Below are 288,358 nucleotides of genomic sequence, written 5' to 3'. Positions count from 1 at the left end.
ATAGGTACAAAGGCTACAGCAAAATAGAATGTGAGACATGGAAGGCAGTGTGAGGGAGGGCAAGGGGCAAGGCACAGTGTGATGTGAGGTGAGCATGGGAAGGTAGGAAGGTTCCATGGAAGCTCCCAACTGCCAAAACCAAATAAATGGTGGGTCAGGAACTCGAAGGGGATTTCTGTGATGGAGATAAAAACTGTCCAATCATCTGAATCAAGGTAGTCATACAAGCCATAGTGGGGATGATATAAGCAAGAGATCCAATTCTAAACATGGGCTGCACTTTCTAATCCAAAAATCCAGAATGGCTGGTTTGTTCACAAAACCAATTAAACATCTTTTGTGGGGGGCAACTCTGGACTCGATATGATTCTTAAGGTTCCCCATACGATTTTCCAGGTGTAGTCACATTTGAGAACCACCAGCCTAGTCTAAAATACAGAGCAGGAAATGAGAAAGGGGCTAGGATGAAGAGTTGAGAATTCCCATACTGTTGGTAGAGGAGGAAATTACAAAGAAGACAAAGAAGGAATGGCCAAGTGATGGGGGAAATGGAGGAAAATAAAGTTACAGAAGTGAAGATGAAAAGGAAGGAGTGTCAGCAGTGCTGAATGAGCTAAAAGTTAGGATTGAAAACAGGTAATGACTGAAAATATCCTTTGGGGCTAATTCCAGAGAGGCCATTGGTGACTCTGATGGGGGCTGTTTTATAAAATGAAGCACCTTGGAAACTGTGAAATCAGATTTCTCTCCTACCTGGTGTGATGGAGTCAGAAGCCAGATAATGCTGAGGATGGAGGTGGGAGTGAGAACACCAAGTATCAGGGACTAATTTTTTTTGGCAAGTGGAAGTAGATTGAGATTGTTGAGGTAGAAGCAGTTTTCTTTAGCTTTTGTTAATGAGAACCATCTGACACTGGGTGAAAGTTAAAAGAGAATAAAAGCTTTAATACACAAGTTACAATAATATCCATTTTCTGAGAATCTGGGGAAATGGCAACCCAATATAGGGGAAGGGGCTGGGTTTTGACAGGAAGAGGGAATGACTCCACTGTTGTAATGAGGGGGGCCAGGAATGAAGGTGGTTTAAGTAGAGGTATAAGCAGATTTTCACATGCAATTATAGGAAGAGAAGGGAGTTCTTGTGCACGTTTCACCTTGCATATGAGAGCAGCTCTAAAATTCCTTATTGACTCATTTTGTGACTCCATTATCTCCAACATGTAGCTTCCAAGGTAGACAAGTTGACATGTGGCTTCCAAGGGAGGATCACACATGGAAACTTTTATGGATCAGGCCTGGAATCAGCACACAACACTTCTAACCATAGTCTACTGGCCAGAACTCAAAACACAAGTTCACAAGAGAAACAGGGAAATAAATCTGTTTCTGGTCTAGAAGGAAGAAAAACCAGGTTTAGTGAATAGATAGCCAGCCTTTGCCATTCTACTAACCCATCAAATTTTCAATTTTTAGACTCATCAAGATAGCTAATACCTTAATCATTCCACTGCCTCTTGACAGCCCTCTCCTGGCTCATCTCCTCCAAGTCCATCCTCTTCCTTATGACCTGATACTTGAATTCTTTCAATGACATCAACTCCCTTATGTACTTGTAATTCTCTTATACATATTTTAAAAAGTATCAACTACAGATCGATCTAACCACTCTAATTCTCAGCTCCTATAACTAGATTGCTGGGTGCTACTAAGAAAGCGCACACACATTCATGAACACATACACACACACACAGACACACACACACACACACACACAACCAAGTGGATTGGTGCCATCAACATTTCATCTATTTCAATTTTAATGGAGACCCAATGTTGCTGGGCAATACTCCTACATATTTCTAATCAGTTCTCTTCCTCTTTATCCACAGTAATTATATCAAGTCTCTAATCTCTCTAAACGGCTTTTTATAGATCTTCGTTCTTAACTTTCAGTATATAACTTTACTTCTAAAGTTATATAAATGAAGCCAGAATCCCTGGTCTACAGAGAACAGCCATTAAGCTGCTTCTAAAAGATGCAAAGACTCCCCTAAACAATGCATTTCTTTGTGCAGTGGTGAGTGGAGTGTCTTCTGGGTCCTCTCGAGGGTAGTGTGGGTTTGTGAACCTTACTGGATAAATCCATCTTAACATTGCTATCTCCTTACATCCTTGAATTCCTTCTTCTCCATTGTAGCAAGGAACTTTTAACAACTTCTTTTCACTTAGCATGGCCCACTATTGTGTCTAGATTTTATGGAACGAAGCAAAGAGGGAGAATATATTAAGCCAATATATTGAATTCAGTGCCTGGTTGATTCATGCATATGATTAAATTCCATTTCACTTTGTATTATCACCCTCTCTCCTTGATCTTATATGCTTCGAATTCCTTCCCACTGATCTTTACTAGATTTTTTATGGAATAATTAGCAAATTCTTTATACTAGTAATTATATTTGGTGTGAAAATATCTCCTCCTAGGCTTAATTTTGTAAATGGCCCACTGATACATTCTGGGACTTGACTCTAGATATATGCAGGGTTTGGGAACCTTGGTGCGATTGGGAAAGAGGAGAATTGACTCCTTGCTAAGTGATTGCAAAGCTTTTATTAGGGGAAAACAACTTCATTAAACAGGGAAAGAGGACTGCTTTTCAGAGCAAGAAAGCTTCAGGGGAAATTGAGGGCTTAGAGGACTCTAAATCATCTTTGTCAACTTGACTGGGCCATGAGGTGCCCAGATATTTGGTTAAACATTATTCTGTGGTTGTGAGAATGTCCTGGATAACTTTACATTTGAGTCAGTAGACCAAATAAAGCAGATTCCCCTCCTTATGTGGATGGGCCTCATCCAATCTGTTGAAGGACTGAATAGTACAGAAAGGCTGAGTAATGGAGAATTCAATCTCTTTGCCTGTCTTTAAGTTGGATATTGGTTTTTGTTGTTTGTTTGTTTGTTTGTTTGTTTGTTTTTCCTGCCTCTGACTTGGACTGGAACTTACACCATTGGCTCTACTGGGTCTCAGTCCTTCAGACACAGACTAGGTCTCCATATTGCCAACTGCAGATCTTAGTGCTTCTCTATAATAGATGGGTCAATTTCTTATAATAAATCTCTAAATAACCCATACTAATGCACCATTCAACTCTTCCCATAAGTCTCCATTTTTTTCATGAGAGTTTACCCCTTTCTGATGCATGCCCTCACTTTCATATAAGAAACCTAGCAAAGCATTGATATCTATAACTTTTTCATTCAGGGATATGTAGGATCAAACTTGATGTTTGGTTTTAGTCTTTCATCCTTAGATAAATTAGATTTGGGTAATTCCTGATTTTCAGTCTGAATGTGAATTGCAAACTTGAGCTTGACATTATCCTGCTTAAAGCTGTCCAGTTCAAACAAAAGCAATCTCCTGGCCTATTAAACATGATTTTACCGAGTTTTTTTTTGTCAGGTTCTATGGTAACTACTTTGTCTTTGATTAGCACTCCATTTCAGATTACCATAGTTGATAGTTTAATTACTTCTTTTGGCATTCTGTCATGATTTACTGAAGTCCAACCACCTAACACCAAGTACACTGCCTTTGGAGTTAAAAATAATAGGTACAAACTGTCATTGTGCAGAGGCTGTCTTGGTGCCAATCTGCATAGGTCCAGTTCTTTTGGCTGCAAATGAAAGAGAACGGTCATTTGCCTAGCTTTAATAAACCAAGGAATCCAGAGGTAGTGTGGCTTCTAGGTTGGTGATTTCAATGGCTTGATTACACTGCTAAGGACCCAATTTCTTTTCAGATTTCTACTCTCTGCCATCTTTAGTATATCAGCTTTTCCTTGGGCCAGTTCTCTTGATGGTCACAAGATGGCTGTTGCAATTCCAGAGACACATGCAGACACTACAAAGTCCAACATAAGAAAAGGATCACTGCTTCCCATGTCTTTTTTTTTCTGAGAATAAGAAAAACCTTTCCCAGGAGTAACAACTGCCCCATATCTTATTGACCAGGACTGATTCACCTGCTATGCGCAAACCAATCATTAACAGGAAGAATGAAATGCCATAATCAGCTTTCATTAATCAGAAGATAGGACCCCACCTTCCCTGGGTGAATGAGTGTACAAAGAATGGTGGATATCAGAACAAAATCTGGGTTCTACCAGCAAAGAAGAAACAGAGAATGCAACAGTAGTGTCTGCTCCAATGATGCTGATTCTGGACAGAGAACAGAGAACAGACAGTAGCACCTGTTTTTTGTTTTTGTTTTTTTGTTTGTTTTGTTTTGTTTTTATTCTTGCCACCCAGTCTCCACCCTACATCCTGTGGACTCACCAGTTACCCACTCCTTCTCTACCCTAGCCCTAACTTCCCACTCCCATCCAGAGACTCTCAGCATCCCAACCTCTTTGGAGTTTTCCTTAGCTTACCTGTTTTGCATTCATTACCTTATTTTGATTTTCAATCCTCACCATAGTGCTGAGAATTGGCCAGGGGGATGTACAATGATTTTTGCTGGACAGGTGAGAAAGCACACTTGAGGACATTTCTTCTGCTCCCCAACATTGCAGTCAATAAGTGGTGGACATGTCAAATCCCCTCCTCCTCCAGAACTCCAGAACTCTGCAAAGATGGCAATCTCTGAATATTGTCACCACAATTGTAAAATAGAACCTTTTAGTGCTTCAAAAGGTTTGAGAGGCTATCTGTCCTCAGCTTAATAATGAGGATACAGAGGAATCTGAGGAAGTGTTCATCAGGCTGGTGGTCACAGCACCAGGCCTACAGCCAGAGCTCCAGAGGCCCCGCCCAGATCTCTTCTCTCTCTCCTCACATTGTCTGCACTTGGGAGCCCTTTTTGTCTGAATACTCTCCTGTACCAGGGGAAAGCAATTACGTTTATATGCAGCAACTCCTGAGTTTGAAGCCCTTCAATTTAAAGCCATGGGGAGAAAATAATTAAACTGAATTGAATTCACGGCATTGAAAACACTGATATCCACCAGGGCCTTTTTTTCCTTTTCTCCAGTGTGTTTGGGAAGGGAATTAATCATGAACACTTTTACTTTAGCAACCCACTTAGCTGGAGTCGGAAGGAAACATTTTGTGCAGTAAGAATTCATTCAAATGTGCAAAAAGAGGCTCACAAACTAAAAACATTCCATGCCGATGCATAGACTATCCCTTCCATTCTTTCTTTTTGTCAGTTCTCCGGGTGCTGGGCCTGGCGACCCAGACAAGAGAAACTTGATCTGAAGCGCAGTTTATGAGCAACGAGCCAATTCTACACCTGGCTTCAAAAATATTTGTGAGAGGTCATGTCCACTGGTCAAACTGAGCTCCTTGACCTTCTGTTCTGTTTAAAATGTCTGACCCGCTGCCTGCTGTTGATATAAGCAAGCATCTGCTGTTGCCCTGGAGGATGAGCACATTGCTTTTGGAGAGCTGGCCTAGCAGTGAGGATGCCTGACTGGGTGCTTATTCTGCTGCTGGGTTTAATTGCCGAGGAACCTCTCTGCTCTTGCCTGGCCTCTCTGACAGACACTGAATATCCAAACATCTGTAGGATGACATGTGGAGGGTAAAAGGCCACAGGAAGGTAGAACAGAGGAAAAAGCTGAAATGTAGTTTCTTTTTTATAGGTTATGTTACTGGATTCTCCCAACAGCCGTAGAGAGTAGGTAATGTTGTGGCCATTTACAAATGAGACAGCTGACCGAGGGGAATTAAGTGGTTTGCAAAAGGTCAAAATGCTAAATAAAGGGGGCAGGACTAGATTCAAATTCCAAGGCTCTTTTCAGCTAAAATCCTCATTTACTCTTTGAAAGTATATTGACTTGTTCTTTCTGGATAGTGACAGGCATGTTCTGGGGATCCACTGTGAGTGTGAAAGAAGTCAAGAGACCTATTGGTCACATAACTGGACTCTGTCCTGGAGCCTAAGATCATAGCCAGGACACCCACTGGCTCATATACTGGAAGATGGGGCAAAAGCATGGCTCCAGATTCAACCCTGCGAGTTGGCCTCTAGATCTGAGAACCACCTCCAACCACCTACCCTCCATGGAAATGACCAGATTAATCCTTTCTGTTCTTCAAAAACTTCCTGTGCATTCTCTCCTCTGTGTCCAAGTGCTCTTTGCCTCTTGCTGAGGACGCCCTGCCTGCAGCTTCCTGCATATGCCATTTCCCTTTCCCATGGCTCAGCTCCAGTGTCCTCTCCATGAAAAGCATTTCTCCTACTGTCTCAGCCCTCAGGATGGCTCTTTTCTCAGAACAGTACTAGAGGGCTCCCCTGCAGCACCTTAATCCTCACAGGCCTTGACACCGACTAAGAAAGATTAAGGAAGCGATTCAGATTATGATGTGTCTTCACTCAGTACCTCGTAACTGCAACTCCTGCCTTATTCTCTCTTAGGCCCCAAACACCCAGACTTTCTCCCAGTCCTTAGAATATACTAAATTCAGGGGCTCCAGTGGCGCAATCGGTTAGCGCGCGGTACTTATAAGAATATACTAAATTCACTCCTGTGTTATGGACTTCATACTGCTAGTGCCTCGGCTTAGATCCTTCCATCAATCCCCCTCTTTTCCCCAGTCTTCCTGTGCTGAAATCTTTCTTATCACTCATGCCTCAGCTCAAATTCCCCTCCAGGCAAACCTTCCTGACCACACTAAGTAGTTCCCTTACCCAAATGTCCACTTTTACTCTCTATCCCAGTTGCCTGTTCTATTTTCTTCAAGACACCTGCCACCAGTTGACATTACCCTGTTCATTGATTTGGTTGTTTGCTTACCCCTCTCATGCCCCATTTAATATGAGCTACATGGTCACAAGGACATTATTTTCTTGATCCCCTCTTGTCCCACAGTGCCCAGGACATTGCCTGATGTAAAAGAAGACATAAAAGAAGAAGGGGGAGGAGTGGGGATAGAAAAAGAGAAAGGGGCAGCCTGTGGCATTGATGTTGTTAGATGTTGCTCTGTAATCTTTGAAGTCCTTGAATATGTTTTATCTTGTTTAATTCTCATAACAGTACAAGGAAATCAGAATGACAATTCCCATTTCCAGTCAGAAAATGGTAATGCTTATTGAGTACTCTTCAAGCACTTTGTTTTTAAATGGAATTAAATAACAAGGAAAGAATAAAAGGAAGAGCCACAGAATCTCAGAGTAAATTTCAGAGGCAGGATTTGAACTCCAATAGTCTGGCTTCAGAGCCTATGCTCTTTACTAACGCACAAGGACCACTAATTCAAAGGAGGAGTTAAGTCTCTTACATCATAAGGAACCCAATTGATATTTGACTCCAGCCCATTGCTGCCTTGCTTTTTCTTCTTCACCTCACCAAGTACCTAGTAGGAAGAAGTAGGGGACGGGGGTGAAGGATGGAGAGGAGTTCATGAAAAGGGGATGAAGGGCAGGATGAATCTTTCCCTACTTCCTCCATGCCCTAGATGTTTTCTCTTTGCCCCTCCAACCCCACTGTCCACCCGTTTCCACCTGCTCTGTCTATGCCAGGGGAAGACTAACTTGTAAGGATCCCACCAGAGCACTCTGGCCCCTCTTACTTCCTGCTGCGTTCAGCCACCAGGGGAGGGTGGTAAGAGAGTGCAAACTGGCAGGGGCTTGAAAGAAAGTTATTTAATTCCCCCCAAATCCTGGCTGGGGAGGCAGAAGCCACATCTCCCATAGCATAGCCCTCGCCTCAAGGCTCCTGGTCCTTCTGCCTGGGCTGATAGCAACAGTCCTCTTGGACTAACCCCAGGCCACTGAACTATCCACTATTTCTGTGGTTTTCCTACACCTTGCCCCACCTTTGAAAACTGTCCCTGTATCCAAGGCTCTTCATGAATCACATGTGTACTTCTGTCCCGTTTGCAAGAGGTAATATCATCCTTGAGAGTTTCCTTTCTGATCCAAGTGATTTCTCCATGCGGAGGCTGGCCATTCATGAACCCATTTCTGAGTCATGTAATTGGCCCTTTGTTTTATACAAACTTCATTTGCAACAGATGTTTCTGTCACTCCTGCAACTGTTAAGGTGACATAGATATAGATGATAGATATAGATTTGATAGAGATAGAGATAGAAAATATAATATAATTGATCTTTATAGAAACTACAATTTACTAGTTTTTTAAATAGTCAGAATAATTTCCATCCATTGTCTTAATTTTATTTTAGATACAAAGTTATTTAAATTCAGGAAACCAGATAAAGAAACACGCCTAAAGCAAAGCTATGTTTTATCCCTGCATGTCACTTTCCTGTCCTTATACACACATATATTCTTATTTTTATACATCCCTATACATGGCATATATGCAATTTTATATCTTTCCCTATTGTTATATCTTATTCATGTCTCTATAATTACCATTTATAATGATGACATGAGAGTCCATGGCATAGACACTATAATTTGCCGAACCATTTCTATTTCCTGAATGACATGGTAGAAAGCATCCTGGTTTAGAGTCAGACAACCAGACCCCAGTCCTCACTCTCTCAATCACCAGCTGTAAAACTTTCTTTAAGTCACTCAACCTTTCTGCATCTCAGCTTCTCAGTCATCAAATGGTATGAAAATGTTTCCGAACTCCATAATTGTATACCTCTTGGTAACTGTATTACAACACCCTTTTTTAATTTACTTCATAGTTCTTATCTTTATCAGAAATTATATAGCTTTAATTACTAGTATTGTTTCTTGCTTTTCTTTTTCAACTAGACTGTAAGTGCCATAACAGTGAACTTTGGATTCTCCAGAGCCTGGCACATAGTCGCTTTGAGAAATATTTGTTCATGTATTTTCAACAGCTTTCATTCACACTAAGTAGACAATGCTGTTCTAAGTACCAGCTGTGTTTCTGAATGAGGTGGCACACTCCAGGACTGGGAGAAACCACCAAAAGGAGGTTTTCAGCCCTGGTTCTTAATCTGTAACTCCAGACTCCTAAGTGAGCTGTTGCTCAAGTCCATCCAAGAATGAGGATTGAACATGATCTATACTTAGATTGTGGTGATGACTGCACAGCTCTGTGAATATGCCCAAGACCACTGCAGGGTACACTTTATGTGGGAGAATTTTGTTATATGAGGCGTCGGCTCTCAGTAAATACAGGATCACAGAGTGGAGACATCCTTACTTTCTTCTTCTCACATGTCCTGTTTTCACAACTCACCCACCACGCTGGTTGAAAGATTCTCATTTATTAGTCCACTTGAGCATGGGAAATCTGATAAGAGCTGAAACACAGTTGATACTTTATTCGGGCTGGACATTTGGCCGCTCTGTGTTTAGCAGTGATAGCCCAGCTGAAGAAACATATGCTAACTCGGATCCCAGCCCTGGAATGCCAGGCCCTGCCCTCCAGAGTAAAGCCTGTCTGATAATAGAAAAGAAAAGCAACCTAAACTTTGCTGACTGTGCACATTCTAAAACATCCAAGAGAGAAAAAGAAAGAGAAAGGTAACATTTGCCAATTCAAAAACAACTGCTATTGGAGAAAAGCAAATCATCCTTTCTGAATATCTTGGAAAATTTTCCAACTTATTGAATACATATTGACCAAATCACTAAATGTAAAAAAAAGTTTTATCTTCTGCTTACTCTGCTTTTGATAACAAAAAATAAAGTATCTAAAGAAAATATATATTGATTTCAGAGAGGGAGAAAGAGATAGACACATTAACGATGAAAGAGAATAATTAATTGCCTGCCTCCTGCATGACCCCTTACTGGGGACTGAGTCTGAACCTGGGCATGTGCCCTGCCTGGGAATCAAACCATGAGTTCCTGGTTCATAGGTCAATGCTCAACCACTGAACTACCCCAGCTGGGCTCCAAAGAAACTTTTAATCTGCAATATGAATGTAGCACTTAGCACTACAGTCAATGATAATTGGAAGGTGCTGAATACATATTTGTTGAAGGAAGGGAGGGAAGGAGGAAGGAAGGAAGGAAGGAAAGAAAGAAGGAAGGAAGGAAGGAAGGAAGAAAGGGAGGGATAAATAAGTGCATTTGTTATAATGATATACAGATTCAAAACATTTTGCTATAAATTAGATCTTCCTTGAACATGCATGAACCATTTCTGATACGCAGCCTTTATACTAGCTGTCCCTCTGGTGGAGTTCTCCTCTCCCTGATCTTCACAGCACTTACTGTTCTTGCCATTCATATCTCAGTACACAGCTCACTTCCGCCAGGAAGCCTTGAATAGAATGGAGGGTTTCATTCTGTTAAGTCAATCTTCAATCTTCAACTAAGGCAGCCACCGCAATGCTATTATGTCATCTATTTTTTTAAATTTACCTTTATTATTGAAAGTATTGCAGATGTTTAATTTTAAATTCTCCGTTTAGCATTTTTCTACATTACTCTCAAGCATCCATTGTGTGTGCTTACTTTCAGTCTCCCCCATCAGAATGCAAACTCTGAGTGTAGAATCCTTGTCTGTCTTGTTTACCAGTGACCAGAGCATTACCTGGCACGTAACTAATATTCACTAGATAATTGTCAAGTGATTTAATGAACTGTTGTTGTTCCAATACCTAGCAAAGAGCCTGGCACCTTGTGGGAGCTCATTAGATACTTTTTGAGAGAAAAAAGTATCTATTTAGAACAGAAGAGAGTGCAGCAAAAGTTTGCCCAATAGCCAGAAGGCAGAAATAGACAAGAAAAGCAAACATCCTATGCAGTATGGCTTTGTTGTCTGTCAGCCTTCCTGCCACTCAACTGTCATTCATTTCATTCTTACACATGTGGAAGTGGATTTACAGGAACCTTAAAAGTCTCCTAACCTGCTCTAATGCCATGGCCCTACTGTTGAGAGCTATAATCAAAGAAATAATCACAGCTATCCCAGCTCCTACCATGGGGATAACTTCCTCACCACTAGATCATTCTGAAACTCAAAACTTTAGGGGAGAAAATTGCTTTCTTTTTTTACTCTGAAAGTAATAATTAAATATTATCATTACACTGTTCACCTTTGAATAAGTTGTTATAAAATAATCCCCCTTTCAAAAAAGGGAATTTTTGAACAAATACAAAAGACAAAATTTAATTATTGGAAAGTAGAACTCTTTATCTTCTATGATTGAACAATGGGAACCTGATTTTTGGAACACTAAAAAATAAGTGCATTTTTAAAAGATGATAATTTTCTATGTCATTGCTCTGAATGTTCATTGAACCTTAGAAATACACTTTTGCAAAAAGTGCATCTTTGCTAAATCTCAGCTCTGTATTATAAGACATCTTCCTATTGCATGAGTGTCTCAGTAGCATCTGATTCTCTTTACTGTGATGCACCTGTTAACCTATTGACCATGACTCATTATTTCAGCAAATGTTTCCATCTGGCTTAGTCAGTAGCAACTTCAAATGACCACATTGAATGGAATGGAGGGTTTCATCCTGTTAAGTCAACCTTCAACTTTCAAATAACCTCCTCTCATCCATCTGTATAACTCATGCTGATCCCCTCCTCCCTACCCCACACTCCAACCACTCCACTCCTCACTGTCTCAGATGTACCTGGTTTCTTTTCTTTCCAGGACTTTGGCATTGCAGATCCCTATGACTAGAACACTCATCCCTTCCTTCTTTTTCTCACTCATCTCTACACATCCTTCAGGTATCAGCTTAAATGAAACTCCTCCATGGAGGTTTGTGCTCACGCTTCTGCTGTTGCTCCCATAGTTCTATTCTTTCACTTGATGATTTAATGTTGGTCCTCACCTCCATAATCTAAGCATCATGGGAGCAGGAACAGTATATGTTTACATGCCACCATATTTCTGGCATATAATAGACACTCAATAACTAATTGCCCAGTGAGTGAACATGTTAAGTCAATAAACATACAAATGGACTGGAGCATTTTGATGTACATTAGAATTCTCTGAGGTACATTTACAGAAGAAACCAGTACTTCCATTTTACTCCCTGTCTTAAGTCAAACTTAATTTTTGCTAATGGAAATAATAACTTTGCCATGACAATTGAAGCACTATCTCTTGCACCTTTTGAAATAATCCAGTACATTTAATCACAGCATGAACCTGTCCATGTATAGCATAATGAAACCTGGGGCAATAGTTTTCATAAGTTATGTGATACTAAAAGATTGCTCCTACCTTTGGGAAGTTTAATGAGATAGAAAAAGTGGGGATGAACCAATAATTGATCAATAATGAGGTCGTTCAGTCGGGGTAAGATGTTTATGGATAGGGAAGTCCTGATTACACTTGTAAACAAGTCTGCATCATTCCCATTTGACCCCAGGATCCTTTCTGGGCATGCAGAAGCGTAAGATGGCTGAGATCATGCGTTTACATCTGGATTTAATCCTGGCTCTTTCAGTTCTGGTCATAACTTACCTCCAGTTCCTCATCAGTGAACAGGACTGATAGTCTAACTAGAGTATTATCTGTGTTTCTGGGTCCAGGATGTCAAAAACTGCATTTCTGTGACTCCCTTTTAGCAAGGCTTCCTGATGTCATTTAGGTTCTGCCAATTGCATGCACTCTGGTAAGACCTGAATGTGGAAGTGAGTTTAGTGAGGAGAAGGGGAGACAGTACCTCAGGCATCCATTTAACAATAGGTGGTATCACTGGTCCTCGGATCACTGTTAAGGCAGGAATTCCTGGAGCCAGCAGCTGCAGCAGCAGCAGAGAGCAGAAAGGAGAGCTAAAAAATCAAACAAATAAAGAAGGCAGCTAATCCCAGAGCAGCTACCTAATTGCAAGGAAGTTAGCAGTTTATGCTTAGATGGTTAGTCAGTTCCATGTGGCTCTTCTGGGAGTCACTCTCACTTCTCTAACTCTCCTAATGACTCATCATATTAAGCCTCTTCTTACTTAACTGATATCTCCAACCACACCACTTTTTTTGTGAAAATTTAAATTTGATTATGTGAGTGACATTTATGACATAGGGCCTAGCAAATAAGCGTTTAGCAAATGGAAGAATTGGGAATTATTTTGTTTGTTCCATTGAATGTCTCTTGGAGACTTTTTTTCTCCGGGACACTTGACATTTGCGCCTTTGTGAGAAGGAGACCCACCCTCTTCTCTAACCCAGCAGGATGAAGAGGACTATTGGGAGATAGAGTCCTTTGAGGAAAGGAGAAGGAAGTTAAGGGGACTGTCTTGCATGGTGTTGATCGGCCATCAGACACTGAACTTGAGAATTTTCAAATTTTCAAATCACAGTAGTGAGGTAATTATTGCAAAGAGAACGGCATCTCCATCAGTAGGGAAAACAACGTATGACCAATTTTGAAGGCTCCAGATAGAAAAGATGCGCCATTATTTCCCAGTGTTGCCTGAGAACATTGCCCTGCTGAGCAGCCGCAGCAGAATGGCCAGTGAGCGCAAGTGCATGTGGGAGCCTGAGCGGCCTCAGCCTGGACTGCCATCAGCCACCTGCCTGTTGCTCTGACTCTGCCTACCTGCTTCCTCAGCCCTTCAGAAGCTCTTGCTGGCTCTGCCTGTGGACTGCCTGGCCCACACCTTGGCTCACAGATGGTGTCCCTCTGCCTTCATCCAGTTCCAGCTTTTCTGACTCAGCCTGACTTTGAATGCAGAGCCTATACCCCCTAGGGTCTGCCAAATAATGACCCATGACAGCAAGGTTCAGAAGACCCCAGGGCCTGTGCCACTGGCTCTGACACAGCTCTGAGCGAGGTAGAAGGAAGACAGCCAGAAACAAACTTGCCCTCCTTGCTATTTTGCCTGGAGCTTTGGTGGAAATTGAGGACAATGCCTGGTATAGAAATCTAATTCCTGATTTAGGTTGAAATTTTTCCCATGTGGCGAACGATTAAATTCTATGAGGCCCTGACTTATTTTTGATGCTTCCAAAATTAACTATGTCAGGTCAGTTTTTTTAAAGTGACCTCAAATTTCCAGTTAGAACAAAATCATTATGGCAGCATACTGTATAAATATCCTGAAATCTTCTCATAAAAACAAAACAGTAGGCAAACTATTATAGGATAACAAATGACAAATAAAAGTGATAGTATCTTCAACAAAAGTGAGATGACCAGGAGTTCTTCTAAACTGCAGAGCATAAATGGATCAACAGCAGACCCTGTGCAGGACCTGTGTGGGGTTATCCCTTGTGGAGGCAGTAGAAAGGATAGGAAAGTTTTCCAATCGTCTTAAGAGACTTGAAACACAAAAATTGCATCAAATGCCCATTCAGTAAGAGAGACAACCTCAACTGGAAGTGGAATCCTCAGCAAGCGAATGTGAAAACAACCAATTGGTAAACCTGGATGAAAACTCCACTGACTCCAATGAACAGATGAGTACAAATAAGACATTCTGAGTACTGAAGTCCTAGGAACTTTTCACCTTCAAAAGCCTCAGAAATATTCAAGATCTTCCCCTCTTGAAAGACAAAGACAAAAGCTATTTTTTCCCTAAATAAATAAATAAATAAATAAAAGAGCAGTGCAGAAACAATGGAGAGAAGTTTCAATTTTTGAAAGGAGAAGAGAGTCCAAAGGAGACAGGACTGTTGAACTGATACTCTGCATTTTTTAATATTGCAACACCAGAGGAGAGTGCCTAGAACCATTTCTCTAGGAAAACCACCCTGACTGATCTCTATAGGAATTTCCTTCTGAAAGAATAAGAAAGAAGAAAGAAAGAAAGAAAGAAAGAAAGAAAGAAAGAAAGAAAGAAAGAAAGAAAGAAAGAAAGAAAGGAAAGAAAGAAAGAAAGAAGGAAGGAAGGAAGGAAGGAAGGAAGGAAGGAAGGAAGGAAGAAGTATAGAAAGGATCTCAAATTAACAAGAGAAAATGAAAAAACCCATATTAGGACATTTTATGAAAAAAAAAGAGGAAAATTAACCATTAATGAAGGCATGACACTAAACTATGATCACAAAGCTAATGGAAACTATAGCTTAACAGTACAAAAGAGCTGAGATAAAAATAAGAACAGTATGGGAGCTATGAAAACATCATCACTTCAAAGTGGCAAATCTGAGAAATGAAATGGTTGAAAGCCAGCAAGATGTGAAAAAGTTCTGCAAGGTTTGGGAAAAATTGTGGGGAGAAAAGCACTTCAGAATGAAGACTAAGCTAAAAGAAACATGAGACATTAGACAACAGAGAGAGAGGACAATAAGCGAAATAGAGAGCAGCAAGGAGAACGAAGAAATCAAGCAAGTAAAGAAAAACCTGAATATAAGAAAATAATATAGAGTACATATAAACAAATTCAACATACATATGATTAGAATCCCCAAGGGAAAAAAAATCCAAAGCACAGAATAATTCCTACAAACTACAAATAGGGTAGCTTCCTGAAATAAAAGAAGACTTACTGAAAGAGCACACCAGGTATGTGAGAGAATTGACCCAGATGGCAACACCAATATGTATTCTAGTGAAACTACAGGACTTTAAAAATAAAGAAAACTTGCTTTTGGCAACCAATAAAAACATGTTAAATCACTTATAAATAAGGTTGTCATATAACCTATCCAAACTGGGATACTTTCAAGTGGCACCATTAATAACTTTTCTGAGTGACTAAACACCAACCCAGACTGTCCCTGGACAACTTTGATATAATTTCAACAAATTATAAAGAAAATAAATGCTAGCCACCTTTCTTTTAAAGGAAATAAGATGGAGAACCAATGAAAACCCATTAGAATGAGAATCTCTAGCATCCCAAGTATCATTTCTACTATAAAAAACAAGATTTTCTGAGAGAAATAGATGATTTCAGGTGTAGGACAGAAAATATATGAGATGACTCCGGGATATTTTCCTTTGCCAAAATGGAAAAAAGAAGGTGTCAAAAGGACACAGGAGCCCACACTGTCGTTACTATAATGATTCTGACTGATGAAAGATAACTTCTGATAACATAAGGTGCCTCTGTCTGGATGCTTGCAATGAAATCAAGAGTTTTCTGTATTAGGATGGATGATTCTTTGAATATATAGATTCTTTGATATATAGATTTCAAACACACACACACACACACACACACACACACACACACACACACACATATCTAACATTTTTTCTACCTTTTTTATCCAAAAGACCATAAAGAAAATGCATCTGGTACCTCTGTATCTTCCAACTCTTTTGAGCATTCTACTATTATAAAAGTGGTGGGATACCACTGAGATAGAAAATTTATAATGAGAGTGAAAGTGAATACTCAAAGGTGTAACAGGCCAATTCAAGTTTCTATCATCAAATAAGGATGAAACCCTTCTCGTGGTGATTTATTTTTAAGGTAAGACCCTACTGCCTTCTTCTATCCCCACATAAACACACATATAAAACCAAGGGTGACAGGAAACTAAATAATTGTACAAGTAATATACTTTTTCTTAGTCTATGGCAGCTTTAATTTGATAATTTTATATATCATAGGTCACTAGTAAATTTTTGCTATATGTGATGTTGACATAAAACAGAAGATTAATCAATACTTCTTTATTTGCAATATTATAATTTCTCTATATATAAAAGCTTAAGCAATTGGCCAACTACCCAACCAGTAGCTGTGATAAGTACTGACCATCAGAAGGCAGATGCTCAATGCCCGGAGCAGAAATCACAGGCATGGAAACATGGAACAAATTGATAACTCTCAGGAGAAGGGAAAGAGGAGGGTGGGAAGAGATTAACCAAACATCTTATATGCATACTAGAGGCTTCTCACAATCTGGGACCCCTTGGGGGATGTCAGAGAGCTAGTTTTGGCCCCATCCCTGCAGGCCAGGCTGAGGGACCCCACCAGTGCAGAAATCCATGCACTGAGCCTCTAGTTTATAATATGTTAACAATACTCAAAAACATTTCCTGTTAATAGAGCAAGCATCACAAAACAAATCACAAAAAGACATTCATAGTGATGTGATATTATCTGGGAAAGTGTTTGCATATGTAAATAAGTTAAAGATCATAGGTGGTCAGGGTGGGCCTTAAGTCCAATGTTAATATGACAAGAGACACACAAAAAGACACATAGAGAAAAGGAGAAGGCAGAATAAAGACAAAGGCAAAGATCAGAGTGATACATGCACAAGTTCAATAATACCTACAGCCTCTCTGCTGAGAAGCTGGAAAAGATAAGGAGCAGAATAAGATAGCACAACAGTTTCATTAGTCCTTTTTCATTTATTTTGCAAGACCTACAGACTTTATTTTTATTTTATTTATTTATTTATTTATTTATTTATTTGTTTGTTTGTTTGTTTGTTTTTGCCCACATATTGACTTGGCCATAGTAACTGTGACAGAAATTTATGTTGTTTTAGACATCCCAAAGGAAGAATGATAAAGAGAAGGATAAGAGGGGAAGGAGCAGGGGGAGAGGGAGGAGAAGGAAGAGTAGAAGAAGAATAAAAGAAAGAGACAAAGAAAACATAGGAGCTAATGAAAAATGTCCATTTCCTTAAAATGGGATACTGTAAGGTAGACAAAAAATAGTATTTGCAATGGATTGAAGGAAGACAAAAAATAGTATTTGCAATGGATTGATACACTATACATATGTGAGTTTTTAATTTTAAATGGATGGATTTGTCTATATTACATATGCATATATAACAAGACTATAAATTTTATATACATAAACTATAAATATTTTAAAATTTCAAAATAATATTTCTTTAAAAGCTCATTAATTACTACTGGAGCTCACTAGGACACTAAGTTAAAATTGGTAAAAGAGAAAAAAAAGTGTTCATCCTGCATTTGCAATATGAACTGCATTTCAAAGTGACCAAATACCTAATAAGGAAAAAAATGTCCTCACAGAAGAATTCTAACTAATAAATGCACAATGAATTATGAAACTGAAATACCATCATTTTACAGACCTTATAAAATAATAGATAAAGAAAATAACCATTGATGGATGCAGTAAAGAGTATGTGTAAATTTAATGGAAACTTTAATAATGAAGTCATAAGGCTGACAATACCTGAGCCCACTGATGATCTTGGCAGAGTAGAAGTGGGACAGTCAGAAACATTATACTTCTCAGGACCTGGAAGTATATAATACCAACTTGAAATTATTATTTCCTAAAAGTTTGAATGAATTTAATAAAATATCAAGATTAACAGTTTACAGGAAATACAGACGATAGAGAACCATATTGAAGAACACCATAATAAAGCAACTAGCCAAATCTTTTGTGTGGAGGAAAAAAAGTCCTTGCTTACCAATTAATCAAAAGGAGAGGGGAAAATTTAAAGCATAAAGAGATATAGCTGTTAAATTAAATGCATGGATCATGTTTGGATCCTCATTTGAACAAGCTTTCTTTGAATATGACTGTGTCTATATATTTCCCATTTGCTCTTTCAGAATCACTCTATATCCTACCTGATTCTTTGTACCATAGGGAGACAGTCTTTTTGAACTAACAAGGGTTAGCAAAGGAGGGACAGTAGGTCAAATCTGGCCAGTGGCCTGTTTATATATAATCTGAGAGCTATAAATTATGGTTGCATTTTTAAAGGGTTATATATTTCATTTACTCCCTACTTATTTCCTTCTACTAAAAGTTTGTCCTTTTTTTTTTTTTTTGTAGTTCATTTAGGTGTAAAGTTAGGTTGTTGTTGGTTTTTTTTGTGTGTGTGTGTGGTTTTTTTTTAGATCTCCCTTTGTTCTTAATGTAGGCATTCATCATTACAAACCTCTCTTAAAAGTAAGTTTAATGCATCCCATTAAGTTTTGGTATTGAGTTTTCATTTAAATTTGTCTCAAGATTTTTTTAATATTTTGTTTATTTCAAACAATCAATAAAATAAATAGTTGTTTTATTTTAAAGATAAACTAAATTTTTTTTAAAAAAAAATTTAGCTAGCCATGGCAGAAATAAAGATAAGATTCTAGTGATATTATAAAGAAAAAGGAGATATTATAACTGATACTACATAAATACAAAAGATCAACAGAAGCTACTATGAAAAGTTTTCTGCCAAAAAATGGATAAATTTCTACTGTGACTGAATTGTGAAGCAGTAGAAAATTTGAATAAACCAATTACCAGTAATGAGATAAATCAAGAATTAAAAGCTTCCAACAAAGAAAAGGGATTAAAATTCTACCAAACATTTAAAGAATCATTAATACCAATTGTTCTCAAACTCTCTCAAGAAATAAAAGAGGAAAGAACACTTTGAAACTTATACTACAAGACTAAAACTACCCTGATGTCAAAACCAGAATAATTATACTATAAGAAAATAAATATTCTTGATGTACATAAATGCAACAATCTTCCACAAAATAATAGCAAACCAAATTCAACAGTACATTTGAAATGACCACACACCAGATCAAGTGGGATGCATTCCAAGAATAGAAGGAAATTTAACATCCATGAACCAATAAATGTAGTACACCACATTTTTAAAAAAGGATAAAAGTCATACATTCATATCAATAAATGCAGAAGAGGCATTTGACAAACTACAACATCCTTTCATGATTAAAATTCCCAACAAACAAAGTATGGAGGGAAAGTTCACAACATAATAATGACCATATGTGACAAACCTACAGCTAACATCATACTCAATGGTAAAAAGCTGAAAGCTTTTCCTGAAGGATCAGGAACAAGACAAGGATGCCCATTCTCACTACTTTTATTCAACTGTAGAGGCCTGGTGCACAAAATTTGTGCACTCAGGGGGTAGGGTCCCTCAGCCTGACCTATGCCCTTTCACAGTTTGGGAGCCCTCGGGGGATGTCTGATTGCTAACTGTGTGGGCCTAAGCCATCAGTGTGACATCCTTAGTGCTGCCACAGAGGCAGGAAAGGTTTCCTCCTTTCACTGCTGCTGCATTTGCCAGCCATGAGCCTGACTTCTTGCTGAGTGGCACTCCCACTGTGGGAGCACACTGACCACCAGGAGGCAGCTCCTGCATTGAGCGTCTCCCCTCTGGTGGTCAATGCATGTCATAGTGACTGGTCATTCTGTTGGTTTGCGTATTAGCCTTTTATTACATAGGACTAGAGGCCCGGTGCATGAAATTAATTCACTCAGGGGGTCCCTCAGCCTGGCCTGCGTCCTCTCACAGTCCAGGAACCCTCACTCTTTACCACCCACCCACCTGCATGTTGCTCCTTACAGCTCAGTTTCCTATTCCTTAGTGCTTTTGTAGAGGCCTGAGAGGCTCCCGCCACCACTGCTGTGCTCAACAGCAGTGAGCTGGGCTTCTGGCTGAGTAGCACTTTCCCTATGGGAGCACACTGACCACCAGGGGGCAGCTCTACATTGAGCATTTGCCCCCTGATGGTCAGTGTGCATTAGCAATCAGTCTTTCTGCCACTCAGTTGATTTGCATATTAGCCTTTTATTATATAGGATAGTACTGGAAGTCCTAGCCAGAGTAATTAGGCAAGAAAAAAAAAAAAAAGTCATCTGAATTGCAGAGGAAGAAATAAAATTATATCTGTTTGTAGATAATAAATTACATATTAAAAAACTAAAGACTACCAAAAAACTGTTAGAGCTAATGAACAAATTCAGTAAAGTTGCAGGATACAAAAATAATATGCAAAAATCAGTTGTGTTTCTATACATGAACAATGAACTATCAGAAAAGAAATTTAAACAATAACCCCATTTATCATTGCATCAAAAAAATAAAACACCTGAAAATAAATTTAACCAAGGAAATGAAAGATCTGTATACTATATATTGATGGAAACAATTTAAGAAGACACAAATAGATGGAAAGATGTTTTGTATTCTTGGATTGAGAGAATGAATACTGTATATGCATACATGCATAGGCCATGGACAGACAATAAAATGAGGAAGGCTGGGGGAGGAGTGGAGGTTGGGTGGAAAGAGTCAATGTGTGGAAAAAGGAATTTGTAATACTTTCACCATCAAAAAAGATAATTTTTTTAAAAAAAGAATGAATATTGTTGAAATCTCCAAATAGCCAAAAGCAAACTACAGATTCAAAGCAAGCCCTACCAAAATTCAAATAGTATTAATCACAGAAATAGATAAAGATATCTCAAAATTTGTATGAAGCCATAAGAGACTCCAAATACCAAAAGTAATCTTGGAAAAGAGGTAAAAAGCTAGAAGCTTCACAGTTCCTAATTTCCAGCTATATTACAAAACTATAGTAATCAAAACAGTATGGTTTCAGCATAAAAAGAGACACATAGATTAATGAAACATAATTGAAGACCAAAAATGAATCCATGCATATATGGTTAATTACTTTATTACAAAGGAGCCAATAATATACAATGAAAAAAGGTCAGTCTCTTCAATAAATGGTGTTGAAAAAACAGGATAGCCACATTAAAAAAAAAAAATGAAACTGGACCCCTACATCTTATACCAATCATACACAAAAGTCAACTCAAATAAAGACTTGAAGGTAAGACATAAAATCATAAAACTCCTAAAAGAAAACATCAGGAAAAAGCTCCTTAAAGTTAGTCTTGGTAATGAGTGCTTTGGGTATGCGATCAAAAGCATAGGTAACAAAAGCAAAAATAAATAACTAGGACTACATTAAATTAAAAAGCATCTCTACACAGCAAAGAAAATTATCAACAAAATGAAAAGGTTATGTCTGGAATGGGAGAAAATATTTGTAAACCACATACTTGAAAGTGGTTTACATATCTAAATATACAAGGAACTCATTCAACATAATAGAAAAAAAATTAAATGAGTAAAAGACTGTAATAGATATTTTTTTAAATAAATGACTGAGTACTTAACATCATTAATCATCAAAGAAATGCAAATCAAAACCACAGGTAAACATGACATGTGAGATGATGTATGTGTTAGCTTAATGAGGGAAATCCTTTCACAATGGATATATATACCAAATCATTACATTGTATACTTTATTTTTTAATATATTTTTATTGATTTCAAAAAAGAAAAGAGAGAGGAACATCAGTGATTAGAGAGAAACATTGATAGGCTGCTTCCTACATGCCCCCCACTGGAGATCAAGCCACAACCTGGGCATGTGCCCTGACTGGAAGTTGAACCATGACCTCCTGGTTCGTGTGTCGACACTCAACCATTTAGCCACACTGGCTGGGCCCATTGTACACTTCAAATATCTAATTATTTTATTTGTCAATTATGCCTTACTAAAGATGGGGGAAAGGGTTTATACAATGGGGGGGAAATAAAGAAAAGAAGCAATGGAACAGAGACTTTACATGAGTCAGGATGCCAAATATGTTAACTGTCTTGCTCTTCAAAAGAAAAGAAAAAAAAGTGAGCCAAAACCGGTTTGGTTCAGTGGATAGAACGTCGGTCTGTGGACTGAAAGGTCTCAGGTGTGATTCCGGACAAAGGCATGTACCTTGGTTGCGGACACATCCCCAGTGGGTGGGGTGCAAGAGGCAGCTGATCGATGATTCTCTCTCCTCTATGTTTCTAACTCTATCTTTCTCTCTTCCTTTATGTAAAAAGTCAATAAATACATATTTTTTTAAAAAGAAAAAGAAAAAAAAAAAGTCAGTCCCTGTATCAATTGCCTAAGATCTCCTGTCCACTGAATTCCATTTGGATTTGCCCAATGGAAGGTACCAAAAGGAGCTCTGAGGGTGGGAAGAGTGATTGAAGTATTTATCCCCACTGCCCCCTCCCTTCCATCAGGCCATCCTCTCTCAGATCCAGTAGGCTTCCTCCCCTTGCTTCCTCAGGCCTACAGGTGAACGTGGCTTTTCATTATTGCCAGCCTCAGGTACTGCCTTCAGGTATATCCCTTCCAATTTTCTTCAAGTCTGGACACACCTTTGTAAACAGTCCCTTTATCAAAATCTCTTTCTAAATTTGCTGTTTGCAGGACTCTGACTCATACAGACTGTGCGTTAGATGATAACTTAGGTATGATAATGACATCGTGGCTGTTTTGGAAATGTCCCCAAGTAGAGATACTTATCAAATGTTTATGGATATGATCATGAAGGCTAGAATTTGTCCTTAAATAGTCCTGAAGAAGAAGTAGAGAGATAAATTAAACAAGAACGATGTACAAGGTAGGGCAAAAGTAGGTTTACAGTTGTCAGTATGTGGGCAGAGTTTATTATTATGGTATTATTATTTATTTATTGTTGTATTATTTTCCATCTGAACTGTAAATCTACTTTTGCCCCATCCTGTATGCATATATATATATATATATATATATATATATATATATATATGCGTGGCGGGAGGGTTATACACCATTGGGTATATATGAGGATCCATTATACTATTTTCTTTAGTTTTGTGTATTTTTAAAAATAATAATACAAAGAAAGAAAAATAAAACTTTAACCATACATTCATTATTTGGTTAACTAAAAGAGGACAATTGTATTAAATGAATTTTTTTAAAGGACCAACAAAGATTTAGGATAGTCCCTGTGGTTAAGAGCATGAACTTTGGTGATGAAAAAGTGGGTTTAAATCTCACATTAGATACTAATTAAGTAAATAAAGAAGATTTCTCAATCTTATAATCTCATCTGTAAATTGTGGAAAATACATCATTGGACTATTATTAAAATAACTAAATAAAAATAATGCATATAATCCTCCTGACACCTACTAGATGCTTAATAAATTATAGTTGACACTGCTATTATATTCATTATAATAGTTCATATTTAGAGAATAAAAGAAAATTGAGTTTGGGATCACAGGAAGAGCAAAGAAAGATGATAACTACCCAGGAATAGTCTAGGCTACGTGTCCTCTGATACAGATAGAATGTGTTGTGAGATCTCTCTGTCACTAGAGACCTAGCATTTTTTACAGACTAATTGAACTGTAGCATTTGAGATAAAAAGTGCAGTCAATGCTATTTAAGTAGCATGTAATAATTAGGAAACTAGTTTAATGGAGAAAATCTCAAAGGGAATATCTCTCTCTCTCTCTCTCTCTCTCTCTCTCTCTCTCTTTCTTTTTGCTATTTGATAGATGGAATGTTTAACACTGTAATAGGAGTACCACATTGGTTCAAGCATTTTAATTGAAATGACTTTAGTTTAATTGCATACAAAGTTAAAATCATATTAAAGAAGACCATGAAGAAGCAGCTGTTTTGTAATTTGACTGCCTGTCCCTTTGACTGGTTCAGAAGAGAGATACACGGATGTGTTGTGGTGCACATTTGTTTTACTATTTGGCTTGAGGTTCTTGATAAATTATTAGCTGATCAACATGATGTCGTGTGAGAGGGCTATAAAACAAAATTATGTCTCTGCCGAGGTAAGTGAGTGGCAAAGATGTCCTCATTAGTGGTGTCTACACGTGAACGAAGAATGACAAATTGAAACAATTCTGCTAGTAACCTCCAGTCCAAATATCACTCCAACCTGATACATTCACTTGATTGAGGAAGAATTGCTCGAGGCTTTACAATTTCTAAGTAATTGCTTCTATTTCCCCCCCTCACATTAGTTTAGCTGTGTCTGCAAGCACAGATGGTCTGCCCTTGGTTTACCTCAAGTGATTTGCTGCTTAAGCTTGCCACTTGACTGGGGCAAAACAGGCTCCCTCGGGAGTCCCTGGGGTCTCCATCAAGAGACACCCTGTTAGGTGGGTCCAGCGAGCCTGTGCTTAGTATCCAAATGCTCTTCACCTTCCTCCACACTCTTCCAGCCTCCTCAATCCTGTTCTTAGTGTCACACTGAGATTGTGAAAAACTAGTACATTTAAATCTCTGTCTTTTTTGAGGAGGGTCAGAATTTCAACAGGAATCCGAATCTTAGGTGTAAAAACTATGAAGCTCCGATAGGTATAATTTGGGGCTTGTCTTATGTCAGAGTTTGAGAGGAGATGGATAATTAGAGGGTAGTTCAGGCTTGGGGATCCTTGAAGTCATCAGCAGGCAGCCTCCAGCTATCCCTCATCTACCCATGACACAAGCTAGGATGAGGTAAGAACTCTCCACTCTGTCACTGAAGTGTACCTTGAATGCCATACAAAGCAAACAGGCAAAGCTTGTATCCAACCAAAAGACAGAAATTCCACTCACGATTTTCTTATATAGCATTTATCTCTGCAATACCAGAATGTTCCCTGTCATTGTGCTACCTGATTTTCTGCAGGACTTTGAGTTGTTTGCTCTCCTGGACTCTGAGATGTTCATGAGGGGGTTGGGGGTGTGGATTTCAATGAAATAATAAGTATATCCATAATTATTTCTTGAGACAAGAAGCTATGCTGTTCACACATTTCAGGCTCCTTCAAGGAGATCTGTCCAAGAAGCTATTTGTGTACTAAGCAACTCAACAACTTCTCTTAGGAGTTAACCTTGGTAATATCCTACTGGAGCTCTGGAAACGATGTTTTAACCCAAAGTGTTCTTCAGAACACTGTTCCCAGAGATGTCAACAGTGCCTGGAAAATGAACCCATGATTTTAAAAGTTTAGTGAATTCTGAAATCTGTACATCCTTTGTACTGATTCTAAATGCCTTCCAACAGTTAAGGGTCTGAGAAGTCCTGCAATAGAGAGAGCTATTTGATTTTGTATAACTCAGCATTTCCTCAATGTTGGTTTTTGTTTTTGTTTTTTTTTTGCACATTTATTTTGAACCCTATGAAAGATGTTCCAGAGAACATATGCTTATAAAATGCTAAGTTAATCCAGTGACCCTATTCAAAGGGCCATAAATCTTGGTGATAGAGCATGGGGTATACAGAATGGGAGAGAAGTGGGTAAGAATGCAGACTTTAGAGACCCATATGTTCCCAAAGCACTATCTCTAAAGTTAATAAATAACATAACTCATACCTATATTGGTGACTGTTTTTCAAATATATTAAGGTATTACTGAAATTTATTAAATATGAATCTGTGTGTACAAGCACCACTGAGATTTTAGTGGTTTGCTATTTTCTGTTTTGCATCTTTTTCCAGTCATCAGAATCTAAAAATAGAGCTATTGTAAGGAAGATCTATCAAATGTTCTGATGTTAAAAAAGGATTCTTTGTACTAAAAGGGGGAAAAGGGGTTGGGGAGCCACGCTTTAACCCAAAGGAGTGACTGTAATGGTTGGAAATTCAGGCAAAGTACCAGCGGAAGGGGAGATTCTGATGGCACCAGTGCTGGTTTCTCCCAAATCATAACACACAGTGTCACCTGGTCCACCCATAAACAGGCTGGGTGGGGAGCACCCAGTGGATGGAGCCCTTCACATGTCCTGCAGGCCATGTCTCTGTGGGGTGCTTGGCACAGCAAGCACAGTGAATCCCAGCTGCACAAATGCTCTGCAATGGCCAGATGTGACCACCCTGACCCTGTTTGTGTGTAGCACGCACATGCACCCTCAATGACCTCTAGGGACCTTGCTGGCTCCGGGATTCCATGCCACAGATTTCTGCAAGTTGTACATCAAAAAGTAAAACAAATTCCCATGTAAAAGAAAAAAAAATGTATTCACAGATGCTGCTCCTTCCAAAGAGAGGGCAAATGCAGGTCTAGCCAATGAAAGCAAAGCCAACAATCCCCTTAATCACAAGGATGATCACTCTGATCAGCCCACAGTATCACCATCATGGTACAACCTCATCATTACTCTAGAATCATTGCAACCCTGATGGTGAGATTATCGCGGTGATTGCATAGCAGATAGTTATACTAATAGCATATTATGTGGCTTGGATCACTTTTCCCTATCCAGCTGGTAGACAACATTTAATTTTGTCCTTGGTCTAAGAAAGACAGCATTGCTCTGCAGCATTTGGCCTTTTACAAACACTCCAGATTAACTGAACTTTAAGAAATGTCTACTTTTAAATCATAACCCTGACTTGGAGGTTGAAAATGCAAGCTGACCAGGAATGCAAGCCAGAGGCAGCCAGATTCTGCCTCTGCTCTTCAGGGCTGGTGTCCACGCCCTGCAGAGGTGGCTGAGTCAGTGCTATTGGCAAGGGCGTGCTCCCAGTCCCTCTGGGGAGAGGAGGCCTGTCACAGGCCTGCAGGAACTCTTGCTTTTCTTAATGACTCAGTAGTTGTTGACCTGGAAGAAATCCAATCCAGAGGACAACTTTTGATTTAATTCCTTATTTTATCCTGAGCTGCAAGATTTTGACATTTTCATCTGTGACTCTTTGCCAGGTCATTTCTCCGCTGGATGTTTTAAACTTGCTCTTGTCACGTGGGATTTAGAGTTTCTGCTGGTTTTTCTAGGTTGCAACTGCAAACTGTGGTTCTATAGTTTTCAGTTTGAATCTTGTTATAGGATCTCTTGAAAAGTAACATCATAGCTTTAGGTGGATAATGGTGAAAAGACCAAGGATACTACAGCAAATTAGCATCCTTCAGTAAATTTCAGCTTCAAGGTCCTTTTAGGAGGAACATGGTTATTCCTTCTTGGTTTTGCCTTGCTTTGTACATTTGCCAATAGAAAGATAATTAACATTTATAGCTAAAGGTCCCTGGCACAGAGCCAACTAACAATAGCACCAGGTGAGCACAATATGAACTGGAGGAATTATACAGCAGAAAAGAATAAATTAGCCAATGATTCAAAATTCCTGGATATCTCCACAACACTAGGCATCTGGAAGAAAACAGGCATCCCAATTAGAGCTTCAGGGGTTTTCAAATATTTTGATTGATTGTAAGTAAAGGTGGTTTTTTTTTTCTTTTTCAATTTAAATGTTGGGTATTCAGTAGATAATAGTCTTTTGTGAACAGTTTTTATGCAGAATCTTGGGAGTTACTAATTCTTTAGTCATTGGACCATTTACCCAGGAGTGACATCGTCTTAGATTTAGACCGTGTGTGCATGATATCAAATGCTTTCTGAAGGAATTGACCAATTCGTTGGGCTTTGTCACCATGTGGGTTTTCATGAAAATGTCTGTTGAACTGGACTAACAGAGGTTTTCAGATGAAAATATGATGTTTAACACTCTGGGGATCTGAATAAACCAGTTGAGCTTTGAATAATTCATACCTAATTTTGTCATTTGCTTCAAAAAATGCAGAGGGTTAAGGAGCAGTCCTGTTTAGGAAGTCAGATAAAGTATTCCTGGGTGGGAGAAGCCCCAGGTTAATGAATAAGGACTGGCCCAGGGGAGAGGGAATAACTCCCTATATGTCCTCTTTAGAAGGCACTTCAGAGGCAGCTGGAAAAGAAGCATAGAGGAAAGGGGAGATGACCCTGGACCATTCAATTCTGGCTGGAAAGTAGCCTTGTAGAAGCAGTGTCTCTCATTCTGTGTTTCAAAGACCATATTCCTGAGTGTTAATAGATATGCTAAGGAAGAGTGCACCATGATCTATTGCATTTGGAACCTGCTGGCTTGCAGAGAATTGAGCAGGTTTTTTTCATTGCAGGACTTCTCAGAGCCTTTCCTTTGCTTGTGTATTGTGCATTGGCAAGAGAAGAATGTAGTATCAGGTTTCCAAAGGTAACAACCACACAACAGTATTCTTGAGACATGCCTGTTAATATCTCCACATGGTTCCCTAGAAAACCATTTTTAGAAAGTTTTAGTGTAGCAGGAAGAGTCCTAGTCTTCTAGAGGCAAACACTGCCGAGTATAAATCCCACTCCGTTACCTTCTAGCTGTGGGACCTAAGGGAGAGCACTTCCTAGCATAATTCTCAGGTTTGTCTGCAGTAAAATGCAAATTTTTATCTGATCGGTACAGAATTTCCATAATAATAGCAATCAACATAAACTAAAAGTATTAATACAAAATGGCCAAAGCTGGTTTGGCTCAATGGATAGAGCATCGGCTTGGGGACTGAAGGGACCCGGGTTCGATTCCAGTCAAGAGCATGTACCTTGGTTGCGGGCATATCCCCAGTAGGGGGTGTGCAAGAGGCAGCTGATTGATGACTCTCTCTCATTGATGTTTCTAGCTCTCTATCTCTCTCCCTTCCTCTCTGTACAAAATCAATAAAATATATTTTTAAAAAATAAATAGAAGTATCAATACAAAATGAATGTTACTTCATATTACTATTTATTCAGATGAGGAATGATAAAACTGACCTTCAGATATGGACACAATTTAGTTTGGAAAAGTTCTTGTTTTAAGGGCACTGTCAATAAAAGCCATATTCTACTGAAAAGATGCACTCCTGTATTACTTGGCACTATTCTGAAAACAAAACAAAACAAAAACACAGTTAATTTTTTGAAAAGCAGCTAGCAGTGGCCCCAAAAGAGTACCCTACTTCTTTACTAAAAAATAGTTGGGGGGGAAACCTGCCCAACTCTACCCACAAAAATGTTGCAAGCAAGTCCCTGAGTGTTAGGAAGGCACACAGCTAGTTTAGGATTTATGTCTGGTCTTTAAAGTCTGAAAAAAGCTGAATTGTGTAAACATTTTGGCACAGTGTGCAGGGAGTTAAATACATGGCTCTGGGCATTATTAACAGGTGGTGTGGGAATAAGTTGCTATGGAAAGTTCGTGCTGCAGTGTCAGCAGAAGAGAGTGTGCTTTATGGGCTCCCAGGGAGAGGGGGCGGGGCGGCCGAGGGTCCATAGGTCCACGCATGAAGATGACTGAAAAATACTTTCCAGCTGTCACAACTGCACACGGGGCTGGGTGATTTCTTGTAGTGTTATGAATGTAAACGCCATTCAGTTAACTGTTTCGAAAGCTCTCTTCTGAAGCAGAGCAAGTCCGGGCACCTGAAATGTTCAAACGTCCCTCTTATTTCCCACGTTGCTCAGTCTCTTGAAAGATATCACCTCCTTTCCAAGGAAGATTTCCTGGTGCTCTGAGGACATAAAAATGGACACTCAAGGAATATACACTCAGTGGCCAGATTGTTATGATCTCTGAATGCATAATAATCTGGCCACTTTATCCTATAGAATAAAAGGTTAATATGCAAATTGTCCACTCCACCAGGAGTTCAATCAGCAGGCAGGCCGGCCAATTGCCCATGTCTCCTCCCCCTTGCCAGGCTGGCCCAACCCCACCCATGCAAGAATTCATGCACTGGTATATATATATATATATATATATATATATATATCCCATATATATATATATATATATATATATATATATATATACATACATATATATATATACATCTCCCATATATATATATATATATATATATATATATATAGAGAGAGAGAGAGAGAGAGAGAGAGAGAGAGAGAGAGAGAGCGCATAATAATCTGGCCACTCAGTGTATTCTTAATAAGCAGAAGAACTGTCAAATTTCTCAAAGCTATGCTCAAGTCAAGACTCAGTTTACCTACATAGTGTCTCCATCTCTTCAGCCACTCCCTCTTCTATATAACCAGTTTATAAGTAATAATTAAGGATAGGAGGAAAAGAGCTTAAGCCTTAGGAGAAAAAATTCAGGTGGAAATGCAGGAAGAACTTCTATTGCCCACAGCACAGAAGACCAAAGACAATGCTGGAATCTCCTCTTCTGAAGAGTAAAAAACAAAAGGACCCCATCTAAGATGGTTAAAGGGTCCCCACAAGATCTCCTCTTATTTTTCAGAATGAACAAAAGGAAACTAATAGTTGCCAGAAATGGAGAATCCAATATTCTCTACTGTGGCTTAGGCAGGAATAGAATCTGACACTGTGCCTGACAATAGGAAATAAAGTGTTAGGAAGCCCCCTGGGGCATGAGCATGAGTGGGGTTGTGCATGGAGCTAGCAGAGCAGATACAGGGCCCGATTGTGTTGTGAGCCTTCTTGAACTCCACATCATCTCAGGTTTCCTCTGGTAATTCTGTAGAGACTTTTGCCAAGCAGGTGATGAGTTTTCATAGCCCATATTATTCATTACCCTCGTGTGAAGGATGAAAGGCAATCTTTTTATTAAGCTAACCCTGTGACTAGAGCTCTCTCATTCAGGAAGCCACAGGGCCTGGATCCAAATATCTGTCTACCAGTACTGCAAAATTCCCCGAAGCGCTGGAGTTATGGCTCCTCCGTTTTACAATATGCCACACTCCTTGAGCAATAGGCTTAGGGCTTGGCCTAGGGTTAAGAATGTTGGCTTTGGAATCTAAGAAACCTGAGTTCAGATTCAAGTCTCAGTTCTGCCACTTCCTAGTAAATAGTCCTGTTGGGCTAGGTACTTAATGTCTGTTCCCCCTTTTTCCTTGACTGTAACATGGTGATGATGACAGTATCTCCTTCCAGGGTTTTCTCTGGGATGATATGAGATAATCCATGTAAGCACAGTGATGGGCACTTAGCAAATACTTGATAAATGGTATCTACAGTTCATATTGGACATGGGAGTTTCTTGGTATCTGAAAAGAAAGAATTTCTTTGGGTATTTGCCTTGCTTTGTGAAGATACCTGGGACCCATATCATGGTAGAATCAAGTTATCTGACATCTCTCTTATTATTAAACAAACTCAAGGCCCAAATTTGTGAATGGGGTAGGGTCTCTAGGCCTGATCGGTTATCAGGGCTAATCAGGTTCCCTGCCTCCCTCCTCCCTGCTTCCTCCTTTCCTCAGTCCCTCAGTGCCCCACCATCTCTGCTGGTCACCCACCGTGTTCCACACTGCCCCCTGGTAGTCAGCGCACATCATAGTGACCAATCAAACTCCTGGTCTCCTGGTCGAACTCACAAGGGAACACTTTCCATATTAGCCATATATATATATATGAAAGAGAGAGGAGATGTGAAGAAGTGACAACACCTCTGCCCAATCTTCCCAAATCTTTACTCCTGCAAACAAGTGTGTGTGTGTGTGTGTGTGTGTGTGTGTGTGTGTGTGTGTGATTCAAGGCTTGAGCCAAGCACTCTGCTCTTGCAAGCATTTACAACAGCTGAGCTGGGTGAGGACTTGTGCTTTCATCTGGTAATTTAAGAAGCTATATTTGAGTTTCTAAGAGTATGCACAGGCCCTGCCAACATCATCTGTGTTTTTCCAATGAGAATTATTCAGTTGGCAGAGAAACCACCCAAGCCCTTGTAACCAGGAAATATGATTACAGCATTCAAAATTGTCATTTAATTTGTTTTAGTATTCAATCTGTCCCACATCCAGAAATTCTACACCCAAGCAATGAGCAAATGAGGTCAATTTATATTTATTGTATTTGCACTAGATATATCATATATCTCCTGGGGCTCCTCAGGGCATTGGGATGGCCCACAACAAAGGAGGGCTTTAACCACAAGCAAATTCAAGGCCTCCCGCAGGACCCTGCTTATGCGACATGGTGAATCTCTCTTCTACCTCTGCCTGCCATGTGCTACACAAACACTGGTAACTGGGCTTCTGCAGCAACATGGGTGACTAAGGTTGGATCTGTGTGATGCCAAAGCCACCCATCCAATTGAATGAGAACATCGCATTGCTTTTCTTGCAAGACGTTAAGCAATTAAAGGAGTTTGCTTCTCGTTAAATTGATAGACTCAAATCCCAAGTTTCTTAGTCCCTTATTGTACCAACTAAAAAAGTATGAGGCCTAATAATCTTATGGTTTCTTCCTTCATGCCTCCCAACACAAATAAAATGAATATTAAAACTACTCATATACAGTGCTGTGATAACATAGAAATAAAACAGGTGGTTGATTCAAATTTTCCCATTTAAAACTGCCTGCTGATTATCTTGTCAGATATCACACCATGCTATTAAACTAAGCATTTACAAAACTGGGCTCTGCCTGCTCCTAGCCTAGCCGACCAATCTCCTCCCCTCATAAAACCACGACCTTCATCCTTCCGTGCTTCATACCTTTTGCTTCATTTCAGTCATTCATTACTGATTACTTATTTGGGAGAGGCACTGTGCCAAGGGCTGAAGTCCATAACAATGGGCTAGTAGGTTAATTTTAGGAAATAACTATTCTTCTTGAACCATGTGATAGCTATGAATTAAGGAAGTAGGAAATCAAAATTAAGAGTGCCAACTGCTGAAAAGCACTTCATAAGCCTTCACAATATCCCTGTGAGGATATGCATAGTACTACACATATGGAAAAGAGAAAACATGCTAAGAGAGATTCAGCAGCTTCTCCAAAGTCATAGTAAGTGATGAGCTGGACTTTGTGCCCAGATCTGTCAGATTCTAAAGTCCAAACATTTTCTACCACAGGATGAGAAACGCTCTTCTAGTCTCCCAGCCTGAAGCCTGAGAGTCACCCTAAGCCTCTTCTCTCTCTTTCTGCATCAAGATGGCTTCAGATGCCAGCCACAGGAAACCCTGATTCTAATCAGCTTAATCAAGAAGAAAATTCCCTGGGCATTTTTATTCTTCATGTCATGCCTGGTAATAGGATGGCTACCCACAGGTTCATTCAGCACATTCGGTCCAACATCCAGAGAAAGAAAGGGGACACACATTACAGTGTTTCCTTCTTAAGAGTAAATAAAACATTTACCAAAGCCCCGGGACAATTTACTCCATGTCAGTCACTCTGGCTAGAACTGTACACATGTCTGCCTCTAAAAACCAATCCCTAGACAAACCACTCAAATACAGTTCTGTGGTAGCATAGAAAAAAACAGGTGGACTAGCTGTGCAGGGACCCTCTCCAGAGATCAGGCCTTACTTCAGCAGGGACCTGGTGCCCACTGAATCCACCCCTTGAGGTGTCCCTTGTGGATGTGGTTCTGTGGTGTTTTAACTTGATTTAAAGTTGTACTACAGGTTAGCTGGCTCTGATGCTTCCTTGAAGATGAAGGCCAAGATTATTCATCACTTGTTTTCTTCCCAGGGCCACCTCACATGAGCTACAAAGTGACCTGCAGATGGCTGCTACTTGTTCTAGGATTGGGGGTTCCCAGCAGATGTCAAATTTTGAACCAAGGTTGGCTGCTGCTAGTTCCAGGCCTGGGGACACTTAGTAAGAGGATGGAGCATATTGAGGCCAGGTGTGTTTGAGATGTCGTAGGAAAGTTTGAAGCATGAGCCAAAGAGGTTACTGGTATAGAAAAACCACTAGAAACAGCTTGGGTGGGCCCACAAGTTGGATGAGGCACGGTCTGAGAGAATCACCAGTGCAGTGTGGGGCAAATATTATTAGTCCAATTGATGAAGACTCATAGATGGCACCCTCCTGCCACCCTGTGTGGGGAGGGCTCAGAAAAGGAACAATAGCTTCTGTTAGCACTTCTAGGTCCTGCCACCACCAGGAGGTCTATATAGTCTCCTAGACTCTAAGATAAAGCTTCCCTTCCATCTCTTATCCTGATCCCAGACAATTTAGTTTCTCTCCATATGCTCCAGTGCCTTTTGAGCAGCTGCCCCAAAGCTGGAGCTCAGAGGCAGTGAGTTCATGTAAGTCAGTGCATGGGCCCTTTAAGAAGAACTGCCTGGGACTTTAGCAGCCTCTGTCTTAGTCCCACTCAGCCTCAATTTACACTGGTCTTTACTGCCAGAAGTTATGGGGACTTATCTTACTGGCACTGGAACCTTGGGCTTTGGGAGTGGGTGAGGGAGGGCACTGGTGTGGGACTAGGACCCCTTACTCCTCAGGGTGGACTGCCATAGCCAAGATTTCCTTCCCAATTTTTATCTGCTGCACTTGGGTGTGGGGCCAGCCTTTTCCATATCTCTGCTCCTCCTACCAGTCTCAGTGAGGCTTCTATTTATAAAGTTTGAGGACTTTCTTTCAGTTAGATTTCAGGAGGTTCTGAATGATGATTGTTCTGTAGTTCAGTCGCCGTTTTGATGTAGCTGTGGGAGGATGCAAGTACCACATTTACCTACACTGCCATTTTGGTCAAAATGAGGATTTCAACCAAAAGCCCAGGAAATTTTTATTTTAAAGCTCTTAGTTTATTAATCCTCTCATGAAAAATCTGCATAATCACTACAGAGAAATCACTGAAGAACCTTTACTTCTTTTTGCCGGCACCAACATTGGCCTTTGCAGTCCTCCCAACTTTTTTTATTCTGTTCTTGCATTCCTTTACTATTTTCTTGAGGTCTTCTTTTTCTCATATATGTCGTATCTTGCATGTATGTGTGTTGGTTCATTTTTCTTTGTATAATGCAAGAAATCATAAATCATATCAAAGCCAATTGTCCTGCCACCACTAAAATGGGTTCTGAATCCAAATACAAAGGTGACATCTGATGTGGTCTTATACATTTTTTCTAGTATTTCCCTAGTTTCCATCTTAGGTACTGTTACCTTCTCAGGGTGAAGGACATCAATGACAATTTGTTTCCACTAAAGTAGTCTGTTGGTCATGAACTTCCTAATCTACAATAGATAGTGACTGAGTCATCCATGAAAGAGGCCAATCTTCAAGCATCCAGAGAAGGGTAAAAATCCTCAAAGAAGTTTATTATGCCAGAGGGATGTCAAAACAAGAAAATGGAATTCAAATAAGCTTTACCCAAGATATCAAAGCAAAGTTCAAGATAGACCTCCCAACAGTTTTGCAGCAAAATTTGGAAGAAGGTCAAAGGGCCTGAGAAGCAAGACACAGTGTTAGCAGTATATTCTCTTGAATACTGGTGGTGGAAATACTCTGGCTAAACCTGAAAGGATTAGAGAAGGTATGGCTTAAAAATGGCTTTCTTCATCTAACTGGAGACATACCACAGCCATGGGAGTATTTACCCCCAAAAGGACAGAAAAAAGGAAGGAGAGAGATATACCAAAACACTCAAGGAGGTGCCCCAAAGCCTTTTTTTAACTTCTCATTATCAAAGGCTGATCTGGTCTCTGCGCTCCTATAGCCTACCAGGGGTCGGCAAACTCATTAGTCAACAGAGCCAAATATCAACAGCACAACAACTGAACTTACTTTTGAGAGCCAATTTAAAAAAAAAACAAAACACACACACAAAAAAAACAACAACACTTAAACTTCTTCTAATGCCACTTCTTCAAAATAGACTCGCCCAAGCCATGGTATTTTGTGGAAGAGCCACACTCAAGGGGCCAGAGAGCCGCATGTGGTTTGCAAGCCACAGTTTGCTAATCACAGGTCTACCCCCATCACTACCACCTCATCACCAACCCAGTTATTAGAGTCTTAGTTCCAAGTGTTCTGCTTAATCAAGATCATAATAAATGCCCTAAGCCCAGGCTGCTGACAGGCAGTGCTCTTGGAAGCTACATGGTTGTAGCATTGACCTCATCTATAATTGAAAAATAGAATATGATAATTCATGTTTCACAATCAAATGTCCCTTCTCTCTCACTCTCTTTCCAAAAATCACCTGATTGAATAAGGTGGGGATAAAGCAAGGTGGTGCCTTGGGGCAGAGAAAATCCTTTCCCTCTGAGCTGCTGATTAGAAATAATAAATACAGGACCCAGTATAAGCTCTGAGGTTAAGCCTACATACTGAGAGTTATCAAAAAGGTAAGAGGAAACAGGTTTAGTTATTAAGATTAGTGAGATGAATTTGTCATAAAAAAGATAACAAATGTTGGCAAGGGCATGAAGGAAAGGGAATACTTGTGCACTGTTTGCGGGAATGTGAATTGGTAAAGAAATTATGGAAAACAGCGTAGAGGGTCCTCAAAAAAATTTAAAAATAAAACTATCATATAGTCCAGCAATTCCACTTCTGGGCATATATTCAAAGGAAACAAAATCACTGTCCCGGAGAGATATCTGCACCCCCATATTCATTGAGCATTATTTGCAGTAATCAAAAAATGGACACAACCTAAGTGTCTATCAACAGATAAATGGATAAAGAAAATATCACACACAGTGAAAAATGCCACACACGTGTGCGTGCGCGCGCACGCGCACACACACACACACACACACACACACACACAGTGGAATACTATTTAACCACAAAAAAGAAGAAAATTCTGCCAATTGCAACAATATGGAAGAATTTTGAGTGTAGTATGTTAAGTAAAATAAGTCAGACAGAGAAAGAAAAATACTTTATGATTGCACTTATATATGGAATCTTAAGAAAATAAGCAAACAAAAACTACCAACCTCAGAAATACAGAGATCAGATTGGTAGTTGTCATAAGTGGGGGAAATGGTAGGTAGGCAAAAGGTACAAACTTCCAAGTATAAGATAAATGAATTCTGGTATATAAGAGAACATGATGACTATCTATAATAATAAAAGCATAATATGCAAATTGACTAGATAGCCATACAGCAGAACAACTGTCCTGACGACCACTCTATGACACACATTGGTACCAGGCCAGCCAAAGCAGGTGTGATGCAATTGGTTGGGGGGCCTGCCATTGCCCCAAGATTGCCCTGCAGAGAGATTGCCTCTCAAAGAGAAGTCAAGGCTACTGGCCAGCAGGGTGATCAATCCAGGGACTCTGTGGAACCATGGGGGATGCAGGTAGTGCCAGGCCAAGGCAGTGTGGGTGGGACGGAGGGGCGCAAGGCAACCAGGGCTGCAAAGGCCTACCCTTGAATGAATTTGGTGCATCAAGCCTCTAGTATCCATAGTTAATAATACTGTATTGTATATTTGCAAATTGCTAAGAGAATAGATCTTACTAGTAAAAGTTTTCATCACAAGGAAAAATACTTGTAACTGTGAGATGATGACTGTTACCAAGATTTGCGATAATCATTTTGCAATATACACATATATCAAATCATTATACGGAACACCTTAAATTTATGCATTGTAATATGTCCATTATATACCAATAAAACTGAGAGGGGGGAGAAGTGTCCAAACCTTGGGTATCGGTATAAAATCTGAAGGTGTAGAATAAACAGGTTGCCCTCTTGCTAAACAGAACAACTCCCGCTGCCTATCTTCTGACCTTGACATTGCTGGCATTTCCCCTGCACGAGCAATTCTTCCCTTTTACGACCTTTTCAGACCTGCTCTCTGCAGGAAGAGTTCAGGATTGGCAATAGCTGCAATTAAGTCACCAAAGTGCTAGAGGTCAAATATTTCAGTGGACAGAGCAGCGTTCAAATGCTTTTGGATCCTGGAAGCATGATATTTGGGAATATCTCCTTTGAATTCTTATTTTCTTGAAACACCATGTGGATGGTATGGTGATGGAGTGTCAGGATCCAAAGTGTCCAGAAGAAGATGTTTGGGCCTTCTTCTAGCCAAAGCACCTGGTAAGTGAAAGCTCCTATGGTAATACAAAACATTCCCTCTCCTGGAGTGCACTCTGTATGTCTAACTCCAGGGGTGATACTGAGAAAAATTCAGACTCCAGACCCTGGCAGAACTCACTATTACTAACACTAACCCTTCTTGGCCCTCACTATGCCCACCCAACTTCTTGCAGCCCAATTACTTCTATCTTCTGATCTTGACTCAGCATTTCCCCCTCAATTCCCATTCTGGCCTGCCCATCCCAGTGAAACAAACAAACAAAAAATTTAAAAAAAAAATAAAAAACACTAAAATGATTTTGTGTCCTCTCATTGTTATACATAAAATAATCTATTATTTCAGAAGTGATCCTGTGTTTCAGATGCTATTCTGTTCAAATAAAATAAGGGCCTTATCCACAAGAATCTTGTATTTTCAGAAGAGATACAGAGAATTTAAGCAAACACATTTTCTTTTAAAACTAAGATAATTACAGAAGCTGAAAAAGGCTGGGGAAATTTTTAGTTATGTGACACATAAAGGCCAACTGTGAGCCTTGTCATATATAGTGACCATGGGTAGGGTGGTTTGAGACCCAATGAATGAGCTGGAGCTGCCCAGGGAAGTACCAGGCAGACAGTACCCCAGACACGGGAACAGCTGTTGCACGCTCCTGCAAGATAAATGATGCCAGTGTGGCTGGAAGGGAGCCAAGAACAGAAGTGAAGCTAGGGAAGGCAGGATCCACCCATGTGAGGCTTTGTAGGATTTTATTCCTAAAGCAGTGGAATGACTTTAAGTGTGACATGGTCTGATTTATGTTTCATGAAAATCTGCTTTGGGTGCTCAATGGAGAACAAGTTATAAGGGACAGAGCTCTATTCAGAAACCAGGCAAGGGATTGTGGTGGTTTACATTAGAAGCAGTGATGGGAGTGGCAGTGGATTACAATAATCCTCTAAATTTTGAAGACTGCACAGCCAGTTAGTTGCATGCAGAGCCAGGGTTCAAACGTTTACCTGTCTGATGTCAAAGTATGTTTTTCTTCCTCTGCATTTCTTTGAGTCTCTGTTTTTTTTATCTGTAAAAAAATAGTTTGGATTAGATTCTCTGGTGAGATACCTTCCACTTACAAAATATCAAAACTTTCCAACTAATTCATCGAAACTTGAACAATTTCCCTCTGCTTAGATAAGTTTGATGCTTGTTGAATAGTCTTATCATATGTGCAACTCAATTTGTTTTGTGTCTTATGTGGCAAGGAAACACGCACAGGTATAGAACATCATGGGGTATTCAGTTTACAGGAATCTTCAAGTGAGGGTGAGAAAGAGACCATGTTTAGCTACTGCATTAGCAGGGAGTTGGGTTGTCTGCAGAAAGCAGTCTAACCAGTAATATAGTGGTGGAGGGCAGGTGGAAAGGAGTGCCTAAAGGGGATTAGGCTATCACATAATCACTGGAAATGAATAACAAGACACAAGATGAACAAATGATCAAATCTATCAGTTGTATAATGAGAGTCCTTTAACAATCAAATCATGGTATTTAACACATCTTCATTATTTGAATTTTTGGATAAAATGTGTATTATTTTTGTAATATAAATATTTTCTTAAACAGAAACAGCTAGATTATAGTAACAGATATATCAGTAGTGTGGCAATACACTGTGGATATTCTGAAAGAGGCACAAGTTCAAATATTTTGGTGGGAGAACAGAGAGGAAGTAAGACATTGAGTCATTAAATGTAGTGACTGAACAGTCCATACTCTGAAGCCAGACTGCTTCCCTTGATATTCCAGCTCTAGCCATCACTGGCTATGAGACCTGAGGCAAACTATGTAATCCCCCGGGCCTCTGAGTCCTCATCCATAAAGTGGATTCGATAACCACGCCATAGAGTAACGGTAAAAAATAAACGAGTTAATTTATGTAATGTTTATTAAACTTGAAATGAAAATGGTCAGTCAGGACTTTCACTGTCTATTCCAATGATTCTTTCAATAGCTTCTTTGTGGCCTTCCCATTTTTACTTACCTTGTTACTATAGTTCTCTGGAGACCCTTACTTTCCTTCCACTGGGAAGGAAAAGACACTCTGGAAATATTAGAGCTTGCTTATTCGTCCTCTTCCAGAAGGGGCCATAGGGGAAAATGATTTTAATTTGTCCATTCAGATGTTAGATGCTAAGCTTTGGAGCTTTGGGTCCCATTTTTGGTCTCTCTCAGAGGCAGAGTACAGCAAAATGCTTAAGAGTTTCCATCACTTGGTAGCAGTGTGGCCATTTGCTTCACTCTGTTAAGCTTCAGTTTCTTCATCTACAAAAGAACATAATGGCATTTATTTTATAGACCTGTTGGGACAAATAAGATAACACACTGAAAGGAATCAGCCTTGTTAATGTTAGCTATTTTATTATGTTGTTACTAGAGGCCCTGTGCATGAAATTTGTGCATGGGTGGGGTCCCTAGGCCTGGCCGGAGATCAGGGCCAATTGGGATCTTCTGGCTGCTGGCCGGGCCCTTCTGGACAGGGCGGGGTGGGGGGGAGGGAAGGACTGCCGAGGTTGGCAGGCAGGTGGCAGGGGGCAGGGGTTGGGTGTAGGAGCACACTGACTACCAGGGGACAGCTCCTGCATTGAGGGTCTTCCCCCTGGTGATCAGGGCACATCATAGTGATTGATCATTCTATTAATAGTATTCTGGTCAATTAGGCCTTTATATATATAGATGTACTAACAATAATGATCATAGCAAACTGTTCTTCCTCTTGTTTGCTCTGCTCCATCCACAAAAGTCTTCTTTTCTGCTCCCCTACAGGGCAGCCAATCCTATCTAACCATTTCCTCTGACATCCCATTAAAAGAAGAGGTGGTACAACACAGTGTGCATGCCACCATCCAAACTGTTACACAGAGGCCTCGGTCATCTGGAGATGGTCTATTTCTTTTCTTTTTTTCGTGTGTGTGTGTGTGTGTGTGTGTGTGTGTGTGTGTGTGGTGAATTGTGTTATAACAGGGAAACCATAGAAGAGCTAGTCCCTATTCTGTCCCTAGCTTCTGCCTGGCATGTTCACATGGCTGGCATGTCCATCTTCCAGCCTGGGTCTCCATATGTCTGGATCCTTCTCAATATTCCATCTCAGCTGAATAGTCACCTCCACAGAGAGGCTTTCCCTGACTAGATCAGCTAAAGTGCCTCCCTCATCTAATCACTCTCTATATTATTTCCCTGAATGAGGGCCTGAGAGATGTTGAAATTATCTTGTTGATATCAATATGTGTTTATTGTCTAACCTTCTGCATGGTGATGTAAACCCCATGAGGACAGAGAGCATGTCTGTCTTACACATACTATATCCTCAGTACTTGCCAGAGTACACAGTTAATAAATGAATTAATAAATCTTCTATATTTTACGTTATTCACAGCATCCTTCAGGCCCATGGCCTTGGCAGGTCTGAGGCTTTCTACACATGTGCATTGACAGTCAAACTTCCTTGACTCCAACCTTCCCATTCATAGATCTTAGAAGGTTCTTCCTCCTCCTAGTTTCAGTGGGATAAGTCCCATTTCACAAGATCTTGCATTTATGATGTAGAAATTGACTTTGCAGCCCTAGCTGGTTTGGCTCAGGGGATAGAGTATAAGCCTGTGGACTGAGGGGTCCTGGGTTCAATTCCTGTCAAGGGCACATGCCAGCTTGTGTGCTTGATCCCCAGTAGGGGGCATGCAGGAGGCAGCCAATCAATGATTCTCTCTCATCATTGATGTTTCTATCTCTCCATCTCCCTTCCTCTCTGAAATCAATAAAAATATATTTTAAAAAAACGAAATTGACTTTGCAGTTGTGCATTGAGGATGTCCTTGGTCTTCAGATGGTCTCTCAGAGAACCATTCAAAGGTACTCAGTGGTTCTGAGTGAGGAAAACAATGTCTCTCGGCTAGCAATGCTGCACATGCTGAAACTCCCAACCTCAAGAAGGGGGAAAGGAGACGAGAAGAATGCCCATGAGTGAGTTGTCCAAGAGCTTCTTTCACAAGCTCTCGGTGATGCATTGGATGGGAAGTAACTGAGACAACCTAAGGAATACTGATGGAGAGATTTCAAATTTAATGTCAAAGTTAGCAAGAGGCTTCAAGGTGAAGTTTATATTTGCATTGTTGCTACAAGTGAGTCAGAATTTCCTCTCAAATACAGAGCTTCCCAGCATTTTGACATTTATTGATCTTAATTATGTTTTGTTAATTATTTTTCTTTCATAATGCTTACAGGTAATGCTTAATTTAGAAGGGAAAAAATCATGCCCACACTTTTGTACCTGGAATAATGCAAAGATTAAATGTCCTATCTGAAAAAGATAGAATATTTGGAAATGGTTTCCGGTGAAGGACTGGAAGATTAGAAGCAGTGGAATATTGAAGTGAGTCCCTCTTCTATCACAGAACTATATTATTTGTTCAATACATCTTCCATGAATACCTATTATAAATCAGAGCTTATATATAAGGATGAAAGGATATATATAAACAAACAAATAAACAGTTCCAGTAATCCTGGGTCTGACAGCCTTGTTGGGGAGACAGACAAGTTAAACAAATGGCAGTATTATGTGGCTAGTGTCCTTAAGGCATATGGAAATAGCAAAGAGAGCAGCTAACCAAATCTATCAGGAATGAGTCCACAGAAAAAGTGTTGGAGAAACAATAATATGTCATCTGGTGAAGGCAGCAAACTTGTGAACCTGTTTTTCTTGCCAAATGAATCAAACAACAGGAGAGCATTAAATTATTTGAGGGGATGTGTGCCAACATCACTCCTGCTTCAGTCTATTCACACGTTGCTCCCTTCTTTCCCCAGGTTCCAAATACCCGACCCACCCACCACCAACTCCTACTCCCTTTGGCTCTCAGCTGAGATTTCATATTCTGGGAGGAAGCCTTCTCTGACTCCCTCATGACAAATGTCCTGCTCCCCCAAGGTATTCCTATAGCACCCGTCTGTCTCTCCATGAGACTAACACATGCTCACATGTGCCAGGCCATGTTCTAAGTACTTTGTACATATTAACTCATTCATTGTCTCCACCAGCTTATGAATGACTATACTCACTTTGTATGTACACAGAAAACTGAGACCTGAAGAAATTAAGTAATTCACCTTAACTAGGGGACAGTGCCAAGAATGCAGCTTCAGTGTCTGCTTTCGTATTATCCATGCTGTACTTCCTTTTAATGTAGGTAAATCTCCCTATACCAGTGATCGGCAAACTGCGGCTCATGAGCCACATGTGACTTTTTGGCCCCTTGAGTGTGGCTCTTCCACAAAATATCACATGCAGCCGCACACATACAGTGTGATAGAAACTTCGTGGCCCATGCGCAGCAAAAGTCGGTTTTCGGCTCTCAAAAGAAATTTCAGTCGTTGTACTGTTGATATTTGGCTCTGTTGACTAATGAGTTTGCCAACCGCTGACCTATACTATCCTGTTATGTGCGCTCCTGCTTCAGGCTGCATGTTTCCAAAGGTGGAGAACAGTGTTGCTCATAGTTACACCCCGAATGCCTCACTCAGGACTGGTGCATAGCAGGCATTTGATGCTGCTTATTGAGTTTTTTAAAATAATGTTGAAATACTATATGGTCTACACTATTCACAAAGGAGACCCTTCCTCTGCCAAGTGATGGGTCTGCTATTAAACACACTTCTTGAGACTTGAGACCTAACTCAAATGAAGGACATAGGAACCCCTGGTATATAAAACCTGGAGAAACATCTGGGAGTTTTGTTGTTTTGTGTGTGTGTGTGTGTGTGTGTGTGTGTGTGTGTGTGTTTTGTTTTGTTTTTTGTTTGTTTTTTTTTTGTTTTTGTGTGTGTGTGTTGTTTTTTGTTTTTTGTTGTGTTTTTTTGTTTTGTTTTGTTTTTTGCTGTACCAGCTCTTTGTGAAATCCTCCCAGGTATAACTAAACTCCAGGATGTTTCTTTTGCATTAAATTCCTTTTGCTAAGGTAGTTCTATAACTCAAAATGTTACCCACCCACTCTGACCCTAGAATGGGTGTGTGTTTTTGTCTTTTGTTTGTGCTTATGATGCAGTTCAGGGTGTAGAAGTAAATCTGACCCAACAATGGCTGTGTATTATTAGCTGCCGTCTGCACAATAGCTTCCAACATCACAGCGCAGTGCTTCGCTGCTCTCCAGCTGTGGCCTTCCCTCTACTGTGTGTCATGCATCATTTTTCTTAGCTGCCTCCTCTTTGCTGCTTGATCTATTAATTCATGTTCTCACTGGCAGTTCATATTATACATCCCCATCTGGATGTAGGCATGCTCAGTGCCTCCAGGGAACCTTGTGGGAATTAGGCTGGGTAGATGAGATGTCTCTTGTTCTTTTTTTTCCTGATATGTCAAAGGTGCTCATATTTCAAAGATACTCACAAAATCATGGTCAAAACACATGGCAAAGGTGACAATACCAATAGTAAAGGAATTCTTTAGTATTACACAAAGCATTTTTGTCTAGAAGTCTGAGACTTTGTTCAAAATCCGCCAATATTCCCTGACTATTAACTTAGGCATGTAAGAGCTCAAATGGGATCAATATAAAAAGTGAAATGAAAAGAACTTTTAAAGGGTACTTTGTGAAAATAACATCAATAGACACAAAGATTGGCATGAAAAGCAAAGGTGTGACTTAGGTAGTTCTGGTGAATGTGGGGCCAGAAATTCTGTCCTTAACTAAATTTTATCATACAGATTATCAATTACCAAAGAATTTCAATGAATTTAGTTATTTAAGTCCCAAAACCAGGCATTATTTATTGTTTAATGTTTAAAAGTCAACTAATGTCATTTAATCAATTTTTGATATAACAGGTGCTCTGATGAGTATCATCTCTGGTTGGGCAGGGCTCAGACCCAGAAAGAATAGCATACTGCCTAAGTGTTTCTATTTGCTCTGAGTCTGCTCATTTAAGTTGAACTGATTTATCATCACCACATGGCTAGCACCAGATAAAAATGAGTCCTATCTGCTCTATTCTCCACTTGCTTCAAGTGCCTAGCCTTCCTAGGCTCTCACTTGGCCCATGAACCCTTGGTTGGCTCTCAGCTTTCAGATCAAATACCCAAAATATATTTTCTGGCTGTCAATCTTCCATTCTTGGGCCAAGTTTCACATTAGCTTTCACTTGGGTCCACTGCTGGGTGACCACTGTAAGTACTTAAAACCAGTATTGGTCTCTGGGACCTCACCTGATTCAGTCTCCTATAAGCAGGAATCAGACTCACTGACCTCACTCCCAATTGCCTTTAGAGGTTATTGTTTTTGCTCAGTGTGCTTAATATTAAGAATACAACAAAAATAATGTTGAGATTATGAATCCAGAAGACCAGGGATTTTGAAGTAAAAGAAAGGAAGAAAGAGGGTAAAGACCTCTCCTCATGAATTGGTCAACACTAAGAAGTCTTAATGGAAGAGGCTCAACTGATGGGCAAGATTTGTTACAGAGCAATGCTATACAATCAAAGAAATATGTGAGGTTCTCTAAAGATAAGTGATTGTAGGGGGAAGTGTAGTAAATTTTCTTAGGCATTGTCTTTGGATTGTGAGAGGGAGAGTGAGGAGTTGTAAACAATAGACAGAAACTAGTGATTCCACGGCAATAAGCACCTTATATTCACATGAAATGTGTTTGGGATTTTTTCCCCCCACACTAATGTAAAATTGCCAGGTGAACTTGGCTCCACCCCTTCCTGGCACTATTCTGACCTGTCCTGCCCTTGAGAGTTTCCTGGGTTTCTGAGGCTTTCATGTATGGGTGCCTTAAGGACTGCTTTATTTTTTGCCCCTTACCACAGGCATTTCTCTTATTTCAGCTCTTTTTAGCAGGGCCATTTAGTTCAGAAGACTCTTTATTTTACAACTAGAGGGCCGATGCACAAAATTCATGCAAGGGCCTCAGCCCTCACAGCCCTGAGCAGCCTTGGCTGGCCCTCACAGCCCCAGTTTGATCAGGAATATCATCTGGATGGTTGTTCAGCTGTTCAGTCTAATTAGCATATTAGCTCTTTATTATATAGGATGAAATTTCAAATGAGTGACTTATAAAGTTGCCTTTACCAAATGACAGAATTGTCCCTTCTCTCAGTAGCCCAGGCAGTGCTGTGTGCTGTCCTCTATTCCCTTCACCCTCTGCATCACTTTGATATTCTTCTGCGCTGATGAAACTGGAGTGACAGCTCTCTCCTGTATGAGGGAGGCAGTAACTATCTTGAGTTTCAGGAAGTAGCATTGTCCCTTTTCATGGTCTAAATTGTTCCAGTGTACCTAGCCCCACTCAGGACACTGACCTATAGTGGATTTTCCTCTGGAATTCTTTAAAACACACTTTACCTTGTTTATTAATTTCCTACAGTTGCAAACAGACTACCACCAACTTGGTGGCTCAAAACAGGAGAAACATTGTTTCACAGTTGTGGCGGCCAGAAGTCCAAAAGCAAGAGGTCAGCAGGGCCTCACCTCCTCTGAAGGCTCTGGATAAAACCCTTCCTTGCTCTTTCTTTGTGGCTGCTGGCATTCTTTGGCTTTCAATCTTTGACATGTGCCTCCTCCTCTTCATGTTTTTGTTCTGATCTTGTCTTTCATAAGGACACTGTCACTGGATTTAGGATCCACACAAGTAATCCAGGACAATCTCAGCTCAAGATCCTGAACAAAATTACATCTGCAAATATCCTTTTTCCAAATAAGGTAACATGCACGGTGTCTGTGTATTAGGCCATGAACATTTCTTTTAGGGGCTTACCATTCAATCCACATACCCCAAATTCTATGAAAATTCTCTATTCACAGTGGTTCTCAAATGCCCCTTTTAACCCCAAGGCAGATCTAGTACCAGCTTTCCAAAGTTGGTTCTGCATACTCATGGAGAAAGGTTCCTCTCTTATTATTTATTCAGATAAAAACAACCAGAAATGCTGATGACTCCAAAACTGGTAGCTGAGAGGTGTCTGTGGGAAACAATAAGTTTTCCCAGTGAATGTGGCTATTTTCAAGGTTTGGTGAAGGCTAAGTCTTCTCCACAGCCACATTAGTTTATCTCAGGGCCCAAGTCAACATCCCAATGTCTCTCCTTTCTATCACTTTCTCCACCATTTGTTTGGAGTTCAAAATGTAACTGGGAAACACTTCTTTCTCAGTAATTATTAGAACAAATAGGTTAAAAAATCAGTAGGACTGCAGAATATTTGAACAAAATAGATCTTATCCAGAAACCCTCCTATCTGTGTTATCTGCTGACTATAGTGTTATATGTTGGTCTTCTACCATTCTGAATCCTTCATGCATGGCCCCTCTGCTTCTGCACATCTGGATAGTTGACTCTGAGAAAATGGAAGACAATCTGTTCCATGCACTTATCCAAAATGTCTATATGAAAGAGCTCATTTATTAAGCATTTAGTATATTGGAGAGAATTAAAAGATGCATTTGAATAATACTGAGTCCTGAGCAAAGACATGCAAAGTGCTTTCCTACTTAGGATCTCATTTGATCCTCAAAAAAAAACAACAAACATTTCAATGTTCTGAAGCTGGAGCAAAGGGTGAGAGTATAACATTCCACAGATGGTAGGAGGAAGAGCTGAACCTCAACTGAAAAGTGCCTCACTCCCTAGCTCTTCCCTGTGCCATGCAAACAATGACTTCAAGATGAGTATATCTGGTGAGCGAGTTTATCACACAGGGACCCATTGGAAAATCCAACTCACTCTAGATGGAACATATGAGAAGACTTTAATGAAGGGACTACATGTGAGGAATAAATGGGAGCTGCTGGGCATCCAGACACTGGCAACAATTGTAAGCCATTACTGGCTCTATAGATAAAGAAGTGAAGGAATAAAGAAGAGTGTAGCTGGAACTTGGGGAGAGCTGAAGTAGAAGAAAGGCCATTTGGCAGAAACTGTAACATAGGAGGGAGGCAGTTCCTGAAGGGATGTGGTGCTAAAACAGGGAGGGAGAGAGAACCATTATCCCCAACCTTGATATGTCTGTTGGTGCCTCCCATGGGCTGAAATCAAATAGCAGATAAGGGAGCCAACTGACAAAGTGTTTAAGGATCAGCATCTAAGAGCATGGAACAGGGAATAGAAAGCAGAGAATGCATCTGAGGGGAGGCTGAGAGTTGCAAAGAGAAAGAACCAGGTCAGAAAGATAAAGCATGTGCATAGATAATAGGTCCCAGGGGAGGCATAGAACTTCCAGCTTACATGTGGGTAGGTGGGTTGGTATGAGCCTGAGAATCAGGGAAGGCCTCATTCATTGAGAGAAGCTCTACCTGGGACTTGAAGAAGAGGTGGGATCTAGAAATACAGAGATGGGAAGGATGGTATTTTCAGGCAGACTGAACAGTATTTCAAAGGCACCAAAACCCAGGGTGTGGAGGGTTGGGGATGCCTGTATGGAGAAGAACTATTGTAATTGTTTTCTTTGGAACATGAATGTACTAGTAGGAGAGAAAGAATAAGGCTGAAAGGTAAGGTAAGCCCTGGTGAGGGTCTGAAATACTCTGTGAAGGAATTTGATTTTATTCTGGGGGCAGTGGAGCACCAGGGGCAGTTCTAGCAGGGGAAGCCTTTACAGAGATTAACTCTCTAGAGCAGCGATTGTAGATCACATGGAGGAAGGAGAGTGTTGTTTTATGGAAGAAGTGGCTGGAGAAAGGCTTTGTCCTTTTGATTGAATCCAAACAAGCCAGGTCACCCCAGGTCCATTATCCCATTACCTTTTTAGACCTTTATTTATTTTATTCTTTGTTTTTTAATTATGTATTGTTTAATGTATTACATAAGTCTCCTTTTCCTCACACTGACCTCTCCCCAGCCACCCCTAACCCCCAGCACATGCCCTCACCCCTCTACTCTCTGTGTCCACTGGTTATGCTCATATGCATGCATACAAGTCCTTTGGTTGATCTCTTATCCCCTCACCCCCTGCCTTCCCTCATAGGTTGGGCAGTCTATTTGATGCTTCTATGACTGGTCTTATTTTTGTTCATCACTTCAAGTTGTTCATTATATCCCACAAATGAGTGAGATCATGTGATATTTATCTTTCTCTGACTTGCTTATTTCACTTAGCATAATGTTCTCCAGTTCTATCCATGCTGTTGCAAATGGTAAGAATTCGTTCTTTTTTATAACAGCATAGTATTCCATTGTGTAGATATACTGCCGTTTTCTAATCCACTCATCTGCTGATGGGCACTTAGGCTGTTTCCAAATTTTAGCAATTATAAATTGTGCTGCTATGAACCTAGGGGTGCATATATCCTTTCTGATTGGTGTTTCTGTTTTCTTGGGATATAGTTATAAAAATCTTAGAAGAAGCCATAGGCAACAAAATGGTACACATTTGTCATAGCAATATCTTTACTGGCACAGCTCCTAGGGCAATGGAAACTAAGGAGAAAATAAAGAAATGGGACTGCATCATAATAAAAATCTTTCCAGGGGGGAAAAAATCAAGTTCAGGTTCAATTAAAAATTCAGTCAACTAGCCATTTAAGTTAATCTACTGGTGCCAAAACTGAAGGGACATAATTGAAAAAGCAATAAATTCAAGGAAACCTAGTCATAGTAATAGACATCATGAGATCACAGCCAAAACTCCAGTACTATGGAGTGTTGGGGGGTGGCTAGGGTTAGCTTCTCTTCTCTTGGATTAAGTTTTTTTTGTTTGTTTTTTTACTTGTCTATATCTTCCCTTTTTTAGTAGTCAGCAGTCTAAGTTTTGGTAACAGCTTTCCAGTATTTACTGAAGGCCAAAGGAACAAATCTTCTCTTCAGCGATTGCGTGCTTCATCTTAATAGAAATTTGGAATTTGTAACTTTCATGCAGCCATGTGGTCCAGATTCCAGGAATCTATGCTCACCAGATACATCTACCAGTAAACGCCAAACTTCTCTCAATCGGGTTTTAGTTGCTGCAAGTACTAGAAAACTCCCAACAGAAGGAAATGGGACAGAGGGTAGGAAGGCTGCAATGTGGCAAATCCTACGTTGTTGTCAGAGGAACAGTCGTGAATTAAGAATTATTGAAAAGCACAGATTCCACATAAACATCTATGCTCACAGAGAAGTTTGGTGCAATTAGAAAAACTGGTCAGGATTGAAATACTGTAAATGGTCATTAACCAATAAATTACTTGTAAATATAATCGCAAAGGAATGTATTGGTGCAACCATTCATATATGTGAGATGGAAAACAGAAATAGCTTATAGCCTATTTTTGTTTTATTTATCCATTTTTGAGATAGCCATTTCGCATTCCCTTGGCAATATATGTCATCATAGACATATGTGTGTGTGTGTGTGTGTGTGTGTGTGTGTGTGTGTGTGTGTGTGTGTTATCCCCCCCAAAAAAAATAGCTCAATTGATGTTGCTTTCTTTTCAGCTTTAACCCATTGGAATCAATTATTCAAACTATGTATTGTGACAATACATAGTATAATACTTGGGACCATAAAGGAAAGAACTGTTTTCCCTTAGCTCATTTAGGGCATCGTGTTGCAAGAATATTTTTTCTGCATCTAACCTGACTTCAGTATGTACTAGCTGTGTATTCCAAGAGCAGCTGCTTAATCTTCCTGAGCCACACATTCCCAACACATAAGATGAGTAGTATGATGCTCACACCATGTTAAAAAGTTCTAATTATAAAGTCTGTTGATAAAGTGCTTTTTAAAAAATGTGCAGCACTTTGTTGTTATTGCTATGATATCTTAAGTATATAACCTATTTTAATTTATCGATTAGAAATGGTGATAATTGGGTTTAGAGTCTATTGGCTGTGTCTCTATACTTTGGACTTTGGTCTTAGCCATGTGGAAAATGGTACTACACAATTCAATTTTTCAAAAATTACCTGATTTCCTGGTTGATTGCTATGGGACACATAGAGATTAGTAAACTCAGAGCCTGGGCTCCTGGGGCTTACAGCAGAGTGAGGAGATGCCAGGTGTTAGATAGATAGATGACAGATAGACAGATTATAGATAGATGTTCAGATAGATATACAGGGGAAATGCTTTCCCTTAGATCAGCAATTTTCAACTGATGTGCCACAAGGATTTTTAAAAACATGCAATACCTTACTATTTAGTCAGGGGTCACTAACCTCTTTCCCTTTAGATTGTCATATAAAAAAAATGACAACAGCCTACAAACAATAGCCATCCAGTGTGAATCCCCTGTCTTGAACCATAAGTATATTTGGGCATACAATAGAGTTGCAAGCTTATGGCATAATAAGGTTGCATCTAATTGGTTTATTTTTTTAATATGAATTTATTGATTTCAGAGAGAGGAAGGGAGAGGGACAGAGAGATAGAAATATCAATAATGAGAGAGAATCACCAATTGACTCCTTCCCCACACACTGCCAGAGATTGAGCCCATAACCCAGGTATATGCCCTGAGCAGGAATTGAACAGTGACCTCCTGGTTCGTGGGCAGATGCCCAACCACTGAGCTACACCAGATTGACTGATTGGTTAATTCTTGGAACCCAAATCCTTATATACAAGTATAGGCACCTGCTTTTAAAAAGTCACTTTGGAACAAAAAGGGTAGATAATTACTATTGTTTTAGTAAGTCAAACAAAAGTACACTTTTTTTGTCTGGCAAAAAAATATAACATTTTTTGGTGTGCTGCAGAATTGTAGGTATTATTAGCTTGTGTGTGCCATGACATGAAAAAGGTTGAAAATCACTGCCTTAGATTGATTTGGCTAAGGAGTGGCCTTTACACATAAAATGGCTTTCCACAGCTTCTGAACACAGAGACAGGGTTGAGAGACTGGGAAGTGAGTTCACAGGGATGAAGGGGCTTATCAATAGCCACGCTTCACTAAGTACTTGCTATGTAATTGTCATCATGGGATATGGCACAAAGCTCTCACAACTTTACTGGATGCAGAGAGAAGGTGACACTGTAGGTATGGGTGGGACCTCTCCCGCTTTGTGCTGTGTAGCATCACTGAGTCTTGGCAATGAAAATGAAAATTACTTAAAAGATTGGAGAGTTTCTTATGAGGTTTTCCTTATGAGTTTCTCCTGGCATTCTTGGGGGGGGGGGGGAGAGAATAACAATAAGAAAAAGGTTAATTCTTACTTTTTTAGGTAATAGTGTCATTTGGCTGTACATATCTCAAGGCACTTTTTGAAAACCCAAACCTGGCATTATGTACCCTAAAAAATGACCCATTTCTTTCGTATTGTATTGTATTGTATTTATTTTAGAGAGAGAGGAAGGGAGAGGGATAGAGAGATAGGAATATCGATGAGAGTCAATCAGCTGCCTCCTGCACGCCTCCTACTGGGGATTGAGCCTGCAGCCTGATCAGGAATCAAACGCGCTGACCTCTTGGTTCATGGTTTGATGCTCAACTATGAGCCATACTGGCCAAGTGGTCCATTTCTTTAACAGACTGTTTGTACATTAAAGAAACTAAGTCAAATAGAATAAAGTCTGGCTGAAACACCAAGGATAAAACTTTCTGTATTGGTTAAAACATTATAAGGTATTTTTATGGCAAAAAAATAGCCAGACAAGACAAGGTTTAGATTTCTGGTTTTCAGTAAGATCCAGGACTTCAACTTCACCTTGGGAAGAGAAGGCTCACGAAGATGCTGAGCTAACCATAAGGAGACAATGTCTACAAAATATGATTTTAGTTCCTCAAATGAAGTTTCAGTGAAGTGTCTCCTTTTTGTACTAATAAACATGGTGAGATAAAGATCAAAACATTAATCTTTGACTTGGGGATATTTGGCATGTTTTTTTTTCTAAATGGAATAATATCTACTCTGGAAACCGAGCTACTCCAAAATAAAATCAAACATTTAAAAATGAAAATGGGAGGGGGGAAAAAGCCATGAAGAACAATTATCATAAAATTAATCAAAAGCTGCAATGGTGATTTCTAAAGAGGGAATTAAGTGGGAGCAGAGTAAATAAGTGAAAAAAGAAGGTGAATGAGTGTACAAATAAAAATATAGCTACTGCAGAACCCTGTTTGACTCAGTGGATAGAGCATCAGCCTGCAGACTGAAGGGTCCCGGGTTCGATTCTGGTCAAGGGCATGTACCTTGGTTGCGGGCACATCCCCAGTATGAGGTGTGCAAGAGGCAGCTGATAGATGATTATCCCTCATAGATATTACTAGCTCTATCCCTGCCTCTCCTTCTCTGTAAACAAAATCAATAAAATATATTTAAAATATATATATTTATATATATATAAAATATATATATAAAATATATTTAAAAATATATATATATATTTATATATATAAAAATACCTTATATATATATACTTGTAAATACTTATGTCTCCTTCCCTCCATGAACAAATCAGGAGTTACCCTTTTGGTGAACAGCACTGAAAAAAATATGCAAGATATTATCACTGAGAGGAATCTCAGAGATCATCAAAGTTCATATGCTTTTTAGCTATGAAAACTTTTTTTTCTCCAATTTTTATTTAAAATACTGAAATAGGTTAATATATAATATGTTTATTTTTTATTTTATTACAGCTTAAGTCCAATGTTATTTTGTAATGTTTAGTTTCAGGTGTACAGCATAGAGGTTAGACAATCATGTATTTTTATAAAGTGTTCTACCACTATTTCCAGTACCCATCAGGCACCATACATAGCTATTGTGGTATATTAACTACATTGTATATGCTGTATTTTCCCATCCCCATGACTATTTTGGAACTATCAATTTGCATTTTTCAATCCCTTCACCTTTTTCATCGGTCCCCCTCCCTTCTGCAGCCATCCAGTTTGGTCATTGGGGAGGAGGTGAGTGCAACTTTCACCTACTCCAGCCCCATCTTGGATCTGTGTGAACATTTTTCTTCAAATGACATATTGCATGTAAGCTCCATGTGTATATGACATAGATGAAAGTGGAGCTTCTCTGGTTGAAGCAGGGACTAGAAGCTCCCCCACTTAGATGACATAGTTTGAAAACAGGCATCTCCTCATTTTATCCATATGACATCAGGACAATTGGAGCCCAGAGCAGTGAAGTCATGTGGCCAAGATCATACAGTAAATATGCAGCAAAATTAAGCCTGCTGAAAATCCTCCTAATTGCTCATTTTAACTTACTTCTACTGCATCATTCTATGCCAATCTAATCATTATTATTTAATTCATTGAAATTTTCTTGGGAAAATATTTCATATGTCCCAAATAAATTTTAAGCAAACATTTGAGTGCCTGAGTCATATATTTAAAATGTATCCTTCCCAAGCTCTTCTTGGCTATGCAAAATTTCCAGTTGCCAATTTAATAAACTTGCAGACATGCATGCCTCCCAAATTGTGAACCCATAGGAATGGGAACTGATAACATGTTCCATTCTTCCCCAACCCCAATAAAAGTCATAAAAAAAAAAAACAAGTATAATTTCTGAACCTCAAGCTTCCTTCCATCAAACCAGAAAGAAAGAAAGTTGTAGTATCAACTGCTTTTACTCTCACTCCTTTTTATGCTTCAGACCTTCTTCAAGTTGAGTTGCTAATTAGCACTAACATAACCTGGATGCAGGTGAACAGCTGGACATAGTAGTATTAAAGAGAAGAAATAATTGGCAAAGGCGGCAATTGAACCCAGATGATCAATTAAGTGATGCTTTGGAGAACAATGTGTTGGTCACATCTATATTTTTATTTTCTCCAAACAAGGAATTCTTATAAATAAGTTTTTAAATCAAACACCCAAGGAAGACTGGAGTGGGTATGGGAAATGCTAATGCTACCACATGATGGTCACCCCATTTTAACCATTTGAGTGACAAGAGTGAAGCCCCCACTCAGAGCTGTGAGTGAAACTTTGGGTCACAATTCCAAATACCATAAATTTGCCAGGACCCCCATCTATTGTTACAGCCTGAACACCGGGACTGGGAAAAGCATGATAAGAGGTCTATATCAGTCAGCGCTCTCTGGAGAAACAAAACCAATAGGAGATATATTTACTTACATATTTTATTCAGCCATTCATTCACATGAATTGGTTCACATAATTACAGCTGCTAAAAATTCCCAAGATATGCAGCATAAAGGCCTGAGACCATACAACCTGGTGGTTTCAGTTCCCATCTGAGTCCCAGCCCAAAGGCAGAAAAGCAATGTCCCAGCTGGACCATCAGGCAGAGAGAGTGAATCCTGTCTTGCTCAGCCTTTGGTTCTATTCAGGTCTTCAGTGGATTGGATGAGGCCCATCTGTATTGAGGAGGGGGGTGTACTTTATTCAGTCTACTGATTCAAAAGTTAATCCACAAACACTCTCACAGACACATTCCAAAGTGATGTTTAACCAAGCATCTGAGCACCCTGTAGTCCAATCAAGTTAACATATTTAGCCATCACATGGCTTGAGGATGGAATAAGGTCTTCAGCAGAGGTGCCCTGAAAGCGTACTGCTACACACACAGACTAGAGTCTAAATCACTGGGAGTCCATCTTGCAGAGGCCATTCTTGGACTCACAATGTCTGGGAGGAGGCCACTGCCATGACTCCTAGACTTGACTTTAACATTCCTCTTGAGTGAAGCCATTGGCTACATGGGAAGAAATATGGTTTTTGAACATTAGCACCTGTTAAGGATGAAAAGGTGTTCTGAAGCATTTTTATGTCCTTTTGGTTAATAACAAATTCAGGGAGGGGAGGAGAAAAGAAATTAGAAACAGTTTTGTCTCACGATGATTTGGCAGGACAAACGGCATGCTTTTGGCAGTTTCTTTACTAACTTCAGTGGCATCATAAGAGCACACCAGTTTCAGGCTTTCCTCTGGAAATAAGGTCTCAGGGAATGGAGAAGACTCAAAGCCTGATTTTTCTTTGAAACAAGTTGATTCTATGATATGAATAAAGATTCTCTTTCTCATATAAAGCTGCTTTAGAATAGAAAAGCCTAGAGGAATCAATCCCTGTGAAGTATTTGTCAGGAAGGAGAAGGCAGGAATACTTAATGGTCATTTTAAAAGAATTTTTACTGTCCTGGCTAGTCTAAGTTGGCCTCTTAGGCATGTGATTTGACAAAGATCCATTATTCACTCATTTTCCTGACTTTCTCTGAGCAATCATAATTTTCCATTGACCTAGAATTTCTCTAGCTCAGGACAGACCCCGGTCCAATAGAGAATCGAGGAATAGAATTAATATATTATTCCTTTCATTTTTTATTGTAATGTATACTTAGACAAGGAGTCTTCTCACTTACCATCTATCAAGTTTTTGGCATAATTCATCCTAAGTCACTTGTCAAAAGTCTGTGGCAGGCAAATTGTCCTCAAAAGTAGCTTAAATTAATAATGTCAAACAGAAAATAAAAAAATAAAATAAAATAAAATAAAGAAGCCAACCTATTATTTAGCAAAACAACAGCAATGTGCTTGGTTCTAAACTTGGTTTTAAGTTAAAAATCTGAAGATTAAAATGTTTGAAAGCATAATCCCGCCTCCCTCCTCCTGATCCTCTAGCATACTCACGAAGGAAGTGGCATGTTTGTGCTGCGTTGGGTGACTCAGGAAACACATGTGAGTTATAGAGTGTTATGTGCTTTTGGAAGAAGGAAGGTGCTGTCAGAATAGAAAATGTTGTTCTTAACTTTTTCCATGGCACTTGTATATTAGACTACAGTTTGTGACCATGTTTTATAGTTGGCAGACGACTTTCTCCTTCTCTCAGTCCCTGCCCTCTTATTAAACAAAACACTTGCATGTTCTGGGAAGTGTTGGCAACTCACCCAGGTCACTGTCATCCAGGCAGTGCTGGGATATGCTGAAAAAGTCCCAAGGCTGGGACTTCAGAGCAGCTCTGGCCACCTCGAATTATGTGCAGTGGGCTCTGCACAAGTCCTCACCAGATGTGGGTGTGGGCCAAGGGCAGCAAGCACAACGGCTGGAAGAGAAGTGAGCTGCAGTCTTTCCAGCAAATGCTAAAATCTCTTCCTCCCTCACTCCAACCTCTCACCAAGACTCCCTAGCTATTTCTGCCATTTGTTCTTCTATCTGTAACCAACCTGTCTCTATTTCATCATCTCAGATTCATTCATTCAACAAATATTTATTAAGCACCTCCTATGCAATACACTCATTCTTCACCACACTTAGTCTGAAACTGGTCTAGACAAGGGCATCTGTCTATTGTCCAACCCATGGTCACATTTCCAGTGCTCTCTCTGCAGCATCTGAGTGTTGATCTCTGTATTTCATAAAACATTCTCACCCATTGCTTTCCTTGATAACTCTCCCTCCCCATTTTGATCCTTCTTGACCTCTTTCTTGTCCCTTGCCCTTTTTCTGCCTCTTCAATATTTATATGCCCCAGGGTTGCATTGTTAAACCTCTTTTAATTCTACGCACCGCTCTGGGTTACCCCATGTCTTCTTCAGGCTTCAGTTAAACTTACTCTGAGGATTAAATTTTCAGCCTACATTTTTCTCCTGAACTCCAGACCTATTTAGTCAACTGCTTGCACAATACAACCATCTGTTCTGATTACTACAGTTGCACAGCAAGTCATTCCACATGCTAGTGGCATAAAAAAACCATTGGTTGGGTCAGAAATTCAAGACATAATAAAGACAGTTGTTTCTGCCGTGTGATATCTGGGGCCTTGACTGAGATGACTTAAAGCCTGGAATGATTTGGCTAATGGAGACTGGAAATATCTCCACTCACATGGCTTATGGTTGATGTCTGTGACTGTCACCTGTCTGTTGGCTAGAACCTCATCTGAGTCTGCCAGCCAGAATACCTACAAATGGCTGTTCCATGTGGCCTAGACTTCCTCACAGCATGGCAACCTCATTGTTATTAGACTTCTCATGGAAGCTCAGAGCTCCAAAGGTGGATGTCCCAACTAACAATGCAGAAGCCACTTCCCCTTTTATGACCTTGCGACAGGAAAAACTCAATATCCTTCTATCACTTCATATCTGTGACAAGCCCACCCATATTCAAAAAGAGAGGATTCAACTCTACCTGGTGACAAAGTGTGGGTGGCAAGGTGGCAGAAGAGCACATAGGACAGAAGATGTTGCTGTAGCTGTCTTTTGGGAAGTACAGTTTGTCCTATCAATCCCCACCACCTCCATCCTCATGGTACTCCATCTATATGAATGGATCACAGTGCCATACACATGCTTTGTTCTCTGTGCTTTTGCACATATTGTTCCCTCTGACTAGAGCATCTTTTCTTGCCTAATAACTCCTACTATCACCTCTTTATTTTTGTCAAATGTTTTATTGAGTGTAGACATCTGGAGTACTATAAACCATGCATTACCTGTAGATTCAAAAAGCAGCAACCACATTTTCCACACTCAAATATACATGATGGGAGATTAATGAAGTATCAAGAGAAGACTATGGTTTCTGAAAAGCTTCTACAATTTGGAGTAAGGTCTTATTCATGTGAAAAGTAAAGCTGTTCACATTAGGGAACTTGCATTTCATTGGAGGCACACAACATTACAACATTTCAATTTTAAAACAAATAAAACTAATTCTGTTTGTAGAAGATTCCCATCCCCCCAACTTTATCTCTTCAGTTTTCAGAAATTTTAATTTTTAAAAATCATATGCCTTTTGGAAAGTGTATATTTATCTGAGTAATAACTAAAATGTATTTCTCTTTCAGTTGCTGAGGTATATTAAATTTGAAGAAAATAATATCTCCATCTCCAGCTGTCTATACTTTTCAGCAGCCTGGACTGCATTTTCAGAACCTTCCTCTTTAAAATTTTCGTATTTCATTACTTGAGCCAGAATGAATCCTTTTTCAAAAGCTGTGTGAATTTCCTGCAGCTTGAGGAGCATTCGTCCCCTCTGAGTCCATGCATGCCCTTCACCCAGCTGCAGGGGGAAAGGGTCCTAGTTGGAGGCTGCAAACCCAGCCTTCGTGATCTTTGGCAAAGCCCTTTGTGTCATGTTCTCTTGCAGACACTCCGTCTCTCTTCAACACTCAGTTCTTGCAACTTGAGTTCCCAGGCTCCATTGAAAGGAATGACCCAAGGTACCTGGGGCATACCTGTTCACAAAACTCTTTAAATTCTTAAAATATGTTTTTATTGATTTTAGAGAGAAAAGAAGGGAGAGGGTGAGAGAGAAACATCAAGTGGTTGCCCTCCATATCACAACTCAACCTGGGTTTGTGCTTTGACCGGAAATCAAACCAACAACCTTTTGGTGCACTGGACAAAATGCTCAACTAACTGAGACATACTGGCCAGTAAAAAAAATTCTTTAGTTTTTATCAACCATTTTTTCCCCTTTAGACTGCAGTTTCCTTCAGAAAGATTAACCAAGTATACCATTGACATTCAAGTCAGAAATAAGTGTTCAATCTCTTTGTCTTTCCAATCACAATAGAAGCAAACAGGTTTCTTTTTATCTATAGCCCAGGACTTAACTTTTCACATTATGTTGTCTTTCAGGTTTTAGTATTTTACCTCCTTCTCTCATAGCCACTTTTTCTAGTTTATCTATACCCAATAATTTCTTCATTTTTAACTGAAGCTCTTCATGTATTTTTCTATATCTCAAAATATATTTTTCCATTATCTTCAAAAGCACGTGTTAGATGAAGGATCCCATCACAGGCGCTAATGTCCATTGTGGGCTTCTTTCACCAGCCAGCGCTGTCCCCTGTCCCCCACATTTAGAAAGGCATGGATTTTGCCTGCTGGTTTGTGGTACTGGCAAAATCAATCCAGTCTTCCATCTGGCACAGGCACTCTGCTCTCATGAGGATCTATAGTGCAGAAGGGGAGGGTTTCTGCTGAAGCCTGACTATTGGTTAATACATTGAAGAAGGTAGATTTCCCAACATTTAGCAATCCAACAATACTAATTTTCCAGGAGGTTTCAAATCTTCCAATGACGGGGGTTGTGGGGTAGTTTAATTCCATCACCTCTCTTTTAAGGGAGGCATCATGCTCCATGAGAGTGATGACAAGGTCTCTCAGAAGAAATGGCATATGGGTCCTACAAGAGTGGGAGGTGGGGGAGGGGAGGAGAAGGCCAGTACCCCGCCACCATCTGATTGTTTTGTTTGTTTTATTGTTGGCAGTATTACATTTTCTCCTGCTTTGCCCCCTCCACCCAGCCCTAGGCCTGTATCACACTACTGTCTGTATCCATGGGCAATGCATATGTGCATATACGTTCTTTGGTTAATCTCTTCTCTTCCCCTCCATAACCCTCCCCTCTCAGGTCTATCAGTCTGTTCCATGCATCCATGCTCTGGACCTGATTTTCTCATCTAATTTCTATTTGTCCTTCAAGCTTCATCTCAGATGCCACTTTATTCAGATCCAATTTTATCCTTAGGAGTGATACAGTGTCCACTATCTCATCCTGCTTTCCTCCCTGTTAGGTCCTCTTATTCAACCAACACTGGATGTGGGACATCCCATGCCTGAATCCTGAGTCACTTAACCTGTGATCAAAGTCTGGTGCAAACTTGAGCAAATGCTTAGCTTCATAGAGCTCTAGTTTCTATATCTATAAAAAAAAAAGACATACATTTGAAATACATTTATTATAAAGGCATTCATTGTCTATATTTCTATACTTTCTTGTTTTTATGGTTATAATTTGTATACATTCATTATTTAGACAGCCAGTCTTAAGTACAATCATTTGCATAGGATGTTCCATATTTAGCATAGTTCATTATTTCTCTCCAAACATATGCTTTTACTTCTACTAATGGGAGAGAAAATCTTTCTGCGTTCAAAAGGATACTTGCCCCAGCTGTCTCTCCTATGAGTGCACCTCTCTTTTTTATTGTACCATTGGCCCAAGAAGAGCAGCTAATTCAGCATAATTACTACCACATATGACTTTTCTTTCTCACCTTGGCTTCATTAACCACTATGCTTGGCACTCACCATGCACGAGGATTGAATATAGGGTTCCTGTCCTTTAAGTAAGAAATAGGCTCTGTTGAAATATTTGCAGGTAAGGAAATAGGTTTTTGTAGTGATTTTGAGGTGGTATTGATGCAGGCATTCTAGGGGTCCTGGGACCTGAGGGTCTGAGGGTCTGAGGGTCCATGACCCAGAGTGGGTTTCAGACTTCACACAGGAAAGAATTCAAACACAATCCAGCAAAGAGTTTAAAGATAACTCAGTTGGTTAGAACATCATCCTGATACGCCAAGGTTGTGGGTTTGATCTCTAGTCAGGACATACAAAAATCAACCACTGAAAGCATAAATAAGTATAACAACAAATTAATGTTTTTCTCTCTCTCCCTCCCCCCCATCTCTAAAATCAATTTTTTTTAAATTAAATAAATAAAAATAAGTTTTCTAGTGAAATAGTGAGACAGGGAATGGGCTACTCCACATATAGAGCAGCCTCCCTTTAGTGTAATTTGCTTCCTTTATTGAGATTCATTTAATCAGGGGATAGGGTTTTCATTAAGAGAAGGAATATTTAAAATGTTCCCTGGGAAATGAATGGAGATTTCTCAGAGGGATTCCATGAGCCATGTTGTGTCCTTATATGGTCTTTGCATTTCTGATCATGGCAGTGCAGGGAGTGTCAGTGAGCATGCTGATACATTAAAATGAACATAAAATGAGACTAGGAGTTACTGTAAGATGAAATTAGGCACCATGTTGGATCCAGCTGGTCTCTTCTGGTTTTAAGCTATAAATCTGGTTGTGGTATGGGGTGGGGGTGTCTTCCTTCTTCTTGATAGTTTATGTAGCTTTTATCGATTGCAGCTGTTCTGCCACATGCCTTATCTCCATATTTTGGTTTTGTGGTATTTTTTTTCCTGTTTTTGTTTTGTTTCTTTTCATTGAATTTTTATAACTTGCCAGGACGTTACTATGTGCACAATTTATATAGATGGGTTGCTTGTTTTATGCAACACTATGTCAAGGGTGAGAAGCTTTCAGTGTTGTTTCAATGTCACATGTGAAGTGGGCTGAAATTCCAGCTCCATACCTGTCTTAGGTCAGAAAATAAATAGAAGCAATTGAATAAAACCATTCCAATAATGGAAGAAGTGACTTTACTTAAAGAGGTAATGAGATCTCTATATGGTCCTTTTCAATCACTGGTTAATCAGAAACTTAGAATAAAGTTTCAAAAATTAGTGAATAAATTAGATTAAGATGACTATTATTCCCTGATTTTATAATAAAATGCCGAAGAAGAAATACTCCACTGCAACAGCTACACAGCTCTCCACGCTGCATTTTCGGGGCTTTAGAGGAAAACAAAATTTAAAGACCCCATCTCTGTGGATGAAAATGTAATGTTTGCCATATAGTGTGAAGCTGGGTAATATAAGTGTGAGTGGGAACAAAGAGAACCCAAAAATATGACCTATGCTATAGCTGTTTGAATCTCCACTAAACCATAGAGATTATATATCAGAATTTTCTTAATCTGTTCTTTCAAATTCAAAATCTTGTTTGTCTCTATCTCCAATAGTCTGTATTTGTTTTCAGTCACATCCCTTCAATATTCAGACTGGAGCTTTTGTATTAGCATGTCAATTAAGGAGGCAAAGCAAGTAACAAGAGTAAGTATATAGGAAGTTTTAAAAAGAGGTTGAACAAGGATAGACATCACGCATCTACATTCTCATAGGAAACAGTATTGGAGATCTGAACTAGATCCCTCTGTGCCTGTTCTTTCAGAGTCATCTGTAGTAAAATAACTTAGTTTTATAGCTTAAAGCTAATACCCATTTCTATTCCTAGACATCACCAAAAGAATTTGCTTTCCATATTTAGGCGCTCCTACATTGGATGAATCTTGTCTTCTAAATCACTGATTCAGTTCTCTGCTTTATCCAGCCTACTATTTATTCCTTCCAGTATATTATTAATTTCAGTTATTGTATTCTTAATTTCTGACTAGTCCTTTTTTTATGTGAGTTTTTTGTTTTGTTTGCTTTTGGTCCTTTTTCATGCTGTTGAGCTTCCTTACGACCATTACTTTGAACTCTAAATCTGATAAATTGCTGGAAATTTTCCCAGATATTTCTTCTGTTCTTTCATTTGGGACCTGCTTCTTTGTTTCCCTACTTCAGTTGCCTCCTTGTCTTTGTGGCCTGGCCTTACATAGTAAAGTGTCCTGTGTAGTCCATGAGTGCAGTTTTCTTGATCATCTGAGCTGGGTGCTCCAGGAATGTTCCTTGTGTGGATTATGTGGACTCTGATGTTGTAATTAAGTTTTGACTTCTATTGGCCCTTTTGTGCCTGAGATTGACCATCAGGCTGGCTGACTTTGAGGCTCAACCCTGACCATGACTTGTGAGCTGCTATACAGGTGCTACGCACATGAAGCAGAATCTGCCTCAGCAGATTTTGGTGCCTGCTGAGATCTCCCTTTGCACATGCCACTTGTGAAACTTATTGGATCCTGCTCTGTTGTTGTCTGTCAGTTCTGTGTCTTTTGGGAGGGACTCTGGTGCACACCAATGGCTGACACTGCCTGAGCCTGCTCCTGGACAATCTGTTAGGAGCAGTCTCAATGTGGCTTCTCCTGTATAAACTCTTGGTTATAAGACTTTTTACTCAGCTAGTCTCCAGCTGGTTATTCAGTATGATTGCTCTATACTTTATAACTGTAATTCCTGTTTGGTCCTGGGAGGAAATGAGTGTAGCTTCCACCTACTCTGCCTGCCATCTTGTATTCTCCTCCACATTCTCACTTTAAACACTGCTTAAATTCTTATGGTGATGTCTAGGAACAGAGATGGGTATTAACTTTAAGCTATAAAACTAAATTATTTTACTACAGATGACTCTGTAATAATTAAATAAAATAGAGAGCCCAGAAATAAACTCTCACTTATATGGTCAAATAATTTTCTACAAGGGTAGCAATACCATTCGATAAATGGACAGTCTTTTCAATAAATGGTTTTGGGGAAACTGGATATCCACATGTAAAAAAAAAAATTAGACCATTATCTCATACCATATACAAAAAATTAATGAAAAACTGATCAAAAACCTAAACCTAAGAGCTAAAACTATAAAACCCCTAGAAATCATAGGGGGAAATTTTCATGGCACTGGACTTAACAATGATTTCTTGAATATGACACCAAATGCATAGGTGACAAAAGGAAAAATAGATAAACTAGACTACACCAAAATTAAACAATTCTGTGCATCAGAGGACACAATCAACAGAATAAAAAGGAATAAAATGGAATAAAATATTTTCAAATTTTATTTCTCAAAATGGAATAAAATATTTACAAATTATATCTCTGATAAAGGTTAATATTCAGATTATAAAAAGGAGTCCTACAAATTAAGATTAAAAAAAAAACAGGTTAAAAATTGGACAGAGGACTTGAGAAGGTGTTTCTCCAAATATAATATACAAATGGCCAACAAGCATATGAAGAAATGCTGAACATTGTTAATCATTAGGGAAATACAATCAATACCACAGTGAGATACCATCTCATACTCATTAGATTGATTAGTTTTAAAGAAAAACAGAAAATAAGTGTTGGTGATAAGATAGAGAAATTGGAACCTTTGTTCACTGTTGGTGGGAATGTAAAATGGAGCCACTATGGAAAACATTATGGTAATTCCTCAAAAAATTAAAAAATAGAATTACTTTATAATCCAGCAATCCCATTTCTGGGCATATATCCAAAATGTTGAAAACAAGGTCTTAAAGATATATTTGCACACACATGTTCAAAACAGCATTACTCATAGTAACCAAGAGATATAAGCAACCCAAGTGTCTATTGGGAAAAAATGTGTTATGACATACAAAATATTATTCAGCCTTTAAAAGGAGGGAGATTCTGACACAGGTTCCAACATGGATGAATAGGGTGTGTGGATAATTGGGTTTTGTGACACACCCACCCCACTTTCTAGTTTACCATCACATGGCTGAAAATGAACTTGTAAGAGCAGCAATGCCATTTAAGGGTGGATGGGTTTTGTCATATGTCACTTGCAATTCTTTGAAGACTGCAGTATTTGATTGAGTATGTTATGTTGAGTGAAACATGCCAGTCACAAAAATGTACCATATGATTTCACTTCCATGAGGTACCTAGAGTAGTTAAATTCATGGAGATGGAAAGTAGAATGGTGTTTGCCAGGGTTGAGGAGAAAAGGAGATAGGAAGCTGTTTAATGTGTATAGAGTTTCAGCTTTACAAGATTAAAAGGTCCTGGAGGCTGGCCGCACAATGTGAATATACTTCCCCCTATTGAACTAGCTACTTGCAGATGGCTAAGATGGTAAACTTTATATGATGTACACTTTTCTACAATTAAAAATTTTATTTAAAAGACTATACTAGCTTCTTAATTCATGAGGGACAAAGAGTCTACATAGCAAATAATTTTAGAGGCCTATTAACTCAAGCTTATCAAAGATTTGAAGGCATCCTTTAAAACACATGGCTCTTTCAGCTGAGAAACATTCCAGGGGTAGACCTAGTCTACTTTCCACTTACACTCCAAGTTCACCAGGACTTCATCAGCTACAGAAAGACTTCTGGATATCTCAGCAAGCAAACTTCTAGATTTGTAATGATTTAGGTGAAGGGGAAATAGACATCGGCTTACAATACAGAAACCTATACTGTACTTGTCAATCAAAGTTAATGTTAAATTGAAGAGTGGAGTGTGATCAAAAAAAATATATGAAAACAAGTACAAAAGCTCAAAAAATAAAAATAAAAATGTTACTCTTTATAGGAATGGTGTGACCAGAGCACGGCTCTGGGTATTCACCAGGACTTGAATTCTGGTCCCAACTCTGTCACAAAAGAGCCACCTGAGCTTGGATAAATACCCACTGCATCCTTCATAAAGTAAGCAAGTGGACCAAATCACTAAGAACCTGCTCACTCCCTTCAACACATAGGAAAATATGGTAAGTGAATGTTTAAAACAGAGATTAATCATCTTGCTTGTGTCTCCTTGAACTTCTAACAACATAGCAAAGACAATTCAGTATACTAAAGTCTTCAAAGAATTGCAAGTAAAATCTAACAAAAACCATCCACCCCTAAGGACATTGCTGCTATGATAAATTTACTGCAAGCTTGTGATGGTAAACTAGATCCTGAGGCTCACAGAATTAACTATCTACACACCTCATTCCATAGGCCTACTGGGGTGATTGTCTGTATTATGGGACATGGAGGCATCTTCCAACTATAGAGTGAATTGCTATAGGGTCATCTTGGGGAAACTAATGTTCACTGTGGCAAGTTTATCCCCAGGAACTGGGGGAGAAAAAGTAAATTGAAACACATGTGGTATATTTTGCTCCTATGTCTGCTGACTTAAAAGCTGGACAAGACTATTCAGGTTCAATCTCAGCACACAGGTTTCTAAGACTGTCCACACAGAACTTGGTGCCTCCAATCCACCCACCACTCTCTGTCTCACCACCCCATCTTCCCTACAACATAAATAGACTCCAGGGCCCAGGCCAGGTGGTTCACATGGTTGGAGCATCATCCATACACCAAAAATGTTGTGGGTTTGATTCCCGGTCAGGGCAGGTACAGCTATGGGAAGCAACCCTTCTATGTTTCTCTCTCTCTCTCTCTCTCTCTCTCTCTCTCTCTCTCTCTCTCTCTCTCTCTCTCTCTCTCTCTCTCTCTCTCCTTTCCCTCCATTTTCTTCTGTCTCCTGTATATCTAAAATAAACATATACTTGGGTGAGGATTTTTTAAATTAATTAATTGATTATTTACAAAGATCCAGGGAATAGGTTGAGGAAGAAAATATGTTTTTCTTTCTGACAAAAACAAAGGTTCATATGTTTTAGATACTTCAGTGCAGTTTTCACATATTTATCTCATTTAATTCTCACAGAAACTATGTGAGACAAGTGGTATTTTCATCCTTTTTTATTCTTTTTATAGACAGAGAAACTCAGATTTGGAGGATTTTGTGGCTTAGCACAGATGACAGGGCCTGTAAGTGGGGCGTCCTAGCCAGAGCTCATTAATGGGGGTTGAGAATTACTGAGTCCCTGTCTTTGGTCTATGAGAAGACTCCCGTTAGACCCAATCAAGAGTGTTCACTGAATGGCTATCAGATTTCATAGCAACTGGTTTTGAGTTAGTTTTTATATCAGAGAGAATTGAATTTAAATAGCAGCTCCACCAGTTGCTAATCTACAACTTGGGTCATGCTACTCTTTTATTCATTCAGCAATATTTTCTAAGTGCCCACTGGCACTGTTCATGGTCCTAGGAACAGGGCAGTGAACAAAATGGACATGGACATCATTCTCATGGAGTTTGCAACCTAGAGAGGTAGAGAGCAAATGAGTTGGATTACCAAATAATTCCAGAGAGTGACGACTGCTATGAAATAAAAAAGATACAGGGAAAGTGATAGAGAATGATTCTGGAGAGGAGAGAGCTAAGTTAAACAGGATAGCTAGAGAAAGCCTCTTTACAGATGAGATTTGGTAGACAACCTGATTGACACAAAATTATTTAGGCACTCAAGGATCAGGGACCAAGGGAACAAACAGTCTAGAGCAGTGGTTCTCAACCTTTCTAATGCCCCAAACCTTTAATACAGTTCCTCATGTTGTGGTGAACCCCAACCATAAAATTATTTTCATTGCTTCTTCATAACTATAATTTTGTTACTGTTATGTATCATAATGTAAATATTTGTGTTTTCCGATGGTCCTAGGCGACCCACAGATTGAGAACCGCTGCTGTAGAGCCTAAGACCATCGGAAAACACAGATATTTATATTATGATTCATTAACAGTAGCAAAATTACAGTTATTGAATAGCAATGAAAATAATTTTATGGTTGGAGGTTACCACAACATGAAGAACTGTATTAAAGGGTCATGGCATTAGAAAGTTTGAGAACCACTGGTCTAGAGGCTCTCGGGCAAGATTATGTGGAGTTCAAAACAGAAAAAAACGCCCATTCTGGCCTATGTTTCTCAGTGGTTATAGAAAAGACCCACACACCAAAAAGTGGGTTTGATTCCCGGTCAAGGGCATGTACCTGGGTTGCAGGCACTCTGCCCTGGTCAGGGCATGTGAGGGAGGCAACCAATCAATGTGTCTCTCTCACATTGATGTTTCTCTCTCCCCCCTCCACATTCTCTCTAAAAAAAATCAATGCAAAAAAAAAATATGCTCAGGTGAGGATTAACAACAACAACAAAAACAAAAAAGAAAGTCCTTAAGACTGAAGCATAGTGAAGGAGGAGAAGAAATAAGAGAAATAGGCGGGCCCATATTATAAAGGACCTGAAAGCCGGGTTTAGGAGGTTAAATTATTCTAATCACAATGGAAGCCTACTAAATGTTGCTTATAAAATTTTATTTATATTAACTGCTCATAATCCAACCTCTCTCTAAGCCTCAATTTCTTCACCTGCAAAATTCTTGTAATAGTAGCTACCTGGTAATTTTGTTAAGAAGACTCAATTTGCCTGACAACCACGCAATATGTGTTAGCTATTATCATTATTAAGAGTTAGGTGTAGTAGAAGATATAAAGAATGTAAGACATCCCCATGCATTTAAATACTTCATTGCTGCACAGCATTAACTTAGCTTTTTGCATTTGGCTGCTTTTAAAATGCAATGTAAATCTCCCATATAGAAGAATTTCAAATAGTTTGGGTAGATATCCTGCCTTCAAGGAGTGGAGTATAGCTCCTCACCCCTTAAGTGTGGAATGTACATAATGATTTCCTTCCAAAGAGCAGAGTATGGAAAAGGGTGGGGGAGGGGGGGGCAGAAGAGTAACTTTAAGATGGGGAAAACTTGCAAACATCAACTTAGCCAGGTGATCATGATTGACATAAATAGTGATACATCATATTGACAACATGTATCCTGGATGTGATGAGATGAAAATGACCTTTTACCTCTGTGGTCTTCCTCTAAAAAACATAATACCTCAGTGTAATCATGAGAAAAATATGACAAGTCCACATTGAATGACATTCTATAAATACCTGACCAGTGCTACTCAAAATTCTCAAGGTCATGAAAACCCAGGAAAGTGTGAGAAACAGTCATAGCCCAGAGGAACCTAAGGATACATAATGACTAAATGTGCTGTAGCATCCTATAGCATAGTGTGTGTGTGTGTGTGTGTGTGTGTGTGTGTATGTTAAACTAAAGAAATCCAAATAAAATATTGACTTTAATTATTAATAATGTACCAATACTGATTCATTAATCATAACCAAGTCACCATATTAATATAAGATTTGAATAATAGGATAATTGGATTGGGGTATATGAGAAATTAGTACTATCTTCTCAATTTTTCTGTGAACCTGAACATTTTCTAAAATAAAAAGTTTTTAATACAATGTAGTATCTGCATCTGTGTAAATGTTGGTGAATTAACTCAGGTGCCCAACACACCTGGAAATATCTAAAATTATGTCATTTGAATATGATGTCATAAGAAGAAATATAATAATCGAAATATACTATGTAATACTGATAGCTTACATTACAGGTGTAAATTGCATGTAGACACATAGATTTCCTGCAGACTTCAGTCTGCAAAACCCACTCGCAAATCTGGAGGTATTTCCTGCTTTGTGACTCAGTCTTAATTCATGGGAGGAGAAGAAAACTTAAACCATTTAAATAGATGTTATTCTCTTGTTCCCTTCCCTCCACTTTTTTCTCCTTCCAGTTGGGTGTCCAAAGGCCTCTCTAGCTTAGTCCTCCAACCCCGATCCATGATTGTGGCAGAAACTATTAGCTGTTCACCAAACCATTTCCAGTTCTTGCTGGGCTCACAGCTGGATTGCCTTTCCCAGCTGCCCTGAGCCATTGAGCAGCACCCAGAGACTAAATGTGATTAAAGGTGACCAGAGGTGAACTAGCCTGTACCACTTCTGGTCAGGCTAGTTCAGAAGTGGCATGTAAGATCCTCTCCACTATTTTTCCTTATCCTGGCCAGATGTCCATGCCAAGGGCAATGTTGAAAACTATGTACAAGAGAAGGTGGAACCCCCATTAATCAGGATCCCTAACTAATTTCCAGAGCAGAGTCCTCAGGCCTACCTTAAACTACCTTGGACTTGCTATAGGTAGCCTTCTCTTATACCATAGTGCATTGCTACAGTCTCCTTGGGTCAGAAATCTCCTCACAAATGTATGTGACCTAATTTCTAAAAATACATGGTCTTTTATAGAAAACCTTCAATAGCTACTCATAAGACCCCAGAGGATCTGCTGTGCAGGAAGTCTGTTCCGATGGACTTTGCTGCATCTGTCTGCCAGCCTCTCAGACAGCAGCATGAAAACCTCTGCGCCGGGTGACTGTCTAGTTCAGTAATGGGTAACTGGAGGTTCCTCTAGATTAGGGGTGTCGAACTCAATCAGAGAAGGGGCCAAAATCTAAAATCCAGCCTAAATCGCGGGCCGAATGGTTTACTGAACAGTCATAAACTGTCATTGTGATGGAAACACAGCGGAGTGCAGTGATGACAGCGTGGTGCGGGCCACATTGCAAGGCCTGGCGGGACGGATGTGGCCCGCGGGCCTTGTGTTTGACACATGTGCTCTAGATAAAGACCTTCATCAAAAACTTAACTTCTCCTTGAAATTATTTTTAGATTCTGCCTAGCCTGTGGTCTCATGCACGGTGCTTCCTCTGCAGTCAGCACATCACACTCTAGTTGTGATTTGTCTGTCTCCTCCTCCACAGCTCCTGAGGGCACACCTGATGTCTTGTTCAGTTTCACGTCCCAACACTTAGCACTGTGACTAGCCCTTACGTGGTGCTCAGGGACCTGATTAATTTGGGGGTCTAGGGGTTGCTATTTGTTTGTTTTAATTTATTGGGGTGACATTGGTTAACAAAATTATGCAGGTTTCAGGTTCACAATGCTCTACCCTGTATTGTGCATTCGCCATCCCCAGTCAAGTCTCTGTCCATCACCATTTATCCCTCCCATAACCTCCCCTACCTTCCCCCATGTCCCCTCCACACTCCCCCACCCTGGGCAATCACCACACAGTTGTTCCTGCCTTTTTTGCTCTCTCCCTCCACACCCTTTACCTAGCCCCTCCCTCCCTGCCCCCAACTTCTGTCAGCCTGCTCTCTGAGTTTGTCTTTATTTTGTTTATTAGTTCATTTTGTTTATTAATGAATTGTTCTTTTGCTTAATCCCTTCACCCTTTCCACTCACGGGTTGTAGTTTTTTAAACATACTGCTTTGGCACAGAGGTTAAACTCTTCTGTAATAGTAGTCATCATTAACCAACATCTGGCTACAAGTGATGCACCTGCCTAAGCTCCAGGACAGCGATGTCTATGCCATATCCACAGCACTCCCTCTGTCTGAACCATGAGCTCTAGCTGCAGATGGGGACCATGAAAGCTCACCACCATTCAAACCCCAATAAACATTCTTTCAATTCCTGGCCTCCCCTCAGTGCTAATGGAACATGGGCAGTGCCATCATCCAGGTACAGAACGACATTCTCTACATGTTGGAGGATTAATCAAAATCAAGTATTGGCCTCATTTTAGTTTTTAAAGATTTTTTTTTAGCTCTCCAGCAATCATCCTTGATTTTTGCAAGGAGGAAGATATCACCATGATTCAATATAATTTTTGTTGTTGTTTCAAATATGAAAATTCTAGGAAGAAGTAACAGTGTAGTGAATAAGGGCAAAGACTTTGGAATTTGATATAATAGAACCAGATTCAGATGCAATATTTACCAGCATTTGAACCTGGGCATGTTGCTTAGACTCTCTAAGCCTCATTTTCCTCACCTAAAAAGGTAAAGAGGTAGTGAAATTGTTAAGAAGGTAAAATAATATATACATACTTACCACAGTGCCTGCTGTAGTAAGTAATCAATACATATTACCTATGAAAATTATTAGCATCATTTTGCTTTATATGATTATCTTGCCCCTAACTTTTATAAATAAGTGGGTTAAGGCCTGAGAAGAAGTTATTTACCTAGCTAATTAAGGGCAGGGCATCTACAATAAATCAGATTATTCTGAGGTTCACGTTGGTGTTCTACCTACTACAACATGGAGTCTATTTGCCAGAACTCCATGTTCTCAAGATCAATGTTGTATTCCCTTGATTTGGAAATGGTTACTTTTGTTTTCTAGACTTTTATACCAATTGTAAAAAGAACCAATTTTCCTGCCTGGGAACTCTAACCACAGTGTAAAAAATTTTGAATATAGAAGGAAATAGAAATCACTCAGATCACATACTAACTTGGACAAACAAATGCTCTAATATGCTTTCCAAACAATTGTCATTGGATGAAGCTGGGGGTAATTTGGAACCTTTCTAATTGGTCTTAGAAGGTAGAGAACGTAGACACTCGGGACATACCAGTATGTAAATAAAATCAAGGGAAGTTGAGGTAGAAATGTCTCCCATCCTCGGGGAGCAGCGGGGAGGAAAGCCTGAAGTGGGATAATGCTTATTAACAGTGAGGAAACTCTAGAAGTTAGGTACTCACATAGCACTAAAGTCCCAAGCTGCACTCACTCTCAATGTCCCCTTACCTAGTCCTTTCTATCCACTTCCTTGCCACACTTCAATCTCTTCCTTCTGCCATTGACTCTATTGTTAGTCTTTCCAATCTCATGTCCCAAAAGCTAGAAATATTTGCTTCACCCAACTTTCCCTTCTTCCTCATACCCACCATCACCAAATTCTGTAGCAAAAAATAAAATGAAATAACCCACACTTGGAAAATAGCCTCACCCTCATCTCTCTACTGCCCTGTTGGAACAGGAGCTTCACCTGTAGGAGGTACCCAAGCAGCCTCCTAACCCACTGATCATCTCAACTAAGGCATTAACACCATAGCATGTGAAATCTGTCAGCAACTTAGAAAGTTGTGTTTTATTTTTAAGCAACAAACATCTACAGAGTGTCCCAAAAACTTGGATACATACTTTAACAGCTGATAGCTCAATTATATGTTTCTTTCTTTTCAGCCAGAATAGGCTTTGAACAAAGAAAATTCATCCACTAGACCTTTTTATGGGGATACATAAGAGATAAAGTCTTTGGTACAAAGCAGGCATCAGTTGACAAATTAAAGGCACACAAATACCACGTGAAATGATTCTTAATGTTTGTGATTCCATTGCTTTGCATTATCAGCAGTGCCTGGACCAGAACTGTCATAAGTTTGAGAATAGGCACTGACAAAAAAATTATTCATTTCTGTAGATTTTTTTTAAATTTTGAAAATTAACTATAGGTAATAAACTCTGATTTTTATAATCATTCAAAATGTGTGTACATTTTTGGGACACTTTCTATACATGATTGTAGAATAGAAGTGTGTTTTTGTTTTTTAAACTTCAGGAATAACTAAACATTTTTATATTAAGAATTCTCCAGCTTCTTCTGGACTTATCTCAAGACCTTTAAAGGTTGTAACATGGGCCGAGACCGGTTTGGCTCAATGGATAGAGCGTCGGCTTGGGGACTGAAGGGCCCGGGTTCGATTCCGGTCAAGGGCATGTACCTTGGTTGCGGGCATATCCCCAGTAGGGGGTGTGCAAGAGGCAGCTGATCGATGACTCTCTCTCATCGATGTTTCTAACTCTCTATCTCTCTCCCTTCCTCTCTGTACAAAATCAATAAAATATATTTTAAAAATAAATAAATAAATAAATAAAAATAAAGGTTGTAACATGGAATGAGAATGAATGAGTGGGATAATGATTCTGAAAGAAAGATATAACATTAAAATCTTTCCAGTATTTATTTAGTGTCTTCTGCATATTGAATTCTTTGTCAGCCACTGTCATTTTTGAAAAATGATTTTAATATTTGTCCCTGCTCTGAAGGACCACACAATCTGACCCTGCTGATACCATCAGATAGTAATACAAGTTACCATTTTTTAATATTAAGTATAATATAGGTAAATAAATAAATAACCCCTTAGGACAGGACATGAGGCTTATCTGTGAACAGTTTGTCCTACCTTCATAACACTGTGTATTTCCAGAATATCAAAATTTGGTTCAGTCCATGTTTAAATACTTTGTCAAGTTTCAAGGTTATTTTGGGTGAACACACTTATCTGTTATTTCAAAATGTTTCAAATTCATCATCCCAAAAATATGTAGTATAGTTTACTAGAATTTCACTTGCACTGTTTTAAAATCATTTTTCTATTGTAATCAGATGGCGGAAGAAATATATATCTTCAGAGTGAGGGATCTGTTTCTTATAAGGCAACCATGGATATGTTAGTAAACTGAGCTTTTTTTTCAAAATCAAGGGTGTGTTTTTTTTCTTATTACTATAGCAATCCATGCTAATTATGCAGTGGGGGAAATGTGGACAAGCTAAAAAACATAAACACTTAAAATCATCTTTTATTCATATGCACATATATGTTTAAACAAGAACAGGATAACATAGCACATGATTTTGTAACCTGCTATTGTCACTTAATATATCAGGAATATTTTCTTTATCAACAAGTAAATTTTTGTGACATTTTAATGACTGCATAATATTTCACATTTAATTGACCATACTGTATCAAATTCAGTTGTCACACTTTTTGGACTCAGGACTCCTTGCACTCTTAAAAATTACTGAAGACACCAAGGAGCTTTCAATTATGTGAGTGATACCTACCAACATTTACCATAACAGAAATTAAAACACAAACATTTTAAAATACTTTGTTAATTTATTTTGAAATGCCAATAATTGACCAAGTACATGTTAATACAACATTTTTATAAAAAATAACTCTTATTTCCAAAACAAAACAAAAATGTAGTAAAAAGAATAACATTGTTTACATTTTTGCAAATGTCTCTAAAGTCTGGCTTAGAAGACTACTGATTTCCCACACCTGCTTCTCCGGTCAATCTCCTGGGATGTAACACATGAAGTGGCCTTTAGAAAACTCAAGAGGTTGAGAGTAAGGACAAATGATGTCCTAGTATTCTTAAGAAGAGAATCTGATCTTCCAGACCCCATGCAAGTGTCCCTCTTAAAAGAGTCTAGGGACCCCCAGGAATCCCTGAACTGTTTTTAAGAAATGCTAATCCAACCAATGGCCAATTTGGGAATATCTGCATCGTTTGTAAACTGCATTGTGATAAAACCAGCACTATCAAGATGTTTGAATACATTATTTAGCAGGCCAGCTGAGAGGCTAAAATGTTGCCATTCATTAGCATTGAAGCAGAAATTTTCAATAATAAAAAAAAATTACTAAATTGCTTTGTACATAGTAGGTCCTTCACTAAGGACTTGGGGCACTTTCTTACTAAAATTTGATGACACTGTGAGTTAGAGTATTCCATTTTTAATGAGAACAAAACATCCAGGATGTTTAACAGTTGCCTGTGTCTCAACTTAGGTCTTCCTAACTAGACAGTCCCTACCATCAATCACAACATCCATACTGCCTCCGATGAGGCAGAGAGGATAGACTTGGGGAAGAATGCAGATGAGAAGTGGAGGAGCTAATGTATAAAATGTTAATTTGTCTTTACAGTGAATATATAAATATCATGATTTCTTAGAGCTTAATTCATTGTGAGAATTTGATTTTTCAAATAATTTTCATTTTACCTGCTAGACAGTTGAATCACTATAGCTATTATAATAAACATATTTATAATAAAATCATCTACATAAATGATGCATATCATTTTTCTGCAGATATTTCTGCTATATCTTGCTTGTTCACACTGTAACCTCTCATTATTTCTATATGCTTATCTTTTCCCATCATTCAATAAGTTAACTGACACACTGGTGAGAATAATAATAACCCAAAAGATTCCCTTATTAAGAGACTTCTAAGAACTGAGCCTGTGCAAAATGCTTTGTGTGCATTATCTGTACTTAATTCTTACATCAGCTCTATAGGGTAGGGATTAATTATCACCATTTTACAGAAGAGGAAACTGAGGCCCGAAAAGAAAAGAGGTTTAAGATGGAAGAAATTAAGACTGAACCAAAGCCCATGTCTTTAATTGCTTTCTATTAGCTCAACAGAGATTATATTTCCTTATCTTTGCATATTCTACTAGAGGCCCGGTGCACAAATTCATGCACCAGTGGGCTCCCTCAGTCTGGCCTGAGGCATTGGGTCGAATCTGGTTCTCCATGATCCCTTGAAGGGTCCTGGATTGTGAGAGGGTGCAGGCCAGGCCAAGGGACCCCACTAGTGCACGATTGTAGCCAGGGAGGGAAAGAAGGAGAGCTCTAGGGCATGTCTGACTCATCTCTCCCAGTCCTGATTGGCCGGACCCAAAAGCAAGCTAATCTACTGGTTGGATCATCTGCCACCTGATGGTCAGAGCGACTGGTTGACTGGTTGACTATCTTCCCCCTGCTGGTCAGTGTATCTCATAGCAAGTGGTTGAGCAGTCTTAGCATATTATTATATTATGCTTTGATTGGATGAAAGGCCAATGACCAGACACTTAGCATATTAGGCTTTTTATTATATAGGACAGTGCAGAGTAAATACCAAAGGACTGGCTAATATGGGTACCACTAGCATCCCCAAGTTGTGTCCTTGAGCCCAAGGTTCGTGAGCCCCTCCACATGGAAGACAGAAACTCTGTATATGGTCCTACATCCAAGATCTGGCCAGTGTCTCTCTTCTGATCCAAGATGGTGACAAGCCATGGAACACAGTATGCACCATGATTATTCCTCACTTTTAAAACAGCATCAGTCATTTCAGAAAGGTTGGATTATACAACGTGTTGGAAATTCATAACATTTCTTTGTGGAGTTGACACTGACCATTGACTCAGCTTTCCATATCAGGGTCTGGCACTGGGCCATGTTTTTAGAAGGAAAACTATTTCCTGTGCAAGCATTGAAGTGGGTATGATCATAACAACCCCATGATAATTATAGTACATAGGGTGGAGCTTCTAAAACAGGTTGAAGGTTATAAAATACACTGAAACATCTAAAATAACCAAAAGGCTTTGAAAAAAGTTCTGTATATAATAAAATATTATATATGAAGCCAAGAGTCTATAATAAGTATATACATAACTATTCATACTGATGCATGAATGATCTGTAGTATACTAAGTATATATTTATTTTAATAGAAGAAAAAATATATAGACAAGATAGCATTTTTGGCCCATTATTCCTGGGAGATCTTTACCAATAAGACCTGAGCACAAATCCACAGCCTGGGGAAAATTCAGCATATTACGTACATACACATGCACACAAACACTTTCTATGCCCTCTGGAACACTTTTCATCATGCTTTTCTCTGCCTCTCCATTCATGCTGGTACTGCCTCAATCCAATTTCATGTCAATCCAGGCACAACACAAAACCAAGCCCCTTCCCTGGCACCCCCAACACAAACAACCACACACACACACACACACACACACACACACACATCCACCTAAACTCAAACATTTTGTAAGTTTTACTAATGATTTGGGGATTTTGAGGTTAAATTAGCAACTCATGCCTCCAAAGTCAACTCTTCCTTCCTTTTTTTCTTTCTCTTTTTTCTCCCACAGGATGACTATGGAGATTTTTCCCTTTCACACTAAGAGAAATTCCACTTATATCCGACTGTCTCAGTTCTCTCCCTCTCAAATAAATGCTGTCTCCTTCTTCAAAGGAGTTCTGGGGAAAAACTGTCTCCATCTTTTTACATATGTACATGTGACCCATTAACAATGCATGAAGATTCGATAGCTCCCAACAACTGAGTTACATATTTATCTGATAGGACTCTGGTTAGTAAGAAATAGAAACCCAGCTCGAATTGATTTAGCACACAAGGGAATCTATAGATGGGCTCATGAAATTTCAAAGTCTAAGAGCATGCTAACCTCAAGTGAAGTTTGCTACAGGGGCTCAACTGAATCATCCAGGACTCTCTACATCACTCAGCTTTGCTCCCCTTCTAAGATAGGTGGTCCTTAAGACTCCAGTCTTAGAAAAGGCTATAGCCTACCAATAGTTCATTATGAAGTTGATCACATAATGTTTTTTATGCTTGGTGCTTAGTACAAAGCTTGAAGCACAGTGATTACCCCAAAAAAATATTTGCCAAATTCAATTATTTGTTTAACTGATATTTATTGAATGTCTGGATAGTTCTCTGTCAGACTTGACATTACAGTAGTAAACCACAAAGTCTGCTCTCATTCAGCTTAAATTCTGCTAAAGGAGAGAGGCAGTAAACATATTAATTTCACATAGTGAAAAGGCTTATGAATAAATTAATCAAGGCAACATAATAGTAACTAAGGTGTGACAGAAGATACCCTTACATAAAGACAGAGAAGGATCTCTTTGAAAAGAAAATGTTTGAGCTTAGTTCTGGATGATAAGAAGCAGCCAACTGTGAAAATAGAGGGCAGTGTTTCAGGCAGTGGGGGAAGCAGAACAAAAAGTCCTATATGGCAGGAATGACATCAGTAGGTTTGGTACATAGAAAGATTGGTTACATTATGACATAGTGAACAAGAAGAGTGCTCTCACATGAGGTCAGGAAGGTCTGCAGTTGCTATAGGTCATGAGAGGTCATTTTGATAACAAAGTTGCTTCCACCTCTTAGCTATTGTGAATAACTTATAGACATCTCTTCAAGATCCTGCTTTCAATTCTTTGGGGATATATTCAGAAGTAGGATTGCTAGATCATAGATAATTATATTTTAGTGTTTTGTATGTAGAGAACTGCTATACTGTTTTCCACTGACTGCACCATTTTACAGTCCAGCCAACAGTGCCTAAGGTTTGTAATTTTTCCACATCCTCACAAACACTGCTATTTTCTGTTTTTGCTTTTTACACCTATCCTAATGGATGTAATGCAATATCTCACTGTGGTTTTCATTTGTATTTCCTTAATGATTATTAATATGGAGTATGTTTATATGCTTGTCGACCATCTATATATCATATTTTAAGAAAAACCTATTTAAATCCTTTGCCCACTTTTATTGTATTTGGGTGATTTGAGGTATTTGTTATTGAACTCTAGGAGTTCTTTATATATTCTGGATATGAACCCCTTATCAGATACATGATTTGCAAATATTTTCTCCTATTATATAATTGCCTTTTCATTCTGTTGGATTATGTCCTTTTATGAGCAGTTTTTAATCGTAATGTAGTCCAATCTATCCATGTTTTTCTTTTATGCTTTGGTGTCATATCCAATAAATCATTGCCAATTCCAATATCATGAGGCTTTTAACCTATCCTAGGAGTTTTATAGTTTTAGCTCTTACCTTTGGGTCAACTTACATTTTTAAAAAGTCACTTGACTCATAGTAAGAAATATATTATGGAAAGGCAAGAATAGAGGTAGGGAGGTCAGTTAGCAGGCTCTTAGCAAGAGCAAGAGATGATGCTACTTTGGGCCAGAATCAGTGTGGAGATGGTTCTATCCAACTGAACAAATATTTATTAAATGTCTCAACTGACTGTTGAGTGTTTATTGTCTGCCAGTTGTAGCAGAGGCTGCTGGTTGCTTACGTAATATTTGTGTTCCTTCTCTTTACTGTGAGAACTCCAATCTTGTTTATGATGCCAAAATGCCTAATTAAAATATCTGCCCTCTCAGATTCCCTCAGTCAGGGAGGCCACGTGGAAAGCTCTGTCCTTTGACACACAAATATTGTAATGGAGCTTTCACGGTGAGTTTTGCTTTCCTGATAAAGGCATTACCCTTTTCCTTTTTCCTTCCTTCTTCTTCCTAAACTGAATATGAGGCTGAAGAGAGGGGTCCATCGTGTCATCACGACTCAGTAAATGCTAGAAAAGAAAGGCAAATCAGAACATTCGGAGGAGACCAGGATGCTGAGCCACCAACCCTGCACTGTTTCGCTGAGGACTTTCTGATATTCCAGGAAAACAAACCCTGAATTGGTTAACTCATGGGAGTTAGAGTTCCATGACATGCAGCCAAACACATTCCTATCCCATACACAGCAACAGCGCTAAGCATTTAGACCCAGTATTGCTTTGAAAGCTCAAAACAACTCTACTAGGTAGTATCAGCTCCTATTCTATAGATGATAATGCAGAGACTTATATACAAAACTGGGTTCCATATGGAAGACATGGAACTGAACAATAAGAAAATATAGGAAATTAGATATTTATAAGGAAATGACAATCCAGACATCTTATTAATTGTAAGTAAGTAGAAAAATAAATAATTAAAAAGGAAAATGGGCAATAACAATTATCTCACTAGTGTGGCAAACTTCTACTCACCTTTCAGACCCAGCTGAAATGCCATCTCCTCAGTGAAATCTTTATAGACCCCCTCACAGTCTGAGAATAACTCTACTGTCCTCTCTCCTCACATGGCCTCCTGTAGTAACAGTTATTGTGTTCTATTATAATTTACTAGTAGCCCTGGGCATGAATCCGTGCACCAGTAGCTCTCTGCAGAGCCTGGCTGCTCCACACCTGCTGCCTAAAGACTCTATTATAGCTCAGAGGTCCATTCATGCCCTGGTCTGGCCAGAGGCCCGTCTGAGGTAAAGCACAGAATGTTTGCCTCATCACCAGGATGACAATGCAAGTGTCTCCCTCCCCCCATCCTCCGCCCCTAGCTGCTCCATGCCCACTGCCCAGAGGCCCTCTGTGGCCTGGGTGGAAAACTTGCCTTGTCACCATGGTACAAAGCAAGCATTCCACCAGGCAGCATGAGCTGCCTTCTCTCAGTGGCTGTCTCCCTCCCCCAGGGACTGGGAGACTCTCGCGGGGCTGAGACAACTGGGTGCTGCCATCTTGTGGCTATGGGCGCCACCATCTTTGTGATGGAGTGATGGTTAATTTACATATTACCCTTTTATTATATAGGAATGCTTAAATATCTATCTCAACCACCAGTATATGAGCTCTTTAAGGGTAGTAACCAAGTCTTATTCGTTTAGATATGTCTAGGGGAAAACACAACGCATGGCATAATGGACACAATGTGTGGCTTTGCATTGAGTTGAATTAGCAAAATCCTAAAAATAATTTATAAGAAAACAAAAACCTGATATTCAAACTGAGATCCACAGCAAGTGTTCGGGTCCTGTAAAGCAGCTCTAAGAACTGAAAACAAATTATAAATATAAGAAATGAATTATTAGGAAGAATCATGAGAGAAATGAATCCAGTACACTAAAAATTGCAATTCAAATTAGGGGCTTCCCTGGATTTATGTGGAAAGACAACGTCTGCAGAATTTACAACAAAGCCAGCAGCATCTGTCTTGCCTTTGTTAAATATCTGAGAACATTTTTTAGCAGCTGCCTTTAATAAGAGGAGTCATGAGTACCTTTTTGCCTTCTCTTTTTATTTTCTTCTTTCCTTTCCTTTCCCTTCCTTTCCCTCTCCTTCCTTATCCTCCCCTTCTTTCCATTCCCCTCCCCTCCTGTCCTCTCTACTTTCCTTTTTTGGCAAGGTCTACAAAAATAAACACTTTATGACAGGCATCAAAAGGTAGATAGGGATCGCGCTGACCTTGTAGGAACAACTGAGACATACAAAAGCACTGATAACAAAATTCCAGTTGGTCAGTAGTTCTCCTAGATGAAAGGCAAGTGTGGTACTTCTCTTGGCTTCACACTTTAGAGCCTGCATTCTGGCCTCCTCCATATGTTCCTCCGTTCTGGACAAAAAGAGCAAGAGGACATGTCTACCCAGAGCTTGTGTCCCCACTTCAAGACCAAGCATCATGATTTTGGAATTCTAAAATTCTCTACACAAAGGGACTCAATCCTATTTCTGGGATCAAATTCAGCCTCTTTCTTTGATCAGTCCTCCGGAGAGCAGACTGGAGTAGGCCCCAAAATGGCCAAGTGCCTACAGGTAACTATGAGTTAGGAAAGACCTCAGAGCTGGCCTAGGAGCCCATGACACAAAATAGATACTCATTAAATATGTGTGCAATGAATCAACAAGGAGCATACATGTTCACTGCATGTTCAATTTGGCAACTAACACTGCCTATCTATAATAATAAAATGGTAATATGCTAATTAGACTGGACATCTTCTGGATGTCATTCCAGATGTCCTTCCTGATGAAGCCAGGGCCGAGGGAAGCCAGCCCAGTCCTGGGTGCCTTACAGTGGCTGGAGGAGGGATGCCCGGGTCCCAGGTGCTGGAGGGAAGCCAGTGCCAACAGCCGGGGGAAGGAAGGCCTACTTTCACACAAATTTTCGTGCATCAGGCCTCTAGTATGATATAACTTGAGGTATATACAGGGAAATTACTGTGACTGGCACCACCTCTCTCCCCACACCAGCTCCTCTGGATCTCCCATTATATTGATCAGGTCACCATTCTCTTGGTCTTCCTGATCTTGACACCTCAGCAGGATCTTTTCCTCAGCCCTCATTCTCTCTCTCCCTCAGCAAATCAACAGCTAAGACCACAAACTCCCAGTCCCTGCTCATTCCTCAAATGCCTGTCACCATCTTCATACAAAACCCGCATTAACACTCAAAACTGTGAAAATATGATTTACATTTACTTGTACATAAAGGCAAATGGAGAACTCAATTCAGTACCAGTTAAGTTTGTACCTTTTAGGGGGCTTTTCCCATTAACTGCCCATCTATGTAATTTATAGTTTGACATGATGTGTTTGTTTAAAACAATGACATAGTTCAAACCCATAAAGGACCTGAGGGAAGAGAAGAAGCTTAATGTAGAACTAAGCTTTTACAGTCTGTTTTGTTTTCTAACTTTGGTCTCAGTGCAAATGTTAGTTATACCTTACTCATATGACAGTTAGATCACCATGCTGTGACATGGTTTATACTCATGATGCCCTAGACACTTTTGTAATTACGGTATTTGTTGCAAACTTAGGACTGTCCTCTTTCTTTTATGTAAGTAATTTGTAAAAGCTAAATTCATAACAAAAAAAATACTCATTATAAAAAATCCAGAGAATTTTTTTCACTATTATGTGACAAAATGTCTTATATTTGCTTTCCCAGATCACCTATTATAGGGCTTCACACACAGTTGACATTGAGAAAAGTTAGTTGACTAATCAGTCAGTGAATTTTGGATACAGAACCTTTTTTAAATAGTTCTGTTCTTAAATTAATATGTGAATATTTTGTGTGAAGAGTGCAGATCCTGCAGCCAGGCTTTTGGATCCGTGTCCCTGCTCTGCCACTTCCTACTTGTGTCATCTTGTACAAATCAAACTCAGTCACTCCTAGAAAATGGAAATGATGATAACACCTACCCTACAGAATTGTCATAAAAACTGAGATCACATGAATAACGTAAAAAGTTATCAGAATGGTGCCTGTCACATAAGAATTTGATATTTTATTAGCTCTTATTTTTATTTTCCTTTCTCTTCTCAACAACCTTACTTGGTTATGTTCCATTGTATTCATTTTATTGATAAGGAAACCGTGTTTGGGAGACTCAAGGAGCATGCCCAATTCACAGACCTTTCTTGGCATAATTGAAATCTGAACTATGATCCACCTACGGCAGCCTTATAGCAATCACCCCTCCCTATGCTACTGCAGGCCACATAGCAGCCATTAATGCCCTGTGACTGCGAGTGACAGTAACAATGTATAGACACCAGACAGGAGCAAACCCATCAGTCTAAACCGCTCTGTGGTTTTACTCCCTGGAAATAGGGAAGCACAACTGGGGTAATTCCTCAAATCATGGAGCCCTGGGAATGAATGTGAACTGAATATTTGCTGTGTGAACCATCAGATCTGCCCCACGACTTCCTCTGGCATCAGAAACATACTGCATCTGGAGCGTCCGGATTTTGGTTGCACAACAGCACCCCTTGTACTACATAAAGAGCCACATGACAGCCACAGGAAAAGACATGTGAGGTTTTGCAACTGGTACCAAGACTGCTTAATATTTAATAGCTGTAGAAGCGTGTGGCTGGCTAAAAAATCTAGTTGGCACTCAACAAATACCTGGGAGCTTGCTTACATGATAGAACACTCCTGAACTTGACAATTCACCACATCAATACTTTTCAAAATCACCTCTGTCTCCCCCTCCCAACCATCCTCATCCCCATCCATGAGATATTAGGCCCTTAATCAAAGGGTTTTAAAAAAGTAGAAGCCATTTTTATCCTAACAGATTTAAGTTCTCCAAATATTAAGGATCTTACATGCTAAGTTTCCTTGTGTTAAGAAATTGTTTTAAAGAAATTCTACACTGCATAGCCCACAGCAAGAAATCTAGGATTCTATAGGAATAATTCATGATGCCAGTAAAAGCAAATGTGAGTAAGCCACAGAAGAAAGAACTCTAGATGGTATTCATTGGCTGGATGAGGTGTTTTTTGTTTTTTTGTTTCTTACATTATTTTTAAACCTTAACATCACAATAGTTTAACGTAGTAATTTTACTTTGATCTTTGACTGAAATTTTTTTCATTTACAAAGGTTTTCATTAATCATATAATTATTTCATGTATGGATACATTGGAACACAAAATTCAGCAATTTCTTTTAGCTCAAATCTTCAGGAATAGGCTCTAGTTTAAGTAACAATAATGTAAACCTAACTAAAGTCAATTAAAATTTAAAAAGTAATGTTAACCAAGAAGTTTTATTCCAATTTTTTAAATTTAAAGAAAATAACTGAGTTTTCCAGTGAAGATGGTGGCCAGGTAGACATGGTACACAAATTCTCCCACAATCACATCAAAATCACAGTTATATTACAGAACAGCCATCATTCAGAATCACCTGAACTCCAGTTACACAGAAGTCTTACAATTAAAAATAAAATTAATAAGAAACATAGAGACTGGTAGAAGGGAAAGAGACCCAGAATGGGCTGGGCCCACAGCTATGTGTGGCAAATGAAAATTGGGAGGGATATCTTGGCTTCAGAAGTGCCTCTTAAGGTTCAAGGGGGTCTAAACCCCACACCAGACCCCAAACCCAGAGTTCCAGGACAAGAAAGAGATGTCCCAATAACTTCTGGCTGTAAAAAGGCAGTGGGGATTGAGATCGAAGGAGACTGAGGTTGCTAGAGTCCCAGGTGTTTCTCTAAAAGGGTCTGCAAAGGGCCTTACTTGGACTCACTCTCTCTGAGCCCCAACACTGGGGCAGCAGCTTGAAAGGCACCTGGGACAGCCAGAGAGGAACTAAAGTGTCTGGTATCAGAGCAAGAGCTGGATGGGACAGTTTTGTCTCAGGCAGAAGTGTTAGCAGAAGCCATTGTTCCTTTTCTGAGCTCTTCCCCAACAGAGCCAAGAGGCAGGCACCATATCTGAGTCTCCATCGACCTGCATAACTCTGTTTCCCCCTCCCTGGTGATTCCCTGCAACCCCACCCCACCAAAATGTTGAACCCACCCATGCTGTTTCCAGTGGCTTTTCCATACACACACACACACACACACACACACACACACACACACACACATATATGGCCTTTCTTGGTTCATGCTTCAGACTTGCTTAAATTTTCTCAAACAAGTAGTATATGGCCTTGGTGTGCCCTGTCCTCTCATTCAGTGGCTCCTGGCCCAGCACTAGCAGCCAACCTTGATTTATAGCTTGACCTCCCCTAGGCATCCCCAACTCCCCAGCAAAAGTGGCAGATCTCTTTGTAGTTCATGGAAGGTGGCCCCTAGTAGAAAGCAGGTGGTAGTTGACCTTGGCCTGTACCTCCCAGAAGGCCCCAAAGCCAGTGCACCCAATGGACAGCTTCAGGCCATGCTGGGAGGTCAGGGAAGCTATGGCACTGGCCCTACATAACATCTACTACTTAAGGCCATTCTAGAAAGCTCGGGAGATGTAGCAGCTCTACCTAATACACAATACACACACAGGGAGGCTGCCAAAATGAGGAGACAAAGAAACATGTCTCAAATGAAAGAAAAGAGAAAAACTTCAGAAAAAATAAAATAAACAAAATGGAGATAAGCAATCTACTAGATGCAGAGTTCAAAACATTGGTTATAAGGATGCTCAAGAAACTTAGGGTTAGAGTAGATTAACTTAGTGAGAACTTCAACAAAGAGATAGGAAACATAAAAATGCAACTAGAAAACATAGAAAAAGAACCAGTCAAAAATGAAGAATACATGGAATTAAATGAATAATGTATTACAGGGAATCAATAGTGGAATAGATGAAACAGAAAATCAAATCAGAGATTTGGAAGACAAGAGAGCGAAAACATCCAATCAGAATAGAGAAAAAAAATCCAAAAAATTGGGAAAATGTAAGGAATCTCTAGAACAACTTTATGCGTACCAACATCTACATCATGGAGGTGCCAGAGGAGAAGAGAGAGAGCAAGGAATTGAAAATCTATGTGGGGAAAAATGACAGAAAACTTTTCTAACTTGAAGAAGGATATAGACACACAAGTCCAGGAAGTGTAGAGATTCCCAAATAAGGTGAACCCAAAGAGAGCCACACCAAAAAAAAATCAAAATTAAAATGTTAATGGTTAAAAACAAAGAGAGATTCTTAAAAACCACAAGAGAAAATCAGTTAATTATATACAAAGGAGTCCCCATAAGATTGTCAGCTAATGTCTCAACAGAAACCATGAAGGCCAGAAGGAATTGGCAAGAAATATTCAAAGTGATGAAAAGCAAGGATCTACAATTAAGATGACCTAGTAAAGCTACCATTTAGAATTAAAGGATATATGAGTTTCCCAGACCAAAAAATGTTAAAGGACTTCATCACCACCAAAGCATTATTACATGAAATGTTAAGGGTCTTCTTTAAGAAAGAGAGGGGAAAGAAAGATAAAAATATATATATATTAACAATAAAACGGCAAAAATAAATAAACAAACAAACAAACAAACAGATAGACAGACAAGAAGAACAAAAGCAGATTCTCAGGTACAGGGAACATTTTGATGGTTGCCAGATTGGGGGAAAGGGGGTAGGAGAATATGTAAAAAAGGTGAAAGGAATTAGAAGTACAAATTGTTAGTTACAGAATAGTCACAGGGATATAAAGCACAGCATAGTCAATGATCTATATATATAAAAGCTTAAGCGACCATTCAACTATTCCATCGGCAGCTATGACGCACACTGACCACTAGGGGACAGGTGCCCTGACCAGTAGTGTAGCTTGCTACTGGGATCCAACCAATGGGGACTGGGTGAGACTGGCTGGACACACCCTGGAGTCCTCCTGCGGTCCCTCCCCAGCCCCAATCATGCACCAGTGCAAGGGACCCCACTGGTGGAAGTGCGCCGGATCTCTGGTATTCTAATAACTATTTATGGTATCAGATGAATATAAGATTTATTGGGATGATCACTTTGTATGTTATAAAAGGTCTAATCACTCAGCTGTACACCTGAAATTAATATTGCATGTGAACTGTAATTGAAAAATAAAAAAGTTATTTTAAAAAATAACTAGAAAAACTTTTTCTCTGACTTCTATACTCACGCTAGTTATGAAAATGAGAAAATGCTGTTATAAGAGATTTGCTATTCAAACCAGGAGTTTTTAAACTATATATCATAGTCCATTGATAGGTCATAAAGTTAATTTAGTAGGTCACAAATAGCATTCTTATCTATAAAGAGAATAGATAGAACAAAAACAATCGGAATACATTGCAGCTGACAAGTATAGTTTTACAAATTTATTCTTGCAACTATTTACATGGATATGTGTGTGTGTGTTTATTGGTAAGAAATATGTTGCAATATAAAAATGTGTTTTTTACTGTGGGTTACTGAAAGCCCCTAAAGAATGTCCTGGAGTTAACATATCTTCTACCCTTTCCTCCATATCCTTTACATTTATAGTTTAGTACAATCAACAGATGTTCCTTTAATGCCTATGAGAATTGACACTTTTACTTATGACATAGTATCCCAAATTTTCTGAGATAGATTCATTTATGTTTGCCATCCCATAGTGAATTTTAACATGGATCAAAATGTAAAGAGTATCTAAGTTAATTCCCAGTGCACAAAATATTACATTAACTAGAAAACACCATTGTTTAAACATGCTGGTAGTTGTTATCTATACTAATAAAAGGGTAATATGCTAATTAGACTATGAGACCTTCCGGACATTCTTCCGGACATTCTTCCCCGGACAAAGCTATGGTAGCAGGGTCTAGGCAGAGGCAGTTAGGGTAATCAGGCCAGGAGGAGAGGGCGATTGGGAGTGATCAGGCTGTTGGGGGGGGGGAGGGGGAAGGGAAGTTGAGGGCAAGCAGGCCAGCAGGCAGAGTGGTTAGGGATGATCAAGCAGGCAGGCAGGTGAGCATTTAGGTGCCAGCAGTCCCAGATTGTGAGGGGGTTGGGCCTAGACCAGCAGTCAGACTCCCTTGAGGGGTCCCAGACTGGAGAGGATGCACGCTAGGCTGAGGGACACCCCCACACACACCCTGTGCACAAATTTCGTGCACTGAACCACTAGTTTATAATAACCCTTTGGAAACTTAAAAGTGAAAAGTACTTCCTTGGCCTTTTTCCCCCCTTTTCCATCCTGTGCACACACTGATAAGTTATTACAGGGAAAGACGTGTTTGGGGAGGATATGAGTTAGCACAAAATTTTTCATTCAAGGAAAAATGTTTATTTTGAGAAGAAATGTCACGTAAAAATTACACAGATTCAAAACTCTAAGCAGTGTATGCTTTCTGAAGCTTGACAATGTCTATTTTGACATACATTCCCAGTCTATTTAAATATTATGAACTATTATCATTACTTAGAAATTTATTTTCAGGTAAAATTCCATCTCAACTATCATGAGCTTTTTAAAAATGTCCCTTGCCCTAGCTGGTTTGGCTCAGTGGATAGTTGGTCTGCTGACAGAAGGGTCACAGGTTCAATTCCAGTTTGAGGCACATGCCTGGGTTGCAGACTCGATCCTCAGTGGAGGGTGTGCAGGAGGCAGCCAATCAGCGATTTTCTCTCTTCATTGGTGTTTCTATCTCTCTCTCCCTCTTCCTTCCTCTCTGAAAATCAATAAAAATATATTTTAAAAAGAAAAACAATTCAAAATAAAATTCCTTTTTAAAAATATTCCTTTAAGTCTGAAGATTAAAGCAGCGATTTTCAACCTAGTTCATCTTATAGCACATATAATCTAATTACTAAAATTCTTCGGCACACCAAGAAATATGCTTTGCCCATCTGACCAAACAGTTCTTTATAGCATGTTTTAAAAATTCTTGCAGCTCACCAGTTGAAAATCACTGGCTTAGAGCAATACCAAAACTCACTGATATTATAAGCCTCTGCATTTGTGTGTAAAGCCTTTGCTAAAGAAATTCAGCATGTAAGTCAGATAGTTGTTTAAACTTTTAAATAATCTTAATTTTGAAAATTTAAAGTGATTTTAGGTGCCTTAAGTACTTTAGGGAAATATCTCACATAGAGTAAGTTCTCAATAAATTGTGATTAAATGACACGTTTAAGAGTTAATAAATAAAATAATCAAACAAGAGCAATTAAAAAGAGCTAAAACATATTGAGCACTTTCTAAGTGCCCGGAACTGAGTTAAGTACTTTACATGTGTTAGCTCATTTAATTCTCACGAAAGTGTGTAGGTAGATGTTAACATTATGCCCATTATACAGATTAAACCACTTTCTCAAGGTCTCACAGATGGTACATGAATCTGGGCCTTGAGATGAGAAATGATAGTCAATACCAGCCTTACATTCTAACAATCATAAGTGGAATCCTTTGAGATGCTGTACCCTTAGAAAGATCCTTTCCACACCACCCCCAGACCAAAACTCTTTTCCCACAACTTCTTTTAGTCTTTGAGAGAGAAACTTGTATCTTATTTACAGGAACATTCTTGTTCATAGTACAGATGAGAGAATGAGGAGGGTGTACAACTGTGAGACTAGAGGGTGATCAGGCTAAGACGCTGCTCCACTCAAAGCACTTCCCTCCCTCATGCTCACAGGGCCCTGACCCTTTAGAATCCTGGAACTGTCAGTCATGCTTCTCTTCTATTGGAAACCTGCAGACCCTCAGCCCTGCCCACAGAGGCAGAGCCAGGCTGCTCTCTGCATTGTACCAGCTGCTGGTTGAATCAGGATTGGTGGGGTGGTCCAGATGCCCATTAGATAGATTAATTCCAAAAATCTCACACAACGAGATAGTAATGTGAGCTAGCCAGCCAAGCTAAGTTCCTCTGGGATCTCACCTGAAAAGAATGAGAAGGGAATAATGAATGTGGAGAGAAGCTGAGACAAATTAAAGATACAGGCCGCTAAAGAAGAGAAGGAAGTAAAAAGAACCCTAGAACTGCTCCAGCTCCAATCCATGCATGGTTATCCATATTTTATTTTAAAACACCTCTTTTTTTCCCCTTAAGGGACTCACTAAATTTATTCTCCTAATTCTTTAAATTCTCATTGAGGATATAAAACACAAATTAAAATCATATACACTACTGCATGAGCATCTATTCACAATGTTCCACCAAAACTTGTTAAAGGTTGGGGTTCGTACTTTTCCCAGAGGGGTCCTGGGAAATTTCAAATTGCCTTCGGGCAAGTCTTAGAAAGTTAAAGCTTCCCTTGGACCTTTTCGTCCTCGGTCTTGTCCAGTGGATTTTGGTGACCATTAAAGCTCATCTAGGGATGATATTAAACTCAGGACTTGAGGCTCTGAATGAGGCAGAAACCAAATAATCCTTTTGTCTCTTGCTCTTTTAGACTTTAATATTATTTAAGAAAGAGAGGGCAGAGCCCAAACTGAAGGGGAGAGAACACGGGATGGATGTGTGGTGGCAGAGGCAAATATGGTTCCAGGTCTGCACGCAGGAGAGCCTCAGCAGCAATGAGCTTTATGTGCTGGGAACCCAAAGGGAAGACAAGCTTAGGAAGGAAGAAGGGATGCCTACGAAAAGGTGGGGGTGACAGGAAGAGGGCGAAATTAAACTGGACTTCACATTTTTGCCCAGAGTCTAGTTCTCACAACACAACACACATTTCTGCCTTGGGTTTCAGTCTCATGACACTGAATTTCATAAACTCAGCTCTCATAACATCAACATCACACCTTACTGTCACATTATCGTGCTTAATTCCTACAACATCGGAGTGGGACAATATTGGTATGATCTCATTTTATAACAACACAGGGACGAGCCAACTCTAAACCAGGGGTCTATTCCAGTGTGCTGCTCTGGACACAGACAGATGAAAAGCTTCCACAGGCATCGTCACCTCGGCTTCTGCCTATCCATGTGAAAGCAAGAGAGAGAAAAAGCTGAAAATCTCAGTTCTCTACACTATAAAAGCTCAATTCAATGTGAATGGATAGTTCAGCTATAGTTATTTCATATCCATGACTTTTTAAGAATTTACCCTGAAAAGACTCCATCCTTTCTTGGTGCCCAAGTATATATCACTTCTTATTTTGACACAAACGATGAGTATTTCATTTAGGCAGTCTGATTGAAAAGGGTAGCACACTATCTTGGTGCTCTACTTAAGAAGAGATTCTTTATGCTTTCTTTAGGTTAAAAATAGTTTGATTTTGCAACGAAAGGTAGATACCACACATCCAATACATGAAGTGTATCAGAGGAGGCCCTAGCACTGGGCTCTCTCACTCTGTCCTGTCTGTTATTTTCTTTTAAGTTCTCTGCCCTACCTCAGAAAGTCTTAATACAAAACAAATAATTTTACCTTGTGCTCATTTTTTTTTTAGTCTCTGCAAATATATGGGATCTTTATCATAAAAAAATGACAATTAGCATATATTTATGAATTCGTGGTTAATATAACTTTGGTATAAGCATCACATAATAATCCTCATAATACCCAGAAATTATTATCATCCCTTTGTATAAATGTGATATTCAGAATCAGAAAGGTTGAGTAACTTGCCCAAAGTTTCATAGCTAGTGGTAGATCTGGGGTCAGAACCCAGAATAGTGTGTTCAGTGTCTTTCGAATATTCCTTGCAGATTTGTGCATCAATAAGAAATCCAAACAGGATAACCTATTTAACAAACCAGCAATAAAACCCTATTCACTCATTCATTCATTCATTCAATAAATATTTTCTGAGTCCATGCTATATGCTCTATGCTCTTTTCTAGGTAGTAGGGAAATGGTATTGAAAAAATAGAGTCTAATAATACACTTGGGGATCCAGGTAATGAACAAGATATATGTGTGTGTGTGTGTGTGTGTGTGTGTGTGTGTGCATAATGCTTGATAATGATAAATAGTAACAAGAAAATTAAGCATGGATATAAGGGTGACAAATTCTTATTCATGTGTACCAGGAGAATACAAAAGTGCTTATGACTACTTTGGTTTTATGGTTTTGATAGTAAAACTAATGCCCAATGCAAATGTTCAGAAAATGGAGAAATAATGTGTGGCATATTCACAGAACAGAATCTAACACAATAGCAAATAAATGAGTGATCTATAAGCTATAATATTAATACTAGTGTGGGGCAAAAGTAGGATGTAAGAAAAACAATAAGAGAATAAACAATAATAAAAGAATAAACTCTGTTTCACATACAGCAGTAAACCTATTTTTGTTCCACAGTGTATAATTAATATATGATATAATATTATAATTTATATGTAACTTATATTTTAGTATAATTATATAAAAATATATTTTTTAACTATTATGCAAGTTAGGTGATTTATATTTTAATATGTAATCTATATATAATTAATGTATAATGTTATTGTAAGCTAATATTATTAATGCATTAAAATTATAATTTTGTTAACAAAAAATTAAGTGGGGAAAACAGAAACTTTCTTTTTTTTTTAATATGTTTTATTGAGTTTTTACAGAGAGGGATAGAAAGCTAGAAACATTGATGAGAGAGAAACATCAATCAGCTGCCTCTTGCACGCCCCCTATTGAGGATATGCCCACAACCAAGGTACATGCCCTTGACCGGAATCGAACCCAGGACCTTTCAGTCCGCAGGCCGACGCTCTATCCACTGAGCCAAACCAGTTTCGGCGGAAAACAGAAACTTTCAAAAGGCTGCATACAGTATGTCATTTTTATTAAAACTAAACTAAACAATATAATATACTATTTTTAAAAGTTAAAAACAAAAATTCTAATGGGAAAACAGAGGTTTGAATCAGAGAAAAACACACAGAGCTATTTCAGAGATGCTGAGAGTATTCTGGATGGTAATGGTTTTGTGGGTGTTCATTCTGTTACTATGCTTGAAAATTTACATTTATATTAATGTGTGTTTATAAAATGTTGTGCAATAAATAATTAAAAAGCTGTACAGAAAGAATGGGAATTATGTCATCCTTAATACTTTCAGACTGTTATATAATAGAGCAGCATTTATATATCTAATTACATTTGTATAGTACGTTGACTTTACAAATATCTTTCTCATAAATTGTCTGTTTTTAATCATGTGTGGTGGGTATTGCTATCCCTACCTTACATATAAGAAAACCAAGGGAGAGTTTAAATTTATTTCATTTCACCTAACTCGTCAATGGGAGAAATGTCTTAGTTGTATAAAATTAATCCTCTTATAACTATTAGGAAGCATAAGGCTTTCTTGTTGAACAAAAGACAAAATGAATCCTAGAATGTTAGAGCTGGAAACCCCTTAGAGAGAAGACTTCAATCTCTTCATTTTAACAGACCCACATGCATTAATGATTTGCCCAGCATCATACAACTAGTTTAAAAGGAAGATAGGGTAAGTGACTCACATCTGACTCCAAATTAAGCTCTTTTCACTCTGCCTGGCTAGCTTTTAAGTCTATAGAGATTATGGATATTATGATATTTTAGTCAGTTGACTATAACTGGAGCTATAAGGCATGAACAAGTACTTGCTGTTCCGATGGATGTTAGAGAACTGTGATATACAGTAGAAGGCTTGCAATGGGGAGCCTTAATTATAACAAAATTAACTGCCATATTAAATATGGGAGCATTTTCATTTGTGTATATCAGTGAGATGTTTGAAATACCTATTTGGTACAGAAGGGCCAAACAACTTCTTTCTAAAAGAAAAAGGGGCCTTACCATCTGAAAAGGCTCCAACCTGAGATGTGTAACATCTAGTGCAATATCAGTAGCACAGGTTCTTCAAATGATGTAAGATTCAACAAAATGTATAAAAATGTGGTGTTGCACCAGTCCTTTGAGGATACTGAGAACCTCAATAGTCTTTCCTCAAATTGCTTAAATATAAAGTTATTAAAGCTTTAAAATGCATTTAAATAACGCCTGCAGTGAATAGAAACTGAATTACTATAGAACATGAGAAGGAGAGAATGGAACAGCTAGCCTTGGAGCCAAAAGACCAGTTTGAATATCAGCTCTGCCATTTACTTGCTATATGCAGTGAAATAAGTTACTTGACCTCTCTGATCCTTGATTTACTTATTTGTAAGGTGGTGATGATAATAACTCTCTCTCAGTATTAAGAAAGATAATGTATGGAGGTTTTGTACAAAATTATGTGATTCAATCATCTGACCATTCAATCATCCATTCAATAAACATATATTAAGCACCTATATATTGCTAGGGAAGATCCAAAAATACAAAAGACCTTCAGGAACTGAAGGGGAATTTTATTTCTAAAGTATATAATAACAACAATATGAACTCCCACAGGATTAGTCCAGACGGGGGAAAAAGTGTAGAACTACAGGGCTGAAAGAGACAAGTTCTGTCTAAAGGGAAAAGGAGAGGCTCCTTAAAGAAGATGGCATAGTGTTGGCCACTTTTTAAAGAATAGGTAAAATTTCTAAAGGAAGAGGATGGTGTTCAAGGCAGAGTGAAAAGCATAAGCAATGGCATAAAAGCCATAAATCACACCTTCTGACATTTAAATCTTTAACATTTGCCTCCTATTTAGGCACCTGGTTTTACCTGATGTCACTTCATTTACCAGAGTTCTTCCTTCTAAGTGTCCTAACCCCAAACAGATCAGGAGTTCTTAGAGAGTCAGAATCATGTCTTCACAGAGCCTAAGACAGTGCTGGGTCCACAATGGGGGTGTGAGTAAATGAGTACCTGGCATATTTTTAAGGAAATTCTGGGTGTGTTTTCCAGATGAGAGGACAGAGAATAGAAAGATATAAGGTAGTGAGACTATTCGTACATGGAAACTAGTATGTTTTCCCAAGAACTTTGCCATTTCCCATAAACTCTATGTTTTGTATTTTTCTAAGCAACATCGTTATTATTTTAATTTGTAAAGAAAACATGCAGACATCCCAAGAAGGTGAGAGCAAGACTTGATCTCAAAAGCTGCTGTGTGACTTGTGTTCTGGATGCCAATAATGACAAAACTAAACTAAAAAAAAAAAAAAAAAAGCTGGTAAAGTTGTTTTGCTCAAGGTTTTAAAGATTCTTTCTCATAAATGTACACTTAAAGCAACAAGTCCAATGACAGTTTCATAAATATTGACGTCTATGGCAACATCTTCCTCTTGGTTAGATTCTTTTTCATAAATATTGCATTATTATTAGAGGAACCTCTGATATGTTTCTTTTCCTTCAAGCTCAGGACACTTGAGAAGTGAATCCTAATATTAAATCGAGAACACATGGCTTGAATTAGAAGCTGTAGGAAGATTCACCCCCAACATAAAATCATTTGTAGGAAAAATATTCCAAGATACCCTGTGTGTAAATTCCTAACAAATGCATTCCCAGTGAGTCTGTTTTCTCACTCTTTTGGTTCTGTAAAACAGCAGGGAAAAATATATTGCCAATAGAAATATTTTTATAACTTTATTTTTATTCACGAGATACATCTTAGAATAAAAGTTTTATAGAAACCTCTAGAAAAAAAAAAGAGCTACATATATTATATATGCTAACAAATTTTCATGGTTTCATTTTGCACCAAAGAAGATAAAACCCATATATTAGAAAGTGGGTATTGCTATTTTTGTAAAGAAAGAAATGCCAAGCAACCATCCAGTGTTCCTCTAGGGGAGTATTCTGGCCTGAAGGGTTTAAAAATATTTTTATTTATATAAAAGTATAAAGTAAGATCAATTTTGTTTCCTTTTCATTAAATAGCAGAAGGCAATTTGTCTGCATTGTACTTGAGAGATACTTGTCTTCTTGCTTTTGGCAACATGTACAACTGTCTTGAAAAAGGCAGCAATGCACAGCAAAGAAGAACATCTTTCCATATTTGTATCATATATTGGATTCTAGGATGAGCTGCTCTTGAAAAAGGCCTCCAAATTGATCTCTGACTTTTTAAAAGGCAATCTTCAGTGCCAGAACAGAGTGGAGGGCTGAAAAGACATCCAGTTATTTTAACATTTCATTTACTCACTTCCCCATCCATCGTCCAACAAATACTCTCTGAGACTCACCGGGGCCAGGAAAGGCCCTGACCTCTGGATGTTCAATGATTCTGACTCACACTCTTCCTAATCATCAGAAAATCATATTTCCTTCAAGGATGGAGAGAAGGCAAGCTTCTGAGAAAGCCAGCCAAAATGATGACAATGATAATAACAATTCAGTAAGGAGCACTGTGCTTTACATTAACCAAATTATTGCCCTCGTTACATTTTGTCAAAAGATTTGCCTGAAAGCTTACTGCTTCTCAATCAGGGGTTTTAAGGTCAATAAAGACGATTACAAAATGACTGTCCTATGTACAGTCACCATTGGTGTAAGTTCGAATTTTCAAGGAGAGCCTCACAGGATATTTTCTCATAAAGAGAATGTTTCTTTATGGGGCAGCTTCCTGCAGGGTAAGGCATGGGGACCTGAACATAGCATTCAACTGGTTTTTCCTTCTTGATAATGTACATATAATTTAAGCAAGACTGCCATATAAAACAAGATCGAGGGAATCAATGTAGCACATTTCCTTTTCCACTGAACTTTATGATAAACTGGAGTTTATCTCCATTCAATCCAAACCTGTCCCTCCTTACTGCACTTCAAAGAGAAAACTTTGCTTTATGAAATCAACAGGTCCCATTTTGTACCCAGTCCTGGAGCAGACTGGAACCAAAAGGCTACCTCCCATTCTTTGAGGCTGGCTCTGACTGCTCGAACCAAAAAATCCTAATAGTGGCTACTGACCCTGGAAAGGTCCCCATCGTGTTTTCTCCACCCTGACTGTGTCTCTCTGCTTCCAGTGGACGAAGTATAAAGATAAAGTTTTCAGATGCTATGAAGGCCTCATTTAGAAAAGGGGATTAATGCTGACTCCTCCTGCACAGGGCGTGGCCCTCCTGAAGGTAAAGAGAACTCTTACCTGCTTAGAATGACTGGCTAAAAATATCTTATCTTTCCAGGAAATCTGATGTGTAATGGCTAAAATGTATTAAACTCATATGACTATATGTTAAATGGCACCATCAATATTGGGCTTTCCAATTATGGCATTAGCACTAATAATATCACAAATGTAATAGTCATAAAGTGTAACATAGATTTAGGGGTGGGAGAAAAAAACAATTAGTTAACACACCTCTCATATTGGTATCAGTGATGTATTTCCTGCACACCCCTGTCCTAAAGTCAGATTTTGTTGTAGAGCATTGTTTATTCAGAATAAAAATGGAGGCGTTTCAAACTAACTAAAAGAAAATGTATAGATCCTAATTGTTGACTGCTTTGTTTTAAATAATATATTATAGCAATAGCAGCTAACACTTATAAGCAGAAAATGTGGAAGTCACTTTTTATGGGTGAGATCATTTAATCATCACAGCAGCCCTATGAAGAAAATACTATTATTATCTTAAGTTTACAAATAAGGAAATTGAGAAGTAGATAATTTGTCCAAATTTATGCAGCTAATAAGTAATGGATTCAGGACTCAAACCCAGGTGGTCTACTTTCTCTATGCAATAGCAATATACCCAGAAAAAAAAAATGTGATACTACTTTGACATACATTACAATTGAAAGAAGTGGGCTAAAGTCTTCCAGTTCCTAGAAATGAGGGAAAAAACTAAATGCAACATCTCTCAACATCTTTAAAAAAAAAAAAACTTATTGGATTAAATCATGAAATCATATTACCAGTAATAAAACTAACCGTCATATCTTCCAACCTCAGCTAAGTAGATAATTCCCCCTGTATTTCAAAAGTTTGGGTTAGAATACACAAGATTTTAAGAAATAATAATATTATTTTAAGTTGACAAGTCATCCATTCCTTACTAGATCCATCGTTCTCAACCTTGACTATGTAACCAAACCACATTTCCTCATAGGAGATTCTTCATGGGAGAGACTCCCAATGTCATGATTAAATGGGTTTATGGAATGCTGGATCAAGCCAAGTGAAACCGTGTTTCTTGCTGGAGTGTGCCTTGGGGTGTCTCTGAAGTGGAGTAATGGAAAGGAGCAGTTACCGGGATCACTTTATTTTTACTTGGCATGTCTGAAGAGCTGAACCGAAGTTTTTCAACGCAAGTCTGAGGAAAACTGATCTAATGGGAAAGTCAGGGAAGAGACGCTGGGGGAGGGGAAGGGCTGCAGATGTCAGGTAGAGAAGCAGACCCAGAGGGTCAGTCAGTGAGCAAGCTCCCTCACTGCCAATCCGCGGGTGGACCAGGCCCCCTTACAGTACAGATGGGCCCCAGCTTACAATGGTTAACTTAGAATTCATCAACTTTGCAACAGTGCCAAAGCAAAACACATTCAAAAGAAACTGTACTACAAATTTTAAATTTCCTTCTTTTCCTAGGCTAAAGATATGCTGTAGGAACCTCTCTTATGATGCTGAGCAGCAGGAGTGAGACACTTTGCTGAACAGTGGAGTGTTTTAAGTGTTCTGAGCATATTTAATAGGCTGGCTAAGCTATGATGTTTGGTAGGTCAGGTGCACTAAATGCATTTTGATGTAATAGTGTTTCCAATTATGATGGATTTATTAGGACATAACCACATTGTAAGTCAATACAATATGATATATATGATGTGATGTGATAAAATATAACATAATAAATATACTTTTTATCATTGATAGTTCTACAGGATCCAGAGCTCAAAGAATCACTTTTTGGACAGCGTCTTCTCCAAGGGGGAAGCAGTGAGGCTATTGGCCCCACTTGAGCATGATGGGGCTGGAGTCCACAGACTGACAGCTTGAGAGGTGTCAGGCTGGCACATCCCATCCTGAGGAAGACAAAGCAACCACAACAGAGGATGCAGAGGCCTTGGCCACTGCCCAGTCAGGCTAATCTGACTTGCTATTTTGGAGGATCCATGGGACCGATATTAGAGGAGGAGAGGAGACCATGAAAGGTACAAAATGGCCAGTTCTGATGAATATGAGGCTTCAATTGGAATGGCAAAGCTCTCTCTATGAATACATAACTCCATTCATAACTCCATTCCCTTGAGGATTTGTTGAACTAGTTGAAAGGAATCAGAGGATAGCTTTCAATTGTTCAAGTGGAAGCTGAACCAGAAAAATAGTAACAATTGCAGCTACCATATTTTAAGCCCTTAACCAGGAGCTAGGGACTATATGTTAATACTTTTCTATTATTTAATCCTCAGACAACCCTGTGATGTAGGTACTATTATTATCTTCATTTTATAGTTAAAAACCAAGGCACAGTTCAGTTTACTTGTACCAGGTCAAAGAACTATGAAGTCAAAAACAGTTAAAGATTTAAATGTAATGTAGCTCCTGTAAGCGCCATGCCACTTGCTTAGACCTTCCTGTGGTACCTATTCCAACTCAAGCCAAACATTTTATCCAGGGTCAACGTCAAAGTAACCTAGCCCAGCCTGCCTCTTTGTTCAGGAAACCATTTTCTGAGAAATAAACTACCCCCAAATTAAGTTACTCAAAAAGCCACTGTATTGTATCTCCTGGTTTTCTCTGTCAGGACTTTGAGCAAGGCTCAGTGAGATGGTTCTCATGTTTCAAGAGGCATCTACTGGAGTCCCTGAGTGTTGTTCAGGTGGCAGTTAAGCTGGTCCGAGATGGCTTCACTCACTCATCTTACACCTTGGCAGGGACAAGCACTGGAATGCTGGGCTAAGCTCAACCCCATCCCTGTCACTTACTCTCAGGGCCTCTCCATGTGGCCTCTCCAGCAGGTGGTCAGACTTACATGTCAGTTTAGTGTCACAGAGACCAAGATAGGAGCACCAGTCACGTTAAAGGTTAAGCTCAGAATTGACTCAGCATCATTTCCACCACACTCCAGTGATCAAAAGAGTCTCAGGCCAGCCCCAATTCAAGGGGAGGGGAAACAGACCCACCTCTCTATGGCAGGCACCTCCAAGGGTGGGTGAACATCTTTGATCTGCCATACTCTCCAACCTCATCTCGTCTTTCTCCTCACTCACAGTGCTCCAGCTACATGGGCTGTCTGTTCATTCCTCAACGTTATTTCTGTTTCAGGTGTGCCTAGGCCAGGAGTGCTTGTATCCTCAGCTTGAATGTCACTTCTTCATAGAAGCCTTCTGCACACTATTCTGAGGAGGCCTCCCCTGGTCACCCAATTAAGCTCCCTAATTAGAGGCCCGGTGCATGGGATTTGGACACTGGTGTGGGGATCAGCCTGCTATGGGTGCACTGCTCATCCCGTTTAGTGGTATTAGCTATGGACTCACCCTCTGAGTGGCTGCTCCCACTGAGGAGTGCACTGACCAACACGGGACAGGTCCTGCATTGAGTGTCTGCCTCATGTTAGTCAGTACACATCATAGTGATTGGTCAAGTGGTCGTTTTGGTCGTTCCACCATTCGGTGGCTGGGCTTTTATCATATAGGATTGACATCAATGTAGGATAATCTTTGTTTTTGTTTTTGTTTTGTTTTCTCTACTTCCTCGAATTAGAATGAAAGACCTTGATTATTCTTCTGGCTTCCTCTTAGAACCACGCTTGGCACAAAATAAGTCCTTAGTAAACATTGTCAAGTGAAAATATGAAGCGGTGAATTGGGATTCAAAACTCAATCTGACTGACTTCAGACCTAAATCCAAGCTATCTTTATAATCCTTCGTATTCCAGGCAGATGGGATCAGTCTAGGCCTTTGGGCAGAGATGCTACACAAAGAAAGCAGTTCGTAGACACAGTGAAGGCAGGATTCACCAGCAAGGAAGCTACAGTCAGACCAAACCACATGAAATGTCCATAGAAAACACTGCATTCCAGTAAAGCCCAAACATTTCTCTGTGTGACTTCATTTCTACCATTTTTGTTTTGACTCTGAATGATGAAATACCTCCAAGGTGCTATGTTGCCTCCAGGTCATTTGCAGCCCAGGTCTTGTTTCCAGCGAGGCTCCTCCAAGTAGGTTTTGTGGGGCCACACCATCGTGGTTTTTGCCCCGTCCAACCTGGAACTGGGCCACGGTGGTGTGTGTGCCGAGGCTTTGGGGAAACATGGTTTATAAATGCTTGTTTCCTCTGAGTCACTGCACAGACTTGTCCCTTCAGCACAAACATTCCATTGGGTTTTATAACTGGGGAAAGAGAGGGTGGGAGCCAAGGCTAACTGGGATCAGTCAGGTCTGAAAGGAAAGGGGAAGTGAGAAAATTTAAACAGATTTTCTATATTAGTGAGAGCCACAAAGAAGCCCTTATTTTGGTTTCAGAGCTATGCAGAAAGTTTCATCTTTCTTTCTTTATTTGCCTTAGGGGGGAAAAAAAGTACACAGAGTAATTTCTTCCACTCAAGCTTCTATAAAAATGCTGGCAAAAGTTTTACAAAAACAGTTTAAGAACAATTAAAACACATATAACAGTTTTTTTAAAGTTTATATTCAATGTCCTTTACTAAATGAAAAGGAATTCTCCTTCTAATTCCCAGGCATTGTTGACTATGTTGTCCTTTAAATAACTGCCTATTAGCTTTTATCATTGCTGTAAGTTTTCTATGAATAATGCATTCTAGATCAAAAGAATATTTATTTTCTGCCTTTTAAATACATCATTCAACCTCATAACTTAGTGCCAGGCTTCTCCTCTGTAGAATTGGGCTTATAATAACAATACTTTTTCACAAATAACTCATAATGTTATTATGAAACTTGGATATAATTAAATCATGGATTAAAAAAAAAACACAATTCCTAATGCAGTCATTAACCACTTAACTGAAATTACCTCTATAATCATTAAGCTGAGACATTCAGGAACACTGGTTAGGACAGAGTCATTGCCTGGCTCTGGAACTGTGAAATATAAATTACAATCCCGGACACAAAACGATAAAATTCAGTGCAAAACTAGTCATGAGTCCTATAAGCCATGGGTTCCTCATCAGTAACTTAGTGTTGTGAGCGAAAATACCAAAACCTGGGCCTGAAGTTCAAGTACCACGAATAAATTTTATAAGATTTTGTCAGTATCCTGCCCAGAGTGCTCCCCACAATCTCCAACTGCCATTAAGAATTCCGCTCCCAATTACAATGTGTGTGTGTGTGGGGGGGGGGGGGGGGGGGGGGGGCCGCGGGTGTTCCCACACTACCAAGCAATCCCATATACAAACTGGGTGTCTGACAATTCAACCCATTCCTGAGACAGCATCAGGTCCCACAGGTTAAGTCCTACAAGACTGCCCGCCACCCGGCCAACATCAAATACCAGTCTGGTGTTGATTGTCGCCTGTGCTTCTTACTGACTAGCTATAGATGGGAGGTTTGCCAACCTCCTCCTGGGGTTCAACTAATGTGCCAGAGTAGCTCACAAAACTCAGAGAAACATTTTATTTACCAAATTGCCAGGTTAGTATAAAGAATTTAACTCCAGAACAGCCAGATGAAAGAGATGCACAGGCAGAGGGCAGGGCATGTGGGAAGGGATCATGGAGCTCCATGCTCTCTGAATCGCCACAGGTTCCCCAACTTGAAAGCTCTCTGAATCTCATACCTTTTGGGTTTCTATGGAGGCTCAATGGATTAAACCACTGACCACAGGTGACTGATTTGATCTTTAGCCCTCCCACCCTTCCTCCTCCCTGAAGTGGGGTGGGACTAAAAGCTCCAATCCTCTAATCACAGGTTGGTTTCCCTGGTGACCAACCCCATCATTATGTTACTTAGGTACTTTCCGAAAGTCACCTCATAAAGATAACAAAAAGGCACCTTTATCACTCTCATCACTTAGGAAATGTCAATGGTTTTGGGAGCGCATTACCAGAAACAAGAGGAGGACCAAATAAGTATTTCTTACAAATCATAGTATCACAGCCAATTATATGTCTAGAACTAAGGGGTTTTTTTTCCAAAAGACTGCACTATAGCCTCACACAATTCTCTCACCTCAAATCTCACTCTCTCACTCATTAACAGACTGGAAGTATCAGGAATTAACACCTCCACACAGCAATTTTCAAGGCAATTTTCAAGCCTCAATCACCCAGTTTGTTAGCTGGCTTCGTAATACATCTCTTCTTGACTGCCTTCTCTTTCTTCTATCATTTCCTCTTTTCCCTTCTGCTGTGTCACGCATGGAATCACATCCCAAATAAAGTATTTGCACTTGAATCTTTGTATACAAATGGGAAATCTTCAAGCTGTTTCTTTTAGATGAGAGAACTGTCATCACTAATACCTTTGGAAAGGTCTTAAGTGACAGAATGTTCTGAAGAAAGACAGTAAGTTAACACAGAGTACAACAGTCTGATTTTTTTGTTCTGTAACACTTTAGAAGGCTAGGAAGATCTAAAGTAGCTTCATATGTCAACTCTCAGGGCATTACGTCAGAGGCACTGACAGTTTAGATGTGGATGAACTTGGTAGCAGCAAGGTATCAGGAAACAGAACAGCTCCTGATTTCTCTGGTATTTTCCTTTCCTTCCTAAGGAAAGCTTTAGTTTCTACTTCATGAGACTGGTAATATCAACCTCTGATAGCAATATTTCTTACTATGTGAAAAGATTCAGCCTTTATTTTTAGTACTGCAGGTAGCTCTACTGCTATCATAACGCGTGGTGTGCTCACCTGTGAGGCATAAAAGGAACTCAGTCACACAGGTCAGAAACTCTGGATTGAGGCAAGCTCTGAGCTTCGGAGCCTGCTATCTAAATGCTAGTGTCCAAAATTATGGGATGCTTCAAACCAAACCAGCAGATAAACCCAGCAGTAAAAATTTCAGGTAGAGGTAACATAACACTCAAGTGGGTAGAAAAAGCAGCTGATGAATACAAAATTCCTTTCAGGGGCTGGGTGAGGTGGAAAACAAGGTCCGACCTAGAAAAAGGAGGCTGGCTGTGGACTCCACCAATCAAAACTAGATTCAGCCCTAGAGGGAAAATGGACTGTGAAGCAGAAAACCAAAGCTCATACCTAATTTTTCTGATGTGATGTGTGTAGGAGGCCTTCAGGGAAGGCTGTAGAGAGGTGGGCAAGTGCTCAGAGCTCACTCCAGTATACCAGTCAGTGGGTCAATGCAGCACATTTAATTCTAGACTCTAAACCTTGGTTGATAAAGAACCTGGGCCTTCATTGTTTCAGGAACCTCTGCAGAGATGGTATTGTTTGTTGATGACAGTGAGAAAGAGAGGAGAGGAAGGGCTTTGTGAGGACAACAGAAAGATGCACACTATAGTCCCTGCCCTCAGGGGGCCCAGATATCCTGCTAAGGAGTCAAGTCATGAACCCATAGAGAGTCAATAGCATTCTCAAAGAACTTCCTAACTGATGGACAAACTCCAGCAGCAGGTAATAGATTGGTAAACTTGGGCTGCTATAACTGAAGGTGGCCTCATGGAGAAAATGGCCCCGTATATTGGTCAGGCTTGAAAGCAGTAGCTAACAAAGTAAATGATGACTACACTAGATAGCTTTATTTTCAAGGCTAACTGACATACAGACCTTTGGAAAAGTAATTGAGTTGGCTCACTAATGTTTCCTATAAATAAGAAGAACCATGGTTGCTCCCACCCACCACTTCCTAAGAATTTGGAAACAGGCACATAAGGTATGCAGAGTGTCGTTAATATTTACCCTGTCTCTCCACCATCTCTGCTCCTGAGATCTGAGAGCTGCAACAGGATGTGGACTCGGAAGCCTTCTGGACTTGGCCTCAGACTACTATTCTGAGCTGTTTTGTTGATTACCCAGGAAAAACTCTCAGGATGCACTCCGGAACAGCTCTGTGAGTAGGGAAGTGGCAGGAATGAGATGGCCAGCACCCAGGAGAATTCTTGGTACTTGGAATTTGTCAACAATGTTTCCCTGGGTTTCTGTGGAGACCCAGGTTGTTTCCACCTGAGTTCTCCTTAGCTTTCTCGTCTGAGCACAATGTAGTGGAGCCTTTTCATTGTCATCTTGAGCCATCTCAAGACCTCAGAGCAGCACAGGGAAATGCAAACCCTGGTGAAAGTGGAAATAAGAGATCAGAAATCAAGATTCTGCTCAGCTGGGTGATCAAGGTGTTGGCAAAGTACACAGGTCTCTATAAAATAAGAAAATAATGATATCTCAAAATAGTAGCAAAATTGAATGAATGCCAGGTAGATGTTATGTAACAGTTCTTATGTTCCGGACCTAATACTGAGGATATTAAGATAAATTCTTCATTCATTCATTCAAAAATATTTATTGAGCACCTACTATTAGTCTAATGAATAAAACAAAGCTCCAGTTTATATGTTCCGTTGAAGCAGATAGGCAAACACACACACACACACACACACACACACACACACACACAAAATCCCCATATTTAATCAAATAAATATGTATACTTATAGCATGATCAGTGCTATAAAGAAAAATGGAGCAATATAAGGGACAGAGACTGAAGGGAGAAGAGAGTGGTCAGGGAAGACCTCTCTGAGGAGATGACATTTTAAGTAGAAACTGGGATGAATTAAAAGCAGGCCAGGTAGCAATCTGACAGAAGAGTATACCAGCAGAGGGGAGAGTGTGAAGGCTTGTGGTGAGAGCATGATTGGCACATTCAAGGAAAAGCTGCCCTTGTGGTTGAAGCATAGTAAGCAAGAGTCAGTGTGGCAGGAAATGGGATCAGAGAAGTGGGCAAGGGCCAGGCTATGCCAGGCCTCCGAGGCATTGGGAAGAAGTTTACATTTTATTCTGAGTGTTGTGGGAAACGACTAGTGAATTTTGAGCAGGAAAGTGAATAGACATGCATTTGTATTTTCAAAGGATCACTCTGACTGTTTCATGTAGAATAGACTGGAGAAAGGCAGCTGAGAATGGAAGCAGGGAGAATTAGAGCAGATTAGGGGAGAGGGTGGGGACTAGGTTTGAAAAGCAGTGATAAAGGTGCTGAGCAGTGACTGGGTTTGAGATAGATTTTAAAAATAAATTTAATATAAGTTTCTGATTTACTGCATGTGGATGCAATAGAAGGAGAGAAGTCAGAAAGAACTCCAACTTTTTCAGTCTCAGCAATTGGATGAACATTAGCATCATTCACTGTGATTGGGAAGAAATTTTTTTTAATTTATTTTTATTGTTGAAAGTATTATAGATGTCTCCTTTAATCACATTGACCCCTTCTAGCCTTACCCACCCCAGACCTTCACCACACTATTTTCTGTGCCCATGGATTATGCATATCCTATCTAATAAAGAGAGATATGCTAATTAACCATCATCACAAAGATGATGGCACCCACAGCCAATACGGAGAGAATATGCTAATTGACTGCCATGCCCTCAAAGATGGTGGTGCCCAGCCTCCTCAGCCTCCAGGGGTGGCAGGCACACCACAAGGTTGGGCCCACCCCCAGATGGACCCCGCTGCTCCACACGCCTGCCTCCAGAGTCCCCCAGTTCCCGCAGTGCCCACCTGCCCAGGGTGGCCCAAGACTTAAGTAACTAGGGCTGGCTGAGGCTTGCGCTGCTGGCAGTGCAGCAGCAAAGGTGTGATAGGGCATTGCCTTCCCCTGATTTCCAGGTCACCTCCCACCCCTGATAGCTCCCAGACTGGGAGAGAGGGAAGGCTGGGCTGAGGTACTCCCCCTCCAGTACATGAATTTTCATGCACCAGGCCTATAGTATACATATAAGTTCTTTGGTTGATCTCTTCCCACCCATCTACCCTCCTTGCCTTCCCTCTGATATTCCACTTTTTAAAAAGAAAATGGAAATCAAAAGTTGAGTATTGTATAGATTGGGTTTAAGACACCCAGTGGAAATTTCTAGTAGGCAACTGGATAAGTGAGCTTGTAGTTCTGGGGAGAGATTAGGGTGGATTATATACATTGGGAGCAGGTAGGATATGGATGACATTTAAAACCATGACTTGGGGAGATCATCTAAGAGTTAGCATAGATGGAGAAGAGAAGTGCAAAACTCAAGTCCTGTGGAACTCCACTGGTTAGAATTTGGGAGAAGAAAAGGAAGAGACAAAAAAGTAAATCTTACCCTCAAAAAGTTCACCGCATATAAAGCAACTAGCACTGTATCTGGGACATATCAGATAATCAACAACGATTGCTTTTCCTTTATTTACCCTTGGTAGAGTTACTGGAATTTAAGGAGGAACAGGTGACTATGTGAATGAAAATGACATCAATTTCTGACATGGCATATCTGAACTTTGGGGGAAGGAGCCTCTGTGCCTTGGTAAGAACCACACTCCTCATCTTCTAGTAGCCCTGAGTACCCCACTAGTAGCCAGTCATAACAGGACTCTGCATGTGGGAATTTGCCACTCAGCAATAGATAACTAATATGCAATCACAATGAGCCAAAATCTTGTTGAAGAATGGAAGGTGAAAGTTTTCAACAGAGCTTTGACTATATGGGAGGCTAAAGTGGAGTAGAAAGAAAAGAACACTGGACTGGATCCTGGTCCCAGCTTGGCCATGAGGTAGTTGTGTCAGAGGCTAACTTCACACTTTAGTTCCCACTCTCTGCATCTCTAGTGGAAATAATAGTCTCTGGGAGGCTTCCAGCTCTCTGATTTCTCATTCCCTAAAGGCTCATGTGACCCCTGCGGTTAAGATGAATGGTTTCCTGATCTGAACAGGCTGTGCACACTTGACCACTTTCTGCACCTGAGGCCTTACCAGTAAGTACTTCCTTGTCATGGGCCAACCAGTCTTAAAACCTATGTAAGCACTGGCCAAAACCACCTCCTGCAACCAGCTTACAGATTCTTAAAATCCACAATTAAGAACTGATTCCTTGGCTTTGTCTAATATTAAAATTTATACTCCAAGCATTATGCTAAGTGAAATAAGCCAGGCAAATGAAAGAAAAATACCATATGATCTCACTCATTAATAGAAAATAAAGAACATTATAACCTGATGAACAAAAAGATAGATACAGATGAAGAAAAGCATCAAACAGATTGTCAAATTATAGCAGGAAGGCTGAGGAGTGTTGGGGAGGGGATGAAAGAGATCAACCGAAGGACTTGTATGCATGCATATATGCATATAAGCACAACCAATGGACACAAGACACTGCGAGGGGTGAGAGGCTGGGGAAAGGTCAATGAGGGTGGGGAATGAGATATATGTAATACTGTATATAATACTTTAAACAATTTTTTAAAAATAAATTTTAAAATTTATATTTAAAAAAAATTATACTCCAGCAAGATCCCTTGTATTAATTTCTTATTGCTACTGTAACAAATTATCATAAAGTTAAAGGTTTAAAAACCACACTACTTTATTATATTAGAGTTCTAGAGCTCAAAATACCAAAATTAGTCTCAGTGAGCTAAAATCAAGGTGCTGGTCGAACTTCATTCCTTCTGGAGGCCTTAGGGGAGAAACTATTTCCTTGTCTCTGCAGCTTCTGAAATTCCCTGCATCCCTTGGCTCCTGGCTCCATATTATCCAACTGTTGCTTTTGTTGTCATGTCTGTTCTCTGATTGTGACTGGGTCCCTCTTATAAATCCATTGGATTAGATAGGACCCACTCTGATAAATCAGGATAATCTCCCCATTTTAAGATCCTTAATATCACATCTGCAAAGTCTCTTATGCCATGTATGATAACACAGTCATAGGTTCTGTGGATTAGGATGTGAACATCTTTGGGGAAGCATTATTCATCCCCCCCCCCTCCTTCTTACTTTGAAGTTAATTATCTGTCAATCTAGCCAAGAACTTGAAATTAGTCAAAGGAAGCTTTTACAACACCAAAATATATTCATAATGTCCATACAATTTAATCATAAGAGAATTCCCTCAGGCTTTCATACAATTAAGTTCAATGAATAAAAATAAAGAATTTAGCATGTATAATAGTACTAAACTAGAGGCCCGTTGTATGATATTTGTGCAAGAATAAGCCTTCCTTCCCCTGGCTTCACTCCCAGCTGCCTGGGAGCCGGCAAGTCCCAGCTCCCCGGCCACCCAGGAGCCAGCAAGTTCATGGGAGCCAGCAAATTATCTCTTCTGTCCTGAGTGCAGCTCCCGTAGTTCCCTCCACCACCCCCCTTGCCCTCATAGCAGGCCTCACAGCAGTTCAGCGTCTGCATATGCAAATTAATCTCCATGGTTGTTGGGTTAATTTGCATATGCACTCTGATTGGCTGTGGACATAGTGGAGTGATGGTTAATTTGCATGTTTCTCTTCTATTAGGTAAGATGCTCTAAGGAATATCAATAAGTCTAAAAATTAGTTCCTTCTGCCAAAACCTGTTTGGCTCAGTGGATAGAGTGTTGGCCTGCAGACTGAAAGGTCCCAGGCTCAATTCCGGTCAAGGGCATGTACATTGGTTGCAGGCACATCCCCAGTATGGGGTGTGCAAGAGGCAGCTGGTCTATGTTTCTCTCTCATTGATGTTTCTAGCTCTCTAGTCCTCTCCCTTCCTCTCTGTAGAAAAAATCAATAAAATATATATTTTTTTAAAAAAAAATTAGTTCCTACCTTTTTTGTCTTTATTGTTGAGAGTATTACAGATATCCCCCACCCTTAAAAAAATTTTGCTGAGAAGTATAAGACAAGTACATAAATAACTGTAATACAAGGCAAAACATGATCAAGCAATCCATCTTCACAGAATTCAGTGGAAAGAAGAACATAAGAAAGACTACTATTAGATAAAGGTTTTAAGGGAAATATCAGGGGAAGTGAGAGGAAGGATACAAGGACTGCATTAAGAATTTAAGCCCAGGTAATTAAGTAAAATGAAGGAATTGCCATCAACCTAACTGTGGATGTCAGAATGGGTAAGGTCTGGTCTCAGGCATGTCATGGAGGCAGTTAAAGATTTACTCTAGTTTATCTGGTTTGGGATCCCCAACGGGTATTTTGAAATTAAATGTGCAGTTGGAGCCAAAAAGATAAGCTGGGTTGGAGATATAAATGGAAAAGTCATTTCTACAGAGATAGTGATCAACCCTAGAAGCAGGTGAAGTCATCAAAGGTGAAAAGATCGAGGAGGAGGACCAAAGAAGGAACTTCTAAAAGACAATAAGATAGAGAGAAACAAGCAAAGGAAAAAGGAAGAATCAGAGAAACAGGGAAATCAGCACAATGAATATTACAAAACCTAAGAGGAATTTCAAAAGAAGAGAAAATGTAAGTTAGTAATGTGAACTGGAATTAGAAGAGCTGCTCGCCATTATAGAATACTTCTACCATTCAGAAGCAATGGGTGAGACAACCTCAAGAGCACAGATTATTGTTAAATAATTAAAATACATTTAATTCAAAACTGCACTTTGCTAGGTCCTGAGCTTGAGAAAATAAATATAAATAAGGGACAGTCCTTAGGCTCAACTTAGGTTAATAGGGGAGACACACTTGCAAATGCTAGAAATAGTATAATGAGTGCTGTGATAAATATATACTGGTCTGACAAGAGCACAGAAGAGAGAATAACCAGTCCTGCTGCAACGTAAAAAAAAAAAAAAAAAAAAAAGGCATACTCTTTTACAAAGAGTATGAGCTGATTCCACCTTACCACAGCTCCCATAACCCTCTCCTTTGCATCCTGCTGGTAGTAAAAGATGCTGATTAAGGACATAGCTGGGTAGTCAGGTGGACCCGGATTCAAATACAGGTCTGCTGCCTGTAAAACCGGGCTAATGATACCTACTTCACAGGTTGTTGTGAAGATTGATGAAGGTGATGTCTAAACACCATTTAGCAAGTGCTTGAGCCCTAGTTTTGAATAGAGGGGACTTATGATCTGATAGAGCACCTGAATTAATCTGAAAAGTAATCATGTTATTTTAAATTTTAGAATACATATACATAAGTGAATAGGAGGTTAACTTTCTTATATGTGAACCAGAGGTCTGGTGAACAAAAATTTGTGCACTGGGGGGCGGGGGTTCTCTTACCCCAGCCTGTGCCCTCTCTCAGTCCAGGAGCCCTCAGGAGATGTACAACTTCCACAGTCTGGCCTACCTCTGTGGGAAGTGACCGGGCGGGATGATCAGGGGGACCAGTGAGCAACAGGCCTCCTCCCCCCTCCATCCTCCCTCTGCCTTTGCTGGTCACTGCCACCCCCTGATCGCTGTCCCCTCCCTCTGCCACTGGCACGCACCTTGGCTGGCCTGGCACCACCTGCATGCCAGGTCCACCCCTTGCTGACTGGCCATTCTGCTGTTCAATCAATTTGCGTATTATGCTTTCATTATATAGGATAGAGATTAAGTTTTTCTTGCTTCCTTTTCAAGGCTTGTGTGAAGTGATTAAGGCGATGACTCAGCTATGGATCCAGGAGGCAGAACCGATAAGCATGGTCAGACTGACCTACCAGGAGTCAAAACATCATCTCATCAACATCATCTCATCGCCTGCTGACTAAAGGACAATAGCTGACCTCCATTTCCAGCCTCAACTTAGGCCCTTTATAATCCTGGCCCCTGCACCTTGCTGTAAGACAAGATTTGAATGCTTGTCAGCTCCCTGTCTTCTTGGTTGGCTAGCCTTCTCAATAAATGCCTTATATGATTCACCCCTGCCTTTGCTATTGGACACAGCGACAGGCAGCCCAAGCCCAACCAGGAGTTTCCTGGTACCATTTTGCAATGAATTGTAGCCCGTGCTCTTATTTTATTGGTCCCTATATGTTCAAATGAAAATGAAGTGCTTGTAATTTTCTGAGCAGAGCATGCTTCTCCAGTATCTGTGTTTTTCCCTGGTGAATTCCTACCCATTTTTCAATTTTAATGCAAACATCTGGTCTCCTCTGTCAAGTGTTAGTGATTCTCTCCTTTGCGTCACCAGCATACCAAGTAAATACCTCACTGTGGCACTGATCACGGAGTGACTCTGAAATGAGGATCCCTTGAGGTTGGGAACCATGTGTTATTTCTCTTATTCTCCCCAATGCCTGACACAAAGTACACACAAGATAAATGTTCAATTAGTGTCTTTAATAGGGAAATGTAAAAATTTAAATGAAGAAGAAAAGATTTAAGATTCTAGAGACTGTTTTTAAAGTGTTCTTGCCATTTGATCAGTACTTCTAACTCTATCTAGGAATTAGTGAGGAAATAAGTCTAATGAAAGAAAATGTGTAAGTATAAAATAATGTTCATTTTGCAGTGTTATTTAAAATATCACAAATCATAATAGAGAAAAGAAGCTAAGTGTCTAATAATAAAGGCATGATTAACATTGATTAAATTTATGATATAACTACTTGCTATGACATTATAAAATCATTAATTATATGGACATAAAAATATATGACAAAGGGGATGTGCCAATGATATAAAGTTAAGTGAAAATAAATAATACAAAATTTAAAATCTTAATTAAATGTACACATACATACATGCAAGCCACATGTGTACATAGAAAAAAAGATTAAAAGAAAATGTACCAACTGCCCAACAGAGATGGAATGAGAGAGAGTACAAGGATTATAAGTGTCTAGTGGTTTATTTCCTTTGTTGGGGAAGGGATCATTTAAAATTCATCTTAGACATTTCTATAAATAATGCATTGCTTTTACTTTTTACAAATTATAATGTACAATCAACATGGTTTCCTACATTTCCCCTCAGAAGCGTTCAGCAGCCTAGGGGCAAAATCGAAGAAGCCTGATAGTTGGGCTTTCTCAGAAGTGAAGAGGTTTGGGGACCCTAATCAAAGTGTCATAGGGTTGGCCCAAAGTGAGGGCTGGTCTGGGTAGAGCAGTACTGCATATAGAAACCAGAAGAGGATCAGCATCTAAGAAAATATAGTCAAAGAGGAGAATTTCAAAGTTTTGTAACTGGAAAATAAATTGATTCTGAAAGTCAAACTAAAATAAATGGATAACTTGTTTGGTCTTATTCTAAATAAGTTAATTCATCTGGTTTCCTAGTCCACAGGAGCTATAAACAGCTAGTTGAAGGAGGGGGAGTCAACCAAGATGGAAATGCATTTTGAAATGCTCCTAACTGTGCCAATTAATTTTTTTAATTGGCACTTAAGAAGTATAATTTTCATTTACCTGGAGATTTTATTTATGTAGAATTCTTCATTTCCTAATGCTGCTGAATAAAAAAGACATTATTTTCCCACTGGGATGATGTCTCATAACTTAGAACAAATGAGTTATTTGGATTCTTCCCAGAGCAAATTTCGAAGGAGAAAGAGAGAGAGAACACAATAGTTCAGGGCATCCAGGGGAGGGGATGCCACAGATGTGGACTGCAGGAGCAGAAAGAGGCAGTAGGGTTGCCTAAAATAAACTCTCCTTGCTTCCCACTTTTGCTAAGTGTTAGCCAGAGACTAGCTACCGGGCTGCGTGCCAAATTCCAAAAGGACAAGTAAATAAACAGTTAATGCGCGTTATCCTGCAAATTTGCACATGCCCACCCACACAAGCACTAAATAAAACTTTCCCCAACTAGAATTTCAAGCGGCAGGCACATAAGAATTGTTACCTATTCTTGCCTCATGCCAGTGTCCTCACTGTGACTCTGGACCTGGGAAGTATTTTGTTGTCAAGCAAAAAAAAAAAAAAAAAAAAAAATTACTTTGAGCTCTTTTTTAAAAAAGTCAGACCCATTCCTGAAAAATGGCAACTTTACTTGTCCTTGAGGAGCAGCAACAGACATTGGTGTGGTGGATGCTTGTAGAAATAACAAGCCTGCATTCCCTGGAACGTCTTACCTTGGACCAGCACAAATTGGATTTTATTGCCATGCGCCTGACTGCCTAAGGGACTAGACAGTGCTCAGAATGAATATCAAAATACCAAGTCGTTATTTGCTCTGGGGACTGCCAGAGTTGCCTGCTGCCTGGGTTTTAGGGGAGCCAAAGAAAGGGTTCCTATTTTAAAGACCCAGAGTAAAAGAATTCTCCATCATCCTTTCCAGAAAGAACAAAGTGAAGCCACTGCAAACAGTAATGAATAAAAAAAAAAAAAGAAAAAGAATGTGTGTGATGAGAAAGAGCATTGCATTTGTTTATTGTAACCAGTAAGTTGCTGGTGGCGCCTAGGACCAATCATTCTAAGCAGATCCCTCACCTGCACCGCACAGCACTTGCACGCAGACGAAATTGGTAGGAAATGAATGTCCAGGGCACTCAGAGAGGGAGCCGGGGGTACATTAGCAGGCCCACCAACAGCCTCCCACCTTCTCTGTAAATAGCTGGAGCAGAAGGGGAGAAGGAGGGACTGAATGTGGATGCATAAAGCACAGGCCTGTTTTAATGTTCTCCGTACCTGAGCTGGTGCCCTCTGAATGCCTGATTTCTCACAGCAGAGGCAGCCAGGCGTCTGAGCAGGAGAATGGGCACGGCTTCCCCCGGCACTTTTCTGAAGGCTGGCAGCTCTAAAGGTCATCCTGCTGACACGGGAAGCAATTTCACGGGCTGGTGGCCAGTCTGCCTTGGGTACTGACAGCGAAAGTTAAGACCAATCATGGTATTTGGGATCCCCCTCTCCACAGTGATGAAGAAGGGTAGTTTTGCTGAAATCTGATTACTCGAGAGGATAAATACAAAGAAAATTAGTTTTCCCCTTGAAGGTGATGTGCTCATCATTCAGGTAAAAGGCCCGTACCTGAAGCAGATCCCAAGCTCCTAGTAGGAATAAATGTCCTGCTTTACCTTATGGGAGTAGCATTTCAGTTAATTTATAAAAACTCCATAAAACGTGTTTTTAAAATAGAGCTCCCTTCCCCAACGCCTGCCCTGGAAGACTAAACACATAGGAGTGTGAGCCCTTGCTTGGACAGGACCAGATGATTATGCTGGGTCCGACTACAGCAGTCACCATGAAGGAAAGATAGGACCCCCTGACTGGAGGGAAAGCCAACTCTGGAGTCTCCTGTAACCATGGTAACCAAATCAGAAGCACATATTAATCATAAGCAAAAAATAAAAATTAAAAATTAAAATGGCAGTTTGCCTAGGCCTCGCCTAGGAGCACTAGCTTCCTAAGGTGAGTGCTACAAGTTAAGATGGATCTGGAACAGGCGCACAGATTATCAATATGTGTTTGCTCTCCTGTGGAAACCACTCCCTGGCCTGCAGCCTTGGGGGGGGGGGGGGGGGGGGGGGATTCACCAGGGGCTACAATGCAGAAGGTGTTATTTGAGAGCAGGGAGCAGAGTCTATTCCTGGGATTCTGTGCCTCTTTCTTAAGGAATGTATTCTAATTATGGACTTATGTTTCCCTAATATGGCCTTTACTGTAATCCTGCCGCATGACTTCAGTAAGATGTTGCAATGTCCACCGAAATATCTGGGTAGGCCCAGAAGCATCTAAGATCAAGGCATTGCCTTCGCATGGAATGTGCGGGCTCCAAGAGCCCAGCAATGTGAATTCGTAGATCTTCAGCCAGATTAGGATCCTCAGCAAGGTGAGTTGAGCAGAACACAAGCTTTTACTTCAGAAGACAAGTTCAAGTCTAAATTCAGTCACTTCCTACATAATTTTGGGCTACCTGTCTCAGTTATTCCATCTCTCAAATGGGGATAATCAATGTTTACTTTGATGACTTCACAGGATTAAATGAGATATTGTATGGCCCATCAGAAATAATCTCTTCTCTGCCCTCATAGCCCATTTTATTTAGCCCATGACACTGGACAGTCTGGTTCCTGTTAATAGTTTTATATAAGTCTATCTCATTAAATTGCAAACTCTCTGAAGGCAGGAATAGTATCTTATATAACTGTCTTTATAGCATCCCCAATCCTAAACCAACTTCACTTATATGGATTACCACATTTATTTAATGTGTATTATGAGGAGCTCCATAAATATATGTTTAACTGAATTTAATTCAATTAAGTTGAATTGAATTTACTGCCCTATCTGCCCTGCAATTACCACTTCCTACTGAGAGTATCTGGATTAGCAGTTGGCAGTGCTGGGATGCTTGGGCAAGCGGGATCCTGGAGTGGGCTCTCGTCAGAGTTTGGGGTAGGGTGGAGCAGGTGATCACAGCATTGGAGGAGTTGTGCCTGTCATGATTGTCTGTACAGGCCAAGTGTGTATAGTCAAACCCAAACATTTGAGCCATGTTTCTCATGCTACCACTGCTCATCGTACTTAGCCGAGATGACCCTTTCAATAATTCCATTTTCTCTAATTTGTTTCTCTACTTCTAGGTCCAGGATGTTATCTTTAAGAAAAGCTGTACTCCCCTGGATAAGAGGAGAATGATTACAAACGACTTTGGATGTGATAAGAGAATTTGTATTTTCCTCTTACTACTTATTTTTATACTATGAACTTTAAATGAAGATGCCTGCCCTTTATCTTTCATAGGTGAATTATTGAGATAACATATTGGAAAAAGCGTTTGGAAACTTCAAAAGATTATATCAAGTTAAATTGTTGCTATAAGAATCAAAGTGTAGCATGGTTTCAGTTGCCTCTGTTCCATCACTTTTAACTTAAGAAATCAGTACATTGGACTTGGGTCCTAGGGCTGCCCCTGTGACCAGCTCTGAGGACTGTCATGGCTGTGTCAGGATGTCCTGGGGGGTCATCCTCCCATCCCTAGGATCTCTTCTCCATAACCTGGGCCACCCACCAGCTGGACCTTTGCCTGCCTCATGCCAATTATGCTCTCAAGCATAGGGAAAATCTAAGCCAAGTTCCTCTGGGTGTTTCTGGGAGTTAGTTTCCACTTTGCAATCCTCTGGTACTTCATTGTGTTCTATGAGCACTGTTTTGTGGTCAGCATCACCCCAGGAAATGCAGAATGCCCCGACTAATAGCAAATTCTGGAGTATCTTCTTCTCACAGGGCAGTTGATGCTTTAGTAGTTCTTGGCATTCTAAACTTTGAAATATGAGACAAGAAATTCAATCTCTCAAAAACTGGAGTCAAAAAACAGCAAGTATTCCTATGGTACTTTCTGAGTGCCAAGCACCATTCTAAATTATTTCTAAGTCATACATTTTTTTAAAATATATTTTATTGACTTTTTTACCGAGAGGAAGGGAGAGGGATAGAAAGTTAGAAACATTGATCAGCTGCCTCCTGCACACCCACTATTTGGGATATGCCCACAACCAAGATACATGCCCTTGACCGGAATCGAACCTGGGACCCTTCAGTCTGCAGGCCGACGCTCTATCCACTGAACCAAACCAGTTAGGGCTAAGTCATACATATTGAGTAAATTCCTATTATTACCTTACAATGTATGCATTTTATTTATTAACCCCATTTGATAGGTGAGAAGTCTGGGACACAGATAATAAATGCCTTCCCCAAGGTCATACAGCTATACAATAATAGTGTCAGCATCTGAACCCAGATGATATGGTTCCAGACTCTTAATTACTAGGATAATTCGTTGAAAGGGGACATAGGAAAGCAAAAGACACGAATTCCTTATACCAAATAATTTCAATTATTTTCCTCTCATGAAGACTGTTTCAAGATGTAAAGTTTAGTCTCCAGTATTTTTTCACCTACCACCTTTCTGGTGATAGACAGCAATCAATTGGCTAAACCAGATACAAAAAATTCTTTCTCTCTCCGTTTCCTCTTTCCTTCTGTTCCATATTTTCTTACTGAAAAATAATATTTACTAGGAATTGACCTCAGACTGGAATGTGAACATAAATAATGTCCACAAACAGTTCACAATCTTTAGGAGGCAACAGACGTTTAAGTAGTGAGTCAAAGTACTAGAGTAAAAATATAAAGAACATTGTCCTTTGCAAGAGCATTGAAGAAGAATTGTTAATTCTGCCTGGCGTTCCAGGAAGACAGAAAGAGAAGAAACAAGGATTTGGGAAAAGTCTAAACATAGATATTGATTAACTGCCAATAATTAAAGGCCCTTTCAATTCAATAAGTATTTGTGAATTTAGTTTTATAGTAGGGGCCAAATAATGAGAAAGGTAATATAACAAGGATCTTAACTTAATAAGTAAACAATTTTATTGAGGGGATAGAAGTTATATTCATAAAATTATTAGAAGTATACTTTAAAGTGCCAAATGCATTGTGTATCCATAGATAGTAATATGCAATAAAATAGATAGTAAATAGATAGTAAATGCAATAAAAAATGAGAGAAGGGAGCTATAAATATGGAGTTAGGCCATCACAAAGAATTTCATGCAGATGGGTCCTTACTATATGTGTTTTGTGTGCTAGCCTTACCATTGCTCCATCTTATTGACCTACTCTTATTTTCCTTAAGATGAAATTTCTCCTTTCTAAAATGTTGTTACATTTATTTTTATAAGCCAATTGCAATCTTTTTTTTTCTTTTTTCTTTTTTAATAAAAAGGTACAGAAAAAAGAAAGGGAAGAAGGAAGAGCAGGATGAAGGGAAGGAAAGGTATCTCATTAACCCTTAAACTTTATTATGCCCCAAACCATGCAGTCTAATAAGATAATATGATATAAACATTATAGCAAGGAAAGTGGAGAGGAACCTGAGCTTAAGAGCTAAGACTTCAGAGGTTCATCTTTCAGCTCTGCCACTTATTGGTGCACGACTTCAGACAAGTTACCTGTGTTTGAAAAGGCCTTCAAAATGAAGTTTGAAACAATTTTCTATATTGAGATTTTGAATTTTTTTGAGTATTTTGCTTTCTTGTGCCCCTGCATCATAAATGACGTACTGAGGTCTCAGTTTCCTCAGCTATAAAATGAAAATAATAGTAACACTTTTCTCAATAGGTTTTGATAAGTTTCAATGAGTTAATTGCACTAATGTGCTTAGAGCAGCCTCTACACATAATTATTAGTCATTTGAAAGTTATTTCCTAAACATTCTCTGTTGTCCAAGAACCGAGCTAAATCCTGGGAATTTGTAAATAAATGAGTTATATTCCCTACATTCAAGGATTTCATAATCTAGTAGGAGAAACTCTAAACAATTTTAACTTAACTTGGTATTTGACAAATTAACAGTATGTACAAAATTATCTTCACGTTACATTTTTATTAGTGTGGCATAACACTGCACTAACATTTTACTAGTAATATCAAGGTACTGGCTAAAACTGAGCTTGTCGTCAACTGAAACTTCTGAATTTTGTCATATGAGTTAGTGGTTATTCAAGTCGTCTTCCTGTACTATGCAATCAGTTTTGATGCGTGTGTTTTTCCTATGTTACATTTCATCTGCTTTAAGCCTTTCATCCCAACTTGTTAGGATCCCTTTAAATCTAAGTGGCCCCCCTTGCCCTAGCTCTCCCTCCAGGTTTTTGTCATCAGCAGATTTGATATGCATGCCTTCCACATCTTAACCAGATTTACTGGAGAGGACAGAGTCATGGACAGAGCCCCATGGCACCTTCAAAGACATCCCTTCCATTAGTACCTAGTGACTAGCCATCCTTTTCATATGCAACCAAACATAAATTTTACCTCACATATGATCATTCAGTCCAAGTTTTGCAGTTTTGCTCCCCAGGATATTGTGTTGAGGTGTCCTATTAGGTAATAAGTTTATGAGGTTTTGCTAAAATTATGATATTTTTATTCCTATATATTACCTCCTGGTTTACTAGTCCAAAGAGAAGTAAATCCCTTTTTATGGTTCATTCTGACTTGACAATCACCACCTTCTTTTCTGGTATTAAACTACCTAATGATTATCTTACCTCCCCAACTCCCTATCCCACCCCCTCCTCACCTCTTAAATTGTGAACTCTTCCTGGTCAAGAACATATAACTCTTTGTCCATAGGGCCTAGCATCATTCCTGACATATAACAGATGATCAATGAATAGTTGTTGAATAAGTGAATAAAACCATCTGTCCTATTTGGTTTTGGTTCAAGTTTTATCCAGGATATTCCTTTGCTAAATTGCAATGACTTCCAGGCCAAGTATGTGATCACTCTTTGAAATTTATTGTTATGGATTATTATTAATAATAATAATTTTAGGCATTAACTTAAAGAATGATGGTGTAATGTTAGTGAATAGCAAAGAGAAAATAGAGTTCAATTTCAGTTACTTGTGTCTTTTCAAGGAAAATTATCTCTATGTTGAAAAACATAAAATAAAATGGGTGAGGTAGATATAGAGATTGTAAGAAATCATCTGTCTGCTCTCAATGAGTTCATGTTCCTCAGTGGATTAAAACCAGAGAACTCAGAAGTTTTGCAAGCAAATTCATTGCATTCATACCAGTGAACTCTAAAGAGAAGTGGAAAAGGGATCTTAGAAGACATAATAGGTAAAAGTAAGTCATGTTCTATTTTTCTACAGAGGAAGGAAAGAAAGTGGATTGGCATTTCATTTACTTTTAATTTATCCTATATTTTCTTCTCCTTGGACTACCTATTTAAACCCTCCCACCACTCACTTTCTCCACTGGCTACAAAGTGAAATGCACTTTCACTTGTTCCTTTGCTGTTGCTAAGAACCAGAACACAAATTCTCTTGTTTTAAGAGTTTGGGATATTATCATTATAAGAAGCTATTCACAAAATAAATCTGAGAAAGCTACCCTGATTTTCTTTCTTTCTTTTTTTTTGGGGGGGGGAGACCATTAGTAACTCTGGCCCTGGGTCTGCATTTAATTCATCTCCATTTAATAAACACGCTACTCAATATCTCATACAGGCCAGTCATTGTGCAAAGGGCCTCTAGGCAATCAAGAGGATAAATAGGCAATCAAGTTGATGCTTCATTTTTGCACCTGTCTCTATTTACCTGCTTCTCACTCTCCTCTCAGACTCCTGTAATCGTGCTTTTGCTCCTACTAGTCATCAGTGACCTAATCTTGCCACTACTACAATTCTCTGTCTTCAACTTTTGTAACCTCCCAGCAGCATTTGATGTGGTCACATGATCTCTTTTTCTGAGCTTCTTTCATATCATAATCACTTGATGTTCCTCCCACCCTACGTCTGCATGGTAGGATCTACTTCTTCAACCAAATTTTAAATGTTGGAGATATATGGGGCTCAGTATTCTACTCTATAATCCCCCTCCATCTATGTTATCGGTGATCCCATCCAGTCCCATACATTTTAAGATAAAGAACTAAAATTTTAGCCCTAGAACAGATATTCTTAAACTTTAGTGCCAAAAAGTCCTTTGGCAGACTAATAAAGCCTAAGAACCCCATTCACAGAAATGTGTTTTTAAATGTTTAAAATACAAAGTATTATAAAAGAAATATATTGTATTAATAAAGTTATCCAGTACATGAAAGTGGGATTATGATATTATAATAAGAGGCACTTCTAACCTATTAAGTAATAATACAGCAGATGGTATAATAACCACCATTGATAATATCAATATAGTAATGAGTGTAAAGAATAGCCAAAATTAACTAGAGGTATGAAAATATCTCGTATTTGCTGGTGAATATATCACAAATAATACTAATATAACTGTTGTTTGTTAAAAACTAAATTTCAAAAAACTCAAATCCAATAATACATAAAATAATAAATCATGGTAAATTGGAATTCATTTCAGGAAAACAAAACTAGTTCAGTATTGGTAGAACCAATAAGTATAATTCACCATATTAATAAAAGAAAGAAGGAAATTATGTGCTCATCTCAAAAGATGAGGAAAAAGGCATTTGACAAAATTCAATATCCATTTGTGTCTTAAAAACAAAATTCTCATCAAACTAAAAATAGGAGTTTTCTTAATCTGTAAGGGCCATGTATCAAACAATCTACAGATAATATCATACTAAAGGATGAAATATTGGACCCTTTCCACCTATGACTAGGAGGGAAAAAGGATGTCCTTTTTCTCACCAATTTTATTCAACATTATTTTGGAGATAATAATCAGTGATATAGACAATTAAATAAAAGGCATATATATAGGAAATGAAGAATTACAACTGTCCTAATTCACAGATAATTGATTATATAGACAATCCAAAGAAATCTGCAAAATATCTACCAGCACCAACAAGTTTAGCAAAGTTATAGTATACAAGATCAAAACACAAAAATCAATTGTATTTCTATATATTAGCAACAATAAATTTAAAGAAAATTAAAAATTATATCATTTACAATAGCACAAAAATATGAAATGCTTAGAGATAAAATTTAGCATTTTGTGCAAAGATCTATAGAATAAAAATTATAAGAATATTCTGAGAAAATTTGAATAAAACCTAAATAAGGTAAAGATGTACCATGTTCATGTATTTAAAGACTTGAGATTACTAAAAGATCAACTCTGGTTTCTTTACTTGATCTATAAATTCAATGCCATATGAATTAGAATCCAAATTGGCTTTTGTAATTATAATATTTTTAGAAAAGGAGAAACTAATTACAAAATTTTATAGAAATGCAATGAATTGGACAAACAATCTTAAAAAATGAGCAAAATTGAAAGACTTATCTGAAGGATTTCAAAATTTACTATAAAAACCTAATAAGATATTCTATTGGCATACCATAAAGATAGAAACAGATCAGTATATCATTAAATAATTCAAAAATAGGCTCACATATATATAATCAATTTATTTTTAACAAATACATTAGTGCAATTTAAATGTAAAAAGTCTTTGACACAATTGGATAACCATACTTTTTTTAAACACCATCTCTTCTCCTCTATCTTACACCATGTACAAAATTAATTTGAACTAGATCATACACCTAACCTAAAAGCTAAAACTACAAATATTCTAGAAGAAAACATAGAAGATTATTTGTATAACCTTGATGGATACAGAGTTCTTAGGTAGAATGAAAAAGGATTAATTATAAATAAAAAAAAATTTAAATGAGTTCACAAAAATTAAAAACTTTTGCTGTAAAAATATTACTAGGTAATTTAAAAATAAGCCATAGACTTCATTTGATATATATGACTTGTATCCAGAATATGCAAAGAACAGGTACAAATCAAATATAAAAAGATAAACAACACAATTTTAAAATATGCAAAAAAATTTGAATAGATACCACTTTACAAAATAAGATATATAAATATATATCTTATATGTTTATATGTTTATATTTTAGACATATAAAATATATTTTATATCTTTTGTGATTATTAATTTTGTGTCAATTTATGGCACATGGTACCCCAAATTTAGTTAAATTCTGGGTATTTCTGTGATTGACATTTTTCTGTATTTCTGTTGACATATGTTGGTATTTCTGAGATTGACATTTAAATCTGTAGCCTGAATAAAGTAGATTTCCCTTCCTAATGTGGGTGGACCTCATTCAATCAGTTGAAGGACTGATACTGTCTTGAGTAGATGATAATTCTTTTTGACCAGTTGCCTGAGACTGGGATATCATACATCCTACCTTTGGACTCAAACTGACATATTGGCTCTTTTTGAGTCTCAAGCCTACTGACCTTCCAAATGGACTACATCATTAGTTCTCCTGGGTCCCCAGCCTTCCCAGCTCACCCTGAAAATATTGGGACTCGTCAGTCTCCAAAATTGCATAAGCCAATTCCTGCAATATATTTGTGTGTGTGTGTGTGTGTGTGTGTGTGTGTGTGTGTGTACTTGTTCTATTTCTGCGGAGAACCCTAATACAAATGGCCAACAAGCATATGAGAAGATATGCAACATCACTAATCATCAAGAAAATTAAAATTAAACCCGATATGATATCACTGCAGATCCTCTCTAGAGTAACTAATTTTTTAATGACAAATTTGGTGAGAATGTGAAACAATGAGAATCCTCACACTGTTAAATGGTACAACTAATTTGGATAATTTGGCAATTCCTTGTAAAGTTAGATAAATACCACATGACATAACAAATTTATTCCTATGTATTTAACAAAAGAAATGAAAGCATATTTCCACTTGTATTAGATGGGGTTATGAAAAACCCCAGGTAGGTATCAGAGGTACAATTATTAAAACTTTGGGAGAAAATACTATTGGAGGGAACTATACTGGTAAGAGTAAATTCCAGTATGTGAAAGTACAGGGGAAGTAGTAATTATAAGGACTATGTGGCACTGGATAGTTGAAGCTTGAGGTGACTAATCAGCAATGAAGGGCTAAGTGGGAAAGCCAGAAGCTCTTGCAGTGTCATTACATATCTCCTCTCACCTTGGCTAGTTTCTCTCAGTGATTAAAGTTTCAGTGATTAGAGCGTTGGCCCCAGAATCCTTGGTTCAATTCCTGTCCCCATGTCAAAGCATTTGAGTGATTTGATTCAAAATGTAGCCTCTTGATCCATGGACCTATCTGGTCATTTTCTCAACATAGGTTCCTTGGCCTGTGGAATAAGAATCAAAGTTCAGCAGAAGCCGGTTTGGCTCAATGGATAGAGCATCAGCCTGCGGATTAAAAGGTCCAGGGTCCGATTCCCAGCAAGGGCATGTACCTTGGTTGCGGGCACATCCCCAGTGGGGGGCATTCAAGAGGCAGCTGATTGATGACTCTCTCTCATTGATGTTTCTAACTCTCTATCTCTCTCCCTTCCTCTCTGTGAAAAATCAATAAAATATATTTAAAAAAAAAGAATCAAAGTTCAGCCAAACCCGGTTTGGCTCAGTGGATAGAGCATCGGCCTGCAGGCTGAAAGGTCCCAGGTTCGATTCCGGTCAAGGGCATGTACCTTGGTTGCGGGCACATCCCCAGTAGGATGATTCTCTCTCTTCGATGTTTCTAACTCTCTATCCCTCTCTCTCTCTCTAAAAAAAAAAAAAAAAATCAAAGTTCAAACTGGAGATGGCCAAATGGAAGCCTCTGAAACTCTCACTCATAAACCAGGCAAGAAAATGAAATTGCATCCCAAGAGGAATGAAAAAGAAGACAGAGAAAGGCAAAAACTGTGTGGTCTCACTTCCATGTGGAATATAAAAAATAAACTAAAAATTGAACTCATAGAACATAGAACAGATGAGAGATTGTCAGAGGTGAGAGTATGAGGGGTGGGAAAGAATGGGTGAAGGTAGTCAAAAGATATAAACTTCCAGTTATGTGATAAATAAGTCCTGAGGATATAATGTACAGCATGGTGGCTATAGTTAATAATATTGTATATTTGAAGATTGCTAAGAGAAATCTTAAGCTCGAGGTTGCTCTCTCTCTCTCTCTCTCTCTCTCTCTCTCTCTCTCTCTCTCTCATCTCTTTCTCTCACTCTCACTCTTTCCTTAAGTCCTTATCACTAGAAAAAAGAATTTGTAACTATGTGAGGTAATGAATATTAGCTAAACTTACTGTGGTAATCATTTCTCAATATATACATATATCAGACCATTGTCGTAAACCTAAAATTAATACAATGTTCCCTGTCAATTATCTCAATTAAAAGAAAAATTAGGATATAGTTCAATTAAGTGTTAAATTAATCCATTGAACGTGGGCTGAAATCCTAAGGGAAGAATTGAATTATCCTCCTGAATACTAACTAACCTAGTTCACCAAAAGAAATCTCTAAACCAGTGCTGTCCAATTAGAACTTTATGCAATGATGGAAATGTTTGGCTTTTCCAATATGGAAGCTACTAGCCACACATGACTACTGGGCATCTGAAGTATAGCTAATGCAACTGAGGAATAGAATTTTTATTTTATTTAAAGTAATTAATTTAAATTTATTCAGCTGCAAGAGGCTAGTGGTTATCTATCTAGATAGCATAACTAATTTAAAAGAGAGGAAGGAGGGGATAAGAGAGGGAAAGAGAGGGAGAGAGAGAGAGAAAGAGAGAGAGGGAGAGAGAGAGAGAAAGAGAGAGAGAGAGAGAGAGAGAGAGAGAAACCAGTGTAATGGTGAAAAGTAAGAGTTCCATTTAGACTTGTTCCATTTGAGTGTAAATCAGAAAGAAATTTAGTTATTTTAGTATATTAATGGAAAATATCTAAACTAAGTGAATAGGGTCAGCTCCTCAGTGATTTAGGGGAATATTTTTTTATATAAGTGCTGAAATGTATGTCATTAGGGATAAACTTCACTAGACCACAACTGGAAGGATAATATAATGCTAGAGGTTACTTTTCATTGTTCTCACCTCCAGATTTGAGGTCTGTTAGCATAAATGCTCTGAGAAATAATTAATCTTTATAACAATTTTTCTTTCAAAAAATATAATGGGCTGGAACATAATTGTACATTTTACCAGGTAGAGGAGAGACATAAAATAAATAGGAAAATATTTAACATAATAGACAACAGCTTTGATGGGGAGATAAAAATATTTCTCTGCAGTCGGAGTAGAATACCTTTCTTTTAAAGAGAAAATAACGTAATTTTCAATACCACAGAATTATCAGTGGCATCTGAACCACATCAGTATCTATGAAAAATAATCCATAAGACAAGTGATTGATTAGCATTTCTTGTTACATATTACTTTCCCTGAACTTTGCACACTTCGGGAAAATAGCGTTTTTGAAATTTAACTGTGCTGAGCTCCTCTCATATAATCTTTTCGATAATTAAGCTATTCATCTACAACAGATTCCCTTCTTTAAGAAAGGCAGCCAGAGTAGTTACAAAAGGTATTCCAGTCAATTTTCACAATCTACTGCAGAAAAAAATGAAAAATGCTTGGGTATATTTATTCTCTGCCATCAGCTATTTTTAACTAATGCAGTTAAAGGCCTAATCTTTTTATACCTTTCAATCATAGGCTACATACTTCTTTGAAGTTTGGTAAGACAATACTTATTTGCACACAATTTCTTATTTCTCTCTCTCTCTCTCTCTCTCTCTCTCTCTCTCTCTCTCTCTCTCTCTCTCTCTCTCTCCCTCTCCTCCCTTTCTCCTTCTTTTCTAAACATAGGTCTAGATGCTAAAAGGTCAGCAAGTTGACTATGATAGTTGATGGAATGTAATTGTGTGGGTAAAGGGACAATTGTCTCCAATTCTGTGCCTGTGCTTATGTTGTTAAAAAATAAATGTGAAGGTAATTTAAGAGTTTCGGCAAAAATTATGCTAAAATCCTCAACAAAATATAAGCAAACCAGATCTAGAAATACATTGGGATCAAGTAGAACCTGGAGCACTGGTTCAAAAGAATATATGCAATCCTATGATCACTTCAGCATTTATTTACAATAGCCAAGATTTGAAAGCCGCTCAAGTGTTCATCAGTAGATGAGTGGATAAAAAAGATATGTTACATTTACACAATGGAATACTACTCAGCCTTAAAAAAGAAGAAAATATTTCCCTTTGTAACCATATGGATGGACTTAAAGAGCATTTTGCTAAGTGTAATAAGCCTGTCAAAGAAAGACAAGTACCATATGATTTCATTTATATGTGGAATCCAATGAATGAAATAAGCTAACAAAATATAAACAGACCCATAGATAAAGAACAGACTGACTGCTGCCAGGGGGGTGGGTGGTTGTGGGGCTTGGTGAAAAAGGTGAAGGGGTTAAGAAAAAACAACTCCTAGACACAGACAACAATATGGTGGTTACCAGAGGAAATGGGGGGCTGGGGGGGGTGGTAAAAGACAGTATAGGGGCATGCGAGGTGATAGAAGACTTACTTGGGGTGGTGCACACACATTACAATATACAGATGATGTATTATAGAATTGTACACCTGAACCCTATATAATTTAATTGACCAATATTACTCCCAATAAATTCAATTAAAAAAGTAAAATAAAAGAGTTTGAGCAAAAATTGATGCAAGTCAGTCAGTATCCAACCTAACAGACAGAGAGGAGCACCCAAATGCTGTACAAAATGAAAATTTTATAGGCACAAGGGAACAGACAAGAAAGTTAGACTAGGCAAAAGAAATGTGTTGGTTATTGCAAGGTTACTTCCCTTTAGCGGGTGGCAGGGTTCTACCAGGCAGAGTAACTAATTAGTGCTGATTAGGTGATTCCTGATTGCTGGTTTAAGATCCCATTTCTGAAAGAGTGGAAACTATAATTAAGGCTCAGTTTGGTGAAGTGAGGCTCAGCATAAGCAACTCCGTTTGGGGTCTGCTGTCTTGCTTTTAACAGTGTAAACAAGATACAAGCTATATGTGTAAAGTATCAGCCAATAAAATGCTTACGTTCAGAACCCCCCAGTTTCTTTATCTGTACTTCATTAGCATGTGAAAAGAAGGTTAATATTTGGTTAGGCTTAGTCCTGCTGCAACTCTTTCTAGATAACATAAAAATGCAGTATCCGCTGTATTTTTTCCTGTCCCCTCTTATATAATATCTGCCCACAGGGCAACAATATGCCTATAGCAACACAGTCTGTGATAACCTGGACATATTTTCACTTGATGGTTTCTTTCTAGAAGGCATTTTTTTCTCACCTTGTCCTTAGATTCATTGTAGATGGTGCCTATTATTGTTTTTTCCCTAACCAAAAGACTTAAAAGATGTATTAATGCTCCAATGCAGCCATCACATGTTCCTCAGAAAATAAATGTCTATTTCTCTTTCTTCACTGCCACACATGGTGTGCAAACAAAAGACTGTCTGATTGCCTCTCCTAATGGGGTTAGCCCTTAAGCAATGCCGTATGCTTAAAGCACATTTCTGCAAAATTTAATTTGCTAAAAAACCCATTATACATTAATATATACTTTATTTCCTTCCATTCCTTGCTGATGACTAAAGCATTTCTGTAAGTCAACATAAGCATTTTCTTTTCTTCTCTTCCCACTCTGTTCTTTGAGTTATGGTGTCATTCAGTAATTTAACATCAAAGTATTTTATCACTGGAACTATAGAGACAGCCTTCAGGGTCTTAATGATTAGCACACATATGAAAGAAATGTCTTCTCAAGTTTAATTTACAGTGAGGTGAATTCCTATTGTTTCACTCTTATTTGCATTCTCTCTGGTTTGTTAAGACCTTTTTGCAAGGCTTGGGAAAGATGAGTGGAATCATCATCCCCCCTGTCTTTACACACACACACACTTTCTCTCCTCTCAGAAACAGTGCCTGTCACAAAGCTTAGGGAGTTAAGAAACTCCAAAATTAACTTGAGGCTCCCACCTCAAGATTCTGGGAATCTTGTTAAACTGAAGATAATAAATGCCACTTAGGTAGCTACGTTATTCAACATGCTTTTACCTATATCTCATCTATGCCAAGCCAACATCCTTATTAAGGCATTAAATATATCTGATTTGTAGTTCAGAGAAGTTGAGCCATTTACACAATTGGGAAGTAGAATCAAGAAGCAGCATAGATCCCTGACTCTCAACTGAGTTTCTCTCTTTAGTTCTATGCTTTGTGCTAGTGGTTCTTGGAAAGAAAACACCAGCAGCAAATTCATTAAACATGGGTATTTTTTTTTCTTTAAGGATAAATAACTTTCTAGGAGGTAGTCAAGTTGCTATAGATCAATATTGTACATGAAAATGCCAGGAATGTACAGTGGCTGCAAAAAAAAAATGAATATCAGTATGCTTGAGGAGATTCAAAATATTTTTGTCTACCAACTAGCCACTTGTTCTTCCCCAGCCTGAACATTGCAGATCTTCTTGATCATTTTGTAATGAAATAGCTTTTAGAATTCATACTTTAAATCAACTATAAAATCTCCCTTCAAATAGCTATTTCATAAAATGATTTTGTTAGCCCAGCCTAGGGATGAGAGGAATGAAGTGAACAGATTAAGGGCTAATTACTTTTTAAGTGTGTCCTCCTTGGAGACTGGTGTATTTGCAAAACTATAATCCTAGACCAGTTGCCTCCTGAATCAGCCAGTCCACATTTACTATTCTAGGAAATCAAACCAAACTTACCTAAATAAGGTAAAATTAGCCAAAACACTCTACCAGTATTACCGAACAAAATTAACACATTCTTAACTCAATTATAAATAACTTTTTGGATCGTTGGTGGTTTGGGATTATTTACCTTCTGGATCCATTACTGGATAATTTAAAAGGGATTATTTTGCTTCAGAAAGAACTTTAAAAGTGTGTGTGTGTGTGTGTGTGTGTGTGTGTGTGTTTAAATTTCAGAGGACCATCTATGATTTTTTTAACCTATGATTCATGATTCTTAGAGGGCATATCCTTCCCTCAGAGAAACTAGACTTGATTCACAAAGTATGAGTTTCTTTCCAAGGCCCATTGCCTCAGAATGTAGGTTCATAACACAGTGGGGTAAAATCAAAGCATAAATTATAACTGCTATGCTGGCCTCTTGCACAAAAATAAAACCCATTTTATTTAAATTACTCATCCCTGAAACATTCTGTCTGTATTACATACTTCTGTACATATATCAAACACACTTATTTTTATATAACCCATCCCAAATCAGTTCCTTCTCCAAGCCTTTCTATTTCTCATTCACAAACACAAGCACTTGGCTATCGCTTTAGAATCATAATGGAAAACATTTCCAGGCCTGGATATCCTACAGTATCTGGAAACCTTTCATTCTGAAGGTACACACACACACACACACACACACACACACACACAACCAAAAAATAAAGAAACAAATACAAAGAACAAGTAAAGAAGCATCTGAACTAGCAGAGAAACTTAGAAACTGGAGGTTTTTAGCTTTCTTTTGTTTTGTTTTCCTCAGGAAAAATTGTTTCCAGGCTAAGGTATTAAGGTTTTACTTAATACCTGGTGTCTAGTTTTATTTGAGAATCTCGTTTTTTTCTGTTCTTCCCCAGTTGCTTTAGTTGCGGAAGCACATCTAGAAGCATAAGCTCTGTAGCCACAAAGCTCAGTTTGATCAGAATAACTGTCCTCACTGATGAATGAGGTCCTGCTGGGAAGTCCCTCGCAGGGATCTGGCACGCCTGGCGTGCAGTTCTGCAAATGCACGTTTGCCTCATGGTTTTTGTATAGTTTATGAAGGTATTAATATCATCTTAATAAGTAAATATTTTAGATTATAAAACTGACTTTTTGTCTTTATATATATTAATTATATAACTCCAAATATGAAGATCAAATAAAAGGCTACATATTTTTTTAATTGTCTAAAGCAGTGGTCAGCAAACTCATTGGTCAACAGAGCCAAATATCAACAGTACAACAATTGAAATTTCTTTTGAGAGCCAAATTTTTTAAACTTAAACTTCTTCTAATGCCACTTCTTCAAAATAGACTCGCCAAGGCCATGGTATTTTGTTGAAGAGCCACATGTGGCTCAGGAGCCTTAGTTTGCCGACCATAGACCTAAAGCATGTTTTCTAGATTACAGAATTGGGTTAAGTGGAAGTCATAGAAATCAAGACTTCTCTGTATAGCAAGTTTTCCAAGAAAAAGTAAAAAGGGAAGGAAAATGGGTAGAAATCCAATCAAATTCATTGTAAAACTTACACATACACGCAGACACACGGACACAATATTAAAGTTTGGCACAGTGGAAAGTGGTGATGAGTAAATAAATGAATATGGGTTTTATTCTCGTGTGAGAGGCCAACAGAGCAGTTAGTAATTTATGCTTTGATCTTAGCCCACTGTGTTATGAACCCACATTCCGAGGCAATGGGCCATGGAAAGAAACTCACCACGCTTTGGATCGAGTCATTTGTTTGTTGGAGGAAATGATATGCCCTCGAAGAATCACAGAAATAAATGAAAAAATTAAAGATGCTCCTCTGAAATTTTAAAAGCAGAACTGAATTCCAGCCGAATCTTATGATTTGGAAAAATTATTTCACCTTTAAACACTTCATTTTTCAAATCTGAGGGGAAATAGTCCACTGAATTATTATGAGGATTAAAAGAGAGAATGGAAATCAAGGGCTGTGAAGTCGTGCTACCTGGGTTAGATGCTGGCAGACAGGATCCTGGCAAGTGATTCAATGTTGCAAGACCTCAGACACCTCACTTTAAATAATAAGGATGCCTCTGTCATAGGTTTATTGTGACGACTAAATGAGATAATGTATAAAGGATTTAGTCCAGTTCTGAGCACATAGTAGGCATTCATAAAATGGTCATTCTCTTTTTCCCTTCCCTTCAGTTCCTAAATATGCCTTTCTTGCTTGCAATTACTCTAATTAAACATGTTAATAATTTAACTCCTATCAAACTCTCCATTAAAATGTAGGAATCAAGAGAAAATTTCATCTTAAAATTCATTCTAAAAAGTGAAACTTAGTAATGTGCATATTTACAAATGTTTATTAGAACATGTTTCTCTAAAAAAATATTTTGTTAATGCTTTTTAGAAACAAGAAAAGTACAAGAAGAAAATGAAAATAAAAGGTTCCTATGCCCAGAATTAATTAGACCTAACATTAGCAAATTAGCTTCTAACTTTTTTCATTTAAAAAAAAATCATATTATTATTTTGGTAGAGATCATATATGCTTGTTACAACGGAGCAAACAATCTAGAACTAAAATTTTTAAATAATTTTAAACACCACTACCCATAAGTTACTATTATTAAAATTAGAGGAAGATAATTCAAAATATTTCTTATACAATTACAGATAGATGAATAAATGCATTTATATATTTGTGGATGAGTGGATGGATGGGTGAAAAAATAAATTTAATTTCCCTTGATTTTAATAAAAGAAAGTAAGTAAATTGAGGAAATTATCATATTCAAATAAGATATTTCTTTACAAGAGATATTCTTTCTTAAAAAGAGCTCCTTAAGGTTTTATGTACAGAGTGAGGGAGACAAAGATTACAAAATGTTAATAAGATCTATTATTTAAAAAATACCTACAGTTATCAATTTTAGTCAATATTTATCAATGCCATGCTTCAAAGAAGATATCAACAACCAATTTTCCTATTCCCTTCCTCGGGCCTCTCAAAATTTTATTTTTTATTTTGAAATTATCAATAATTAACAACATTAACATCCTGTGTTTTATCATAACCCACAATTATTTATATTGGTTTTATACTTAAAATGATTCAATGCTTACCCACCACTCTTCTAATTATGATATAAATATCTGAATTCTATATTTTGATTCATCTCTTAACTGGTTAGATTTACTTATCAAAATATTCTTTCAATGATGGTGTATTTTCCAATTATATTATGTTTGAGACCGTCTGCTTTCTGCTTTTATATCAGAACTAGAGGCCCAATGCATGAAATTTGTGCAAGGGCCTTGGCCCCGACCCCAGCCCACAGCTGCTGCGATGGCCAAGGGCCTCTACTGCCTCTGCCATGGCCCCCACCCACTGCCGCCTCTGACGTGGCCTCCACCTGCTGCAGCTTTGTCCAAAAGGAAGGACATCCGGTCTAATTAGCATATTACATTTTATTATTATAGACTAGAGGCCCAGTGCACAAAATTTGTGCAAGAGGCTCAGCCCTTGCCTCCACAGCCCTCATTGCCCTGGCTTCATCCAGAAGATCATCTGGAAGGAAGTCTGGCAGGACATCTGGAAGGTTATTCGGCTGTCTGGTCTAATTAGCATATTATGCTTTAATTATTTTAGATGCCACTTTAGCTGGGTATAACTCCTGAGTCACTTTTACTCTACAAACTTTGTAGCTCATAGTCGGTTTTCTTCTGGCTGTACACTAATTTGAAGCAAACCTCAATCCTTTTCCTCTTGTAGGTAATTTGCTTATTTTTTAAGACTTGTTAGCCAAAACCGGTTTGGCTCAGTGGATAGAGCTTTGATCTGCGGACTCAGGGGTCCCAGGTTCGATTCTGGACAAGGGCACATACATTGGTTGCGGGCACATCCCTGATGGGGGGTGTGCAGGAGGTAACTGGTCGATGTATCTCTCTCATCAATGTTTCTAGTTCTCTATCCTTCTCCCTTCCTCTCTGTGAAAAATCAATAAAATATATTTTTTTAAAAAGACTTTTGTTAGAGCAGTTTTAGATTTACAATTAAATTCAGAGAAAGCTACAAAGATATTCCCTGCCCCCACAGAGCCATGCCAGTCCCCATTATCAATGTCACTCCCCTATTATCAACATTACTTACTAAAATGATACATATTTTACTAAGGATGAATCTATTGATACATTTACAAATTATAATCACCCCAAATCTATAGTTTACCTAAGGGTTCACTCTTGGTGTTTGGACAAATTTAATGGGTTTGGACAAATTCAATGGGTTTGGACAAATGGGTTTGGACATAATGATATATGTCCATCCCTTTAATATCATCTTTATAATATCAATACCCTAAAATCCTCTGCGCTCTACCTATTCTTTTCCTATTTCCCTCACCCAGCAATCACTGATCTTTTTTTTTCTTATTTTTTTATTAAGGTATTATATGTGTACATACCTTACCAATCCCACAACCCCCACTCCCATACATGCCCTCCCTCCCCAGAGTTTTTCGTCCATTGGTTATGCTTGTATGCATGTATACAAGTCCTTCGGTTGATCTCTTATCTCCCCCATGTCTCCCTACCCTCCCCACTGTAATTTGACAGTCTGTTTGTTTCTTTACAGTCTCTGTATCTATCTTTTTGTTCATCAGTTATAATGTTCCTTATTATCCATAAATGAGTGAGATCATGTGGTGTTTTTCTTTCATTAACTGGCTTATTTCACTCAACATAATGTTCTCCAATTCCATCCAGGTCGCTGCAAATGATAAGAATTCCTTCTTTTTATGGCAGCATAGTATTCCATTGTGTAGATGTACCATAGCTTTTTTGATCCAATCATCTGCTGACAGGCACCTAGGCTGTTTCCAAATCCTAGTTATTGTAGATTGTGCTGCTATAAACATAGGGGTGCATATATCCTTTTTGATTGGTGTTTCTAGTTTCTTAGGATATATTCCTAAGAGTGGGATTACTGGGTCAAATGGGAGTTCCATTTTCAATTTTTTGAGGAAACTCCATACTGTTCTCCGCAGTGGTTGCACCAGTCTGCATTCCCACCAGCAGTACACAAGGGTTCCTTTTTCTCCACATCCTCGCCAGCACTTGTCATTTGCTGATTTGTTGAATCACCGATCTTTTTATTGCCTTCATAGTTTTGTCTTTCAGGAATTTCATGTCGTCAAAATCATGTAACTTTCTTAGATTGACTTCTTTCACTTAGTAATATGCATTATGTATCCACTCGCCTCATAGAACTTGCTTCCAAGTTTTGACAATTATGAATAAAGCCTCTATATATATTGGCACACATTTTTTTATGTGTGTGGACATAAGTTTTCAAATTTATAAAAATAAATTCAAAATAAAAAAAAATTTTTTTTCTTATTCTTATTTTTTTTTAGATTCCACATATAAGTGAAATCACATGATAATTGTCTTTCTCCGTCTGACTTATTTCACTTATTTCCTATTTCCCTCACCCAGCAATCACTGATCTTTTTTTTCTTATTTTTTTATTAAGGTATTATATGTGTACATACCTTACCAATCCCACAACCCCCACTCCCATACATGCCCTCCCTCCCCAGAGTTTTTCGTCCATTGGTTATGCTTGTATGCATGTATACAAGTCCTTCGGTTGATCTCTTATCTCCCCCATGTCTCCCTACCCTCCCCACTGTAATTTGACAGTCTGGATAAATTCAAAGGAGCACAATTACTAGATTATATGTTTAGTTTTGTAAGAACCACTGAACTGTATTCCAACATGGCTATACCATTTTGCATTTCCAACATAGCAAATGAGTTCCTGTTGCTCCATATCCTCATTAGCTTTTGGTGGTGTCATCATTCTGGAGTTTGCCATTCTAAAGGTGTGTATCAGTATCTTGTTTTGATATGCATTTCCATGCTGTACTATGATGTGGAGCATATTTTTATATGTTTATTTGCCAACTATATGTGTTTGTAAAATGTCTGTTATGATTTTTGGACCATCTTTTAATCAGGTTATTTTCTCATTGTTAGGTTTTAAGAGTTTTTAATATATTTTGCATAACAGTCCATTACCATATGTGTCTTTTGGAAAATTTTTCTCCAAGTCTGTAACTTGTCTTCTAATTCTCTTGATATTGTTTTTTCCAGTGGAGAAGGTTTTTGTTTTAATGAAGTATAGCTTATTCTTTATTTCATTAATCTTACCCTTGGTGTTTATTTAAAAGGGCATCACCATAACCAAGGTCCTCTAATTTTTATTTATATTATCTTCTAGGCATTTCATAGTTTTGGATTAAATATTTACATCTATGATCCATTTTGAGTTAATTTTTGTAAAAAGTATAGGATCTGTGTCTATATTCCTTTGTTTTGCATATGGATGGTCAGTTGTTTCAGCACCATTTGTTAGAGAGATTATTCTTACCCCATCATATTGCTTTTCCTCTATGTCAAAGATCAGTTGGCTATATTTATAGGTTATATTTATAGGTTCTTTAGTCTATTCCATTGATCTATTTGTCTATTATTTTACCAATAGCATAGTGTCTTTTTTTTTTCAATTACAGCTGACATTCAATATGGTGTACAACGTAGTGGTTAGACAGTTATATAACACACAGACTGATCCCCTGGATAAATCTAGTACCTATCTGGCAGCAAACAGTTTCTTTGACTATATTCCCTAGGTCTTACTTTGCATCCCCAAGACTATTTTGTAACTTCCAGTTTGTACTTTTTAATTCCTTCACCTTTTGTACCTAGTCCTTCAAGCTCCCTCCCATCTGGCAACCACCAGTCTATTCTTTGTAACTATGAATGTGTCTCTATTTTTGTTCACTTATTTTTTTTTAGATTCCACATATAAGTGAAATCACATGATAATTGTCTTTCTCTGTCTGACTTATTTCACTTAACATAACTTCTAGGTTAATCAATTTTGTCACAAATGTTAAATTTCATTTTTATGGCCAAGTAATAGTTCATTGATGGACACTTAGAATGCTTCCATATTTTGGCTATTATACTATATGCAGTAAATAACACTTCTATGAACATAGGAGTGAATATATTCTTTCTAGTTAGTTTTGGTTTCTTTGGATATATATACACAGAAGTGGAATTACAGGGCCATAAGGCAGTCCATTTTTAATTTTTTGAGGACCCTTCGTACTGTTTTCTATATTCATCTGCATTCCCACAAACAATGCACAAGAGTTCCCTTTTCTCCATATCCTCGTCAGCATTTGTTGTTTGTTGATTTATTAATAGGCATTCTGACAGGTGTGAGGTGATATCTCATTGTGGTTTTAATATGCAGTTCTCTGATGATTATGGACATTGAGAATCTCTTCTTGTGTCTATTGGCCATCTGCATGTCCTCTTTAGAGAAATGTCTATTTGAGTCCTCTTCCCATTTTAATTTGATTGCTTGGTTTTTCAGTTGAGTTGTATGAATCCTTTATAAATTTTGGATATTAACCCCTTATCATATATATCAATGGATATTTACTTTCTCCCATTAGAGTGGTGGTATTTTTGTTTTGTTCATGGTTTCCTTAGCTGTGCGAAAACTTTTTAGTTTAAAGTAGTCCGATTTGTTTATTTTTCCTTTTGTTTCCCTTGCCCGAGGAGATATGTCAGAAAAATACCTTTACTAAGGGGAATTTCAAAAGATACCTATCTTACCTTCTAGGAGTTTGATGTTTTCAGGTCTTACATTTAAGTCTTTAATCCATTTGTGTTTATTCTTGTATATGGTGTAAGGACATAATCTAGTTTTATTTTTGCATGTTTCTGTTCAGTTTTCCCAATACCTTTCATTAAAGAGACTATCTTTATTCCATTGCATATTCTTGCCTTCTTTGTAATAGATTAATAGACCATAGATGTGGGTTTATTTCTGGGCTCTCTGTTCTATTCCATTAATATATGGTACTGGCACAGAAGCAGACACATACCCTTGTACTATAGTTGAATATCAGATAGTGTGAGACTTCCAACTATGTTCTTCTTTCTCAAGACTGTTGTTGCTATTCTGGGTTTTTCGTGTTTCCATATAAATTTTAAGATTATTTGTTCTAGTTCTATGAAAAATATCATTGGTATTTTGAAAGGGATTATGTTGACTCTATAGATTGCTTTGGTATGGACATTTTAATTATCTTAATTCTTTTTATCCATGAACATGCTATGTGCTTTCATTAAGCTTAGAGCACTAGTTAAGTATGCAATTTTACCCATATGTTCCCAAAAATTCTAGTTTAGCACTTCTTAGTTGGGATTCAGGAATCTGTATTTTAACAACTCCACCAGGTGATTCTCATCATGAGAGAAGTTTGGGAAACACTGCCTTAGGGGATATCCAACAAACTGACAGTTGGACATCCCTCTCACAATCCAGGACCACTGACTCCTAACTGCTCACCTGCCTGCCTGCCTGATTGCCCCAAACTGCCTCTGCTTTGGTGGCTTTGTCCAGAAGGAAGTTGGACATCAGGAAGATGTCCAGTCAATACAATCTAATTAGCAAATCTGGATGTCATTCTGGATGTCCTTCCTGCCAAAGCCAGGGCAAGAGGTAAGCCAGGAGGGAAGGCAATAAAAAAGTGGAGGTGGTGAATATGGATTTCTTTCTCCAAAAACTGGCAATGAAGAGAAAAAGAAAGTGGAGGTACAGAAGTATAACTTAAGAGGGAACCATGATGGATGAAAGTTTTATTTCAGAATTATAAGGACTAGAGTGTGTTGTGTGCAAAGAGGAGAAAAAGTAACAAAGAGGAAGAAATTAAATGGGAGCATGCCCCATTCTCCCATCTCTACTCTATTAAAATTCATTGCATACCCAGCAATGTTCTTATGCTACTGTATTAACATCCTATATAATAAAAGGCTAATATGCAAATTGTCCCCTCAACCAGGAGTTTGACCAGGGGGTGGGGCCCGCCAGCCAACCTCCCCTATTGCTCCCCACCCTCACCAGCCCAGCAGATCCATGTGGGTGGGCCAGACCCCACCAATGCACGAATTCGTGCACTGGGCTTCTAGTGTTAACTATAGAGAGGCAGAAAAAAAGATAAAGCAAGGATTAAGCATAATTAATTATTTTTAACTGCAGAATTCACCAGTGATTTAATATATACATTATCACATTAGCTTGTTTCCTTAGGCATGCAACATCCATTTCATCACATCTTTAGTGGTATTTCTCATACAATCCTTGATAGTGTTGCACATAACATGCCTTGGAAAATATGCTCTAAGGTAGGGGTGTCAAACTCAATCAGAGAAGGGGCCAAAATCTAAAATCCAGCCTAAATCGTGGGCCGAATGGTTTACTGAACAGTCATAAACTGTCATTGTGATGGAAACGCAGCAGAGTGCAGTGATGACAGCGCGGTGCGGGCCACATTGCAAGGCCTGGCGGGACGGATTTGGCCCGCGGGCCTTGTGTTTGACACATGTGCTCTAAGGTAAAAATTCTTTCAGAATGTCTACACATAACATTTCCTTTTTCTTTGACATAAACACTACTTTTAAAAATAAGCCACTTTGTTTAATTACCAGTGTCATTTTCTATTTCAAATACTCAACAGTTTTCATTTATAACTTAAACTAGAGGCCTGATGCACGATATTCATGCAAGAGTAGGACTTCCTCCCCCCAGCTGCTGGCACCAGCTTCCCTCTGGCACCCAGGACCCTGGCTTCCCTTGCAGCCCCAGCTTCATCCAGAACATCTGGAAGGATGTTAGGTCTAATTAGCATACTATGCTTTTTTTATTATAGGTTATTATAGTTAGGACTTAATGGAAAGGAGTTAAGTGTCAATACTTTCAAGTCAGAATGACAGAAATGCTGTTCCACCACTTATTAGCAAAGTAATCTTGCACAACTAATTTAACCTACTCATGGATTGAGCTCCCTAACTCTCCCATATATGCACCAATAATAATCAACTATGCAGCAGATAAAGCAATGAATTAGGGGTATAGTGAAAAGGGCTAATTTCCACAAATTTTTGGACAGGGTTGTCACACAAACATGTAGTCAGAACTAAAAAATATGCAGTCAATTGAAATGCCTAAGAAAAACAAAAAGAAACCCAAAGTGATTTGTAGGGGAAAGAAGTGCCACATATTGTGCTTCCCCTTAAAGAATGGGCAGGAGCACGAGGCGTGTAGTAGACAATAAATGATGATTAGTTAATTAATTTGGTCTGGCTCACAACTAACTGATGGGAAACAGATTTTTCTTCTTTTTGTTGTTTCTTATTAAAATATCAAGTTACTTTGTAAAATACATTTTTTAAATGATTGCCTAAGCCTCTGACCAGGAAGTAAACTGATCATGGACTAAGTCAGTGGTCGGCAAACCACAGCTCGCTAGCCACATGCGGCTCTTTGGCCCCTTGAGTGTGCCTCTCCCCCAAAATACCACGGCCTGGGTGAGTCTATTTTGAAGAAGTGGCGTTAGAAGAAGTTTAAGTTAAAAAATTTGGCTCTCAAAAGAAATTTCAATCTTTGTACTGTTGATATTTGGCTCTGTTGACTAATGAGTTTGCCGACCACTGGACTAAGTAGAAAGGTTTGGGGTCATACATAGTATGACATGGATGCAGCAAAATTTATAATGTTGTTTAGTCACAAGGAAGAAATACCATAAAGTGTAGTGTTTTGCCAGGCCAGTGTGGTTCAGTGGTTTTGTATTGACCTATGAACTAAGAGGTCATGGTTCTAATCCCAGTCAGGGCACAGGCCTGAGTTTCCTGCTCAATCTCCAGTAGGGGGCATGCAGGTGGCAGCTGATCAATGATTCTCTCTCATCATTGGTGTTTCTCTCTCCCCCCCCCTCTCTTCCTCTCTCTTCCTCTCTCTGAAATAAAATTTAAAAATCTTAAAAAAAAAAAAAAAAAAAAAAAAAAAAAAGAAGAAGAAGAACAACAACAACAACAACAACAATAACAACATTGGTTTTAGTGTCCTGGGTTTGATTCTAGCTCTTGCATTCAGTAGCCATATGATCATTAACAAGAAGCTTTATATCTCTGAGTACCAACCTCTTTGTCTAGTGGTCATAAATACACAAGCCATTGTGGTTGTTTTGAAGATTATGACAGCAGTGTTTCACTATCAAATCCATATTGCCACATCCCTCTTAATGAATGATAGCCATTATCATAATAATACTGCTGGCATCATAAGTATATGGTCTTTACAGTCAATCATACATGGGTTTAAATCCTGGATCCATCACTTATTAGTTGTATAACCTCAGAAACTTGCTTAATAAATCTGAGCCTCATCTTTATATTTAAAATGAGTACAAAAAGATCTCTCTCTCTCTCTCTCTAGTGGACAATGAAGTTTAATAAGATAATGAAGGTATACATAACACATGGAAGGCACTCAACAGATGCCAGTTCCCTTTTTATCACTTTCCCTAGAGAATAATGACCAAATTTTTACCATGGAATCCGAGGTCCTCCATAGTCTGTCCCCCAGCTCTTTCTCCAGTGTCAGTCCCTCATATCCTTCCTCCATCTCCCTCCTCCTCTTTCCTAACTCCTCTGTCTCCCACCTCATTAGCTTCTACTTAGAACAAGGATTAAGTTCTTTGAGAAAATAGCCCCTTTTGAGATTCTAACCAAAGGAAGAGAAAATCCCACATCTAATCTTGATAATTAAGTAAAGTCAATAGCTCTCTTAATAGTTCATAGTCACCTTAGAGAGAGCTTGTCTCTTACAAAATGATACTATAAACCATTTCTCTTCTTAAGACTATTACTTTGTCTTTAAAACATATGTATATATGCTTGTACACATGCATACACACACACTTGTGTTTCTCAAACTCTCTCTCCCTCTCTCTCTCTCTCTCACCAATTTTGCATCTTCCATTACCTTGTTTTAGCTCCGCAGCACCAGGGACAGAGAGCTAGGGTTGGCATGAGCATTGAACTGTAGAGCATAATGGATATGGTTGTTTCTAATACTTGATTTATTCATTCATTCAGCGGGAACTTATTGAATAAAAATCATTGAGAGCATACATGTATTCCTGGCAGAAAGAAGTAAAGACTAATAAAACACAATCTTTAATTTCAAGAATCTTACAGGCAAGTAAAACAGGTAAGAGTATAGTGTAATGTATACTATACTAGAATAATGTAATATAGTAAGCACTATAATATATACTATACATACAGGAAAGGCAGTATAGCCAAGTAGTCAAGGGCACTGGTTCTCAAACAGACTTCCCAGGTCCCAAGCTTGGCTTCTCTATTTACCAGCTGTTTGAGCAAATTATTTAACATGTGGTTTGGTTTTTCGATTTGTAAAGTGGGGTGTAGGATTGATATGAAGTTTAAGTGAGTTAATATGTGTACACTGCTTAGAACAGTGTTTAGTATAAAGTAAGTACTCAATCAGTATTACTATAACTGAAGTCACACTTAACCTTGTGTGTGGCTGGTGCATGGAGGTAGTTAAGAAAAGAGAAATAAAATCAGGAAGATTTTCCTGAATTATTGACGTAAGTCTTAAAGATTTATTTCCTCAACAAATATATACTTGATATTTACTAGGCACTAGGCACTAGATAAATAAGTGTAAATCAGTGGGAATTGGAAAATATAAAGAAAAACTTCCTAGGCTATGGGGACAGCAAATTCAAAGCCATGAAGATGTGAGAGGTCAAGGCAAGTTCTTGTAAGTGCAATAGTTCAATAAGGCAAAGAATAGGGTGAGGCTTGCAGAGGGGCAGGAGGTAATAAGAAAAAGAAGCCAGGATGAAGGTGTCAGATTGTAGGCAGCCTTGAATATCATACTATGACATTTGAAATTTATTCCATAGATACAAGTTGCCAAAGAAAGTTTTAAGCATGGGAGTAATGGGATCAGATCTGAGCTCTTAAAACATTACTCTAGTGATAATATTAATCTGAGCCAACTCCATTTTCTTTAGGAAATGAGTCCTCCTGCAAAACTCCTTATCAGAGAATGCTAGGATTTTTTTAATGCAAATAAAGAAAGATGAGTTTAAAATAAAAGCACTTACAAATTAAGAAGTGAAAATGAGTTTTCCACGTATGCAGTATAAATAATATGTACTATGGTTTGGAGTATGAAGCATTTATCTCAAAAAGAAACACCTGACATTACATGGGACTCTCTGAATGAAATAACCAACCCTAGCTTGGCCCTTCTGTATCTATCTCGTGTGTGTGTGTGTGTGTGTGTGTGTGTGTGTGTGTGTGTGTGTGATTCATTCTTTTAACCAACAAACATTTACTGTGCCTGACACTGCTCGGAGCACTTAGGATACAACAGTAAACAGTGACAATAAAAACCAAATCGAAGATTCCTGTCCTCTGGAATACAGAGAGATAGATCTTAAACAGTGATAAGTAAATTACATGAAGTATTAAAAGGGCATAAGTTATCAAAACAAAACGTCGAGAAGAGTAAGGAGAATTGAGATCATCCATTCATGATAGGAATCATAGTAGGATGGCTTCGACAAGGAAGGAAAGGAACTGCAAAACTCTCCGTGGTATAAAATTCACCAAGACTCCGTGATGGGTGCAAAGCCCTGTCCCTGCACGTAGGTCTTAGCAGCAAAAAGAGAATTATGCTACAGATATATAATATCTACATTAGCATGATTTAGATAATTATACATAATATACACGCATGGCTTATAAAGCCTGTGCAAGTCTACTTTAAACAATGTGGTATGGTCAAGGCTTCAAGTGTGCTGTAACATATTATTCTGCCCACCACTTCCACAAAAAACAATTCTGGGGTTTGCTGGTGGTCATGGCGTGTGGGTGTGTGTGTGTTTTGGACACCATCTCCTGCTTGGAACAGAGCCTGCTAGAGAGCCCTATTCTTCTACACAAGCTGTACTGATAACAGCCCAACCCGACAGGAATCTCCATCTTTTATTGTATTTTTTTTTTTCTTACCATTAAAACAAACCTTCTTCAACAACCTAGTATCACAGAGTGGTGTCCTTCACCGCTAATCTGTCCTTCAGGCTGGCCTGACTCCAAAGGAAGAAGAATGCCACCTACAGAATCATCTGCATCAGCCAGCCAGTCCTGTGCAGCACCATCAGTGCAGCAACTCAACCCTGTGTGCTCCAAATCCCCTCCCTCCGATTAGTCTTTGGTTTAAAAAAAAAAAAATGGCACTATTTGGGCTGTCAGGAAGTTATGCTCTTGGCGCAGATATCTGATAAGCACTTCCACATATTGTAGCCTGCTCAATAGCTGAGCCAATGTCTGTCCTCTCTCTGCCTGCATTTTCCTTCAGTGCTGCTTTCTCCTTCGGAATGCCCCTGCCTTTGCGGCGCGCAGTCTGCAGAAACGACTGGTGCCCACCGTGCAGGGGCTGGTGCAGGGGCTGGTGCAGGGGCTGGCGCTGGGCGGCTGCAGGGGCTGGCGCTGGGCGGCTGCAAAAGCCACGCCGGGGGACCCGGGCAGGCTACCCAGGGATTGCGCCAGAGCTCGGGCGGCGCTGCGGGCTTCCCAATGAGCACAGCCGGGGAGCTCCGCGAGGCACAGCTCCATCCTGGGGCCTCCGGGGTGGGGATGGGGATGAAGGTGTGGGGGACCCCTCTGCGTCCGCTGACAGCGAGGCAGGAATCCCTGCAACTCCTCCGTGCTGGCTGCGCGGATGCACACGCTGCAGCGGCGCCATCCCCCGCGGGCGGGCGGGCGCGGGAAGGGATGGGGTCGGTGCGGGTGCACTGGGCGGCGGGAGAGGAGCGCGTCCGTGCACCGGAGACCCCGCTTCGTGACACCAGCGCGGGAGCTCTCCAGGCTGGACCCGATCGGAGAGGCGGACGGAGCAGGTCAGCAGCTGCTCGCCCGCGCCCCAAGGCGTGTACATATGGGAAACCTCCCGGCCTCACCGCCTCGGGCCGGCCGCCACCGGAGCGCCGTGCGGGGGAAGACGGGGGGCGGGCCCGGCGCGGAGGGCGGGGCGGGGCGGGGCGGGCCTTGGCGGGCGGGCGGGCGGCGCGGGCAGCGGCCGCCTCTGCAGTCGCCTCCAGCCCGCGGTGCGGAGCGCAGGCGGCGATCCATGGCCCCGACGGGAGGCGCGCGGTTCGCGCCCGGAGCCCGGCTCCCCGCCTGAGCGCGGCGGCCGCCCGGGCCCCGCGCGTCCTCGCCTCCTCCGGCCGCGGTCCTGCCGGAAGGACCACCGCGTAGCCTCCTCCAGGGCTGGGATTATTAGCCTGCGAGTCTTCTTCATGGAAGCGATGTCCCCCCAGCAGGAGACTCTCGGGGGGCAGCCGGGGCGCTCCTCCTCCCTGACAGGCATGTCGTGGATCGCGGGAGGCCCCGGCACCAAGAAGGTGAGGACGCAGCGCGGGGCCCCGCGCCCTCCGCCGCCGCAGACCCCCCGCCCGGCGCGCGCCCTCCGAGCCGCCGGCCACGGGGCGCGGGAGCCGGGGAACGCGGGGGGATTTAACGCTCGGGGCTCGCGGGCCCCCGCTTCGTTGGTTCTAGAACGTTCCCGCCTCATTCGTCCTCACTCCCAGCGGCGTCGCCGTTCCCCTCCGATCACCCGATACCTTTCGCTTGTCCCTTTCGCGTCCAGAGTCCGAATTCGCTTTCTCGTTTCGTGCCCGAAGCCTCCCGCGTCTCCATCCACCGCGGGGTCGGCCGGCGGCCCGCTCCCCGGCCGGGGCGCGGGGCCCCAGCTTGGGGCTTCGCCTCCCCCCGGCCCCGGGGTCTCCCTGAGGCCCCCCCGGCGCTCCCCGCGTCGGGATGGGGTCCTCTTCGAGTAAAAGAGGGCGGGCGGCGGCCGGCGGGGCGCCGCAGCCCTCGGAGGAGAAGGAGAAGAAGAAGAAGAAGAAGAAGGTAGGCGCCGGGCTCACCCTCACCTGGCGCGGTGGCGCCAGCTCCGTGGGATTTGGGGGGGGAGGGGGGGGCGCCTAGGTTTGGGTTGGGGAGGGTTAGGGTGGGGGGGTTGAGCTCATCACGGCGCGCAGGGAGAGGCTCGGGCTCTCGGAGGTGACGGTCAGACCTGTAGGTAAGCTGGGGATGGATGCTAACGGTTGGCACCGCGGGGACGCGAAGGCTTTGGGTTCGGCCTCGAACCGCAGTGGGTGGGGCCGGGAGCTGCGGTGGAGGATCGAGTGGGCCCCGCCAAGGGCCTTCGCCCTGCGATCGCCTTCCACCTCCTCTCCCCGGGGATCTGGGGCTGGAGAGGGCCTGGTGTAGCCGTGGGCGTGGGGGCGGCGCGTGCTCCCTGTCAACGCCGGGAGGAGGGATGCGGCTGCAACTTGTGGCGTTCAGGGGTGATCGCTGCCGCCCATCCGCTCCGGTTTTTGGGATCCGCTCCCAGAGCAAGTGCACGTGTGCTGGCCTTCAGTGGCCGGCCTCGGAGGTGGTCTCCGAGGGATTGATTTGGGTGTTTCTAGCCATTGGGCGTTTGGGCTCTTGCTCCTCCTCCCCCACCAAGACCTTCTGCTATTTGGCCGTTTTTATGGGGGGTTTTTTTGGGGGGGAGGATCTGTCCTGGTGGTTCCCTTCCAGCTCCCCTGGAAACAGATTGGGTAGAGGGATCACCTAACTCTTAAAGGAACTGTCATAATGCACTGCATTTATATGATTAGGGCCCCAGGGGGGTGCGCAGGCTCCTTAATTGGCCAGATCTCAGTACCTCTCAGGACTCTCCGCACCCGCATTCTGGGTTGGCTAGAGGGCGGTTGAAGCGAGGTGAGATCCTTAGGTCAGTCCATATGGGAAGTCCCTAGGACCTTGACCGTGTCACAGAGCCCTCTAGAAGGGAACTTGAGGATGTGGCAGCCAGCCATAGTGTGGGCTCGGCCTTTGATGTATTAGACTGCGGTTTGTCCTTGTCGCTTTTCCCCTTCAGAGATGGAGGGGTTGAGGGTGTGTGTGTGTGTGTGCGCGCGTGTGTGTGAGGGGGGGGGGGGGAATTTACCAGGTTAACACTGCATTTGGACACTACTTGTCAAGTGAATAAAAGGTTGCTTTGCATCCTAAGCCATTGCCCTTGAGATGCTGTTCATTATAAGCCATATTGGGTTGTTACATTGCCAATCTAGTCTTTTCCCTTTTCTTTTTTGAAAGGGAATATTTTGCCAATGGGATATTTCTACAGCTTTTTACTCCCTTTGGAGTGGGGGTGAGGTTGAAGAACTGTTTTATTTTGCTTTTAATGTGTTTCCAGAAAAGTGCATCCCTGCTCATTTTAAGCAATTGGTAGTTTTAAGCATATCAGTTTGATTTCAGATCTCCATGGTAGCAATAGAATGTAAAAATATTCCCAAAGTGTAGCTCACAGTACCATTGTCATTGATACTCTTTATGAACCAGTCTTCATGTGTCCCAAATGTTCACCAGATTGATCTTTTTTTGTGTGTTTCATCTTGCCTTTTTGGTATTTGCTAGACTTAGTGAGTCATGAGCCATTTCTAAAAAAAAAAAAAAAAGTCCACTTATGTGATTGTAATCTTAATTACTACTTAAGGCAGCTTGGGTCAGTGTTTAAATCGCCAAGTACAGAAGTACAGTCAACATTTTTAAAACGTGAAGTAGGAAATACTAGTACATTGGTGAAGGTAAGGTTCTCTTCTCTATAGCTTCTTTTTCTGTTTTTCACATGTGTATGTGTATTTTGGGGAATGGTGTAAACAAAATGTGTTTCTTATTTGATGGTCAGATTCTCTAAAGGCAAGTTTACGGGAATAATTTCACTCTGCTTTTGGTTTCAGCTCTATTACTAGTGCAGTGATCTTGAGAAAAATCACCTGTTCCATTTTTCTCATTTGTAGAATGGAAATAAAAAGATAATGCTGGAGAAAAAGTATGTCGATGACAATTATATCTTGTATTTTGTGAAAATAAGGTGATCTTTTAAAATAGGAGTTTAAAAAAAAATAGCATCTTTCAATTTAGTCATCCTGAGAGTCTGTTACCCAGTGGGTAACTGCCATTGTCTGGAATGTTGATTAGATGCCCAGCAACTGCTATCACCACGACTACAGTGAGGTAGAATTTAGAGTGTGATGACCTAGGTGTAAGATTCTATACTGTTGGTATTGACTGGATTTCTGACCTAGGTGAATTACTTAACCTTTTTAGTTTTCTATTTATACAATGAAAATAATAATACCTACCTTCTCAGGGTTGTTGGAAAAATTAAATATGAAACTGAGTAAATATTGATACATAGTAAGTCTTCAATAAACATTAACTCTTATTGTTTGCAGTTTCTCCCATATCTGTAATTCCCCATACTACTGTGTCCCAGTTGTTCAAGCCAAAAATCTAGAATTCATTTTCAACCCTTCTCATTTCCTCACTCTACAACAACCATCAGAAAGGCTATCAAAACATATTTTGAATACTAGAGGCCCGGTGCATGAAAATCCATGTGCTGGAGGGGGAGTCTCTCAGCTCGACCTGCCCCCGCCCCTCACAGTCTGGGAGCCCTCAGGGATGGGAGGCGACCCTGTGATCAGGGAAGGTGACGCCCTCATCACGTCTCTGCTGGTGCCACGGCAGCACAATCCTCAGACATACCTGAGCCTCAGGCGGTCCTAGGCGGCCAGGCAGCCTCCATCCAAGGCTTATCTGTGCCTGGGGCCAGCCCTGGGCAGCTGAGGAGTCTGGTGGACTCCAGAGGCAGGTGTGAGGAGCAGCCAGGAATGCGGGGGGGGTGGGCCTGGCCTTGCTGCATGCCTGCCTGCCGCCCAGGTAGGGCTGAGAGGACTGGGTGCTGCCATCTTGTGGCTGTGAGCACTCCAATCTTTGAGGGTGGGGCACTCAATTAGCATATTACCTCCTTATTGGCTGTGGGTTCCGCCATCTTTGTGACAGTGTGAGGTCAATTAACATATTTCCTCTTTATTAGACAGTATATCCACTTCATCTCCACTGCTGCCACTGTAGTCCAGCCAAGCCATCACTACCTTTCAATTGTACCTTTACAAAAACTCCCTAACTTGTCTTAACTCCTTTCTTGCTCTTCCCCGATCCAGTCTCCATTTAGCAGCACCAGAGTGATCTTTAAAAATATAAATGGACCATGTTGCTCAACTGCTTCAAAACCTGTAGTGGCTTTCCATCACATGTAGACTAAAATTCGGACTCCTTCTCTTGGGCATCTCTACTTCTCCAACCTCATCTACCCTTGACACCTTGTATTCTCCAGGCCTTCATTTGCAAACATCAAGTCATCAAGTTCATTTCTATTCTGAGGCCTTGGTTTTGCTCTGCCATCTGCTTCTGCCACAGGCATTTGTAGTATTGGCTCTTTTCTACTGTCAGGCCTTAGGTCTTCCCAGAGGCCTGTCCTGACTGCCTAAGGGAAGTTGCCCCTTAGTCATCTCTCTGTTTTATTTTCATCAGAGCATTCATCCTTGTCTGATATTTTCTTATTTCTTTCCTTGTTATGTTACCTGAACCCCTCACCAGGTTGTGAAAACCATGGGAATAGGTTATTCCAGGCTGCCTCCCCAGTGCCTAGGGCAGTGCTACATAGTAGGTACTCAGTATTAGTTGGGTTACGTGCAGCGTGGAACAAGACAGATACTGGCCATTGTATCCAGAATTTATTATTTAAAGCAGGGTCAAGCACTCCTTCTTAAAGGGCCAGAATAAATTATTCAGGGTATAGACCATAAGGTCTCTGTTGCAGCTACCCACTCTTCCATTGTAAGCACTAAAGCAGATAGAGACCATAAGTAAACGAATTGGCAGAGATGTGTTCCAATAAGGCTTTATTTGCAGGACAAGTGATAGGTCCCTAGTCTATAGTTTGCTGGCCCCTGCTAGAGCATCACTGTTAGCTATTATAGAACTTTCTATGACGATGGAACTGACCTTTGTCAACAATGTCCCATCCGATAACTGCTACCTACATATGGCTACTGAGCACTTGAAATGTGGCTGGTACAACTGAGGAACTGAAAAATGTTTAATAGTTTCACCGATGTATAATTGACATACAATATATTGTACATGTTTAAAGTATATAAATCAATACGTTTTGACATATGTGTACATCTGTGAAATCATTATCACAGTCAAGATAATGAACATATTTATCATCCCCAAAAAGTTTGCTTATGTCCCTTTCTAACCCTTTTGTTCCCTCCTCATTTCTAGGCAACTATAGAATTCATTTGCATTCTCAAGCATTTTATATAAATGGAATCATTCTCTGTATTCTTTTTTATTTTATTTTATTTTTTAAGTTAGTGGAATTACTATGAGATTCATCCCTGATTATGCATGTATCAATAGTTTATTCCATTGCTGGCTAGAATTCTGTTATATGGATAAACTGCAGTTTGTTTATCCATCTACCTATTAATGGCTATTTGGTTAGTTTCCAGGTTTTGACTATACAAATAAAGCTTCTGTGAACATGTATGTACAAAGCTTTGTATGGACTCATGATTTCATTTCTTTGGGGTAAATACTTAGTTGTTGAATGATGTGTCATATTTTAGGTATATGTTTAAGTTAAGAAGCTGTCAAATTATTTTCCAAAGTGGTTTTATATTCCCACCAGCAGTGAATAAGAGTCCAATTTCACCAGCACTTATCTATCTTTTTTCATCATAACCATCCTTGAGGGTTTAAAGTGATATCTTGTGGCTTTGATTTACATTTCCTAATGACTAATATTGTAATATTGAGCATCTTTTCATGTGTTACTTGTCATCCATATGCTATCTTTAGTGAGGTGCCTATTCAAATATTTTGCCCAATTTCAGTTGGGTTGTTTTCTTATTATTGAGTTTTGAGGGTTATTTACATACTTGAGGCCTGGTGCACAGAATTTGTACAAGGGTGCAGTCCCTAGGCCTGGCTGGCGGTCAAAGTGCGAGCATCTGGTGTGGAAGGGCAGGTCCCAGCTGACCTCTGGGCCCTGAGGAGTACCTGGGACCCGTGCCACATGCACCCGCTTCTGCCTGAATCATTGGGCTCCTCCTGGCTCCCTTAGCGCCTGGGAGCTGGGTGGTGGCCCCACCCCCTGCCGCTGCAGCTGGTTGCCATCTGTGAGGTGATCAGTGGGGTGATCTGGCCCAGCTCACCCCCACCTTGGCCTGGCACTGCCCGCTCAACTGCTCCACCATCCTGCCATGGTCCCACTCTGTGGGGAGTCCATGGGGCCAGCAGTGCCTCCACTGCCACCTGCTGCCAGCACCACATCACCCCCTGGTGGTCAGCACAGGTCATGACGAGCTATTGAATTCCCTGTCAAACTCCAGGTGGAGGGGACAATTTATGTATTAGGCTTTTATTATATAGGATTCTGGATTTAAAATCTTTTATTATGTATGTGTTTTTGCAAATGCTTTCTCTCATTCTGTGGCTTGTCAATTTAAGAACAGAGCTCTTAATTTTGATGAAATTTGATTGCTCATTTTTAAAATTTAATTTTACTTCATTGTAATCTATTTGAATTTAAACTTAAATAGCCACATGTGTCTAGTGGGTACTGTATTGGACAGCACAGGTTGATAAGAAAAGACATAAACAATACTTTAAAAATTCATAGAGTAATAACTTATTAAAGAAACAAACATGACACTGATTTAGACAAATGTAGATATGAAGCTAGACCACTCTGGTATTAGGGCGTTCATAGAAGGACTCTTGAGTGATGCTTTTTTCTTTTACCATGATAGGTAACTGGAATTTTTTTATGATTTTATTTTTATTTTTTAATTAAGGTATAATATGTGTACATATCTTACCATTGCCCTCCCCACCCCACTCCCATACATGCCCTCACACCCCCAGAGTTTCGGATTCATTGGTTATGCTTATATGCACGCATACAAGTCCTTTGGTTGATCTCTTATCTTCCCCACCTCTCCCTACTCTTCCTGCTGTAATTTGACATTCTGTTTGATGCTTTTTACTATCTCTGTATATATCATTTTGTTCAATAGTTTATAATGTTCTTTATTATCCATAAGTGAGTGAGATCATGTGGCATTTTTCTTTCATTGACTGGCTTATTTCACTCAGCATAATGTTCTCCAATTCCATCCAGGTTGCTGCAAATGGTAAGAATTCCTTCTTTTTACATATGTGACAAAGAGCATACTATAAAAGATTCCAAGAAGTTGGGGCAGTTGTTCAAAGTTCCCTAGGTAGAGAAGAGCATTATGTGTTTGAGGAGTAAGTAGCTGCTGCATAAGAAGTCAGTCTCTATTTTACAGCCACATTTAACCTCATATAGAATTAACCAGTTGGTTCATCCATCTTTACTAAATAATAGTCAGATGATTTGACTATTCCCGAAAATCAAAGATTTTTCATCACCAAGGCTTTTCAAAATAATACACAATAAATGTGCACATTGATTTCTTAAAATGTGGCTCTAAAATATAGCAGCATGTAGATAACCAATTCTGGATATAATTCTGGATAACGCATCCTTGAGGACATCCACATTTGAACAGAATAGTTTTTGTGAAATGAAATGGAAGCACATATTAGAATAATTTCAGTTTGGGATAATTTGTGTCATACTCAACCACCCTGACCTTTTGGTCTCTCAAGCTAATTGAAAACTCTTTAAATAAGATGAGCGCATATTGGTATAGGAAAGAAAGACAGGCACAAAAAGTAAGTCAAAGCAAAGTATTTTAAAATAGATCCAACATTTTAAAATGTGGCAGCTGCTGTTGTGTACACTTCATTCTGTCATTTTTGTCTGCATTCTTGGGGTCCAAGTCTGTTTATAGCAACTCATGATAAAACACCCCTGAGAGCTGACTTTGCCTATGTGTGTGTCTGGTGCTGGGCTCTGAATGAAACATCTTGGTGAATAAGCTTTAGTTTTATTCTTTAATGCTGAGAAAAATATCATACCCATGGTTAAACCAGTGAACTGCTGAATCCTTTTCTGCTGTTTCTTCTCAAAGTGAATGGCATAAAATCAGGCAGCTGAGATGATTTGGGCTGAGAGAAGCCTGGAATTATCAAAACTGAATTGGACTGATCAGAAATGGCCTCTGTTATCACTGGTCTGACCTCTGAACTTCTAATTGGACTGTGTTTCTTTGTCTATAAAATGGGGGTAAAGATCCACATTCTGTATGTATCACAATGTTGTTTTTTTGTGGGTCAAAAAAAGAAAGCATATGAAAACACTTTGGGGGAAAAAAGTGTAAAAGCCATTAGTGTCTTTTACCAGGTGAAAATAGGTATAAAATAAAGAGTTTTATTTCTTTGAATTTAATACTAGAACATTTACATGTAAACGAATGGCTGTGATCTATCTTTTTCAGCTCAGGCTACCATAATAAAATATCATAAACTGGCTTAAAACAACAGACATTTATTTTTCATAGTTCTGGAGGCCATGAATTCCCATGATCTGGATGCCAGCTAATTCAGTTCCTGGTGAGAGCCCTCTTCTTGGCATACACTTATATACACAGTGCTTTGAGAAAATACAATATATGTACATTTTATTATTGTGACTTGATAGACTTTCATGACTCATACCCTCATGCCCCCAAGGCATTTGGCAAAAACCTCTGTTGTGGACTGAACATGTCCCCTGCAAACTCTCATACTGAAGCTCTGATCCCCAGTAGGAGGGCATTTGAGAGGTAATTAGGTTAGACGAAGTCATGAGAACAGAATCCCCATGATGGTAGTAGTTCCCTTAGAAGGGACCAGAGAGCTTGCCCTCTCTCACTGTCCCCTATGTGAGGACACAGCAAGAAGGCAGCTGTCTGCAAACCAGGGAAAAGGGCCCCTACCAAGAACCCCATCTGCGGGCACCTTGACCTTGCACTTCCCAGTCTCCAGAACGCTGAGAAATGGCTGTTGTTGAAAGCACCCAGCCCGTGTTATTTTGTTACACTGGCCTGAGCGGACTGACTACCTCCAAAATACACTTTCATTGAGCGAAGAGTTTTTGCTGTCCTTTCTGTTGCTATGTTGGGTGTTCTAGGCCACAGGGGCGCTCCGGATTCCAGGATGTGCAGAAAGCCTGCAGGGTGCATGCTCAGTTTGGCAAAGGCTATGGCAGCAGTTATCTGAAGCAGCCTCGAGGGGAGGAACCGCCTAGCTCTTCTTTCCTTGGGGAAGACCAGGCCGCAGTGGGGGAGTCCGGAAGGAAAGGGAGCAGAGGCCAGAGCCTCTGTCAGCCACCAATAGCAAGGCTGGTGGGCAGCACAGCCCAGTTCACTTTAGAATTTTGTTTCAGTCTGATTTTCTTTATCTAGGACAAGTTTAGATTAGAAACATCCAGCCAACAGCAGAAATAGCCATATCAGCACTGTATGCCAGTGCTGTGCCGAGCAGCCTTGGCCTAATTTTGACAGACAGCTGTCACATGGCAGCACGGAGAGGTAAAACCTGTTTTTGGATGCCTGGTCACTAGTGTGAGGACTGAAAGTGGAATGTGCCCGCATCGGCTCATATTTCAAAGATCTGAGAAACCCAGCTGCTCAGTGGCCTTTTGCTTTCCCTGTGTACCTGGGTCCTAATTTGTACCTAGGCAAGTGTCTGTGTTTTTCTTTTTCTAAAATTTCTTTATTGATTGAGTCATTACATATGTGTCCTTAAACCCCCATAACTCCCCCTTTCCCCCCCCTCTCATGCCCTCACACCCCTGTTGTCTGTGTCCATTAGTTAGGCCTATATGCATGCATACAAGTCCTTTGGTTGATCTCTTCCCCTTACCCCCACCCTTCCCTACCTTCCCTCTGAGGTTTGACAGTCTGATAGATGCTTCTCTGTCTCTGGATCTGTCTTTGTTCATCGGTGTATTTTGTTCATTATATTCCATAAATGAGAGAGGTCATGTGATATTTATCATTCTCTGACTGGCTTATTTCACTTAGCATGATACTACGCTGCGGTAAAAAGGAAGGAGTTCTTACCATGTGCAACCGTATGGATGGAACTGGAGAGCATTATGCTATGTGTTCCTCTGTATCCCTCCATTCACCCCTTGAACCTCAGCTTTTACAGTAGCCATTACTAGGTTACACTCTGATAGACATGGGCCTGTTTTTTATTCTTATTTCACACTCTCTTTTACCAATATGGGTTTTGAACTTGATCATCGTACTCTTCCTCTCCGAATGAGGGAAGTGAGAGGTCTCTGTGAGGCAGAGTTTCCCAGCCATCACAGATGTATGTGACACATTCATCCCAGCCCCTTCGCCTTCAGGCAGGTAGGGTAGACAGGTACTGGGGCAGCGAGAAAGCCCTTTGGTTTATTACAGTGTGCCATAATATGCAAGTAATATGGGTCATGATGTGAAACATGATGGGAAACATGTAGGGAATCCCTGGCCTCGCAGGGTTTCTGAGGGTAAGGGCATCGGTGACGGACCTCCCTACTCCAGGGGGCTGCTGAAAGGGATGATGACCGGATGTGGCTTTGCCAAGAAGAGAGTGCAGACAACGTGAAGGCCCATCGGGATACTCCAAGAGACTGCTTGGGCAGGATGGAGGCAGAGAAACAAAGAGTAATGTGTAAGGGGGGTAATATCTAATGTCTGTTAGCCCCGTGCCCATTCTTCTACATTACATTGATTCTCATGTTTATTATTTTATTCCAAGTGGTTGTCTCACAAAAAGAGGAAAGACAGCTAAAAGTAAAAAATGTGTGTGTTTTTTTTCTTAACCTCAGAAAAGAACGTTTTATTTTTTTTGTATTCCTTTTCTGTCGTCTGTGTTGTGATGACATTGGTTTTAGTTAAATGTTCAAAGTGGTTCTGGATGGGATGATTATGCGTAAATGGGAGCTCTTATTCGCCAGAGACCAAACTGACCACTGTAGGAAGCTTCACCTCGTGCATTTCTGTGACAGCAGGACCTAAGAAACAAGGTACAAGGTTAAGAATCTTCTTCTTTCCTGGCAGAGCCATGTCTTAGAGGTATGTCTCCACTAATAAATGCTGCACGCCTTTGGGGAAGACAAAAAATTGTACAGCCTGGCCACCCAAGGATTACCAGTCAAATTTGAATAAGCTAATTTGCAAATGAGATTAAATATCTTTTCTAGCGTTGAAACTTTTGAGGATTTAAAAGCTTTCACCAAAGCCCTTATTTTAATGTTATGCTGATTTTAAGTGTTTGAAAGTGATTTCACATTTGACTTCGATTCACCTGAAATGCTTTAATATTTCTCCATAAAGTGACTGGAAAAAAACAAAGTAAAAATTGCAGACTGAAACAAAACTTTTACAATTTCAAAGTAAAAACAAAAATTGCAGTTTTTTTTGTTTTGATAAGTTTCCCTTACCTCTAATCTAATTAAAAATAACCAGATTCAGAGTTATTTAGAGGTTTCAGCAATAATACTATATCTTTTGGTTGGCCTGACATTAAAATTTCAATGAGAAGATACGTACAGGTTTTTATGTAAACCGTATTTGCTGAGTTGTTGAACAAAAGAAAAAAGAAAAAACTCCTCTTCTGCGGTTACCTGTTTATGACTGCATTTTCCTACATAGGCACACTATGCTACCAACCTAAACTGTCAGTGTGTATTTAACTCATTGACTTAACATATGCGCATTGAGAATATACTAAGTGGAAATACTGAGTAGGTCACTGTGGGATGGAAGGGGATGGTAGCAAACAATAGATAGGTGGGCATGTTCCTCAGGTCTCTAAGGTATTCACATGGACAACCACTCAAACACTTAGTACAAGACATATTCAACAACAACAACAAAAACACAAATAAGTGAGTTCCATTCTTATGTATGATCCTTCAGGTGATTGTTATACAAATAAATTATAGGTTCTGGTTATGAACCAGTTTGCTCCTAAGCCCAATGGTTTAAGTCAGTGGTCAGCAAACTGCGGCTCATGAGCCACATGCGGCTCTTTGGCCCCTTGAGTGTGGCTCTTCTACAAAATACCACGGCCTGGGTGAGTCTATTTTGAACAAGTGGCATTAGAAGAAGTTTAAGTTTAAAAGCATTTGGCTCTCAAAAGAAATTTCAATTGTTGTACTGTTGATATTTTGCTCTGTTGACTAATGAGTTTGCCGACCACTGGTTTAGGAGTTTGGTAGTTAGCATTTTTAACAGCCTCATTGAGATATAACTTGCTTACCATACAGTTTATCCACTTGAAGTGTACAATTCAATAGTTTTTATTTTATTCACAAAATTGTGCTTTCATCATAGTCAGTTTTAGAACATTTTCATTACCCCAAAAAGAATCACCACACCTCTTAGCCATCATATCCCAGTCTTCTCATCCCCCCAACCCCAGCAAGCACTAACCTACTTTAAGTTTCTATGGATTTGTTTATTCTGGATACTCCCTATAAATGGAACCATATAATATGTGGTCTTTTGGGGTTGACTTTTTTAATTAACGTAATGTTTTCAAGAGTCATTCATGTTGTTGCACATAGTACTTCTTTTATTGCCAAGTAATATTCCGTTTTTTGTATACACCACATTTTGTTTATTCGTTCATCAATTAATGAACATTGAAGTTGTCTCCACTTTTTGGCTACTGTGAATAAAGCTGCTGTGAACATTCATGCTTTTGCGTGGACTTGTTTTCTCGTGTGTGTACTTAAGAGGAACTGCAGGGTCATATGGTAACTATCTTTAGCCATTTGTAGAACTTCCAAACTGTTTTCCAAGTGATAGCATCGTCTTACAATCCACACCAGCAGGACAAGGTTAGATTAGGAACATGACTGGAGGATATAGAGTACAGTATATCCACATCCCGTCAACAATTGTTATTTAGCTGTCTTTTCTAGTGTAATGATCCTGGAGTATAAAATGGTATTTCATGGTTTTGATTTGCATTTTTTTGATGGCTAATGATGTTGAACATCTTTCATGAGCTTATTGGCTATTTATATCTTTGGAGAACTGCCTCTTCAGATCCTTTGCCCATTTTAAAATTGGCTTATTTGTCTTTATAGAATTGTAACAACTCTTTATTCTAGATACAAATACCTTATAATTAGCAGAAATTTTCTCCCATTATGAGGGTTTTCTTTTCACTTCTTGATAGTGTCCTTTGAAGCACAGAATTCATGTTGACAGTCATGTCTAATTTACATTTTTTCTTTTTTTTTAAATATATTTTATTGATTTTTTACAAAGAGGAAGAGAGAGGGATAGAGAGTTAGAAACATTGATGAGAAAGAATCAGCGATCAGCTGCCTCTTGCACACCCCTACTGAGGATGTGCCCACAACCAAGATACATGCCCTTGACTGGAATCAAACCCAGGACCTTTCAGTCCACAGGCCGACACTCTATCCACTGAGCCAAACCAGGTTTGGCTCATTTTTTCTTTTGTTGCTTTGTGTTTTTAGTGTCATATTAGAGAAACCATTGCCTAATCCAAGGTCAAAAATATTTCTGCCTATGTTTTCTTCTAAAATTTTTATAGTTTCTACTCTTTCAGATTTTTTAATTCATTTTGAGTTAAATTTTGTATATGGTGTGAGATGAAGCCCAGTTTTATTCTACATGTGGGTTTCCAGTTGTTCTGGCACCATTTATTGGAAATAATTAAATTTATCATCAGACAAATTTTTACCATGTAGCTCAAAGTGGTAAACATTGGCACTATGTCAAATGATGTAGTGTGCAGTATGCAAGAATGACTCTTACCATCCTGCACCACAGGTAACCCTTATGTTTTCTTAATGAGGACATTCCAGCAGAGCCCCCTAGAGGTTGGTTGGTGTGTGTGTGTGTGTGTGTGTGTGTGTGTGTGTGTGTGTGTTTCTCAAAGAACCACTACCCGAGAACAACCTGGATTCTCAGTCTGCAGCTTACTAGTTTCTTTTTGCCTTATCTTCCTTGGAAGATATGTCCTATATTTTATAACTGCATTAATTAATTAATTAGAAGGTTATTAATGTCTCCAAATGAACAATTCAGATCAGTTTAACTTTTCTCATAGGATGTTTTTTTCCCCTCCACAATTTAAATCCTTTTTTTGTCTGCCTTTTGATCCCTTCTTTATAAACCTGAAAACCAAAGAGCTCAGAATTAGAAATTATATAATTAATGAAGATCTAGTTTAGGAGCTTAGGTCTTCTGACAGTGAGTGGTTTAGAGGGTTAGGGGCAGCAGAAGACTGCTGAGATAGGTCTAAGAATGCCCACCCCCCACACTCCTCATCCCACTAACAAAGGCTGGACAGACAGATCCTCCATGTCAAAAGAGGGTATGCGCCCAGGTAAAGGATTGGGAACATTTCAAAGTTCAAAGCATGGTAAACGGATCCTGAATAAGGAGTCAGAATAGTGAGTGGGAAACAAGCCCAGACCTGAAGGTGAAACGGAATCCCGCAGAAAGCCTGCGTGTGAACAATCTGCCACCTTTCTTAGTAAAAATCTACCCAATCTTCCAGTATTGAGACTCTTCTCTTGAGGCGAGCGCTCATCTTCCTGATTTCCCTTCTTCTGTGACCAGTGCAGCCACACTAGCCTCCAGATGTGAGATTCCTAAGAGTTAGGTTCCCAAAAGGTGTGACTAATGGAAACAGTGGGATGAGGTTTTCAGCTGTAATATACGAAGTAGGTTATCAAAGACATTAGGTTGGGGAGATTATAGACAATCAGGGGACTCTGATGAAACCATAGGTGAGTTTTCTTTCCAGAAGGAAGGCACTAAATCCATATTATACAAATAATTTTATACAATTTAACCAGCCCTGAAACTGATTCATGGTTAATAACTCCTGGCCAAGAAAAGTAGTCTATATTTCTTATCTATTTGTTTCCTGTCCTTTTGTTAACGTTTTACATCATTGTTTCGGTTGCTATCTGAGCTATGCTAAGGAGATTTGGGCATGCAGTTTCCACATGTGAGCCAAAAGATTAACGGGGGAAACAGCAACATTGAGGCCATGGCACTGGGGACAATAAATATTTGAGAGAGAACCTTGGATGGGGATGGGGATGGGGAGTGTGGATAAGAACTGTGCCAGAGAAGTCCATCATCCCCTTCTCACTGATGATTCTCTCTGTGTTCCTGTGCTAGGGTCTAGGCTTTATTCTGGCAGCTAAGAAGCAGTTTCGGCCAGCTAGAAGGGGTCAAGGCAGAGGGCGTGGGGGGAAATAGGACATATGCAATACTTTCAACAATAAAGATTTAAAAACAAACAAAAAGAAGTAATTCCTTTATGAGTCATGTGATGCCATACTGATGCTGAGCCTTACATGGTTCTTGTTAGAGCTGCATCCAGTTATCACATAAGACTGGCCTGAACCCTCAGGTCCAGGGTAAGGCCTCTGGCCAGGGTAGGGTGAGAGGGTAGAGCAGAACGGATGGCTTTGGTAATACAGCCTGAACTTCACTCATGGCTCTTAGTGACTGTTGTTAATTTTACTCACCCATGTTCACTAGCTGGCCCTCTGACTCTGTCTAAAGATATCCTATATGATAAAAGGCTAATATGCAAATTGTCCCATTCCCCCCACACACACACACACCCCCATGAGTTTGACCAACCAGGAATTGGACCACTCGCTATGACATGCACTGACCACCAGGGGGCAGCACAGAATGAAGGAAGGCCCACCGGCAGCTAGGGGAAGGAAAGCCCCTGCTGGCCCTGATTTGCCAGCCAGGACTACGGACTCTACCCGTGCACGAATTTCATGTACCAGGCCTCTAGTTAAATATATAAGATTGAATTTAGAGAGTAATTATATAGATATCGAGCTAAATAAAACCTCATTTGCCACAATTTTAAGATCCTCTAAAACAGAGTACCTGAATTATTCATGTAATAAGCCACATGTATGTTAGCTGTTTCCACAAATACTCTGGTCAGTATTTGACCTTATTCTCAAATCATAGAAAATACTTTCTCCCTGGCTGGGTGGCTCAGTTGGTTGGAGTGTCTCCTGATACACCAAAAAGGTTGCAGATTCAATTCTCACTCAGGGCACATACCTAGGTTGGGGGTTTAATCCCCAGTCAGGCACATACAGCAGGCAACCAATCAATGTTTCTCTCACAACAATGTTTCTTTCTCTCTCTCTCTCTCTCTCTCTCTCTCTCTCTCTCTCTCTCTCTCTCTCTCTCTCTCTCTCTCTCTCTCTTTTTCTCTCCCCTTCCCTCCTTTCTTCCTTCCTTTCTTCCATTCCTCTCTCTAAATATATCCTTGATGAGGATTTAAAAAATTTACTTTCTATACTACTTTTTGACACTTAGTATCTATCCTTGTTCAGATGTTACTATTTTATCTTCATAATGAGATTGTGAACTTCTTCATAGACAAAGACAGGCAATACAAAACTTGCTGAATTCAACTGAAAATTGGCATTTACTTTCTTTACAAGCCACGTGGTCTTCATTTTGATTCCTTTTCCTCAACAGAAAATGAAAACACTAGCAGAGAGAAGAAGGAGCGCACCATCTCTTATCCTGGATAAAGCCCTACAAAAACGGCCTAGTACCAAGTAAGCAAATGCTTTGTGTTATATATTTTGTGTGTGTGCTACACTTTATGTTGTTTGTTTATTTGTTATCAGCACCAGATTCTCTGTTTAATAATAGAAACTATGACTTCTGTTCTGAGGTTATTCATGAATCATAAAGCATTTTAGAGCGGGTATGTAGGCTCAGTTGTTTTAAAACTGATTCAGAAGTGGATCTCATCACATAATACAAAAAAATGCAAGTTCCACATATCGTTAAAGTTCAATTATAAAAATGAGAAGAAATCAGAATACTAAAACCTGAGTTCTTTTAACCACCAGGCATATTTGGTTATGCACAAACCTTTGCCTGGTTCTTTATCATGAGATGATGCCTGTGCCTGGGTATAAGGCAAATTTTTACCTATTTTAGATCTAACAAAGATTAATAAATTAAGAATGGAATGTTGATTCCTTTTATGCATTTTTTGGTTAAATTAGTTAATTTGTTAGCATAATTTAAAGTTGAGAAACAAGCTAAGTATCGATTGAAATGGCTATTTTACCTATGGAGGCTGAATTCTGTTTCAATGGGTGTTTTAAGAAAGTCATTCCTGATGTGTAGAAATTGAATGGATTGTCAATCATTAACTTATTTGTTAATTTTTAAATGGCATTTTGACTCAGGAATTTTATGGTCAAAGAAATCCTATAATAATTTTCTCCTAATCTGTGAATCCTTTTCTGTAAGTAGAAGTCTATTTAGAGTGAGGGTATATCTGCTATTTCTATGAATGATGTGCTAATTCAACAAAAATCTATATGGAAGCATGGTAATTTTTTTTTCAATGCCAAAAATAAAATATAGCTAAATCCTAATCCAGCTTTCAAAATCCTTAGGTCATTCTCGGGACTCAGCAAGTTCTCAGACTCAGGCAGCCCCCACCTGCCCCACTGCTGTCTCCCCATCACCTCTGCAAAAATCGGTGCTTATATTAGAGCCAATAATTATTCCTGCCTCAGAAATAGGATGGGGTTTGTGTCAGATAACCACAGGAGAAAAATTTTATTTAAGGTGAAGTGTCATATGTTTTAAACTTCAGTTTATTTCCTACGAGTCTCTCTGGGTTTGTAATATGAGTGCATAGTGCTGGGAACAGAACCTTTACCTGTCTGATAGAAGTAGTGCTTTTACTCTTTGTAATGTTGGTTCCTAATGTACCCTGTTTTCCCGAAAATAAGACAGTGTCTTACATTATTTTTTTCTCCCAAAGTTGCGCTAGGTCTTCTTATTTTCGAAGGATGTCTTATTTTCAAGGAAACACGGTATATGCCCCCACACCCTCGCACCCCTTCAAAAAAAAGCTGTTGGGTATTGAATGTTTACAAAATATTTGCAAGTAAACTAATCCTAGAATTGAAAAGAACCTTAAAGGTCATCTAGTCCAGTGGTTTCTAAACCCAAATCAGTATTCTGCAGTGGGACACAGTTGTTTGTTTTTTGGGGGTTTTTTGTTTTGTTTTGTTTTTTGTTTGTTTGTTTTTTCAAAAACTCTTTAACTATTATTTATTGGATGAATTAACGAATGAGCAAGTGACTCCATTTCCAAACCAAAATAGTAACTTAACCCATTGGCACAGTAGTTTCTGACTTTCCTTTCCTCCTTTAAGCAGCCAACACAACGAGAATTTCCTTTTTCACTGGTATGATTTGGTGAAATTCTGGCCAGGGAAGCAGGGAGATTCCTTTGAGCAAAATAATTCTTAGTTATTATTAGGAAGTTATTTCATGCAGCAAAATACCACAAGAACTCATGTATGTGGTCCAGAAATGACACACATGTTGGCATTCTTGTGGTATTTCTTCACTGTTTACTTAGGGATGAATTCAAACTCTCCCTCCAGAAATTCACTTGTTTTCGCATGGCATTCAGCCCACCTTACAGAACCCACACACAAAAATGTACCCACTTTTGTTTAAAATTACAGTCTATTAGCACTTTTAAGTTGGTATTCACCCGTCCATCTCCATCCTTACATCCAAATTAGTTTCTTGTGTCTGTGCTCTTTGCAAGATCCTGTGCTGCTGGGAAGGGAAGGCAGTGCCGGAGAAGCACTGTGGTCCAGCAGTAAGTGCTTGCGCTTGGGCTGCACTCAGACGCTGGCTCTCCATCCTGACTTTCTGTGTGGCCTCAGATAAAGGAACCAATCTGAGTCCGTGTTTTCCTCTGTGAAACATTAATCCAGTGCTTGCATTATAGAATGTGAAATAAGAAAACAGCTGAAAATGTTCCAAAGATTGGCTTAGATATAAGTTGGGTCTTTCCTTCCCTTAGATATATTTCATTTTCAAGCTTTAAACGACCTGACTCACCCAGTGAAGTCAAGTTTGTTCATGCAAAGCACCTGCTCTGTCATTACAGCATTATATAACTAAAAGCAACTCCTTGACCTGTCTCACGATATAGTGGAAACTGAGTCAAAGACTTGCCTTAAGTTACGCAGTTAATTCAGTGTTAGAAACAGGACTAGAAACTTGATGGAATATTCTTTGCAGTACACAAGCAAAAGGTGTATGATATAGTGTCTGAGAGATGGATTCTAGAGCTAAATTGCCAGGTTTGAATCTTAATACTGATCTTTGGTACAGTTGTAAACCAGCAATAATAAACAAAACCTACCTCATAAGGTTGTAAAACAGACTAAGTGGGTTTTATAAGTATAGAGAAGTCTTTGGTTCTTTATCTATGCTGAATGTCTAAAGGCTATTTATTATTGTTACTAACAATAGTAGTGGTAGTAACAACAGAAGTCAAAATACACATTATCCTGGAAGAGAGATTCTTCCCATGGCAGATGGGAAGTAAAAAATACGAAGATGCTGTCTGGAAGCCAGCTAGATTCCAACATTAAATTCACTTTAACAAGACAATTATAACTCTAGGTCTGGCCTGAAGCAAGATTAGCTCAGAACATTTTGGATTTATCCTTTTTTTTTTAAGCTTTGAGAATTTTTTTAAATTTATCTTTATTTTTAAAAGTATTACTGATGTCCCCCATTCCCCCCTCATTGACCCCCTCCACCCGCTCTTGCCTCCCCTCCCCTGGATTTATTCTTTTTAAAAATATATATATATTTCATTGATTTTTTACAGAGAGGAAGGGAGAAGGATAGAGAGTTAAAAACATTGATGAAAGAGACACACCAATCAGCTGCCTCCTGCACATCCCCTACTGGGGATGTGCCCACAACCAAGGTACATGCCCTTGATTGGAATCGAACCTGGGACCCTTCAGTCTGCAGGTCGTTGCTCTATCCACTGAGCCAAACTGGATAGGGCCCTAGGATTTATTCTTGATAGACCCTGACAACTTTTTCCCTAGGAAGAAGGTCAGAGTACACTTAGGATTTTGGGAAATGAGGACTTGGGACACAAAGCAAACGGGGCCTGGTTTTCTCCGCCACTGGAGGTGAAGAAGCTGTAGGAGGTTCCTAGGTGCCAAAGCCATGAGCCAAGAGCAGGCACAACTGAACTTGCTGGTAATGGTGCTGGAGTGAGAGCCCAACCAGAAGGCACTGGAGGACTGGGAAAGCAGCTGTTTGCGAACAGGCTTCTACTTTCTTTTTGTCAGTTCACTCCTGCTGTGCATGACAACACACATGCATGTACACACGCATGCTCACAACATTGTCCTCCTCAGACTGTCCCCGGTTATATGCTACAAATTCCTCATCATCCCATTTGTTCTCTGTCATGTGAGCATCATAGTTTTAATATTAGCCTAAAGTAGATGATAGCTTACCATACTTTCAAATGCAAGGAGAACATTTATACTTAAGTAGTTTAGTGAGGATTGTAGTCAAATCTTTCATAACAGAATGAAAAAATGCCTCTTCCTATGGCAGTTCAGGGTGAACTTTCCAGATATGTTAACTGGAATAAACTGAATGACCTAAAGGCCACTCATATGCTAAGACTCTTAAAATAGTTATGGTAAGTTTGATTGTAATTTAAATTAAAAAGTCAGTTTAAAAAATAAGTTACTAGGCTTTCTTTTGGAATTCTATAAACCTTCTATGCCTAGATACAGTTTCTTGGTATAAGTCTTAAATAAAATATTGAATTTTAGAGTTACTTTTTAAAAATATTTATGACTTTTTTAAAAAAATTACAGTAAACTATAGTTGATCCTTGAACATCATGTGTTTGAACGGCATGGGTCCACTTATACCTGGATTTTCAATAAATAAACAATTGACCCTCTATCCCCAGGTTTCGCATTTGTGGATTCAACCAACCACTTGTCTGTATTTTCAGTGCTCAGTTTGAAAATCCATTTTATAAAAAGACCTTGAGCATCCATGGATTTTAGTATCTGTGGGATTCTGGGGGCCCTAGAACCAACCCCTTCAGATTCTGAGGGACAACTGTAGTTAAATTTGGGGGGAGACAAATTTACAGATGAGTCTTCAGCTGTAGTGTTCTCAGCATTCCTAGCCTCTGCATTGTTCAAGGGTCTACTGTGTACCGACATGTTATCTTAGAAAAAAAAATCTTACCAAACGCTATTCATTGTGCTGCCTTGCTTACGTGCCAGTTGGCTCAACATGAGGCACATTTCTACAATTTTAGACAACGTGTTCTGGGGTTTTCATTGACAGACCCAAGGATGATTCAAGATATGTAGTTAGAAGAGCACAGAGTAGAAATTTATGACAAGAAGATTGCCAGTGACGTGCAAGATCCCTTCTCTCCTTGCAAGGAACATTTTCCAAAGTTGTAAAATTCAGATGTGAAGGAAACAGACAGCAACTGCTTTATAAGGTGGCAAAGCTGGCAAATTTTTACCAAAATGGAATTTGTTACTTTAAGCAAAAGGCATCTTAGGCTTACATAGCACTTTATTATTTTTAAACTACTTTTCATATTAATTTAAAAAATTATCAAATACATCTGTTCCTGGTGTGCTCTGCTCTTTTCCTATGGCAGGATTCTGAGAGGAAAGCTTTCAGAAGATTATATTAAACCTCCCCACCTTCTAGTGGGGCTGTGGCAGGGCCAAATTAATTTATTTTTGTGCTTGCAGAGCAGCACATCCATTTAATTTCTCCATTCCATCTATAGCCTAATTTGCTAATTGCAGTTATGATTCAATTTTATCTTCCACTTTGGCACCGGGAGAACTCTGCCTCATTAGTGATGTTTATTCACCCTTCCTCACCTCTCTCCACAGGGTTAGCAGGCTGTCCTAAGGCATCTGTACCGTATTGGGCTCACTATCCCCCTCCCCAGTACAGCTAGGATTTCTCATGAAATTCAAAACTGACTTTCCTTCAGAACCCTGAAAAAAATAAATAAAGCACATAAGAAGGAAGCAAAAGAATAATTGTTACTATTATTGAGAAGCCTCATACTATTGTGATTAAGAAAAACTCTGGAGCCATACTTCCTGGGCTTGAATCTGACACAGCTTCTTCCGAGACATGATAAGTTTGGCAAATTCCTTAAGCTCCCTAGGCCTCACTGTCCTCATCTGTAAAGTGAGGATAACCTCATAGGGATTGAGTTAACATTATAAGGTAACTGGCACATTGTATTACATAAGATTTTTATTAAATAAGGTTATCCAGGCTATGACCCGTCCTGATTGGTGCCCATTGGGCTGACCAGTGGGAGGGGTCAAGGGCAGGTGGCCGGCTAGCCCCGCCCCTGGTTGAATTCATGGTCCAACTCCTGGTCAAGGGGACAATTTGCATATTAGCCTTTCATTATATTGGATACTTCTACACATGTAACTTGTCATCTGTATTTTGAGCCATTGGTTCTCTGATGCAGAGCTCCTGGTCTAATGAGAACTCACTGAAAGGTTGTGGGTTTGATTTCTGGTCAGGGCACATACCTAGGTTTCAGGTTCAATCCCCATGTATGGGAGGCAACTCATTGTTTCTCCCTCACATTGATGTTTCTCTCTCTGTCTCTCCTTCCCTCCCTCTTTTCCTCCCTGTTACCCTCTTTCTCTTCCTACCTCTCTGTCTGAAATTAGTAAAAACATATCCTTGGGAGAGGATTAAAAATAATCATTAAAAAATTAAACTAAATTATTCAAAATATATAAATCTTTATGCTTCCCTGACACATGATGTCTAATTTTCTTAGTGTACCAAGTTTAAGTCTTGTTTTCTCAGCTTGACTGTCTGCTTTTTGAGTGAAAAGAACTTTGTTTTCTACTCTTGAAATCTACATGTACAGTGTCAGGAACAGAACTGATATTCTATAAATATTAGCTAAGCTGAATGAGGGATTCCTTTCTTGCCCTAGCCAAGTAGATCATCTCTCGGTAGGAGTGGGAAGAGAGTAAGAAGAGTCCACTGCTGCCTGAGAAGTAATATAGGCAGTGTCGAAAAGACACACAAAGAATGACAGTTGTGGAGTGACCAGCTGTATAATGCATGTTGATTTAACTAGAGGCCCAGTGCATGAAGTCATGCAAAGGTAGGGTCCAGCCAGCCCAGCCTGATTGGTGCACATTGGGCCAGCCAGGGGGAGGGGTCAAGGGTGGTTGGCTGGCTAGCCCCACCCCCTGGTTGAATTCTTGGTCCAGCTCCCAGTGGAGGGGACAATTTGCATATTAGCCTTTCATTATATAGAATACTTCTACACATGTAACTCTGATGCAGAGCTCCAAATGAATTGAGAACACACAGAGAATGAATTCTAGTCCCTGCTCTATCACTAAATAATACTGGTAGTCACCTGGCTTTTCTGCAATGAGGATTCTTTTCTCATCTGTCAGGGGCCGATGTCAGTGGTAGGGGGCAAGGCAGAGTGTGGTTGCTTAAACCCTTTACATTCTTCCTCCACCAGCCCCCAACTCTACAATATTTCACTATTACATCAATGTTTCTCTCTACCTCTCCCTTCCTTTCTCTCTATAAAGCAATAAAAATATTTAAAATTGAAAAAAAAATCATAACTAAATATAAATTGATTTCCAACTCGGATTCGGGGCTACATGTATGGTTTTTAAAAATATATATATTATTGATTTTTTACAGAGAGGAAGGGTTAGAGAGAAAGAGTTAGAAAACATAGATGAGAGAGAAAGAAACATCAATCAGCTGCTTCTGCACACCCCATACTGGGGATGCGCCCACAACCAAGGTACATGCCCTTGACTGGAATCAAAGCTGGGACCCTTCAGTCTGCAGGCCAACGCTCTATCCACTGAGCCAAACCAATTAAGGCAACAGGTGTTTTACTTAACCTTAAGAGCAACAGTATCAATACTACCACCAATATGATTACTGAAACTAGTTTTATTTATTAAAGCAATTATCTTTATGGCATATCCCAGAAGTCATGTATAATCATGTTGTTTTTGAAAGTCATTTGGAATATTTTTTTCTCTGTGTGGTCATTTTGGCTAACTTGTTTTAATTTCATTTTTATAGTTCTATTAAACTTTATTGTATAAATGAAAACTAAGATTTTAATTTTTATAGTTTATGATATTGTGGTTTTATAGCCTTATAAAAAGCAATAAAATTTTTATAGTTTTATAAAATTTATAATTGTGTAAATATTTACATAGTCCATTTGAATCTATTAAAACAAAATATAGTCAAAGAAATTTAGTTCCTGTTTTTTTCTCGTCAACCTTGTATTTTTTCCTTTGCCATTGATAACTTTAAAAAAGTTCAATTTTATTTAATCAGATATTTTTATCTTCCTTAAAAATAATATACTATATACTTTTTCTACCCCACTTTGTTTACATTACAATATATCTGTATGATCACTTCATACTATTATAGTATATAGAGATATTTTTCTTTCTTCTCTACAGTATTTTGGTAATTCATTGTTTATGCATAAGTACCATGGTTTATTCAGCCAGTCCCGTGCTGAGGAATGATTGGTTACTTTCTTTTTACTTTTTTGCTATAAATGATCCTGGAGTAAAAAAATGAAAATGAGAGCTTGTGCTTGTGAGAAATGGGATGACTTTCTAAAGATTGTCATTTTCATTCTCAATGCTGACGCAGAAGAGTCTCTGTCCTGCCACAGCTCCCTCATGGAATGTGTTGGGATCATGGATGGGTCAGGGTAGTTTAAATGTAAATTTCTACTGGTGTGAAGTAAGACATCTTTTAAATTATATGTTATGCTAAATAAATGTAAACTAAATTTTAAAATGTCTATTCTGTTAAACGTAATCAGAAATGACATGAGGACAAAAACTCATCAGTGCAATTGAGAAATATAAAATGTTCTTTACATAAAAATAAATGCTGAATTATTGTTTCAACTATGTCAGTGTTTTTAAGAATATATTTTGTATGTGTTAATGATGAGAGTGTCTCTGAATTTTTCTTAAACTGAGAACTTACACCCAGATCTTTTCATATCAGCATTTTAGTAAGAAGTAAAATTTTTACTAAATTTGCCAATTGACTCATTTTTCTTTGTAAAGGTCCTTGTTCAACGGACTTCTAGTTATGAAATCCTTGTCCTCCTGCTAATTTTCCCCACTGTGCTCCCTCCAGCATTCCAATTATTACAAAAAAAATGGGCTTATGGTTGTATCTGTGCACCTGGACACCTCTTGAACATAGTAATGTTGGCTTTTAATGAAAAATAAAATACAATGAAAACAGGAAAAGAAAACAAAGGAATCAGTACCAGCTTTTTATTTTTCACCCTCCAGAAAACATTGGAGAGAGGGGATGGCTTTTAAGTGGAACCACTGGTTCAACAATGGTCCTCTGATGTATTGGTTTGGGAATTGTGCAAATTTCTACACTGAGTATCAGTACTCTGCAATGTAAAGATCTGGGTTTAGTTCTCATTGGGCTGAATTTTTTTAATCTAATGACAATTAGAGATAGGTCTAATTTGTGGAGTGGGGACATTTCATTATTTTCTAACATTGTAACTAGGAAAATTCTTAAATATAAACAGAAGTTTATAGGATGTTACAGTGAATACTCATATAGCCACTACCTGTATTTTATCTGTAATTGACATTTGCCATGTTTATTTCATCTCTATTCATATAAGTAGCTCTCTATTTGTTTATGAATAATTTGAAATTAAATTAAGGCATAGTGCTTTCACCAAAATACTTATGTATAAAACTCCTAAAAATACAATATTCTTCTGTACAACAAAACCTTTATCACACTTAATAAAATTTAAATTTCCTTAACATCATCTAATGTATGTTTATATTTAAATTGCCCTGATAATCCCTACATTTTTAAATAACTATCATTTTTAAACCAGGATTTAAATCAAAGTTCACAATTACATTTGGTTGTTAGGTCTCTTTATCTCTTGTAAAACAGAACAGTTCCTGCAACTTTTTTTAATCCTTATTTATTAACTTTTTAAAGAGACTAGTTCTAAATTCTAGATTTTTTTTTTCTGGAGAAGAGTCAACATAATAGTTATCTATTTCTGTGTAACAAATTACCTCAGTATTAGAAGCTTGCAACAGCAAACACTTATTATCCCATTTCAAGAATGAGAAATACAAAAGCAGTTTAGCTGGGTGGGCCTGGCTCAGTCTCTCATGAGGTTGCATCAACTGGTACTGCAGTTTCTGATGGTTTGATTGATGCTGGGGGATCCACCATCAGTAACATTCACTCACTGGGTTTTTGTTGTTTTTGCTTTAAAAAAAAATTTTTTTTTATTATGTCACAAGTTCTGCTTTAGTGACATGCTAGTCCCCAGAAAATAACCCAGTACCCTCCTTGTCAGCAACATACATGTTCAAGTTGACCAACCAACTCATATTTCTAAACCCCTGTGTGTACGGGGCTTGGGTGACTGTTGCTGCTGTAACGTGCTTCTCCTGTTGACAGACCAGTGTCCACCCCCTCCGGAGGGCAGGCAGGTGGAGAAACCTTTACGTGGTGGTGAAGGTTTTCAAGCACTGCTCCCCTCACCCACTCCAAAGGAGATTCTTATTTCTAACCAGACTACTGGCCTCAAATTTGGCTCCCGGTGACCAGAGTGGTTTCTCTCCTTTAGAAAAAGCACACATATCTGCACACCCATATAGACATTTTTTTCTTTTTACATTTAAATACAAAAACACTACTCCGCTTTGTGTTATAAATGAGGACCAGGCGATGAGAATTTTTTTCATCGAAGGTAGGACTGTCCACCCTAACCCTTTACAGTGAGCTTGCCTTGGGGGGGGGGGGGGGGGGCGAGGGCATTTAGCCCCAGGCCAGGGAAGTGCAGCAGGTAAGAAGGCACCTTCCAGCTTAAGCCCTACACTTTTCCTAATTCTCACTTTAATTAGAAAACTGGTTATAACCTTTTAAGAAATGGAACTTCCCACCAAGAGGGAATATCTAATCTAACATGGAGTAAGCCCAGCCTCCCCCCACTCCCTTTAGCTACCTTAAAGCAAAAAGTCCTCCCCTTCCTTCACAAGTACTGTGCTCACCGTAGATCTGCCTATTGGACAAACACTTGATGAAGTGAAGGTCATATTTCCCTGTCCCCTCCCCACTAACGCACTATAAAGCTTCAATGATAGAGGGGAAGTGTATATGATGATGATTAAGAACTTGACCCCTCTTGTCCTGGCCAAAGAAAACAAGTGTTAACTGGGCATGAGGCAATAAAAAAGACCTGAATATTCCATTCATTTACAGCTGTTCTGACAATTGAGAGGGGCCAGGAGTGGAAGGGGAAGAGGAGTAATTAGAAGGGGTTGATGCTGCAAGTCTAGTCCACTTTGTTTTTGTGCTGGAAGGTCTCATCGCCAGTTCCATTGAGAAGACACGTGGGGATGAGATTCTGTCACTGCAAAGGAGTCACAGTTGGCAGAGGGGCTCGGATCTTCAAAGTAACCCTGCTCCTGGCCAACAGCCCAGAACGCAGCTGCTTATGTTGGGTTGGGCTCTCTGGCAGAAAAGTCATTGGTGTTGGAGGTTTCTTAAATCCAGTCAGGTGCCTGGCACTGTCCCTGGCACTTGGGATATGAGGCGGTGGTACTGGTGCTGCTTGCTCAGCCTCTGGATGGACAAGAGTCCTCAATGTACTTCACACCATTCTCCTCTCGCATGCCTTGGCCCTGAAAGAGGCTTGCTTTCTGCTGTGTGGTGTCTCCATAAGGTTGCCAACAACATTGCAACTGACTTCCCCCACAGTAAGCAATCCAAGAGAAAGACATGTGTGTCACACACAGACTGATCAAGCTGAAAGCTAGAGTATTTTTCATAATTTCATCTTGGAAATGACATAGTGTTACTTCTGTCAAATTCTCTTGGTTATAAGGCCCAGCACTAATACAATATGGGAGCGCACATAGAGTGTGAATCCTATGGACAGATATCATGGCATGCCAACCGTGAGGCTGGCCATTACAGCCCACATTCTGGATTTCTCCGATTCCTTTGCCTTGTCATTAAATGTGTTCCTTTATTTCCCTAATAGTTCCGATACACTGAAGTTGTGTCTAACTGCTTGGTTATATTCAGGCAATCAGTGGGTGCAAGAATGCTTCTTATAAGTGAAACAGCGTATTTCATATTGCATCACTTCAGAAGGCATGTGCCAGGTTATCTTACTTGGCCAGGATGACCTGATATCCTTGTAAAGGTGTTTTTTCCCTCTGCTATTAGAAAGTAATCTGTGAGTTCATATTCTGGCCCTTACTAAATATTATGTCCTTTGGGCAAGAATTTGAATTTCATGTGATTTTTCATATTAGTAGCTAACTCTTTTTGCTTTTAAATATATTGCTTCCACAGAGCCATGAGCTAGATACTTTTAATTATCCTCATTTATAGGTAAGAAAATTTTACGCTCCTAAAGTTTAAACATTAAGGTGCACAACTAGTAAGTGGAAATACCCGGACTTAATTTCAGGTATGTCTGACAGCAGAATCCATGCTGTTGGCAGTACTGCTTAGAGAATGAGTGGAAGAATTGCACCTAGAACTTCACAAGGTGTAGAAAGAGATCTCTTGAAAATATAGGGAGGAGCCCAGGTGGTAAAGGGGGAAGCTACTGAGGTTGATATCTGCAGTTTCACCATGTGCATGACATTGTGGGCAGAATTCCCTGGCTACAGTCAAAATCATGGCTAAACTATTCCAGGCAGAAGAGAACTGTACTATTTTAAAATTTTCTGGAGGCAAATGTAATACTCAGAAGCTCATTCCTTAGGGGGAAAAAATCCTCTACAAATATAATTTTGTTGTAAATTTACATTTATCTGATGCACAGTTGTTACAATTATAACAAAGTTAAGATTAAGGAAAGTATTTCAATGGTTCCAGGCAATGTTGTTGGTGGGTCTGAAGGAACAGAGGGAGAAAGGAAGAAATGGGCCTCAGTGGAAAAGAGAGCCACTTACTCCTTTATGGTTAGAACTAGAAAGCAATGCTGACAGATGGTAATTTCTGAGATAATGAAAATGATCTATCTGTGGCTAGAGCTACTGTATTGAATTATGCAACTTTAAATGGTACTTACAAATTCAAGTGGAATTTAAAGTTTCTTAATTGTTTCTCTTCATCTCAGATACATACATTTCTCTTTCTGTGCTAATAATAAAATGTGGAATCTTAAAATCATGGAGTTTTAGATATGGAGACTCTTTTTTAGAACAATTATATAGATCAGACTTCTTATTCCACCACTAAGGCGCCTAAGACTGGGATCGAGCAGCTTAAATTACACAGGAAGGGATGTTAGACCTAGGGCCAGGCTTTCACTGTCCCTCTGGCCTTAATTTTCCTCTCATATCTGGCCTTAAAAATAAGAGAATAAGTGAAAAAGAGGGCAGCCTAATCAGAACAGTCATAAGAAAACAGCGAAGGTGCCTGCTTGTTTTCTATGGCATTGAAAATAGGCCCCCAGGAACGTGGGTAACCTCTGAGATCTGAGAGGAGCAGCCTTCGGGAAAAGGTCAGGATGATTGTCCTCTCTGCTCCACCTTGGTGCAGAGGTAGGGCACAGCTGCCACTGAGGGGCTTGGATAGATTGGGCTCTGTGCTCCCAGGAGCTAATGCAAATAACAGGGGGAAAGGCTGAACTGCCAGCACTCTTCCAACTAACCCCAAGGTAAGCCTCAGGATTAGCCACTTTGAAAAACTGATGGAAGAACAATGTGTCCTTCTTCCCTTTCAGTCCCTGCCTTACCCTAGTATTGTTTACTCACTTGTCTCTCATTCTGATAGTTCTCTCACAGATCTAACACACACCTCAGGCAACCAGAAGGAGCACACTCTGAAAACAAAAGCTGAGGGCAGAGGGCCTCAGGGTGTAGTTCTGGCACCGGGAGCACCACCATCACCTGGGACTATGTTGGAAATATTGCTTATAGAGCCCACCCCATAATGAATCAAAATGTCTAGGCCTAGGCCCAACATTCCATATTTTAACAAATTCTACGTGTGATCCCGATACAGGCTAAATTTGAGAACCACTGTTCTAGGGCACGCTCCAGGTAAAGTCCTATTCTCAGAATGGACAGGTAGCGTAGCCCAGGGAATCAGATTCAGGTAATACAGTTCATCCTTAGGCCATTTCCAGGCCTCATCAGGATTGCTAGATGTCAGGAGCGAGCTATTGGAGGCTCTCATTGCCCAAAACAAAAGCAAGCTGATCAATGTTTCGCCCTCATCATGTTTCTAACTCTCTCCCTTCCTCTCTGTTAAAAAAAAAAAAAAAAAAAAAAAAAAAAAAAAAAAAAAAAAAAAAAGCACTTATTCTTATAAAGGGCAGAAACCCTGACTTTGTTCTAGTAATATTTTGGACACATTAAGCTATGGTTCTAGAAGCCAGGAAGGCTGGCATCCCCATTCCTTGCCCAGGCATCACCACCCTCCTTTTTTTTTCCTTCTCTTTCCAAAGGCTCTCCACTTAGTTTTCTATCAATAGTTGTTGAAAAGAGCATAGAATCTAGGCAGCTCAACTGTAGTTCCTTAGTCTCTTCTTGTAGTTGAGTCGGTAGAGAAGCCTTTTCTGAAGAATAAGAACGAAGCTTTTACTGAAATTCAGTTGTGGTCTGTTTCAAGGTTTATCCTTAAATCTTCTTCAAACCCCTAGATTCAGAAACCTCTAGAATGTATTTTCAATATGATTTTATTTGGAATGATAGAGATGGTAGAACCCTTTCCCCCTCACCTCTCTTCCGGGCAAGGCCTCTATGGCAGGGAATTTTGCTCTGTCACTTGTACAAATGGTCACAGGGAGCGTGTTATAGCCACACTAAAATATTCACAGCCTGGAAATAAACTGGGCCACATGTGTGTTTGCTCAGCTCCACCAACACAGATGCAAGGCGTGCTTTCTGCTTTGTTAAGGTAATGATGTCATTTTAGCTATGTGAAAAATGGCTTCAAATGTGGTTTGGTTTTAGTGGAGCTGTCAATTTTTATTTTGTCTGGCTTTTAATTTGTGGGTTTCACGCTTTAACACGCACCAGCAGTTATTTATAAGTGTTCCATTTATTTCTGGCATTTTTTAAACCTTTGAATAAAACAAAAAGTAGGAAAATTTGTTCCTTAGCATTGATTTGTGATCATTGTGATCAATCTCTTATAATTTGAACTTGAGGGGGGGGGAAATTGAGAATGACAAAAGGATTTTTAATATGATGGTTCCCCATGACTGGTAGTCAGCTGGTGAGCATTTTAATGCTTCTTGTTTTTCTTTAGTTCAGTTGGATTTCCATTCAGCAATCATTTGTTCAGTGTTTTCTAAGGAACTAAAGTAGAAAGTCTGCCCTCGCACCAGGGGTGAGACTTCCAAAGCCATGTAGGGCATCTTCACACCTGCTTTGACACATGTGCACAGAACCAAATCTTTGGGAGGGGAAGTCTGAAAGTCTGTTAATTTTGGAAAATGAGACGATTGGCTTAGGTTAGTTCTAATAGCTTTTAGTTTCTTCTCGCTTTTTGGAATGCTTTGATCATTGACAAAAGCCCTGCCACTTTGAACTAAATTCTGTGAAGTCAAATGTTCATCCATTCCTCCTTCATTTTTGTTTAGGGACAATGATGGGAAAAAGCCCCAGAAATAGAGTGGCAGAGGTGGAAAGGTGGACTGCCGTCCTGATGTTAGTAGAGAACAGAAGCAACTAATCACATGGGTCTGCCTCCCCTGAAGAGAGTTACTTTTTCACCTGTGCTCACTGGTAAAGAAAGTACCGTATTTTTCGGACCATAAGACGCTCCGGACCATAAGACGCACCAGTTTTTAGAGAAGGGAAACGAAGAAAAAAAGATTCTGAAACAAATAGTGTCCTAAAATATTTTATGTGCATTAAAACCCAACATCACAGTCATAAACACATGTAATCAACCCTGTAAAGTAAACAGCAGCATTTAGAACCGTTTTAGAGCCGGGCAAGCACACAGAGACCACACAGAGCCGGGCAAGTAAAAAAACTTTTTTTTTAAAGTATATATGTAGGCTATATTTGGACCATAAGACGCAGGGACTTTTTCCCCCCACTTCTGGGGGGAAAAAAGTGCGTCTTATGGTCCGAAAAATACGGTAACCATCCATCCAAAGAGGGAAGAGCCACTCTTTCCCATCCCTCCCCTCCCCCGCCTGGCTAAACAGTATTATCGATAGTACCAACACAGGTCAGAGCAGAGCAGCTCTGGGGTTCGGTTTTGGCTTCTGAGTGATAAACTGATTTCTCCACTTTGCTTTTTGTAGGTGGAGAAAAAAGCAAGGACACTTTTGTTTGCTTACCTATTTATTCTGCAAACATTTGAGTCCTCTGTGTAAGTGATAGTTGTAGAAACGGAGGAGGATCAGAAATAAGACATGGATCCTACCTTACTACGCAGTGTAAATAGGAGCATATCATTGATGTATTCCCACCAGGGGTGACAGCCCTGGGGCAAAGGATTAATATTGGAAAACAGATCGTTCCTTTATAGTAGTAAATATAGAAATACTTCTCTTAATCTTTAAAAATGTTTAGCACAACATTTGTTGTCAGTATACTAGTATATTGTATATGTTCAATGTAAAGCTTCTATTTTAAGGATTGGGTTTACTTTTGTTTGAAATTGGAAAGTATGTTATCTTTTAATGCTTTAAAGGGTTAATTAGATTTCCCAGCATAGTCTTGCATAAAACACTTGAGATATATTATGTCAGCCCTCTCTGAAACAAATTTCATGATCTTTTTAATATATTGTTTTTATCCTATCTACAGTGAGTGATTTTTAGTGCAGTCAAACAACCAGATTTATCTGGAAAGCTCAGTTACTTGAATTTTGGGATACTTTTATCAAAAATAGACGAATGAGAGTGTTTTATTGCAAGCTAATAGCTGAACTTTGCTTATTTAAAAAAGCATTTCATGTTATGGTGTGGGACTTATGAGCCTGTTCCTTTTGCTGGAATCATAATGACTGGCGTCTCTAACAACCACAAAGGCCTGTTCAAGGCTTCGGTCATCTGTTAAGTGTGTGTGTCAGACTTGGGTAGACAGGAAAGTTGTTCAGTCCCAGAGGTTGAAACAAAAAGCATCCTCGGCTTTGTGGTAGTTATTTAAGACTTTCATGTACAAGGTAATTTTAAAGCATCTTCCTGAGAACTGAAATAGACCAGCTGTCAAAGAAAGTGTTCTCAATCTTTTCTCTAGAACATACTCACTGATTCTTGACTTCAACACCAATTTTGTAAAAAGCTGCTAGTGTCTGATAAAAGTTGCCGCTGCCGAGCACAAGAAAGCATGCTTTGCATTCTCAGACAGAAAGCACTTTCTTAGCCCTGTGGGGGACAGTGTCCTGGAATATATGAAAGTATCTGCTCTAATTATGAGATAACTTTTATGCTCTATTCAGAGAAGTTGTCTCATCTGTTACAGTGAGAGAATAGTCTTAGAGCTTTGTAATAGTTGTACCAGATCACGGCCAAATTCGTTTTATGAGCAGTTTCTTGCATTTAGAAACTTCTTTTGTGTTTCCAGTTTTGTGTGTGTGTGTGTGTGTGTGTTTGTGTGTGTGTGTGTGTGTGTGTGTGTGTGTGTTTTGGGGGGGGCGAGGAACATTTTTTAACTTTTTTTTCCAAAACTGAATATGGTTTTAGACGAGTTAAATGATGACTCTACAGAATCATCCATTACCTAAAACGTGATGTAAGCCAAATTTGAATCATCTATAATAATAAAAGTGTAACATGCAAATCGACTGAACAGCCAAACAGTGGAATGAAACGACCACCTGAACGACCTTCCAGACAACCTTTCCGATGACCTTCCGGACGGTCTGGGGCTGTGAGGGCCAGCCAAGGCAGCCGGGGCTTTGAGGGCCTACTCTTACACAAATTTTGTGCATCAGGCCTCTAGTCTCATCATAAATTTCCACCAGAATTGTTCTTCACAGGGTCACTGGTGCCAGCCTTAATTCTAGGTCCAATGGTCAAATCATCTTCCTTGACCTTTCTAGGACACCCTAATCCCTCCCTTCTCCCATGGGCTTCTTGTTCTGGTTATTGACTCACAGCTCATTCTACTTTGTTAGTTTCTCCTTCTTTACAACTTCTACATGTTGGTGTGTCCTGGGACTCAACATTTGAACTTGTTCTCCATCTATACTAACTCCCTAAATGTCCTGATCTCTTTCATAGCTTTAAAATCTCTATTTTGAAATCTGATAAGTAATTTAAACTTATTATGTCCAAAATCCAATTTTTTATCCCCACCCCTATCCCAATTAGTTATGCTAAAAATAAGTCTGCCATCAAATCCTATTAGACTCTACCTTTGAAATATTGGGTCGGCAACTAAGTACTTGCGGATTTTTTAAAGAAAATCAAAGACAATTTTTTCATGGAACTAAATAACTTTATTCTGTAATGTATTGCCCATTTTGATCAATGACCTTTTACCATCTTTCAGGCAGCATCATAATCCCACGTTCAAAAAACTTCTGGTTTTTATTAGCAAAAAACTGAATCAGGTACGATTTGACATCATCATCATTATTGAAATTTTTACCATTCAAGGAGTTTTGTAAAGATCGAAACAAAAAGTAATCAGATGGTGCAAGGTCAGGACTATATGGTGGATGTGGCAAAACATCCCAACCAAGCTCCATTAATTTTTGCCGAGTGACCAAAGATGTGTGTGGCCTTGCATTGTCATGATGGAATACAACACCTTTTCGATTTGTCAATTCGGGCCGCTTTTCTTCAACTGCATTGTTTAATTTCATTAGTTGTTCAATGTAGACATCAGAATTGATCGTTCGGTTGGGTGGTAAGAGTTCAAAGTAGACAATTCCTTTGTAATCCCACCAAACTGATAACAAAACCTTCTTTTGATGAATATCAGCTTTTGATGTTGTTTGAGTTGGTTCACCTGGCCTGCTCCACGATCTTTTCTGCTTGATATTGTTGTAAACAACCCATTTTTCATCGCCAGTTATCAGTCGTTTTAAAAATGGATCATTTTCATTACGTTTCTTTAGCAAATCGCAGCTGCTAATGCGTTGCGTTAACTGTGATTCTTTCAGTTCGTGAGGAACCCATGTATCGAGTTTTTGAACATAGCCAAGTTGTTTTAAGTGATTTTCAATGCATGTATGTGATACATGAAGCTTCTCTGCAATCTCACGTGTTGTACTGTGACAGTCCGAATTGATTATTGCTTTGATTAGGGCGTCATCAACTTCAACTGGACGACCAGAGCGTTTTTCATCTTTGAGTGAAAAATCACCAGAACGAAATTTGGCAAACCAATTTTGACATTGCCGTTCTTTTAAGGCTTCGTCACCATAAACAGCACATAACTTTTTATGAGCTTGCAATGTGTTTTTCCCTTGTGGAAATAAAAAAGCAAAATATGACGAAAATGTTCCTTTTGATTTTCCATTTTTCAACGAACGCCAAACGAAAACTACCAAACAGATCAAAAAACTTTTTTCACTGATTAACAGCTGAATAGCCAACTACCAAATAACAAAATGTGTTTTACATTTGTACTACGTCTGCAAACCTAAAAATTCAACTGAAGCCATATGTGTGTGAAACCCGCAATTACTTAGCTGCCGACCCAATATATCTAGTATAGAACTATTTCCTACCACCTCCATCACTACCAATCCACCGTTATTTCTCTCTTAACTTACTACTTTTCAAGAAGTGTCTAATGGCTTTTATTGAAGGAATTTAGCCAACTCATTGCTGTGATATTATTTTAAAACTTCTTTAAGCAAGTGTTTATTGCATCCTTTCTCTTTGCTGCCCTCTGTGTTACTTACCCATAGATCTTGTCACTTTTCTGCCACACCATCTCCTCTTCATATCTCACTCAGAATAAAAGGTGAAATTCTTTGCATGTTGGCTGGTGTATCCCCAGAGCCTTAATGCACTTTCAGTGATCATTAATATGTAAGTCACTGAGCAAATTATCAGTAAATACTTTGGGATTTAAAAAATTAAACATCATGAAATAGTTTACCATCTCAATATAGAATAACAACACATTGAATTCAAAAGTTCCTTAATATTCAACTTTCTATTTAGCATTCACAAAAAATTTGTTTCTCCTTTATTTCCCAAATGATATACTTTGAAATAAATCTGTCATACCAAAATGTGCTCAGAAATTATTTCAAAACCTCTAATGCATATTTTCTCTTTTTATTGTAATTTGTTTTTAATTGATTTCAGACAGAAGAAGGGAGAGGGGAAGAGGGATAGAAACATCAATGATGAGAGAGAATCATTGGTCAGCTGCCTCCTGCATGCTCCTCCTGGGGATCGAACTTGCAACACAGGAATGTGCCCTGACTGGGAATCAAACTATGATCTCCTGATTCATGGGTTGACGCTCAACCACTGAGCAACACTGGCTGAACAAGTATTTTCTTTCAGAGACTTTAACCAGCTAAATGCTTTGGTTTCTTTAAAATGACTTAAAAGGCCGGAACCGGTTTGGCTCAATGGATAGAGCGTCGGCTTGGGGACTGAAGGGTCCCGGGTTCGGTTCCGGTCAAGGGCATATCCCCGGTGGGGGGTGTGCAAGAGGAAGCTGATCGATGACTCTCTCTCATCGATGTTTCTAGCTCTCTATCTCTCTCCCTTCCTCTCTGTACAAAATCAATAAAATATATTAAAATAAATAAATAAATTAATTAATTAAATAAAATGACTTAAAAGAAGAATTATATATGCATACAAACTCTTTGGTTGATCTCTTCCCACCCACCCGCACTCCCCACCTTCCCTCTGAGGTCTCAGTCTGTTCCATGCTTCTTTGTATCTGGATCTATTTTGTTCATCAATTTATTTTGTTCATTAGATTCCACATATGAGTGAGATCATGTCATATTTGTCATTCTCTGACTAGCTTATTTTGCTTAGCAGATCCAGAAATTATAGTTAGAACTACCTTCAATCAGGTATAATCCAGAAATTGTAGCTAGAACTACCTTTAATCAGGTATGACCCTTTTGTTTCCTTCAGTGTACCAGTATCTAATTATTACCTGAATCAAACTTCTCAAATTATTGAAGTGCCCAGTTAGCCTGTTGTTGACTTGGTTCTTTAGTGAATAAATAAACATATTCAGACAAATGTATTACCATATCACATTGTAATCACTACGTATATAAATTTCCTTCAGTAGCATAAGTATGTTTGGCAATCTTATTTGATTCAGGATGACTCAAACCAATTTACTTAATTGATAATTAAGATGTACAGTATTATGAAGTCCGCACAAGTGACTAAATTGAAGTTCTCAAAGTCAATAGTCACAATTTCATATTCTCTCCTTTCTTGTAAGTGCTTTCCTGTCAGGTGCTTTTCATTAAGTGAATTCCTAATAGCTATTGTTGAGAAACTTCTGTGTCAAGGCTATTAAAAAAGTTATGTAGTTTACTCTCTTTATTGGAAACAATATCTCTGTTTATGGATCTTGCTCTGTTAGTGTAGCTGTTTATTAGTGTTCTCTATCATTCACACTCTCCCTCCATATTGCTATTCTGACTTTGCTTATTTAATGGTTTGTTTTCCTTGCTCTTTAAATATTAGCATCATTGATATAAGGTTGTTGTTCTCATTATGTCCATATACTGCCTGTTCCAGCCAGCATTTTGGTTATAATTTAAAGGTTTAAAAGTTCTCTTTTGTGTTTTTCTTGCTTTAAGGCCCAGCTTATTTTATTTTTCCAGTTATTCATTCGTATAAGCGATAAGCCCTTAGCCTAGCTTAGTTCTTTTTGATCCTGGTATTAATACGATCACTAGGCTCTATTCTATAATAGCAAGTCAGAATTTGGACTGTATAATATGGGCTACATGATGCATCATTTAATCATTTATGCTAATTTGGAAATGGAAATTATAGTACATATTGCAATCAACCACACCATGTTATAATCTCTATATAGAGTTTTCTTTGATCATTTGAATGTGATTTTATTTATATGATTTCTATAGAAATGTAATAGTACATTTTCATCCCATCAGTAAGACAGATAATTGTTTTAGACTAGAATTCCCTGAAATGTGCTTTGAATGTTGATATGTTTCAGGTATGAATATCTAATGGAAAAATTTTTATTGCTGAATAAGATAGAATTTTGATGTTGGTAGGGTGTGTTTTTTAGCTTCATTTCAGTAATCTCTTTTTGTTCTTCTAATTTATTCTCTAAGACTCACTAGGGTTGCCTTTATACAGGTAATATAGAGTTCTAACCTGACATATCATCATAACCAGGTAGGGTAGAACACAAACTAGATCTTGAATGCTAGAATAATGAGTTGAGCTTACTCTTTAGACAGTACACGTGCCATGATCACTGATAATATGCATCAGAAAGATTAATTTAAAAGAAGTAAGAAGTGAGTAGCATAGATTGAAGAAGAGAGAGCAAGGAAGTACAGAGTTCAGTTGGGAGTTCATTGCAAACCACAGTAGAGGTAATGAGGGTCTATGCTCAGGGGATTTTATTTTGTAGTTAAATACCCTGTAAACATCAGATGTGATTTTATGTGGAGATGAAAGAAAAAGAGCCAAGCTGGTGGGAATGGAATGATCCAGCCGCTGTAGAAATAATTCAGTGGTCCCTCAACATAGAATGACTATATGATCCAGCATTTCCACTCCTGGGTACATACTAAAAAGAAACAACAATAGATGTTCAAACAAAATATGTACATGAATGTTCATAGCAGCATTATTTACAATGGCCATAAGATTGAAACAATCCAAATGCCCTAATAAACCTAATTTATTTACCCCATTGAGCACGTAGGCTAGCCAACACATAAACATACAGGTTCTCAGCAAGCATTTGTTGGATAAAAATAAGTAAGTGAATTTTAAAAGATTAAGTGATAATTCTGTATTCTTTTTCTTAGTCAATTCTATCTTCATCTCAACTTCCACAACTGATCAATTTGCAAATTTTATCTGTTTTAATATCTCTCAAATATGTTTTTTCTGTGTCTTCTTTCCTCTTCTCACTGCCAACTCAGTTCCATGATATTTCTTGCCTAAGATTACTGCAATAAATTCCTAAAGGTCTTCCTTCCTCTAAGCTTCCCTTTCTCTTTTCTTTAGAGTATTACAAAACACAGTGTCTTGCTTAAAACATTGCAGTGCTTTCCCATAAAACCTGAATGTGACAGGAAAAACAGCCATCTGCTGCGGCCCTTCCCCAGTCCCTGCCACTCCGCCTTCAGCCTCCCACAGTAAGGAAGCACGCCACACACATTCGGTGTGCTGCTTTCCACTGAGACTGCTCTCAGCCTTCCTTGATCTGTCCAGCCTTTAAGACTTGGGTTCCTTCAAGCATCTTTCCTAGCCAGGCTAGTCTCAGATAGGGGCTCCTTGTTTTGCTCTTCTCTGTGCCCCTGGTACTACTCTGCATTTTTTTTTATCACTTGCTTCACTAGTTTCTCACTGTGCTTACTTGTCTGATTCCCATATCACATTGCTAACTAATTCCTTGAGACTATGGACTACATGGCACACACCCAGCAAAGGCATCCCTGATCACTATTACAAATAATTAATTACAAGGTGATCATACATTCAATATATGTTGAGTGAAAATATTTAAGAGCTTCAAGGTAGGACATAAGAATCAAATATTCAACAGAGCCCAGGCTGGGTGGCTCAGTGGGTTGGAGCATCATCCCATCCAACTATAGGTTGTGAGTTTGATTCCTGGTCAGGGCACTTACATACCTAGGTTGTGGGTTTTTTGATCCCCAGTCAAGGTGTTTGCAGGAAGCAACTGATCAATGTTCCTCTCTCACATCAATGTTTTTCTCTCCCTTCCTCTCTCTCTAAAATCAATAAAAGCATAACCTTGGGTGAAGTGTTTTTTGTTTTTTTTAAAAAAGAATTTAACTGAGAGAAAATTTTCATGGGAGAGATGGCATTTGGAGTGAGCAGGTCTTATCTACTACTTGTCATCCTATTCATTCATTGATTTCCATGTGTAAATATAGACATTTCCACGAAGTATCCTATTCTGTATTTTAGTTTCTTTTGTGATTTAAGATGAAGCAACACCGCCTCTAAAATTGTACCTAAACGTGGACTTGCTTTTAGGATAAGCCTCAGTAAAAACTATGAAGAGATATTATTGTGGGTGAGTTTTATGGGAACTATTATCTAGTTTTAATTTGAAATGATTAAGGCCCTAAGACACCCTTTTGCCTTTCATAAATAGCTTCACAAAACTATTTTAAAATGTAATGTTAACACATAAGAAGCCCGCAGGTAAATTCTTAGACTGCTTGTATTCGTTACTTCGTTTTAGTGCTCTGTTCATTATAACTTGTAAATCCTAATCAGGCTATACTGAGAGGCTAACTAGAAGGTTATACTCTTACTCTCCTCCCCATTTCCATACTCTAAGACACTAAAATAAACGCATCTACTTTGCACTCAGAATAAAAACAAACACATCAGAGTCACATAATTGAGAAATACATTTGTAAGTAGCAAACACTGATTAAGATTGTAGTTTTAAAAAGCACAAAGGTTATTTGTGTTTTTGTTTTCTCCTACAAAAGAATTTTTTATTTTTAAATTATGTGAGTACTGACATGTTTAGTTTTATTCAAGTAAATTCTACTGCATGAGTGGTGAGGCATTTTAAAGCAATGCTTAGATTGCTTTAGTTGTGAGGTATCTCTTATCATTATTGTATGTAGATCTTTAAAATGTATGTTAATAAATCCATACTGAAAGAGAAAAATATTTAAAACTCATATGGGATTCTTCCCCTCATCCCCCGCTCCCTCCCCCCCACCACCACCACCAACTCTACTTATTTGAAAATATTATTATGAGATGGAAAATGAGTTAGTATATATAAAAATTCTTTGAGATTGCTTTAAAATATAAACCATTTTTAAAAAGCTTAATTAACCTTTGGTCTATGCTAACCCCAATCAAAAAAAATTAATTCACTAATTGCTTCAGATTCACAGTTATTTACAAGCATTTAAGTGTTTTGGAAGTAAACCCATGGCCCATACAGGCTGCCTGTTTTTTTAATTGAAGTTTTACTGGGTCACAGCCACACCTATACATTTAGGTATAGTCAATGGCTGATTTTCTGTTACAATAGCCGTTCAAATTGACAACTGAGACCATATGAGCCATGAAGCCTAAAATACTTATTATCAGACCCTTTGAGTAATAATTTGAGGATCCATGGTTTCAATTATACTGTTAATGTTTTATCATTATAATAAAAAAGAAGTTACTTATTAAATAACTAAAATAAAAATGCAAAAAATTACTTTTCCCCTGTCAGGCAATTAAAAACTAAAGCTATGTAAAATGCTATGTTGTCCGTTCCTTCATCTGTTTATTATTTGCTAGCCCGGTTCTTACTCAGTTTGCATAAGAACAAGTGAAATTTCATTCTTATTTTCTATAAATTTGAAATCACTACATAATAAAAGATACCATGTTGCCTCTTCCTGCTCCTCCACACCAAAAGAATTTGAAATAGAAAGGATTTTTTAATTTGCAATAGTGAATATGGACTTTTTCTCTATGCTTAGTTCCCATTCATACTATCAAATATAGAAATTCCCTTTCCCCTTTTTTTAAATTGATTGATATACTTACCTTGTTATTCACTTATACATCTCATTAAATTATACATAGCATGTACTTACCTAGTCATTAATGAGCATAATGAAATTTACATATTAGGAGGGGTAGCTTATAGCTCAAAAAACACAGGAAGTGATATAACAACTCTGAGAAGTTCAACTTTTCTGAAGTAGAAATATATGCTACTTATACTTGAATTCACAGTTGTAAAATTTTAGAATGTTAGAATCAGAATATGTATGGAGTCAAAAGTAGTTCTCTAACTTCAATGAGCATTAAAATCATCTAAATGGCTTCTTAAAATACAGAATGATGAGCCAGCCCTCCAGAGTTTCTGATTCAGGAAGTCTGAGGTGGGCCAAAGAATTTGCATTTTTATTAAGAAAATGTTGATGCTGATACTACTTGGGGGAGACCACACTTCATGAACACCTATATCACAGGAAGGGATGGCTGATCAGGCATTACCTCAGAGAGGGATCAGGACAGTGTATGGTCCTCAGGCTTTTAGCATACCCAGGGGAGATCAGACACTGTGGCCCATATATTCAAACCCAGAAACAGAACTAAGCCAGATCACTAAGCCCCATTTACTGTGGCTGATTGTGAACCAGGTACTTGGGATGGCAGGATATGGCCTCTTACACCCTATACTTTGATGGAGAGCCTGAAAAATTATGACTTAATTTATATGAAATTTCAAACGAGGCAAAACTAACCTTCAGTGGGGGGGGGGGGGGGGGCGGATCACAGAAGTAGTGATCGCCTTGAGGGTGATAGCATAGGGATTGACTTTTGTAAGGAATTTGAGGGATTTGGGGGCTGATCAAGGAAAAGGATATATGACCATTGGAAAGGTTGCAGGAGAAAGAAAGTCCCTCACAGCATGAGACTATCTAGAGGTTTGTGGCCAAAGGGCCACCATCTGTAAGGAGAGGAGGGCAGGGAGTCCCTGAGGTGATGGAGATTGAAGAGGGGTCTCTGGAGATCACAGGTCTAGATGAAGTTGCTCAGTAGCAAGTTCTGGGTCTCTGGGTCACAGAGCTCCAAAGGGTGGTAGTGATGTGGCATCTTACAACCACAAGGCTTTATCTCATCAATGGATAGTAAATGTTGAGCATAGTTTTGTGGAGCAGGCAATGCAGGCAAGCTATAAATGGCTAAAAATCTGTCTGTGTGGGCTAGTTTTAAAAATAATTGGGTGTATGAAAATTTGAGTTTGGTGCCAGCAGACTTTATAGCTAATGGGTCTCAGTCTGCAGTGAAGAAATAACCCAAGAACCAGTACATAGATGCCATCATCAGCTAATTTACATAATAACTGAGAAGGAAGAAGAGGAAATTGTTTGGAGAAGTAATAATGTTCTCCATCTTATGAGGGTTTAGATTATACAGGTGAATACATTTATCCAAACGCAGTGAATATACACCTGAAATATGTGCAATCGTTGTGCATACATTTTGTTCAAGGTTTCCTGTACATTTTATTTTATTTTTATTAAATTTATTGAGTTAACATTGGTTAATTATATAATATAGTTTTTTCATTACAAATACTCAACTCTAGTTAATGATGAATATGCTGAAGTATTTAAAGGGAAATGTACTGCTGTATGCAGTCTACACTGAAATGCCAAAAACAAAATGGATCAATGAGTAGACAGAAGGACAGATGGTTGGGTAAGTATATCAAAGCAAGTATAGAATGTAGGTTGGGGTGTACCTGTGTTTATTATAAAGCTTTGCTTTATGTTTGAAAAATTGCACAAGGAAATGTTATAAAGACTACTGCGTGGAGATAGACTGGGAGAACAGTTGGGAAACTTTGCCATCGCATTAAAAAATGTATAGAACTTGTATTTCTTGACCAACTCTAAGCTATAATTTGATAGAGAGTCCTATGAGTGATCATTTCACTAAGGGTCTGTGGTGTTGGCTGTTGCAGGGACAGTCCTTCTACCAGCATGGACACGGGTGCCTTTCTGTCATCATCTATATGCTCCAATAGGACTCTGCTAATTGATGGCCGAGTAGAACTCAAACGAGGCCTGCAAAAGCAGGAGCGACATCTTTTCCTGTTCAGTGATCTGTTTGTTGTGGCCAAAAGCAAGTAAGTATACCCTACACTCGCCCAGTTATTGTTATAAAATTGCACTTCCACCAAAAAAGAAACCTTCCGGGTCAGAGCTCACTGTAAGAATATGTGGGTTCCATTACCGTAGCTACTATCTGAAGGTATAATAGTTTTATGTTTGCTTTGTTTTTGCCAAATAACATTTCAACTGTTTATTCATTCAACAAGTGCTCATTTAAGTCCCCCTCTCTGCATAAACATGGAAGACCTAATGAAAAATATTATCGGTATGGTCCCTGCTCTTTTTTGCCACATTCATTCTAATGGTTTCGGGAGGGCAGTAATTATAGATTGAGGTTAGTGCTATGAATAAAATAGGATGCTACATGAAGTAAAAACTGGATACACGTTAGGTAGGTGTAGTCAGAGTGGGGAGAATCATTGAAGGATGAGAAGAAGCAGCCATTCAGATATTAGGAGGATGAGCAGTCTAGGAAGAATGAAGGCGAAGTGCAGAGGTCAGGGGGAAGCTTGGCCCTTGGAGGAGTTAAAAGAAGGCCTCTGTGTGTAACTGGAGCACAGTGGGCAGGAGGAGAGTAGTCTGAATTGAGATTAGAGACATAGACAAGGATCAGGTTATCAGGACCTCTGGCAATAGATATTAGTTATCCGTTGCCATTAACAAATTACCCCAAGATATAACAGTAGTTTAACTACAAACATCCCATACAGTTCCTCTGAGTCAGGAATCTGGGAGTGGTTTTGCTGTGGTTCTGGCTCAGGGGGTCTCATGAGATTGCAGTCAAGCTGTCAGTCAGGGTTACAGTCATCTCAAAGTTCAAATGCAGCTGGAGTCGACTTCCTGGCTCACTCATGTGAATGCTGGCAGGCCTCAGCTCCTCACTGCTATCGGCCTTACGCTGTAGTTGTTCTCCACCTGGGTCTCCATAGGGCTGCTCATTACGTGGTATTGCTTCCATGGAGAGAAATATCCAAGAGAGTGAGAAAGAGAGTAGGCAAATGGGCTGACTTTGGAAGTGGCATACCTGATAGATTCCATGGGCCCACAGACACCGTTGGCACCATGTGGAAGGGAACTGCTCCAGGTGTGAATATCAGGAAACACAGCTCCCTGGGGGCCATCTTGGAGGCTAGGTGCCATAAAAGCTATGGTGCAGAGTTTGTATTTTATTCTAGAAGGCTTGTGGTAGTGGCATGATGTGGTTCTTAGTTCTAAGATATTGTTCTGGCTATGATAGTTCACGGTGGATTAGAGAACAGGCACAGGGAGAAGCAGAGGCTGGACAGGAGGTTATTGTAGTCGCCTGGAGGAGAGGCAATGAGGTGTTTATATGAGAAAATGGCACTTCAATGGCGGATATAGACATATTTAGAATATACTTTAGAGGTTACCAAAATAATTAATTTTTCACTCATGCTAAATGCCAATGCGATTAACACCCACCCTAGAACATGATGGCTGCTAAGTGTTTCATCCCTTATTCTTCTCATTGATTATGAAATATCATAAAAGATAACAGCATTTTAACAAATCTAAGTCATTAAATAGATTTTCAGTCAGAGAGTGGTAATCACTTTTTTTTTTTTACTATCTGCACTCTCACATCTAAGTTATGCCATATGTTATAAATAAGACATGGGCATGGCCAAATACTAATTTTGTAAAGCACTGTATTTCCTCAATGTTATTTCTCTCTCATCAATTTTTCTATCCATCCCCCTTCCTCTCTCTCTTTTAAGAAATAAATAAAATATATTTTAAAAGACTGAAAATAGAGAAGCTGGTGGAAACTTCTCGGAAATATCCTCTCATCCAGGGCTTTTGATAGGTGCATAATATTTAAGAGGATAAATAAGACCAGGAGTACACATTGTTCAGATTCCAGCTCTGCTAATTAAACTGTTTGAATTTTGTCAAGTGTCTTAATCTGTCCATGACTCCATTTCTTCTTTCTTTCTTTCTTTTTCTTATTCCTCACTTAAGGATATTTTCCATTGATTTTTAGAGAGAGTGGAAGAGAGAGGGAAAGGTAGAGAGAAATATTGATGTAAGAGAAGCACATTGATTGGTTACCTCCTTTACTTGCTCGACCAGGGCCCAGCCAGGGAGGAGCCTGCAACCAAAGTACATGCCCTTCACTGGAATTGAACCCAGGACTCTTCAGTTAGCATGCTGATGCTCTATCCACTGAGCCAAACTGTCTAGAGCCATGATTCCATTTTTTATCTCTAAAATGTTTGAGGATTAAACTAAATAATATATGTAAAGTGTTTATAATAATGTCTGGTACATAATAAAATTTTAATAATATTAGCCATTAGAATGGAAACCATTCTTTCTACCTTTAGACACCTCCTTCTTTTATATCAGGAAATAGAGAATCTTGGATCTTATTGATCTAGGAAAAGAATTGTTGGAATAACTTTTTTTAGGTCAATAGATGTGGCAGTTCCCACAAGGTATCTGAACTAGCCTATATAATAAAAGCCTAATATGCTAAGTGTCCAGTTGACAGGTCAGCCGTTCAACCATAATATGCTAATGATATGCTAAGGCTGCTCAACCAAACACAATGCACTGACCACCAAGGGGCAGACAGTTGACCAGTTGACCAGTTGCTATGATGTACGACCAGACATTCTGATCAGTAGGTTAGCTTACTTCTGGGGTCCGTCTGATCAGAACTGAGCACAATGAGCCAGACAAGCCCTAGAAACACCCCCTCTTCCCCCCGTAGTCCCTCCCTGGCTGGCCAACCTCCCACATCTCTCCCCAGCCCTGATCGTGCACCAGTGGGGTCCCTCGGCCTAGCCTGCACCCTCTCACAATCTGGGACCCCTTGGCAGATGTCAGAGAGCCGGTTTTGGTCCGATCCCACTGGCCAGGCCCAGGGACTCAACAGCTGCACAAATTTGTGCACTAGGCCTCTAGTCTAATATAAAAAAAAGACCTGCATTAGAAAACATGAAATGCATTAAAACATTTCCCTCCAAAATATTAGTTTTATATTACCTAAATAGTTGCCATCAAGAAATAAGATTTTAGTTCAGTGGTGTAGCTCAGTGGTTGAGCGTTGATGTATGAACCAGGAGGTCATGGTTCGATTCACAGTCAGAGCAAACGCCATGTTGCTGGCAATCCCTGGTATGGAGCTTGAAGGAGGCAGCCAGTTGATGATTCTCTGCCATCACTGTTGTTTCAATCTCTCTCTCCCTCTCCGAAATCAATAAAAATATTTCTTTTTAAAAAGAAATAAGATTTTTTAAAAGATTTTATTTTCAATTGAATATTTAATTAAAAAATCAAAAGATACATAACAATAGGGTAAAAATATTGAAGTGATATATAGAAGGAAGGCATTATGCTAGCAGACACTCTTATACTTAAGTGTACCATACAGAAAGCATATGAGGCTTTGAATCTAGATTACCTTCATGTATAGTTCCAGCAAAATCCTTTTCCATTTTATCAATACTATTGAATAGTTTTAGCTCTAACTATTCCTTGAGGATTCCTGGCCAGTATGGCTCAGTTGGTTGAACATCATCCCATGCACCAAAAGGTTATTGGTTCAATTCCCGGTCAGGGCACCATGCCCAGGTTGTGGGTTCAGTCCCCAGCTGGAGTGCATACAGAAGGCAACTAATCAGTGTTTTCCTCTCACATTGATATTTCTCTCTCTCCCTCCCTTTCTTCCTCTCTCTTTCTAAAAATCTGTAAAATTGTATTTAAAAAAAAAAAAAGTCTATGAGGAGTTTTAGGAATACTTTCATATGAAATATCTTTTATTTTATTTAGCTTTTAGTGTTTCCAAAAATGGTTCTGAATGATAACAAGTAGCCAGCTTTCCCTTGACATTCTCTTTATTCTTCCCAGTGCCTGCTAACTATTTCATTATAAGCATTAAATATGCAAATTAGGTCAAGTGATGTGATGGTGTCAATATCAAGTTCTCAAGGAGATTAGGTAGAAATTGTCAAAAAGCAAATTCATTATCAACTTAAAGTAGAACACCTTCTGGGTCCCCAGAGATAAATGTTAATTCTGTTAGCTCTACTTAACTATAATACTTTCTGGCCTCTTTTATCCAGTTTAATTTAGGGACTGTTTTTAGGCTAGTTTTTAAATTTTAGCCAGAATGTAAGAGGAAATGGTATGAACAAATCCTTAAGGAAATCTAAAATAACCTTTGCTTCTAAAGAGTAGAAAGTCTTGTAACCACTTAGATTGAAATACATTGTAAATTTCTCTAATTTCAGGTTATAGATTTTTAGTATATCTCTGTTAAGGTGAAAATTTTCTAAATATTTTAATAAATAATATGTATCTGAATTTTTTATTCAAGTACTCAAATATTTTTGCAAGTAAGCAAATTGTAAATAAGAAATGAATTAATTTTTTATAACAGCAGTAAATTTAAAATTGGGATTTCCACCCAAACGCAGTGATCAACATTCTGAAAAATAATGTAGCCAGCATAAAATAAATGCAGACATGAAGACTAATACACATCATGTTTCAAAGGCATTTTGGGGAGAGGGTAGCCAACCATTTTACAATTCACTGTGTTAAGAAACACTGAAGATAAAAACAATGAATAAGATATTCTTTGTCTCCTTGATTAGTTTAAGCTATTCTCATCACAAATTCAGAAACGCTCATAAAATTTAAGAGAAAAAAATAATAAGTCCTGTCTGATTGTATCGTTTCAGGTATAACAACAACTTTAAGATAAAATATAAAGTTAAACTAAGTGACATGTGGACAGCAAGCTGTGTGGATGAAGTGGGAGAAGGCAATACCGATCCCATGAAATCATTTGTGATGGGATGGCCCACGGTGAACTTTGTGGCCACTTTCAGGTAAGAGCATAGCTTGTGCACGGGTTAGCTATTACAAAATACAGTCTTACTATGTAATTTCTAGATGGAGAGGAAAATATTTAATCATTTTTTTCTAAATGTTTAAAGCAACATATTTTATTCTGATTAAGTTATTCTGAAGTCAATGACTCATCTTTTGATATACCCCCAAATAAAGACACTTGTAGACCATATGTTTCTCCCAAAGATATTTTTATTAACATATATGAGAAGTAATGGTAAATACTGAGAACTCTAGGAGTCATTTGTCTTGTTTGAGTAGTGATTTCCAAAGGGGCTCTATGGAAACACTTTCAGGGCCACGGGAGAGGAATAGAGTATCAGAGCTCAAGGACCCCTCTCCAACATCCTCTCTCCTAATGTTTAAGTATTATTGTACATATCGTGCTTTTTGAGTTGGACTTTTCAGATCACTGAAATAAATCTTCACCGAAAGAAGTTTTATAAAATAGTCTAATTATGTTTGAATAAATGCCTGATATTCCCAAATTTTCTAAAGAAATTATTTCTAACTATTGAAATGAAATTAATGTCATGATATAAATGGGTACCTGAATTTAACATCACGTTCTAACTTAGTATCTATAGAGATGTGACTGATTAAAAGCAAATTTATTATTAAAGAAGTTAAAAGTTACTTTTCTAAGACTCACACCCTGGCTAGGATAGAGATGTGAATAGAGAACCTTTGTGCTGTTATCATTAACATGCTAACTGGGCACTTCTCAGTGCAGGATGAGCAAGCCAGAATGTGCAGTTGAGATTTTTAACACCTGCACCCGCATGTCCAGTATTTGTTTTACACTTGAGGATGTGGTGTTGCATCACATGCACATACTGTTTTTCTTCTTGCTTCTTCTCACCTCACTACCACCAAACTCCTTAGGCATCATCTTAAAAGCCAGATAACTAAAACCCAAGCTACAAATCTTCAAATAAAGGAAAGGCATGTCATTACATTGGGTTGTGCACTGTTGGCCACCACAAAATTTTAAGAGCTTATTTGGGAGAAACGTGTGTTTTTATCATTTTCTCCATATCTTCTTTTCCATAATGATTTCTCTAGATATTATCATTTTTAATTGATTGATCTCCTTGGAAGCAATTTCGAGTGAGGGGGTGGGACTGCATGACATCTTTAATCGACGAGTTCCCCTAAAATTTCTTTTAAGAAGAATGGAAAATACACAAGTCAATCTTAATAAATTAACCTGACATACTTCATACTTCATAATTTTTAAAGTAATATATGCTGTACATTCAAACAATGGAATATTATATAGCCAAGAGAATGCGTGATCTAAAACCGCATGCAGTAATATGTGTAAGTCTCACAAACTTAATGTTGAATGAAAGAAGTCAGACACAAAATAGTGCATACTGCATGGTTACATTTATGCTAAGTACCAAACAACAAAACTATCCTGTTCTGCCAAGACAGTGGAGGCTAGTGCCTGAAAAGGAGCACATCAGACTTTCCCAGGTGGTTGTGTGTCTCACAGTCTGGGTGCTGACCACGTGGGTGTTCCCTGTGTAAAAATTCTTCTCAAGTTGTGCATGTGAACATTTTACAGTTTTCCCTATGTATTTTATGTGTCAATAAAAAGCTAAAAGTTAAAAATAATAATACTGTTTTTTAAAGGGGCAATTTTCTTTAAGTGTTGTGAAAAAAAAAATCTGCTATTTAGGAAAGGAGATTTTCAAAAGGTCTTAAAGCATAATGAAAGGTGAAAATTGCATGTCACTGGTAAAAGATGTAATATACTTCCTGATGACCAGTCCTGGGAGATGGCCATTGAGAAAATTTCTAAGCAAAAAGTTAGAAAGAAATTACAAATATTTGTTAAATATATATTTCTGTAACAAGAAAATAACTAGGGTTTCCAAGTTCTTTAAAAAGTTTAAAAATAAGATTTTAAAAACTAGTGAATAACAAGACCATACAGAAATAAGCTTTAAATTGTCTTTACCTTTAGGACTTCAAAAAATATTAATCAATACTAGCTTAGTGGTAAATGAGCTGATTTTACTCAAAAGACTAGAGTAATTAAATTTTCTATGCACACTCATGGCGGGTTGAGCAGCGCCTTCATTGTGAGAGCAGAGTCAGGACTGGCACTGCCACCATGATACCTGGTAATGGTGTGGCTAGCCCTGCCCTTCTACCACAAGGGCCTGCTCCTTGCTGGTCACTCCCCTCTATTCACTGCCTTCTCCTCACCACACCACACACCCCGTTGTAAATGGAGGCAGTGGTAGCACTGCAGCATTCTGAGCAGCAGCAATCACAGCAACTGGACACCAGCTGCTGGGACCAGGTGGACTTGAAAGCCCCCAGGCCAGGCCCATGCAGCGCCCATGCCCTCTTGGCAGTCATGGCCCAGTGTAAACACCTCAGCAGGGCCTTCAACCAGCAACTCCATGTCAATGCCAAACCCTTCATCCCAACAACCACCTAGCTGATTCCTGCCATCCTGCAGTCAGGCCCAGCCTCTGCCACCCACAGCTGGTGGCCTCCACCAACAAACACAGAGCCAGCAGCTGAGGGAAGCCCTTCAGCACCTGTGGAACCTTCGCAAGAAGAACAGCAATTGTGTGAAGGTTCAAATTCAGCTGTTAGCATGCAACTTCCAGAACTTCTTATAGAAAATGGAGAGCCAGAAATGTCCCCAGAAGAATCGTGGGAGCACAAAGAAGAAATCAGAGTCAAGGGAATGGTTCCTTGGGAAATGGGAGGCCCCAAGGAATGATGGAGGAGGAAGAGGAAATACAAAAACCTAAGTCTGTGGTTGCAGTCACAGGTGCTCCTAAAGAGAACATGTATATGTAGTATTTTTTTAATTTTATTTTTAATGTATTTATTTATTTATTTATTTATTTATTTATTTATTTTTGGCAATGGTAAGATATGTATATGTAGTATTCATTGGGCACATAGATGCTGGCATTAGAGGAGTCAACCATTAGAGGAGAGATAATATATTTAACTAGAATGGTTGACAAAAGGACACTTGAGAACTATGAAAGAGAAACTAAAGAAAAAATAAAACAGGGAAAGATGGTACTTTTCTTGGGCCTTAGATACAACTCTGGAGGAAGGAGATAAGGGTAAAGCCGTAGAAGTGGGTCATGCCTATTTTGAAACTGAAAAGAAGCATTTCACAATTCTAGATGCCCCTGGCCACAAGTGTTTTGTCCCAGATATGGGTTGTGGTGTTTCTCAAGTTGATTTGGTTGTACTGGTCATCCCTGCCAGGAGAGGAGAGTTTGAAACTGGATTTGAAAAAGGAGGACAGACAAGAGAACATGCAATGTTGGCAAATAAATAAATAAATAAATAAATACCCAGCAAGTCTAAAACACTTAATTGTGCTTATTAATAAGATGGATGATCCAATAATGAATTGAAACAATGAGAGATATGAAACCATAAAAAAGAATCAGTCAGAAATGAAGGATACACTATGAAATGAAGAATAAGTTACAGAGAATCACCAGTAGAATAGATGAAAGAGAGGACCAAATCAGTGATTTGGAAGATAAAGAAGAAAACATCCAATCAGAACAACACAAAGAAAAAGAATACATAAAAATGAGGGTAGTTCAGAAGCATCTGAGTTAACTTCAAGCATACCAAGCTTCACATCATGGGGCTGCCAGAAGAGAGAAAACAAGGAATTTATAACCTATTTGGAAAAATAATGATGGGAAATTTCCTTAGCCTGTGAAGAAAATAGTCATACAAGTCCAGGAAGCACAGAGACTCACAAAGAAGATGAACCCAAAGAGGCCCCCACCAAGACACATCATAATTAAAATGCCAAAGATTAAAGACAAAGAAAATCTTAAAAGCAGCAAGAGAAAAGCAATTAGTTACCTCCAAGGGAGCAGCTATAAGACTGTCAGCTGATCTCTCAACAGAAACTTCACAGTCCAGAAGGGAGTGGCATGAAATATTCAAAGGTATACAAAGAAGGACCTATAACCAAGATTATTCTACCCAGAAAAGCTATCATTTAGAATCTAAAGACAGATAAAGTGTTTCTCAAACAAGAAAAAGCTAAAGGAGTTCATCACCACAAAACCAGTATTACAAGAAATGTTCAAGGGTTAAGAAGAAGAGGAGGAGGAGGAACTCAAAAATATGAATAATAAAACGGCAATAAATATATATTAACAATTATTTTAAATGCAAATGGAAAGAATGTTCCAATCAAAATACATACAGTGACTGAATGGATAGCAAAGCAAGGCCTTTATTACATATGCTGTCACTTCTGATTAAAAGACACACAAACTAAAAAGAATAGAGAAAGATATTTCATGAGATGAAAATGAAAAGCCAGGATAGCAATACACCAGACAATATAGCTAACAAAACAAAGGCTATAGCAAGAGACAAAGACCAGCAATTTCACAAAACATGAATTAAAAAGACATAAACATACATTTATAGGTTCGTTGCAGCATTATTTACAGTAGCCACGATATGGAAGCAACCTAATTATTTATTAATAGATAAATGTATAAAAAATAAGTAATGCACATATGATACAATGGAATATGACTCAGCCATTTTTAAAAAATGAAATATGCAGCAACATGGAGAGACCTAGGGGTATTGTCTGAGTGAAATAAGTCAGAGAAAGAAAAATGCCATGTGATTTCACTTACATGTGAATCTATAAGACAAAATAAATGAACAAGAAGAACAGCAGACTCACCAATACAGAGAATATTTTAACAGTTGCCAAACAGGAGGGGAATTGGGGGATGATTGAAAAAAGTGAAGGGATTAAGAAGTACAAATTGGTAGTTACAGAATAATCATATAACTATAGCATAGAGAATATATTCAAAATATTATAATAACTATGCATGGTGTCAGATGGATTTATCTAGGTGATCATAGTTATATAAATGTCTAATCACAGGGATATACACCTGAAACTAATATAATATTGTACATCAACTGTAATTAAAAAATTAAAAAATATTTAAAGAAAAATAAATAGAAGAAAAGTTTTAGATGTATTTATTTACTAAATTACAATTCTACTATATGTATGAAGAAATAAATGCTGCTTTTCCTGGCAAAAAACAAACTAACTGGTTTCTTGGCTATTCGTATGCCAAATTTCTGTTTAATCTCTTTAATCTCAAGTTAAGCATACATTCTGTTTGGATGGCACTTATCACTACCAGACACTCTGAGATAATTAGCCCTGTTTCACAGATGTGGAAACTGAAGCTTAAAAATGTTACGTGCTTTGCCCATCATCATATAGTTTACGTATGTCCTTGAAATCAGATGCTTGGATTTTAAATCAAGTGCTCTTTCCACTATAAGAGTACCACTTGTAGAAGAGTCATAAAGTAAGAAAATTGGTCTTTCTTGGGTCCAGGAGGTTTTAATAAAACTGTACTTGACTGTACAGTTTTTCCTAACAGGGAGTTTCACTTCAGAGGCAAGGTTGCAGTAGTTTGCAGCTACGTCAGTAACAGCAGGCTGTGGATAGTTCATTGACTTAAATATGTTAGCATAAGTATTTTATGAGGTTTAATTTTTCTCTCCCCTTTTATTTGCAGTTCCCCAGAACTGAAAGACAAATGGCTCTCTCTCCTTCAAAGGTATTTCTTCAGTATATATATTTTTTAATATTTAACATAGTTAAATGAATTAAATTCATCTCTGCTAAGACCCCAAACTCTTCCCCTTTTCCTTAGTAGAAATTGTCCTCAAAATAAGTTGTTATTTGGACTGTGCACTAGCTACTACATACTATAAATAACGTTTTCTCATGACATGTATTTCTTTCTAGAAAGAACATTGAGTCTGGTTACTTCTTTTAGACAAAAATTAGTAATGTGTTCTATCTCTTTTCCTGTCCCCAGCCTATCATTTGGAGCTAACAGTTCCCTCAGAGCATGCATTAAGTTTTCATATATGGAGGGTTTTCTGCTGAGCACCTTAAAATCAATCATTATTCCTACCTTTGAGCGTACTGACTAAAATGATCAATTTAGGTTTATCTCATATTCCTATAGTTCTTCCCTTCATTCTTTCCTCTATCCCTTCCCACGCAATCAGATAACCAAGATTTACCCTCTCCTGGAGAGCTAACTGAAAAGTGAAAGACCATTGCTTTGCTCTGGTCTAGTAAATGATTATGTGGTTTTCCGTATATAAGTAAGGTGCTGGGCCTGTCCAGAAGAGGTAGGGAAGCTTTGAGGGTTAAAACATCACCCAGAGACACCTAAACCTGACTGTGCTTCTCAAACCTCACACTGGAAATGGATCTCCTGTTCTTTTTTGTGCCCATGCCTAATGTCCTGAGAATTTTTCTCTTCCAACCCATAATGTAATCTGAGTTTGCGGAGTCTTTCCATCTGTCTTTTTAAAAATACCATTATAAGGCCCAATCGGTTTGGCTCAGTGGATAGAGCATCGGCCTGCAGACTGAGGGGTCTCAGGTTCGATTCTGGTCAAGGGCATGTACTAAGTTGCAGGCACATCCCCAGTGCAGGGTGTGCAAGAGGAAGCTGATCAATGTTTCTCTCTCATCGATGTTTCTTCTCTGTCCCTCTCTCTTCCTCTCTGTAAAAAAAAATCAATAAAGTATATTTTTTTAAAAGAATCTGAACCATCACAGGAGTCATTAAAAAAAAAGATATTATATAAGTATATTGAAAAATATTAGCAAAATAGATTGATTTTAAAATAAGCTATTTAGCAAAAATCCATCTGACTCAGTGTTGTTTTGGGTTGTTGCATTTGATTAGATACATCACTCTAGAGAAAGAGAAGGACTATCCGAAGAGCATTCCCCTCAAAATCTTCGCCAAGGACATTGGGAATTGTGCCTATGTAAGTGTTTCTAAGCCAGAAATTAAAGTCCAAGTCCCTGCATCAGGCAGAACACCATGCACACAAAAAAGAGGCAGGTAGGCAGGCAGACATTTAGAAAGGAATCTATCCTGAAATACTAATCATTACTCCCAAGGTAGCCGGTTTCTAAGAGAATTTTTCTTAATATTAGGCACACATGTTCAAGACAGTAATGACAGGATGGCATTTAAAGCAAGGTAGGCATTTAGAAATACCACTGTGGCAAAACACATTTTCCTGGGTATGGATGTGCCTTTATATACGTGAAAAGTAAACCTTAGAGAAAATGAAGCAAGACAAATTCATAGTAACTTTGGTATTTAATAACACTTACACTTGGAAGGAATATTGCTTGTCAGATGTCTGTCTTCCCTCTGCATTCGTGTTTCTCTGGATCCTTGCAATGGCATCTGCAGAGGCTTATATTAAAGCCATTTCCAAAGGAGCCATTTCCTATTAGTATAAAGAATTTTTTTACAGCTTATCATTTCTTAAGTAGAGAGTGGTTTTGAAAAGTTTTTCATACTTTAGGCTTTTAGGGAGATTGACTCCCTCGGGTCAGTAAGTGGGTGAGCTGGGAAAGGTGACATTTTTTAGGGATCAGCACATTTCTATCACACAGTTTTTATCAGATTGGTCAAATGAAAATGAAGTCTAGTTCATTCTAGTAACTATGTGGAATTTGAAGACTGCAGCATCGCACACGTGTTAAGATGTTACCAATGATGAACAAAATGGAAACTTGTCATACTTCACAGCAGCTCTAGATCACACAGAATCATTTTCTGTATGGAAAAATATGCAATGCAAACAGTTGTGTTTGGGACAAGAGCAAAAGTTATGCACGTGTTCTGACCTGAGTGCCAGATGCTACTGCTTGAGGGAAATACTCAGCTTTTTATGTATGAAGACTACAGAGATCTCCTATAGCAAAGTAAATATATAAAACCATCACTCTTTCTTCTGGTTTTGATTCAGTTGTGGCAATTGCTTACATTCAGGATTTTCATGGAAAATCCCTTGAACTTTTTTTTTTTAACCCTTTCAGTGTGTGGAAAAGTGTGCTTGAGAAAGGACTGGTGGTCCCTGTCATTGGGAAGAGAAGACACACAAGGTGTCTGAGTGCTGAGTCTTCATCACTAACGCCCCGGTTAAATCACAGATATGACACACACTCCTTTGCTATCTGAGGTTGCCTCCTGGCAGGGGTCTCCTTTCAGGGAGTACGTGTAGGGGAAGCATTCTTTATCCTTCACCTTTAGTTATAGAACCTGTCAGTGAATTCTGCTGACGTGGAAACACATAGCCAGGTTTTCAGTTTTGTCTGTTGTTTTTGTTTAGGAGCCAGAGAGCACTGTCTGGTGAGATTCATTTGCTTTGTCTACCAGAAAGGCATGCGCAGAGAAATACGCATCCTGTCATTACTGTCTTGAACATGTGTGCCTAATATTAAGAAAAATTCTCTTAGAAACCGGCTACCTTGGGAGTAATGATTAGTATTTCAGGATAGATTCCTTCCTTCATAAGAGTTTCTTTAAATTAAATGGAGGGATTTACAAACTTTTTTTTTAAAGAAGCCTTTCATGAAATTATATCTCAAGTGAAAGCCCAATATATGAAACATCTCTGCCACTCTGGTCAAAGGCAAACACTGGGTCGGGTGCTCTGAGCCCTCCCTGCTAGATTCTGAAGCACATTTGCATAATCCTTGGACCTACCTGGAGCACAATTTGAAATCAATAAGAAAACAAACTTAAGAGGCAGTTCATAGAGGAACACTGCCTTAATTCCTGATTTATCTGACCATTAAAATAATAAATATTTATTTTTTATGGTATTGCATTGTCTTAAACAATGTCATGGAATTCAGTTAACACTATAGCTATCTCAGAATCTTGTTATTCTTCTTGTTTGTTGCAAACTGTCTTTCTGTTTTTAAGCAGCAGTTTCTCAGTTAGTTTAGCACAGAGCTATTATTATAGGTAAACCTACTCAAAGGCAGAGTTGGTAACAGAATTAAGCTTTCTAAAAATGTCAGTCCTCTCTGCTAGTCTCATTGGTTTAAGGCCTCTACAGATTGCAACAATGGAAATCTCAATAGCCACAATGCCTGACATATAGCAAGTGCTCAAGAAATAATGGTTTTTAAAAATTCTAAACTGTGTCTTTAATAAACAGTTATTTTTCTGATTTTACCTAAACTGACTATTTACCATGCAAATAAAAAAAAATCCACTGTGAAAACAGTGCTCAGGAAGAAATAGAAAGGGATCCAGCTCTTTCCCTCTGTTACCACACGTTGCGCTATGGAAATAAAATTCTGGAAATGACACAGAGGCTCAACCTCACTGATTCTTTTTGGTTGGGAGGGTGGTGCATATACTTTCTCTGAAATAAATTTACTCTGTTTCTTTCTTGCATACACTCTTATAGTAGATTTGTGAGCCACATATTCTTTATCTTAAGATAGATGTTTTATTAAAGGCATAATATATAATGGAATGCAAGTAAATTATAAGCAAGAGTCATTTTATGATTAATTCATATGCTTTACTCTGTCAATGCTGGAAATCAAGATTTGCCTTGAAATAATCACTTGACAATAATTGTGTTCACCTGTTTTTAAAAGTTCTTTATTTATAGCTTTATTTCCTATTTCTTTTCTTTCCTACAGTCTAAAACTATAACAATAACGAATTCAGACACAGCAATTGAAGTTATCAACATGTCTCTCCAAATGCTAGGGATAACTGTAAGTCACTCTGCTGGATAGCCTAATCAACAAACTTTGAAACCTTAAGTTCATGTAGATATCGTCTCTCTCATCATATGACAGCTGATTGCTAGAGATACAGAAGTCATACTGTGTCCCCAAAGATGTAGAAAATATGGATAGTAAAGCCTTAATATTAGCTTAGTATTGTGTGCCATTCTTCTATTTTCATTTTAAAATCGTGCAAACTGAAAAGCATAAGATTTTAGAGTGTTAATAAAATAATATGTATTATATTGCACATGTTATATGCATATACAGTTGGAAAGTTTTGGGGTAGATGATTCATAATAAGAAAATTTCAACCTTTCTTCTTTTCCAGTTGTCCGCTATCTGACTATTCTTTCCCCATATCTTCTCCTGGTTCTTTTCCCTTACCTAATAATCTTATTATCCCAAGAATCAGTAAGTTCTAGGGTGAAGAATTCTGAAGGATTTGCTATGTAGTAGAATTTTTACATAAAGAACACATAGCTAAAAACCTGCAGGGCCAGAGGCTGGTACCTCTAATGAATTGGTAAATTTAAAAACCAGCTTTGAATTAGATCATGAATTTAAAGAGCTTTAGTTTGCATGCCACATTTCCCCCTATTTTTCTTTCAGCTTCTTTCTGATTTATTGGGCAAAGACACATTTTGAAATGTTATTAATGGTGCAGATTGGAATATTTGAGGATGGGGTAGGGGGGAAAGAATTGGAAAATTCTTCTCATCTCCTCCCTACCAGTATATAAACACCATTCAGTGGATACTTTTCTTAAAAGGAATGACTTTCGGAAGAATGGAAACTAAAGGATGTGCTTGACCAACACCATGTCTTGAGTGAGGGCCTCTATGAAAACACAGTGTTACTGTGAGGTGACATATGTCATATGGGCATTATGTGCCAGTCTTATTAATTATATTATAGATTTGCTTTTACATAATGCCATAGTAAGTCTTTAAAACCTCAGGACTACCAAAACTTAGAATAAGAAATTTGATTTCTTTTAATTAAATATAATAATATATGGTAAATCTAATTACATTTTTTATGTGTACACTATATCTTGTGTTCATTACCCCAAGTCAAGTCTCTGCCCGTAACCATTTGCCCCCCCCCATTCCCTCCTCCATATCCCCACACCCCGTTAAGTTTATATGCATTGAGTAAAGAATGCACCTCTGCATTGACTTCTCAGCTTAGAGAATTATGTCTTGGAAGAGAATGAATTTAAGGGGAAGGAAAGGATTAATTAAGACATGGCTCATTTTCTTATTTATGCTTTTCCTTTGGATAAAGTGATCCATCTCCTCAGACCAAAAGTGTTTCTATTGGGTATAATAATTTTTATACTTCTAAAAGATCACAGTGTGTCCAGACATTACCCAAAGAAGAAAGGATGTTTTATTAAATTAATTGCTCTTTCTATTCACGATAAAATTTCTTGACTAAGGGGTGAGGAAGAAAGTGACAAATAGACTGGGGAAGGGGAAAGGATGTATATTCTCCATAGCCACTACCCTTCATTATAAGGTCAGGGTCATAACTTTTTTCTCACCAGAAGACATGGTTTTTGTTTATTTTAGAGAGAGAGAAACATCAGTTGGACCCACAACCTAAGTATGTGCCCTGACCAAGAGTTAAACCCACAACTTTTTTTTTTTTTTAACCTGCAACCTTTTGATCTACAGGATGATGCTCCAACCTACTGAGCCATCAGGCCAGAGCAGGGCCATGATTTTTTATCAGAAGATAAAGGCAGGAATATTAGTATTGCTAATCTTTTCTGGCTTGATTTTAAACATTTTTGCTTTTTTTCTTCTTCTAAAGGATACAGCCCAGTTTGTATCATTCAGTGTTATTCCTTTGAAGTTCAGTTATAATCCTGCTAGTGAACAATTTCATTGTTTCCCATCACTGGGTCCATTCTCTAGACAGAATTCTTGTCCTCTCTGTCGCTAGAACTGAACTTGCTTGCCCAAAACAAAGCCCATGTAGATGGTGCCAGCTCCCTATCCTGTTTCCCCGAAAATAAGACAGTGTCTTATATTAATTTTTTCTCACAAAGTTGCGCTAGGTCTTATTTTCAGAGGATGTCTTATTTTGGGGGAAACACGGTATCTCCTCAAAGCCTCTTGGTCAGCCTTCTGCTCAGCAGCACTGAGCTCGTAGTCAGCCTTTGAGAATTTTAGTTTTTCATCACGACACAACAGTGTCTGTGGCTTCCTGGATGACAAGGTTGTCTTTTTAGGGGCATTTTTGGAGATTAAATCAAATATTCTCTGAGACATCATAGCTGAAGCCAGGACTCTAAAGAAGGCCTTAGTCTTTTAGAAAAAATCAGGAAGTTTCTCTTCCTTTGTGACTGCACATTCTGTGGGCTGCCCATAATAAGAGTGAGGTTCTGATTCCGATGCAGCTCTTGGATTCCGAGCCATTGCTTGGAAAAGAGGGCAGTATTCCTGAGTACTTTGTTGGGGATTGGAGAGTGGGGAGAAGGGTTGTAGGAATTAGCACTGTCTTCTTCAAAAACTATAGTTACTCCCATGAATCTGAAAGTATTTATATCGTTTCCATTTTTTTGTTGCAAAACATAAAAATGCCAAAAAAGTGTCTTCATTCAATCACCAGACTTAAAAGAAGAATTGTTGATTATTTTATTTCTAAGGGCTCTGACAGAGATTACCAGTTATGGGTCAATTCTGGCAAAGAAGAGGCGCCATACCCACTTATTGGTAAGTTCCTGTGAAGATCTAAGATAGGATAGATAGAATTGATTGTGTTTTAATTATAATTCTAAATCCTCAAATGGTCATATGATCTAAAATTTGAATACTATTAAATATATAAAATTAATTTATTCTTTTAATAAATATCTATACAGCATTTTCTATGTGCTAGACAAATAATATCTCTTCACTCAAGCACTAATAGTATAGTATGGAAGAGAAGTGTAAATGTTCTTCTATTCTATTACTTTACAGCGCTATCTTGCCAAAACTTTTTAAATTATTTTCTTCAAGAAAGCAATATGTATTAGTATTACTTTTTTCCTATATATTTTTTACATTTAATTCTTAAATTTCCTACTTACTTTCCTACCTATTAAGTTGCCTCAGTAGACTATCTAGAATCCAATCGTGCCTCTTGATCTCACAGAACTTGACTAGATGCTATAAAGAAAATGAGATTAAGCTATTTAGATTCCAAAAAATCTACTCTGGTTTACCGGCTACCTAATACTTACAGTTGTTATTTGTCTAACCAAATTTCTGTGGTTTTTTTGAGGAATTATTGGTAAATAGTTCACCTTATTTAGATCATTTAACAAAAAAATTTTTTATCAGTTAAGTTCATTCAATGTAGTTAACAAATTGAGCAATTAAAATAAGGGACAGTGTATGTAACAGATCTTGAGATTATTACAGTGAGGATGATGATGATGATTTCTTTTAATTTTTAAATGCTTACTTTCTGCCAGACATTTTTTAAAACATAATTTGGATTATCTCATATAATCCTTTCATTTATCTGTGAGGTAGCTATTGTGTAATTCAAATGTTTCAAGTAACCTGAATAATCTAAAATCCAACTTTCCTACTAAATCAAACTCTTCTACAAATGTTTTAGATTATTTTCAGACTGAAAATAAAGTAATCATTTCCTGATTCTTTTTTAATGTTATCATTTTTTAAAAATTATTGAGTAACAATTACAAAGTTGTGCTTAAAAGTCAAATAAATACTTAAAATTAGTTTTAATGAAATTAATATATTTTATTTAATACCATGTAAATGGTAACTTTCAAGCTTAAAACAGCTTCAAGCTTTATCCCTAACTCTTGCTAAAAAAAAAAAAAAAAAAAACATGGAACTTAGGATATGATTGTTATTTAACAGCAGTTCTTCATACATCTTAATGTGCCTTGCAAACTCTACTGTATATTCAGCTAATCTGAGTTTGTTTTAATCCCTGGAGCCCGTGATACTAATGGGATATTGACATTGTTTGCCTGTGCCAGATACAAAGGGAAAGGAAGTGCTCACTGAGTCACATTCAGTGATAAATCAGGAGTAGAAGAGAACTTACTCTCTGTACTTCAAAGAGACTGAGTCTACAGCATGGTGGTACTTGAGGATTAAGTTAAGAAAATGCAGTTACTGAGAGTACTAAAGAGCAAAAACGCATATTTCAGCCAGATGGCCAGGGTTTAGTTTTTCTAGTTGGCAGGTTCTTTTTTGCATCTTGTTTCCGTTTCTAATGCCCTGCAACCTCCCTCCTGATTGTTGCCTGTGAACACCAAGCCCAGACAGCAGCAGTGGGAGGGAAGCAAAAACCAAACCAACCTGTGCTGATGCTCTTGAGTAACTGATTGTATAACGAATAAAAAGCAATGAAATGTCTTTTCAGACAGACATTCTCGTATTGAATAATAGTAATGAGTGATGCTTGAAACACATAGTGTTTTTCCCTTATTATTTAAGTTAAATTTAAGTTATACTTAAGTGTTTATTTGATCCTTATAATATTGTGTGTGGGTAAGACAAGTATATTAAGTTATGGACTTGAGGGTGAGAGATCAAGGATTTGCTGAAGTTTGCAGATATAGTTAGCACTAATGAAAAACTGGAATGCCTTTAAATGTTCTTTGATGGAAACATAGGAAGCACCAACATTGTGCCACTCACACACCAATGTGAGCATTCCAAGTAAAATACTCTTTAAAGATTAGCTTTTCCCCCTCTCTTTCATCCCCTGAACACTATTTTGCTGGGACCACCTGCATTATACAGTGGTCTCCAGCTGTAACAGTGTGCATAGTGATCTTTCAGTCAACAAAAGGACTCTTTATACCAGAAGTCCCAGGGGCAAAGTGCAGTCCATTCCAGTACGTAGCACACGTGCTTGGAGGACCCGTCAGCGCAAGGCCCACATGTAGATCTTTCTCTGTGCAGGACATGAGTATCCCTATGGAATCAAAATGAGCCATCTTCGGGACACTGCCCTCCTGACACAGGAGGCAAAGGACTCCGCCAACCCGTCCAGCCTCCAGGAGCCCTTCCTCATGGAGCAGCTGCCCCGGGAGATGCAGTGCCAGTTCACCCTGAAGCCCAGCCGGCTGGCTGCGGCCCAGCAGCTGAGCGGTGAGTCGCTGCTCTTCCTTCGCTGAGCAAAGCTTTTAGCAGTAAACGTCTTTATTCCTGAAAACAAAGTTTGCACAGAGGCAAAGACCCGGACTTCAGCCAGATGAGGCTCTTTTTTATTTTTTTATTTTTTTACTTGAATTTGCTAAGTGTTCTGAAGGGAATGTTTTGAAGATATTTTAAAGATCAGCAGTAGGTGTGACTAACTTAGAATCAGTAGTTCCTTCTGGCGTCACTATTCTTTCCCCTTTAACCTCATGCCCGCTATAGAGCCAGAGGCAGGAGGCAGTGCTGCAGGTGCCTCGGTGCCTCCTTTGTACTGGAACACATTGCACTGTGTGTGCGTTCCCCTAAATAGTCCTATTATAAAGAAGGAGGCTGTCCGTGAGGGGGGCCAGGACACTCTGATGCCCTATGTGGATTTGGTACTGATGAGCGTGCGAGACTAAGTGATTTCCGCAGAAATCTCCCCTTAATCGAACCTGAATTCCCCTGTCACATAGCCACCTCTTACCCTCCCCATCATAAAGAAGAGTGATGCTCAGCATAGGACCGTCATTCACCCTTCACCCAGGTTTGAGCTTTAAGCCCTCCATCAATCTGAAGGTAAGATTGTATAAGAAATAGAAGAAAAGGGATACAGTAAGTGTTAATGAGATAGCAGAAAATCAATGCTGAGTCTCTGTAGCTGCCTTCCATACCAACGGGAGGACAGTGAACAGTGGCAGCTATTTTATAGACACCTCCCCACACATGCACATCCAACTTTATTTCTTTTAACAGTTTTTATTGTTGACACTATTGCAGATGTCCCCCATTTTCCCCTCCCTTTACCCACCTCCATCCAGCCTCCACTCCCCATCTCTCTGGTCATCACCACATTGTTGTCTGTGTCCATGGGCTATGCATATATGTTATTTGGCTAATCTCTTTTATATATTTTTAATTGATTTTTTTACAGAGAGGAAGAGAGAGGGTAGAGAGTTAGAAACATCGATGAAAGAGAATGATCAGCTGCCTCTTGCACACTCCCCACTGGGGATGTGCCCGCAACCAAGGTACACGCCCTTGACCAGAATCGAACCTGGGACCTTTCAGTCCGCAGGCCAACGCTCTATCCACTGAGCCAAATCGGTTTCGGCTTGGCTAATCTCTTCATCTTCTTTCATCCAGTGTCTCTGCTCCCCCACCACTCCATTTCCTTTTACAGCTGCCAGTCTGTTCCGTGTATCCAATGCCTCTGGTTATATTTTATTTGTTAGTTTATTAGATTTCACATCTAAGTGAGATCATATGATATCTTTCTTTCTCTCTGGCTTATTTCACTTAGCATAAAGTCCCATCCATGCTGTCTCAAAAGAGTTGCTTCTTTTTTATAGCCGTGTAGCATTCCATTGTGTAAAATGGGCCACAGCTTTTTTATCCACTCATCTACTGATGGGCACTTGGGCTGTTTCCAGATTTTAGCTATTGTAAACAACACTGTTATAAACATAGGGGTGCATATATTCTTTTTGATTGGTGTTTGGGGATTCTTAGAATATATTTCCAGAAGTGCAATCTCTGGTTCAAAAGGCTATTGAATTTTTAATATCAATGGCATATTTTGGGGGAAACTCCATACTGTTTTCCACAGTGGCTGCTCCAATCTGCATTCCCACCAAGAGTGCACAAGGGTTCCCTTTTCTCCACATTCTCACCAGCACTAGTTGTTTGTTGATTTATTGATAGTAGCAATCCTGGCAGCTGTGAAGTAATATCTCATTGTAGTTTTAATTGCGTCTCTCTGATAATTAGTGATGTTGAGCATTTTTCCAGCATTATCCTAATTTCAAAAGCAGATAAAGACACTATCAAGAAAGAGAATTTTAGGCCAACATCTTTGATGAACATAGATGCTAAAATCCTCAACAGAATATTAGCAAATCAGATCCAACAGTATATTTAAAAGATCATACACCATGACCAAGTGGGATTTATTCCAAGAATTCAAAGCTGGTACAATGTTTGCAAGTTAATAAATGTAATACATCACATAAATAAAATGAAAGATAAAAATCACATGATTATATTAATAGATACAGAAAAAGCAGTTGATAAAATTCAGCACATGTTTATGCTAAAAACTCAGTAAAGTGTGACTAGAAGGAGCATACCTTAATGTAAGAAAGGAAATATATATGACAAACACACAGCCAACATGAGACTCAATGGGCAAAAACTACAAGTGATCCCCTTAAGATCAGGAACAAAACAGAGATGTCCACTTTCACCACTCTTATTCACTATAGTACTGGCAGTCCTCGCTACAGTAATCAGACAAGAAAAATAAATAAAAGGCATCCAAATTAGAAAGGAGGAATTAGAACTGTCATTATTCTCAGATGACATGATATTGTACAGAGAAATCCCTAAAGACTCCACCAAAAAAATACTAGATCTAGTAAATTAACTTGACAAAGTAGCAGGATACAAAATCAATATCCAGAAACTGATGGCATTTTTATATACCAATAATGAACTATTAGAAAGAGAAACTAAGAAAACAGTCTTATTTACTATTGCAACCAAGAAATAAGGTACCCTACCCAGGAATAAATTTAACCAAGGAGATAAAAGACCTGTACTTGGGAAACTGTAGGACATTGAAAAAAAGAAATTGAGGAAAATACTAATAAGTAGAAGCATATACTGTGGTCATGGATTAGAAGAATTAACATGCCCTTACTACCAAAAGCAGTCTATAGTTTCAATGCAATTCTTATTAAAATATCAATGGCATATTTCACAGATCCAGAACAAACACTTCAGAAATTTATATGGAATCAAAAAAGACCCCAAATAACTACAGCAATTTTTGGATGAACAAAGTTGAGGGATCACAAAATCAGATATCCAAGTGTCCTACAAGGCCATTGTAGTCAAAACAACCTGGGACTAGCATAAGAATAGGCATATAGATCAATGGAACAGAACAGAGATTCCATAAATCAATCCACACCTTTGTGGTCAATAATTCAAAAGAGGCAAAAGCACACAATGGAATAAAAACAGTCTCTTTAATAAATGTGTTGTGAAAACTGAACGGGTACATACAAACCAGTGAAACTGCTTAGACCATACACAAGAATAAACTCAAAATAGATAAAAGACTTAAATGTTAAGTCATGAAACCATAAAAATCTTAGAAGAAGACATAGGCAACAAAATCTTAGCCATCTTACGTGGCAGTATTTTCACAGTACATCTCGTAGGGCAAGAGAAAAAAAAGGAAAAATAAACAAATGGGACTACATCAAATTAAAAAGCTTTTGCACAGGGGGGAAAAATTTTAGCAAAATGAAAAGGGAATCCAGGGTATGGGAGAACATATTTGCCACTGATACAGGTGATAAGGGTTTGATTTCCAAAATATATGAAGAATGTATACAACTCAACAAAAAGAAGATATTCCATTTAGAGCATGGGCAAAGGGTAGTCTAATTTAATATCTTCAACTTTTTTGTGTGCTTAGTCTCATCTGTATATGTTGGCATGAAACATACATACTTTTTGCTTTAAGGTATTACAGTACAATAAGAAACCCTTTCTTTCACCCTTGAGAATTCAGTGCCAAAACTCATGTAAATAAACCAGTGATGTTCCAAAAAATAGTAGAGCAATAATCCAAACATTTGATTCTTAATTTATAAAATATTATAATAAAATTTCGTAGATTGAATTAACAGTAACAAAGGATATCTATAAGCAGTTTTTCTCTTTGAGTCATAATAATGAATGTAACATAAAAATAGAAATTGTAGGTGAAATTGGTTTGGCTCAATAGATAGAGTGTCGGTGTGCGGACAGAAAGGTCCCAGGTTTGATTCCGGTCAAGGGCATGTATTATACATTGGTTTCGGGCACATCCCCAGTGGGGGGTGTGCAGGAGGCAGCTGGTCAATGTTTCTCTCTCATCGATGTTTCTAGCTCTCTATCCCTCTCTCCCTTCTTTTCTGTAAAAAATCAATAAAATATATTTTTTCAAAACATAGAAACTGTAGAAATAAAGTGAGTTAAACTGGTTTTTCTATCTCACATCTTCCTTAGATTCAGGTCAGAAGACATTTAAAAGGAGAAGATCTATCATCAACTGGGCCTTTTGGCGAGGTTCTGGTACTCAACTGGATAACTCGCCTATATCCCCAACTTCTCCTATGACAAAACAGCTCTTTGGAGTGTCTCTGACAGATATCTGTGAGAATGACAATCTTCCAAAACCTATCTTGGTAAGTCTCATTCTAGCCTGGAACACCAATGGGAAGGGATATTTGGGGAAGAAGAGAGCTCTGAGAGGCAAATCTATACCCAAATGGAAATATAGACATCCATGGCTTTGCCTGAGAATACTTATTATTATTACTTCAAAAAATAAAAATCTGATCAGCTATTAACAAAATCGTACATTAGACATAATAGGAAGAGATAATCTAATCTCCTTGTCTTAGAAAAGAGCTACATAAACTGCTCAGAGAGATTAGAATTTGCTTCAGTGCATTATCCCTCGCATTTCTTGCACTTCCTTTCTTGAATTCTGCATTGTTCTGAAAATCTCCTTTACTCCCTTTAGCAGCGGAGACTATTCAGTCATGCTTTTTATAAATCTTACTTGTGTTTTATTTGTATTTCAAGTATTTATATATAAAGATACATCCTCTGGCATTTAGTTGTCTTTCACCTGTATAGAGTGGATCAGGTGAAAACCACTGCATTTGTCTTATCTCCAAATGACCATTGTTAAAGCAACATTTATTGAGTACCCAGAGTCCTCTAACTACTCTACTAGATATATGCATTATTATGGTATACTGTGCAACTGTAAGTGATAGACACTAGCCTAGCCACTCTATCAATTCCTCTGCACAACAGTTAGCGGGTAGTTGTCATCATCATCATCATCATCATCATCATCATCATCTTATCATCCCTCCCTTACAAATATATTTTAAAGCCTCGAGTTTATTCTGGATCACACAGTAAATATGTGCTATAATTAGGTTTCAAATCCCATGGGTTGCTTGTCTCCAACACCCATTCTTTTCCTTCCTTGAAGGCAGAGAATAGACAGCTTGAAAGAAAGCAAAATGAAACATGAAATATGGCCAGAATGGACTGGGATGGAGAAAGCCTCCTGGAGGGAAAGAAGGAAGTAAATACAGGAAGTAGAATGTAGTATGGAGATGCATTAAAAGAAAGATAAGCAAGTGGAGAGTGAATTTGACAATATTTCCTTATTTGGGTAAAGAGTTTGTTTTGGAGAGTCATGGGGAGAGAGTATTAGATGAGACCAGGTGACAGAGACGTTAATGCAAAGAAATCTGAGTTTACAGTGGCCGTTGGTTCATTGAAACAAGACAGTCTCCTTAAAGCAAGTGTTTGAGGTCAAATGGTTTTTAGATATTGAATAAATAGAACAACAGAAATGTAGAGATACCAAAAATTCAGTTGACTAATTCCTCTAGCATCCACCCAGCTGGATCCCCAGAGCCGTCCCCTCGTCCACCCTCGCCTCTGGCAGAGAGAGACTGCTGGTATGTGTTAAGTGCCTTTTTCCCCTTTGCTTTCCCACAGGATATACTTTTTTACCTTAATCAAAAAGGACCCATCACGAAGGGCATCTTCAGACATCCCGGCAATGCGAAGCTGTGCAAAGAGCTGAGGGAGAAACTGGAGACAGGAGCAGACGTGCCCCTGGACTGTGAACACATTTTCGTGATAACGTCCGTTCTGAAGGTAGGCGTTCTCACCCCATCACCCACAGTGCACTTCTGGAGAAACAACTGGTTTCTTTCATTGTGACGTTATTCCCATCTGCAAAGAGCCATAATAGATCAGAACCTAAAAAGTGTTAAAAAAAAAAAAAAAAAAAAATACTTCACAAAGTGAAGATTGTCTTTTAAAAGCCATGGCCAATGAATGGCATGGCATGGCATGGCAGACTTTTTGAGTTTTTCTATCCCACTCCACTCTTCTCATCATGACTTCTGCTACCCCCTGCAAAAAAAAAATTAAAAAATTAAAAAAATAAACAATAAATAAATAAATATATATATATATATATATATATGAATTAAGTCAAATTTAAAATAATCAAAACACATACAGCCCATTTACCAAAACAAACATCCTAACTATGATGACTTCCTCACAATCTCACTATCTTCCTAAAATATGCAATTCTTTCAAAACTATATACTTTATTAAACTTTGAAAAAGAAGTTTACTATGCCAACCAAGCATTTGCCTAACAACCAAAACAAAAATTGCTCTCTGAGGCCCCTGAAACTTCCATTCATTAATGCAGTCGTGGTGCCTTCCTTGTCCCCGATGCGTTTTAAAGTAAAAGCGGGGCGGGAGTGGCTCTGGACTCAGCCTTCTTTTGTAAAAGCCTTCCCTGACATTTTTTACGGTTCTCACCCAACCCCACGGTTACTTAAGTCACATCCACACTTGGCTTAGAGCACTTCTAAAATGTTTTCCTCCCACATTCTTGAAAATGCCTCACTTTTTTTTAAATGTAGAGTCAAAACCAGCGTTTAGCAGAGCTTTTGACCTTAGGGGTAGCTTCTGCAGACCTGCTCAGGCTCCCATCTCCCAGCCAGTGAGAAGCACCTTGCCAGGGCAGAGACAAGGCCCGGCCACATCCTGGGGCGGGAGCATAAAAACCAAATTAAGGGAAACATGGTGAAGAAGACTCTCGCACACCCTACTCCTACCCTGTGGGGTGGGGAACGGCTTACAGAATCCTGCTTTCTGACTTGATGCACAGTCAGATGATTCTTGGTAAATGGGCCAAGTCTGCTCTTAACCCTGCTACAGGCTGTGCTGTGCAGAGCACGCAGAAGAACCGGGAGGCCGGCTCATCCAGTTTGAATTGCTCAGGGTCTGTGATTGCTCTTCAGCCCTGGAGCACAATAAAGATATGCATGGTGTGCGTGGCCAGATATATGTCTGGGAGATACATACAAGTATACACACACAATGACTTTTTCTTTTTTAAGCATCTAATTAGACTTTCTCCCATCTCTTAATTTAAGAAGCTAAATTCTTTGCTGTTGTTTTTTGTTGTTGTTGTTGTTGTTGTTTGTTTTTTTTTTGTTTTTGTGATTTAGATTCTTTTTTTTATTATTGTTTGAAGCATGACAAATAGTAGTACATATGTCTCTTTTTTTCCCTCCTTGTCCCTCCCAGCCTCCCCTACCCCCCCATATATACCTTTACCTGCTCCCCCCCCCATGTCTTGTATCCATTGGTTATGTGTGTATGCATGCATACAAGTCCTTCGATTGATCACTTACAGCACCCCCCAACCTCCCTTGCCTTCCCGCTATAGTTTGACAGTCTGTTCAATGGTTCTTTATCTCTATAACTATTTTTCCCCATTTCTTTTCTTTAACAAACCTTGCAACTGCATACTAGAAATGAACATGTAATAACAAAAGACGTTTGAGTCCCAAGCCTTTGTTTTAGAACATTTTCCTTACCATGCTATTCTCCACAGTTCCACACTTCTTAAGATTTTGCGCTAAATTATTGAGGCTCTTACAAAAATATAATAATCCTAGAAGAGTTTGACTGCATTCCAAATTGGAGAAGTATTACTTGTTCAAAAATAAACAAAGGACAAAGCTAATGCAAATGATTGAAAAGTCTGGTTAAATAGGTTACAAGTAGTTGACATTCTATAACCATGTAACTGCATTTTACTCTCATTTCTTCTAAGTGGCTGCAGGAAAGAACATACTTTTTGGCAAAAGTTAAAGTTTTTGAGCTTTTGTGTCTTGGTTTTAAGACTATTTGGAAGTGCTACTTTAGGTTCCCTTTAATGTTTTACTTCTGCTGGTTTTGTTTAAGTATAAGCTCAGCTCTTCAAACTATAATTGACAGAAAATTGCTTGAGACACTGTAACTTTGATCCAACGGACCTTTGAGGGAAAGTTCATTTTTAGCCCTGCAGGAATCTCATCTCCGATGAGCCTGTAGTCCTGCTGGTGCCCGGGGCTCTAGTTTGGGAGGGCAGGAGACATCTGAGTGCTGGGAGTCGGTGATTGTAATTCAGGACCAGCTCTCATATCCTTTCTCAGCTGCGATGGCGGTTGTATTTCATAACTTGTTATTCCAGCTGTGGAGAGTTCATTGAGATGTTACGACCTATTATCTTTCAAGTGTAGGTTTAAGATTTAATGATGTTTTTTCTTCAAGACAGATCATAAGTATGTGTTCCACTGCGATTTAAAAAGAGTGCTATTGTCACTGTCCCACTTTGAAATAACAGAGTTTGCCTCTTTGAATCTGACTTTTAAAGTAGGTGCGGCAACTAAAATTAGTTTGGAATTATGAAAATTCAATACCTTTACCCAAAAAGAGGTAACTTTTGTAAAGACACATCTGAGTCATAAGTATCCGGGTACATTTCTCCTGGAAGATGTAATAGAACAGAGAAACATATAACAGAATAGGAAGAATCAGTCATCTTCCCGCTTGCTTGCCACTCTTAAAAAAAAAAAAAAAAAAATGTGTTGTGATTGGAGACATGACTACAAAGAGGTTTTTAAAATTATATTGGAATCTCAATTATAGTTAGTTGGCCTTCCCTTGTCCTCACTAATATTTGTCCATATGCAAATAGCATCAGCTCAGTAGTAACCACCACTGTGTGTGGGACTGTGCTTGGCATTGAAGTGTACGAGTGGAGAGGGAGGGTCCGCCCTGGCCTTGGAGGCCTCATGAGCTGCTGGGGGAAAGACACATGTATTCCGCTAACTAGAATAGTGAGGTGTCACAGCCTTCCTATCAGTAACATAAGCATGACATGTAAGTAACAAGCTGTGTTGTCTTTTGTCAAGTGGCTGATTTGGTTTTCCAGCAATATTTAAATTGCTCAATTGCATCTTTCACCGCTTTCCATGAACTTGTAGAATGATAGCCAGCCGTTGGTACAGTGCTTAGACATGAAATTGAGTTTTCTCTGCCTAAAGTTTACTGAGGTAGAGATCAGACTTTGCAAGCTTAGCTTTGCAAATACCATGCCAAAAGCAACAGAGAGAGTTGGCTTAAAACAGAAGTGAACATAGGACCAGAACCAAATTTAGTTTATGTTTAAGCTTTTTATAAACAAAGGTCAAACAACAAACATCCTTGGCCATAAGTAGATGTGTTATGATCTGGTCCCACCACACCCAGCCCCACCAATCGTTCAGCAGAGCAGAGTCTGGAAGGCCAGAGAGGACAATGTGCTGGGCACGTGCCAATCAGTGTACATCAGGCACAGGGTGCCTCCCCAGGCTCTCAGAGCCCAGCCACCGCCTAGAATGCTTTTTCTCCCCAAACAGTGAGAGCCCTTCCATGGGAATAGGAGGGAGAAACTATCTCTAGATGGAAATTGCTCAGCAATTCCGCTGGAATATAACATTTGAAAATAGCAAGGACTCTGTTTTATTCACTGCTCTGTCCCTAGTACATATGAGCAAATATGTATAGAATGATCGGATGCTGATTACATTAGGAACCTCACCAATATCTTTGGCATTTCTTTGAACCAGTGATTTGAGGGGGAATGGCGGATTTAGGATGATTTGCCAGGCCCTGTCACATACACTAGTTTGCTAAAATCTATACACACTGGCACTTTCAGCCCAAAGAGGTTGTCCTGTATCTTTCCCGTTACAATCCAGACTCCAGTTGCTCCTCTGGTTTTTGCTAGAAAAAAGTCAAAGCCTGTGTTTCTACATGTGCACATTAGTGGAGAGTTGGCACCAAGAACTGTGTATTCCAAAGAAGGGAAGACTTAACTCTTTTCAACAAAATGTTTTCTTATCGCTCCAGTACATGTTTAGCATGAGAATAATGATTTAAAATATTTATTTTTGCTTCTCTCTCAGGATTTTCTACGACATGTTCCCAGAAGTATTTTCTTAACAGATCTCTATGATAACTGGGTATGTGTAATGGATCAAGGAAATGATGAAGAGAAAATAAATATGATTCAAAGGTAACTATTCTAATTTGGTCACATCTCAAAAATACTTTTTAAAAATCATATGTTTTATAAACTTATCTTGTGAAGTAATGATATCCATGAGGATCAGTTTAAAAACAGACTTTCCTAGCCACTGTCATTACTATGATTGTTTATTCCCTAATCTTATTAACATGGCACACGATCATTGTACGCCTTCTATCTATCTGTCTAAATCTGAGAGGAGTTGACAAAAACCAATACTATAAACCCAATTTATGATCTTAATTTTGGTAAATATTTAACTAGACAACACAGAGAATATTTCTTCTTTCAAGGAACTCACAATCTGGTAGAGTGCACAGGTAAAGCCAGAATTACAATGGCAATTCAGTAGTCAGTGCTGTAAAAGAGATACGTGAAGGAGGGCATTGTGGGAGCACGGCAGAGAAGCAGGTAGCTTTGGATAAATGTCAAGAAAAGGGAGTTACAGATGCAGTCTGATCATAAGAAATGCATCATCTGTATTCAGGCAAAGGAAGCTGCTAGCAGAACTCACCCCCGGTTCAACCATATTTCCTGCATTATAAGAGAGCAAGAAAGAAGTGTCCATCAAAAAAGCAATACTTCCAGCTGCTCTTTGAAAATCCAAAAATCCCAATACCGTTTTTTCCATATGCTTCTTCAATACAGTTTTTTTCTCGAACAATTTTAAAATATGTTATTATCTGCATCCTACTATTGATAGACACCCCTTGTCTGTAGAAGAACGGGGTACAACTGTTGAAGAAAGAAAGCAAAACCTTGTCACAAAATACTCTCTGCTTCCATTATGGTTTGGTGGAGACCATTCGGAGATAGTGAAGGTTAGATTCTGTGCAGGTGGCTCATTGTCTAAAACTTTACATCCAACTGATTTACTATCTGAAAATTTTAAAGTTCTGAAAGTTTAAGGTCTCTTGCCAAAAAGAGGTTTTAAAGCTAACACCTTAATTTTAATGGAGAAAGGGAATGACAAGCCCTTCCCACCCAGAACAGGTAATCCTTTTCCAACCAGCAGCTAAGTTTAAAAATGTGTCCATTTACACTTGAATGGCTACACCTTTTGATAGCCTAAGGGCAAGTTTACATGTAAACAAGTGTGCTCTCAATTCCCAGGGCAGAAAAAAAACAAGGTTTAAAATTATTAGATTTTAAAATTTATTCTTAGAAGTGTAAAAGTTTATTAATTAAAAACAACAACAACAACAAAAAGGAGATTGAAAAACCTGATGAACAATAATAGCAGTTCATTGTAGTAGAGTCGGCGATATGGGAGGGGAGTGGACTGACTGTTCTGGGGGAGGGGGGAGGGAGGAAGAGACTGAACATAAACTGTGCACCTATGGATGAGGACAATGGGGGGTGGGGAGGGGGCGGAGGGTGAGGTGGGAACCTGGTGGAAGGGGGTAGAAATGAGGAACCTTTGTAATAATATGAACAATAAAGATTGATTAAAAAAAATCAAAGGGAAATCAAAAAAATAAATAAATAAATAAATAAATAAATAAAACTTTACATCCTACTATTAAGGATGATTTCCTTAAAAAAAGAAAAAGTAACACTATGACTCTCATACAAATATAAAATGAACATGTGTAAAAGATTTTGTTTAAATCATTAATTAATGAGAGAACTGATAAGATATTGCAACCAGTTCAAAGGAGATTTCAAACTACCACAACTTATGTAATTGAATCAGAAATGAATTTATAAATAGATGCAGAACTGGATTTCTCTACCGAGGCCTTGAGGGGTAGTGGAAGGGCACAAATAAATCATTTGTCTCTTGACCAGACAGAATTTTCAATTCTATGAGCAAGTGTTAGGTGCACTGTAAGCCATCAATAACTTACAGAGTTTGTGGAGTTAGCTCAGAGGCTGAGGGCCTCCGGTAACCCAAGAGTGTGCTAGACAGTGTCTCACTTTCCATTGAGCGCACTCAGTAATCTTCTGGTCTATTTCCATATCTATCATAACTTGTCCCTATAAACTTCACTCGTTGTGAGTTCACTGTACTGAAGAAATACCTCTGTTGTTTTTGCAACAGGAATCAAACTAATTTTCTCCTCTTGGTTGAGATTCTTGTTTTAAAACAGCAACAACCATGATATCAACATATACGTTTTCTAGATGATAGTAAATATCATTTTCAGTGAGTGATCATTTGAAAACCTCTTATCACTTACAAAAGGAGAACAGTAGGAACTAGACCATCATAAGCTTGCCTTATATGTGAAAGTGATACCAGTGAGATGAGCCTTGGGACAAGTTGCCTTTGGGAGCTAGTGGAGCAGAGCCCAAGCCCTCAGAATGGCCTGGGCATTCTTAATTAGCTCGAGTTCGGGTTCCAACCAAGAGATACACTTGGAAACAAAGGAGCGCTTTAAGTTTAATGGTTGTGGACTTTTCATCAGAAAGATTTTGTGGGGTTTTGGTGGAGAATATTCTGAAATGTTACATGATTTAATTAAATTAAAAAGCATCATATTAGTTTCAGGTAGATATTTTGGATAGCATTTTTGGTGAGCCATTTTTGTGCAGTCTCACATTTTCTCTGAGTTGTGAAGACAGTGTATACAATAAATAGCTAAATCCCCGGGCTTACATTCACTCTTTCTGTGCAGGCAGGACTCACTTTGCATGGTACCATGTTAACTGAAACTCTCGCACATCTGTGTTTTGTTTTGCATGAGGAATTCGTGGAAAGCGAGGGTTGCCTGTTTATACAAATAGTTTATGAAATATCTTGCTTAAAGAGTGCATTTTTTTTTTTTTTCTATCTTCAGGCTGTTAGACCAGCTTCCGAGAGCCAATATTGTTCTTCTGAAGTACCTTTTTGGGGTACTGCACAACATTGAGCAACAAGCCTCAGACAATCAGATGAACGCGTATAACTTGGCCGTATGTATCGCTCCAAGCATCCTGTGGTCTGCTACTTCCTGCAGCCCGGAACTGGAAACCGTATACGCAAAGAAGGTAATGCAGCTTTTCATTCTTATTCCCTGGGAGCCTGAGTCCCCATTTTGAAGCTAAACTTCAGGGTATTAATTCTGAAAGACATTTTCTTAAAGAACATAAATTTGGGTTCAGTAATGGTTTTATCCTATTCTGGTAAACTATAGAAAAGTGGTTTCTTTTTTTTAATTGATTTTTTATTGATTTTTCACAGAGAGGAAGGAAGAGGGATAGAGAGCTAGAAACGTTGATGAGAGAGAAACATCAACCAGGACCAGCTGCCTCCTGCACACTCCCTACCGGGGATGTGCCCGCAACCAATGTACATGCTCTTGACCAGAATCAAACTTGGGACCTTTCAGTCCGCAAGCCGATGCTCAATCCACTGAGCCAAACCGGTTTCAGCAAAAAGTGGTTTCTGAAACAGAAAAGTGCTAGCAGTTGCGTTAGTTCTTTTTCCTTGAGAGAGGCAAAAAACTGTGACTGACTTCAACCACAGAATGATAAGCAGTTGGTTTGAGAAAAGAAACAAGAACTTTGAAGTTAGACAAGCCAGGGTTCAGCCCCACCACTTGCCAGAGGTATGCTCCTGGGCAACATTAATTACACTGATCCAGTGTCTCCTCTGGAAAGTGGAGGTGGTGATAATACCTCGTTCATATGGTAGTTCGTTGAAATCACACCCCTGTGGTGCTTGGCACACCCCCCATTCTGTTTGCTCCTCTGCTCAGCTATTGAAGCAGGGAAACTACAGCGAGACTCCAGCACCTCTCAGTGGAGGCAGAAAGCTCCCTGGTGAGGTCTCACCTCTTCTGCAGGAGCCTCCCATTAGGGAGACTGCGGGAAGGAAGTGCCTAGGGAGAGACCAAAGGGGCAAAATGCAGGTTTTCTCTCCAGCTGTCTCTCTCCTTCACAGCCAACCCATAGGGGATGCCCTCTTTCCAGACCCAAGACAACTGCCTTATGCATAAGAAATGCATTAATATGTCTGTCTAGTGATGCTTCACGGGCTTTGATAACAAAGAATATTTCTTTACCCCAAGCACTGTAGAGAATATGTAAAACTAATTTTAAAGACAGAACCATTTGGATGAAAATGTTAGTATTAAGCCAAAACCACAAATAATAACGTTAGTCCACTGATTAAAATGTGTTTCTATCCCCAAATTACTCTTGTCATAGCTTTTTATACCTTAAAAACAGACATGATTTTTTTTCTCAGGGTTCTTTTGCATTTTTGTTGAAATCACTCATATATTAAGTATGGTTTATAGATATGCTGTATGGAAAGTGGCATTTCAATCTTGTCCCTTTTTGTACAGAATACTCTGCTTTTTCAATTTCTGATCGAGAATTGCTGTCGAATATTTGGAGAAGAAATCACTTCCCTCTTTGGAGAAGAGTCAGTGCCGTGTGACATTAGAGAGAATACCTCAGGTACTGTGACTAATTGGGTTGTTTTCATGTGAGAAATAGACGGGTGTCTGGGAAGGTGGTGGGACAGTGGTTGTCCTGGATCCCACAGCAGCTCCTGGGAAGGGAGCCACTGGCCTGGGTCAGTGGGCCTCGAGCGCCTTCATGAGAAGGCCCACTGGTGTGAACACCGGTGGGGTTCATGTAGATAAGACGAGATCCTCAACTTCAGGAACCTGATAGCACCTGTTGGTGTTAATCTTTTTTGTAAACGGAACTTTACAAGGAATGTTAACGCACATCATAGGACTGGAGTTAAAGCTGGAGAAGGAGGCCCAGAGGCTGCAGAGGCAGCCGGGCTTTTTCTCTCTCCCCTTCCTCTGCATCCCTGGGACACTCGGGATGCTGGTGGCTCTAGTGCTGTTTCTAAGCAACAGCATCCAGACTGTGAAGTCCTGTGCCACCTATGACTAGTTAGATCACCTCTGGTCAATTATTCTCTGCCACTGAACATTGATTTTGTATCTACAAAAATATGGATAGCCATAATGCCTGACTTGAGTGGTTGTTTTAAAGATTAAATAAATAATGGAAAATTAAAGAACTCTATCAAAGAGAAGTGGTTAGTAAATGGTTGCCCTGAGAGTGAATTTCGTGTATTCACCAGCAAGCCATGCTAGAAGGCGGTCTCATTCGGAACCCAGGTGTACTTGGCATTGATTCCTTTATTTTTTTTTGTATCATATCTTGGTATTGTGTCATGTCCCTTTGCTCTGAGGAAATCTTACTTAAGGAAAGCCCATTTCTTCAGGAACTGAGATAAACCTAGTACACCCAATTTTATTTTGTGTTCTGCACTGACACGTTGAGAGATTGTGAATGATCTTTTTTCCTTAAGTATGGAAATTGGGGGGGGGGGGGGGAATCTACATGAAAAGAGAATTAAACTAAGCATCACAGCTTTTGTTTCTTTGGGCAGCATGCACTTGGAGTATTTAACGAGGTTATCACACTTTGATTTCCCGCAGACACCCCTTGCTTACAGATGACCGACTCCTCCTACGACAGCTTGGAGAACGAGCTGAATGAGGATGCCGACGCTCCCTGCAGCGACCTGGTGCCAGCCCTTGGCCAGGGGAGCAGAAGCATGGACTCCGTCCTCACCCTCAGCGATTATGACCCTGACCAGCCCGAGCTGGAAGGTCTTTTAACCCTGATCGACTTTGACTTAGACCATCCTAAACACGAAGACATTCAAATGGAAGGGCCTCTCGATGCCACGCCGACGGCTGTCGCAGCGCTGGGCGGAGAGGCCACCCTGCAGGACCACGCCGGGGCCCCACCCGGCACCACCACGCCCGGCTGTGTGTCCGTGGCTACGGAAGATGCTCCGAAAAGCCCTCCGCGCCCCCGGCGCTGCTCGGAGCCCAGCATGGACCACCGAGATGCAAAGCTTTCCTCTTTCCGCGAGTGTAACCAGAAAAAGCTACGCAAGTCCAGCTGCGATGCAATCCTGTCACAGAAAGGTGAGGAGCATCTGAAGCAGAAGGAGCCCCCAGAGGAGGAGGGTAAGACGGAGTCTAAACAGGCTGTAGTCACAGGCACTGATCACAAGAAGAATGCCTCTAATAAAAATGCCAAGAAGAAGGGCTTCTTTGGTCACGAAGCAAGCCATGGGAACCTGCCCCCTCCCTCAGAGCCAGTGGCCATCTCGGTGGCATCTTGCAGTTACATGCCCTCACAGGATTGTCCCAGGAGCCAGCCCTCGGCGGCAGACACCCCCGGGCTCGCCCAGCCCCCCGCAGCGGAGGCCCCCAAGAGTTCCCGGAGGCAGCGGTGCTGCTCGGAGCCCAGCGTCCTTGACCAGCCCTCCAAGCTGAGCTACCTCAGGGGCATTTTCTCAAGGAAACTCAACAAAGCCAGCTACGAAGTAGGCCCCTCGCTTGGAGAGGAGGTGTATCTCCAGCAGCACAAGTCTTTACAGATGGAGGGGCAGAAGCTCATCAACCAGAGCCTCATCATGGGGATCGAGGTGGGCAAGAGCGGGGCCAAGAGCCAGAGCACCGAGAAGCCCGTACCCTCGAGGTTAAACCTCTGCCCCAGGACCAGCTGTTCCAGCCTGTCCTCCCCGGGCACCTCCCCATCCGGCTCCTCCGTGAGCTCCCAAGACAGCGCTTTCTCCCAGATTTCAGAGCATTCCGTGTTTACGCCTGCTGAGACGTCCTCCCCGGTAGATTGCACTTTTCAGGCCCACAGCCAGGGAGAACCTTCCGACCTCGGCAGCTCCAGTCTCGTTTCTGGAGTGTCTGGCCCCGCCTCTGAGCAGGCCAGCAGCAGCCTGACTTACACAAAAAAGGATACCGTAGAGAGGCATTCACACATGCACTCTGTGACCCTCCATCCCAGCACGTGGCTAAGAAATGGCATGGCCAGCTTAAAAAACTGGTCCCTCAAAAACAAAGCCAGGGCAGCAAGACCAGAGGAAAAGAAAACAGCTTCTCGACCAGGGCCTGCAGAGCCACCCCCACATGCTTCTGGGGACCCAGAAGCCAACCCACAGCAAGAGACACAGAAAGACACGCCCCCGAGGGCACCTGCAGAATTGGCGGCTGTGCCAGCAGCCCAGCCGCACAGCGACGACGACCCCAGCCACGGCTCCGAGCCACGCGGCAGCTCTCCATCCGGCCAAGCGGAAGGCACATTGGAGCTTTGTGTGAAGTCACAGGAGGAAGGAGAGAGTAGCGGGCAGTGCCCCCCGGGTACCCCGCCCTGCGAGAGGCCCTCACCCAGCTCTCCGGTCATGGATGACGAGTCCAGCCCAGACTCAGGGCCCACAGCAGTGTGTGATGCTGCAGACAAGCATTCAACCAAAGACGTCTTACCACAAGAAGGACCTGATGTCTAGAAGAACAGAAGGCGGCCTGTTCATGACATTGAGACAATGATCATTAGGGCCCCTTTGTATAAAGCACCTGGAATAGGTAGCAAAAAGATATTATTGCTAATACTTAGTATAATAAAATGATTCTCTTTACAAAGACCATGTGGCAAGAAGTTTAACTACAATAGTTCATTAGAGCGTGGGACCAGGCTTGTCATGATTTTAGAGATACGAGCAGAGAGTTAGAGAAAGTGTCTTCTTTTTTTTTCTTTATTGAATTTATTGGGTAACATTGGTTAATAAAATTATATAGGTTTCAGGTGAACAATTACATAACACATCATCAATATACTGTATTGTGTGTTCACCACTCAAAGTCAAGGCTGCTTCCACCACCATTTATCTCCCTTTACCCTATTCTATCACTCCACCCGCTTTAGTTCTAGTAAGCACCATACAGTTGTCTCTGTCTATGAGGGTGTTTTGTTTTGTTTTGTTTTGTTTGGGGGGGGGGGGGGGTGTGTAATTAATCCCTTCACCTTTTTCACTCAGCTCCCCAACTCCCACACCCTTTGACAATTGTCAGTCTCTGTGTGTCTGTATGTATTTTGTTCGTTAATGAAATCACGTGGTACTTGTTTTTCTCTGACTGGTTTATCATTTAGCATAAAAAGGAAGCATGCATTATACGAGGTTAGACCCGAGAAGGCCGGGGTATCAATAGTGAAGAATGGAGACTGTGGGGAGAGGGGAAAAGTGCAGACAATCCACATTCCATGGAATAAGTTCAATAAATAAGCAAGAAATACGCCACTAATCAAAGTATTGGGAAGAAAAGCATGCCCGGTAAGGAAGGAAATCATGTGAAACATTTCCCTCAACCCAAGTCACTGGCTATTTCTGTGACTTCTTAGAGTCCTATATCCTCGCAGGATCGTTCAGAAAATAGCCCAGGATGTAGCTAGACTGGGGGGAAAGAGAGTGGCTCAAGAGCCGTGAGTATCATGATGCCTTTTTTTGTTGGTTGTGTTACTTGATTCATTTTTCCATTAGCACTGCATCGCTTTGCAACAGCTTCGGTGAACAGTAGGGCGGAGAAAGATGAAATGGTGCCCATCTCCATGTTCTTTACAGAGGGACCTGGGCTGGGAGCGTTCTGCAGAAACACAGTGTTTCCAATTAGAAGGTGGCCTGAAAGCGCCCGTTACCTGAGGGTGGGGGAAAACTGCAACACAGCCCTTTCTCTGTTACACAAATGCTGTTGCCAGCATGGTGACAGCCAGGCTCCTCTTTGCTGAAATGTTTTCTGCAGCCCCGCCCCTTAGATAGCCAGCCAGGACACATGACTGATAAGTCATCCTTTTTCTAATTATCATTTGGCCATAGAGAGAGCAATTTTGAGTTTGCCAGCTGAGGAAGAGTCGCAGAATAGAATATCCACCCAAGTGGCTACCTGGCCTTCTCAGTCATTGGCTTTGGATCTCCCTACCTCCAGGAGTTTTGACATACCTTTGTCCCAAATGACTCATGGTTTTCAGATAGTGTATACCCCTCCCCATTGGTTTAGATCCCTGGACACTTTTCTCTCTTGCCTTAAAGTGACACTGGTACATCTCTTGGATTAACTCCATTGATTATTAGGTCTTGCCAGCCAGAATGGAGGGATAGAGTCAGGAAAGGATGTGCATCTTCCTTCATTTCAACTTGTTACTTATAAGAAGCTTAGAACCCACTGGGTCTCTCTAGTCCACCATCAAATGGACCTTTCTCCCACAAACTAGCTTATTTCTAACTATATTTCTGAGCCATTAGGAAGCTTTTATGTTAAGTGTTCTTTCCCTGTTGTCCTAAATGTTTTTTTGTTTTGTTTTGTTTTGTTTTGTTTTGTTTTCAGTTAAAGGGAGAAAAATGTTTTCTGGTAGCTCTGGCCAGGTGGTTCAGTTGGTTAGAGTGTCGTTCTGATATGCTAAGGTTTTGGGTTCGATCCCAAGTCAGGGCACATGCAAGAATTAACCAATGAGTGTATAAATAAATAGAACAACAAATCAATGTTTCTCTCTCTCTCTCTCTCTCTCTCTCTCTCTCTCTCTCTCTCTCTCTCTTTCTTTCTCTCTCTCTCTCCCTTCCTCTCTCTCTAAAATCACTAAAATAAATAAGAATAAAATGTTTTCTATAACACATAACAAGTCTTTTCAGTATTAGCTATTGGTGCTACCTACCTCTGGGGTACATAGCCCTGTTTGCCCTTAGCATTTTAATTAACTTTTATAAATCTGGGTCCAAAGAACTCCTTCATGACACTGGCCATCTCAGCCACAGGTGTGAAGTAGATTTCACTCTGTCCTATAGTTAGACTTCTAAGAGTCCATATGCATTTTTTGCTATATAGAAAGGCAACAGGGATCTCCCTTACCCCTAGGGCAAAACTACTGTCAGAACTGCAAGATGTGAATGAAGCTCTTCCAGCTTCGAGTGTCTCTTTGGAAGAAATTTCTTCTCTACTTAACAAAATATTAGTTCTAGCCATATATATATATATATATATATATATATATATATATATATATATACACACACACACACAGATATAGTCACCCACCCAATTTGAAGTATAGAAGGAAATAGACATTGAGATTTTTAAATATTCCTGCTCTCTGTGTTCCCTTATATTCTCTTATAATACTTAATGTAAATAGTTTGTTAATATTGCTGTAAAGTATTCTATTGTATGATTTGAAGAACATCATTTTATTATACTCTGTTAATCTATAATATATTAGACTCATGCTTTATCTAAAATGTTTTGAGTTTGTATAATATATCTTGACAGATTTTACTATCCTGTTATAAATGTGTATTTTTGTACTTGCAGAAACTGCTGCTAACTTTTAAAGTTGTTTGGTTTTCAAGGCACTGATAATGGATATGTATGAAGCCCATGCTGTCTATTAAATGAAATACCATTCTCCAAAGTTAACAATCTCCTCAGAGCAAGTTCCCTTTGTAGAATTGTTCTAGTTCATGAGCCAAATTTCTGCTTACCATTGGAAATTTCATAAAATGCTATTAAGGTAGAATTGGAACTTTGAGCTTTTAGTCATAGATCATGGTCAGTCTTTCTAGAAGAGAAAAAAATAAAGCTTTTCTATTTTTCTAATCTAACCATTTACCAAACAAGACATGCTTTAAACACAGTCTCCATTTGCTTAAGTATTAATGTTTTCATTGTGCTTCTGGAATCAGATTTTGTCTTTATTCTCATATCAAAAGAACCATCAACTTGTTTTAATTGATGGTATGATATTTTCTTACCTGAATTTAAACCATTTTGATCAGATTGACCAAGTTGCTCCCAGACATGACTACTTCTGAGGTCATATAGATGTATTATTGGTTTCTCAGGACTGCTGCGTCTTTATTTGTCAGAGTTCATTGGGGGTTCATTCTCTATGTTACCATTTCAAAGAGATGCAAGAAAATGTACTTAGTTCAGAAAAATGATTTTTTTTCTAATAGCACTGATTAGGTACAGGCAGTGTGCACATATACTGATGTTAATTTCTCCCTAAATTTTACAGAAATACAAAGATTACTGTAAAAAGAGAGTCTTGATGTACTAAAACATTGGATTCAAGAAATTTTCTCATTGTGTTTTTCTGCTTTTCATGGCATGCCATTGAGTTGAAAAGATCTAATGTTTCCTGGAACCAATGACATATTTTGTTTGTTGGAAAGAAATTCTTAGTATGTATCTTAAGCCAAATTGTGGTAGTAAGTGTTTAACTTATCTTTTCCTATCTGGTCATGTTTTAATGACTTAAGAGAAAGTCTTTGCAAACTACTTATTTCAATACAAAGAAAAAAACTGAATAATAAAAGCTGAGTAAAACGTTAACTTGAACATCTATTCTGGTTATGAGAATATCTTGTAAGCTAAGTTTTCCGCTGAAAGAAAAATACTGCTGCCAGTTTTCCTCAATGGTTAGTACATCTACCCTCAGACCCAAGGCTCACAAGTTCAATTCTGGGCACAAACAGGAGGCAGCCAATCTCTGTGTCTCTCTCCCTCCTCACTCCCCCTTCTATTCTCTCTAAGAGGTCAATGGAAAAACTATCCTTGGGGAAGGATTTAAAAAAAAAAAAATACTACTGAGTTGTGTGTGCTATCTAACCCAATTATAAGTCCTCTGTTGCAAAGCCACCTGTGAATATAAATTATTTGTATTGTTGTTGTTTTACACATAGTGACCTCCTTGACTTAAGTTCTGCATTTGTGTGGTGGAATTAGAAGAAGGCTCTGAGGTGTAGTTTGGAAATTTTTGTTTTGTTTTGAAGTCCCAAAAAAAGATACACAGAGGATGATATTAGATGTATAGTGTTACTTAGTTTGTACGGTGTGTTATTGCACGGGAACAGCTTTTAGATAGTTCAATGTTGTTTCTAACCTACTTACTTTGTTAAGGCAAAGTAAATAATTTTCTGGAGTTCAATATTACATGGCAGTGTATGGTGCAGATTTGGAAGACACTAAAGTTTAAATGCTAATTATTTTCATATAGGTTTTATTTTACATTACAGTAATGTGTAATTAAATTTAAAACTTCCTACAGTTTCTTGATCTACTATGAGGAGTGAGTAAATTGCCTAAAAACCAGCATTTGTGCTAAGTTAAATAAGCCAGTCAGAGAGAAAATTATCACATAATCTCATTCATATGGGGAATCCAAAGAACAAAATAAACTAATGAACAAAATAGATACAGAAACATAAATGCATGGGACAGACTGATGAATTTCAGAGGAAAGGCAAGGGTGGGTGGATGGGTGGGAAGAAATGAACCAAAGAACTTACATGCATATATGCATAACCCATGAACACAGATAATAGGGTGGTGAAGACCTGGGATGATGGGGTAGGGGGCTAGAAGGAGTCAATGGGGGGAAAGGAGGCATCTGTAATACTTTCAACAATAAAGATTTTTTAAAATCCCAAACAAAAGCCAAACAAAGAAAACACACCAATATTTGCGAGGTAGGCCTATTACTCTCAGAAAAATGGACGCTATAAAGGAACACTTCATTTCTACCAGGTTACAGGGGCTGTGATTGTTACTGCCTAAAATTCAGGGGAAAGAAACATATTTTTGCCCATGAATGGGATGACTGAGAAATAGAGAATCATCAAAATATATGAACATAGAAAAGCTTATTACTTGAAGGCAAAGCAAATGAGTGGGTGGGAAAAGGAGCCAAAGATGGGCCAATTCAAGCAACAAACTGAATCACAAAGAGGTCAAAGAAATCTGAAAATAGGGAAAGAGCATGGCTAGGAGGAGGTAGAGGTATTGCAAATGATATAAATACTATTCAAGCCATTTAATGCCAAGGACTGTTCCATACCCTAAAACTGTAATATGAAAAAATATTGTTTCTGTCCTCAGGGGCTTTAAACAACTAAGGGAAAAATGGGTTGTGTAGAAGAAAGGGAAGATTAGCATTTATTGGACAGTTATTGTTGCCTGCATTTATGAATGCATACATGTACTTTTTCATTTAATGATTACAGTAGCCCTCCATAGTGGGTACATTCATCTAGAACCTAAGTCTGACTCAGGGCTCATTTTTTTTTAACCCTTAAACTTTAAAATAGAGATTATAATAATACTTTCTCCATAGTAAACAAACACAATTTATGGGAAGTCAATCTAAACTTACCAAATTATAGTGTCTTAGCTAGATAGCTTCAATTAAAAAAAAAATTATTCAGTATCAGACATAATTCAGAAAGCTATAGTAAATGTGAAAATAGCTGAAAATTTGGTCCAGCAAAATGGTATAGACTTGTGTCTCCCTGCTAAATATAACCGAATGATTAAGTATAATCATAAATCCTCAAAATAATGTGAAAGACGACCAAAGAAGAATCCTAAAAGGTGTTAAAAGAAAGGTAAATTGGTCCAGAATCCTAGGACTGGAGACACAACACCATAGCACAGCATCTTACATCCTCTAAGCCAATAGAAGGCAACTCAGGCCTGACATTTTCCAACGTAGCAGCAGAAGGCTGCCCAGATATGCTTTCCTCCCCTTGATCAACTGAAGTCCCTTTGACACCACTGGGTAAGCCAGGCACCACCTACAGGAGGGGTGGATGTTAGTGCCACACAAGCGTTAAGTGGTGGGGGCAGAGGCAAAGAATTATTCTTTCCTGCTAAGCCTGAGGCTCCCCTCCCTCCCTGAGAGGCAACAACAGAAAGAGACTTAGTCACAATGTTATGGAATTTACCAGGTGACCGAAAAATACACAGAAGTACTTGGAGATTCTAAAAAAAACTCATTTATTTTCAGATGTTTCACACGTACTAATCCTGTGACTCAGGGGTCAGTTTCCCAAATCCTGAGTCGCCAAATATGAAGGAAGCTTTCCCTTTACACCCTTTGGTTTCTTTGTCCCCAAATATGGATCAGACTTCCGGACCTTTCACGGGCTTTGCAAAAAGCCCCATGTGTTGGGATGGGGGCCATGAGACCACACTGAAAGGCCTGGCCTGGTGCCAGCACTGATAACCCTCTCTGGGGGTTGTGTATGATTCATGGTTTATGGCCTCTGTAAAATGGGAGTATTTAGGTAAAAGCATCTTGCAAGACCAGATAATTAAGGAAGGGGCAGTGACTTGATTATAGGCTAACAAGAATGTGCATTGGGGATACTGATTAACTAGATACAGAGTCAGGCTGCGAGCCCCCTACATTTTTTCACAAATGGGGTTAATTATAGACAAGCAAGAGCATCCATTAGAAAGCAGATTACTGACACAGATTCAGATTGCTAACCCCCACCAAAAAAAAAAAAAATGTCTTATTTTCCCCATCCTATCTAATAAAGAGAGAATATGCTAATTGATCCTCACACCATCACAAAGATGACGGCACCCCAGCCAATAAGGAGGGAATATGCTATTTGACTGTCCCACCCTCAAAGATGGCGGTACCCACAGCCAATAAAGAGGGAATATGCTGACTGGCCTGCCCTCAAAGATTGCGATGTCCACAGCCACAGGATGGTGGTGCCCAGTTCCCTCAACCCTGCCAGGGCTGCTCCAGAGTTCCCCAGTTCCCTTAGCCCCCCCAGCTGCCCGGGGCCAGCCCAAGGTACAGGCATGACTCAGGTGGTGGCTGCCCCAGGGCCACCTGAGGCTCAGGTAACCAGGGCTGGCAGAAGCTCGTGCTGCTGGCAGTGGCAGCAGCAGAGGTGTGATGGGGCGTCACCTTCCCCTGATTACTGGGTCACCTTTCATCCCTGCAGGCTCCTGGACTGTAAGAGGGAGTAGGCCGGGCTGAGGGACCCCCCACCCTCCAGTGCATGAATTTTTATGCACCAGGCCTCTAGTCAACAATAAGCATTTCATCCTGAGAAGCATCTTTGCCCTGGCAAGCCTAAGACTCCCCTCCCCCACCCAAAGACACTGGGATGCTCAGACAGCATAGAGAGGAAGGATTCTACCACAAAAAGTACCCATCCAGGAGAGTCTCAGCCCATGGGACAAAGAGGCTTCTCTGGAAGAAAACAGATCATAATTACACCACAAAGCCTCTGAAAATTAAACTGTCTTTGTGCCCATAACCCCCAGTTATGTTCCTCTCTCTCTCTCTCTCTCTCTCTCTCTCTCTCTCTCTCTCTCTCTCTCTCTCTCTCTCTCTCATCTCTAATAAATAAATAAATAAATAAATAAATAAATATCATGCTTAAGCTCTAACATATCAAAAATTACATTCAGCCAAAACCAGTATGGCTCAGTGGATAGAGCGTCAGCCTGCGGAGTGGAAGGTCCTGGGTTTAATTCTGGTCAAGGGCATGTACTTTGGTTGCAGGCACATTCCCAGTGGAGGGGTGTGCAGGACGCAGCTGATCAATGTCTCTCATCAATGTTTCTGACTCTCTATCCTTCTCCCTTCCTCTCTGTAAATAAATCAATAAAATATTTTAAAATTACATTCATATGAATGATATGCAAACAATCAAAACACAAAGATTAACACAATGCATTAAAATTAATCAATAAAATTAAATAAAAACTACCTAATTATATCGTACCTACAAGAAACTCACTTAAATTTAATGATATAGGTAGGTTTAAAGTAAAGGGATCAATGAGATACACCATGAAAACATTAATCAAAAGAAAGCAGGAGTGGCTAGATTAAAACTGAATAAGGTGAACTGTAGAGCAAAGAAAATTACCAGAGATAGGAAGGGTCATTGCTCATTCCATGAAGAATAAGGACACATATGTAACACCATAATCAATAAAGAAATTTTAAAAAAGAAAACTCTAAATGTTTATGCACAATCAACAATATGTAAAGTGAAACATGACATAGCTGAAAAGAGAAATAAACAAAATCAATTATAATTGAAGACTAACAACCCTCCATCATTAGTTGATAGAACTAGATAAAAAAAAAAAAAAACAACAATGGTATAGAAGTTATCAACACCATGAACAAAAAGGATATAGTTTATGGAACATTTCATCTAATAATAGAAAAAATACATATTCTCTTCATTTGTACATGGAACATAAATCAAATAGACCATATCTTGAGTCATAAAACAAGCATCAACATTTTTTAAAAATCAAAATCATACAGAGTATGTTTTCTGACCACAATACAATCATATTAGAAATCAATAACAAAAAACTCTTTAAACCCTTGAAAAACTAAAAACACACTTTTAATTAATACATTGGTCAAAGAGGAAGTTCAAAGGATATTTTTTAATCACAGAAATAAATGAAAATAGAAATATCAAAATATGTGGAATACTGCAAAAACAATGTTGAGATGAAAATTAAATGCTTAGATGTAAAAATTTCAAATAAGTACACTTCCTATCACAAGAAACTAAAAAAAAAAAAAAAAAAAAAAAAAATAAGAAGAAAATAAAGCCAAAGCAAGCAGAAGAAAGATAAAAAGATTGAAGCAGAAATCTATAGGGTGGGGCAAACATAAATTTACAGTTGTGAGTACTCAAAACAGAGTTTATTCTTGTACTGTTATTAATTATTGTGTTATTTTTATATGAACAACTGTAACCTACTTTTGCTCCACCCCGTATAAATTTTAACATAGGAAAATAATATAGAAAAATCAATAAAATTTAATTTTAAAAATTAGTAAAATTACTACCGTGTTTCCCCGAAAATAAGACATCCTCCAAAAATAAGACCTACTTACAGGTTTCCTTCTGAGTGAAATATAAGGCATCCCCCTGAAAATAAGGCCCTCCCTAGGCTAAACATGAGAGATTTGGTCCACTGATGCTGAAAGAAATGGAGTCACAAGAAATTCACCAGGAAATTCAGGAATTGGATTGTTATGATGATGTTCCAGAAGATGATGACATGATTGTCATTGAATAAATGAGTAAATTCTTGATACTGTAGGATTCACAGCTTGTCTGGTTTGTGTTGACAACTACCGTACTACCGTACCATATATAGGTAATAAATTTCCTTTATTTTCATTTCACAATAAATGTGTACCGTATTCTTCTTCATGGAAAAATAAGACATCACCTGAAAATAAGACCTAGCGCATCTTTGGGAGCAAAAATTAATATAAGACACCGTCTTATTTTCGGGGAAACATGGTATATCTCTATCAAGATTAATGGCAAAAATAAATCACCCACAAAGCACCAAGATCAAAAATAAAAGAGGACATCATTATACATACTACAATCATTAAAAGGGTAAGAGTCAAAATGGCAAAACAGGTAAATACATACTCAAATCCTAACACAACCACATCCAAATTACAATTAAACTACAGAACAATCATCACTCAGAACCACCTGAAATCTGGCTGAAGAGTAGTCCTACAATGAGGGAATTAAAGAAGAATCCGCATGGAGACTGGTAAGAGAGGCAGAGACACAGAACAGGCTGGTCTTACCCTCTGGAGGGACAGTTAAAAATTGGGAGGGATAACTTGTCTGCAGCTGTCCCCTATGAGGAGTGAGGGGTCCTAGCTTCACACCAGGGCCCTCAGTCCACTGTGCCAGGAAGAGATGTCCCCATAACTTCTGACTGTGAAAACCAGCGGAGATTGTTGGCTGAGTGATACTGAGAGCTGAGGGAATTCTAGGTGCTCCTTTTAAAAGGCCTGCAAAGGCACTATTTGGATTCTCTCTGAGCTCCAGAACTGAGGCTACAGCTTGAAAGGTGCCAGGAACATACAGAGAAAAACTGAATTGTCTGACATCATGGCAAGGGCTAAAGGGACAGCTTTCTCCCAGACAGAAAAGCTGGCAGAAACCATTGTTCCTTTGCTGAGCCCTCTCTCAGCAGAGCTGACAGGTGGGCACCATTTCTGAGTCTCCATTAATCTGGTCAACAGTGTTCTTGCCCTTCCCCCAACCCCCGGATGATTCACTGATACCCACCCCACCCAACTTGTAATATATATTGTTTACTGTGGCATTCCCATACAAATGGCTTATCTTGGCTCATTCCTCAGACTCTCCTAAAAATCTACCCAAAAAAAGCAGCATCTGGCCTTAGCATCCCTTGTACCTCTTGCTAAATGACCCCAAACCAGGCATTAGTGGCAGCTAGAATCGGTTTGCAATTTAGCCTCTGCCAGGCACCTCCAAGCCCACCACAAGTAACAGCCATCTGCAGATCTGTAGCTCATGCCAGGAGATCCCAAGCAAAGCACAGGCAGTAGCTGATGAGGCAGGCCCCAAAGACAGCTACAGATCCTGCCAGAGCTCTTCCAACCACCTCCAAGAGCAATATACCAAGAGTAGACTCAGCAGTCACCAGACCCTGCTAAAGTAAGTCCTGCTCTGTGGCGTTGGCCCCTGCACAGGGCTGTTTGGGGCCAATTGTAGTCAATTATTGCAGCTGATCAACTACAACAGGAGGGGGCACATAGCCCACACAGGGACACACCCAGAGCACTCAGCTCACGTGGCTGAGGACACTGTTCCTCTGGGCACTACAGGACACTTATTACATAAAGCCATAATAACTCTACCTAATGCATAGAAACAAACATAAATGAGGCAGCCAAAATAAGGAGACAAAGAAAAAAACAAACAAACAAACAAAAAAACACCCAGAATAAAACTCTAGAAAAAGAATTAAACAAAATGGAGACAGGAAATCTACCAGATATAAAGTTCAAAACACTGGTTATAAAAATGCTCAGTGAACTTAGCAGAAAAGTGTATGAATTTAATGAGAACACAAACAAAGACATAGAAAATATTTTAAAAAAACCAATCAGCAATGAAGGATAGACTAACTTAAAAGAAAAATATATTACAAGGAATTAATAGTAGAGTAGATATATAAAGGATAAAATAAGTGATTTGATAGATAAGAAAACATCCCAACAGAAGATAGCAAAGTAAGAACAATTTTTAAAAACGGAGGTAGTATAAGGAATCTCTGAGTCAACTATAAATATACTATCATTTGCATCATGGAAGTGCCAGAAGGAGAATAGAAAAAGCAAGGAATAGAAAATGTATTTTAAAAAATAATTATGGAAAAATTCCCTAACCAGGTAAAGAAAATAGACACACAAGTCCAGGAATTGCAGAGATGAACTCAAAGAAGCCCTACCAAGACACATCATCATTAAAATTACAAAGGTTTACTATAAAGAGTAAATAAGTCAGACTTAGAAAGAAAAATGCCATATGAGTTCACTTATATGTGAATCTAAAAACAAACAAACAAAAAACAAAGCAAATGAACAACTAAAGAGAAACAGACTCATAGTTACAGAAAACATTTTGATAATTGCCAGAGGGGAGGGAGGGAAGGGAATGAGTGGAAAAAGGTGAATGAATTAAGTACAAATAGGCAGTTACAGAATAGTCATGAGATTGTAAAGCATAAGGAATGTCTATAATAATAAAAGTGTAATATGCAAATTGACCAATAGCCATATAGACATTCTTCTGGATGAAGCCAGGGCTACAGCCATGGGATAGAGGCAGCTGCCATGGCTCTGAGGGAGAGATCAAGACAGCCACCCTGGCTGCGAGGGCCTACTCTTGATGAATTGCATGCATCAGCCCTCTAGTAGTCAGTAATATTATAATATTGTAATAACCCATCTAGGTGTCAGATGGGTACTAGATTTATTGGGGGGATCACTTTGTAACTTATATAAATGTCTAATTACTGGGTTGTACATACTAATATAATATTGTATATCTACTGTGATTAAAAAATAAAATTTATTTTAAAAAATAAAATAAAAATTGTAAATAGAAGATGATAATAAGAAAATACTGCAGCTGAAACCGGTTTGGCTCAGTGGTAGAGCGTCGGTCTGCGGACTGAAAGGTCCCAGGTTCGATTCCGGTCAGGGGCATGTACATTGGTTGCGGGCACATTCCCAATGGGGGGTGTGCAGGAGGCAGCTGGTCGATGTTTCTCTCTCATCGACGTTTCTAGCTCTCTACCTCTCTCCCTTTCTCTCTGTAAAAAAATCAATAAAATATATTTTTTAAAAAAAGAAAAGAAAAGAAAATACTGCAAATAATTTTACACTATTAATTTGACAACTTAAAAAAGATGGAATAATTTCTTAAAAATTACCAAATCTTAATCAAGATGAAACCAACAATTAAAACAGTCCTATAATCACTAAATAAATTTAGTTACAATTTAAAAGCTACTGAAGAAAAATCTCTAGGCCTAGATGGTTTCACTGGAGAATTATAACAACATTTAAAGAAACATTAACACTAATCTGTATATATAAAAGGCTAATATGCAAAGTGTCCCCTTGGGAGTTTGACCAGGAGTTTGAGTGCACTATGACATGTGCTGACCAGCAGGGGGCAGCATGGAATGAAGGAAGGCCCCAGCTGGCAGCTGGCAGCTGGCAGCTGGCAGCTGGCAAAGGAAGGCCCTGGCCAGCAGCCAAAAGGCCCAAAACAGCCCTGATCACCAGCCAGGCCTAGGGACCCTACCCATGCATGAATTTCGTCCACTGAGCCTCTAGTTTTATATAATGTCTTCCATAAAATAGGAAAGTTAGAAACACTTCCAACTCATTTTATGAAGCTAATATTACTGCTATAAGAAAAACAAAGACAGAACAATAGCAGAAAACTATAGAACAATGTCTCAACTTAGATGCAAATATTCTCAAAAAATAAAAGCACATTGAATCCAACAATGTATATAAAGAATTATATATTACTAGAGGTCTGGTGCACAAATTCATGTACCAGTGAGGTCCCTTGGCCTGGCCTGTGGGACCAAGGGACCCCACCAGTGCATAATCAGGGCCAGGGAGGGACAATAGAGGTTTGCCAGCTGGGGAGAGACCATGAGAGGGCTCTGGGGCATATCCTGCCCATCTCACTCAGTACCAATAGACTGGACCCTAGCAGCAAGATACCTTACCTGTTAGAGCATCTGCCCCCTGGTGGTCAGTGAACATCATAGCAAGCAGCTGAGCAGCCTTAGCATATCATTAGCATATTACACTTTGATTGGTTGGACAAACAACCAGACACTTAGCATATTAGGCTTTTATTATATAGGATGACGAAGTGGAATTATTTTCCAGGTATCCAAGGAGGTTCAACATTGACATGATTTACATGATTGCTCACATAGAAAATACAATGAACCTACAAAAAAAAAAAAAAAAAGAAAGAAAAAAAAGATCTTTGAGAACTAAATACTGAATTTAGCAGGGTTACAGAATACTAGATCCATACACAAAAATCATTTGTACTTTTGTATGCTATAAACATACAAAAAAATAAAATTAAAAACAATAACATTTTAATAACTCCAAAAAAAATTAAATACTTAGATAGGAACCTAACAAAATGTGCATAGAATATGTATTCTGAAAATTAAAAAATGTTGATAAACTTCAGATGAAAGAAATAAAATGTAACCTAAATAAATATAGAGATATACACTATTCACGGATTGGAAACTCAGCATAGTAAACATGTCAAATCTTCCCAACTTGCAATCCCAACCAAGTTCTCAGAAAGAATTTTTGTAGCCATAGACAAGCTTCTTCTAAAACCATATGAAAAGACAGACAAGTAGAGAGACAATCACAGCTTACCAGAGCAAAAGCCAGAAGCAGATGCTGCTGATGGACCCAGTCCTGAGGAAAACCCAAATGCTGATTGATGGGTCCTGGAGGCTTGATATAGACAAATTTGTGAGTAAAAGCTCCAATGGGCCCAGTCTTTAGAGTAGGGGTGTCGAACTCAATCAGAGAAGGGGCCAAAATCTAAAATCCAGCCTAAATTGTGGGCCGAATGGTTTACTGAACAGTCATAAACTGTCATTGTGATGGAAACGCAGCGGAGTGCAGTGATGACAGCGCGGTGCGGGCCACATTGCAAGGCCTGGCGGGACGGATTTGGCCCGCGGGCCTTGTGTTTGACACATGTGCTTTAGAGAATCACCCCACTTTTGTGAGTTTTACCTCCAGAAGCCCAACCAGGTACTGGCAGTGAAGATCAAAGAAAGATCCCCTCATTCTCCCAAGGAGAGGAAGAGTAGCCTTTTTGAAATATGCCCAGAGCGTTGTGCTTTGACAAGGCAGGAAAACTGTTTTCCCAGAGCCTCACAACCTAGGGCACGGGTTCTGTTCAACTCCAGGCCACTTCCTGTCACACATGAGAAAGAGAGGGGGAAATTGATCAGTTACTTCCTGCTGCACCCTGACCTGGGATTGAACCCACAGCCTGGATATGTGCTCTGACCTGGAATGGAACCTGAGACCTGTGAGACAATGCTCCAACCAACTGAGCCCCCGGTCAGGGCTAGATAATATTTTTAATCTTTTGACCAAACTTAGAGACAGAAGGAAAGAAAGACCACAAATATCTAAGACATAAAGTTAATTTTCACACCACACACACACACACACACACACACAAAACAGTGTTTTAAACATTTCAAGGTTTCCCATTCATGGCATTGCCAGGACTGCTCTTTCCCTCGATGCACGCTGAGCTCACTGCCTGTCTCTACTTCCTCAACTCTTCACTCCAAAGTGCCTTCTCAGAGAGCCTTCAAGTCATTGAAAACTTTTTTTTTCAAAATGCTGGGAGTCCAGAGCATAGAAACACTGCTCATTGCCCTCATTTCTAAAAGGAAGGTATCTGCTCTACTTAAAGGACAGGAAACAATCACTAACTCCTTCAGAGCATGTGTGTGGAGCTGCGCTGTCCGACTGGAGCATCCCCCTGCCCTGCAGGAGTTGTGTGTGGAGCATGTGTGTGGAGCATCCCCTGCCCTCCAGGAGTTGTGTGTGGAGCATGTGTGTGAGCATCCCCCTGCCCTCCAGGAGTTGTGTGTGGAGCATGTGTGTGGAGCATCCCCTGCCCTCCAGGAGTTGCCACTCTGTGGGAAGGCACACAATAAAGAAGACAAATCAAATGTTTAGTGCACAGAAACCTCATTTTATTGCACTTCCCTTTATTGTGCTTCACAGGCGTTACGTGTTTTACAAATTGAAGGCAAGAACCTGGATCAGCAAAATGCTCCCAGCTCACTTTATGGCAATGCTCTGGGACCGAACTGCAATGTCTCCAAGGGACGCTGGTATCAGTCACTGACCAGTGCAAAGGAGAAAAAGAAAGCAGGGAAGGGAGGTGGAAGTGGCGGGAGCAGGCGGATCGGGGTAAACCTTTAGATCAGGTGTCCAGGAAAGGCTCTAGCGTTCCATTCCTGGTCAGGGTACATACCCAGGTTGTGGTTTCGATCCCCTGTCAAGGTACAGCAGGAGTTAACTAATCGATGTTTCTCTCTCACATTGGTTTCTCTCTCTCACTCCCTCTCCCTTCCTCTCTCTCTCTCTCTCTCTCTCTCTCTCTCTCTCGCTCTCGCTCTCGCTCTCGCTCTCGCTCTCGCTCTCCTCTAAAAATCAATAAAAGATACCCTCCGGTGAGAATTTTTTCTTAAAGAATATTACCTAAAATCAGAGCCATTAGGCATAACCTAAGAAATCAACAATCAACATCGAATGACCCTCAGAGGCCACATGAGGCACAGGTCCCATGTGAGGACATGGCAGGGTGTTTCCCAGTGCTGTCTCCATGGGCCACATCACCTGGCATTTGACCACCGAGAAGCTGGTCCCCCAAGGCTCACTTAGAACCCATAGCTAGATGAAGCCACATCCTGGTTGCATCCCAGACACTAGCCTCCCTAAGACGTTTCCCCAGTGCCCACCACCCTCTTAGCTGAGGATCTGTTCAGCTCTGGTTTCTAATCCCCTTCATCGACAACACTGAGCCGTGTTTCTTCAGCTTCCTTCCCCCCATAACTCTCTCCATTCAGGACCACCTACAGCTGCTACACATACGCTCCGAGCTGTGGCCATGGACAAAACAACCCTTGGGCCACACAACCCAGTCAGGCCCGTTACGTTTGACTCAACCTGGGCCTGGGGAGTTCTCTTACATTCGGTTCTACCTTCCCTCCCCAAGGTGTCAAATATACGCTCCAGCTGCTCGCAATGTTGGAGTCGCTTGTTGCAGTCAAAACAGCTCCTGGTGCCATGTGGCACCCGTGTAAACAAGTGGTTGGTGAGGTGTCACGTAGACAAAACAACTGTTTGGAGGACTGGGCTTTCCCTTTCCACCCAGCACAAATTGGCATGAGTCGAGGGTGATGCCTGCCAAGTATGTGGGCAGCTGGGGCCTGCACACGTGGCTGTTTGTGGTGCTGGCAGCAGCCCCATCTTCCCGCTGTTTCTCAGTAGTGTGGGCTGCATGGTTTGGAGGGTGGGGCAACAGAAGGGAGCTAAGTTTGAATTAGGACAGGGGCTACGTGTGTCAGTACCCTCACCTGGAAAGGTCTCCGACGTTTCCCAAGTTCACCCTCTTGTCCAGAGTGGGATTTGCTGGGGCCTGATGTTCACCCCAGCCTGCATCTTTGTGTGACTGACCAGGCGACAACAAAGGCTTTCTTGGAATCTGAGGTTAGGAAAGATGAAGGGCCAGTGCCGCCTGTCTGTCTGCAATGGGCATATTGCATAATAATAGCTCTCTCTGATCTTTCTTCTGCGTGTTCTTGGTTTCTCCACGTCTTCCTTTCAGCTTTGTAATGTGACACTTAGCCGCTGGTTTCTTATCTTTGCTGCCTCCTCACCACCCCACCCCCCACCTCCCAACCCTCCTCTCTCAGATCCACACAGAGAACAGACCACTCCAGCTTTGAAGCCTTAAGGATCATGGCATTTGCCCTAACACCCTCTGTGTGCTGGACTCCTTGTTTAATGGTGGGGTAACCAGGCAAGGACCATAAACTGCCTCCTCTGCCTTTATCTTGCCTTCCTTTCCTCTCTCCCAATTATAAGGTGTCTTACACAGGCACCTCCTAGGCCCTGGAGACCCCATCTTAGAGTGGGACAGGGTCGGGATATGAATATTTGCTCTGGAGTTTTTCAGCTCCTCCATAAACTCGGGAGATATAAAAAACAAGACTGTTGACTTTCTTAGACAGCTTTTATACTTTGTCAGTTTCTTCTGGGGGAGGATAGCAAAGCCCAGAAGAGTAAACACAGAAGAGCAAACATTGTCCATCTGTGGGAAGCTTCAGGGGTTACCACAGTGTGGCGGACCCCAGGCTCGGCCAGTGGGTGGCTGAGGGATGAGCTGTGGCGTGTATGGTCCAGTTTGACACTCCTGGGGAGTCCTACGCTGCCAGCTCAGCAGGAGCATAAGGAGAGTGGGTGTTGTTAAGTATCCCAAACTTCCCAAGTATCCTGCTTCCTTTGCTCCTTCCAAGGGCTGTGCTATGAAGCAAGAGAACAAATTGTCCTCCACGTACCTCTTCTCAAAGACATTGAGTGCAATGAGCAAGAACTCCCCATCAGGGGGCCCCAACTGCTTAGGCCTCTCAAAGGTAGAACTGGAGATACCCTCATAATTTTCAACATAAAAAAACACAGAAACAAATAAACAAAAAAAAAATAAAAATGCAATGGCTAATGACAACATGAACACCATTTTTCACTTTTCATTGTAATTCATGAATTTGGTATGTTAAATTGCGGGAGAATAAGGGCTGTCTCCAGACAAAATTAACTACTTACAATTGCATAAAAGTTCAGGGGTCACTTTTTATATTTAAAATTATATGTTAAAAATTGGGATGTACAGGGAGGAAATAGTGAAAGGAGCCTTAGGGATGAAAAGATAAGACCCCTCTGACAGCTTGCTCAGGGATCTGGTCTGTGGGAATCCCCAACAGCTGTCAACCACTCAGACTCCCATGCAGCCCTCCCACTGCACAGAGCCCACTGCCCACACACAGTCCCAGGGGACTGACATACTACAAGAACTTCTCCTGGAAACACAAGCAAGTGACAAGAAGGATTTGAATTTTGCAATCTTTTTTTTTTTTTCTGCCTGTTCTCCAAAAAGATGCTCTTTATTACCAGACAGGAACCAGACCCAGAGCGAGTCTGCCTAGGGCCAGCTGGTTGTATGTGGATTCTTGACTTCGTGTAGGAAAAAATCTTACAACACAACTATGAGGATTCATATATTAAAGCTGGAGGGTTTGGCATAGAAGAAGCAAGAGCAAAGCCTATGCTGGCTGCCTTCATTCACTAGGAAGTCAGAGAAAAGGGAGTGACCTTGGGGATAGGTTCAGAGGATTAGCTGGGATAAGCTGCCACTGCCCCTTGCTCCCCTGGTTGTAAGCCTCATGGGGACCCTTAGAGTTTAGGGGATGCATGCCTGTGGGGGAAGAAGAGGAAGAATGGAATGGCACAGGCTGCTCTCCAAAGAAAGAGCATGAGCAGCATCTTTGTCTTGAGGTTTTTATCACTCTCTCACAGGCAGGAGTCTTAGAGGAGGTATCAGAGGGAGGATTTCAGCAGAATATTCATCAGTTTCTCAGATGTACTCTTTGGTCTATGGTCTCCATGATTGGCCAGTGCCAGCGCAGAGGTTCATGGGTCACTGCAGCTGGTCCTGGTGGCACCCACCTGATTTTGCTTTCTTTCTGGATCTGAAGCTGAAATACAACTGAGGCCTAGATGTATATGGCTAGTAATAAAGAGCATTTTTATTCAGCTGTCTGTCCCGGTTTCCCTATTCCATTTGTCCTGGCTTCCTAGCCTGTCTCACTCTTGAGCAGTGAGGTGCTCAGGAGTGAAGGTTGGGGGAGGAGAAAAGATAGGATAATACAAGCAGGACGATTTCTGTAGGGCTAATGAGAGAAGAGTGTAGTTATTGACATAGTATTCATGATCACTTTTTGAGTACCTCATGGCTTTCAGAGTTTATTCAAATCCTATTAATCAAAGCCCTTTATGATGCCATGAGTGATTATGATTATCCCTGTTCTGCAGATTAATAAGTTGGTTACTTAATTAGTAAATGGCTGAGCCAAGGCTTGACTCTAGATTCCCTGATACACTTGACTAACCTTGTGCCTTTTCAAAGCACCAAGCTACAAAGGTGTACTCTTAGAGTGTGAAGGTTTGAAAAGGTTCTTCTTTCAATTATCCCAGATGCTTTGGGGACTTCTAGACCTATACATCAGGGCTGAAACAACCACTCAGATGAAAATTAGACCCATCCAGCACTAATAATAAAAGAAAAAAAGTTGATGTCATCAAAATTAAACATTTCTCATCATAAAAGCATGCATTTAAGAAAATGAATACTAGATACACATCAAAATTACAACTAAACTACAAAACAACCATCATTCAAACCATCTGAAACCTACCTGAATGGAAGCCCTACAACTAGGAATTTAAAGAAGCAGCTACATCCAGACTGGTAGAAGGGTGGAGACACAGAACAGGCTGGTCCCATAACTACACGAGGCAGATAAAAATTGGGAGGGATATCTCAGCTGTAGAGGTCTCCCTGAGGAGCAAGGGATCCCTGCTCCACACTAAGGCCCCCAGCCCAGAGTTCCAGGGTCAGGAAGGGAAGTTCCCATAATTCTGGCTGGAAAAAAGCAATGGGAATTATGGCTGAGTGAGACAGAGGGTTGTTAGTGTCCCAAGCAGTCCTCTTAAATGGCCCATGCACATGGATGGACATACTCAGACTCACTCACTCTGAGTTCCACCTCTAAGATAGAAACTTGGAAAATTCAGTGATATACAGAGCAGAACTTAATTGTCTGGCATCAGGGGTCAGCTTTTTCCTAGACAGAGTGCTAACAGAGGCAAATATATTCCTTTTAGAGACCAAGCCACACATACAGAGCCAGCAGGCTAATGCCATATTTGAGTCTCCTTCAACCCAGCTCACACTCTTCACCCACCTTAGTGATTCTCTGAGACCCTATCCCACCCAACTTGTGAGCCCACCCAAGCTGTTTCCAGTGACTTTTTCATACAAATGGCCTGTCTTGGCTTATGTTTCAGATTTTCCTAAAATCCCTCAAACAGCATCTGGCCTCAGCAAGCCCCATACCCCTCAGTAAATGGCCCCAGGCCTAGCACTAGCAGCAGCAGGCCTTGGTTCATAGTGTGGCCTCTGATAGGTACCTCCAAATCTAAGATAAGTAATAGCTATCTGCAGATCAATCTGTAGTTCATGCCAGATGGCCTTGGGCAGAACACAGTGGTGGATGACCTTGGCCTGCATGTCCTAGAAGCCCCAGAACCAGCTCACTCAGTGAACAACTTCATACAAAGTTGAAGAATCACCCAACCACCTCCACAAAAGACACATTCAAGGGGTGGACTCACCAGGCACCAGAGCCCTGCTGAAGTAAGTCTTGCTTCATGGGTGGGACCCTGCAGAGCAGATCTTCATCTATGGTTGCAGCCAGTACTTGTAACCAGTCAGCCTAGGGATAAATCTCTCCCATTGAGGTGCCATGGCGACACAGCACTGACTGCCAAGGGGGGCTGCAGATCAGGCCCAAAGAGCAGCCTGAAAGAAGAAGCAGGGTCTGATCTGTAGCCTCTGTGGCAGCTATTGATCATCCCTTGCCTCTCTCTTTCTCTCAGGGCCTGGCCAATAGCTGCACTTCTCTTTCTCTAGGGCCTCCACTGGGGCTGCTGATCAGCCCTGCCTCTCTGATCAGGTCCAAAGACACTGAATGGTACAGAAACTGACCAATCAGAACCAAATTGGGGTGAACTGTGAGGAGTCAATGGCTGCCTAGGAGGCAGAGCTTTTGACACTGACTGTCATAGAAACCGCCAATCAGAAACTAATCTGGGTGAACTGGGAAGGCAGAACCTAAGGTGGGGGCTGATGGGAGGGGGGTTTAAAGGCAATAGCTTTTTGGCATAAGGTATAAGAAAGCGGTTCAATTTTTTAATGACTGGTTTGGCAGTATAGTACATATGGCTGGCTATCAGTCTAGATATAGGGATTATGTATTTTTGTCTACCAAGAGCATCTCCTCCTGCTGAAAAAACCCATTTAAACAATCCTATACTATATAATCTGTCTATACTACTAAAAGGGTAATATGCTAATTAGACCAGGTCAACTGGCCATCTTCCGGACATCTAACTTTCTTCCAGACAAAGCTATGGAGGTGGGCGTCAAGGCAGAGGCCATTAGGGGTGATCAGGTCGGGAGGGGAGAGCAGTTAGGGGCAAGATCAGGCCAGTGGGGAAGAGCAGTTGGGGGTGATCAGGCAGGCAGAGGCAGTTAGGGAGATCAGGCCAGGAGGGGAGAGCAGTTAGGGGTGAGATCAGACCAGCAGGGAAGAGCAGTTGGGGGCGAGATCAGGCTGGCAAAAGAGGGAAGTTAGGGGTGATTAGCAGGCAGAGGCAGCTGATGGCAAGATCAGGCTGACAAGGGAGAGCAGTTGGGGTTGAGATCAGGCCAGCAGGGGAGGGCAGTTAGGGGTGATCAGGCAGGCAGAGAGGTTAGGGGAAATTAGGCAGGCAGGTAGAGGGGTTGGGGCAATCAGGCAGGCAAGCAGAGGCAGTTAGGGACAATGAGGCAGGCAGGCAGGCAGGTGAGCAGTTAGGAGCCAGCAGTCCCAGACTGCAAGAGAGATGTCCGACTGCTAGTTTAGGCCCGATCCCACAGAGATTGGGCCTAAACCAGTGGTCGGACATCCCCAAGGAGTTCCCGATTGGAGAAGGTGCAAGCTGGGCTGAAGGAACCTTCTCCTCACACCACCCCCAGCACAAATTTCGTGCACCAGGCCACTAATATATCCATAAATAGACTCATATACAAATATTCATTGCAGCTTTTATTCATAATAGTCAACATTATTAAACAACCTAAGTGTTCACTGATAGAATAATGAATAAATTATGACATATTCAATGTAATGAAATGCTATTCAGCACTGAAGAGAAATAAACTACTGACTCATACAACAACATGGTAGAAAACACATTATATTGAGCACAGAAGACAGGCACCAATGAGTACATATTGTACGCTTCCATTTACATGGAGTCCAATAGAACATTTTGATGTTCCTAAAATATCATATGAACTGATAGTGACACAAGTCAGTTAGGAAGGTGGCGGAACTGATTGGGAAGGGGCACAGGGAAACTTGGGGGGAAATGAAAATGTTCTCTTTCTGGTTTTGAACAGTGCACACACCAAGATGGGGGTTTAAAACTGTCCAACTCTTCTAGCTGAACTCTTAAAATCCATGTATTGTATTTTATTGTCTATTAATTATATCTCAATAAATTGTAAAAGAAGCCTGCTGGATTAGCTGCAAGGATTATGGCTTTGTCCCCGGGAGGCCAGTATCTTCACATCTGACAGAAACCTGAGATCTTAGCTAATGAGTTCCCCAAGTAGCCTGCCTATGGGCTGAAGGCAATGAAGTTTCAGCAAAGCAACTTAAGCAAAAGGCCTTTCTGCTGAGTGGTGCCCCAGCCCCAGAGCCAAACTGCCCTCTTATTTATTCTGCTCCTCTGTTAAAACTCAGAGGAGGAATGCCAGAGGCACATGCCAGTCATTCTCCTGTCATCCAGAAAAGAATAACGCCAAACTCTCTGCACAGTACAGCTGGCTAACAGGCCCAGGTTACCGGTCGTGCTGGGTAGGAAGATACTCATTGTTGGTACAGAAGTCAGTTCTAATGACAGCCTCACTCCTCATTTTAGGAGTCAGTGGACCTCACACAGAAACCACCTTTAAAACTTTAGGCAGAAATGATAAGAAGGGGTGTCAGGCCATACCTATATGTTCCTATTGATAGATCCAGAATGTCTGCGTTTCCTGGAGAAGCATTGTCTGATGGTACCCAAGCAACCTCTGAGGGCCAGGGAGTTTTCATCTCAGGAAGACCAGTATGTCCGGGACTTACAAACCAGACACATGAGGGACAGTCACAGAATTAGTGCTTTACCCAGGAGGGAGTGTGAGGAAACACCACAGCCATTCAAATACTTAAAGGAAGGAGAAACAGGCTTTATACTCCAAACCGCTGAATTTCAACTAGTGTATAGAAGTCACAAAAGAATCGATGTTAATGCAACATAAAAAGGACCTTTGTGCCCTAACCGGTTTGGCTCAGTGGATAGAGTGTCAGCCTGTGGACTGAAAGGTCCCAGGTTCTATTCTGGTCAAGGGCATGTACCTTGGTTGCAAGCACATCCTCAGTAGGAGGTGTGCAGGAGGCAGCTGATTGATGTTTCTCTCTATCCCTCTCCCTTCCTCTCTGTAAAAAGTCAATAAAATATATATTTTTTTTAAAAAGGACCTTTGTAACAGCAAAGCTGATTAGCATTTCATTCACATATCAATTAATTGAGCCAATAATGTTTTAAAATAAAATTTTATTGTTCATATTATTACAAATGTTCCTTCCCTCCACCACCACCATTGCTCTTCTCCACCAGGTTCCCACCCCACCCTCTGCCCTTTCCCCACTCCCCATTGTCCTCATCCATAGGTGCACAGTTTATGTTCAGTCTCTTCCCACAACCCTCTCTCCCCTTTTCCCCAAGAATCATCAGTTCACTCCCCTTCCATACCTCTGATTCTATTATATTCAACAGTTAATATTGTTCATCAGATTTTTTTTTAATTTCCTTGGTTTTTAGATTCACTTGTTGATAGTTACGTATTTGTTGTTCATAATTTTTATCTTTATTTACTTTCTCTTCTGAAAGAACCCCCTTCAGCAATTCATATAATTCTGGTTTGGTGGTGATAAACTCCTTTATCTGACCTTCGATTCTGAGTGATAGCTTTGCTGGGTAGATTATCTTTGGCTGTAGGTTCTTACTATTCATCACCTTGAATATTTCTTGCCATTCCCGTCTAGCCTGCATGGTTTCTGTTGAGAAGTCAGATGACAATCGTATAGGTGCTCCTTTATAGGTAACTACCTTCTTTGCTCTTGCTGCTTTTAATATTCTCTCTTAGTCTTTTGCTCTTGGAATTTTAATTATGATTTGTCTTGGTGTGGTCCTCTTTGGATTCCTTTTGTTTGGAGTTCTGTGCACTTCCTGGGCTTGTAAGTCTAATTCTTTCACCAGGTGGGGGAAGTTTTCTGTCACTATTTCTTTCAGTATGTTTTTGATATCTTGCTCTCTCTCATCTTCTGGGACCCCCATAATTCTGATGTTGGTTCACTTGAAGTTGTCCCAAAGGTTTCTTACATTATCTTCAATTTTCTGGATTCTCTTGCCTTCTAGCTTCTGTGAAGGAGTGTCTTCTGGCTCTTTATGTTCCAACTTTTTGACTTGATTCTTGTGATCTTCCATTCTGTTTTTAGGACTCTGTATAATATTTTTTATTTCAGACAATGTATTCTTTATTTCTTGATGATCCCTTATCATTTCTTGTTGATTCCTTATTAATTCTAGTTGATCTTTTTTCATATCCTCATAGGTCTTATCCATCTTTTCTAGGAAATTCTTGAAAAACTTTATAAGCATAGATTTGAACTCTATATCCAGTTGCTTTTTGTCCTCCATTTCTTTCGTTTGTGATCTATTTCGTTGTCGCATTTTGCAGCTACAGATGGAACGGGGTTTCAGGGTGGAGCCTACAGCCTTGGCTTCCGTCAGCCCTGCCCTATGTGGTTCCTGGGTCTCAGTAATCCCCAGGGTCCTTCAGTACTCTGTTGCAAGCGCCTCTGAGAGAAAGGTGCCCTTGATTTTCGCCTGCTGCCAAACAGTCTATGCTCTTCCCCAATGAGCCCAGTATTGGAGTTCAGTTCAGTTGGAAGTGGAATTGGAGGTGGCATTCAGAGCAGACTGGAGCCCCAGTCTCCTTCCCACCAGGGCAATCCCGCAGCACAGCCGACCTTCCCTTCTCTGAGCAGTGTGCGCGCCTCCAGGACCTTCTCTCACTGCTCCCAGGGTTCCGCCTCACAGCCCAGCTCCCTCTGTGTGAGCCTGGGTCCCCGGGGTCTGGCCTAGAACTGGGGTTCAGAGCAGTCAGAACTGGGGCCCAGCACAGTTGAAGCTTTTATCTCCTTCCTGCTAGGGAACGCCAGCCAGGCACTCAGCCTCCCTCCTCTCAGGCTCCGTCCTTTCTGTGTGTGCCGCGTGTCTCCGTACCTCAGGCTTTTACCGCTCCTCCGCACCTCCTTCTTGTTTTCTCCTTGCTTCTTGTTGTAGAATTTCTAGTCAGTCGACTTTCCTGTAATTCTGGGTAATGTCCATTTTATATTTTAGTTGTATTTTATTGAAATTGTTGTGTGCAGCTGCGGCTAGGTGTCTACCTGAGCAGCCATCCAAGCCAATAATTTTTTAATAACCACAATGTTGGGTGTACACCAGGCTGGATCAGTTGCAGATTTGGCCCTGAAAATGAGAGACAAGACATGACTGTAAGTAACTAAGAACAAGGCAACATAGAGAGCATCCAAAGGACTTGTATGCATGCATATGAGCATAACCAATGGACACAGACACTAGAGCGGTGGGGGCTTGCTCAGGGTGGAAATGGCTGGGGGTAGTCAATTGGGGGAAAAGGAGACATATGTAAAACTTTAGACAATAAAAAAAAAAGAACAAGGCAGCAAGTGCAGGTGAGAGGGCCCCGTTAGGAGAGGGAAAGTTGCTTCCAATCCCAGCTAGATCTTACATGATACTCCACAGTCATTCTGCTCCTCCACATTTATTCTTCCATCCATTCAATAAATACTGATTGAGTCCTACTAGGTGTCAAGTTCTGTTCTAAATGCCATGGATATCAGCTGAATGAGAGAAAACCCCTTGTCTGCATGGAGTTTGTGTCCTACCGAGGAAAGAAAGGCAACATGCAAACAGATTTGATAGTGTGGCAGTTGGTGACTGGTATTGCAGAGAACTAGGGTTGCTCTGAGCCTTTATCACTTTCTTCAAGCAATCAGCCTCTCTTCTCTTGCTTTTAACTTCAATGACCTCCCACATCATTGCAAAAATTGTGGCCTCAGCCCCCCTCTCCTGCACAGCCTAACCTCCATCACCTCTCCCCATTCTTACCGATTCTTCCTTCAGGACTGACCTCTCCACGTATGTTCTCCCCACACCTCAGGGGCCTTGCTACTTCAGCTCTGCCAGCCCATATGCTCCCCACCTTATTTCTCCTCACTGATTAGCTTGTCCTCATCTCACAGACTTGTTCTTTATCATAGTCCTAAACAACTTTCCCTTATTACCCCAACATGACAAATAGGTGTTAGTCAAGAGTTAGTTTGCTGCTGTCAGCAGCTTCCTGAGCCCAGCACCAAAGGGGAGTTTCTCAGCATCACATGTGGACTCAGAGAAAAGATATCCCTGATGGGTTATTGTGTGTGCCCAGAGAGCACCACGTGTCATGGGGCCCTTGATGAGCACCTGCATGGTCCCGTCCCATCCTGACTCTCTCTCTCTCTCTCTCTTTCTCTCTCTCTCTCTCTCTCTCTCAGCCTTTGTTGTCAGACCTCTTAAAAGCTCACACAGTACTCCTTGTCTCCACTGCTTCACTTCTTCTTTATTACCTCACCTGCCCCATGGTGCTTCTGCCCACTGACCTGCTCATACAAAGATCACACAGTGATCACATAATTGCCAGCACAATAGCTTTCCCCTAAACTGTGTTCAGCGTCTTGGTTGGTGTTTCCCCAGGTTATATCCTCAGTCCTCTGCTCAACTTTCTGTCTCTCCTTGGACAATCTCACCATCCCACAGATGCAAATATAGCAAGTACTCTGGTAGCTTCTCCATTTAGTCTTCTGCACAGTTACCATTATTACAATAGAAATGAGGGTATGGGTGTGATTATGAATGGGTGACACAAAGGAGTCTTGTGCTGATGGCATTGAGTATATTGATTATGATAGTGGTTACTCAAGGCTACACATGTGATGAAATTGCAAAGAACTACAGACGCACACACACACACACACACACACACACACACACACAAATTAGTGCATGTAAACTAGTGAAATCTGAATTAGTTCTATGAGCTGTACCAATGTCAATTTATTGGTTTTTCTGTTGTAATATGCTTAAATGTCCTATACAATTACAGTTGTATTAAGGGAAGTTGTGGGGGAGGGTGCATGAGACTTCCCTATACCTTTTTTTTCCTTTTTTTTTTTTTTTTTTTTTTTTTTTGCAACCTCCTGGGAATCTATAATTATTTCTACCTTAAAATTTAAAAATTAAATAGATAAATAATTACTTTAAAATAGTAAAAAAAAAAAAAAATACAAGATAAAACTGCAGTGACTATCCATTTTTTACAGAACAAGATACAAACTCCTTCACTTAATGTCCAAAGCCCTTAACAATGAGCCTTATAATCCATTGCTCTTCCTTGAGGCCCTTGATCATTCCTTCCATAACCATTAAGTATTATAGACCCGTGATGGGCTGAGAAACTGAAAATACAGTGTGAACAAGATGAATAATGCCTCCACCCTCAGAAACTTACCATCTTTAGGTGAGACAACCAAGTAGGCAAACAATTCCAATGAAATGGGCCAAATGCCACAACTGGGAGATACAGAAGCTGTCTAACCACTCTCCTCATCATTCCTTTTCACTCGAGCCAGCTCCTCTGTTCCAAATGCTCTTCCCTGACCATCAAATCGTCCATGAAATCTACCCCTTCATTCATTCAACCAACATTTTACTGAGTGCCGGCTCTGTGCCAGATGTTGTTCCAGTCCCTGGGGCTGTCTGTGGACAACACAGAGCAAATAACATGGAGCCACTGGAGTGGGAAGGGAAGGAAAAGTGTGCTGGGGAATAGAGAGTAGTTTTCAAGTTAATAAGAGTTGCCTTGACCAGCCTTTGTTCTCCACCTAAAGCCGTGGGTTATCTCTGAAATCCCTCAGACCATTATTTCAAGCTTGTTATCAGTATAAGGTTTTACAAGGTCATCACAATTTATGTGTTCCCTAAAGATTGATTCCAGAGAAGCATGGACCGTTATATTCCATCAGATTCCAGACCGAAACCCGCATAGAGCTGAAGAAGGTACATAAAGATGTAACCTAAAAAGTGTGAGTCCGTGGGCTGGGAAGGCCTCGAGGGCAAAACGGGGATGTGGGCACAGGCCAGCTCAGTCCCAGTCTGGGGATTTGTTTTTCCACTCGCATGTTCTTCCAACCGTACAAGTGTGTTTTCTCCTCTGAATCTCCAGTTTGCCACGCTTCCCAGCTCATTCCACTGGATTGGGTTACCCGCTGGGTTGGGTTGTTTTTCTCTGAATGCTTCCAGCTGTTTCACTTCTGCTTATGAGCACTTTCTGCGTATGTGCACTTTCTCAGTCGTGGGGTTCCTCTCTCTCATGATGCTCCTCCCAGCACCAGTTGTGAATACAATTCTCATTTTGCTTCCTCCCGGTCCTCCCCTGCCTACCATTTTCTACTATTACCCATTTCTACTTATGTTTCACTAGCCTGAGCAGGAGGAAAGGAACTGGAATTCAATATTTATTCAGCACTTATTGCTGTGCTAAACAATTTATGCACATCATATTATTTGATCCTCACAGCAGGTCTATAAAATAGGTATTATTTGTGTTCCCACTTAGAATGAGGGAGATGATGGGCATGGGATTTCCACCACTCGCCTGTGGTTGTGAAGCTCAAAGCCAGGAGTTCACCCAGATCACTGTGACCCCAGAGGTCATGTGCAGCACCAAGTAGTTTAATAACTGCAGTATTTTTCTTTCTTTTCTCAAACTCACATGAATGGTTTCACATCAGAAGCATTCATTTACAGCTTGCTTCTTTTCGTGCAGTATTATATATTAGAGACATCCATTTTGATAAATTTTATATATTTAACTTATTTTAATAATAATATTTCATTTTATGGCTATCTTACACTGATGTTTTATTACTATAATGTGCAGTAATTAGTTCTATTGCATGTGAGATTTTATTTAGAGAATATACCTAGAAGGGTATAGGTGGTGTCCCCATCTTTAACTCTATTTGAATTGCCTACAATCTTTCCAAAGCAGTGGTTTCAGTTTATACTGCCACCAGCATCCTACATTCACCAGCATCCTACGTTCTCACCATCACCTAACATTTATCAAATTCAGAAGCAAATATAGCAAAATCCATATGGCAGGTATGTGTATGTGCTATGCAATGTTTTTGTACTTATCCATACATTTGAAATATTCCATAATTGAAAGCAAATTGTAATTATGGTTGCCTCCTTTTATTGGTGTCTTGGATAAAGACTTAGAATTCTTACTAATGGCATCTGCACATGTCACTGAGCTATCATCCACACAATTGTAACAGTCCTCAACATCTAAACTATGTCACGAGCTATGCTTGCTTACAGAAATCGAAAAGGATTCCCAAGTGCAAAGGCTGAGGTTCTAAGTGCAAATGAAGATGGTGATGGGGCTTCATGTGCAAAACAGATGGTGCATAGAAGGCGGAGTGCAACAGAAGAATGACTATGAGTGCCTAAAAGGCTTTGCTCATTCCGTGCCACAGCCTGCAAACACGGAAGGCTGCTCTCCATTGGGGAGAAGGTGCCTTTAGAGCATGAGCTCATATTTCTCCATTCCCTGTTCAAATAACAAAGTTCCTATTGTGCTTTCTCAAGCATAGTCTTGTTTTATTGGTGCAAACAGCACTGGGCAGAACAATCTTGGTCTGGGTCCCTGACCCTTTTAACAATAACCCAAAACTTCCATGAGCGAGATATGTGAATGTGAGTGTGATATTCTGATTTATCACACACACACACACACACACACACACACACACACACACATATATATAATTATATATATATATAATTATATATATATATATAATTATATATATAATTATATATATATAATTATATATATATATATATATATATATATATATATATATATATATATAGTTATAAGATCTCCTACCCTGTTTTAGACACAGACCTCCTAAAACCCTAAGTGATGAGAAAAGTCCATGTGTCTTTGTTATGTTAATGAAGTGACTTTTGGACCACACTGAAGGATGGAGGCTAACTGCCAGGAGAACCAGCCATGTGAGTAGAGGTTTGGAACTTTCAGTCCTACCCCCAGACCTCTGGGAACGGGAGAGGAGCTGGAGGTTGAATCAGTTGCCAATGTCCATTGATTTAATCAATCATGACTATGTAATGAAGCCACCAAGAAAACTCAAAAGGACAGGGTTCAGACAGCTTCCGGGTTGGTGAACCCATAGAGGTACTGGGAGAGGCGTGGAAACTCCACACCCTCTCCCCACACTTTGTCCTATGCTTTTCTACCATCTGGGCTATTCCTGCATCACATCCTTTTTATAAAAAGCTAGTAATTAGTACTAAAATGTTTCTCAGAGTTATGTGAGCCACTATCTAGCAAATGAATTGAACCTGAGGAGGGAGTTATGGGAGCCTCTGGTTTATAACCAGTCAGTCAGAAGCACAGGTAACAACATGGACTCTCAACTGGGGTCTGAAGTGAGATTTGGGGGTGGGGGCAGTCTTGTAGGAAAGATCTTTTAACCTGGGGATTCCGTTGCTGTCCCTGGGTAGGTAGTGTCAGAATTGAATTAAACTCTTGGGCATCAGCACGGTGTCTGGGAATCGCTTATTGGGGTAGGGAACCCTAACACACACAAATTTAAAATTTGGACCCCAGAACACTCCTATTAAGCCAGGCATCCATATTAAATTAACCTCAATAGAAAGTGACCAAACCAACCAAATTAAGCTTAATGGAGATTGATTAAAGGTTAAAAATGGAAGTTTGCCTTCACTAGCATAGTATGCTGTGGGAGATCTTATCAACAGCTTAAGGATGAATTTTGATGACCAGAATCTCAATGTGTGCCATCAGCGGCATATCTCTTCATATCAGAGGTGAATGGCATCTGTACCAGCCAGGGTTTTTTGGTTGCAAACAACAGAAACTGACTTTGGCTAACTTGTGCAAAAAGAAGGTATTTATTGAAAAATTATCTCTGCTCTGAAACTTGGCAGGAAGCCTACATAGCAGAGTCAGATATGGGCCAGACCTGGAGGATCTAGGAAGCAGGACCACAGGAGAAGTCTGCTAACAGGAATGACAGGGTCCGAACCCCTCTATAAACAGAGGCCCAAGACCCAGGGCAAGAAAAACTTAGTTCCTAGCAGGTTCTGAGCTAGCCAGGCTGATACCTGAGCTGAAGTTCTCAGTTCCCATCTTGTTCTTCAGTGGAACACAGCCAGTTCTAAATGGGACACATTTAGCAGAGGTACCTCTGGGATGTCTGGCTTTCACAGAAGAACTCTAAAAGCTTCTGCCAAGGGCACTCACTAGAAAGACCTGCCTCTTGTTACCCCACAGAGTAGAATTGGGACAATCACCAAGTACTGTAGAAGTTTCAAGGAGACAAAGTTAAAGTCAACATAACCAGGGACTTTCTAATAGAGTTAGTCAGCAAGGGATTTAACAAACTTTCATGGTGGTGAGCTTGCTGACCACAGCAATTGTTCACAGAAAGACTGAATCCCCTCTGATAAGACATAAGGGAGGGGACACCTGCATTATTAGAAAATAGATTAGACAACTTACAGGGTCACTCAACTTCTTGATTGAAATGATCTTGCTTAAGTCACTTATTTGAGTTATATACATATATACAACAAAACTAAGCTTTTGCAATCATAAATTTTAAATATAAATAATTAAAATATTCCTTATTTTTTCTAAAAATGTTTTTTATTGATTTTAGAGAGAGGAAGAGGGAGAGAGAGAGAGAGAGAGAGAGAGAGAGAGAGAGAGAGAGAGAGAGAGAGAGAGAAACATCAGTGATGAAAGAGAATCATTGATTAGCTGTCTTCTGTATTTCTCCACTGGGAATCAACCCTGGGCATGTGCTTTCACTGGGAATCAAACCATGACCTTTTGGTTCATAGGTTGATGCTCAACCACTGAACCACACCAGCTGGGATGGTTTGAAAATTCCTTAGGACAGCACCATGTTGGAGAACACATCTCTCAGTAAGTCCAGTAGAGCCACTGTTTCCTTCATGATTACAACACATCTGTTTTTTCAGTTGAGTATAAAAAGGAGCAGATGGGTCATGTTAAAAAAAAAACAACAGAAAAACAAAAAACCTTTCAACACAAAAATGACAAAGCACGCCTGGTCTGTAAGGTTCATAAAACCTGAGACCAACTGAAAAAAGGTCATATTCTAATTTCCCATCAATCAGTCTGTAACCACTGAATGTATTGGCAGCTAGAATAGCTCTGTGTGTGTGTGTGTGTGTGTGTGTGTGTGTGTGTGTGTGTGTGTACAAACATACATGCACACACTAGCATCTTTCCCTCTTTCTCTTTCACCTACCAAATTGCTGAATTTCTATATATCGTATTTAATGTTTTGATGAAATTTCATTGTTTTGGAAATCATTTACTCATTAACTCAATGAGTTGGGTTTTTAAAAAAAAACCCAGACAAATCTCTTCTAATCTGTTTTTCATAGGTACTCAGGAGCTATATTTTTTAAGATGATATCCCCAGTGGTCAACTCCCAGGCACTGGACTGGGGGCCTGAAATCTATGAACCAGAAGGTCATGGTTTGATTCCCAGTGAGAGCACATGCAGGCCACAATGATGAGCTGGGAAGGGGCCAGATCTACCTCCTAGGGAGGTCATCTGAAAGGTGAGTATGATCTCAGCACACAGAGCACCATGAAAAGCAATTCCCATCATCAGAGCTAAGGGCTACATTGAAAGCCTTGCAAGGGTCAAGAGGAGCTGAAAACCCCAGGAACAGACCAAGTAAGGGCCTTATTATGGGAGGAGGTGGCATAGTGGTCTCAAGGGTGATATTCCCCAAGCTGGCTGGCGGCAAAGGTTTTGAGCTAAAAACCATGCCAAACAGTGCTCTCTGAATGAAGTTGGCCTAAAATAACAAAAATGATGATGATGAAAACAGCATCTTTCTAAGTCAGATGGAAAAGGGCAAGAACCATATGATTTTATTTATATGTGGGATATAAAACAAAAGCAAACAAAAGACAAACAAAATAAAACTCATAGACACAGACAACAGAAGTGTGATGACCAGATGGGAAGGGGGATTGATGAGGACCAAGACAGTAAAAGAGTGGAATATATGGTGTTGGAAGGAGACTAGACTCTGGGTGATGGGCACACACTAGAGTGTGCAAATGATTTATAATAAAGTTGTACACCTGAAACTTATATGATGCTAGTAAGTAGTTATTCTAATAAACTTCACTTTAAAAAAAAAACACAAAACATTATTTTCCTAAGAGTCTAAGCACTACGTTAGCTGCTTTATTCCTCAAAAGAGAACTGGAGCCTAAATTTCAGGTAAGAAAACAAGGCCACACCCAAGAAAAAAGGTGCTTTTAAAAAATATATATTTTAATTGATTTCAGAGAGGAAGGGAGAGGGAGAGATAGAAATATCAATGATAAGAGAGAATCATTGATCAGCTGCCTCCTGCATGGCCCCTACTGGGAATCAAGCCCGAAACCCGGGCATGTGCCCTTGACTGGAATCAAGCCTGGCACCCCTCAGTCTGCAGGCCAACGCTCTATCACTGAACCAAACCGGCTAGGGCAGGACATAGCCAAGCTCAGCATCAATGAGGAGAGAAGCACAGTCTGCTCTCAGCCAGAGGCCCTGGGATACAGGACAGAGGGTGTGGATGTACAATCCTATCACAGAGGAATAAAGACTTGCAACCACATTTTTTCATCAAAAATGAAACAGTATTATAGGCGTCTTAAATGCCCCACTGAAAAAGCACTGCTGTGACATGAGATGCTACCTAATACTAAGGCAATGCAGAAGTAATTAGCACAGCCAAAAATAAAAAGACCAGTGTTCTCTCTACTTCCTGAGAGGACACAATGCAAGTTTATACATAACTGGCATCTTCATAAAAAATAAAAATAAAAAAAAAGTTGGTTTTGTTAATAAAAATCAGTCTCTTTCACCACAGAGAAGAGAATATGGAAACGTGTGAACCCTGATACATCACCAGTGGCTTTCCTTTCGGTTGCCCTCCCTAACCAAACATCTGGCCTTAACCCCCCTTTCCAATATACTCAACTGTACCAAGAAGATGCAGTCTTTTTAAAAAAAAAAAAAAATACCACTTGAGCATACATCAAAATAGCTGTGTGGATCCAATGAGGCAATACATGTCAACAAGCACTTATTAAGGGGCCAGGCCCAGCTTACAAGTTCAATACCTAAGAACAGAGAGCTGCTGATATAATATTCCACTCTTCTCCCAGCTGTAACACCAGCAGCCCATGGTTCTAGTTACTAAACACTTGCCAGATCCACCTTAGCATCAACTAAGTGTTCCTCTTTAGCTCTCTGCCCAAGAGGGTGCTAAAGGTAGAATCCAGCTGGGTGGGGGTCAGAGGCAACTGCAGGAGGAGGATGTTGTAGCCCATTAAAACTCCGGGTGACAAAGTTCATCACAGACGCTTAAGGAATTATCCACATTTGCTTTCTCTTTGCCTTTGCTTGACGTCATCACCAGGGACAAGGAAAGGTTAACTTCATCTTACACATTTGACACGCGTTACTAAATGCTACCAGTCACCAAGCCAGAAAAAGCACTGAAGAGAGGAGAGGCCATTATGATGCCGATGGACAAAACCCAATCTCTGCCCTGTGTTGTTCACAGGCTAGTGGGGGAGAGCAACTCTCAACAGGCCTTAAGCAGCCTCAGCAGAAGTGAGACGAGCTGCTCTGTGGGCCCGGGAGACACATGCTTTGACTGAATTCGTTTTTTCTTTCTTTTTTTTTCTTTTTCTTTTTTTTTTTTTTTTTTTTTCTTCTTTTTTTTTTTAATATATATTTTATTGATTTTTTACAGAGAGGAAGAGAGAGGGATAGAGAGTTAGAAACATCGACGAGAGAGAATCATGCATCAGCTGCCTCCTGCACACCCCCCACTGTGCCTGCAACCAAGGTACATGCCCTTGATCAGAATCAAACCTGGGACCTTTCAGTCCTCAGGCCGACGCTCTATCCACTAAGCCAAACCGGTTTTGGCTGAATTTGTTTTTCACATAACAGAAATTGAAAACATTGTTCAGTGTCGGCATATGATTATGTATCTTCTGAGAAGCAAACCTTTGTTGAATAAATAATGGGTGTCTTGGGAGCCTCTCCATGTTTTGGTCTTGCTCTGGTGACTATATGGGGAGACTTGGTAAATATTTGCTGCTGAGATGAAGGAGCCTTCGGCAAGTAGCACTCATTCTGAGTCCTGGTGACCACACAGCTGCTCCCACACATCCATTTGACTGGTTGTCGCCTAAGGAACCTGAAAGTGCTTCACTCTGCTTTCCCCCTTCCCACCTGCCCCATATTCGGTCCCGGATGTCCCTGAGTCCTACTCCTTTCTGGTCTCTCTGCTCTGGGTGCCTTCTGCCCACTTTCCCGTTTCCCCTCTGCAGAGAGAGAAGCGCTGCATTCTGCTCCGGACAGGGCAGCCTCGGAGCCCACATGGGCTGGCTGCCCTTTTCCAGAGCACAGAACATCTTGAAGATATTTGTAATTTTACACCAACTGGAGGATATAATTCATTGCTTGCTGAATCAAAGTCTACCCGCTGCCAGAGGATTCCAGAGACCATTTGTAGGATAGTTAAGAATAAAAACAAAATGAAATGGTTCTACTCTCACCCTGCCCTCCCTCACACACAAATGTACCCACAACCACCACTGGTTCTTGCTCTTAGAATAACACATACCCCTTGCTGCTTGCCCCTGCCTCCCACTCCTGGATCTCTAAAAAGGAGTGGTTCCACTCATATTGGGATATGCAGACTTAGTGAATGCAAATCAGACCCAGGCAAACTGCAAGGTTAAGAGTGAATTACTGTCAGCTATAAGGGGCTTGAAGGAGAGAGGGAATCCCAGCCAGGGAAAGGGATGCAGGCTTGCTCTCCTAGGCAATTAATCATCTGTAAATGCAAAGGGATGGCACAAAGAGCCTCAGCAGCTTGCTAAGTCTCTGCTTTCCAGCTGGGGCCATGGGGTCAGAGCAGTTTGATAAAGCCCTCCCCCTCACCTGGACCATGGGGGACAGGGGAAAGTCAAATTGCTAACTGACAGGAGAGGCTGGGGGAACTGCAGTATTTTCCCTGTCCATCCAGGATTAACAGGCACTAGCCCAGGCACAGGTGCTCTGGACTTGACTCTCCCCTTGGTTTCTACATGCAGAAGCCCAGTGAATGTCAATAGCCAACCACATGCAACAGGTTGTTCAATAGTAATAACTGCTGCCATCCATTGAAGGCTAAATATGTGTGCTGCACCTTTAACCCTATATATATATATACTACAATCTTATTTAATCCCAGATGCAGCTTGTTAAGGTCAGATACCATGCTTATTTCATTTTTACAGATAAAGAAAATAAGGTTCATATATATCGTGACTTGCCCAAGATCTTGCACTTATCGAGAAATTGATCCAAAATCTGAACTCAGGCTTGTCTGATTTAGAAGCCACTGTTTGGAATCAGCAGACCCCTCTCTCTCTCCCAGAAACTAAAGGAAACCTCATGACATGAAGTCTTTTTTTTTTAAACTGAAAACAAGATAAAGGTTGTATTCATGTAAAAATAACTAAGAGACTATTTGTGGCTCAACTATAGCAGCAGCCAGTTATGACCTTTCAACATCTTCTGAGTTTTATTTCCGAATTCCCACTCTCTATGTCTTGGCTCCCTACACCTTCCTAATCCTCTGCATGTGCATTTTCTTGTTTATGGGGTTTTTTTATATGTATGGTGTGAGTTTCTGCCATCCATTGCAAATCTTTTGTAGAATGAAATGGAACATGGAAATATGAAAAGGACAGGTGGACACAGAGATAGGTGGATTACAGGACTGATAGATGAATGGACATGCCCAAGTGGATAAGAGATGGACCAATAAACAAACACATGGACAGGTAGATGATAAACAAGAAGATGAATGAGTGGTTGGACAAACTAATAGAGATGGACAAATAGACAGGCGAAGCTGCCATGACCCATTTGTGTACTGGTTCTGACTGACATCCACACCAGCTGCCTAGTGGCCTGAAAAGGACAGCTGACCACATGGTAATAGCACCCTGAGAGGTCCTCTGAAGTCATGCTAATTTGGCATCTGTTACTAAGGGCTGGCTCTTTCATCACTGGTCAGTAAGGAGGGAGTAGGAAAGGCTTAATACAAACACAGGACCACTGCTCCAGGCCACCTCTTCTGCCAGGCCTTGTTCTGCTGCCCTGCTTCTTGCCACTGCACATTCTCCATACCCAAGGGGACCTAACCTTCTCTAATGACCAACATTATCTTTTCTAGCTTTTATCTTTTAAGCATGAATTTTTACACCCTCCATCTCCACCTGCCACCCAAGTCAAAGTATAAGTACCCTGAGGGTAAGAAACATCTCTTACCTCTGTTTTTATAGTACTTACCTCATTGGAATGCTATCTCACGGAATGCGACATAAGTGTGAATGATGGGCTTCTGTACTTAAGGAAGTTTCTTTAGCCTCTTTAGGCAATGTCTCAAAAAAACACTGTTCATGGAAATGTCCCAGTGCCACCACAATGTCTATTTACTGAGTACTTACTAAACACATCTTATATCAGCGGGTGCCAACCTTTTGGACCTCACAGACCACCAGTGGACCACTGGCTGGTGACCACTGTCTTATATAATAAAAGGCTAATATGCAAATTGTCCCCTTGGGAGTTTGACCAACCGGGAGTTCAACCTCTCGCTATGTCTGCTGAACACCAGGGAAGAGGGCGGAACAAAGAAAGGCCCCAGCCAGCAGCTGGCAGCCAAGTAAGGAAGGCTCTGGCTGGCAGACGAAGGCCCCAATCAGCCCTGATCACCAGCCAGTGTCAAATTGTGTGCACCAGGCCTCTAGTATATAATAATAGCTCATCACTATAGAGTGCTGACTACTGATCTATTATAAGTACTTTACATCTAATAACTTGATCTTCATCATAACAGCAATAAGTCCTAGGATTATCCAAAGATGGAAAGACTTAACACTGAACAAGATTAAATAATGAACTCAAGTCCCTGGCTGGTTCCTCAGTGGTCAGAGCATCAGCCTGTGAGCTGAAGGCTTGTGGGTTTGGTTCCCAGTCAAGAACATATACTTGGGTTGCAGGTTTGATTCCCCAGCCCGTTAAGGCACATGCAGAAGGCAACCAGTCAATGGTCTCTCTCACACTGATGTTTCTTTTTCTCTTCCCCTCCTCTCTCCCTTTCACTCTTTCTAAAAAATCAGTAGGGAAAAAATGATAATGAGCTCAATATCACACATGAGTAAGAGGCAGAGCTGGGATCCCAATTTCAGTCTAACTCTAAGTAAAAGGCCTTACCCTCCAACCCATGGGATCACTTTAGGTGGGACAAATGGAGTGAGTCTTTCTGACCTTGTGGAAAGTCATGAAAGAGCTTTATGGGTGCCTTTAGACCAGTCTGTCTCACAGCACCTCTCTCTGACCAGACAAGGACTGCTGGAGTCCAACCCAGAAACTCAAGCTGGCAATGGCTCATGGAGGCATCTCCTGACCAATTAATGGCCTGTCCCTCCTGCTTAACTCCCAAAGCCACAGTCAGAAGAGCATCTGACTGGGAAGTCAAGTCTAGGCTCATGGCATCTGTCCAATGCTTTTTTGTGACTTTTTGCCCAAGTCATTAGATTCTGCGAGGAATAGTGCCATCAGCCAGGTTGTTGTGTAAATCAAATGAAGGAAGAAGAGTGGTCCTCGCTTCATAAGAAAGAGAGCAAAACTGCCTTGTAGAGTGAACTCTGACAAAGCCACTGGCAGCATTTCTGCCTCAAGGCCCCTCGGAAAACATGACCTAATTGGATGATTCAAATGGGCTTCCCAAATGCACTGCAGATTATTGTTAGGAAATACCAAGTGGTGCCTGAGAGTTCAAGCAGCCCCTAAGGTTACTCTCAAGGCTGGTGAGTAAACCATGGTTATATCACTTTGGGCTCCTGGCCACCTGGCTGCAACGCTAGAAATGCTTCAGGCTTGCTCTATTCTGACTTGGTTTGACCACAACCATATTAAATATTAAATCATCTAGTGGCACTGGCACAGAAAAACACTATGTCAGGCGTTAGCTATTCTGCCTTTTATTACTGTCCATAACAATTGCCTAACCATTTAGAAAGTTCCAACATCAAGCCCAAGGCTTAAAAAATATTGTATCTATCCTAAAGAAACTTTGTCCCACTTTCGCTGAAAAGAAAAACTCATTCCCCAGACACCAGCACGGGGCTTCTTCTCACTCTTGGCAGCTAAAGGCTCCTGGACAAACGCAGGCCTTCTGTCAGAGGGAGGCCGCTACTCTTCGAGGCTGGGCCTTCAGCACCACTGTGATTCCTAGCTCTGCCCCCTATCTTCAGCCCTCCATCCCTCCCCCCCCCCCCTTGCATCTGACAGAACAGCCTCTAAATCATCAGAACTGCCTTTCAAACTATGGGCCATCCCCTTAACCTGGGAATCCCCTCAACCTCACCACAGAGGCACACATTGACCTTGTGACCTGCCCAGCATGCAAACAGAAGTACACAGCATCACCCGTGCAGTGGTCTTACCAGGAGTTTCACTGTCTGATCATAAGAAGCAATCAGACAAATTTAGAACGTGGGACTCTGCAAACGTGTCAGTGTCATTAAAGAAAGAGGTGGGAGGCCTTTTTAGATTAAAGGAGAGAAAGACACTAATGCAGTGTATGGATGAATTTTGGTTCCCCAAAAATAGCTCTTAAAATTCTTAAAGTAAACTGGAAAAGTTTGGATATAAACCATATATCAGATGGTATTATTGGGTGAAGGTTAGTTTTCCTTAGTGGTGTAATGAAGTTACGTTGGAGAAAGTCTTTACTCTTAAGAGATTCATTCAGTTATGTTGGAGAAAGTCTTTACTCTTAAGAGATTCATTCATTCTTGGCACTCCACCCAGAAGAGCAGCATCCCAGGCATGTCTAAAAGATGTTTGATCCCTAAAATAGTGAGAAAAGCCCTAAAAGAGATGTTCTGAACAAATTCAAGATTTTACCCAAATGTTGCAAAGAGTCTGGAATCCATGTGGTAGTAAAATGGTGGGAAGAACATTCTGCATTAAAAGAATGTCTAACCACTCACTCCAATGGCCCTGCCTTTATTTAGAATGCAACCTGGAATACCTGAAGGAAAGAGAAGAGCTCAGAAAATCTGGACTTCCTACCAAGGAAAGACCATGGGAACTTCCAACAAGCATGTAGCAAGTACTCAAAGGATATTCAGTAACTCTTCATGGAAATCACAGTCACCTGAAATAACGGACTCGTGGAAGTGTGTCTGCTTTGTCCTAAATTATGGCAATATTCATTTTATCTGAAATAAAGTTGTTGTTGTTTTTATTTGTTTGTTTTTAATCCTTACCCAAGTATATTTTTTCCATTGTTCCCCAGGCAGAAAGTGGAAGAAAGAGAAGAGAAGGAGAAAGAGAAACATCAATGTGAGAGAGACACATCAAATGGTTGCCTCTCTTGAGCCCCAATCAGGATCTGGGATCAAGTCTACAACCAAGGCACGATCCCTTAACCGGGAATCAAAACCAAGACCCTTTAGTCCATGGGCCTACGCTCTAAACACTGAGGAAAACTGGCCAGGGTTGAAATAAAGTTTTATTCATTTAAAAAATACATGCAGTCCCTCGCATTATTCACAGCTGTCATATTTGCAAACTTGCCTACTTATTAAAATGTATTGGTAACTGCAAAGTTGATACTTATGGTGCAAAAACCTTGAGCCTCAACATACACATTTCTAGCTGAGGTCAAAGAGGCAGCAGCTGCTTTCTTGTTTCACTCATTTTATACTATAAACGTGTCCCTTCACAGTCTAGTTAGTGCCACTTTTTTCACATTTTGGTGATTTTGCTGGAGATTTTGCTGCTTAAAAGGCTGAACACACAGTGTTAACATGCTGTCTAGGTTCCTAATCATAAGACTGTGATGTGCCTCGTGGAGAAAGTCATGTTAGATGAGCTCCATTCAGGCATGAGTAATATTGCTGTTGGCTGTGAGTTCAATGTTAATGGACCTACAATATATGCTGAATAAAATGTCTTTTAAAAGAAACAGACATGAAACAAGGTTAAGGAAAATCTGACCAGAGGCTCACAGGAACCTTACCCTGTATTTTTCCTAAGAACAATGATTCAAAATTTCTTAATTCAGTGTTTGCTTCTATTTCATAACTACGTGAATTATGAGAGTCAGTTGCATGTACACATCCTATATAATAAAGCCTAATATGCAAATTGCCCCCCTCAGGCAGTGGTTTGACTAGTTCAACCACTCACTATGACATGCTCTGACCACCAGGAGGTGGTGTGAAACATGACAGGCATTGGTGATGTGGTGCTGGCAGCTGGTGGCAGTGGAGGTGCTGCCAGCCCCAATGGGCCCCAATGAGAGCAGGACCATGGCAGGATGGTGGAACAGATGAGCAGGCAGCGGCAGGCCAAGGCGGGTGTGAGCGGAGGCCAAATCACCCCACCAATCACTCAGCAGATGACTACCAGTGGAGGCTGTGAGGGGCGAGGTTGCTACCAGCTCCCAGGTGCTGAGGGAGAAAGGGCAATTAGCAATATTAAAATATTTCTTCTAATTATTTCCCTTTCAATGTGCACAAATCTGTGCACCAGGCCACAAGTATATACATATACACATATACATATGCGTATTTGTTATTTAAACACAGAACTGCACAGTGTGGTAAAATGATAACTAGATGTAGAATACATGGATGTTTATTGTTCTAGTCTTCTACTTTTCTGTGGATTTAACTTTTCAAAATAAAGTGTTGGAAGAAAAAAACATAGGTGTGCGCACACACACAAACTGTGGCTTGTGACCTGTCAATGGTCATAAAATTAATTTAGACAGTGTTGCATCTAAAATTTAGGAGACTCCATCACATTCTGGTTACCTATTGCTGCATAACAAACCACCCAAATTTTGCAGCATAAAACACAACCATTTGCCATGTGTTTGCAGGTCAGGGATTTGGATAAGCCACAGCTGGGCAATGGGATTTGGCAGGAGGATTGGGGGGCGGGGGGAGGGAGCGTGGAGAGGTCCCTGTTATCTGAACTCTGGCTGGGTGACACGAAGTGCTGGGAGCACTGCTCAGAGCAATCCTACCATCCACATTCCCAGGGTTAGTGTAGATTAGTGATCGGCAAACTCATAAGTCAACAGAGCCAAATATCAGCAGTACAACAATTGAAATTTCTTTTGAGAGCCAAATATTTTAAACATAAACTTTTTCTAACACCAATTATTCAAAACAGACTCGCCCAGGCTGTGGTATTTTGTGGAAGAGCCACACTCAAGGGGCCAAAGAGCCGCATGTGGCTTGCGAACCGCGGTGTGCCAACCACTGGTCTAGGTGAGCTGCAGTTTCTCCAAAAGGTCCTTAATTAATGTTTAAGAAAAAAATCCAAAATTTTACATCTTAAGTGGTGAAGGGGTACATATGAAAAGGAAGATTTGCTGACCTTCTGGAGGTATTTCACACCTCTCTGGGCCGGGTTCCCCTGCTCACTGCACCCTGGTTTCTAATTATATTTTTATGCAGATTTTCTGGCCTTAGGTGACACATGCTAATAACTATTGCAAAAGAGCCGAAAGGAACACTGGTGTTTGCTCAAAATTTTTATTCTCATCCTCAAGAATCAGGCCCCCAGCTATTTCATCAAGGCCTGTTGCTTTAATAAATACTTCACATTCTTCTTTTAATGTGTGATCATCTTGCAAGTTTGTTGTTATACATCACATTTCATCCAATGAGTCATAAATCTGGAGTTGGATAATTACCAGTGGGCTCACAGACTTTTATTTACTTAAATGCAAAATGCTTCTCATACTTTTCAAACAAATCCCTCGTAAAATTTATGCTTCCTCTTGATGTGAAATGTCTCTTACTAAATCGAGTGGCCAGTGCTACCGAAAATGATTGAGTTTTCAGGAAAGCAGAGACAACAAAGTTCCCTGGTGCCTGCCCCGTCCTGAGGGAACACAAGCTAGTGCTCCCCCTGTCTCTGGATGAAAAGGAGGAAGGTACTGCTCTCCTCCACACTTGGATGTGAGGTAGCCGGGTTCAAACCCTGCTGGGAACCTTTGGGAAAGCCTGGGTCTCAGAGCTCCCAAGAGCAGAACAAGGATAACGATGCCTACCTCTCCTAAGGCTGTTGATAGGATTGACCATCCCTTCGGCATCCCATATGGCTTAGTGGTCTAGTGCTCCAGCAGTGAAGTCAGAAAGACCTCGATTCAAATCCTGGCGCTGGGACTTACTAATTAGGTGACTAATTAGGTCATGCAAGCCCTCAGCCTTAACTTCAGCTCTAAAATGGGACCACTAACAGGGCTTACTTCATAGGGTTGCTGCAGAAATATAAATGAGATACAAATATGTGCAAATGCCGATGCATGTGTAAATGCCAAGCATGTGGGGCCCTTGTATGTGGAAATGTGGAAGCTCATTTCCCTTTCTTTTTTTTTCATATATGTGTGTGTGTGTGTGTGTGTGTGTGTGTGTGTGTGTGTGTGTATATAATTGATTTTTTTACAAAGAGAAAGGGAGAGAGAATTAGAAATATCGATGAGAGGGAAATATCGATCAGCTCTCTCCTGCACACACCCTACTGGGGATGTGCCCACAACCAAGGTACCTCGACTGGAATCGAACCTAGGACCTTTCAGTCCGCAGGTCAATGCTCTATCCACTGAGCTAAACCAGTTTTGGCCTCATTTCCCTTTTGCTTAGTTCATTTTCTACTGGACCCCACTATCTGTCTCAACTTTATCTTATTGCTGGTTTTTCAGGACCTGGATTTTTAAGCATTCCATCCATGTGTCAGAACTAGAGTCCCAAAAGCCAACTTAGACACCAGGTTTTCTACAGCCCCAGGGGCTGATCCAGTGGGAAAGGCCCTTCCAAGCTCACAGTCCCTAGAGGAAGCTGGAGAGAAAGCGCAGTGGCCCCGCCCCATTCCCTACCACAGTCAGTCTTGACAGGTGTGGAAAGGGCCCATGAGGGCCCTTGCTTCTGGCCCTGCCTCCTCTAGCACGGCCTCTCTTTGTCTCTCAGCTGCTAGCAAGTGCCTTCTTTGCACCCAGACCTCATGCAAGTGCCTGGACAACCCACTACATGTGTGGCTGCTCCAGGACCACACAGCTAGTTAGAGGCAGTGTGGACTAGAAGCCAGGGCCTGACTTGGCAACCTGGCTCTAGAGTATGTGCTACTCTTCTCTGACCCCTAGGATAGAGGTGGATGTTGGAGAGGTAGAGATTAAATGTAAGTATATATGTGCATATACACATATGTGTGAGAATACACACACACACACACATATACACACATACACACACACACACACACACACACACACACCTGTAGGCATATCCTTTTTTAAATATTTTTTATTGATTTAAAGAGGAAAAAAAGAGGGAGAGATAGAAATATAAATGATGAAACAAAATCACCAATGGGCCACCTCCTGCATGCCCCCCACTAGGGATCAAGCCCAAAATCCAGACCTGTTCCCTGATCGGGAATCAAACTGTGACCACCTGATTCATAGGTTGATGCTCAACCACTAAGCCACACAGGCTGGGCCATATCCTTTTTAATGTTACATTCATTAGACATTTTCCTAGTACTAGATCCTAATTACATCTTAATATCACCATGAGGTTGTTGTTATTATTCTTATTTTACAATTGAAGACTGCAAAGTTCAGAGAAGTTAAGTGACTTGCCCAAAATCTCACAGCTGGTAGGTAAATGAACTGGAAATATAATTCAGGCCTGGTTGTACCAAAAACTGGCTTTTGCCACTCAGAAACTCTCTCCAATACAGGAATGCAGTCATGTTGGAAAACACAAACTGCTGCCAGAGAACTTTCTGTTTCAATAGGACTGGCCACTGTAATGATTCCTGGGAGCTTCCTGCAATCTGGAAAGGAATAGTCAGAGATGGGGTGAGTAAAGAAACCCCCATCTTTGGGAGCTCAGAGCAGACTGACCACTGGTTTGGGTCAGGTGAGAGGCAGAGAGCAGAGGTGTGTGGATCAGGGTCTGGGAAGTCTGACCAGAGCTCTGAGAGTGAGGCATCATGGAGACCTCACAGGAGGGAGCCCTGAGGCCCATGATATGCTCCAGCTGAGACCCACATGGGCACCAAAATGGGTGGTAAAAAGCCAGTTTTTGGTACACCCAGGCCTAAATTATAATTCTGGCTCAATTACCTACCAGCTGTGTGACTTTGGGCAGTCACTTAACTTCTCTGAACTTTGATGTCTTCAATGGTAAAGTAAGAATGATAACGACCTCATGGTGATATTAAGATGTAATTAGGATCAGCACTTGGTCTGGTGATATCTCCTCTCCCTTCATTAACTAGCTGATGAGATCTTATAAATAGTAGTTGAGTAATAGAAGGAAGTCAAGTCATCAAAAATTACTTGCAAGATTTTGTTGCTATGGAGTGTCAGTAACTGTACTGAGCATATTTTATAAGCATTTATGTAAGCAAGTGACAGCCCTATGGGTAGGCATCAGTGTCCCCAGTTTGTCTCTGAGGAAACAGGCTTCAAGAAGCTAAGAAACTCGTTAATGAGTAGCAGAAGGAGCCCACCTTCTCTCCCCTACACCACATGCACCTTCTCCCCCCTACACCACATAGTCCGGCAAAGTACTCCTCATCTGCGGACCTTTGTGAGTTGTTGACATGTCACCAGCATGTGTTACATTTCTCCTTGGAAGAAAGTTTGCTCTTGCATTAGGAAAAATGATGCCAACTCCAGTCCTCCTGCTCCTGTCCTTTATGGAGCTCTCTCCTCTGCCGCCCGCCGCGGTCCCAGGCCTGTGGCACGGCGCCCCGCTACCTGCCCGCGTGCACGCGCTGAGCTTCCTCTCCTGTCCAAACACAGGAGCCTCTGTCTGGCCCCTCGGCTGATAGATTGGCCTTTTTGCTGGAGTTGTACCAAGTATTCCTCCATCCCCTTGGCCAGAATGCATGTTTCTAATTATGTGAAACGCTTGGAGAGCAGTTCACTTCACTCTGAATTGCTTAAATAAAAACGCGGGGTTTGGGAAGGCACCGCTCTTGCTGCATGAGCGAGTCCCAGCGGAGTGAAGCGAGGGCAGCCCCGCCAGCAGCCCGCGCTGGATCCCTTCCAAGCCCCGGCGGCTTCGCACGCTGCACATTTCCTTTTTTATGCCCAATTTTCTCCCATTTGCGAGATGGTGCCTGATGTGGAGAAATGGGTCCCCGCGGTTAGAATGTTTGGGTTACGCGGCCGAAGGCAGGCGCGTGGATGTGCCCCACACACATGCCTTTGCTTTTCCAAGGCAAACCTGGAAGCTGGATTCTGGACGGGAAGCGCAAGGACGTGCAGACCTCAATGTCAGGTCACCTGGTAAAGGTTGTAAAGTGGGGCGACACGCTCCAGCCCCCTCAGCCTCTCAGAGACCTGGCCCTTCCTCCCCCTCTGAAGGGTAACTCCAAGCCTTTGGCTGCATATGCTCAGAAATCCGTCTCCTTCCTCCCTTTTCTCTCTGCTGCCTCTCCCCATCCCACCTCTCCCCACTCGTGCACACACATTGTCATAGAGTTTTCCACAGACACCAAAGCAAGAAGCACGGAGGGCCTGAGGAGCCAGAGAGATGTCTTCCATCCTTTCGCTGTCCCACAGACTGATTTCTTCCTGCCAGTGGCCTCTGCAGCTCCAGGCCTACTTCAGTTTCATGCAGGCTGAGGGCCAAAGTGTCGGTGCCAAATCCACAGCAGAGTTAATTCTGGATCGCCCTCCCTCCCATTGATGGTTTCCCGCTGAGCAAAGCTTTCATACCATTGCTAACAGACTCGAACTCCATCCCTCACGCTCCCTCCCTCACTCAGCCAGTTGCTGCTGAAGTGGGGAACACCCACCACGTAAATGCTCGTTCAAGGGGAGAGGGCAGAGGTGGCGGTTGGAAAGGCCTCTGATGGTTGTACCACATCTTAAAATATACTTCAGGATCTTGTTTCAATGCTTTAAGTCACCTTTGAGTGGGTGTTTGTGGAGGGGGTAGAATAGCACCCAGGCAGCGAGGTGAGAAAGGCGCTAAGCAAGGATGAAATCCACAGCCTGCTCTAGGAACAGCGGAACAGTGCGGAGCTCATCACAGCCAGATTGTAGAACATGAGTGCTGTGCAGGTCAAAGGTGAGGCTGCAGAGGAAGGCAGGGGCCCTTCATCAAGGTCCCTGATAGACCTGCAATGGCAAGATCTAACTCAATCTTAGAGACTAAAGGAGTCACTGAGGAATTTTAATCAGGAGAGAGATGCATTTTCCAAAGATCACTATGGGAGTATATGGAGGCAGACACAATTGGAAGCAGAGAGCGTCCCGTGGTGATAGTCCAGGAAAGAGATAAGGACCATCAGGAGCAAGGCAGGAGCAGTGTGCATGGAAAAGGGAAGATCAACCAAGAAAAGGTATTGAACATGCAGGATGTACGAGGCATTGTGAATGGCTGTATCAGAGTTCCAGAAGTGGGCACAGGTGATCCGGCTAAGAAACTGGGTGGTTCATGGCTCCATTAATTCACAGAGACAGGGAATGGCAGAGGAGGAAAGGTTTGGGAGAGCCCGTGATGAGTTCAGTTAAGAACATTTAGAGTCGGTGCCTTGGGACATGCCAGTGAAAATGTCCAGTTGGCAATTGGCTTTCTCTGTCTGAAATTCAGAAGAAGGGTCTGAGCCAAGTGGCGTTCCATGAATTGGCCCCTGCATCTCAAAATCCTAAAGTGATGATTTGCCCACTGCTAACTGCAACTTCAATCTGCCCCAGTTTCCGGTCCATTGGAATGGTTTTGTTAATGTAGGTTGCTAGATATTAATAAAGGAAGTGAGCAGAGGGAATCAGACATCAGTAAGCATAATAAATCAGGGAGCTGAATTGGATAACAACCCTGCTTCACCAGGAAGCTGCAGCCTTCATAGGCTCCCAGGTGATCCCAGCATTGCCCCGCCAAGGGGATCAACACCTCTCTGACCCCATGGAGAGAGGAAGGACCAGCTTTCTAACCTGCCCAGAGTAAAACCAGTTTAGAGTGTGTGTGGTGGGCATGTGAGGGGAGAGAAATAATAAAGAGGAAATTCCTCTGCTGGGCACATGCCCAGTAGAAGCCAAGATGGTGCTAGGGAAGGTGCTTCTACTATGAGGCATGTGCAGTAGGAACTAAGAGAGTGGTCATAAGGGGCAGAGCTTAGCCTGGGAAACATATCACATTGGATAAGGAACACGAAACTCTAGAAGATCTAGGAAGTGAATTGGTTAGGGGGTGGACCAAAACCAGCCCCAGAGAGATTGGAAGGTTGATTGGTTAGTTTGAAAGGTGCCTGGTCCTTCCCCACCCAGAGGTGATATAACCCAAGCTTAACAAAGCAAAGCATCCTCATATTCTCTCTCTCTCTCTCTCTCTCTCTCTCTCTCTCTCTCTCTCTCTCTCACACACACACACACACACACACACACACACACACACAAGCATGCCTGCACCCAGTAATATACTTTCACCTTTGTTCCTTTGCCCCATACTTTTCCCACATTCTCATTCCATGGCAGCCATGTGGCCCTAACAGCTGCCTGGGACCCACACAGGCAGCCTCCATGTGGGTCCAGGCACGGTGCCAGCCAAAGTGCAGCTGGAAACAGAAGCTGAGCTAGCTGGATAAGGACAGGGACCAAACTGCACTGAACCCAATTTCTGGGCTGGATTTTTTCTCCAGTGGGACTGAGGGAGATGAGAACCCGGGGGCAGCCTTTCATTTCTATCCGGATAAATCTTACCACGACTCAACCTCCCATGTGGGAGTCCCTGGAAATGCTTTCCTGGTGACTCTGTGAAAGCACCCCATTTCTACTGGCAAAAGCTTGGGGAACCATGTGGACAATATGGCCTTCAATGCCTATAAATCAGCTTCATGTGTAACTCTCCAACCCCTACCCACTTGCCCCATGCCAGTTATTTGCTGTGTGACAGGAGAAAACATATACTAAACTCGAGGGTATCTCTATCATTGAATGGTGAGATTTTATACAACCATAGCAAATCTGGAATGGGAGAGCTGTGGGGTTTTTATGATGCTGGTGTTTGGAGGGAATCTTCCAGCACTGTACATTACATGACCTGAAGCAGAGAGGAAAATTATGTGCAAAGCTCAGGAGGCTAGAAAGAAATTAGCACATCTGGGAACTGCAAATCGATATGTGTGGGGAAGTGGAACATGAAAGATAGGAATTTAATAGTGCAAGGTCTTATAAATTATGTTAAAGAGTTTGGAGTCAAGAAGTGACATAATAAAAATGTAAACTTTCAAAGATGATTCTATCTGCAAGACTGGGATATATTTGTAAGGGGGGGGGGGCAATCCTGAAAGCTAGGAGGCCAGGTAAGAAGCCATTTGATAATTCAGGCAGGAGATGATGATGGCCTTACCTACAGCGGAAACTGTGAGGTCAGACACAAATAGAAGGAGTTGAGAGCTTTTAAGGAAGTGAGAACTGCAATATTTGAGTAGTGAAGTTCTTAAGCTCTAGGTTAGGGGTGTCGAACTCAATCAGAGAAGGGGCCAAAATCTAAAATCCAGCCTAAATCGCGGGCCGAATGGTTTACTGAACAGTCATAAACTGTCATTGTGATGGAAACGCAGCGGAGTGCAGTAATGACAGCGCGGTGCGGGCCACATTGCAAGGCCTGGCGGGATGGATTTGGCCCGCGGGCCTTGTGTTTGACACATGAGCTCTAGGTCATCACTCTCACCTGTGTTCTCCGCCTACCCGTACGTGACAAGATGGGACCTTCAAGGCTAAGAACCAGGTTGTCCTCTGGCTCTGAGCTATGGTCATATGCATAACCAGTCCCTCTCTCAGATCCTGTAAGCCAGGAATTCTGGAGCAGCTTAGCTGGCACTTCAGCCTCAGAGACTCTCATGAGATTGCAGTCAAGCTGTCAGTCACAGCTACTGCCAGCTTGCAGGCTTAAATATAACTGGAGAATCTGCTTCTAAGGTGGCTCACCCACAAGCAGGTGCTGGTTGCTGATTGGGGGTGCAGGGTGGTCTTAGTTTCCCCCCATATGAAGCTCTTCAGAGAGCTGTTTGAGTGTCCTCACAACATGGCAACTGGCTTCCCGCAGACTGAGTAACCCAAGAAAACAAAGTGTAAGTCACACCCCCTTTATGAGCTAGTCTCAGAAGGCACACCCTGCGACTCACAGTATTACATGTCACACAGGTCAGCTCTGGTTCAGCATGGGAGGGGCCTACACCAGGGCTTACATAGCCTAAATGAGAAGCATTGGGGGCCACTTGGAGACTGGCAAGTCTTCATGCAAGAAGCAAAGTCGGGTCTATGGAACATCTCACTTCCTATCTTAAATACAAGTGTCCTGGGATCAAATAAGCTTGGGAAACACTGGATTAATAAATTTCATACTTCATCTCCTCAGAGCCATAGATGGTGGCTCTGCAAGACTAGAGTAGTGTGACCTTCAGACCAATTTGGGAAGTAGGATCCTCCTGCTTCTGGGAGCTCTGGGCAGAATGTGTATCTCCAGGTAGAGAGAGAAGAAGGAAATGATCATTTTACAGAGAAGAGCAAGAGAAAAATCCAGAAAAGAGCGGCAAGACACCAACCCATAAAAGTCAGGACTGGCCACCTTATGCCAAACTGTTGGGGGCAGGCTTCTGCACTGCATGTTTTAGTTTTAATCGCAGGTTTAGGGCATGCAGTCAAATCCAGATAGACAGTGGATGGCTTTATCCAGATATAACACAGAAAACCATTTTTTATCATTTCTTTTTCTCTCTGATAGCAAAGTAAGTTGATGTCTGTAACATGAAACTTGCAAAAGTTGTAATCACATGCTTCTGTATCTCAGTGCAATTCACGGTAAATATCTTGGACTCTGATGGCCTTAGAGGAGTGATTTGTCACCTGGCTGCACAGTAAAATCACCTGGAAAAGCTTTAAGAACATCATCATACCTGGCTCCACTCCAGGTCAGGTAGGTCAGAGGCTTTGGGACTATGGGTAGCCAGATTTGAACACTGTTGTTCTTATCCTCTCCCCCCCCCTCTCCATACCCACCCCTGGCCCAAAAATGGAAAACTATTTTTCCCTTTCACAGGACCTGGCACAATACCTGGTACATATGCCCAGGCCTTATCTGTGGATCTGAGTTCAAGGCATTTCTCAAGGAAACTATTACCCTGACGTCTCTCTGCTTTGGCCTAACAGAACCTGTGCCCCGGCCAAGGGTGACCCTGAGTGTGTGGTGAAAGGCTTAGAAAAGACAAGAGAATGAAAGCTGGGTCTCAGTGGGACGCTGCTTCTCTGAGAGACAGCGACCACACCCACAGGCCGTGTCTTTATTTTATAGCCAGATGCCACAAGGCAAAGTAAGGGTGTGGTCAAGATGTTTACAACATTCTCGTGGGTTTTGATTCTACTCAACTACATGCACCTGATCAAGCTTTGTTTTACTTGCAGCCTGTATCACTTAGGACTTAGGCACCAGAGGTTCAAGCTTACAACTACAGCTGTTGGCTAAATTGTGCTGGGAAGGTCCTACCCTCCAAGCTGGGACTTGCACGTGGCCACAAGAGTACTGTGCCCTCTCATAAGTCCAAGGCTTGAACCTCTCCAAACACTGTAGCTGCTCCCCTATGGACAGTTTAATACCCTGAGCAGAGGAAGAGCATGATTCTTCTTGTGGCTTTTAACATTTGAGGCCACTGTGGGTAAGTTTTTCCACAGTTCAAGCTGATACTCAACAAATCTTCTTGGGACTTGGAGAAATCATTTCAATAACTCTTTGTAAAGTTTAAAAGCTCTTCTCAGGGCGTGTGAAGTCAGTGGAGACAAAAATTGCAAAGATGGCAGCACAGTCTCAGTTATGTAACAAGCATTTGTTATTTTTAAAGCAATGATCATCTCAAAAGATAATATGAGAAAATAGTGGGTGTTTTTTTAATTGTGGGGATAACATTATTTTAAAAACAAGCCTAGGAGAGGACAAATGTTCGTTGGGAAGACAGATTTTGGTCATTCAAAAACTTCCAAACCAGAGATTATCTATGGGCAGGGCAGATGGAGAACGCGGTTGTGAGGGAACTTGACTCTGCATAGGCCTTTAAACTTCTTGATTTGTGATCCATGTGCACATTGTACCCATTCAAAAATAAAATAAAAATAAACAGAACTTAATCAACCACACCACATAGCCAGAGAAAAGTGGCACTATAAGATTAATGAATTGATTGCTTTGGCCTATTAGTATTTATTTTGCTTTTCAAGTTTAAAGTAATTAGAAGCTAATCTCTTCCACATTGCGGAGTTCACCGAGTCACAGATTGCATGCCTTTGTTCTTTCGAACTGAGTAGGTTAGTTTTTTTGTTTTGTTTTTTAAGCCTCGTGTTCTACCCTGAGCCTCTTTGCTGGCTTCCCGGGACACTGAATGCAGGACTCCAGGAGGCCTGGTGCCCAAGAGATGGGCCAGAGAGCCATGTAACGAGCCAGGAAAAATAGGAAAAAATTCAGAGTCAGATGGAAGAAACTTAGATGCGCAGGGAAACACACAGACTGGAAAGGGATCAGGCTGGCATCTTCCTGACTAGATGGGCAGAACCATCTCTGAGGGAATCAGAGAAGCCCAGGAGAGTGGAGAACCATTGTTTGAAGGCAGCCAACATTAGCAGCACACCAGCCAGCTTCTCACAGAGGACCGTGATTGCGGCCTCACACTCAATGCCTATCTCTTGCCTGCTTCTAAAACATCATATTTCTGCCGACACCGGTTTGGCTCAGTGAATAGAGCGTCAACCTGTGGACTGAAAGGTCTCAGGTTGGATTCCGGTCAAGGGCATGTACATTGGTTGAGGGCACATCCTCAGTGGGGGGTGTGCAGGAAGCAGCTGGTCAATGTATCTCTCTCATCGATGTTTCTGGCTCTCTATCCCTCTCCTTTCCTCTCTGTGGAAAATCAATAAAAATATATATTTTTTAAATAAAATAAAATGTCATATTTCTGCACCTGAGAGTTAAGTCTTCCCTCTAGGGTGAATGGCAGAGAGGAGACATGACCATGGATGGACCTTGGACGGCCCCACACCACAGCTCGCGTGGCTGCTATCAGGCCCTGATCAGAGCAGAAGGGAAGGACGAAGAAGCTAAAGGAACCTGTAGGGAAGGCATGTCTGAGTGAAGACCTGGAGAAAGGTAAGCTGCTGCTGCAGCTTCCAGAGGCCACTCCAGAACAAACCTTTGAGCCTGAGTAGGCTCGTGGCCATGAGGAGATGGTGGCCTCTGCTTCATTTAGAAAATAGAAACACATCGGAATGGTGAGAGCAAACCTGGGAGACGTAGCATCCTAGCCCTCAGTGCACAATGGGAGGCTGGGAAGCAGTGGCTCTCAGTCCCCTCTCAGGGGCCTTCTTTCCCTCTGAAGGCCCCAGAGAGGTGGCTCTGTGGCTGCTGCCCCTGGGCACAGACAGGAGTGACAGAGGACAGGCTCTGGAGCCTGCCTGCCTGGATCCAAACCTGGTGCCTCTGCTGGCCAACATGTGATTAAGTCAGTCAGAGCTCCACAGTCGCCCGTGACAGGAACCCATTCTGGCCAACCCCAGCCCAAAGGGTCATGGTGAGAGAGTGGGGGCGGGAGCCAGGATGGCCCTGACTTCCAGCTCATCCTGTCCCAGAGCTGCCACTGAGAGCATCCACTCCCACAAATCCCAAAGCTTACTTTCCCTCGTGACACTGCATAAACTCGTACCTTATTTTACCTCATTTGTATAATAAAAGAGGAATACCATTAGTACGTGCCACACGAGGTTGTTCTGGGATGCCAATAAAATAAGACGAGCAGACGCTAAAGCCAGTGCTTGGCCCGCTGTGGTTGCTTGAGACATCTGGGTACATCTTAGCCACCACTGTCCGTGTATCCCCTTCCTGGTTGGCCCAAATCTTTGCTCAAAGGTGCCCCTTTGTCTGGGACTGCTTCTCTGGGGGCCCTGGAGGGGCCATGTTGGTGCAGGGGGATCAGGTCATTCTGACCACTTTTGCACACGCATAGGGTCTGCAGCCACCAGGCGCAGCGAGTCCCTTCCCAGCAGAGCCAGGCCCCCTGCTCTCAAGAAGCCACTCTCGCCAGCCCTGCCCTTTCCCTCAGGACACCCCAAGGGAACCTCACACCTCCCTAGGAACGCACTTTTGGCAAAAACACTTCATTCCAACAATTGTATGCTAAGTGTACCAATGCCCTGTTGTCAGCAGACATAGAAAATATGATTCCCATCTGTCACCCACATCTGTCTCTCCACACACACGGGGAGACCATAGCTATCCCCCAGCCTCACGCTGCCCACCACCTGTGACTTCCACCCCTGGGCAGAGCGAGCAAACCTCCTTCGCTGTTTCTCAGAGGTGCCATTTCTAGACTTTATAATTCAGTTAGCAGCTTGAAAATCATTCATCCAAAGAGTACACCAGCACACACACACACACACACACACACACACACACACACACGGTGCCCTCTGTGTGTTTTCCAGGACTTCGTGGCCAAGCCATTGCCCTCTGCCTCACAGAAGTGTAAGCCTCCGAAAGCACTGGTCTTATTCCAGCTCCCACTACTCCTGCCACCACTCCTGCCTGCTACTCCAAACCTCAGGCAGCAAATTCCACTGTCTTGAAGATTTTCCTACTTCCTTGCATAAAAGGAGACCTCCCCATCATATACACACACACACACACACACACACACACACACACACACACACACTGTGTGGCGCCCACAACCCCTTCACTCACCACCTGTGAAATACGCAGTGCCATATTGCTTGTCTTTGGCGCACTGACACACATAAGTTATTTAAGCCATGGATTGAATCAGGGCTCACCCAGCTGTTTGCTCGGTAAAAAGAGCCCGTTAGAATTCTGACCACAGCAACAAAGAGGGCTCTGCATTGTCAGGCTGTCTACGGAAGCAAACCCAGGCTACCAAACTCTGATACAAAACATGTCCCTGTCCTCCAGGATTTCTCTCTTCCAGTCCATGCTCCCATTGTGCAATGAAAGGGAGCTGTCTCACTGCGAATCCAATAGTGTCAGCCTCCCAGCTCCTTCCACAGACCTACCCCCAATTCCCACCCTCTTCCCCAGTCACTGCTTCCCACATTGTCCCTGAGTACAGTTCAGGTCCACTGTCATGACCTATCAAGGCCATTGTTATCTGGCCCCTCTCACCTCCAGTTCACCAGTGCCCCTCTGCTCAGCACTGCTTGCCCTGGTCTAGGCCCCTCCTATGCACTCACCCCAATCAAAACATAACTTGAAGACAGAAACTGTGCCCTTCTTAGCTGTTCCTCCAGCTGCTGACTCAGTGCTGATCCTAACAGGCTCTCAGTAATTATGGATTGAATTAATGTGTGTGAATCAACCAACTGGCTGGGGAGGGGTCTCACTGGAAGGAAAGATGTTTTGCTTAACAAAAGGACTGGTTGCTGGTTTCCCAGGAATAGTGGGGCTAGCCCATCTGGGAATGAATTAGTTATTTATAGGATATTATGGGGAAGGAAGCCAGTAACAAGTGAAATGAATTCGTTATAAGGAGGAAATAATGCAAATTGGAGTCAATTCAATCAACTAATGCATTCACTCAGCAAGCCCGTACAGAGATGTGCTGGCACCAGCAGGGCCCATGGATAAAAGTAAAGAAGCAGCCTTTGACCTTGAGGAACTCTGAGTTCAGTAGGAAGAAGCTGATGTTTGCAAAGATTAATAATAGCAATGAAAATAAATATCGCTAATAACAGTATCAACTACCTTTGTTGGGCATCCCCACATTCCGCTTCCTGTCCTGTGCATTTTACAGACCTGTGATCTCATTTTCATCTTCCTGGAACCTGGCTGGGCTGGGTGGGTGAGAGAGGGAGGAAGGGCCTTCAGGGGGCTGCAGTGAGAGCCAGGGTGGGGCATTGGGCCACCCCCCTCCCGTGGACAGCCTTGTGTGGCAGTGTGGCCTTCCTGCAGCTGGACCTGGGGCCTGAGCCAATCAATCTTGTGGCCCAGGCAGCTACGCTGGGGCCTCCGCAGAGCCCGTAATTAATCTGGCTGGAAACAGAACTTATTTTTACACCTCTTCACATCAGTCCCCATAGACTCAGGCTTGAGCACAAAGTGAGAAAACATGGATTGATCCCAGCTGTGAAACCAAGGTAATTAGTGCAAAGTACTGAAATCCTCATTTCTGTGGCTGGAACCCCTGGCTTCCTGACCACAAGTGATTAATAACACAAATACCCATGCCCTTGCCTCCCACCTACCGGCAGCCTCCTGCTTACCTCTGGCCCAGGGATCAGTCACTTAGAGTTCTGTAATGGGCTTTGGAGTCGGTAAATGGAAGAGCTCTGCTAAAATGGTCCCTGAGACCATGGTCAGGTAGGTAAGCTGGGTTCGAATCCCAGCACCTACTTGCTAACTGCAACCTGGGGAAGTTATGTATCCCTCTGAGCCTGTTTCTTCAACTGTGAAATGGAAATAATATCGTAGAACAGTGTTTCTCAAACTATCCTAAGCAAAGGACCAGCTTTCAATTATGTGTGTGTTTTTTCAAACTTAGACTGATACTTCTGTAAAATACAATGGAAATAAAATGCTTGAACAATGATCTCGTGCTTAGAAGTTGCGGCAATGTCCAATTACTATAGTGATTTTAAAGGACCTATTGTCATGGCCATTAACAAGCAGATCCTGGGTGGGCACCGACCCACAGATCACACTCTGAGAAACACAGCCTCTGGCACGGAATAAGGGTGAGCAAGTGTGAGCTGCTAGGATAAAGAGCCCCCTGGCTATGCAAGGCGCAGGCCTACCATCACGCATGCACAGTGTTGGCCAACTCTAGAGAGACTTCTGGACTTTGTAAAGTTTTATCAAGTAAATCACTGGGAGAAAGAAAAGTAGTCTCACCCTAACCGATTTGGCTCAGTGGATAGAGCATCAGCCTGAAGGATCCCAGGTTTGATTCCAGTCAAGGGCATGTACCTTGGTTGTGGGCACATCCCTAGTAGTGGGTATGCAGGAGGCAGCTGATCAACGTTTTTCTCTCATCAATGTTTCTAACTTTCTATCCCTCTCCCTTCTTCTCTGTAAAAAAATCAATAAAATATATATTTTTTTAAAGTAGTCTCCCAAGTAATATTTTTGTTTCTCTATTTACTTTTCACCAAAACTAATTATTTAAATTTTCTGACATTTCTCTTTATATTTGTTTCAACTCTAAATTTTAGTGGTCATCTTTTTTTTTTATTAATTTCTTCATTGATTAAGGTATCACATAATTTTTCTCAATCCCCCATTCCAATCTCCCACCCCCCACTCATGCCCCCACCCCCTATTGTCCTTGACCACTGGTTAGATTCATATGTGTGCACATAAGTCCTTTGGTTGATCTCTCCCTTTTATCCCCACCCTCCCTTTGAGGTCCAACAGTCCGACCCATGGCTCCTTATCTCTGGATCTGTTCTTGTTCATCGATCTATGTTTTTCACCATTTCCCCTAGATGAGTGAGATCACGTCCTACTGGAAATATACTTATAAGAATCAAATTCATTTCCTTTCCTAAGACCCCCTAGATAACACGCTGATTCAGCTATGGGTGGGTGGCTACACGTCTATCATGTTGGCCTGGTTCTCTCCTAGGGAAGAGTATTACAGAAGTGAGCCAAAGACAGCCACTGTGTATTGGCCCCTGGGTTGTGTACTTCCTCATACCCGTGTTTCCCCGAAAATAAGACCTAGCGCATGGAAAGATAAGACATCCCCTGAAAATAAGACCTAGCGCAACTTTGGGAGAAAAAATTAATATAAGACACTGTCTTATTTTCGGGGAAACAGGGTAGCAGGTGGGATCTGTTCCGAGCTAACCCCCTGATTACACCAAACTCAAATTTTTACACAGCCAATTGCCTTAAACTTAGCCCAGGTAGCAGATTTGAAGCCACTTAGAGCTGCTTGTTTTGCATACCCTGTGAATTCACTGGCCATGGATCCTGTGGGGATAAAGAGCCCCAGCCACTCGGCCAATCCAGTTGTCTGGCCCAGAGACTTCTCACCTTCCTGAGAGACATCGAATTACTGTCTGTTCCCACCTCTGTGGCTTTGCCTGAAGAAGTTTCTGGGCCAGAAATGGTCCAACTCTACCCCTTCCCGCTTCTCATTCCTCTCCCCCCATAGAGTGGCTCTCTCTCTTCTCTCTGGGCGGCCTCCTCCGTGCTTCCTCTCTTGCTGTACTAATCACACCCCATTGCCATGGTTTGCTGGTCTCTGTCTCCTGGACCGACTCTCAGCTTCTCATTGGCCTGTGCATAGACCAAGTCAGACTTATCTTTATGTCCCTCGCAGAGAGCACAGCTGTTTGTTGAGTGAATGAATAAATAAGTAAGTGTGTTAGGGACAGAGGCAAGCTAAGGGGCTGGGGCTGAGGGTTGAGGCACTGTCTATAGAAGTTAGGAATTACAATTAGTCTATGGTTGATGGTAACCTTTTATTTAGGTCTTCCGGGATGATAATTAGCTAAGATGAGGTAATTGGGGATTAGAACAGACCCTAAAACCAATGACTGGTGTCCTTATTTTTAAAAGGAGAGGATACACACAGAACCACACATGTGAAGAAAGCCATGTAAAGAGATTGGACTGATGTAGCTACAAGCCAATGAACATTAAGAATTTCTAGCCAAAACTGGTTTGGCTCAGTGGCTAGAGCGTCGGTCTGCAGACTGAAAGGTCCCAGGTTCGATTCTGTTCAAGGGCATGTACCTTGGTTGGGGGCACATCCCCGGTGAGGGGTGTGCAGAAGGTGGCTGGTCAATGTTTCTCTCTCATTGATGTTTCTAGCTCTCTGTCCCTCTTTCTCTCTCTTCCTCTCTGTAAAAAAAAATCAATAAAATATATCAATATATTTTTTTAAAAAGAAAAAAGATGCCGAGGCCGGTTTGGCTCTGTGGATAGAGCATCTGCTTGCAGACTGAAAGGTCCCAAGTTCGATTCCGGTCAAGGGTATGTACCTTGGTTGCGGGTACATCCCCTGTAGGGGGTGCGCAAGAGGCAGCTGGTTGATGTTTCTCTCTCATCGATGTTTCTAGCTCTCTATCCCTCTCTCTTCCTCTCTGTAAAAAATCAATAAAATATATTTTTTAAAAATAAATAAAAAATAAAAAAAGAATTTCTAGCAACCTCCAAAAGCTGGGAGGCATAGAACAGACTCTTTTTCAGGAACCAGTGCTGCCCAGCACCTTGATTTTGTACTCCTGCCCACCTGAACTAAAAGAGAATACATTTCTATTGTTTTAAGCCACATAGTCTGGTAATTTCTTATACTAGTGCTAGGAAACGAATACATTTATTGTAATTATTTATATGGCGGGCTTTGTGTCTACCATTTTGCTTTATGATGCTATATTTCCATTTATTCTTTATCCCTTTTTCCTCTTTTCCTGTCTGTTTTATTTTTAGTTAGTATAGTCTTTTTTTTAATATATTTTATTGATTTTTTTTTTCCAGAGAGGAAGAGAGAAGGATAGAGAGTTAGAAACATCGATGAGAGAGAAACATCGATCAGCTGCCTCTTGCACACCCCTACTGGGGATGTGCCCGAAACCAAGTAACATGCCCTTGATTGGAATCGAACCTGGGACTTTCAGTCCCCAGGCCGATGCTCTACCCACTAAGCCAAACCGGTTTCAGAGTAGTATAGTCTTTTTTAGTATTTCATTTTATTTCCTTTTATAGTTTATCTATATTTCTTTATTGTATATATTTAAGTGGCTGCTCTAAGAATTGCAATATGATTTGCGTTTTATTAAATTTATTAGGGTGCATTTGTTAATAAGATTATACATATTTAAGTGTACATTTATATGATACACTAGAGGCCAGTGCATGAAATTTGTTCATCAGGGGGGGATACCTCAGCTCAGCCTGCACCCTCTCCAATCTGGGACCCCTCGAGGGATGTCCGACTGCCCTCTCACAATCCAGAACTGCAGGCTCCCAACTGCTCATCTGCCTGCCTTCCTAATTGCCCTAACCACTTCTGCCTGCCAGCCTGATCACCTCCTAATCACTCCCATGCCAGTCTAATTGATGTCTGACTGCTCCCCTGCCAGCCTGTTTGCCACCAACTTCTGTCCTCCGCCAGCCTGGTCATCCCTCACTGCCCTCCCTTGCTTGCCTGATCACCCACAACTGACCTTCCTTGCAGGCCTGGTCCCTCCCAACTATCCTCCCCTGCTGACCATCTTGTGGTGGCCATCTTGTATCCACATGGGGGCAGTATCTTTGACCACATGGGGGCAGCCATATTGTGTGTTGGAGTGATGGTCAATCTGCATATTACTCTTTTATTAGATAGGATAGAGGCCTGGTGCATGGGTGGGGGCCAGCTGGTTTGCCCTGAAGGATGTCCCAGATCAGGGTGGGGGTTCCCTTGGGGCATGGGGAGGCCTGCCTATCAAGTCAGCTATGAGGGGCGAGTGCTGTGAGCTGGTGTCACAGGGCCTCGTGGGCCTCCCTCATAAGAAGCATGGATTGTCTTCTCATTCGAGACTTCTAAACCCACTAATGGAAATGAAGAGACACGCCATGATGGCTGTTCGGAAAGACCTCTATGGCTGAGCTGCGGGGAGCCTGGCTTGCAGGGAAGGGGAAGTGGAAGCCGAGAGGTCAGCTAAGAGGCTGCTGCTCTTATCCAGGAAGAGCTGATAGGAAAGATTGATTTCTTGGAATTTCCCTGAAAGCCTGTTGTAAAACTCCATTTCTTTGAATCAGTGCGTGTGTTTAATAAGGGAGCAGTCTCAGACCACGAGATGAAAGAAGAAATGGCCTGTTTGCACCACAGCTGCCGAGCCAGCTGTCAGATGTAATAAATCCCATTTACCTGAAGAGCCGAAGGGAAGTGGCGGGCTGGCAGCAGAGATGAGCTGCTTAGAGGAGCTCATTCCCTCCTTCCTGTGATCCCTCCAGGTGGCTTGGGCAGGCCTGGAGTGGGCGAGGCCAATGTTGTGGCCCCAACGGGTTGCCTTGGCAATCACTCCTTCCAGCTTTTCTAAAGCTGAAGAACTCCTCTTCCAAGCTGGAAAGGCAGTCCGGGAAGTATTTGGCTAAAATGCAAACTCTTCCCAAGGCCCTAGGAAAGCGTTAATGCACGTTTGAAGGGAAAACCTGCATCTTTGAAGATTTGCTGACTTTTCAAATGTCAAAACAGGTAGCCCCAGGCCCTCCCCTTTCAGGAACTCTGCTCAGGGGCTTCTCTCACAGGTACTGGTAGAAGCTGGGGGCTGAGGAGAGTGAGGAGCGAATGAGGCAGTCTGCCCACCCCAAAGGTTAGGGGAAGTAGTGATCTGACAGAAATTGTCCTGCCATCCACCACTTCCACCCTGCTCACTCCCACAGCATACCTACGGACACATCTGATGTGTCAGCTGGACCTACCCCTGGTCACAAAGCAGAGAGCATGGACAGGATGCTTCGTGCCTAACATCAGAGGGGATGGAGCTGGTGCCTTGTTGCTGGTAGGCAGGTGTACTAAAACAGTCCAGATAATTGAGCATTTGCTATTATGCAAAGTTATTGTGAGATGTGCTTAGCTCAATTGGTTAACAAAATTATGACTGCTCTCATGGAGCTTACATTGAGTACAGGATCTGTCAAGAAACAGTTCCTCAGGAATGAATGGTCTTCCATCAGCTGCTATTCTCCCACATGCCCCTTTCCTGTCCCTCCCACACCCAGATTCCTTCCTGCAGATGGAGCCACCAAGGCAGGCTCTTCTCTAACTTTTTTGGAGCCTGGTGGAGGTGGAAGGTGGGAGATGGGGGAGACAAGTTAGAGAGGGAGAAGGGTGTTAACCTAATGCTCATGTCCCCAAACACTGATGGACCATGGACCAATGCCTTCAGTAAACTGCCCAAAACCAGAAAGCCCCTGCACACCTGATTTCCAGCATCTCTCTGTACTGTGTCTCCCTGCTGGATTTAATCCCATCGAGCCAATATTAGGCCAGCTTCCCTCCCTGTTTTCCAAGCCCTTTGACCCACCTGGTTGCCATGGGACCCAGTCCAGTATCTCCCTCCTCCATCTCAGCTTCTCCGTGGCTGTGTTGACATTCAGGCCTCAGTATGCTTTCTGCTTCAGCCTACCTTAAAACAGCCCTGGCCCTTGAATATG

At 40.2% G+C, this 288,358-nt stretch overlaps 1 protein-coding gene and 4 pseudogenes across 2 annotated transcripts; 3 read left to right on the top strand and 2 right to left on the bottom strand.

The window, feature by feature from the left end:
* Positions 1 to 34,824: 34,824 nt before the first annotated feature.
* On the bottom strand, positions 34,825 to 41,453 carry LOC118713791 (annotated as a pseudogene).
* Positions 41,454 to 58,673: 17,220 nt separating this feature from the next.
* On the bottom strand, positions 58,674 to 144,936 carry LOC118713790 (annotated as a pseudogene).
* An 83-nt stretch (positions 144,937 to 145,019) lies between these two features.
* On the top strand, positions 145,020 to 225,747 carry ARHGAP20 (Rho GTPase activating protein 20). 2 transcript variants are annotated; one of them, XM_036427384.2, is made up of 15 exons: positions 145,020 to 145,402; positions 161,399 to 161,481; positions 188,479 to 188,643; positions 193,342 to 193,491; positions 199,102 to 199,143; positions 200,296 to 200,380; positions 203,076 to 203,153; positions 205,825 to 205,891; positions 208,112 to 208,300; positions 212,390 to 212,568; positions 213,911 to 214,072; positions 218,221 to 218,330; positions 221,126 to 221,315; positions 222,617 to 222,731; positions 223,736 to 225,747. In XM_036427384.2, exons 1-15 carry the CDS (start codon positions 145,298 to 145,300, stop codon positions 225,610 to 225,612), a joined length of 3,597 nt encoding a protein of 1,198 aa, XP_036283277.1. In that variant the 5' UTR covers positions 145,020 to 145,297; the 3' UTR covers positions 225,613 to 225,747. The 2 variants fall into 2 exon arrangements, with proteins under 2 accessions (XP_036283277.1, XP_045433631.1); XM_045577675.1 differs by lacking the exons at positions 145,020 to 145,402; positions 161,399 to 161,481; positions 200,296 to 200,380 and having other exon boundaries at positions 188,507 to 188,643.
* On the top strand, positions 195,756 to 196,980 carry LOC118713025 (annotated as a pseudogene).
* Positions 225,748 to 264,900: 39,153 nt separating the features above from the next.
* LOC118713789 lies at positions 264,901 to 266,286 on the top strand (annotated as a pseudogene).
* The last annotated feature ends 22,072 nt before the right edge of the window (positions 266,287 to 288,358 follow it).

Source organism: Pipistrellus kuhlii, unplaced genomic scaffold (genome assembly GCF_014108245.1).
Source record: "Pipistrellus kuhlii isolate mPipKuh1 unplaced genomic scaffold, mPipKuh1.p scaffold_m20_p_9, whole genome shotgun sequence".
Lineage (NCBI taxonomy): Eukaryota > Metazoa > Chordata > Mammalia > Chiroptera > Vespertilionidae > Pipistrellus > Pipistrellus kuhlii.
Note: the sequence above shows the minus strand (reverse complement) of the source record. Positions and strands in the feature narration are given on the sequence as shown.

Bases quoted from the DNA above. Each gene is read 5' to 3' on its own strand.
- ARHGAP20 (XM_036427384.2), top strand. From the start codon at position 145,298: ATGGAAGCGATGTCCCCCCAGCAGGAGACTCTCGGGGGGCAGCCGGGG. The intron at 200,381-203,075 runs GTAAGTGTTTCT...TCTTTCCTACAG, and splicing joins ACATTGGGAATTGTGCCTAT to TCTAAAACTATAACAATAAC. The intron at 208,301-212,389 runs GTGAGTCGCTGC...CATCTTCCTTAG, and splicing joins TGCGGCCCAGCAGCTGAGCG to ATTCAGGTCAGAAGACATTT.